Source organism: Rissa tridactyla, chromosome 3 (genome assembly GCF_028500815.1).
Source record: "Rissa tridactyla isolate bRisTri1 chromosome 3, bRisTri1.patW.cur.20221130, whole genome shotgun sequence".
Lineage (NCBI taxonomy): Eukaryota > Metazoa > Chordata > Aves > Charadriiformes > Laridae > Rissa > Rissa tridactyla.
Genome location: NC_071468.1, coordinates 71746966 through 72007127, shown reverse-complemented (window position 1 = coordinate 72007127; position 260162 = coordinate 71746966). Strand labels below are relative to the sequence as shown.

The 260162-nt window shown below is 40.0% G+C and overlaps 1 protein-coding gene across 1 annotated transcript; it reads right to left on the bottom strand.

Moving 5' to 3' along the window:
- Positions 1 to 64946: 64946 nt before the first annotated feature.
- MAN1A1 (mannosidase alpha class 1A member 1) lies at positions 64947 to 219285 on the bottom strand. The gene is made up of 12 exons (XM_054194409.1): positions 218588 to 219285; positions 178626 to 178722; positions 167984 to 168099; positions 157034 to 157114; positions 131096 to 131190; positions 96183 to 96306; positions 93799 to 93892; positions 89414 to 89529; positions 76243 to 76462; positions 75316 to 75488; positions 69951 to 70066; positions 64947 to 68602 (listed from the first exon to the last, which is right to left on the bottom strand). The coding sequence occupies exons 1-12, from the start codon at positions 219173 to 219175 to the stop codon at positions 68476 to 68478; spliced, it is 1947 nt and encodes a 648-aa protein (XP_054050384.1). The 5' UTR covers positions 219176 to 219285; the 3' UTR covers positions 64947 to 68475.
- Between the last annotated feature and the right edge of the window lie 40877 nt (positions 219286 to 260162).

Below are 260162 nucleotides of genomic sequence, written 5' to 3'. Positions count from 1 at the left end.
GGGGCCGCTGCGAGAAGGGGCGCCTGCCTCCCTCCGTCCTTTGCGGCTAGCAAAGGCCAGGCCAGGCCAGGCCAGGCCAGTCCGGCCCGACCCAACCCTCCGGCCCCCAGTGGGGCGATGGTGCCCGGTTGCTGGGCTGCCGCCGGGCTGTTTACACCGCGCAGCCCGGCGTCACTCGCCGGCCCCGCCCTCTCGCTCGCTCGCCCCCGGAGCAGCTGGGGCCGCGCCTCCCGCTCCCCGCGGCAGGTGCGCGCGCTGCCTTCCCGCCTCCTCCACCGCCCCCCCTCGGCCGTTGGCGGCGGCGTCGGGAGCCGTTAACGGCTGCTCCTGCGCCTCCTGCCCCTTCCGCCACGGGGCAGCCGCTACCGCCGGCTGGGACAGGGCAGGAGCGGGTAGAGGTTTTAGGCAGGGTCGCCCCTCAGCGGCTTGGGGCGGGTAGGCCAACTGCCTACAGCTCCTCATGGAGAGACAGGCCTGGAAAGGCAGCGGGGTCGGGGGGAGCCAGGGACCAGCTAAACATAGAATCGACTAGGCTGGAAGCGACCTCTGAGATCGTCAAGACCAACCATCAACGTAACACTGACAAAAGCACCAATAAACCATGTCCCTGAACACCACGTCTGCCTGTCTTTTAAATACCTCCAGGAATGGCGATTCCACCATGTCCGTGGGCAGCCTGTTCCAACCCTGGATAACCCTTTCTATGAAGAAATTCTTCCTAATATCCAGTCTAAATCTCCCCTGGCACAACTTGAGGCTGTTTCCTCTTGTCCTATCGCCTGTTACTTGGGAGAAGAGACTGACCCCTAACTCCCTACAACGTCCTTTCAGGTAGTTGTGGAGAGCGCTGAGGTCTCCCCTCAGCCTCCTTTTCTCCAGGCTAAACAACCCCAGCTCCCTCAGCCGCTCCTCACAGGACTTGTGCTCCAGACCCCTCACCAGCTTCGTTGCCCTTCTCTGGACCCGCTCCAGCACCTCAATGTCTTTCCTGTAGAGAGGGCCCCAAAACTGGACACAGTACTCGAGGTGGGGCCTCACCAGTGCAGAGTACAAGGGGACGATCACTTCCCTAGTCCTTCTGGCTGTGCTATTTGTAATACATTCTCACAAGACTACAGCCTAGCAAAGAAACATTAAATTGTTAAAGAGGGTGGTTATTCTCAGATAAACTACTCAACTGAGAAAACCAAGGGCTATGTAAAAGATGAGTGCAGAGGCTGCTAATCAGGAAGCCAAATGTGTCCAACTACATTAATATATATATATTCTCACAAGGCCAGGGCCTAGCAAAGAGACGTTAAATTGTTGAAGAGGGTGGCTATTCTCAGGAGTATGGAGAAAAGTATTGCTTAGAATTTGCAAATGATAGAAATAAGTGGAACTGTAAATTATAAGAAGAGATCCATATTACAGAGCAATGAGCCTCACTTGCTAATTGAGATTCATGCTTACATAGCATGATAAATAACCAGCTAAACATGAACTGCCGTTTTGTCACAACAGTATGTGGTAGGGGCAAGTAGCGTCTTAAAATTGAAGTAGTAAATTAGATAAGCACTTGACTGCACAATTACTTCAGGTTTTGGGGGAAGAAGCAACAGGGTGCTCGCAGACTGTGGGGTGACCTGGCCAGGTGAAGGGGGAGGCATTCGCTTGAGCTGGCCATTGCTACAGACACTGCAGCACCTGCAGGCCGCACTTACGGACCCATGAGCTGATGAGTGCAGAACAAAGGTCGTCCCCCCAGCCAGGAGGAATTCATAGCTGAATTTAGCACATCTTTTAGCTTGGATCTGACTGCTCGCTTCTTCTGTTTCCATGCTGTGCAACTGCTGAGAATAGCCACCCTCTTTAACAATTTAATGTCACTTTGCTAGGCTCTGGCCTTGTGAGAATATATATGAGAATATTAATGTGGTTGGACACATTTGATTTCCTGATTAACAGCCTCTGCACTCATCTTTTAAAGAGTCCTTGGTACTCTCTGTTGAGTAGTTTATCTTTTTACTACTTTTTTTTTTCTGCTCTAAAAATCTCCTCATTGCCTGCATTCTTTGTAGGCAGACAGAAATATCAAAGAGGTAAACTACAAAAATACATGGCTAAATCTGTTGTTCTCAACAAGGGTGTCGAGAAAAGTATTACTTAGAATTTGCAAATTATAGAAATAGGTGGAATAGTAAATTATAAGAAGAGATACCTATTACAGAGCCTCACTTGCTAATAAAAGATTCATGCTTATATGAACTGCCAGTGCAAACCTGGCAAATGAGATTCTTTCCTGCATAGACGGGCCACTATCCAGAAGGTACAATTAAATGTTGCTACTTTTGTACAGATTGTGAGAGTACAAGAGAAATACTTGCATTGATGTCTGGGGTCTGTTATTTCTGTATGTCAACACACTGGAAAGGTGTTCAAAAAAGGGCCAGAAGAACTAGAGAAAGTCTAATTTGTTGAAAGGCATAATAAACCCAAACTATTTTGAATAGCGAGGAGTCTAAGAAGTTATTTAATCCCAGTCTTTAAGTAGCTCTGTTGCCTTAAGCTCAAAATTTGCATTGTTCAGGAAATTCTGACATTGATTATTTTTTTTTCCTTTTGAAGTGGCCCATTCTGGCAACAGAGAACAAAGGACAGATGGTGCCTACCCAGGCAGTGATTCATGCAGATGAAATACAAGTGGAAGAAAGAATATTAGGAGCATCTGTATCAAATCTGTGTCCATAGAGGATATCCATGAATAGCACATACTGTTAATTCAGTTTTATCAAATTAAAAAATAATTCAGTGGCAGAGGAGACTGTGATTTTTCATGTCTAGGAAGGTCAAACCACTAACTAAAGCAGGAGACTGATTGTGAAGACTTGGTTATAGTTAGCGGTTGTATCTGGCTAATTGTGTGACCTTAAGCAGACTTCTTAATTCTCATGCAAAAGGGCACTTTCTTTAGTGTACCTAATAATGCCTCTGATATTAAGGAATGTCTGTCACAATTTATTTTTACTCCTACAAACATCAAAAGTTACAGAAAGTATTATTTTAATTTTAATCTATGCGTTTTAAACATTTTGGATAGACTTAATTACAGTGGTTTGGATTTATCAACATTTCTTCTGAGACAGCTCGCTGTTTTATTATTGCAGTTTCTTCTGAGGAGTATGCATATTTGCTGTGGTTCATATTGACCCCAAATCATTATTTTGAAGCATTTTAAAGTGACTTGTATCTGCTAGGGCAAAACAGTCAAATATGTTTGTCTCCTTCTTGTAGTGAGTTGCTAAATACTAAGTTTTGTTTAGGTGCTTTTAAATAAAAAAAAAATGATTAAATATTCTTTGTCAATATTTCAGTCAAGATCCTAGTGCTTTTTTTTACCCTGTGGTGTGATTTCATGCCTCATCAATGTAGTAAGATCTGGAGGTTCAAAGGTCTCCCGGGGCTTGGGCTGAGGCCGTCCGGAGGCAAACGAGGAGACAGTGTTCAGGGTTTGCTGAAGGGTGCAAAAAGCAATGGGGTCTTGATTCAAAAAGCAAAGTGAGGGGTCTCATTGTGTATCATTGCTGTGAAAGCTCTACAGTGAAACCTTTAGTGTCTCTATTACCATGAGCTTACGTAAGTGACGAGCAATTTGTATCTACCCAGTGTCTCCATGTGAGTATAGGCACCAGGTAGGAGTGCTTTTGGGATATGTATATGGAATATTTTTTATAAATTTGGAAACAGTGAATATATGTTTTAACATTGTGTTTTTATGTATCTGCCATGCATATATATCAGCGGATGTGCAAGACATACAATGGTGCTATAGTTTTGCTTTTTCTGATGTGAAATCAACAACAACCCCTATGTGGAAATCTGCCTGTGCTTTTTTTGTATTCTACTGCCTGTCTATTGTATGTGCAAGACATACAATGGTACTATAGTTTTGCTTTTTCTGATGTGAAATCAACAACAACCTCTATGTGGAAATCTGCCTGTGCTTTTTTTGTATTCTACTGCCTGTCTATTTGTCTATCAATATTATAAAATATTGCATATTTTATATTCATGTGCCCTGGTATGCGCGTATGTCTTCTAAAATTATGAAATACCATTACTGAGGTTTGCAAAGCCAGGAAAGAATTTCATTTACATTCAATCTGCTGAGAATATTACGGATTACAGATTTCCATGTGTACAAAACCCCCTTTATTTATCTCATCACAGCTTTGACAAAGATAAATGTGTGCAATCACTGTATGCCTTATTTTCAAGCCATAGGCACAAAACTCCCTCTCTCATTCTTTATAGACAGAAAGTGTTATAAGGTCTAAGCCCGCTGTGTGATAATGCCTTTTGACAACTCCAAAGATGTCAAAAAGTCAGCAGCTTTTACTGAAAGGACAGTTAGCAAGAAATTTGACCTACTGGTCTTTGCAGGTTTCTGCTGTTTGATTTGTAAGCTTGCAGCTACAACTCCAAACAGTTGAGTTTTCAATTTTTTTGTGCATGTGTGTGAACAAAGGTGTTTATAACACAATTGTCATTTTCATTCTCATTGAATGGTTAAATTATGCAAGTATTTAGTAACTAAATACTTAAAATATGGATATTCTTAAGAAAAAGTCTATTTATGTCTACCAGAATGCTAAACTAACCACTTATTATATACATACCTTAAGTTTATATACAGGTTTAATTATTTTCATAAAGTAGTAATTCACCACTTAAAAGAATTTAAAATACTCAAAATAAGAATACAGCTTAAACATATCTGTCATTCTTGCTTTAATTTTCTGGTCCAAACAAACCTGATGGAATATAACTCAATAAGCCCATGATGTCCTACTTTAACATAAAGACCTCATTGCTAAGGCTGAGGTTAATCTATGATGCTGAGATTTCTGTGTAAGAAGTCATACAAAACAATTTTGTTTTGAAAGTGTACAAGTAACGAGGGCTTTTTCTGTTAACTGTTGATAATGATATAGAGGGGCATATTTTCAGATCTATAAAGGACAAAAGAGTAGCCAAAATTGCCTTGCTATGGTTGCATATATAATCATGAAGGATATGCAGGGGGGAGGTGGAGAACCATACAAAAAAAATCCTAAATGTCCTAATAACTTTGAAATAATCTCATGACCTTTTAATTTGTGGGCTAGCAAGACTGTGATATATGTAAGGTATACAATTGGGTCAACATCTCAGGGTACTCATCTGAGTAATTCAATCAATTACACTCTTGCGTCTATGTATGCAAGTAAGCTTTCAATCAATAATGAGTTAGTGGTACAGGGTGACAAATACAGGTTTAGAACTCCGCCTGGTAGATCTTTTATCCTTATATCTCTTGGGTTTTATAATCTTATGGCTGTACACTGCCTTGGCCTTCAAAGCTTGAAGGAATTCAACCCCTGCAAGTCTTGAACTAACATATATGTGAAACCCGGCATAAATTGGATATTTCAAGTAAGCAGAGAATGGTGAACACACATCTGATATAGATGAAGCTGTTGTGTTCTTCATTAAGCCCATCTAGGAAACTTCTGCGTTTAGTGTGTGGAAAACAATTTAGGTCACCAATACCTAAAAGTAATGACACCTCATGCATGTGTCAAACAAAAGAGAGTGTTTTGGCTGCAACTTGTGAACAAGCATATTTGAATGGTTGGGGATTTTTCATGATTCTCTGGAAATTTATATTCCAGATTCTGAAGAGATGTGCACTGGTACACAGAAAAATTCACATGAACAATTATCTCCATATAATTCTTTCTTTAAATACACTTGTATATTCTCTTGCATGACATTTTTATCCTCCCATGGAAATATGCGGTTGGAGGCATGTGGATTTTTATTAGAAAAATTAACAATAGCCCACTCTTTCATGTCAATTGTTTTCATTCAGTAGATTTTTATATTATTTTAATTTCAAGCACAAAAGAGTACTTAAGGACAAAAACATCCAGTACAAAGGAAAAAGACCAATATGAAAAGTGTAAGGTTCTATCTTTCTTCTGACATAGCTCTATTTTTTAATACTTCTGTTGTCTTATAATTTAACTTTGTTTTTTAATCTTGATTGACCTTTTTTTTGTAGCAGAAAAGTTATACTTTAAAGAAAATAAATAAAAAATGCAGAAAAAAAAAGCAGCAGGAGTAGTGGGAACAAAGGAAAAATAGTTCCTTGGCAAAACGTCCCACTGCTTACACGTGACTGTCCCAGTGGGAGTCACATGAAGTAAGTGTTGGTGGTATCACTTACTACTTTTCTGGAAGTTGCTGAGATACAGCTGGGTAAAAGATGCTTTAAGAGTCTAAACTTTATACTTTAAGAGTATGAAATATTTTTTCCTCTTGTTTTAGAAAAGATTATGCGGTACATTTCTCTTTTCTTTAGCTGCACAGATAGGGAAAACTGGATGAATCCGCAGTTAAGTATGAAACTTAGTGTTTCTATTGATTTATAACTTTTTCTTTGTAAAATGCTAGTTCAGCCTAGTCCCTTGCTAATTTACCAGGACAGGAAGGCATTTACCAACATTGAGAAAGTACCCAGACACATAAAAAACCAACTCATCCTTTTCCTGTCAAAACAGAGAACTAAACCTATCAGTGCTCACTACTGGACAAAAAATTAATAAGACAACTGCTCATTATGAAGCCAGAGCTCATGCTGAAAATTCATGTAAGTGTTAATAGTAGCCTTACAGTATATTTTGTGCCAGCCATCAGCATGAAGATGTAGCATGTAACCCTATGGAACCTCTCAGATACAGGCATTTAGTAATCAGTCACTTCATTTCCAGAGTCATTTTGTCTGACAAAATATGCTTTCTGAAGTAAGCCTTCTTACCTAAAAAATGTTTCATTTTGCTTTTTCTCAAGGATTTTTTTATTTGCTTGATAAATGATATGCATGTGCTCTAAGTTGCCAGTAAAATCCTGAAACAGGGTATAGTAGTCGTTGTAGCCTTTCACATCACCTGCAAAGACTTAATGTATTAGCTACTGCTTCAAGATTCTTCTTAACATCTTTTCTCATTTTCTGTTGTTCTCCTTTTTTAAAATTACACATGGTTTTTTCAGGTAGAAGAAATTAGATCTAAACGAGGGAAGTTGGCAGCTCCGCTGGGAGCGAGGACTTGAGAGGAATGGTGAATGGACAGGAAGAAGGGAAGAGAGAGGTCTCGCTGCGTAAGCTTTGGCCCTCTGGGGCAGGGTTGGCCTTTATGGTGAGGAATGGGAGGCCAAGGAACCTGCTTTTCGAACCAGGTCTGCGAAGCAGGACCCCCATGGGGAATTTTGGAGATGTTGAAAGAACTGCCATCCCTTCCTGCACAACCTTGTTTTCCACTCCCTGGAAAACGGCACACAAAATCCTGATCGTTGTGTTTCAAATCAATGTTTCTAGATTTATGCTACAAATAAATTTAGGGATGCAAAGAAAGCTTCACTTCATTTCTCTGTTCAAACTCAAGTTGCAGGCACATTTCTGCACATGAAAACACAATTTTATCAATATATGCTAAATTTAGCATAATTCTTATTATGCTGACTTCTCTACTGCAGAGGAGGGATCCAGTCTTGCTTTTTACACTGGAATATAAATTTAATCAGCTGCCTAGGAGACTTTTATCCAAGGATGTCAGAAAGTGTTTTTGGTTTTGCTCATGGACAAAATGACAGATAGGATGAAAATTTATGTATTAAGTTAACATTTGAATTTTAAAGTCTTTATCATAGACTGTTGATCTTTTACATTCTTATGCTCCTCTGACAATAACTCATTAAGGAGACTGTTCAGAGTAAAAAATGAATAGATTTCAGTTAATTCAATTAATACATTCGTATTTATCTTCGTTAGGATGAAAGCTTTCCTATTGAAAAGAGCAGTGACCTTTGGTATATTATCAGAGCTTTTTCCAGGGATGCATTAAGTAACCTTGCTAACTTCTGTAACGTTCCTCAAAGGACAGAATTAAACACAAGGGAGTACTGTGCATGGGGCTGGGTTGTTTTAATGCAAATGTTAAAATGAACTCCAAAAGGAGACAAATACAAGGACATCCTCCATGTCCTTCTAGTAGCAACTGATAAAGATTATTTTGGTATGTTAGTATGACTTGCTTAGCTCAGTCCTGACGTTATTTAAATATGCTGGACTTGTTGTACAGAAATGTAATGCACTTTTTTTCTTTTTGGAGGAAAAGCAGCTTTATAGGATAAAATGTAAAAATAATTCCGACTGATAAAAATATTATTCATCTACAGGGAAAAAATCATCAGTAGGAAGGAAAAAGCAGCTATAGGGACAGCCCCCAGTTTAAGTGTCACTGCTCTCAGCAGCTTGATCTAACATCACGTACCTATTCTTTATAGGAGCACTGGTGCAGAGTTAAGCTGGTGAGGATTTAGTTCACTGCTTTCTATGCTGGCATTCATATTGTCCCATGGATGTACTCATTCAGACTTCAGGTTGCCTATAAAATTCATGCAGTCTTGCAACAGGCATAATCAATGAAATGCAGATGTGTTTTTCTTTTTGAGGTCATCAGTGGAAAGTTGGATGGGACAGCTGAAAGCTGCACTGAGTAGTACATCTTATCTACAGTAAAGGCACCAAAAGCACCAAAACTGCTCAGGCTTTCCTTTTCTCGCAGTACCAACGGGATCACTTGGAAGCAGCCACAGAAATGCCCCAGTAGGAAAGTTCAAACAGATGGCTGGTGTAGCTCTGATCCTGCCCTCAGGGACATTCTGCAGAGCAACACAGACAACATTTGTCATCTGTATTTCTCACTGTGACGGTATTGGAAATGGAGAGATTGGTTGCTTGAAGGGTTTTATTTTGGATGTGGCTAATTAATCTCCAACATTGGTTCAGGATTTTCTGGTCCACATAGTTATCACTGGTTTACTCCCTGACACGTATGAATTCAAATCGATGCATCTTGCCAATGTATTTTGGGGGATTTGAGCATACAGATTTGGAGACTGGAAAGGATTTGGGTTACGCCTCAAGAAGGAAGGAAGAAAGATAGACTGGCATCTTCCCAGACAATTAACAGTGGTGGATTTGTGGTTTTGCCAAAATTGTGTTGAAGCCCCAAAAGCTTTGCAATAGTGTCAATATTGAAATCAAAATGGCTTTTGTAAAGTTTTTATTACCTTCAAATAGTTTAAGGTTTCTTTTGAAATTAAATGTACTGAAAACGACAGTATTTTAAGATGAATATGCATATGCAGGTTGCTGACTGAAAGTCCCATTTTATAGAAATGTTCCATAAAAATTGTGGTTAAGGGGGAATAAAGAAGAGCACCTCAAGTTTATTACTGATCTTCAATTAACCTGTCAAAATCAAGAGGCATAACTCTTCATTGTGGTGTAATCTTTTGAAATTGATACAGTAACTAAAACCATCAGGGGTAGGGGAAAAAGAGCAAAGTTTATCTGCCCAGAATAACATAACCTGCTATAACTGTGTTATAACTGTAAGTTCTGATGACCATACTTATTATCTGGTGACTCTACTGTTATTATTCACAGAGGTGACGTTTTGAGACCTGCTTGCCTGACATCCATATTCGACTTGAATAGGGAAGAGTACAGCATCATCAGCTATCTGGATTAAAGTGCTTTGGACCTGAAAATGTCCCATTGTGCCCAAACTCAAATCAACACAGCTTGCATTCGGCAGAATGCCGGGCTCCCAGTTCTTGACAGGAACCCAACTCCTTCAACAATATTGAAAAATTTGGATTAGTGTTGCACAGGCCTGGTTCTGGACCAAAGTAAGAGATTTGCCTTAAGAATGGGCTACATTTGAAAGCTAAAACACTTTCTTCCCAAAATCAGCAAAAGCTTTTGTTTCAGTATATCATGCATATAAATTTCATAAAGGGCGTAGTATCCCGTTTGGTGCATAATCAAGCTAGTTTATAAGCACAGAAATGTGTCTATTTTTAATTATTATGGAAAAAGGTTGTAAATAATTCATTGAAAAATGTTCTTGAGAGGAAGAGAAAAGATACAGATGATTTCTATGACCAGAATAGTCCTTAAATTTACAAATTATTGCTTATGAAGTTTAAGAACTGGCATTTTAGACAAAGTGATTAAGAGCTATGTTTTTCCACACATAGCATATAAAACACTCTTGAGCATCTTTTGAAATTTATGAACACTAGGGCAAAATTGTAAAGATTACATATCACTGATAGTAATTTTTTACATCATTTTTACTTTACATCTTAGTTACAAGTGCCCCTAATTACTACAATATAAAATCTAGCTTACTTGCTTGTAAGCATATCCTGTTTGATGTTAAGAGAATAATTTTGAAATAGTTATTACTGCTCTTTGTATGCTGAGCTTGTTACTCACGACATAGAATCATAGAATTGTTAGGGTTGGAAGGGACCTTAAAGATCATCTAGTTACAACCCCCTGCCATGGGCAGGGACACCTCCCACTAGATCAGGCTGCTCAAAGCCCCATCCAGCCTGGCCTTGAACACTTCCAGGGACGGGGCTTCCACCACCTCGCTGGGCAACCTGTTCCAGTGTCTCACCACCCTCATGGGGAAGAACTTCTTCCTAACATCCAGTCTGAATCGTCCCATCTCTAGTTTTAATCCATTCTCTCTAGTCCTACCATTACCCGACATCCTAAAAAGTCTCTCACTGGCTTTCTTGTAGGCCCCCTTAAGATACTGGTAGGCCACTGTAAGGTCTCCTCGGAGCCTTCTTTTCTCCAGACTGAACAACCCCAACTCTCTCAGTCTGTCCTCATAGGAGAGGTGCTCCAGCCCTCTGATCATTCTCGTGGCCCTTCTCTGGACACGTTCCAGCACATCCATATCTTTCTTGTAGTAGGGGTTCCAGAACTGGACGCAGTACTCCAGGTGGGGTCTCACAAGAGTGGAGTAGAGGGGAAGAATCACCTCCCTCGACCTGCTGGCCATGCTTCTCCTGATGTGCACACTGACAGCTCATGTTGAGCCTCTCATTCACCAGCACCCCCAAGTCCTTTTCTTCAGGGCTGCTCTCAAGCCAGTCGCTGCCCAGCCTATATCAGTGCTTGGGATTGCCCTGACCCAGATGGAGGACCTTGCACTTGGTCTTGTTGAACTTCATGAGGTTGGCATGGGCCCACCTCTCCAGCCTGTCAAGGTCCCTCTGGATGGCATATCTTCCCTCCATCATGTCAGCCACCCCACTGGAGGGAAGACCAGTTTAACAACTTTCACATAAATCCATGTTTTTAACATTAAAAGTTTCCTGATCTGTAAAATTAGAACTAGATAAAACCAAATAAAATATTTACAACACTTAGCTAGGAAAGTAATAAAACCCAGCATTTGAATACCAAGAGTTACTCCAGAAAGAATTTCTTAAAGTGAAAGATTGTGATGAAGTGATATGGTGTCTCTGAAGTAGGAAACCTGAAGGGCAAGAAAAAGAATTCACTCCAAGTCTTCATCCAGTTAGAGTAAGCTCGGTGATTAGAGTCCCAGTCCAGCAGGTACATACTTAGCTTTGAGTATTCAAGTAATCTCTTTGAGATCAGCTTTCCCCTGATAAAAATCTTGGCACACGCTCTACCAGCCAAATGCAGAAGTACCTTCTACTAGGTATTTTTGCTGTCTAGTTTTTCAAGCCTACTATAACTTTCAGAGACTTTTAGAATGGAAATCAGTCAGAAAAGTAAATAATTCAGTCTTTTAGTAACAAGGAACTCTCTTCCCAGCTCTTCTAGTTAAACAGAAGAGATACCATTTATCAACATTTTACAGAAAGATTAAAAGGTTTTGATTTTGTTTTAATTAGGGGTATTATTTCTCCACAGTTAAGTTATCCATGGCTTTCTCTAACATCATCCAGGTATGACATTCATAGGGGTTAATCCTAGTTTAAAGGTCGGGGATTTTTTCTTGGCAAGCTTATCAGAACCAGATGAATTTTTTGAGACTGAAAATCCAGAAGGCACAATAAAGCTACTAGGAATAATTACACCTTAATCTTTTTGGAATCTAAAATCTGTGGGCTTTTGAAACTTAATATTCAAACCCAACTTTGAAGAAAATCCAGTGATTCTAATGTTTATGACAGTACAGTTTGACTGTAAAACTCCCTCACTTCTTTTAAAATACTTTTGGAAGCATAACCGTGTAATTTCAAGTGCCAGGTTTCCGCTTATAAGATGTTAAAACTGCAACTATAGTTCATATGCAATAGTAACCAAGGATAATGCTTCATTCACTAAAACCAGATCGCTGTTTTGAAGATGTCCTATAATGAATAAACTGCATGTCTATGGAAAGCTCTATCTTCCCATGCGCTGTACAGCTGGCTTCTGCACTATTTGCCACAGAAGCTTTTTGAAGCCAGACTACACTTCCTTATTTAATGACTACCTAGAGAGGATCTTGTGAAATTACCCAAGGAAACATGGTAGCTTCACGTGTTTATATTATAAATCGTATCAACCCTCATAGAGACATCCTAAATCTCTAACACTTGGCTTAATTCAGGGCAAAATCATTTGCCTTTCAGAAGCTTTTTTCCGAGCCAGAGCTTCTGCTGCAGGACAAATGGGTCCATCATGGAAGCAAGTAGCTCTCAATTTGGCATCCACCCAAAACAGAGAGCAAGGCCAAGCAGATATTGAGAAGTAAGGGACTGATTCTACTCCATGTAGCTGTCATACAGTGTGTACTCTGGAGAGATGTCAAATTTGCCAGAGCAGGAACTGTAATAAAAATAGGCTCTGATCATCTCCTGGAGAAATAGCAGAAAAAGCCTTATTCTAAAAGATAAATCTCTATACTATCCTAGTGTTACAGAAGACCTTCAGTGTCATGTGTAACCCATATGTGTGCTTGCCTAGGTGGAAGGCCACTTTAATAAAACATTAATTTATATTATTGCTCATAACTAAACTCTGTAAATACACAGATAAATGCGGATTTACAGTTTACATTATAACCTGCTTGACATGCACAGAAATACGATACTCTCACTCTAAGGTAAAATTCTTGTAGTAAAAAGACTGTGGCACAATCCTTATTCTATTTTTGAGAAATTAGGAACATCTAAGTCCAGTAAAAGATTTACTTCATATTTGGGGAAAGAATACTGTTTGTTGTCATCTGGTAGATAAGTAAGGTATGAAAACTACTGGAAGATCTATATACAGCTGTTTTTTAATAAAAGGAGTATTTTAATTCTTCATGCAAGAAATTAATATTTATTTGATAATAATACATAATTCAGCTGCTCAACTCTCATCTACCATCGCTCAGGGATAAAGGTGTCTGATTCAGAAATAGCGCCCACCACTCAAACTGAATTTTCATCACAAGACAGCTCTTTCAGAATTATCAGTCAGCCTTACAAGATCACCATGCACTTCTCATTGTGTTTGCTTTATAAATTACCTTCCATTTATTCTCCTTTTCAACGACAAAGAACGAGGCAAACTATACTACTGCCTATTTTTGATCCTACTCCTCAATTACTTTAGTTAGTCCATAAATACTTAGTTAAATTTCTTGTCGGTTGGTTGTAAATATTTCGGTGTCATTCAAAGAGCTCACAATAGCTAAGAGAGTCCATATTAGGGTGCTGGTGCATCCCCTCAGTGGTGGAAAAAGAAAACTCCGTTTCAATGGGAATACGTCATGGTATTTAGTTCCGTGCTAAGCTTCGCCTTGGAGAAAGAAAATTCTAATTCCAAATTGCAGCTGAGAGAACTTGCTTATCCTTGTAAGATCAAGTATTTAGGAAACAAAATAATCAATGAACTTATACTAAAAAGGATATTAAGATGCTTATTTTCAACTATTTCTCTCATGAAAGTATGATATCTGGAAAAGAATTTTTTTTAAAAATAATATTATGCTATCAATGGGCTACCAATACCTTCAGTTATGAGCTGAATGAAATGTATTTCTTTTTTAATAATAAGCTGTACATCTGATTATACATTTGTACCTGTATATAAATACAATTTCACTTCTATATGTACATCTCAGAAATTCTACAGTGTGTTAAGTAGCACATTTCTGTCTTTCTGAGTATCAGGTAGGAGATCCATGCTAAAGAAATGAACGTTATGCCAAACACCAAGTAATTTTAAAATCCATTTATAAAAAATTACTTTAAATATTTTATGTAATGCGTTGTTGAAAACATGTTCTTCTGTCACAACATTTTTATAAAAATAAAAGGGAGACGAGAAAGCCATATGCAAAAAAGATGCATGTTTACTCAGGAGAGATGATTATTTCTGCAGCTCCAATTATTTCCATATTTGAGAAACTAAGTATGAAAAATGGAATGGGTTTGACATGGCTGAAGAGAAGAATATTAACCTCTGTTTGAATTCCTGTAGCTTCTGCATTTTATTCCCCCTCAGTGAGCACGGTGGTGAAGCTGGCTTCACCAGATACTAGTCCTGAACCAGAGGATCCAAACTCAGCCAAACATCGTTTCTTCCTAGAGAAGGAACAAATGAATTATCAGCATTGTTTTCGATGCAGAGCTGATACAGAATACCACTGACAAACCACTTTAACTGAAACCTAGCACTTCAAAAAAGCGCTAGAAGTGTAGAGCTAATTTAGAGTATGGGCGATGTGGTTATTTTTTATTTGGCAGGATACCTAAGGAGCTAGTGAGACTGAGCATCCTTCTCTTTCAAAAGCAGTTTCAGATCTTCCATTCAATCTGTATCACCTAGAGAAAACTATTTTTACAATGCTGTTAGAAGCTCTTTCTGATATCAGTTTCATGTTATGATCGCAAGACAAGTGTATAGAAGAAGAACAGATCTAGGAGTGTAATTACATAATACTAATTTAATCAAGATTTGACATCTTTACAAGTGAGAAATCCATATAATAATTTTACATTACTTGTTCACCAAGTATTACTACCTCACTCTTATATAACGAAGCAAAGATTTCTCTCTTTTCTTGGATCCTTTCATTCTCTCTGAGATGTTTTCTGTACTTCCCAAACACTTCAGGTATGAATGGTGTCTCGTTACTGCAGCATGTCACTCATCCCTTTCCAGTCTTGCACACGTGTATTAAAAAAAACCAATACAGTGGTAACAAATAAGTCTTCCATCATTTTCTTCTAAAATATTTATTTCACTATTTTTTCTTTATAAGCTATTTTTCTCCTCTGCGACATTTGTATGGTAGTGCCACCATCTCCACTTGAAAATTAACATATTTCACACAAATACTACAAATTTAAACATAAAATTCATGGACCAGCTTTAAAGAAATGCATCCAAAGTTATATTCCTAATCACTTGGGAAATAATACTTGTATTGTTTTCTGGTAAAATGACGGCTATAAAGCAGGATTACGTATCACTCAGAAATAATTGATATATGTCTATGTTAATCTATTTTAGCATAACTTACTCTTCCGTATTTCCTTTTTAAGGCAATAAACACGTAAGAATGAAAGAAATTTCATACATTATTATATGCAAAACTCATTTCATAGATTTTACTTCCCCATGCCACTTGGAAGAAAAAGGCAGGGTTTCGCATGGAAGGCCAGGTGTCAGAGCAAACCCCTTTCTGGCTGATGACAATTCCACTCTCCAGTAGCTCTTACAATGTAGAATAGTCTTGTGGAATCTTAGAGTTAGACATGAAGTCAATAGACCACATCAGCTAATAATCCCTGTATTAAACCGAAAGACAATTTACTTCAAGTATGTTTCCGCTAAGTAGTTATGACACAAAGTAATCATACTCAGACAGGTTTGTAATTCTAAGCATTCCTAGAATAATTTAGGTTAGGAGGAACCTCAGAGGGCCTCTAGTTCAACCTCCTGCCCCAAACAGGCTCAGCTGTGAGGCCAGGATTTGGCTGGTCAGGGCTGGAAAACCTCCAGCTCCATCTGGAAAACTTCTTCAGGCAGCCTGCTGCTATGCTGCCAGACTGTCCTCATGGAAAAAATTTCTTTATATCTAGTTTGAAACTCTCTTGTTTCAGTTTAGGCCACCATCATAAATCCTTCTGCCATGCACCAGTACAAGGCTCCAACTTCATGATAACACCCTTATAGGTATTAGCACATTGCTGTTAGATCCCCCCTAAGCCTTCTCTTCTCCAGGCTGAACATGCTCCAACAATGCATTTGCAAATCCATTCTGACTAGCTGCAAACGAAAGCATTAGCAACAGGCACTGGCTTGCATTATTTATGGCTTTTGTTTTGGTTTTATTAAAGGGTTGTCTGATGTGTCCTCCCTGTGGTTCCTTGCTTTTATTAGGACCAGCTGAACCTCGCTTTTGGCAAGTAGCTACTAGGTGAACCAGCAGTGTAGATGGTATTTATCCTGCAGCCTTTAGCACGTCTCATACTACTTGACTCATCCTCCTAAGAGATAAACATTCCCTTTTCCTAGCAAAGGACAATATCTGAAAAAACAGATGATATTCTGAAAATAATAATTTAACAGAATACAGCTATTTAAGGATATTGACACTTTTTTGTGCCTTTGCTTCTCTTAATTTAAAAACTGAGGTAATTCAATTGCTAGGGCTTGAGGAACAAGAGAAGGAGGAGACCAATGAGGAAAACATTATCCTTTTTTTTTCCCCAATGAAATCAGGTTTCATGGAAAGCTTTTTTCCTTTAAGTCCATCTGTGTGGGAGGTAGAAAGATGATGCAGAGAGCTCTTTCTCAGACAGATTTCTTTCTTTATGTATAACACAAAATAATTTTATATAACAAAATGAAATGCTTCTCTTCCAGCTGTGCAGGATGATAGCAAAGTGAAGCCTGACCAGACAGCAGAAATGCTGTCATATAAAGTCATAGAATGTTTCAGGTTGGAAGGGACCTTAAAGATCATCTAGTTCCAACCCCCCTGCCATGGGCAGGGACACCTCCCACTAGACCAGGCTGCTCAAAGCCCCATCCAGCCTGGCCTTGAACACTGCCAGGGATGGGGCAGCCACAACTTCTCTGGGCAACCTGTTCCAGTGCCTCACCACCCTCACAGTAAAGAATTTCTTCCCAATATCCAATCTAAATCTACCCTCTCTCAGTTTGAAACCATTACCCCGTGTCCTATCATTACACTCCCTGATAAAGAGTCCCTCCCCATCCTTCCTGTAGGCCCCCTTTAGGTACTGGAAGGCTGCTATGAGGTCTCCCCGGAGCCTTCACTTCTCCAGGCTGAACAGCCCCAACTCTCTCAGCCTGTCCTCATAGCATAGGCGCTCCAGCCCTCTGATCATCTTCGTGGCCCTCGGCTGGACCTGTTCCAACACGTCCATGTCCTTCTTGTGCTGAGGACTCCAGAGCTGGACACAGCACTCCAGACGGTGTCTCACCAGAACAGAGTAGAGGGGCAGAATCACCTTCCTCGACCTGCTGGCCACGCTTCTTTTGATGCAGCCCAGGATACGGTTGGCTCTCTGGGCTGCAAGGGCGCATTGCCTGCTCATGTTGAGCTTCTCGTACACCAGCATCCCCAAGTCCTTTTCCTCAGGGTTGCTCTCAAGCCATTCTCGGACAATCACCGACATCTTTGTTGGTGACATCATCATATAAGATGAAAGATACCTCTTTCTGTAGAGATCTTGCTTCAGAGTCCTTTATAATATTTTCTAAACAGCCCAGAATCTACAAGATTAAAACAGGCCTTTTTAAAGGTTTCCAACATACAACCTTTCTCATCGTGAAAATGAACAATCCTTCAGCACAGAGGTACTGGGAAATTCACCTGCTCTGGTCTATCTTGCCAACAGAAAAGTGCAGGACAAAACTAAAAGAAGGCTTCTCTCTACAGCCTCACCTGTGTACAGCCATGAAGCAAGTCAGCTACGCTCAGGGTTATACCAAGAGCATGTCTCAGCTGCTCACAAGACTGGGAGGATACTAGTGTTACTATTATGGACAGAATCCAAAGCAAAAAATATGTTTCATGTTGCCCCTACTGATATAAAAAATTATGTTTATCTAGCATATTAAATACTGTATTGATTCACTACAAAAATGGTTACAGCTTGACATAAACTTTCTCCATTCTTCTTGTAAGGTTTTGGCAGAAAAAAATCACAATAGAAAGATTGACACAAGTAGCTGGGGTCTCTCTGATAACATTGGCTGAGGCACCGTGTCAGCCTCGCGTTCCTGATTCCCATACATGCAAGAATCCATTCATTTAGCGATGTGAAGGAATTGTTGTTTACCAATGAACTGTCCACTGCAAACACTTGCAGTGATAAAAACTACTCAAGTTTTTTCAAGGTAATATTACAATTTTTTTTTAAAAAGTAACCATGTTATTTGTCTGCCTCTTCCTACTGCAAAACTGCCTGTTTACCTCTTTCAAATTTCAGCCTTACTTGACTTGTCAGAGAATTTTTAATGCTGCTCTGTGGTGAATATATAGGATGAAACTAGGTCACTTCAGTAACCTGGGGCTGTCTTTGCTCTGTCTCAGTGAACATTGTTGGGCCATGGTGAATGAATTATTTCTTTCCTTGACTGACAATAGAAGGAATTATTTTAGGAAATGTTATGCCCATTTTAGACTGGTTATATATTAATATGTAGTCTGCTAAGACTATGGAGACAGGAGCAGAATACAGTTGGCATTTCACAGTAAAAACTACCTGGGAGAGTCCCAGAAAGATCAATCTTTGCTTTAGTTCTGTTCAGTGTCTACTTTTATATCATTTTTATGTGAACAAGTAGACAGATATGGAGGTAACCCTTAGGTCCATCTACCTTAACAACAAACAGCTATACGACTGCCATGAAGAGGACAAAGGGAAGCAAATGGAGTAAGTTTTTAGCCAGAATAAGATCTTTGTGCATGATACCCATGAATAACATTTTATATTCTCTGTAGAAGATGGCATCCTGGGTTACAGAACTGACTTAATCTAGAAAACAATTTAATATGTCCTTGCAGGACCGCAGTGTTGCATCGCAGCTGAAGCCAGCAATTTAGGGAATAGGCTAATCTGAAACATGTATCCATGGCAATGACTACTATGAGCAAAAGTAACCTTTCTCTCTTCCTGACACTGGCTTCCTTTATGAAGCCGCACATTAGGCTTTCAATCCTTATTTTCAAGGTGCTTATATTCATAAAAATGTTTGTGAACATGAAAGTTCTCAGCCAGACTTAAAATAAAACTTTAAGAGACATTTCCTAGCACCACAGCGCTCTCTCCTGCATATATTCCTTACAGGCCAACCCCAGATGATGGAAAAGCTTCTACACAGGACTTCCATTCCTAACAAACATTGACAGCCCACACGGTAGGGACCGGGCACTTCACTTCACCTGCAGTAAAATGAAAAATTACCCTCCAAAGGACCTCTCTGGAGACGCCGCACTGAACTGTGCCAGGTTTGAATACACAAGGGGAACCACCGTATCACAAAATGCCCCTCACGTTAACGGTTTCATTGCACAAAATGCACCTCCAGTACCACTTTAAATAAGCCCTTTCTTGTCAGCGTTCCAGTTCTCAGTGGCCTTTGCTCCCTCCGTGTCCTTTTCCAACGCAGGCCTCTCCGAGAAAGACTTCCAGCAGCAGCATCCGCCTGACCGAAGCCCCGGAACCCTCCCCCCTGCCGCCCCCGGCGGCCGCCGCGCTCCCTGCTCGGCCCGCTGCCAAGCTCCGGGCTCTGCCACCACAACAGCGAGCCACAAACGCAGCCACCCGTCGCCCGCCACGGCGCAGGCGAGCCCGGCCGCGTGGCCAGCCATACCAGGAGGCCGCAGCGTCTCCGGGGCCTCCACCTTCCCGCTCGGCCCTGCCTGCCGGCCCGGACCCGTTGCTATGGTCGCCCCCCCGGTTGCTAGGCTCCCGCGGGGCCCCTCCCACGCCGCCCCGAGTGCGCGCATGCGCCTTGGCGCCCACAGCAGGTGCCGCCGGCGGCCGCTTCCCGGCGTCGCTGGGGCCTACGTGAGCCGGTGGGCGGGTGGGACCTGCCTTACCTTACACGGCCCGACCTGACCTCGGTGTCACTCCCCCTCCTGCTTCGCGTGTTTCTCCGAGGAGCGTGGGAGCTGCCCGTTAATCCTCCCCAAGTGACTCGGGATGGTGGTTGCTGCCGTTGGCCTGTGTGGAGAAACATGCAGCTCTGTTCGCTGCTGGTCCCTGTCCACCCACGGCCCGTGGGGGCCCTCGGACGCGTTCAGAGAGTCTCTGAATACTTCGGTATATCCATACTTACCGGTAATTGATTTTCTGGGGGATTTTTTTTTCCCTGATTTTTCATAATTGGAGTTCAGATGCTTTACGACAAGGATACGTGAAGATCCTGCAAATGCCTGTTGTGGTGTAGAATCATAAAATGGTTCGGGTTAGAAGGGACCTTAAAGATGATCTTGTTCCATCCCCCGCTGCCATGGGCAGGGACACCTCCCACTAGACCAGGCTGCTCAAAGCCCCATCCAGCCTGGCCTTGAACACTGCCAGGGATGGGGCACCTGCAGCTTCCCTGGGCAAGCTGTTCCAGTGCCTCACCACCCTCACAGTAAAGAATTTCTTCCTGATAACCAATCTAAATCTACCCTCTCTCAGTTTGAAACCGTTACCCCTCATAGGCGGTAATGCTCATAGGAGAGGTGCTCCAGCCCTCTGATCATCTTTGTGCTCCTCTGCTGGGCTCTGTATGGATAACACTTTTCAAACGTGGTGGCTGGAAGGACTGAAGATAATGCCTTCTTTGCCTCCGTCTTCAATAGCCAGACCAGCTATCCCCAGAGTGTTCAGCCTCCTGAGCTGGAAGATAAGGATGGAGAGCAGAACAACCCACCCATAATCCAGGAGGAAGTAGTCAATGATATGCTTCTGCACCTAGACGCACATAAGTCTATGGGACCGGATGGGATTCACCCAAGAGTGCTCAGGGAGCTGGCGGGAGAGCTCACCAAGCCTCTCTCCATCATTTATCAACAATCCTGGTCAACAGGGGACGTACCAGATGACTGGAGGGTGGCTAATGTGATGCCCATCTACAAGAAGGGTTGTAAGGAGGATCCGGGGAACTACAGGCCTGTCAGCCTGACCTTGGTACCAGGAAAGATCATGGAGAGCATCATCTTGAGTGAGCTCTCATGGCAAGTGCAGGGCAGCCAAGGGATCAGGGCCAGCCAGCATGGGTTTAGGAAAGGGAGGTCCTGCTTAACCAACCTGATCTCTTTCTATGACCATGTGACCCACCTTCTGGATGCAGGGAAGGCTGTGGACGTTGTCTATCTGGACTTTGGTAAGGCCTTTGATACCGTCCCCCACAGCATTCTCCTGGAGAAGCTGGCGAATCATGGCATAGACAAGTGTACTCTTCGCTGGGTTAATAACTGGCTGGATGGCCGTGCCCAGAGAGTTGTGATTAGTGGGGTGAAATCCTCTTGGCGGCCGGTCACCAGTGGTGTCCCTCAGGGCTCAGGTTTGGGGCCATTTTTGTTTAATATCTTTATCAATGATCTGGATGAGGGGATTGAGCGTACCCTCAGTAAGTTTGCAGATGACACCAAGGTAGGTGGGAGTGTTGATCTGCTTGAGGGTAGGAAGGCTTGAGGGTAGGAGCGTGTCCAGAGGAGAGCTACCAGGCTGGTGAGGGGTCTGGAGACCAGGCCATATGAGGAGAGGCTGAGGGAGCTGGGCATGTTTAGCTTGGAGAAGAGGAGGCTGAGGGGAGACCTCATTGCCCTCTACAACTACCTGAAAGGAGCTTGTAGAGAGGTGGGTGTTGGCCTCTTCTCCCAGATGAATAATGCCAGGACCAGAGGAAATGGTCTGAAGTTGCGGCAGGGGAGGTTTAGGTTAGATATTAGGAAGAATTGCTTTACTGAAAGAGTGGTCAGGTACTGGAACAGCCTGCCCAGGAAGATGGTCGAGTCACCATCCCTAGAGGTATTTAAGAAACATCTAGATTTGGCACTTCAGGGCATGCTCTAGTGGCAGAGATTGTAGGTTTTTTGGTTGGACTCAATGATCTTAAGGGTCCTTTCCAACCATGAAGATTCTGTGATTCTGTGAAATTCCCTTGGCTTATTCCCACTGTGGTTATCACCAGTCCTTTACTGCACATGTTATTTCTAAAATGGGTTTATGTCAGGCCTGGTAAGCATCTGAAATCTGAAAGTGGCTAAATAGTGAAAAGAAGAGATAGCAAATTTTTATGAATTCAAGACTGTATCTCTCCCCAGTCTGAGGCAGCCCACACAGTTTTCGCACAAACAATTGGAAGCTTCCCAAATTTCTTCTTTGATTGCTCATTGCTGTACAATACTATAAATTAGTTTGTTCAGTCATGGCTAAAGCCATCCACCCACTTACAGCTATTCTTATAGAAAATAATGTACTTTCCCACTGACGCATGTAATTTGTGTCTTCTGGTCATAGTACATCTGATATATATAGAGAAGACAATAATGGATAAGGGATTCAATTTGATTTCTGACATATCCCTGGAAAAAAGAGCCAATGGCTTAAGAGAATGTGTGTATACATTTTGCCTGAATGATAAATAAACAAATGGAACGTTTCAATTGCACTATTCAATAACATCAGTAATTTTCTGAGTTTATGAATGGCTGAAATGCCAACAAGTGGACATAACAATCATAGGTATAATTATTTTGACTGTAACTAACTTGCAACTTTTGAAAACCGGAAGTTAAAAAGCATGTCAGACTGTATAGATGCAGTTAAGATGCCCAAATTGAAAAGTAGAACATAGCATTAAATAGTCTTGGTGAATGTATTTTATTCTTAAAGGGAACATTCCTTTCTATTTGGTAATACTATAAGACTTCAAAAATTATGTGTTACTTATGCAGTTTAACTGTTTATTCAAACTGATAAAGCACATGGTTTAAAAAAAATAATCATTGGTCATGCATTTGGAGTTCAGGTGCTTAGAGGAAGAATAGGCAAACATAGAGCTATAAATCACAGGAGATAGGAGGCTTGGAAGAATTTTCTGAGAACTTTGGGAAGTACCTCATGACTTCTACAAAGTGTATTGAAAATCTGAGGAGCTGAGACACAGAATTTCAAGGTGAAGTTCCATAATTATGGAATTATATATTTATATATGTCTACTTATATCAACGTGAAGTTCTTCTGTGTTCTATATTCTGCAGAAAGAGTGGCCTCTGACACGGCTGAAGATAAAGCGTGGCGTGCCTTCCATCTCGCTGCACAACTGCCTGACCACCAGCTTGTGGCTTGCTTGGGGCCTGCTCCTGGGCAGATTCATCAGGTTTGCCTGACACTGTGCTCACTTGTCAGATGTGTTAAGGTGAGCTCAATTCCTGCAGGCAGCAGGTAGCTCTAGCCATGCTGAGTTTGTGCGCAGAAGTTCGGAGTTTACAGAGCTCCTCCTCAGAGCTGCTTTTGGCAACAGGGAAAAAAAAGTTCACTGGAAAATCCTTTGCATCAGTATATGGAAGGATATGTATTTACATACGAAGATATCAAGAAAAGCACATCCTGTTGTGAGTACATATAATCATGCACCCTTTGATTTATGCACATTCCATTAAGTAATATCATACACATCTTTTCTTGTATCTGAGACAGAAGGTATAATATCTTGTGATGCTACATGGGACTGTTTCCTACACAGTGCTCATGGATGTCACATAGGTGGAAAGTACAGAACATGTTAAAATTATCCGCAGAGAAAGAAGAGCAATGAAAATTTTCTGGCAAATATAGGTCACCTATTTGTGCAAGTTAGTTTCATGGTTCACTGCCTGCTTTTTTACCTAAGGAGGGTTGTATAGCTAACATAAAATAAATATGTGGTACATAGACTGTGTTGATATTATTTAAATACAGTCTTGAGGGATGAAACTGGGAGTAATGCAGCTAAGCAATAAGAAAAGTACTGGACCATTAACACAATGAAATTAGTGTAAGTATACAGGACTAAGTAATCAGTATAAAATGCCTCAAGTATGCTTACAGTTATCGCAAATATATAGTTGCATTATTTGATAAATGTCATGTGGTCATATCTTTTAATACTGCATTCTAATGTAGAAGCCCAAATGGATTTTTTGTTGCTGTTATATTTTAGGAAATGGATATTTAAAAATCTTAAAAAGATACTCCTTGCACATGACAGTAAGGTACTACTTCTATATGTAGTTATGTTATTAACTCTAGTCACAGAGTTCTTGCTGTGGAGGCCATTTAAATGAACTCATTTCATAGACACAGTGCAAAATTAGAGCGGTACCAAAATTCCACAGCTCAGTGCTGAGTTTGCAAGTTATTATTAAAAATATAGCACATCATATTCATAATTAGTGCTTTTAATCTTGATTACAAAATTATTTTTCTCAGAATTTGCATACTGGATTGGAAAACAGATCCAACTGAAAACTCATCCTGGAAAAGATGGCTTTTTAACCTGTATCACTTGTCTGATACAACTTGCCAGAGGGCAGTGCAAATGTCTGTGCCAGGGCAGGAGCTGGGTGGTGGATAGAGCTGCTGCTTTTAGTAGCAGTGCCAATTTCTGCTGGTTTAAGGTGTTCATTTAAGCTCCGCTTTTGGGTATGCAACTCCATAGTGACTGAAGGCTAGGTTGGTGCTGTTATGGTCCCATGACATTTCCTTCTTTCCCTCAGCTGCATACTCTCACCTTCCTTTTCTTTGGCACAGGATTTTTATTTACCCATTGTGAGCTAGTTTAGGTAGTGAAAGGGGCAGAGATTTAATTTTCTATTAAGTGTGTCATCCAAACAGGCTCATCAGAAGGTCAATATGAACCTTACAGGCAACAGTATGAGAGAGCAATGCAAAGCTATGGGCAGGTTTGCAGCATCTGATTTGTATTGGCTTAAATTATCTTGGAAGTAAAACTGTTTTGTGGCAGTCAAAATTTACTTAGGCTAAGCTACTGCAGTCCTCTCTTCTCTTGCCTGGCTGCGTGTTCCCGCACCTTCACAACCGTGGAAATTGCATTGGTACAGGGATCAGCCAAAAACTAACTGCTGTTTTTTGTTAAGCATGATTAATTTTCAAATGGTCCAGCTCCTGAACCAGCTCCCTTTCTGGTCACATAAGCACCCAATTTAAGTTGGTTTAAGCTGCCAAGGAATTGCATTTCAGAGTGATGTGGTTTATTCACCCGAAGGTCTTCTCCATTCGATGAAAGAGTATGGAAGCAAAAACAGCCAGAGGTGAGAGCTCTGCAATGTGTGAATTGCTCTATTCCTCCTGCTGGGTGCCTTCTCCTCCCAGAGACAGTGCTTGTGGGGCTCTGATCCATGTCCACTGACCTTGAAAGATAATCCAGGAGAAGCATGTTCCTCAGTTCTATGCACTAAAGTGCATAGAAGGAGAGGACCGGTCTGTCCACAAGTTAATGTTCACACCAAAACCTCCCAGCATGTTCCTGCCTTTCCGAGCTCTATCCCCTGAGTCTGTGAGATGTTAATGCTGTCAGCCACTGAGCAACACGGCAGGAAAAGGAGAGCTTTTGTTGTCCTGGGAGGGAAAGTGTTCTGTGACCTGTGTACCTTCTTACAGACTGCAGGCCTGGCTGTATTTCTGACTCACTGTCTATAGGCAAAAACTAGCAGCTTTGAACATACAAATTCTGACAGCTTTAAATAAGTCAGATTTTTCTGAAAATCTATCTTGTGAGCAGTGTGGCTTCCTGGTACTGTAAAGCCTCCTTTTAAAAAGTGCCAGCAGATATGCATAAGCAGGCTTATGCTAAACATACATGAAGAAATTGCATATACAGTAAGTTAGCTATAAATAAGCACAAAACAAAGAAAACGAAAGGGAAAATTCTGCCTTGCTATGTGTATTTCTGGTATAAAATAATACTGAAGAGTGAATCTGGTATGTGTCTCTCAGAGAGTTGTGCATTTTGCTTGAAAAGCATTTAAAATATACTGAATTTTAAGAGAAAATATTTTCTTTGTATTTACTATCTCACACATACAGCATTCCCTAAGGCTGTTTTATTTATCAATTCATACTTATAAGTAATTTCCATAGAGTTACTCTGAAAAAATTGCAAGATGTGGTAAGAATAATAAAAAACACCCTGACATTTTCACAGGAAATACTGTAAAAGAAAACCTGCAATTGTCTTTTAAGCTACCCAGTCTCACAGACCATATTTAGAATGTAAAATAATACTGAAATTACAAACATGTGAGTATCAGAATTGATTTTCTCTCAAAACATGTTGCCTGGGGAGGGCATGTGCTGCCCTTCTATTGCTCTTCACAGCCAGAAATACTTATGCTTAAACCCATTAATTTGTGTTGAAACGAGGCTCTCATGAAGACCCTGGAGTCTTCAGAAGGAACCAGCTGTTTTGGTTTCAAGGAGCTTTAAGGAACTTTCTCAGAAGTCTGTGGCAACTCAGACAAAAAATCAGTGCATTTTAAATCTGCAAATCTGCAAGTGGGAACCTGTTTTGTATATCCAGAGTCTGCTATATGTGACAAATGTGACATAAATCTGACATCTGTATGCGTCCTATGTGTGTCACAAAACCTTTTCTTTCATCAGTTCTGAAGTTGGCACTTGCTCAACTGTCATGTCAGAGATGTATGCAGTAGACGAGGTGGTTGAAGGCCAAAGATTAAAGGGACAAGGACTGACACGATAAGAGCAAGACTGTAGTTTCTAACACTGTTTCAGGTATATTGTTATTTTTGAGGCATAATTTTTTCCTTTGTTATTAATTCCAGTTAGGTAGGGTGCCCGCTGCTTGGGCTCGCACTAGTGGCTTAGGCTATTGGTTGGGGCAGTAGAAACGTAGACACACATTCCCTTCTTCCACTGCTGCTGAAGCAGCATCCCTTGGCACAGGGACAGTGCAGATATCTGAGGATTGAGATTTCCCTACAAGATTTGCCAGAGGACATCTGTCAGAGCCCAAAGAGGTAACAGCTGCACAGAGCAGGGTGGAAAATTTTGAAAGAGAGCGAATACTGATAAGGAAAGAGGACAGCAATTTTTATCTGCCTAGGGCAGCAAAAAACCTTGCATCAGCTCTGCTCAGTTTTAATACAGATTTTATTCTGGCTTTGTTTAGTTTTCCCAGGGAATATTGTGATGTGCGTGTATGTGGGTTGCATTATTCTTTGTGTTATTATTGTCTCACTTAATTCAGTTTAGGGAAAGGCATTCTAAGTAGAATACATTTTAGAGTTATTTTTCAAAAATGCAAAGTGCATCAACCTAATGAATACCCTCTGGAAGAGTCCTGCACCCATAAAGCCACATTGTTTCATGCACTGGCCCCTAGCAGCTTCAAGGCAGCATTTAGAGACATGGAAAAGGTCATTGCTGCTAAAACACATACTGGAGGAGAGAAGGAAAGAGACAAAAAACCACATTGCTATGACAGACTAAGGGAAAGCTACATATTTGAAGACTGCCAGGATTCAGCGTGAAGGTTTGATGAAAGTTATAATATGTGCTTTTCCTTCCTAAAAGAGCCTGAATAAGCTCAAGTCTGTAACCTGCAGAATGGTAAAGGCCGTAAAACAAGATAGTGTGAGTTCAACGTAGAGACAATAGCATTAATGATCCTCAAGAAGCTGTAGTCTCACAGTACCATCCAGCAAGTATAAACAGTTGTTTGTCACTTCCTTAGAGTTCAACCAATTTGTTCAACTCTGCACATGCAGATGGAAATAATTATATTTTTTTTTCACAGATGAGCCTTAAAGATGTTATTCAAGATGCAGATTAGGTTGTGCCTGGAACGTGCCGTGTCAAACAGTGATGACTGAAGACTAGATGACCTGCAAAGATGCCAGTGAGACTTCAGAGACTTTGCTAATAATTACCTATAACTAGTACTTACCTAACAGTTTAGAAGAGTGTGTATATACCTCTTTAATCTATACAGGCTTGTCTGAATACGAAAGAAAAAAAAAAAAGAGTTAGTCAACAGCACAGATGTTGTTGTGTGATAAGTTGTTGTTGCACAGATAAGTGCACAGATAAGTTGTTGGCCTGCCTTTGAGTGATGCATGGGCCCAGGGCTCCCTCTGGGTGAGAGGATATTAAAAATAAGCCCTAAAATCCCCTTATGTGGGTTAAAATATGAGACCTGATCTGATCGCTGCCTACAACTACATTGTCTCTCTGGTCCTTGTTTCACTGGTGGTTTGAATGTCGTATCTCTACTACTGTAAGTTGTCTCAGGAAAGTATAGAAACAAAGAATCAGATGTTTAACAGATGAGACAAGTTTGTCCCCATAGCCCAAGGCCATTAAACAATTTCAGACTTTGTGGAAATACAGTCTAGAAAAGCATCATTTAGGCAGTATCCTGGGGGGAATCTTTTCCTTGTTCTTCAAGATCACCTTTTCACTGATGTACCCATGAAGCTGCTGGATTTGGATGCATTCAGATCATCCTCCTCCTCTGTTTTCAGGGTCCTGCCAGTGCTACTTGTATGCACCCCCAACTCAGTGATTTCATTACAAGTCCATCTCTTGCTAGGGTGCATGCACCCTGCCTACACCATCTCTTTCCTCTCTGAAGGCACATGTAGATTACCTTTCATAGTTTTCGCTCTTTCAATTTCCTCACCTCCCCTTGGTCTGCTCCCGGTGCATAGGTGTTGAGGCCAGTCTTCTGTCCAGAAATTTTGCTGGCTCCATTTTGACTGTTTTCTGTTTCAATAATGGTGTCCTCAGTAGATGTCCCCTGATTATTTTCAATTAAATTATGAGGCAAGGACATGTCTGTGTCCTGTTTTACCAGACTTCCTTCCTCCTGCTGCTAACTGCAGACCTGCAGGGACTGCTAGAGGGACTGACAGAAGGCAGGGAGAATCTACAGCCCATGCTCACTGTCATTTTTTCTGGGACTCTCTATGCAAGTGATTGGCACCTTCACTGGGGGAGCTGTCACCTCTCATCATCCACTGGCATTTGGATATTTCTAAAAAATCGTGCATGTTTCTGTGAGCTATGTCACCCTCTAATTCAGTAAATATGTTCTCATTTTTAAATATAGCTTTGTTTATTTCTAATATGCTAAAGCATGTTTTTTCTTCTTTGTATATGGATCAAAGATTACCTGAGTGAGACTGCAGATATATTTAGGAGTTTGCTGCCATCTGCAGTTGAAATCTAATAATCCCAGTTTACATGAGTGATTCCTCCTTCCCAGTGTCTTCAAAGACCTTCAAATCTCAGACTAGCAACAAGACATGCATTAATGACTATCATTCTGTCCTGACTACCAAGTTCCTACTCTAGCAGAATGGAGAAGTGTTTACATAAAATTATTTAACTTTTTCTGGCTGTAAAGTTCATTGACAATCCAGATAGACAGCAAACCCTTGCAGTCATCTCTTCAGCTGTCTTTTTGGTCAATTTGTTAATTTTCCAGTCTATGAACACTTGCAACACAATCTCCCTGTTTAAACTTTGACCAGGAAATTTTCAGAAACTTTCCAGCCTTAATACAGAATTTGAGTGGTTTGGGAGTGGGAGTTGAACACCTGCATTTTCTGAACTGGACTGTCTCCTTGTTTCATCTCTAAAAAAGGAGGACAGCTGGTGATGTAAGATAGCTATAGTGAGATATATGGTGAATGCTAGTACTGAAGAGAAAGGCATTAAAGCCTGCATGTATCAGGCTGATATAGAATGGAATAAGAAAAGTAATTTTAGTAAGATTTACCTCTACAGTTCTGCAATCATTCTAGGCACCAAAATATCCAGAAAAATCTAGATGCACCAAAGGATGTTTGGGATAATTTAAAAAAAAATACAGTTAAAATTTCTATATATTTTACGATTTTGTAGGTAATGCATATAAAATAGTAGGAGAAAAATTAATGTAGTTCTTCACACATCCTGCAAATAAACACAGAAATAAGTAAATAACTACATAAAAGAATGAGAATGGCACAAGGGAAGTTAATAGAGATGATTAAATTGTTGTGGCATGAACTTTTTCTAAGTATGGCTGGATAGTTTTCTATTTATTTTTTTTTTCAAATTAATCTAGTCAGGCAACTTTGCTGAGGTCGTACAGTAAGAAATTATTTTTGACTGTCTGCATAAGAAAGCAAATTATTAGTTGCTATAATATTTAAGTCCTTCCTGCGCTCTAGTAAAGGAACTGCTGCCCATTTCACAGGTATTGGTCCTTAACTCCTCTACTAAGCACATTTACAAGCTAAAAATTTCTGTATTTGTAAGGATCTAATATGACAATCTCTTTTGATTTTCCTATCTCTGCAAACCAGAGTAAAATAAACAAGTATTTTAAGTCTGATCATCAAGGACCATAAATCACTGTTTCTTCACTGAAGGCAATGGAGCTGCACTGATTTGTAGAAACTGAAGATCTATCCCTGGATTTTAAGTGTTTCATAAACACTTCAGTCAAACTGAGAAACATACATGATGATTCAAATAATAGTTTGCTTTCTGCATATTATAGTTTATGCTCTTTTGTCCAATTTGGAGTACTTAAAGTATCAACAAATATAATAAAAGTACAATATAGCAGTGATCAGCATGAAGTGCATCAAATTACTACAGTTTAATCACTGAGTGAACTGCCAGCTTATTTTTGCAGTCATACAAAAGCAATGTCTTAATTTGTTCTGACAAATGGAGATTGTTACTTATGCAGATGGTGCATAGATGAAACATGAGTGGTTAAACTTCGCCAGCTTGTCTTTTTCCAAATAATGCTGCCACGGTTTCACCCCAGCCAGCAACCAAACACCACACAGCCACTGACTCAGTACCCCCCTGGTTGGATGGGGGAGAGAATCAGAAGAGTACAAGTGAGAGAACCCATTGATTGAGATAAAGACGGTTTAATAAGTAAAGCAAAAGCTACGCACACAAGTAAAGCAAAACAAGGAATTCATTCACTACTTCCCATCAGCAGGCAGATGTTCAGTCACCTCCAGGAAAGCAGGGCCCTATCACACAGAACAATTACTTGAGAAGACAAGAGAACTCCAAACACCCCCCCAATTCCTTCTTCTTCACTCAGCTTTATATACTGAGCATGACGTCATATGGTATGGATGGGCACAAACTTGAGCATAGGAAGTTCCACCTAAACATGAGGAGGAACTTCTTTGCTTTGAGGGTGGCAGAGCACTGGCACAGGCTGCCCAGAAAGGTGGTGGAGTTTCTGTCTCTGGAGACATTCAAAACCCGCCTGGACGCGTTCCTGTGCAACCTGCTCTAGGGGACCCTGCTCTGGCAGGGAGGTTGGACTAGATGATCTCCAGAGGTCCCTTCCAACCCTATGATTCTATGATTCTATGAATAGCCCTTTGGTCAGATGAGGTCAGCTGTCCCAGCGGTGTCTCCTCCCAACTTTTTGTGCCCTCCCAGCCTACTTGCTGGTGGGGTAGTGTGAAGAGCAGAAAAGGCTTTGACTGCTTAGCAACAACCAAAACCACCAGTATGCTGTCAACACCATTCTCATTCCCAGCTGCTAGTAAGAAAGTCAACTCTATCCCAGCTGAAACCATGGTGAGTGCTCAACACAGCGATCCTAAAGCTCACAGAATAAAAACTGCTTCCATGCTAAGATCAAGGAAAGAAATTGTAGCCACTGTCAATCCAGTTTTAACTAATTGTCTGTATGGTTGAGGATTTGTCTTAAGGCATTTTAGGGAGTCTGTGTTTCTGTTCACTAAGGAAATGGACGTCATCTTGTATGCATTTATTCTCTCCCCTTTCTGTTTATGGGAAGACTTCACAATCCTCATATATGCAGAAGTGCACAGACTTTTTGTTCAGCATCTGGAAATCAAGCAGCTCAGGTTTTGGCTGTTACCTATTCCAGGACCTTGAGTGACTCACTTAACTTCTTTTTAGTGTTTAAATTTAGGTGTTAATTTTCACCCTAGAAAGTCAGTAATATCTGGGCGATCAGTGAATTACAAGGTTTAGTTGAGGAAAATGTTCTGAGACCTTTGATTTAGGCTCCTTTAAGAGCTCTTAATATGTATTATGTGATTTGGCTAACAACGAGCACATTCAGAATTCATAAAAACAGTAGCTATAAAAATTCTCTTCTGTAAAACTGCGCTAGTTAATTGAAGTTTTTATTGTAATGCATTCAAATTGTAGCTTGTAAAAAGGATAGTGCAAACTATTTTTCCCATATTGCATTAGTAAAGAGCATAACCAAAACAAATACTGAAATAAACTTTAGTTTTCTTGTTTCTTAAATTACTAGTGTTGCCCTACAACAACCTATGAATAAAAGAAATATATGAGGAAATACCTTATGTTCCATATTACACTTCTTAGTGACTAAAGCTGACGTTGTTTTGGCTGGTCTGGTACTACAAAATTTGAGTTACAACGTTTCTGAGAGATCACAAAGATATAATTTGTAACCTGATTCAAGGTCTTGTATCTGCCATAAGCTTAGCATATGTATTTTAGAAATTCAGCATCACTTAGATCCAAGGTTCAGGTTTTGGCCATGTTCTCTGATTTTTGATTGATTGGCGGAAAATTCTTCCTTTAGGGACAGCTCAGTGACTTGTCTTTCAAACAGGAAAAAGTACTCAGAGGAAAAGAGTCTTTCTGTCCAACACAGTAATATAAATTAAAAAGTCATCAGCTAAAATAACATTAGAGTGTGTTGTAGACCTGAGTGTTACCAGGCAGAAAGTTTAACAGCAGCTTAAAACTAAAGTCTATCAGAATTTGTCTGGCACTATTTGCAACTTAAGATAGACTGTGTCTAGAAAATTTAAGGCTTTGCAGACTTTTGCAATACCAGTTGAAGTGGTGTTGGGGTTTTTTTGCAAGCAATATGTGACAGGTCTTTCTCAAAGCAGACACTGGTCATATGCTGGTGCTGGAAGCTCTTCTTCTTGAGAATCCCAGGCTGGCCTAGAGGGAAGCTCTCTCTGAGCTTGTGCTTGACCCCACTTGCCTTTCTTCTGGAAAGCTGTCAATAGAGACTTCCACAGAAATCATGCAAAACTCTCCTTTATGATCATGTGCAGTTGATAACGTTTGTACACATGAGAAGAGAGAGAAATAGGGAATAAAAAGATCATCAGCTTACTTGAGAAAAAGGTGAGTTTGTTCCCACTCCTTTAACACTAAAGTACTTGACCAGGAAAAAAGAGGGAGGAGAGGAAGAAACTAAAAAAATCTTGAAGTGCCATCTAACTTGCAAGATTAGGAGGGAAAAGTAGTGGGAGCTGTTAAAACTGTCCCCATGGTCTGGATAGAAAACATGTAATTCTGAGTAATCAGAAGTAAGAGCTGGGAAGAGCACTGGAGAGGTGATAAGTGTGCTTCCACAGAGATGTGCCAGCCACAATTACAGTAATAATGTGAAGCAGTAGGTGCTGCTGATGCCAACAGGCCTGGATTGGGCACTGATGTGGTGACACCAGGATGTTCAGTCCATCCATCCGGTTGCTCCCTGGGCAGGCAGGGGAAACACCCACCCGTCACCTGCCCCACCACGCCTGACCATGGGAGTAGACCTGACCCTTATGGTATGATCAGCACAAGGTATTTAGTTTATTATTCTGCTGCAGCTGCAGTGATCAAGCGTAGGGCTGCCTTTCAGGTGCCCCCTGACAGCACTGGGCACAGGATCAGCATGCTGCATTATCCCTTTCCCTTTCCCTGGTCCCCCGCCTTGCTGCCCTCGTATTCTCCCTTCTCTGCCCCTGTTGATTTCCCAGAAAAGCAACCTCCCCCTAAATACTTTTCCCACGTTGGTCCTTGTTTTGCTATATCTGTACCCAAATTTGCTATTTCTGATACCATTACCTAGGTGATCTTGGCCTTTTATGGAGATGTTGATAACAATAACAACCTATGTGGTGTTGGCTTTGCAAGATTGTACTCCCCAAAATGCCCCTATTACTCCTCTCCAGTTCCCCAGCTCTCTGTGAAGTCCACCTGCAGCTCACAAGTCCCCCCCCATAGCCCCCTGCAGTATTCTGACATCCATGGCAGCACTGTCCATCAAGTCTGGCTGTGTCTTACACTGCTATAGCCACCTGCAGCCCTGTCTCACCAGCAGTTCCCAACATCTCCTTGGTTGGCTGAGGCCTCGGCAGTTGTCCAGCCACCTACTGGCAGCCCTGTCGTCTTCATGGGCCTCCGACTAGATCAGGTTTGCCTGGCTGGTCATTGCCTCCTTCTGCTGTCCAGGGTGGGTGGGTGCAGTGAGCCCATGTGAACTCAGTGAAGTTCAAGGTGAGCCAAGGAGACTGCCCAAGGCTTGTCCTGGGTGAGGAAGGAGACAACCTGATTTCTCTGCGAGAAGAGAATTTACTCTCTTGTTGTATGATGGTGGGTTTGATTGCAATTTAATTCCCTTTAGGGAGCTATGCGTTATGAATAAACTAATAACCTTGAAGCTGACATGATGAGGCTCCCGACTTTTGATCATAGCTCAGAGATGGCTGCTGAGGGTAGATGGGGCAGAGCCAGCTGAGGGAAAAGCATTAGAAAGCTGAACAGCTGGCAGTTACTGAGGTGACTGAGGAATAGAAAGCAGTAAATAAGGATGTTTGGATGAAACTTGTTCTTGCTGAAGAGGTAATTATGTTTTCCAAAGGGTACACTAATTTATCTATGTGGGTTTTTGCTTGGTTTGGTGGTAATTCGCACGCTATTTGAGAGCTGTGTGTTGATGTGAAGATGGAGGCTTGGCAGCTGAGGGTAACACAATTTTGTGTGTTGCTGTGTAAAAAATCCTTGGGACAATAAACATTTTGAAGAGAATAAAATAATCAAGTGAGGATGTAACCGTTGATTGCAACATGACTTGGCCACCAGTGCCATGGGAAACACAGAGACAGTTGTAAGATGACTGATAGGCACTTCCTGTAGCCATTATCAGGAAAGATGAGTTCAAACTTGAATAAGTTCCTCAAGAACTCATGAATTGCTCATTTTCTTGAAAGAACTTGACTGACTTAGTTTAGGAAGATTACACTGAAAACCAAAATGTTTAACAATTTTAAGTACATCAAGGTGGTAAACAGCATGACAGAAGAAAGTCTGTTTAAGATACAGGCTATGATGTGTGCACCAGAACAGATGGATATAAGGCTAGTAAACACCAAAGAAAGTTACAAATCATCACAGCATTAAAGTTCTGAAATAGCTTTGCAGCAGGAGTAATAGAGCTTGAAAATTATCTAGGCCTTGGCTGCTGCTTGATTTGCTGTTAAAATAAATTATTTGATGTGGTTGTGGGGACAGCAGAGGACAACACTTGATAACTTTTGAACATAAGACTGGAAAGGACATTGTCTTCCTAGAAATATAAGCAGAGCAGTTTGATGAAATGCTACAGTAAATCACTCTGATTCTTAAATGCCATTATATTAAAGGGTTGTTATTTCTCCAAAGGATCTAGGACATCTTAAGCCACTGAAAAAAGTAAGAGGTATTTATTATCAAGGAGGTTTAGACCCAAGAACTGTCTGCACCAGCATCCATACAGCTGTCGTGGCCTTCTGCTGTGAGGAGTTGCATGGTAAATGGTTATGTTCTGCCTTGGCCTAAGGGAAAGGTACCTTCAGCTGAAAAATTGCTCTGGTTGCTGGTTTTGACAGAAGGCAGACTGTGTACAGGAATCCCTTTATCTAACGGACAGACTGCATCTGAACTAAACCTGTTTTAATAGTTGACTCAGCCTTGCCCATTTAAAGCCATTACAAGGGTCCCATCCTGCTAAGGAGGTAGTGATCCCTGTTGTGTGTTTCTGCATCTAAGGAAAGCAAAGATGCTTTTGAACACAACAAAAAAATTGTCTGCATTTGGCTTGTTTTCATTTAGTCTAAGCTCTGGGCATCTAGCAGAAATTATTCTAAATATTTACTGCATTGAAAGTTTCCCTAAACTTAACCTCTCTATAGTACTCAGGTTCTTTTATATAGATATGTATATATTGTTTGCAAGGATGACCTTCACACTTCCTGAAGGAGAATCTCAGTTCTCTTTCTGAACACAAAAAAAATTCTTATTTTGATATAAAATAAGCTAAACCTTTATCATGGATGACTAAAATAAGTAACTATACTGTTTTTGAAGCAGCAGCCTTATGGGTAGAAATCAAAACCCTGTTTTATGGCAAATACTTCAGTAGTAGTCCTGAAATATTTGCTTAGGAATTTGTAGCCACTGCTGTTTAGTACTGTACATTTTTTTTTAAATATAAATACATATGTTATTTGTATGTGTAGCACTGGAGCCATCTTAGAAAGAGGCAAATGCAGAATGCAAATATGGACAAAGTGTTAATCTGACACATTTGAAGCGTTGTCTGAATGAAAAAACAGTGTAATGCAAAATTTTGGTAAGGGATATGGTGTTGTCTTCAACAAGATTAAATTATATTTATTTTCCTTTCAGAATAAATTATAAATGTCACAGTTCTACACAGCTGAAAAGACTGAATTAATTAGCCTGTCACCTGAGAGCTTTCGCCCTTTCTGGAAGAGAATGAAGTGCTTTGAAAGAGCACTGGAAAGGGCCCTCATCCTACTTGACCTTTCCAGAGATGCAGCAGACAGATCGATGGGGAAGTGACTGCAACAAGCTGGCACCTCGCAGAGAGGGTATACTTCAGGAGGCCCAAAACAAGGCAGAAATACATGAAGGTCGACTACTTTGTTTTATGAAGGGTCTCTCCTCTTTTTGGTTAAGGCTGAGGTAATTTCCAACTACTTTGTCTGTCCCTTGACTTTATTTTGTTTTAATTGTCTGTGTCTTTATCTAAATCAAACCCTTCTTTGTTCTAAAACACCGGTGGTTTGAATTTATAGTAGCTAATCTTGGGGGTGAACAACCTGGGGCAATTGAAGATGGCTCTCTGAGGTAGAAGTTTTAAAGAGAAACTGGACTTTCTGTAGTTGTTTTCCTGGTCTTTCTTGGCTCAAAATCAAAACTAAACAGCATCACCTTAGAAACCCCAAATGTGCCCTCACTGGTGTCGGTAAGAATTGGTGATGACTCCAAGCACATACAATCGGAGTAGTTAATATGCTGCTGCAAGGTTCATGCTCTCTATGGGATATTGATTCAGTGGTTTGTTCCTGTGATCCTCGGCCAGCTGCTTCCTTGTGGGTAGAGGAGAGTGGAAGAGTACAGAGAGGGGAAATCATTGTGGTTGGAAGTGTGTATGCTAGATTCTTGGTTTGAGGGTGAATTCCGCCAAATGTATCTTTTCACTGAGACCTATTATGCAACATTTGTCTTTGAATGTCAAAGCCCAGTTGTGGGGAGTGATGCAAAACAGCAAATAATATGTGGGTAGAGAGAGTGCCACCTGAGACAATGCTCCTGAATCCCCTCTGACAAAGCTTTCATGTAGTGAAGGGTTTTAAGTATTTAGTTATAGGGGAGAGGGAATCCTATTTTCAGAGCCTGCCCTGCCTTCTTCACCCATTTCCCAACAAGTACATTTATATATTTAACATTTTGCCTATATTAGTAGCCTCTGAACAGCTAACTAACCAAGAAAAAAAAGCATCAAGAGGTGCATGGCAAAGCTAAGTAATTATGTTGATGATAGCAGCTAGACCAGATGTATCTCTCCTAATCACTCCAAAAAAAAAAAAATTGAATGCCAAAAACGAGTCAATAAGGAACCTTTGCAATTTTTATTGGATTGTTGCTCAACAGCAGAAATATCTAACTTGTAGTTACCAACTTTCTAAAATCAAGTCTTTCAGCAGCTTGGAGGCATGTGTCCGCTGAACCATTCTGTGTTGCTATGTATCTGAATGGCAGAGAAATCAGTGAACAGGATTCATAAATTGTACCTATACCAGCAAATTGAATGGTGTCTGGATGTGAATTTATTAGTATGGGGTGGGTCAAAAAGTCCTCTCCCAGCACAGGCCAAGGACTGTTCCCAGTGTGTAGTCTGAATGGGTCACAACTATTCTGGAGGGAAAGAGGTTTAATGCGATGGAGGTGGCTGGTCTGTAACAGCCACTCTCAGGGCCAGAGAATACGCTCTGGCACTATTTAGCTTTCTGTGTAGAAGTAGGCATCACCTCTGGTCAGAGCGCTCTTCTAGAAAACAGGAGACAAGATGAAGCTGATTGCAATAACAAACTCTTTCAGCTGTTTCCTGATGTGTATAGTGATGAGGTCACTCACTTGCAAGGTGGTGTTCTAGGCTCTGGTCCTTGCTTTGAGGAATTTTCTGTATTGAAAAAATTAGTGGAGAAAATGAAGAGAATGAATCCTTCCACCCAACAGACTGTAACTGTAGTTTACAGTCAATGTAGAGTCACAGTCATTTGTGCTCTTTTTATGGCTCAATTAATCTTGATTTTCCTTTATTATACATTGAATGGCTTGACCAAGAACAATAGACTGTGTCTTTACACCCATCCCCCTACACTGGTGATTAGGGCACTCATGTGGAAGGTGAGAAACAAGGATTTATAATTTATTCATATTTGTACATCTAACTCTGACGAATTGCCTTGAAGGATAAAATGAAGGATGACGCTGACGTTACGGGTTGAGGCCAAGATTATATTGATCGGTTTAAAAGTTCAGTATTCTGTGATTTGATTTAGGACAGAAAGCGGACACAGGAGGCCTACAGACAGACACATGAGTTATTAGTGTAAGCAAGTACACTGTGATTTCCATTTGCTATAGCAAATCCCAATTGTGGTGTGATGCTGCCAGAAGTTTTCACTCTTGTCTATTGAGAAATGATGGTTACTGCCTTTCCAAACATGAAATACTCCAAGGTAAACAGTGCTCATACTCAGAATAATACGGATACTGAGGGAAAGGGTTTCCCTGCTTTGCTCCTTCTGTGTATACTCCTTGAGCATTTAATGTACAAACCTGCGGTGGTGTGTGGCTGTGATTTTTCATCTATTCTATCTTCTGCTTTACCTTCTAAATAATCACTGTAACTGTGAAACCAGAAGAAGGAGGTTTTGTGGGTGCTGCTGTCTCAGAACTTGTCCAACTAATTCATTGTTGTACTTTGTGCTGTGCTTTTGCCCTCTTTGTAGGATTGTTCTGGTGGTAAGGAGGACAGCACCGAATGACTTTAATCTTCAATTCCTACCTTTCTTAAAAAAAATTATGAAGAATTTGCGCCTTTCTTATCAACCAGTCTTTCTATTTAGAGATCTCTTTGGTTAGGACTATCTTTTTCTGAGACACTGTTTTTTATTATCTCTTTTGCATTACAACTGAATCCTTACAAAGGAGTTAAACTTCCTCCTGCTGTTCTGGCAGTGAAGAAGACAGTCTTCAGTGATCTGTGGAAATTCTTCTGCAGAAACCAGAGAAGCTATTAGCATCCCTAAAGTCCAAGTTATTGCCTGAAAGGTTTCTTGGCAAAGAAGAGTACTTGGTCTTCAGTGTGAAGACCATTAACTTACTGCACGGAAGTTGCTTAAGTACCTGAACATTCTTGTTACAGAGGTTCTTGCCTTGATCAGGCAAAACGGGAAATAACCTGAACTGCTGTTTTAACTGTGGAACAGCTTGCAGTTCTGTTTAAAATACAGAGTGAAGAAGCAGTGATACTTCCTGACCTTGTTAGAGAGGAAACCATTTTATTTTGATTTTTCTGTTAGAACTTGACACAGTGAAACACATGGTCCAATAAAATGTTAATAACTCCTCAAGGGTAAAATGTAGCCAACCTAAAAGTACTGCATGGGTACTGCACAGGTCAGTCACCTGTTCTTCACATGGATGCATTTTTAACAGCATTGTCTGTATATGGTGTTCCAGCTTAAATTTTGAACGAGCCTGGCTTTAATTAGCCTCCAGGAGGGAAAACAAGCTCTTGGTAAACTGTCAGAATGTTGTTGTATGCTAATAAGACTGGTGGGATTTGGCTCAAATAATCCAACGTATTCAGGAGCTGCTGTTACATTAGTAACTTTTTGACCCGAAAAGAAAAAGGGAATATTCAGCCTGGAACTAGGTTCCTGGTCTTTCCAGGTAATCTGCAGTGGTTAGATGCTTAAGAAAGGGATTGTTGGGCACCAGTGGAGTCAGAGAAGCAAGGCATCAAAAAATGCTGTAGATAAATGTGTGCCTAATGGAACTCACAGCTGCGCACTCTCTCTTGCAAAGAAAACTGGTGGCTCATCTCTCTAAGAGCGTGGCAAGAGCAAACTGGGACTCATTGCAGCAAATTTGACAATGGTCAAAGCTTTACCCAGTGGTATAGGAAACCTGCCAGAGGAATTTCCTAGATACCGTGAACTCTCACACCAGATGATGGTTCTGTCTTCTGGATTTATGGATTTGTATAAATCTTTTTTTTTTTTTTGGGGGGTGGGGTGGTGGTGGCTTTTTTTTTGGTTGTCATGTCAGAACTGCTGGACAATAGAAGCAAACTATATGGCTTAGCCCATATAAAGGGAGAAAATGAGACAGTTGTACTGGAGAAACAGGGAGACATCCCCTATGATGTGAGAGACTAAGGTTTGTATCCCTGCTGCAGAGACAAGCTCTGACCTCAGGTGTTTAGTATTATATGTGAGTAAGCACAGGTTAAGCTGGATTGGAGAGAAAATACCGGAATACTAGAAAATCAAAATTGACTCATGACGTTTCGTGCACCAGCCTAAATTGTTGTCCCACATAGTTTTGCTGGTTTTGTGTTTTTTTTTTTTTCTCGTTGTGGCTATTTTAGGTGCCACTTATTATTCCTAGCCTGAGTCTGCCACACCTGTTTCCTCACACAGGCCTCTGCAGTGGCACTTCTTATGGAGCAGATGATGACTCTGAGATAATGGAGGTATTGGGAGATGCATGGAACAACCTTTGTGGCCTTAGAAATGCCTTTCTTAATTTGCAAAAACCTTTTGCCATAAATAGTTTGCCACAGACACATATTTAGGCATGGGGCTTATGCAAATGATGGATACCTGGTCCACATGCTGGTTTACAGATGGTTAACAAAGCTAACACAAAGTTTATATTGGAATTACAGCTTTTTTTTTATTTTTTCAACATTATATACCTGAAGCAAATATCTAGTACTAAGATAGCTCCAGCAATCCAATAGGTGGTTTTAGATCAAGTATTCTTAATTTGTCTCCTAGATTAGACATCTGATTTTTAAAAGTTGTTCTACAAATCAATGTACTAATAAAACCAGAAGAGTCTCCAGACTATCTTTCTCGATCTTGTGTGTTCATGAACTGGACTTTAACAGCTTGCAGTGTCAATTCTATTAAGCATTCGATAACAAAGTAGGCAGTGCTCGCTATGCAAAAGCTGTTTTCCCAGACAGATAAATTACCAGGCTAAAGTGCAAATACTCTTATTCTGTCAATGAATTAAAATTATTGCCTCTAAAAATGGCGCATATGTCCAAAGCGGTGAAACATCTGGTTTCTTTTTTTCTAAATGTTCCTGGGCAAAATAAGTCATGTATAACTGTAGGATTACCTACATCTATCCTTGTTTGCAAATTTTTACACCATTCCACAAGAAATTGCAGATAGTTCTTCAGTTTCATTTCAGCAGCATGAAAGAAAAATATTTAGGCCCCCTTTAGATATTTAACTTTCTTTAGTGGCTAAAAGAAAGGATAGGCTTGTGGGTAAAGCACCGGGCAGAGAATTGTTCACTTGGCTGTAGCCTTCCTGTGTTACTATGGACAAATTAAACAGGTACTTTTTTTTTTTTTCCACCGTTAGGATTTCAGTAATATTGCTTCCTTTCTATCTTCCCCAAGGGTGCTGTAACTTGTTTGAGATGGAGACCATCTCTTACAGCGTTCATACAAGATACACTGATGCCAAATTCTAGGCAGGCAACAAAACTAGCCTTTTTCTGCTGCTGGTCCTTTTCTTGTATTTTTATAATTCCTTTAGGTAAAACCTTTTGAATATATGGACATGGTGTAGCCTGTTGGAATTCTGTTCCCTTTTCAGTAAGGAGTTGCTTTGTCCAAGCCTGGAGGACATATAACTGTGTAAACAGTGAAAAATTAAGTCTTTTTTTTTTTTTTTTTTTTTTTTTTTTCTGTGGTGGCATGTTCTTTGCCTCTGGGAGAAGTTATTCTCACTAGGGGAACTTTTTTCAGTTACCTGTACTCTGAGATTAGTATGGAAATTTGTTATCTATTCCTTTTTTATCTTTTTTCATCTCTGTTCTTTAGAAAAACATGTAATTTCCTATCCTCCCTTTGTAATTCAGACTGAAGAAAACAGAAGATTGCTATGACATCCTCAACCTTTTTGATTGTAAACCTTTTGAATGTAAACTTAAAAACATAAATGATTAATGAATTAAAAATTAGTGCATACAGGAGGACCTTTCCATCTCTAGAAGTGCAGAGTATAGAACCTTCCTTCTAATTTTATGTGAAATTGAAGCCGCCTTCTAATCAGGCAAACTTTGGGGCCTTGCAAATATTCTTTTAGAAATTTGACAATATTAGAGGAAACCCTATTTCCAGGATAGGGCAGGAAGGACTTTGCTTCTAACTGAAATCACTTTCTACCTGGTAGAACTTTGCACACACAAAAAAAGTATCTTTGTTGCATTTTAAGGTCATAGGATGAAGTACATAGCCTTTATTTCTTGTCCAGTTACGATTACCCTATTTTTCCTCCCTCCTCAAGCAAACATATATTAAAGATTGGAACAAAAATCCAGTCAGAACCTTGATCCACTCGTGTGAGACTTACTGATGTGACGGTGACATAGCTGCTTTTAGGATGCTATGTTTCATTTAAAGATCTTTTTAAGTGAAGAGCGGCAGTGGTGTCTGTGAATTGGAGGTATTGCACAATTTACAACAGTTCTAATTTTTTCCTTCGGTCCCTCTATAAGAAGAGTATGATCTCAAACTCAAATAGACCTTCCCACAGCACCCTGCTTTTACTGAAGCCTGTCTACACTGATTTCCCTGCAAGGTAACAAAAGGTAACAAGAACCTTTAAGAGCATCAGCAGTTGTAATTTGCTTTTACCCATTTAAATTCAGAGGTCCTTCTGGGGTTTCCATAGGCTTAAGGGAAAATACTATTACTCTGCTCTGATACAGATTTGCAGCGTGAAACCATCACTCCACTTACACACTCCATGCATTGCATTTTACAGTCATTGTCTTGATTACTGAGCTGCAATTGATTCACCGGACAGCAAATTGAAAAATTATCTCTAGGCTTCTATGTAATATTACCTCTGATAGCAGGTGCATTAGATGGTGCTTTAGTACTAACAGAAGGCTGTCAGGCTGTTGCCTTCTCTGCCAGCTAGCTCTAACTGCTAGAAGAAAATTAAAGTCTGGGTTTAGAAGCTACAGCCACTGACAGGTTCCTTTCAAACAACGGCAAAGTATGGGATGGCAGATTGGGAGGGAGGGAAACACTCACCTTACTATATTCAAGCAATTTGGGTGCTTAATTTGCCTTATAAATAATGGTGATTAAAGAGCTCTCATGCCAAAGTTGGTTAGAAAGAGCAATGTTCTTTTTATTTCAGCATCTGTGGGTTGCATGTGCATCTCCTGTAGTGAACTGTTACTCACTTGTGTGCCTCTGTCGTCTTCATCAGGGGTAAGAGGCACGCCATAAAACTCAGGCAGCAGCTTTAGAGCAGAGGACGTAGTAGTCTTTCAGACAGTGTGCAGCGAAGGTGGAGACCTCATTGCTACAGATGTAGCTACAGATGTAGAAGCTAGAAGTACAAATGATTTTGCATGAATGTGTGAATTTTTTGTGTTTCTTTTAATATATCCATGGAAGATAAGAGGTTGTGAACAAATTTTTGGACCACGAGGAGCTATATAATCAAGAGTCACGACCAGTTCTGTACAGTTTTGTGAATAAGGATGTAACGGAATCAAAAAATTGAGACAAGGCAAAATAAGCTGAAGTATAACAATACAAACTTTGCTGAGGAAGATGCCATCTGGAATTTCAGGAAGGTTTTTGGTGCTGAAAGGGATGAAAGCAGAACTGGAGAAAATTAGTACTAAATGTGATAGAAAAATGGCGTTGAGGTAGTAGTTGCGTGTGGGCGGTAAGCAGGGTAGAATTTCTTTCAGTTCAGTCTCTACTAAGACCTTTTTGAGAACAGTGGAGCCTCAGGCATGCTTGTGTTGAGAGGCAGAGGGGAAGGGGTATAAAGCCAAGAGGCTGTCTTCATGCTGGTGGTGTACTTTGTGGTTTAATTTGGAAAAGCAATATATATGCAAGGAGAAAAAGTGAAGGAGCAGTTCTGGGTCAGAGGGCTAGGAATGTTCTTGTCTTCTAAGTTATTTTGAAGCAGCCGTTGAGCAACAGGAGGAGAAAAGCAATGTTTGCTTCTTTCTTAGGGTCAATGAATAGAGGCTATGTTTGTAAAAAGGTGGGGTTTTTTCCTCTAGGAAAAAGGCTGTCATTGATGTAAGTGAAATTGTTGATTCCATTCTGCAGTAAATTTTATGTACCAGTGGGGATGTATGTGAGTACATGCATTACTCGCATCTCGTGGGGGTTTCTAAGGACTGCGATTTCAAGGTCTCCAAGTGGAGTCACACCTATTACAGTTTCTGCAGTGTCCCTTTAGCCTCAAAAGTCTATGCATAGCTAGAATGTCTTTATTTAGATCTTACCTTTCCCTGTGTATGTGGGTGCATGCACATGTGCACACAACTGTCCGTTGCTCACTGTGGCCCTTACAGCTTGTGATAAAGCCACAAGCACCAGCAAAAGTGACCTTACTAAATGTAAGATGACAGTGGTTTTATCCCTCTGCTTGGCATGACTGGGAGCTGTAACTGTAAAAGAGAGGAATGTCTGCCTTTCTGTGCATCCCTTCTGCTCCCTGCCCAAACAGAGCTTAGCAGCCTGCTAACGGGAGGTTGGCATTAGCAATTGTGTAGTGACCCCTGGCCAATTTATGAACTCTCCCCTGCCCTGGGAAGGAGGGGCTGACACATGCCCTTATGTTTTCCTTGCACTCCTTCCACGCTTTCTGCTTTCTTTTCTTGCCAGACACTTTGACACCCTGTCTTATTTTACACTTACAGCAACTTTCTGCTGAGAGCTTAATGAGTGCAAAAGGGCATTCATGACTTCCCAACATTGTAAGGCGTAATAGTGCTGTGGGGGAGACAATCTAAAAATGAACAGAAACAGCAGAACACTGAAGGGCGAGCAGGATGCTGCAAAGCCATCTAGAAATATCTACATACCCTGGAATGACTTTGCCTCACCTTGAATATCTAGCTTTTTTTCCCCCCACTGTAGTTTGTAAAGCTCTACCTGGATACTTCAAGTGTGCCTGAAGCTAGGCTTCACAAAGCGTTAGTGCATTGCTAGCACCATGTGAAATCCTTTCCACATAAGTTTGCTGCTGTATGGTGGAATATTATTAATGCTTGACAACCTCTTGAGAAATAGTTGGCTTTCTCTGGACTCCATCTCATTTTAGCAGATTAGGGTCTGTATTTTCCCCTTCCTGTAGAAAAAGCACACAGAAGAGAAAGTCTTATTGGCACCTAACTGTGTTTTCAGCTTTACGTTCTGCTTTATGCGTTCCTTTCAGAACAGACAGAAGCCCTCAAAAGCAACATTGGCAGTTCTTATGGAAAGCTGAGATTAACAGACTGAGGACGCTTTTGGGCTGGTTTTATTCTGTTTAGGTCTCCCATGTCACCAGCCACAGGGCTCTCTTCTTTGCTGTTTTGTAGCTTGGCTAGAAAGGTGTGTATTTGACCTAATTACTGCTCAGAGTTTATTAGTCTAGTCTCCCTCGTCATAATTCTTGATTTCTTGATGGAACCTGCCTAAACATGGGACTGGAAGAGTTACTTGGCATTGAGTTGAAGGCCTGGAGCCAGGCACACTCTAGCCAGGAAGGTGGAAGTTGTTTTGCTATTCTGCTTGGTTGTTAAGATATTGCTCCTCTGCCTTTATGGTTGAGGGTCTGTGTTGGTTTTCAGTTCTCTGGCTACATTAAGTGCTCCTCCCTCCCTCACAAAGTGACAAATGTTCAATCGAAATGCCTCGAGAAGTCCAGTCTCGCAGAGGATTCTGTCGACAAAATAGTCTTAGTTCTCGACTTCATAGAAAACACCCTGGGCCAGTCGGTGCTTGTCAATGTTGTGGGGAAATTCCTGAGCCTCTCTTTACACTGACAAGCCTTGCAAAACAGCGGTCCTTTGGGACATTTCGGGACGTGCAAGGGAAAGCACGTTTCTCCAGTTGTTTCAAGCGTGAGTAATACTGAATAAAAATACCCTGAAATACAGGAAGCATATGTATGTAACAATGCTTAACTTCATTTGTTTCTAAAGGAATCACAGAGAAAATGTGGTCTAGTAAAACAGATCTGGTGACCTTAAGAACCTAAACAAAATCACCAGAGCAGAAGTGGTGGGGTCCTTATGAATGTGGGGTCAGCTTCGGGTTCCTTTTTTGATATGCTGAGTGCAGCTGGAGGTACACACAAGCCTGCTGCACCAAGACTCTTCCGCCAAGCAAAGACCTTTTACTATGGGCTTCCGAAATGGTTCCGTAACCACGGTGTTACAGCTAGCACAGGATGCTCAGCAAGGCTTAATATGCTTGGGAAACAAAACAAGCTCGCTCTCATGACCAGATAACTTATCAGCTGCTTGTATGATGTAGATTTTAACCTTTATAGATTCCCAGATTGAAGAGAAGTTAATATTGCCCCAGTGTTAATTGCAGCTGCTTAGGAGGACTGAGGACAGAGGGTGGCAGTACAGCGCTGCCGGCGCTCACCTGCACAAATTGTAAGAGGCTGTGTCAGCACTGAGTGGGTGTAAAACATTTCACACACAATTGCTTCTAATTAAATGTACATATTTTTTTGTTTTGCTTCACAACAGGGCAAAAATAACTTCTGTTTGCCTGGTGTGTTTCGGTATGTTTTAAACTCTATCTTAATGTTTGATTTAAGCTTAGGCAGTGAAGTTTAAAACCATGAGTCATGTGTACAGTGTATGTATGCAAAGGCAAAACTTGCCTCTAAGAGGCTGGTCACACATCTTTTACTTATTAAATGCTATAAAATTACTGCTTGTTCTGACAACAACAAACAGGCCATTTCTTAGCATAAGGAAGAGTTAACAAGAGGCTGTGGTACTGAGGCTCAGGCTTGGGGGGAGATTGAAGAATCTTTGCTGAGAATCATAGTAGAGCAGAATGGATGAGGACTGTAGAAGGATGAATGCTTCCAGGAGCCCTAAAATACTTCATTTTGCATTTCCCCTCCTTGGAGAAACTGAGGTAACAAATTCCTTAATGTGCTGCTGGAACAGGTTGAAATTTTATGGGGCTGTGTGCAGGACTAAAACTCGCAAAACCCACCAGCCCCAAAGTCCCTTAAACTAAAATCAGATCTATTCCCCCACCCCTCCAGCCCCCGGCCATTGAAAAACTGGTACAATCTTTGTCCCTCTCTCACATTCCCAATTAAGTGAAATGAAGGTGTTTGTTAGGCTGCTGATAACATGCTGTAAGGATGTGCGTATGTCCAAAACATTAGTCATGAACCCTCTTTGTTCTTTGAGGAAAACAGCAAGTAGAATTATGGAAGGATCATCCAGAGTTCTTAGAACTAATGAAAGGTTTCCTGAATGAGTTTCAAAAATTAGCTTTTTTAAAAGAAGCTAGCTGAGCATTGAAAGGAAACCTTGCCCATTTCCTCCATTAACAGGAATAGTCTTTTTTGAATGAGAGGTCAGCTTTCAGGTGGCAGACCAAAGTTTCTGGGTCACATTGATTGAAGCTCAAACAGAAAAGTTTTGTATTGTTGAAAATTGGTGACATAATTATACTATTTATATTGTTTATATTGTGATTATTTATATTGTTGTAAATTGCTGATGTGATTTGGATCCGTGTTATGTATGCAGCTTGAAAATGACTGTAAATCTGAGATAACAAACGTAACTCCCAAATGTTGTTTACTTGAACTATATAGAAGTAAAACGTCATTTATTTTTGACCTGTGTTATAATAAGAGCTTCTCTGAAAAAGAAAAAATACACACACAAACACTGGGCTACTTTTACAAATGCCTTTTTCCTCATTCATTTTGTTTAGCACTTCAACAGTTCACTTAGATGAAATGTTGTATTTTGCTTTTACATCAGCTGTTTTACTTAATCTGGTCTTGCTGTGCTCTTTTGGCTAATCAGGAAATGCATCACAATCTGTTTATTTGTGCAGGTGAAATTATTTTATGTCTGATAATTCCAGGAGAGATTGTTTCAGGTCTAAATCATCCCCAGAATACTAATACTAAGTAGCTTACGGGGAAACAGGCCCAATGTTTATACCTATTTCATACCAGTCTTGATTTTAGATCAGAACAATGCAAAAGAACATTCCTGAGCTGAAGATGTAATGTTCTGGAAACTTTTAAAGCTTTTTTTAGTCGTGGAATAATTATTCTCATGCTTAAACAGTAGAAAAGCTTGGCAGACTAACTCCAGCAAAGTCCAATATGACTCAGAAGAATGGAGAGAAAAGATTACCTCTTCCAGTTGACTCTCACTCTTTCTGATTTCAGTCACTCTTTAGAAGTTGTTTCTTGCTTCATCACTACTCCTTTTTGGGTTTTTTTAGTGCCTGTTTTCAGCAGACAGTGCATCTGAGTATAAAAATACCAGAGATCATCTTCCACCTCAACTCCTTTTGGATGGCAGCTCTCTAGATCTTTTCATAAAGGCATTAAAAATCTTTGAAAGGACAAAGGTGAGCTTTAAACAGTCTAATTTACAATAGTAAAAAAGAAAGTGGTGTTGTACAAGTCAAGACCTGACTGATAGAAGTCACAGCACACATTTTCATTGGAACTGTACTTTATATTTGTGAAAAGAATCTGAAATATTACTGAGAGTCTTTCTAGTTACTCCTTTTTAACAGCAATTTGATAATCATCTCCTGCAGCTGTGCTAACATTATTGCCAGAACTTTATGTAGTTTATTTCACTGACATCACATTTCTCATTAAGTACACTGTGGTCTTCACCTATCAGACAAGGTGTTGAAAGAAATATTTGCAATGACCCATTTTCTGCAAATGAAGTATTGTGCCCCCTATGAAACATTGTTTTAGAAAGGCTTTGTCTGCCAGAGGTTGGATGCAAGGTGTGTCAGGTGTTTCTCCAAAATGTGCAGAAACTTGCAAATTGCATGTAATGACACACACTTCCATTTCTGCAGGAAAGGGTTACACAAACTAGGAACGTGCCTGATTTTTGCAGCTCTGCTTTGTGACAATTTGGTAGCAGTAATGTCACCCTGATTTGAAAGGCAGGATTCCCCCAGCTGAGGAAATGAATTTTTGTGGTGGAAAGCAATGTAAGAGGCATGGCCACAGGTTGCGATGTGATGATGTTGGCTGGGGTCGCGCAGATACATGAATGCAGCAGCAGCCACCTGTGTTTCTTTCTGCAAATAAGATTAGTTCCTAGGTGAGTTCAGTTTGTGCTGGGAGTCAGAGCAGCTTCCCAGAATTTAGAGAAGTGATTTGAGCCAAGCTCAGGAAGACTCAAAAATTGTGCCCTTCGGTTCCGAAGAGCAAGAGACGATTTGAAATAGTTATTCCCGGTGGACGCTGTAATGAGGTTAGGTTAGACACCTAATAATTCTAAGTCCTTATTGTCTAATGACACAATTTAAAATAGTATTTCAGACTTGGGCCTCACAGGTAACTGGGTTAGATCAGTATTCTCCTGCTCTGATAGAAACTCTTCTATTCATTCCTCAAAGCCATGTCTTTTTGTGACTGCCTAAATGTACGCTTTCAGGTTTCAGTATAGAAATCCGACTATAAGACTTTCCTTTGTAGCTGTATGTATAGACAAGATATTTATTTGAGGGCAAGGTAGAATACAATTGTCAATATAAATATTTTGGTTGGGAGAGAAAAAAAAACCACCTTGGAAATGATTCAGGGGAGGAAGATTTTTTTAAGCAGCTGTATCAAAAGCTAGACAGAATAATTGTAGCATCCTAACATATTGTCAGTAATGGCTCGGTGGCTGAATCTTTTTTTTTTTTTTCTTACCAACCCTTTGAAATCTTCCTTCAATTAGTCTCTGAAGGAAGATCAATAAAGTAGTTTTCTCTTCCAACAGTAAAGATGTGTCTAGACTTTGCAATGGAGAAAGTAACAGTTTGTCCACAGCAGTGAAGTCTCCACTCTTAACTACTATAATATATATGTAGGGCTCCCAACATGACTGAGTCTTCCTCATAAAAGGTGCTTTTATCTACACAAAAAAGCAAGCTTTTCTGTTAAGTCACTTGCAAAAAAACTAAAGAAGATTAGTAAAAGCAGCAACACTAGGGAGAAATACGTTACTATCCCTCATCCCAAGATAAGGGTAAATTTTTACATTTGGAAGAGTGAAGTGTTTAAAACAAGAAAATTTTTTTTTCTCCGCAGGTGTTTTCCTGTACTTTCACTCATCCCTGATGTTCTGTTGAGTTAGTCAGTGAGGTTATTAAAAACTTAAGCTGTCTCAAGCATTGTTCTGCTGATGTTTGTCATGGACAGTGAGCCCATACCCACGAGAGACATTATGTTCCAGCTTCCTCCCTCAGCTGTACTTGCTTGGGCATCAGTTAGCTCTTGTTCCTCACTGCTCTGCAGGGAATGGCTGGTACACAGGATTAGGAAGACTAGAACTATGAAGGAAAGCTCAGGTTCTCGTAGTTCATCCCTCTCCGAAGGAAAACAAATAAGAAATAGTAAAGGCACCCAGAGGACAGATGCAGCTGTCTCATTAGTAAATTACACAGGTGTGATGGCCTCACCTGTACTTGTTAAGTACTAATGATGTGAGTGGTGTCCCTCAAAACTGAATCCAGCTTTCAGGTGCGCAGGGTTCATGGTAATCCCTGCTGGAAGAAATTGTGGCTCCACCTCCTTTAAACTTGAATGTTGTGTGAGGCTTGTAAAGTAAGAGGACTCTTTGCACGGACAGAGAAGGTGACTTCTGTATTGCCTGTTGGCCTAAATATTCAGGTAAGCATCTGTTGATGAACTTCTTCCTGCTCTTAATTAATTTCTATTTGTCAAGTTTGTTTGTACAGGCAAAATTCAGCCAGGTCCTGCACACCATACCTCTGTAATAACAGACAGGCCTGGCTTGCAGAAGCTAGCAGAGGAGGTTAGCAGTGTGACCTCTGTTCTGCTGCCTTGGAGGCAAACGCAGCATCCTTGAGATCTGCAGTTTGCTGCCCGAGGTTGCAGACCAGTTATATGGCAGAGCAAAGAGTGGCACGTCTTCCAGTTGGAAAGGCAGCGTATTCCTTGGCAGGCTCCCTAGAGGGCTCATCCAGACCTGTGTCTGTTTGTTGTTGCTGTACTAATCACCTCGTGGTTTAAGCAGATGACTGACTTAGCCTACTTAGTGGGGTCAGGGATGGGAAAAATTTCAGATCTCCTTATTCCTCTCTGTTTGCCTTGGTTTTCTCAGCTTCACAGGGGAGATTACAGCAACACTGAGATAGCCAAATATTTGCTCGTATGAGTACATATCTTAATTAGCAAAGTTCTTTGAAAAACCGTCTGTGGCAAGTGCTCCAACAGCAAGAGGAATCCTTCATGCTATAAAAAGCCAGGAATTGTTTCCTGCAGTGTTTAGTCACCTCTCAGGATAGAGCCACTAATTTCTCCTCCTCCCCTTTAATACACACATTATGTAAATAAACCTAACAATAACCTGTCTGGAGTATTTTATTTCTTAATTAATGTAGTTCAATATTATGAATAAATAAGATCGCATTCAGATTGTGAGTATAGTAAAGTTAAGGGGATATGATCCAAGAAGGAGTTTCAAATCCCTTCGCATCTGTTCCACTATTTTGTCGGATTAATTTTATGTTCTATATTAAATTATTCTTATGAATCTGTTTCCTCTGATGTTCTGCCCTCCTCCCCCCTGTCTTTTCATCATCTGTCTGCTCAACACCTTTGCTGCTCTCTCGCATGGGGAAATAAAAACCACTTGACAGCCCAGCTGGCTGAGCAGGTCTGTGCTGTTCCCCTCCATCCCTTGTGGGGCTGCTGAATGTGATGGGTTTGGAAAGCTCTGGACTGGTTGGTCTCTGTTTTCAGATGTATTCAGGCTTTCCAACTGGCATTCGTTGTTACTTTGATCCACATTTTAATTAAAAACTTGGGAATTCAAAGTCCAGTGAACTGCAGTACACTTACTTTTTACTAAAAGACCCTTCTCTTTCTCTCTTCCCTACCCTAAGATAAAGATGAGGCCCAAACACCTCCCAGGGCCTTGCTTATTTCTGTTTACTGAAGGAGAAACAGTTGATAAATATTCATCTCCCTTACATAGTTTTTACAAGGATTGTTTTTAACTTTTGGCTACAGAAATGCTGATGCAACTATAGTTTCCAAGTCACCACAAAAGAAAAAAAAAATCAGGAAAAGTTCCCAAGACAGGAAAACAAAATTCTTTTAGGCATATAAGATGCTTATTTAGTAATTGAGACTTCCTTTTAATTTTGCTAAGTTATAAACTCTCAGTGGAAGGAATCGCCCCTCCCTTGTCCTAAAAGGACCTGGTACATTGTGGGCACTCCCACAAGGTGAAAATAACTGGGTTGAAGGTACAGATGCTGAGGTGCTCCCTGTCCTCTCTGGTGTGAAGAAGAGAGTCTTTGCTCAAAGATGCTTCCTTCCCCCCTGTTGTGTTAAAAGGACTGTAGTTTCGATATTTGTCTGTCAGAGTCCCAGGACTTTCACTGATTTACTATCAGAGTCCCACCAAAGGAGTTTCACTGAATCAGATTCACAAATAATCGAAATTAGTTACTTTATTGAGAGCAACAGTTGCGGATTCGAGATTGCCGTTGATAAATTCACTGACTACAATAGCGCTAATTACTTAAGGTTAATATTGCTAGCAAAAATAACCATAGTACAACAACCCAGGGTAACGTTCACCAGAGGGTGAAAGGCGCAGCGCTTACCCAGAAAGGCGTCCCTGCCTGGGGTGGAGGAAGAGAACGCAGCCCATCGACTGGTCCGTCAGGTATCAGGTTTCTTCACTCCCAATTTAACAGTGATTTTCTCCATCCTTTTATCCCCAAAATTACAAGGTTTCCCTCCCCTAGGTGACGTGTAGTATGATTTGGGTGGAGAGACGAGTGCTATAGTCATATATGTTTAGCATGATCTCTAAAATCTTCATTAGCATATACAGGGGTGTCAACTTTAATATGCATTTCACAGGTAATGAGGCAAAGGTCAATTACCAGGCATGGGAGACTCTCAAGGAAACGAAGAGCTACACAAGGTCTCTGTTATCTTGATTTTACTGTCTCTGCTGACAAAAAGCAGGGCTGTCCTGGCTCCCCAAGACTACCCCGTCATTTATGTATCCTGTGATAGCCAGACAAGCCTTCACTCCCCTGGGTTGCACAAGAGATAGCAAAGCCAGTCTTAATTGCTCTTTGAGCACAGAGACTTCACCTCATTGTCCAAATTCCACACCCCCCCTTGCCCGACCTCACATGGCACAAGCAGGGCCTGGACCCCTGTCAAGTAACCTCCTCACTGCCTCCAAAACCCTGCAGGTCCTTCTGGGGTGCCACTGCCTCCCTTCTCCTCCCTGGCGTCCCCCTTGCTGAGAGTAGCCAGCGGTGCTGGGCCCTGAGTTGCTGATGTCTGACTGCGGGGCCCCTGTTTTTCCTAAAATGAGTAGCTCCATATTCCTGACTGATTCCCACCCCCTCCACCTTTGATAGGATCAAAAGTTTGTAGCTATTGTAAATATTCTTTCCTTTTCTTAAATATGTATTTTTAAGAATTTACAGGCATGCAGTTGTTGGTGGGACTTGAATGCTTCATCTCTGGAGAAAAATTTGGTAGAAATCAGCCTGATGGGTTAGAAATCACTTGGAGAGGGACAAACTAACATAGGCAGACTAAATGACCATATAGAAATGGATTATAGCTAGAAATGTACTGTTTTTTCTAGGAACATTGTCAGGCCATGATCATTTACATGCTGCCATGTCTCATAGCACATAGGGAAAGATGAATACAAGTATCTCCTGGTATCCCTGTGGGTATTTGCTTCCACCTTTTAATTTATTTAGTGTTATTCTTACATTCTTATGTTGCAGATTCCAGATTGCACACAAGAGCAATCTCTACGGTGTATGGCTTTTCCTCCTTCCCTCATAGGAAATCAAAGAGAGGATGCAGGAGGCATCCTGAGTCAGCTCCCGCATGTTGAGAGACGTGTGCTGTGGCTGTTTCTTCTGGTGACATCTCTTTGAGTCTGTCTCCTGAAACTAGAAATCCCTTTTTCCCATTTAAGGAATATTAGCCATAATCTCTACGCTTCTAATCTTTTTTAAACTTTTATTTTTTTCTTTTACTACTTACACTTATCTCTTCCCCTGCAGTAAAAGAAACAGCAACTTAACGCGAAGGAAATCATACCTGATTTATTCATGCTTGTATAAACAGCATGTATTTCTTCACATACAGGTAAATGGAATTATAAAGACAAGACTTTGTGAATAAAATTTTGAGAAATGAGAGAGTTTGCTGGTAACTCATTTACCGTGACAGGAGATGAATAGAGGTAATTTAGTCTCATAAAAGTAAAATTGGCTCATGTCTTACATGGGAGTGGGAGGAAGAATATTGTTTAGCAGCTGGAAAGCAGAGTGGAGTTGAGAATTGGCAGCTGTGCTGAGGGGGTTTGACTGCCTGGCTCTGCAACCTTGGGTGAGTCATTTTGTGTGCCTGATGTACATGCTCCCTTCTGTAAATACAGATCTCATTCTTGGCTGGTTTGTAGAGGGTTTTGTTCTCCCCATGTGAAGCACCAAAAAATAGGACTCCAGTGTGGTGCTGCTCTATTGCCAGGTTTGAATCAGGTTTTTTTTCCCCTCCCTCTTCTGCTCCTGTGGCTGATATATTTGCTCATAAGTATACTTCAGCCTTCACATCTTTCCTGGGGTCAGAGAGGGTGGAATGTAATCCTGAAAGAAAAGCAAATATCCTTTGGTTTTGAAGATATATAATAGTAAGATAAAAAGATTAGGGCCTGTGGGACTAGGCATTATGAGACTCAAATGAAGTATAAGATCTTCTAAGGTACCTACCTCCTTGGACAAATAAGCTGGACTGAAGGCACATATGAATTGTGCTCTGGGAAGTTCTTTCCCAGGACTTCCCTATTAAAAACAAAAAGCAAAAAAGAGACTGAGGAAAAACCACACAGGAAAAAATTCCCCTTGTTACTAGTGAAAATGCTGTGAAAGTCCCTTAGCTAAAGGATCGTCAGGGCTGCTCTGTGATGTAGGCTGAACAGTGGCTCCCTCTCGAGGTCTAGACATGGCCTGAAATGAGAGAGAGCGAGCTGGCAAGGAGGATGTGGATGCCAAAAAGAAGAAGAGAGAGGGGGGGGAAAAAAAAAAGGCATGAAATGAGCTAAAGATTTTGCAGAAACTGGCTTTGGAGTCATTTGTTTCCCCACAGTGAAGGCAGCCAACAGGTTTTGTTTGTGGCACAGATTTTGTTTTTGAAGCTGGGACAGAGAGGAGAGGAGGTTTGAGGGCAAACTGGATTGGGTCCGACATGGCCTCTAGTTTTTGGAGGTTCCCAAGAGTGCGCTTTATAAAAATCTGTAGGACTATCAAAAATTCGTTGGTTCCACAGTGCAAAACAGTGTTTGCTTAGTGGTGTGAATGGATTAAAAACCAAAAATGTTTATTTTTCTCCCTAACCAGGTAGCTTTCAGCAGTTTTAGACTCTTAAGAGAGGTAAACAATGAGACTGGGTTATTTCTGCTGGCATTTTGGTTCATAAGAAGTCTTTGCTATCAGTCCTTTTGAAGCTGGGATATTATAGTCTAAAACGGAGTTGCTAAACCTTACATTATCAGTAATTAATAAAATTATCATGTTTCTGTTTTTCATTTTTGTGGGCTTTCTGGTTCTTCTGAGTGTTCGTGATGTGCAGGCTGCCCTTTCTTAATTAATTATTTGCACATTATTACTGGTAACTGGAGACAGTAAGATTACTTGCGCCTCTTTAAAACATTCCCCTAAATTACTCTGAAGATGCCGTTGTGGCCGTACTACCATACACGCTGCTTCTGTGCTTTTAATCGGCTCATCATGCTGCAAATCTGTGAATAATGTTGTTTACAACAGTTTTGGGGCTCTTCACTAAACACTACAAACGTCTTTGGCCTGGGGCTTGCTGAAGTCCGCAGAGATTGCTCTAGCCTGAGTACTAATCCTTGTGCTTTTCAGCCTGCGATTTAAAAAGCCTATTCAAATTTAGGAAGCTGTACAAATGCTCGGGGTGTAGGAAGGCAGGAAAGAGCCGTATGAGCTCAGGGAAATCTCCACCTTTCCTAACCTTTAAAAGGTCTGTGTGCATCTCGCTAGGAGATTTACTTGAAGAAAGCCTATAGATACCTACCTCCTAGCAAAAGGGCAAATCCAGTGAGGGGTTCCAGTGGGCTGTGAAGTGGATAAGGCTAAGCAGAGAGCTGGGGTGATCAGTAAAAACTGCTAGGTGATGTTTGTGTTTGTGAGCAACCGGCAACCTGTGACTGCCATCTTTACAACAAGGGAAAAAATTATCAGCTCCTGGATTTTGTTTGTTTCTTTTGATATTTTAAAACAAAGTAAGACAAAAAGTGGATGTAACACAAACTGCACTTTAATAAGCCAAGGAAGGAAAGCTATGCATGAATATTTTCAACTTTTCCTGGCAGCTGGGTCTTTTAGGGCTGCGAGCACCCACTTGTGCCATGGAGGAGCACAGAGCCTGTGGACACACTAGGGCGAGGGAAGAGAATTTTTGGAGTCGTGAGAGGACAGGAGGCCAGTCTGCAATGCAGGGTCATGATTTTAATTTTTATTTTTTTTTTCTGCTTGTAGTTTGCAGGTCGTGTTTTTCGTGATTGACTCTTATATTAAGTTTCCAAAGTTGGTGCCCCTACAGCTGCAGAGCGGGTGTGCTCTAGCTGCCCTCCTTAGTGTGCCTGTTCTGCATTCTTCAGCCCTGAGAAGAAGCAGGCATGTCTGAGACAGCAGTGCCATTTTCACCAAAATTCATTTCTTGGCTTATCTGAAGATGACTTTTCTTTTTAAGTGCCCAGTTTGGATGTGTGTGGGTGACACACCCGTTATCTCTGACTCCTTTTCCACCTCCATTATGAAGTATCTCACCATTATCACAGTTCACCTCGCCTGGTTTAGTGGCTTCTGCTTGTAAAAGTTACATCGTCTTCTATTCACTACCTTCCTTTCAACCCAATGCTTTCTGCAACTCATTTTGCCTTATTCTTTTTACTGCTGATCTCCCTATGCCCTTTTCTCGTTTGAATAATTGCCCAGTGACTTACATTTATCTTATCTTCTATTGTAAAAATTTTCAGGAAGAGAACGTGTCTGTATAACTTGCTCTACCTTTATGGCATTATAGACTATAAATGGTTGTTATTAATAATGCATCTCAAAATGGTCTCTTATTTGACAAGTGTACTTTTATTTTAATATATAATATTTATGGCATGCTTGTAAGTGTTCTGAAGCATATTTTATAAAATTAATGGAGTCCCACAAAATGAGAACTCACTGCTGTGTCTGGCTGTTAAATTTTTGCTGAAAAATGGGAAGAGGCTGGAGGATTTTGTATGCAAATTATGAAAGGTGGAGATTCGGCTTTATGTATGTTGGCAGCCTATTTTGGAGAGGGAGAGAGAAAGATCCTGAGATGTGATATATTAAAACACTTGAGAATGATAGAGAAAAGAAAGCTTCAAATTTTGTTGAAACTATTCATGTTAAGACATGCACACTTTAATTACAGAAGCCAAACATCAGCTGAATGGAAGCCACTGATTTGTTTTCACTAGGTACAACATAGCTCTGAATGATAAGAAAACGGATAGTTTGCTTGGAGAGAATAAATCCAGACATAGTGTTTATAATCTGAAATAACCACATTTGAAAAATTAGATCATCCATAGGATATTTTAAAAAAAAAAAAAAAAAAAGGAAAGAGAAGAACAGACAAAACACCTATGTTTTATTTTCCTTGAGTGTTCCTTAGGCTGTATCTGCTTCATAAATCTCCATGTAAAATTCTATAAAATTGTTTTGTCCAGGTGAAAAATTGACTTCACTAAAATAAATGGGAGTTTTGCCATTGACTTTAATGGAGCTGGTTTTCTTGCTAAGTTATTTTTAGAAAGGAAAATGCTCATTGTTGCAAGAAATTTTCCCCAGTTAGCCCACCTTGGTGATAGCATGGGTAAAAAAGACAGAAGATTTAGTGCCCCAAACAAGTTGTAAATGTGAGTAGCCAATTAATTCTGTAGTTGAAAATGTTCATATACTTCAGTGTGAGGCTGTTTCCTCCTCCTTATTGCCTTGGAACAGAAAGAAATGAGAATTAGATACTGGGATCTATGTTGCAGTCTATCAAATGCTACTGCAGAAGTGGGTAGTTGGAAGGATTGCTTATATCTGTAAATATGTCTTAGTATAAAACAGTAATAGACTCTACATGTACTCTCACTTTTTCTTTTTTATTGAGAAATATTCAGGTTTTGGATTAAAGTGAGATGCAGACAATAGTATTTTACTGGAACAAATGTATTCAATTTTGGATCTGAGAAAAAAAAAATCAAAGAACACCTCATTGGTTATTCAGTCAGAGATAAGCATGAGACAAAAATGGCAAATTGAAAAACAGGATTATTTTTCTCTATAGCCTCAATTTCCTATAATTTAATGTAGTTTTTCAAGTCTTTAGATGTGGGTCCAACACTAACTGGCTTCGCTCATAAACTTATTTTCTCTAGAGCTCTCAGAGTGGAAATGGTTATAGTAGCAGCTGAGAGCCCTTGCAGAAATTGTGAGAGGGCCTCTAGCATTGCTCTGCGCTGGTCTTGCTGGGAGACCCCAGGGAGGCTTCCCAGGTAATTGCTCATTATGTAGGTCCTGGCTTATCTTCTCCCCCTTGTTTGCATCCCTGGGTATCAGGAGAGAGGTGATCAATAAGATGATAAACTCCCTTTTTCTGTCTCCATCCCATCGGACCGTGAAGGTGTGTTTTAATTAGTTTTCTATCTATCTGTATTCTTGCAATGACACTTACAGTAGAAAGGTGCTTCATGAGAAAAGGAGGAAATAACAAGTTTCTTTTTCTGTAGAGATTCTTAGGTTTTTCTAGCATCTTTCTTTTAAGCTCCTCTCTCATCCTGCTGGGTCTCTTCCTCCTTTGCTTTTTGTTCTTTTGCTGGCATGGGTTGCACTGGAGCTAAGTCACCAAAATTAGTTTCCTGGGCTGTCTGAGCAGCAGTATGCTGTGCCATGAGAAAGTGCTGTTCCTGCTTTTAGGAATTTTGCTCTTGTGCTTTTCCACACTCTGAGACATGAGAAAGGGAGTTTGTCACTGTGGAGAGGGGAGCACTCTGTTCCCAGCTTTCATGGGTGGTGGTTGATCAACGGTTGGTGGGTATTTTGTCATGAGTTCTTGGTGCAGCTGACTCTTAGTGAGGCAGGTTTTGTTAGTTTTTAGGCAAGTTTTGATTTGTTTGTGCTTGCTTCTAGTCTGTGTGGTTGCTCTCGAACACGGATCACCATGGTGAGAGCTGGCTTTACACTAAGTAGCAGTGGAAAAGCACATTTCAAGCTACTTCTTGGCAATTTGCTGCTTAATGTTAAAATGTTGAAACAAAATGAAGTAGCAATCTTCCTTGGGCTGCAGAGTTTCTGGAGAGACAACTTGACTCCAGGAGGAGTCCAGTTGTTATGGTAATCTTGCTTCCCACCGTCAGTTCAGTGGCATTTCTTGGCAGAGATGCTGTGTGCGCTACCTGACTCTGTTGCAGCTGAGCGCTTCCAAAGGCCTAGCTCCTGTTGCCAGGTCTTGTTCTGATACATCAGTGGGAACCTCAGTGGGACCAAGGAGGTGTCTGTGTGGGGAGGGAGAGCTCAGTGACCTCATAGGATGGGGTTTGGTTCTTTGCACTTTGGACCAGACATTGACCTGCATCTTTTGCTGCTCAAGTGTGTACCTGAGCTCCTGGCCATCTGGACAGCATTTCTGGTCAACAGATGACAGTGGTGATTAGAAAAAACTTCTATAACCAAAAGGTTCATTGAAATCACTGCATTTGCAAAGAACTATGTTTTTTTCACAAGTAGCAAATCTAGTAGCAAATCTACTCCCCTAACTAGCTCTGCCCTCAGTTTTTCATGTAGCAGCAGGGAACGGAGGATTTTTCCCTTATGACTTATGTTATCTATCCCAGTTCACTCTGGACAGAGTAGAAGCCACTCGTGGGCTAGCAGGTGCCACAGCCTTTAATTTGTCAGGGAAGGCTCAGAAGTGGTTAAAACCTCTCTTTGTTGTGTGATTCTGGGTTAAAAATCTCAGTCATTAGAGTCAGTGTTCAGCTGGATTACAAGCAAGGGACCAGGAGCAGAGGCTTTCAGTTCACCACCAGCGGCTCTGTTATAGCATGCCCAAAGGTGTTGGTCTGTAGGAGCAAGCCACCGTTGTGCCACGCTCTAGCGGCGTGAGGGTGGGCAGCAGGACTGTGGGATACCCGCCCTGAGGAACACCTACACTGAGGGATGCTGGTTACGCATGGACAGGCAGCGGAGGAGACTGTTGGCAAACTCCTTCTTAGACAGGGAAAACATCAGGCATGAATTCTTTGGCTCTTGAACCACAAAGGAGGAGCGCTGTGATGCTTGAGCTGGTGGTTTGAGTGTCTTCTCCCTCTGCCCTTCCATGGAACAGTGTAGTAAACTTGTCGGGACGTTAGACTTTTTTGGTGGTATTTTGAGCCATTATGTTTTGCTTTCCCATGGTTTCTCCTGCGATCTGGCCAGTTTCTGCCCAGAATGGCTATGGAGTGTTGTACTGTTAATGCGCTGCCGCTGCCCTTGTTAGCTCTGGGTGGCATCTTCGAGGACAGCTGAGACAAATCCTGAAACTCCTGTGCAGCTGTAGATTAGCGGGTGTTGTATAAACTGTAATGATTGAAACTGCACAGGAAAAGTATGTTTTTTAGAATAAGTTATTTCTCTGCTTACTTGTGTACCATGGAATTGTTGCTCAATATTTAAAGTAATGTAAAGTTTTGCAGTGGTTTTTTGTTGTTGTTTTTTTGGGTTTGGGTTTTTTTTTTTTTTAAAAACATAGAGCACTTATGGCTGGTTGTTACCACTGGAAAGCTAAATGCAAATGTCTGAGGAAAAGCATTCAAAATGCATACAAGAGGAGCTGGGAATTACATCAAACCCAGAAGCAAATGGAATAGAAAGCAACTGTGGCTGAACATTTAGCTGTAGCTGAAAGATAATCAAATTATCATAAAAACTCTTGTAAATACAGCATTTGGTATAGTTTTGCTCATCCCTTACTTTGTCCCCCCTGCTATACAATTATTTGCACAGTACTTTTGAAATAGAGCATTGTAATATTTTTAAATTGCAAATTGAGGGAACAGAACAAAGCTTACGGATATAGCTTTTCGCAGAACGTAGCAACAATTTTTCACATGGGTTTGAACATACAATTGGCCATAGCAAATGTGAAAGCAGCAAGGTTGTGAGCTTCCTTTTATTTTGAGTGGGTTTTTTTGAAGTTAAGGGATTTAACATGCCAGGAGCAAGCAGCAGCAAAAGAGCTCTGAGAATGCACCTCCATGAGAACGGTCTCCGCCTTTGAGAGGGGCAGGGGGGACGTGAGGTACTCAGAGCTGAGGGAAGCAGACGTGTGCCCAGCAGCAAGTGTAAAGTGCTGGATTGAGAAAAGTAGGACTGAAACACAGAAATGTTTCACACAACTGAGGTCCTTCAAGGGACAGGCATCAAAATAGAAAGTTGTTTGGGAGGGAATGTGCTGGGTATTAAATAGCAAGTATGTAGCAGGTAGAGGGTAGTAGTAGTCTCCAACTAGAGATGAAAGATGGATTATAACATCTGAACTGTTGGCTAAGAGCAGCAGGATCACAACTGTGAGATCTTACAGCAGTGCAAGAGAGCTGAAAAGCTTTGACTATGTATTTTAATAAACAAAGTTCAAACCAGCTGAGGTCAACCAGCGACACAGTTGCCTACCATGCAAGCTCTCCCAAAGCCTTGTCCTGACCTGTAGCTGCTGGGCTGTGTCGTGTTGGGCAGCTAAATCCAGCAGCTTGGCAGTGGTGAGGCTGCCACAGATCCGTGCCCTCGGTCCAGCCTGTGGCAGGGCTTATCATGTATTCCCAGTAGGCACATGCACACACAGACAGACCTATACAGAACATATATATGTATATATGGGAAATTGCCCATATCCCTTGCTTTTCCCACCTTTGATGCCTCCTCTAAACATCCCATAAGCCTTGCACCATGACAAAATCCTCTTCCCCTGCATACTCCTTGGCAATACCCACCCTCCAAAAGCTGCTCCGGAGATTTGCTCCTGTTGACTTATCCTGGTGGGCGGACACCTGGGCACCAGGTCTCCTGGGACAGCCCTGGGAGGGGGCCTGGACAGGGTATCCCTTTCCCTGGAGTCCCACATGCCTGTATGCCTCTATGCTCCTCTGGGAGTGTGGGGGTGGGCCTTTGATGGCCATAGGCTGACTTACATGGGTCTGGGAGTGGCTCGGATAGGGTATTATTACATGATGCCTCAGGATACCATTGCCTGTGTGCTCTTTGGATACGTGCTAATGAACTTTTTAAAATCACAGAATCTACCATTACCATAGGATCGCTGTTTGCAGCATCAGAATTCTTTAACTAGCCCCCATAGCTGAAACAAATAAATCTGGGCTCTTCTGTCATGTGCAGTGCCAACCTTAACATCTCTCTGAGCTTCTAGAGTACCAGCAAATCCCCTTGTCATGTGGTGATGCTCCTTAGCAGGTGAATCCATGGCCAGAATGTGACAGTATAATGAAGTCACACTGACTGTGACAACAACGCACAATTGAAGTGAAGGGATAAAATATTAATAAGAGGGGTTCTTTAATATCCCGTAACATATCAGTGCAGGAAAGTTGAAAGGCAAACAACCTTCCACAAATCAGCCACAAAGCGTGCACAGAAAGTTTGGAGAGCATGTGAAAGTTTTAGAGAGGGGCTTCCAAAGAGAGGGTTGATTATGGTGATTTTAATTACAGGGTGAGTGAGAGCAGGTGCAGATAGAGGAGCAGATACCTGAGAAATGAGGGGAGACCTTATCACTCTCTACAACTACCCGAAAGGAGGTTGTAGAGAGGTGGGAGTTGATCTCCCAAGTAACAAGCGACAGGACAAGAGGAAGTGGCCTCAAGTTGTGCCAGGGGAGGTTTAGATTCAATATTAGGAAAAATGTCTTCACTGAAAGGATTGTCAAGCATTGGAACAGGCTGCCCAGGGAAGTGATTGAGTCACCATCCCTGGAGGTATTTAAATGTGTGTAGACGTGGTGCTTAGGGACATGATTTAGTGGTGGTTTTGTCAGTGTTAGGTTGACGGTTGGGCTCGATGATCTGAAAGGTCCCTTCCAGCCTAGATGATTCTATTCTATACTGTTGAATGCTGACAGCCTGCTGGGCTTTAACTGGATTCTGCAGCTGCGTGACTTGCTCCGTCTTCCACTTTGTGCCTGTACAAATGCATAAAATCAGGAGACCAAACCCCTGTGATTTATCTCTTCGCGCAGTATTCAGACAGGAACTCTGGGTCTCGGTGACCATTTCCTGGGTTTGGCAGACTGCGTTTTGACGCATAATCTTTCCTCCTGCATTTGAGATCAACCAGGACAGACTAATCCCAAGATTAAGGGGGATCGGATGAAGGGCTGTTTCCATAGCAAATGCTGTCATATGAGTGCTGAGTTACTCTTGTGACAGAGCAAGGCCATAGGGCTGTGCAGGCGGCGGGGCAAATCTTGTTTGTCTTGCCTCATTGTCAACTCAGTCCTAGTTCCCTTTTCCCCTGCAGAAAACAAACCACACCAAGCACCCAATTAAGAGACTGAATTGCTAGAAATTCTAACCCAGGCTTGTATTTACATCTCTCGTGAGTAACGATCTGCGCTAAGATTTGCATTAGTTCATGTTTAACTTGTTGAGTAGCAGTTTGTGTGGTTCTGGAGCCAAGCTACAGGAGAGGGCTGCCTGCTGACTACCCCAAGGATTGCCCTGTAGAGCTGCACGCCCGCAACCGTGCTGGAAAAGTAAGACACCCGATCTAAGAGCTGCCCTCCAAAATGACTTAAGCAGGTCTAAGGAGCAAGTCCTTTGACAGAAATTGATACTACTGAGACTGTTGTGTAAAATGACAGCAGTTTATTTCACTATCATCTTTGTATGAGGCTTTCTACTAACAGAAAATAAGGTTATCTATGAGGTGTAGCTGATATTGCAATATTTAGATTGGAGATTTTACCGATGCATCCTTTCGACACAAAAATCTAGTCACAGTTCCTATGACAACTGTTCCTTCTTCCTCTGGAGCAGGGGCTAACAATAGCATTTCATTATATGATCATGTAACACTGGGCACTGTGACAGCCTTGTCATCTCTGCTCCGGTGTTTGCTCCTAAATGCCATTTAGCTGAATCCTGATTGTATTGAGCAGAACATGAACTGGAGTGACTGACCTTCACTGTGCTTACTGCCTGCCACCTCCGCCTTCCCAGCTTCATGCTTTTCGTTAGTCAGCTCACTTTCTACCAAAATATATTTGGTATGCTGAATTTTATTGACAAAAACTTCTAGACATTTATTTCTGTGGTAGCAATTCTGTACACTGACTAAAATTAATTAACAATAGTATCTTAACAAGTACACAGAGTACTAATCTGTATCAAACCAACCTGCTCACAAAACTTCATGAGTATAGCAGCCAAACCAGACTAAGCAGCAGAGTTACTTCTGCAACACATTTGGGAAAAATTATAACAAGTTGAACAGATATATTAAAAGACTTTATTCACAATAGAGAAATTTTTACAAATATAAGTTCTTAAAAATTAAGCATCTTGATCTATTATGTATTCCATAATTTCAGTTTATATAAAGATGAAAAGACTAAATGGACTATGTACAAATCAAAAACAATTTAAATGCATGATAGAAATGGATAATGTGTATGATGAAGTCACCATAGAAACAGTGAACCATTGGGCATTGCAAAAATCTGTGTACAATCAACACATATGCAATACTTATCTCACAAACAATTAGAACACTTTTTTTTTTCCCTATGAAACAATGTGGGTGCCATTAAAAGTGATTTACCTCTTAGGACTCAAAATATGCAGATTTAGATGCATTATTATGCTACAAAGAAATGGAAAACGTATAGGCAGTGTGTTTATGCAAAGGTAATGTCCCGCCCCCCCGTCCCCCCAATAAAGCATTTTCTTCTGCTCTTGTGAATGACTGGGAACACAAAGTGACCATCACTAGCCGCTTCCATGCAGCTAGCTAAGTGAATGGGAAATAAAACACACATTATCCATGTTATCTCAGCAATCTAACAACCAGTGGTTAAGTACTGACTGTTCCAAAATGATTGTTCTAACTTTGGTGTTTTGGGGTTACTTTTTTAAAAAAAAAAAAAAAAGGAAGAAACATCAATATATTCTCAGTTTATGAAAAGGTTTTTTCTTACAGTTGTCAGATCTACATGTTGTACAATCTTCTCGTCTACTTACATTAGTTTACAAAAAGTACAGTATAGTGCAGTTTGTACATACAACCTGAATACCAATACCAGACACATCAAATTTGTGCTCTTTCAAATAATTGTAACTCCCAAACTAAAAAAAAAAAAAAATATTCATACTAAATGCTTGTATTACAAGGAAACAGTCATGAGGCTTATATTTAAGTACGTAGGACCCAACGCGTACAAGAGTTGTGTGTTTGTAGCCTGTGTTTTGAAACACGGAGAAGAGCTATTTGTTCTCCACTATTGCTCTTCAGCTTGTTAAACAAAGGCAAGGTCAGCAGACACACTTGGGGGAAGCATACTGTGGTTAAGAAATCCATGTAAAAAAAGGCTTACAAAATGCATTTCTCAAGGACTGCTTTTGTTTGAGCTATTGTAGTTAATTAACTAACTGATGTGAGGCCTATAGCAGCACATGCACAACCACGTGGTAGGCAGCAGCAGATGACCGAATAAAAACAACTAAGACAAAAGTAATTATTATTACTTTTTGATTAAAGAGGGAAGAAACTTTTTGTTTTTATTCCACAGCTATAAATTCTCTGTGGTACTTGGCCGGGGGGGGGGGAAGCTCCCTTATAATTACTGTTTCTGAAGAAGTACAATGAAATATTATAATCCTCCAACAATATACATGCTGGAGTACCGAAGTAAGCAGCAGCTCTGCTTTTCACTAGAGGAGAGCCAAGACTTCATCCTTGCTCGTTCAGTTGCAGAAAACTGTTACCATGACATGAGGGAATCCATACTTTAAAAAAGAAAATAATGTTGTTAATTAAAAAAAAACCAAACCACAACGCAGTAAAGCAAAAAGTTTTGACTCAATGTGCTGTTTCCATGTAAGCAGGCTTTATCTGAGGCAGATGCACTTACATTTGTACCTGTTCTCCCAGCTCTGGGTTGCCCAGGCGCAGTAGGGTACCCCTATTAACTTCCGTGTATGAATGCTCGGCTCTGCCAGGCCTGCGATGGAAGGATCAGCATCCCTGAAGATCCTCTTGTCTTGCCCCCTACAAAAATGTCTTTGGCAGCTCATGTGGCACATGCCATCTTCTGTCTGCAGGGGAAGCAGAGAGGCAGTGCCGCCTGTTACAGACTCCAGAGGGTCGGGTTTATGGGTCACCCTCCAGCTGCTATGTATAAAAATGCAATCCGTTATCTTTGCTCTTGGCTCCTACCTAAGAAAAACTACATTGCAGACCTCTATCAGTAGATAAAAAAATGTAATCTGTGATGCCTAAACAAATGTGCTTCCTCAGCTGTGATTAGCTCTGCTGGACATGTGAGCTATCCTACTAAATACCTTTAAAGAAGATTACTGTTCGGAACCATATTTGTTTTGCTGCAGTCAAATCAGTGAATAATGTGCTTTCTCTGAACGGGAAGCCAGGTGTTACACCCTACTCAAAATATACGAAAATCATCCTGTCATTAAATGAAAACATAGGTAGACTTAGTAATCATGTAAACCACTCCAAACTACACTTAAGTAGAAACAGGAATTAATTGTGCCTAATTTTTTTCCCTTTGGTGATGCTACAAAGTAAAACATTTTTGGCAAAGCTGTTACCTTTCTTAGTAAACCAGGCCTCTAATCTAGGGAATAATTTTAAGCACGCTGCATTTCTGTGACTTAGAGAAGACAGACTTGGTGCTTTCAGAGTTTTAGTTCTACACTGGATAATTTCCTTTCTGAATGATTATCCTCTTTTTAAGGAGACAAGTTTTCTTCAAGGCATCTGAACATCTAATTTTATTCATGTAGATACATCAAATTGCTTTGTGACAAGAAACTATCAAGTCTGGTGTCAAGTCTGAACCTATCTGAATGTTTGAGAAAGTCCCAGGAAACCAAACAAATTGGCTCTGATATAATTCTCAGCTTCCAGGAAAATGTCATCGAGTATTTTTTTTGTCTTCTTACCATCCAACCAAATGAAAGCTACTGGACTAAATACATAAAGAAGGTAAGACTGCCTTTCTTAATATGAAATGACTATCTTCTTTTACTCTGTATTAGCCTGACTAAAGAAATGAGAATAACACCACTTAGAAAAGGGAGGAAACAGTTTATTCTATTCTATTACAATAGTCTAATCAAAACCTGAAAAACTAAGGTCTGCTAACTAATGTGCTAAATTCATAAAAACTAAGTTTAGACTAACTTCAACGTATACTGCAGTTTCAGAGTTGTGTTTGCATGAGATGAAAATATTCCTATGTAGACTTCATTGACAATGAAAGACATCAGATACTTTACCAAGTAATGATAGACCCGCATAAGAAGAGGCTGTCACAGTCACAAGATTTGTCTTGGATGACACACAAAACAAATTAACATAGAACAAAAAGAAGAAAAAAAGCTCTTTATACTTAATTCAATATGGCTTTTTGCAACATGGCAAAATATTACAGCTTAAAGCAGACATCTCCTCACAGAGGAGAAAAGAATTTTGCAGTCAAATTAAAAGTATAACAGGAAACAAGTAACATGCAGACCCGTTGCTCTTTTTGGCCAAGATGACACTGCAGCCTAACAAAATCTGGGGACATGTCCTATTTCTTTTCAAAGAAGTGGTTCAGCTGGATATGAGGAAGGAAGTTTTATCATAATCAGTTGGGCTCCATTCATAAATATTTACTGTTAAAGAAAACAGACTGCAAAACACTTGATTTAAAAATTTAACTCAGGAATTTAAAACCAAATCATGTGCCCAAGTTCTGGAAAGAAACAGAAGGAATGAAACAAGTATAACTTAATCTTCATCTATTTCTGGTTTTCTTCTTTATTCCCATCATCTTTGTGAAGAACAGGGAGAGGATGAGCCTCTGTGTTGAAGACCCAGTGTTCGAATGGAAGAAGGTCATCTTCAGAAAACAGCAAATACAAGTACCTGGCAAGAAAAAAAAGCAGGAAACGTGACCACATCAGGGAGGAGAAACCACAATAGTTTTCAGGAAAACATAAATACTTGATTTCCCTAGATGAATGCATCAATGGAAACAGCTGACCAAATACAAAAAACCAGTAAGTCCCAGCATCACAATGGTTAGCGCAAAGATTTGGGGCTACTCAACTCAGATTGACTCAAGGGCAATAGCAACTGGAGACCAACAAAAGAACATCTCTGTCCTGGCAGAGGACAAAGAAGTTTACACTGTCAAGGTTAAATATCAATTCGCTTCACTTCCATTTAATCCTCAGTAATTTTATTACATATTGTTTAGATAACATACAACCACAGTAGGTTTTTTTTCCTCCGGAATGCCCACATATATCAAGATGTAGGACTGAAAACATTGTAGTCCAATACTGCCTTAATTCTGAGAACAACCCGTGGCTTAGGATTTTTAAAGAAGAAAACTAGCACTACAGCAGGAGCTTGGGCAGCCATTTACTAAGATAGCGTCCATTAAAACCAGCAGTGAACAGTAAACAAATCCAAGATTTTATTTATTGTCCTGATACTGTAGCATGATTATTGAAGTCTGCTTAGAAATGAAAGTCTGCTTAGCAAATGAAATTTTATTTTTTCCTCAATCACCATCCTTCCCTGAAGGCTTTTCTTGGTCTAATTCTGATAGGCCAATGTAAAAGGTATAGTCGAGGCAGTGCACTATCTCAAAAAAAAAAAAAATTGCCAGGATGTACATAAATATATTTATGATATTTAATTTACTGGAGTACTACATTTTCTGTTGAAATGGCATGATTTCTTCTTTCTGGTCTTTGCAACTTTCTCTTGCACAGCAAAAAAAAAGAAGTGAGGAGACCAAGAGATGTTAATTTTGTTAAAAGCTTAGGATATGGTGATAGATAAATGAAATCTTTTGGTTTTCCTCTTAACAGGCCACGCAAGTTGACTTCTTTTTCCTTTGTCTGTAGTTTTAAAATGAAAAGTATGCAATACAAGCCTGATAAGTCCTCTGTCTACTCAATTTGTTTCTCTAGTGTTGGCATGTATAATTAGATCCTATCAAAGCTAGGAGACTTAATTCCTCAGCAAAGACCATCAAGTACCTTTATCAGAAGTAAAGATAATTTCCAGAAGTCATAGAATTCAGTTTATTGATGTAGAAGGGAATAAAAGGCAATTTGGCTTCCCATCACCTAAGAAAAGCTCTACTATTTCAGTCAGATTTTGTTAAGTATTTATCATTAGTACCCTTGACATTCACTTATCTGTAAAGTTGATACATAGAACTACTTCGCATTAATGAAAGTCAACTTTCTTAACTTACTTGAGTGTCTCTGAAAGGAAGAAACTTTGCTGCACATCATCATGGCTTTCATGATTGTTATAAACATCTCTAATGCCAGAATAGCCACCATCTACTCGGCAATGTTTTTCCAGTGCCTGAAGAGGGGACAAAAAAAGCCAGTGGGATTAACAAAATGAATCATCTGTCAATTTTTCTTTGTTTAACAATAAAACTATCCCCCCAAAAAAATTGCCACAAATTTTTTGATAAGGAGATGAAAACTAGATAAAGCTCGAGATAGAAAACTCTTCCTGAAAAGAGACAGGCACACATCTAATTTTACATTTAGGAAGAAAAGCAAAATGGTAAATTAATAAAAGAAGTGAACACAAACCAGTTTTCAGAAGGAAAGATATACGGATATACGGATGTAAAGATATATGGATTTTCACTTATTTTCTTTTTCCTCTTTTTAATAGGAATAACAATAGCCTCTCTCTCACAGGCTTGTCTGTCAGCCTTCAAAGATCATGTCACATATACCTTTCTTGGTCACGTTTTAGTTCTTAAAAATTATTGTGATAGAATTGAATACCAGTCTTTTCCTTACCTCTTGTAACTCTATTTTCTATGTAAGTTGTTTGGTTTCTCTGCAATTATTTCATTTTTCAGTGGGAAACCTCTGATACTGGGCTGTGACTGAATTTCTTTTCTGCAGGAGGTACTATTTTTCTTTGACACCTTCCTGAAAAAGCTTTGTCTGTTCCACAGGAGTAGACAGAAAGCTAGTAAGTGGCTGCCCTTAATGCAACATATTTTAGATGTAAAAATAAGAATGTGTTTTTCACTAACTAATTTCCAAACTGTATATTTAGTTAAAAGGTGTAAAACAGGTGATTGACTCCTATTTTACAATAAAAAGGAGCACATGGACCACCTAAAAATATAATTTCTTTTCCGCCCACAGGAATGTTCTATATGATCAGCTAATTTTGAAAGAGAAAAAAGATCAGATGAAGGGTGTTTACAGAAGGGCTAAAAACATATACCTGGTACTGGAAGTGTAGACGGTATATAGTTATACTATTTAATACAATTTGCTGGTTTTCCTTATTTTAGATGTGTTTATATTAGAAAGGTGGTACCTATATGCCTATGTATGAGCCACAACTTCTTTAAATAGACTGCTATCCAATACGTTATTCGAATATTAGTTCTCTTCTCACTGCTTTGTTTAAAAATATTCATTCATCTTTTTTCTTTATAATTGACCTATTTAACAAGGTCGAAAGTATTCTTAGCATCTTCATTTTTCTTATTCTGTTTTATAATAACTCTCTGGTATCATGCAGTATAATAAAGGAGTGAAAAGAATCTAAGATGATTATATTTAAACCAATTCATTATCCAAAAACAAATCCAGAAAATGCTCTTTAGCCCTAAATAACTTCTCACAATGAAAATGACAGTAAGCATGATGGATTACTACATTTACTCAGGACCACACTACTCTGAAACATGGTGCCTGCTGTGGAGACACAGGTATTGGAGCAACAACTTTCAGGCAGAAATACCTGGAGTTTTCCATCAAACCCCCAATGAAGAGATGGCAGACAACTAGTTCCTCCATTTCCGAAGTTATCCCAAATATCACTGAAGTGACTACAGGATATGTAGATTTTATTTAAGGAAAGATGTTGCTTTTCAAACCACATATAGTGAAAAGCTATGAAAAGGCAGAAGATATGTCTAGAACAAGCAAACAGGCACAATAAGCGTTTTCTGATGAGGGATGGGACTAACAGTCACTAATAATTACTGAGGTATCCATCACCTCCACCTGCTCTAAAGGCTCTTCTGTGTTTTGCTGTGAGTAGATATCCTAAATGTCCTTGTTTTTGCTGGAGTCCCCGTAGCTATCTGCATATATTTAGCTTGCATGTCAGGCTCTCCATAGTTTTCACTGGGGAGTAAGCTGCCTATTGTATATTTAAAAGGGATTTTTCTCCAGGAGCGATCCTTTAAAATGTAACAGGCCTATTTGTCTTTTCTTCTGTGTCTTTAGGTTCTTTAATTTTCCTGGACACTTTTACTAAGTGACAAATATACTTAAGTTTAAACAAGTAATTTCCCCTGGCTGATACTCCTTCCCTCTCGTCTACTTCAACCTGCAGTGAATTCAAAATGCTGAATCTGTGTCTGGATTTTCAATGTCAAACACAAGATTATGTTTTCCAAGGCACAGCAGAAGGAGAACTTGAAGGATAAGGCTATTATTCAAGGAAACAACTGCATTCTGAAGAGGGTGAGGTAAAATAAAAGCAAATTGCATTTGGGGTTTATGTGCTCTAACATGTAGTTAGAACCTTCTTTATGAGTTTGTTGTGGGGAGATACCGTTATAGGTACCTGAACACACCGTTATGATGTAGACTAAGAGGTTGACTTGCACCATGTTAGCCATCTGGTGGTACCTACTTGATGCAAACATGAACCATCGTACCCCTCAAAGCTACTTTCCACTTAACTAAAGGAACGGGACATTTGTGTGCAGCATTAGTATGATAAAAAGGCTCTTGGTTGTCACCCTTCTTTAACTGGCAGTAATGGCCTTTTGTGCCCGTACCTGCAGTTCCAGAGTTCAGTGGTGTTCACATTGATGGTGGGGTAGTGGTGGGTAGGAAGAAACAATCCAACACATTTTAAATTAGTATTTCTTAGAAAATTAGGGTGGCTAAGATCAGTTATGCTGAGTGAAAACTGGCTGACAGTCTCAAAGTATCATAAAGGGAAAAAACAAAGGAAGCGCAATGAATTCAAAATATGTGCTGCATTTATAATGCAGAAAGGGAGACTTTCATGAGCTAACCTGATAAAACCTTTCTGACTCAGTGAATATTGCTGTTGGTCATAACTGCATTTTCTCCAACCGCTGAAGTACATACAGAGTGATCTTGGCCTCAAATTAAAGCAGCAAAGCAAATTTCCAAAGAAAAAATGGAGAGGCTAGAGCATGTTTTTGAGTCTATAAGAGAAAGAAATAATAGACTTTTTGGAGAGTTTAGAAGTCATGACCTATAGAGCAGTCTCCTAGCTGCAAGGGCACTGGGAAACAAACATAATGAGGTCTTATCGCCAGTGTCATGAGTACAAAATGGACATGAAACACCTGAAGAACAACTTTTTTGGGCAACAACAAGCAGGATGATTGTTGCCCTTTTTTTGTTTCGATCGCAGCTTCCTCTTTGTGCAACAGGTGTTGGTAATTAAACCAACCATATTCCATGGTCAGGGACTTCCCCAAGAACAAAAGGGTGGAGTGGTGTGCTCTCTGGAGCACGAGCAGAATTTATGAAATAGTTGTGGTAAACCATCATGACACATGCTGAAACAAAAAAAAATACAGTATCATGTGGAGCTGTGTGGGCTATAAACATCAAGGAAGGAGAGAAAAAAAATTTTGAAACCTACAACTGCCTGTATAACTTCTGCAAAGTGGTAAGATTTGTTTTTGTGAAACACTCAGATGCACATCAGGACAGTGGAAGATGGGTCTGTACAGATTGGGACCAGCTGCATCTCCCACACATGGGCCGTAATCCACCACGTTAGGGCCAGACCAGACTGGTTACAAGAACATTGAACAAGGAACACATGGGGAGTGCTAAGAAGGTAAACGAGTGTACGAATGAAATAAAACAAACAAACTGAACCAACAGGGTAAAGAATAATAATAATAAGGAAAACATTTCAATTGTTTATAAGAATGTTATCAATGTGGGCAGCAACAATGAGTCAGGAAAAACATCTCCTGGAGAAGGAACACTTGGCATTGCTGATGCCTGGTGGGATGACTTCCATAAACAGCCATTGAAAATATTCCAATTATAATCTGCCTGGGAAGATTCCAGCAGTAAAATGTGTGGTGTTAGCAAAGAAGTAAGGAAGGGAACAGCACTCTAAATTAGAGGATTTTTTTTTTTTTTTTAAAAATTGCTTTGGAATCATTAACTCAGAAGCATATTGTTTCAGGGCCGATAGAGCCAACACCTGAGGGAGGCAAATAAAATGTCCTGAATAACTACAGTCTACCTAGCCAAATATAGTGTTGACTGCAGGTATGGAATTGCTGTAAATACTCAAACAAGGAAGAGCTAGAGAGTGAAAGTATAGTTAATGCTAGCAGCTATTCTTTTATGGAAAGTAGATTCTACCATAAATTTCATTCTTCAAGAATATCTAACTGCCAAACTTTAAATGGTCTTTTTGTACAATATTCAACAACATTTGAGATGTGTTTCGTATCTCAGACAGTGAATACTGAATACAGTTACAGATCTTGGGTGCTATTGAGGGAGCCAGGTAACTGGTGGACGTCACTCCTAGAAACAAGAGGTATTGGGCAAACTGCCAAGCAAGATGTTTTTTAAATCCTGGAAAGAAACAACTCTGCAAAGGAATGAGAGGTCACTGTCAACAAAACACTGCAGGGAGTTTTGTTTTCTTTTTTGTGTGCTTTTCCTTAAGTATACAAAGCGTCAAAAATAACGTTCTTCAGCTTCCCGTATCTCCTATAAGATCTCAGTCTGCTTAGAAATTCCAAAGGAAGAGTGAAAGGCAAGTAATTTAACAAAGGCAACATCAATGTGAGGAGAAAATAAGTGAACTCCAAAAGTGTAGTAAGAATCTATGCCTCGAGGATGAAACAAATCCAAAGGCTTTAATCTCTAACAGCAAGAGTGATTAACCACTGAAAAAGGGAAATGATGGATTTGGCAAGCAAATTTTTGCAGTATAGGCTAACTGCCATCTTGGAAGGCTTCTGCTAGACAAACAAATAGGTTCGGCATAATTGGTTGAAGCTCAAAGGCCAGTTGGATGCAGGAATTTAAATCTAGAAGAGATTGTTATAATTAATGGAGTTCAGTCCACCATAGCCACTTTTTGAAAGTGATCCATTTTTTAAATGTTCAGTACTATCTAGTACATCATCTTGGCCTTCATCACCTTAATTAAAATAACCTTCATACAATTACGGTTGAATATACACTTTATAAAACTTATTTCCATGTCTAAGGCTGAAATTTGACATAAGTTTGCACTTTCCATTCACAAGCAGCAACACTCAACATCTTGAGCAGTACATCCAGATATGACCCTGACCTGCGAAGTATTTAAGAAGGAGAAATCACAACGTATTTTTCTAATACACAATACCAGCGGTTTTTGGTTTTGTCAAAGTGATCTTACTTCATCTTTTTAGTAAACGAATCTCTGGAAATTTGAGTTGATAGTAGTAATTTAAAATAAATATTTACTCTCCAGCTGCTAAACCAGATACCGTTCAGTAGCTCACTTAACAAGATATTAGGATCTAATAAGAAAAAAGTCCAATAGAACGTTACCTCTACAGCTTCCCATCCCCACTGCCTGTACTTTGGGTCGTGAGTGAGCCGCCACATGTACATGTAGGTCTCTATGACTTCCGGTCGTAGGATGTAGTATTTTTCATTTTGTCTTGTTGCGATGGCCTCAACACCACCATCAAATCTGAAGGCTTCTGGTCCCAGTTTCATGCCTAGCCAATATAAAAACACGTGCTAAAATAAAAGCATTAAAAAACGTTTCAAATTATGTAACTGACATTTCATGTGACACGTGACAAGCCAGGTTACCCCAAACCATATAATTTCTGAAACCTCCTGTTTTTAGTATTTTGTAATACTAAAAAAATACTACAAATTGTTCCAGTTTGAACAGTGATGCCAACATTTGCATTCTGAAAGACTTCGTATAACTAGCACCGTGTGAAATTTTTCTTAAAAGACGAGGATATTTACTTTTCTATATCAAACTGGAAAATACACTCTGGGACCTGAAATGCTGCCAGGATTATTTTTATAAGAAGATGAAAGAATCCGAAGAAATTTCCTGCACAGAAATCCACTTTCTTTGTGCAATTCTATTCTTGCCAGGGTTTTACCAACAAAACTGAGAATAAAATCATTTTTTTGTGCATAAAACATGATTAATAGCTATATTGATGCATAAATGAACAGGTTCCCTCTCTTACTTGTATTCGCCTATTCAGACATTGGCAAAGTGAAAAAAAAGCTGTCATGTTAATTACTAGAGTGAGTAGATACGATTCAGGTGCACAGAAATTATTTATAGAACAGAGCAGCCATTCTTAAAGTTACTCTGGGAGCAAAGCAGCATTTGCTCAGAAAGGTTGAAGAGTTCCCACCATCATACAACCTTTATTCGGCATTACGCAAAAATACCTTCACGAAGTCAAACTGTGAAACTAAACTCCGCGATACAGTACTTACTCGTACGATCGTAGGATTCGTGGCACGTCCTAGCGATTTCAGCACCAAGCTCGATGTGATGGCCCGTCTTGTCGTTCGGTGCTCCGTCTGCTCCAAGACCAAACATGCCTCCAGCAAAACAAGTGAGATGCCCCATCTTGTGTTCGAGCAGCCCGCCCTTCCACTCAGCGATGTATGTCAGCCCCCCGCTTGATTTGCGAATGAGGTGGGTCTCTATGGCCTGCAAAAACCACATGATTTCAAACCCTTTGGTACCATTTAGTAAAGTATGAAGGACAAAGTTGTCTTGTATGTTGGTTGGTTTCTCTCCATATTGCCTTTGCTTATAAATTAAAATGGATAATATGAGCTAGCATAACCTCAAAGTGCAGCCAAACCAACAAAGATTAGCATGCGTCAGTAACTATGATTTTTTTTGCTACAACTTTGAGCAATCTACACAGCACATTTTATAAAAATATTGGAAAGACCTAAAAAATACAATTCCATTTTAAAATTCTTTATTTCTTTCCGACTTTGAGCAATTTTAGGTAATTTCACTTTTAATGGTAATTAGCCGTCGTTCATCTTCCATACTTCCCATTGTAATTCTGACTTAAAGGATGTAGTTATTGGTATAATTTCATGTCAATTATATGCAGACATAACTCATACTCAAAATGCCTGACCCAGTGAGTGCACTGAATGATGCCAGGCCTCTAAGCCTATATGGCATTCCCAAAGTCCAATGCGTTTTCCCTCCCAGACTGAATTCCTCTGTAGCTGTCAATCAAGAGCAGGGTCTGGAAAAATCCCTAAGCAGAATAAAACCATACAAATCTCCTAGAGAGAATTAGAATTAGTTGGTCCTGTTAGCAATATATGGTCACTGAACATGAAATCCAGGAAAACAACCTGCCCTTACGAGAGGAACAGGATTAAAACAATAGAGGAGATGCAGAAGAGCACATTAATTAGAAGCCCACACAGAAAGCAAGCTATTACTCTTTAAAGGGTAATGGAGAGGAGACGAACAACGCTATCATACATTCAGTTATCCAGCAGTAGTCTGGTTTATTCTGTTGCAATCATAAGACCCAGCGTGAAAAATCTTCTCTAAACTAGAATCATCAGCAGAATAATTGTACAAGTTTTACTTACTAAGTAGCTTTTTTGTGCCATGAACGTCACATTGAGAACTACACTTTTTTTCACTAACATCAGTGCAAAGCACTTAGTGAGGATGTTTTCTGCCCACCTCCAGACCCATTATTGGCTCAGAAAACTCCTCCATCCCTTTCTTTCCTCCTTGATTATACGTTTTTAGCACTAGTATATACTGAAAAGCGTACCTAAATTTTAAAGCAGCAGTAAAGAATGAAGATTCCTGTACTTCAAACAAATCCTGCATAATTTAACCTATAAAAAGAGGACTTAAATATCAAAGGGGAAAGGTGAAAAACAATTTCCTTAAGCATCCAAACCACAGACCCCACTGTGGTAAATGAAAGAATTACAGTGGCTGAGTTGGTGTCGAGCTAATTAGCGGTTGTGTATTCAAAGTGCATATAAAAAAGCTTTTCTGACAGGTTGGGAAACAAGTAGTGGAGTACCTAGATACTTTTAAAAAAAATAATGTTCTTTAAAACATGTCTTTTGTGCCCAGGGTATAAAATATTTGAATTTATAATTGAAGAATTGACAGAACGGAGTTCAAAGAACCTGCTACAAAATGTATTAATGCATAAACAGGCAAAATTTATGAGAAGACAGAAATAATTGGAAAACTTCCAGAATCTTTCAGAGTGCTGCTCGCATTTTTATTAAACAGTATATATCTTGTAATAGGATGCCTTATTGTTACATAAACACAACAGTTTTGTGGGAAACAGCTTTCAGAATACTTAGACATTCTAAAAAACAAGCTACCTAAAACCAAGTTCAGATATTACATTTCATTAAAACCTTTCAGCATGGTATCGCCATCTCAAATGAACAATTCTGGCAGTAGTTGATAACTCTACTGGTCACTTAGCTGTTGAGTCAGAATTTATTTAAAAAATAAACAAATTTTAAAAGAGATTGATGACCACAGTTACCTATATTGCATTTTTTTTTCAGTAAAGAATTAATGAGAGACAGAATGAAGTATTGCTGTACCTGACAGAAATAACAGTGATCGTGCACCTTCAGAACTATAGTAACTAGACCAGAGATGGTCCTTGTAGTGTTAAAAGGGATTCTGCAATACTAATTAGTCTTTCAGAGTTTTCTTCCCCTCTATTGGCTCAAGATTAAAGTTCAGGCTGAAAAAAGACGACCTCCACTTGGGAAAGCTTAAAATTATTCTAACAAACTGGTGTTAAGAAACTAACAAACTGATGTTAATTGATGCTAGGAATGTCACAAAATAAAAATATATTTTATAATTATAATTTTGTAATTATTCATGTTTAGTAAAGCAAATCATCTTGGTTTTATAAATGGGTCCTATTAAGAACTAGTATAGATGCATATTAAAAGTTATTTTTATTACGTGTCTTATTTAAAGCTATTTTTATTAGGTAATTATTTGATCTATTACAGACTCTCAAATTGCCTTGTCATGCTCTGTACAATTATGGGTCCCTGAGTGCTAGATAATACCTATACTGATGTATAGAACGTTATTAACGGCACGCTAGGTAACTAAGCATTTCTGCCTAGACGTGAAATCCAAATAACCTTCGATATGTACAAATAACCTTCAGAAGCCATAAGCCCAAGTGTGCCAAACTTGCAAGTCCATCAGCACTCAACAAACTCTTATTCTCAAAGACGGGAAAACAAATACTGTAACTTGCTAAAGCCTAAACTTCATTTGACCTTTGATGCTTATGAAGTAATAGTTTGTAGAAGTTACATGATTTAAGCAAACTGACCTCAACCGAACGGCTTTCATAAAGTGTGAAAGGCAGAGGAGCGTCGCTTCCCAGAGGGCCGGTAACTCTCTGTGTGGTACTGGGTGGTGCACCAGCACAGCTCACAAAACCACTGCCAGGGAGCTTACAGTGGGACGGTCAAAAGCTTCAACTAAATCTCAGAAGTTTCTTCATGGGCCATTTTCGGTCCAAGCTAGACAAACTGTTTTTGTCAGAAATAGGTTTCCCTTCTTTCACCGCTATTCATCTACTGAGAACAGAGAGACTAGCTGCTTGCCCTGAAACAACATTCTCCAAAGGCTTGCTAACAACTTTGCGGTATCAAAGTTTCATGAAGTTTGGAATAATTCCAGAATGGCATCGAAGTGTCAGATTATAATGAATTCGTTAGGTGGGTTCCAGTTGTTTCAGGAACTCAGCATTTAAAAAAAGTTATAAAAGATCAGCATATTTAGAAAGCCTCACAAATGTAAATGCTTTTGATCTTAAAAAAAAAAAAAGTACAACCTACTAAGTAGAACATATATAAAAGACATTCCCCAACATTAACTATTGATGAATGTATTCATTGAAATTTTGAACTCCTGTATCGATAACAGTATTTGCAGCTTCAGATGTGGCAAAACCTCCCTTTTCCTCACAAGTCCAACCTAACTATAGTTTAATTTCAGAATTTACTTCCAAATATTGTTAAAGCACTACTTCTGGAACGTAGAAGGTTTGTATAATGCATTTGTACAATGCATTAGTATAAGAAAATATTTTCAAAGTAAGCAATAAACAAAAATCAGTACTCTTTCAAAATTATCACTTCTGAATCTATACCCAAACTATCTATCCTACATCTATTGGAAATTCACAAAACTGCTATTCACATTTTTAATATTTTTTTTTTGTTATAATACAATGGTATGTACTTCTCTGAGCAGCACATCAAAATATTTTTCAGCGAGTTTCACGAAGGTTGTAAGTGCCATCAGGCTGGACTGCACTTTCTGAAAGACATTCACTTTTTAAAGAAGCTCGAGGTCCAGAGCAGCACTAAATCACTAGCTGGAAAACACGGGCAATTGTTTTAAGTATAAAAAAACCTTGAAGGCAAAGTTCAAGGATGATGAAGGAATACTATCAGTTTAAATGAAGATATAATAAGGGTCTCTGAACTTGAGCAGCAGGATGGAAAGGCAGGGTTGCTATCCCGCAGGGAAATGCTATTGCTTTCTGCAATGCTGTGGGTGCGCTTCTGGCAGGGAAATCAAGTTACTTAAATAAGTTATTATAAAAGGTGAATAGGTAGTATGGTGGCAAAGATACACCCAAGTGAAAAGCACTGTTTGGTAGAATTAATTCTGAATTTCATCCTTAGAATCAATTTACTTTTATTTTTACTTTTATATCCACACACTTAAAAAAGGGACATGCTTATTTGAATGGCAGCTCTATTACAATTTGGTCCCCGCCTACGAATAATTCCTTCTTGCACTGCTTGCAGATCAGGTGGTGTCGTATTTATCACTATAGAGGTTATTATTTCATTTTACTGTAATTAATATTGTCAATATAAACTAATATACAGTATCCACAAAGAATAAAAAAGGCTAGAAGAATGTGGTCTTTGATTAGCTGTAAATACATTATTGATGGATAATTGTTTGGAACTTGTACACTTTTCCTTTTAAGTAAATGGAAATTTCATGTTACTGTTTTCCAGAATGTATTTCTGCAATTCAAATAGTAATGTCTTTCTTTCCATCATGGTAAAGCAGACAGAATGTGCAACATAAAAGGTTGCAAAGAAAAAGTGGCTGCAAATGTATGTTCCCAAAGGGAGAAATAGCAGGTGCTCCCTTGGGGGGGGACAAAAAAAAAAAAAAGAAAAAAAAAAAGAAAAAAAGAAAAATTAAGACAACCTGACTTTAGACTGTAGTGGACAAAAAATGAGAGGAAGAAAGGGAAACTAAAGGAAAATAAACAACATTTGCCAGATATTTAAAGAAATTAATTTACTACATATAAGGCCAATATGGCGTACAGTTTGTAGTGTACCTGCAAGCTCTTACAGCCAGACTGACTTTTATGGCTTTTTTTTTTCATGCTTTTATGTAAGGCTCTGCTTACGGTCCTCACTGCAATAAAGCCTTTAGCTAAATTACTTTTTTTTCCATCTTGTGGGAAATTATTCCCTCCATACAACAACTGTAAAAATGCTTGAGCACTCAATTAGAAACGCTAACAGTGCCTTTTAGAGTTTGAATTGTGACTCAGGTGCACCTTGTATTACTCCCGGCATCTTTCTCATGAGTTTGCATGTTAAAATTCTGCCCCTGCCTGTCTGTCATGCTGGAAGAACTGCAGTGAATGAGACGTTATGCATTGTTTAGGTTACGGGATTGCACACTGCACGTGTGTGTAATCTCTGTTACTGACAGCACAAAAAAGAAAATCTTCAGTTTTTCCCAACCTGATTTCCTCCTCCTCCTCCTGCTGCCTTTCTTCAGGCGATACGTTTTGCGTTCTCTGCTTATCAGCCTGGTCCTTAGCTTTTACGTTATACTACCAGCCCTCACACTTGCAAAATTAAGCAGAACTGGTCCCTCCTAATAAATTGCCATCGTCCTCCATTCTTCTTTGGTGCCTGCCCTGGGCACCAAAGAAGAATGGAGGACGAATCTCTGTTCCAGGGAGTCAGGACCCTCGGACACACGACTGTGCCAGCTCCTCCCAGCCTTTGTGGAATGCTAGGGACAAAAAGCAGCTTAAACACTGTCTTCAAACACTTTCCCCCTCAATCTCCAACTTGATTTTGTGATTGTGAAGTCCTTCCTTTAGCCTTTGATTTGTTTGGGATGTTGAACTGGGTTGCTTATAGAGAAACACGGAGGATGCAGAACTGAAGTCATCTCTGTTCAAATAAGTAAAAAAACCCAATCAACAAGCTTATTTTTAATAGAGGGTATTCCCTTGGTGGGTTATGCTGACAGGTAATAAAAATATTAACGAGATCCCTACAGAGCACAGATGTAGGCTTCTCAGGAAAAAAGTTCTGCACCTCAAAGTTGCTCAATTCAAAATAAACACATCCCACGAAAAAGTTAATTCTACTAAAGAAGCAGGGACAACAAACTACAAACCTCAAAATGCAATGTAAAACTGCAGTTCTACTTCCTCTAGCACTTACTTTTACCTCTCCTTTTAGAATAACGGTTTAATTATGATTAATGAATTTCAATGACTACTGTTGTTTTAACAACAAAACCCAGGTGTTTCATTTCCCACCTCAAGATGTCACTGTAGCTGGAGATAAAACTGTCTTGCAAGTCATAGTTATGTATTTCCATGCCTTAATAAATTCGAAACTTCAAAAATATGATCCTAGTTCTAAATTTCCGGGGTTTATAATGTTTGCTTTGGGGATAATTACAACTCTGCAGGCTTCTTTACAACAAAGCACTATGAATTATCTCAGTCCAAACTTTTAATATATTTTTCTTTCCCTGGGAATCTTCTTCATAAACAGTATTTTGACAATTTGAAGCAACAGGGAGTATGAGAAAGAGAATTCTACCACATATTTCCAGAAATTTGAAGATGTATAACGTCAGTTGCTTATTTGTTTTAATATTTATGACATTACATTTTACTGCTTTGAAACAGCACAGAGCAGCAGACGGGTCAGGATTGTTGTGGTTTTGCACGCTGTGAGTTTGTAAGTCAATTGCCTGTTTTCTTGACTTTGAGTTTCCCTCATGTTTTCTCTGTTGAGTTATCTAATGCAACAGGTACTTTTCTTCAGTAATCTTTATAACCCATCAAATTTATCCTTTATACAAAATTCCAATGAGTTTATTACGAAAACTTTAAGATTTGCGTTGTTCCGTTATTACGTCTGTTTCGGAGATGGCAGAAAAACATTGCACATTTTTTTTTTAAGCTTCATATGTAGTAGTTGATTCTGTTTTCTTAAATATCCTTCATACAGGTTTTAAATATGTATTACAAGATGCATGAATGACGTGGAAGTATACTGCCGGAAAAAATAGGATGAAATAGGAAGTTCAAGGTCTTCTTACAATTTATTTAAATACTTCTGACAAAGAAAAGTGCCATCTTCTTAATCCTGAGGTCCTCACTGCTTACTAAACTGCACTTTAAAAATCAAAACTGAAATCTGAACACAGAAGAACTTTCATTTGTTTAACACGATTTATAAGAAACGTTTTGAAAGCAATAAGGCACTGACTGCTTTTGGACTTAAGACGCGTTATATGGACAATCTTACATGTGAAATGAAACGTGAATGCTTATAACAGAGATGCCCAAGTTTTTAAAATAGAAATGTTGGCAAGCATTTAACTACTATGATACCTATCAATTCGATCACTAAAAGACGATTAAGTTCTAGGGTAAAGCTGATAATTTACTTTTGTCTGAAAATCTACTTATACTTTTTTTTCCCCTGTATAGATTTATTAGTGTCTGTAAGAGCACCAGTGCTCCTGCAGTAAACATACTTAATGCTGTCTGCTACCAGAAGACAGGCTAGACGTATTCATATTCGAAAAACAGTATTAATGGAACGGCATGAATCAAAGCAAGTCACTCTCAAAATGTTACATTATGTATTTCTTGAATATTCTAGCATATTTATGGCTCCCGACAAGCTTTTTTTGTGGTCAAAAATAGCAGAAGTAGTTGGGACATTTCTCTGACAACAAGACCGAAGCCACGAGCAAAAAGGGGACAATTTCTCTCACAGGACTTTTTTAGTTAAAATCCTCCTTAAAGAGTTCTAACAACATTATAGCTTGCTGCTTCTCCTGACAGTCCACAAACAAGCATTTTAATAAGTACTTTCGATAGCCCAAAATATAGACATAAGTAAATCATTAAGAATTTAAAAATGTGCAGAAGCCTGTCTTCCCTCTCGATACTTTCTGTAAGCAGTTGTAGAGAGCCTTAAAACTCCTGTCAAGAGGGGAAATACAGCGAAGAGAATAAAAAGGAGCAGCGAGTCCTCTGCGCATTCTCGTCTGTTAAGTGTAATAAATCTTGTGTTCCTACATAATGCAGCTATACTATCGCTACGTGCAGAACACCAGTGCAGCTGGGGGATAAATATTTTTAAAATGACAGCTGACAAAATATGGAAATGAACTGCATATTTCTTCATTTTTACACATAGACCCCCCCCCCCAAAAAAAAAAAAAAAAAAATGCAATGGGAATGCTGCGTCCCCTGTGCTGTTTCATTCTGAAGATGGCTCCTATTGCACCACCCTGCCTGCCCGATTTATGCACGTCCTTCAATGCCAAGAAGTGTTCAATATGGGCTGTTCAATTCATTAATATACTTTTTGGCTTTACCCGGTATGACAAACTGTTCTGAGTTGTTGCAGTTCTGTCATTGTCCACATCGGTTATGCAGTTTTTAAGATCACTACGATCACAAAGCAAGCCACTTCAAGCAACTTAATGGAAACTGCAATCAGCACAGACCAGCCACCAGACTGTCACTACAGTTAAATAGACCCTCATGAAACTCTGGAGATGAAAAGGGCCTATCTGCCAATATCTTGTTTTCGTTTCGCTAACAACACTTTGTTCCTTCCCTCATTTCAATGAGAAAGGAGTCTACGTGGATTTGTTTTATTTATCTGGAAGGCTGAAATCTCGACAGCTCTGAAAAATGTTCACTACTTAATGCTGACAATTAAATATACCAAAAAAAACCCAAACCCAAACCGAAATCAAAACCACATTGCTTCCTTTGGCAAAGTACAAATGGAGTATATCAAGGCTAGTCTCAAAAGTTAGAAACAACAAAAAAAAAATTATAAAAAATTATAAAGTGGTCCTATATATTTTCTGTCTGAATACTCAAAAGCCTGAGGCCAAAAGTGACTTTTTTGCCTTTTTGATACCCACAAAAGGTTACTGCATTCCTTACTGGCACAACCCAGCGTAGCAGCAGGCTGTCATGCAGGAGTGCTGCTGAAATCTGGCAGAGAACGGCCGTGGCACTGCTTCGCAAACCCTATTCTTCCGCTTGCTACTTCCATTGTTTCTACTTCCCCGTGCTAGGTTCTCTGGAGATCACTAGTTTTCTTGTTACAATATTCTGAGCAGTTTCTCCCCAGTAAGAAAAATTAACAAATCTAAATGTCTAAAAGTAAACTACCTCTTTCTAAAGGTAAAACTGCGGATCTCAGGAGCTTTACTTTTTTGATACCATGGGGCCACCCTGGGCTGCACTGAAGCTGCTTGGGAAGAGCTGGCGAGGGATTCTCCCTCTTCCTGTGAAGTTCTTCAGGGTCAAGTTACTGCTCTATTTACAGCCTTTAGATATGCCATTTCTCTAGAGATACACTGAGGAGGGGATGAAGGCAGTGTCAGAGAGAGAGAGAGAAGAAATATTTAAGCTGCAGAAAGCTTGCAGCAATGGCCATAAATAAATGTTAACAGGAAAATTTGGAAAAGACACCTGGTCATCAGACATCAAGTGTGAGACAAACTATGAAGTTATGTGAGTAGTAGGAAAATTGCCCTTCAACTTAGAAAATAAGGGTTGACACATTCAAGAGGGGAGGATTTGATGCAATTCCTTGTGACACTGCTGGTGCTGGACTAGATACAAGTGGACCCACAAGGTCCATTTTTGCTCTAAATTACCGTGTTCTCTTACTACACCTACTCAATTGTGTCTCAGAGATCAACTGTGTTGACTGAAAAGAGCGGGATGGTTCCTGTCCTGGATATTTTCAAAGACCGATAAGATTATTCTATAGGCAGTTACATCCTCAAAATATGACTAAAAGCTGAATACACGTTTGTTCTGTAACTAAACGTTGCATGCTATCCATTGAAACCAGTTTAAGAAGATCTCTTACTTCCTGTATTATGTGAAACAGGACATTATATTCATTGCTTTTTGAAAGAGAAAAATAACTTACATTAAAAATACATTCACTTGTCTTTTTATGCAAATTCTAGAGTTTATGAATCCCTCTGATGGCCTTATAAATACATTCATATTATGCTCTGGTATTCAAAATAAGACTATATCTCTGTCCCTTTTCCCATTAGAAATAAACTCTTCTTTAAATGGCATCAGCCAAATACGCATCTTATTCATGGCAAGCAGAAAAAGTTTTTAAATCTAGTTTGACATCTTAGTTATTGCTTTTAACTTAAGCCATAAAACAATCTATAGGTGCTGCAAAAATTCCAATAGAAAGAACTCTTTGTTTTTAATATGAGTTACGGAACAATGTAAGAAATAACCCCAAAGCTTTATCTAAATAAATCTCAGCTTTTCACAGCGAATTATAACTCACCATATATTTTCATTTGTAGTTTCTCAATAGCAGAAGATATTGAATTAGGCATCAAACCTTCACATTGCTCTTTCAGAATTTGGTGAGCATGTGCTGGGCCCAACGGCCAGGAATAATCACGCCGTTCCCTTTGGCATAGTCTTAAAAAGATTCTGAAAGTGTCGGGGGAAATTTATCTAAGAAAATATGAAGCAGACTCAGAAAGCCCAAACCGTGTAGGCTTAGTCATAAAGAACGACTGCAGCTTGTGCAGACACTTAAATTAGCTGTAATTTAGATAAGTAAGGGATCGATAGCAATAAAGCCAATATCATGATGGATTTCAAAACGAGCCAGTTATTCCGGTGTAGAACCTGACATCTCAACGGGGCCCAAACCGTCTGCAGTTTCTGTGAGGCTGCAACTTCCCTGCCGTTTTCTGAACAAGCTACATTAGAACATCACAGGCTGCATGTACACTTTCACCTTTGGTGCAGATGTACCTCGGTACAGAGAACACAAATGCCGTCTCTCAGAAAATACTGGAAATAGCATTCTACCAGCATCATGGTGAAATCTAGCACATATTTAGTGACCATTTGGCCCTCTCAAACACTGATACTCTGGACAGACATAATGCTTGGACTGCTTAAGAGCTAGCACTACTAAAAAATATTAAGGTAATAGGTACTTTAAATCTAGTCACATACAGCAGAGCTCAGGCCCTGACATTGGTATTGCCACATTCAGTGATGCTGCTGACCAGGCAATTCTGCTCCCCCAGCTCAATCCCCAGCAGGGAGAACCAGTCACGCAGTGTGGTGGCCGTCACCGCTTCTGCTCCCCAGTGGGACCTTGGGATGCCTGTGACAACTGTCCTACCTGAAGTTGTTGTTATTCCGGTATAGCTAAGGCATGAGTTTAAACAAAGCCATGCTGCTGCACCCTGCATGGACACACCTCGGCGTGCTCCTGGCCCTGTTCCCTCATGACCAGCCAGCAGCAGGTAGCTCTCCACCCTCTGGGCAGTTCGGTTCGGGCTGGCTCAGGAGGGACGCAGGCACACAGCCACCGTGCAACTGACATGGGACGCACACCCGCTTGTGTGGTGTAAGGCAAGAGAGACGTCCTGATGTACCTCACTCCAGCTGCGCTCAAGTGAGGGGCAGGTGAACCTTCAGCCTTAGTAGGAGCAGGCCAGGGCTGGCCATGGAGGCACTCTCCTGGACTCTCTGCTATCAGCTGGGATCAACGTGCCCCTGCTGCTCCCCTGCAGGACAGGAGACAATGTGCTCACACCAACAAGGATGATGGTCACACTACGTTTGGGATATTCTGCCTGCAGCAGTTTCCAGAGTAGCTGTACTAGTAAAAGCACATTTTTTACCACATGTGTCTATGCACTAGCACTTACCCTGTATAAGAATGTATTTAAAAGAAAAACCTCAGGTTATTAAACCAATGGAAGTAGAAGACTGAAGCAGGTTTGAGTGGCTTCAAAATGCCTTCCACGGTAAGATGAACTGATATGGTATTATCAGGCACTTTGTTCTCTCTTTTTGGCTACCAACCTAATGGCTGAGCTATTGCAGTATCACTGTTTTTATGTTATAGCCTCAAATGCACTCAACCCTAATTTAAAATCCACCTTTCGCTCTGAAGTTGAAATCACGTTAGGGGTGGAAATGAGGCTGACTGCATCCAAATCTGCACTTACAAAATTAAAGGCAGGATTTTCTTAGCAGAGGATACTTGGTCGTTGAATTTACTACCACCAGCGATCACACCCTCCCTCAAATCATCATATATGACTTTTCTCTCTAATGAAAAAAAAGGGAGCTGCAATGAGCCAGAGTTTTATTTTTTTAATGTCACCACTTTTTGTGGTATGGGAAGTAAAAGGAGACTTATGTCTCTTCCCTAGGGACAGCACATTTCCAGATGTATGAAAGAATAAGCAGATATTGCCTAGCATCTCGAAGCCTTGTCTACAGAGGCACTGAACATACATCCAGTTAAATAAGAGATAAAAGTCCTGGCCCTAGAGAGCTTCCAGTCAAAAAAGATGAAAGGATAGGGAAAAAAGAAGTAATATTATCCTCTTTTTTTATATATATCTATGAAAGCAAGACCTGAGAAAATAGGTCATTTGCCCAAGACTGGAAGGAAAGTCTGTAAATAGCAACTTAAACTTAATACTTCTCAAGTCTCAATCTGGTGTCACAAAACCATTATTTCTCCCAAAACAGCATATTAAGGAAATACTAAAAATAACAAAGCAAATTGCAGACCAGAAGGATCATAAATAAAATACTAGATAGAAATGTAAGTATGAACAATTCTGATTTTTGAAAACTTTCTCTTGTGCCCAATTTGAATAATTGGCTGTTTCACAGAAGCTGGCAAATATGTGGCTCTTGTAACAACAAGTTATTGTGCAGCAAAACCTTCTATTTTCATTTATAATTATCTACCATAATATATCGCTCCCTGTGTTGACCACAATCAAAATACTCTAATGGCTGAAATATGAGGTCGAAACACAAGAGAGGAACTCCCTCCTGGATATACGGAAAAAGGACAAAAGGAATATATTTTGGGAAGACTTGAAAAGTCTTGAAAAGAAAAAAGCCTTGAACTTCTATCTGAGAGCTACTTGTAGATACATTTTTTTGTTGCATATTTTATACTTTTCTCCTCCGGTGTTAGAGAGAACTGACTGTATTTCAGTTGGAAAAAAAATAGCTATACTTCAAGACTCTCCCCTTTCTCACAGTATCTGTATTCCTCTGGCAGTTATATTTGAGGAAGTCTTCTAAAAAGAGAAACTAATTCTTTAAAAAAACCCACACTGTGGTGGCAAAGACATAAATCCCTCATCTTGTCCCCAGAGCCTGTTTCTTTAGGATTATTATAGATTAGATTATTATGGAAAGGAAGATTTAAATATCTTATTTACCTGAACAGCTTCATAATACATTTTCTTGCCTTCTTCATCTGTCTTGTCCGACATCAGCCATGCCTTGAGCAAATATTCATAAAAGCTATCCCCAAGCCCTCCAATGGAGACGTGATCTAGAAAGGGAAGGAAGAGATTCAACGCAATTTCACCTTCGGCCTGGGCAATAAAATACAATTACAGTTTGAAACAGTGCATTTAATGATCTCTTACTACAACAATCTTTAATAAATGTAACCCTGGAACCTCAAGAAAAATATGTCTGGTACATACAGTGAATTATATCTTTAATTGCTAACTTTTCCATCAAGCTAAAGCAGCATAGTTATTTAATATCCCCAACATGCCACAGGAGTTCATGGCAAAGAAATAAGAATTTATATGTGTAACATCCAATTCATGTAGTCTATCCCATACAAAAATGTGTTAGTCTAAGTTCTTTTTTATACTAAAACCAGGAAAGTTTGATAAAGGCTTTCCGTTCTTAACATGCAGGCATTGTTTTCATTTGCCCTTTTATTCATTAATGCTCCATTTAAGTCACTTCACAAAAAAGGCTAAGATGTTTTAGCTCCTTCCTGCAGAGTTGAATTTCAGGTTATCTTACGGTATTTCAAAATGCCAACCCATATGTTTAAAAATAATACTACATTTTTGAACATCTGGCTGCTCTCGGAACTCAGCAGTGGTTCCAGAAGGGGGAAAAAAAAAAAAAAAAAAGACTTTGCCCCATCTACAGATGATTATTGCCATCACACCGCTTTATTCTGCCCTACGCTTACTGTGTGAAAACATCTGGTATTACAGATGCCGGGATTATTCAACTGCACACGTTTAGGATGTGACTCTGCAAATACTAACACCAACCGAGTCAGACCGTTTGACGTCAGTTGCACCAGTGATGTCAAAGTTGCTGATGCTCTCAGTTTGCCAAATTCTTGGCAAAATTTTAATGGCCTATCATGATTTCAGCATAGGTCCCCTAAACACATAAAATACTCGAACGATACATATATTAAAAAAGTGTTTCTCTAAACTCCATTAAACTAAGAACACCAGCTGGGAGTTTTCTTTTTTAAGTTGGTGCTGCCTGGTAACATTAAGGGATTTGGCATTTATTGAGTCTTCAGTGAAGTGCTTTACTAGGACTACTCATTTATAAAGGTCAATTTTACAGTGAGGAAGGCGTTTGCTAATTGCACCTGGGACATCCAGGATGGAGATGTGGTTACGTGTATCACGCGGCAAGTCTGTGAGTCATATCACAAAATTCTGGGCATGAGAAAAGCAGAACACGCATGGGGTAATCCAGGCTCGTGAAGTGAGATGCAGAAGGGTTAGTACAGAGCTCACGCTTCCCAACACCTAACTCTCATCTTTGCTTCAAAGTTATGCTTCCATTGGTGGAACTCAAAAGAACACATCGAATTTATTTTTAAATTCCTTTGTATCTTCTCTTCATGGAATGCCTTTTGCCTACTGAACAGGTTGCAAAGCCATGCAAATGTAGAAGATAGACACTTTTTTTCTATTCTAACTTTATTAATAGTGTCTTTTTCATCCACTAGCCTGTGACATACAAAAAATAATTTAGTTTTCCAAATGTATCCTGTCCCTTTGCCTAACAAATACATCGTACCATGAAACCAGGATTATAAACGGCTTCCCCCCACCGCTCCTCTTTTGAACGAGATAGATTAAATTTCTGGGAAGAATACACCATTTATTTAATTAAATGTTCATGATCCAAAAGGAAAAGAGGCTTCTTAAAAAAAAAGAGAACATTTTCTATGATCGAAGGCTGATCTTTGAACAGCAGCATTTAAATGACCTTTACGGTTTCCTAAATAAATTACCATAGAAACCTCTGACATTTGCAAACTAAATAGCACAAGCACAGTTTCATCAATAATAAGCCCTGTTATTATATACATTATTGCAGTAGACAAATCCAATTGACGCATGCTGCAGCAAATCACTGTCAGTTTACTGTCAAAATAACAAGGGCTAAATGAATTTACAGGAACAATGGCAGTGATCCAGCAGTGTCCTTCACAGTTACAGCATTGCTAGAGAAGAAACGTTCAGAAACGATTCCCCCCTCCCCGCTTGATGTTTGAGAGATAATACTTCTGTCTGGTACCAATTAAGGGTCTAGGAATTTGTTTTTTTCTGTTGTAATCAACTGAAAACAGCCTAGAAAAGCAATCTCAAATAAAACATCTCTCAAGTCTTACATTCTGATCTTCTACTACGTAAAGAAAAAATAAATAAATCAGTGCCTGGGAATGGAAGCAACTGAATTGGAAGAGATGCAACAAGCTCCAAGTTGCTTTTGCTGCTTCAGCACGCTAGGGGCTGACCGGCGTCAACATCTGTGTCCACCATTTGCATGTGCAAGAAGCTATTTCTTTGCCAATACTACATGTGATTGGAAAGCAAAGCTGCTATAAGCTAAGTTTTCCTGTGCTCACCAACAAAAGCTGTCATTTAACGTGAACAAGGAGTACATAAGACACAACTATATTAAGAATAGGGAAATGGCAAAGGCCACAAGGCAGAGTAAGTATTTGACTGCTTTAAAATAAGTAAGGCAGAGCCAACAATGGCATCAGCCACTAGAAAGATCTGCTCTCATGCAGCTCACCAAAAAGCTGAGGTTCCGTGGCTGACTGAAGGAGGTAACTGGACCTGGGTCACTGATGCTGAGCTGGCCTTCTAACCAAACCCAGTGCCTATTGCTGTAGGATCAACGCTTCCAGTGGGAGTGTTTAATGTTTTACAAAGCGGTGTGAAACTGAGGTGAGTGACAAGTGGGCACACATCTCTCGGATCTGTAAACAGATCATAAAATCATAGAATCATAGAACCATAAGGTTGGAAGGGATCTCTGGAGATCATCCAGTCCAACCCCCCTGCCAGAGCAGGGTCACCTAGAGCAGGTTGCACAGGAACGTGTCCAGGTGGGTTTTGAATGTCTCCAGAGACAGAGACTCCACCACCTCTCTAGGCAGCCTGTTCCAGTGCTCTGACATCCTCAAAGTAAAGAAGTTCCTCCTCATGTCAGAGTTCATGCCAACATGCCAATAGGAGTTGATGGTTACACACGCTGAGCTGCCACGGGCCTTGTGGCACGGTCACCTGAAGGAAGCCCCACAGCCCAGCAGACTAGAAGCCTTTTGAAAATGACGGGCATACTTCTAATTCATAAAGGGAAATGGCCTTTTCTTTGATGGAACAATACAATTGAGCAGCACAACATTTTTGGATGTCTTTTTAATTCAGAGCGTGACACAAAGCATTCAAAAATATATTTTATTCAATAAAACACTTGTTATTTCCCTTTGCGAAAATTATCATCTATCCAGACTGTGGCCAGTCCTCTTACCTACCCAGACCGTGGCCAGTCCCATAAAGACTCCAGAACGTCACTTCCACCTTAGCTGCATCCTAAACAAACTATCATATTCAAAAATATCTCCAGTCATTTCCCTCTCTTGTATTGTCTACCCAGCTCTTGCACTGATAATCTACAGGGTCATCTCCTCTGTCTGTGTCTTTTCAGACCAAGACAGCCTATCTTGCTTGTTTTCTTTCAATAATAGAGGGAGGAAAAAACACAAGAACATTGAGTCAGATGAATGGGATGGTGATAGACTGAACCTAAGTAGGAAAAGTGGAAGAGGAAGTAGGGTCTCTAGAATCGTGATCCTGCACACTATGTGGTCTTTGAACGTTATGAAGATCAGAGAAGGCAATGTACAACAAGAAAAGGTTCAGTCGTCAGGAAGGGGCTAAGAAGTTCAAATACTTCAAGCCTTTTATTATACTCTTTCCCTAGTAATTTTGGTGCCTCGAGTAACGGTTCCAAAGGGATTCATGCCACGACACAATTCTGTTTAGTTTACTTCCTCAGTTGTTGGCATTAAACTTCAACACAAGTCACAGCTGGTATTAACTGGAAAGACTTGTTTTATGTTCAGTGGAGCCACACCACTCTAAAAATATGGAATTTCATTCAGATGAGCTGATAATGCTTCCTTAAACAGCTACTTTAGAAAGCACTTTAGATTTCTGAATAAAAGACTTCTATAGTCTACAAATTCCTTTCCAAAATGATACATATTCAGACATTTCCCCGCTTGCAGAAACCATACTGAAAGATCAAAGAAAATTACATTAAAATACAGCAAGTAGGGTTATTATTTTTGTATTTGTAACATTTTTTACTTTGTATAGAACCTCAGATACCATCTGAGTTTTAATACTTTATAAAAGGTCTTTATATATACACAAAAAACACATAACAGCGATTGAAAGAAGTTAGCGACTGCAAACAGCACACTGATAGACAGGTCATACTACCAAAGAAATGATCTACTTACGCTGGCCCCATTGGCCGCTGCTAGGATTCAGATAGTTGGGGTAAAGGCCCTCTGGTTTATCCAGTCGATTTAGAACTTTTCGAATATTCATTACCTATTGGAAGGGTACAAAACACTGAGCACTGCTCCATTTTCCCCCCCAAAAAATAAAACAGCATTGGTACAAAAGTCTTTAAGTGCAAATATCCCTAAAAATGAAAAAGATAGTCTTATTCGACATATATACCTGAATACCTCTGTGCAATCATATTACTATTAAAGAAGATCCTCTAAGCTGATATCATCGCATAAAGGAGCTCCTCAAAACCTCGGGAGTTTCTGTGTCAAGTGGCGGTAATAACACAACAGAAGCAAGCTCCGAAGCTCAGGATTTGCCATACAGAATATCTCGCCCCTCCACAGGATACCGAAAGTCACGGCGGCTAGTTGCCCTAACTAAACTCAGCTACTTCAGCATTATGTTCCTCATATACCCAAATCAGAAATGGTATTAAATATTAAGCCTATCGCCTAGTTCAGGTGCAGAAGCGAACTGTAAAGCGGTTTTGCCTGGAAAAGGAGAGCACTGCTGGAACACAAGCTGCTCCGCACAAGCAGCTTGCCCAGCAGGAACCCAGGCAGCCCTGAGCGCTCCGCCGGCACTGCTAAGGAGCTCGCTACAAATGAGAGGCCTGGGGAAACAATTACAGTCCAGATGCTCTGCAGCTGGAGTCACCCAGCAGTACAATCCGTTGCAGAGCACACGAAATAAGTTATACTCAATTTTAACATTCACAGGAAAAGCAAATGTAGCAACTTGGGAGTTCTTGGGAATGAAGACCCTGAGCACCACAGACCAGAAATCGGAACAAAAAGGTACTGACAGCTTCATTATAACACTCTGAATGCCTGGAGATCAAGTGAACTAGCTGCTGAGAAAGAAGATAAATTAGCTTATACCAAGCCGCAGAAGGATTTTTGTTGTGGTACACAAACCGCCTTCTGCTTCTTGACACTACATTGCTAACTGCCCAAACGCAGACCGCAACGAGTCCTAGACCTCATTTAATGAATTCTTCTATGAGTACTTCCGTGCAAAGCTTATTCCAGTGTTTCTTCTTCTTTACCAAGTGTGCCAGCCCTGGAACGGCTTGCCTCAGAGGACTGTGGAATCGCAATCTCTAAAGGGTTTTAGGAGCAGCATACATAAACAGATTTCCAGCATCTTGCAGTTACAGCTCCATGCCACTTGGGAAGAGAACCATAGGCTAGGATTTTTAACATACCCACTTTCATCACACTTTAATTGCCTCTTGATAGAACAGACGTTATACATTAAATTACCATAAGTATCAAAAGATAATTAAGTTACCCAACAAGTTTGTTTCTGGGTGCTGCCACCCCCCACCATCCTTCCCCCAGGTCGGATTTAAGAGAAACTCTGTCTTTAAATTCTTCCCTAAATACATTCAAATTGCTAGGAGTTTGTTTCACAAAATTTATTCCAGTGCTGAAAATGGTGTCGCATCAAAGTCATTCAGTCCTTTAAGTTTGGTAGATTATTTTAAGATTATTAGATAGATAATAGTTTTAGCTAACACAGGGCAGTTGGAGTAAGAATACAAACCCAAAACAAGTGGAAGCTTTACTTAGAAAAAAAGAAAAAGATAAACCATACAGCGTATTATAAAGAACAGGACTCGCTGACTATTTACGCACAAAAAGCAAAGCCAAATTGCTTAGGTGAGAATTGCTGGAGGGAGAAGAAGAGTTGCTTTCCTTGCCTTATGTAAATAAAAGTATCCAGAAGGCAATGATATAAAATTTTGGAAGAATTAGTAAGCACAACAACTGTTTTGTCAAAGGACGGTTTTGGGTTTTTTTTTTTTCTTCTCACAAAGAAAGCTCAAAGCACATTTCTCAAAGGTCAATGCAACGGAAGGGCTTTCTGACCTTGCTGATAGTATGACACCATGCAGGGTTTTGAAGACTAAACTTGCTGAATTCACACAAGGCAGCCACGGTGCTTTGCTTTCTATAGGCATCACATATTATCCCTAATATAATGTCAGTTTTTGTTTTCACCACGTTCAGGTGAAATACTGAAGGCGGCTCTATGGTCTGATTGTTTAACGTGACACTAATTTAGAACATAAACAGAAATTTTATGTTTTATGGCGTCAGGTAAGTGCTATATATGTGAAGATGCATCATAATGGTTTTGGAACAGATTTTTGACTTTATAATACAAAAAACATGCCAAGGTGATTAGGGAAACGTCTAGAAAATATATACCTCCTGTGACGAATACTTACAACTGAGGAAAACACAAATCTCTCCCCAGAGATATTTTTCTCCCAACGTGATTTATCTTTTACAATGTGATTTTGACTGAACAGTCTAACCTTTTCAGCAAAGACAGGGTTTCCAGACAGGTGGCTCAAGTGTACGAACTCCAGATGCAAAGTCCCAAATTCTGCCAAAATGCTGCTGCCGCCAGAGGCCCATGGCCAATTTCGACCGATTCCACTGAGGTGAGGGGGAAGAGAAATACAGAAAATAACCATGAGCATCTATAAGGCAACGCTAATAAAATGTAGCAAGTGGTAGATATGCTGTTATCAAGAGAAGATAATTAATTTAAAACGTACTTAATATCTGCATAAGAAACCATGCTTCGTCAGCCTTCCGTGACTTCACCACAGGACCTTGAATTACTTTGGTCCAGTTCTGCTTAGGCTTGTAAAATTGCCTCTTGCAACAAGCCCGTCTTTTAGCTCATGGATAGCTCCGTTACACGTATCACTGTCCCAGTGTTTCACTGTACGGTATCATGTCTAAAGACAGTACAAAAAACATCCTCATGCTTCACCTGTTTTCCCTGTATTTAACGCAACACTCTCCAATTCCAACTCTTCCTTCTACAGTGCCATTGTTTATTAACTTAAAACACTGCATATATACAGCACTGGCTTTAAGTTAAAAGCACTACATGCAGTATATCCTTCCTTATACCTGAGAATTTAATAGAGTAGGATATATAGGCACTGTCTGTCTGGACACTCTTTCCAGGATTAGTAACTTCAGTTTTAATTAAGACCTAAAGATACTTCACAGTAAAATTAATCTCAGGTTTTGTGCTGAGAGTAGAGAAAAGCACATTTATTGCTAAATCCCCACTAGAAACTAAAGCTGGTTGAGATTCAGGATGAAAAGTTTGCTAAAGTTTCATTACAAAAAGATGGGGTATTTTCCCTTGAAATTTCCAGCAGCAATATTCAGAAAACCCCCTGAAATTAAAGAAAAGCTAGCCAACTTTCCAGAGCACCTAGGTGAATAATGACATATTAGACCAGCATATTATTAGCATGAATGTTAGATATAAATAAGCTCATTAGGTACTGGAATGTCTTCCTTATTTTCAAGCTGTAAACAGCATTAAAGACACACACATATATATAAATAAAAAATTTAATTTTACTTTTACACATAAGCAGGACTGCAGTCATCAGTTAACACCATGAAAATCGGGTATTCTTCCTGAATTAAAATGTGACTCATTATGAAAAAACAAAACAAAGCAAAAAAACCCCAAGAAACCCCATTTTTAGTTCATCGTGATGGAAGTCCTCTGTTGTACTAAAATTTCTTCTTCAAAAGGTCAAGTATCTATAACTGAAGTTTAACCAACATCATGAAATTAAGACTGCATTAAATTAATTTCCCCACAAGCTATATTAACACATTATTTTGAGATTTCTGCCACGCACACAAAATAAAACCCAGTCATTAAACTTTAAAAGCAGAGGAAACGCTACAAATAAAGAGCACGTTTGTGTTCTACTTAAATGTCACGGCTTTAAACTGTGCAACACCTTTGGCTGCCTGGCCTTGAGCTGAAGGCACCGCTGGAACTCACTCAAGTGCCACCAAAAATAAACCCAGAATATTACCTGCTGATGGGTGGACTTGTATTGTCCCATTTCTGATGTACCATAGCATCCCTCAAACACTCCCCATAGGTATGCTATGGACTTTCTTTTACCCAGACCATAAAGCAATGAAGTGGCTAAGCTGATCTGCGTGCTGAGGGGAGGGAGGACTTGGTGGAGCAAAAGGAAAGAGATCAGATGAGGTTCCCCTGGCTGACCATAAAGGTGAGAGGCTGGGACGCATGAAGGCCCCTGATGCAAATGATTGCCCGAAACTCCAAAGGAGAAAAATGTTTCTAATCTTCATAGCTGCAGACAAAATCAATGACATAATGAAATCAGGGTACTGCAAAGACGCACACAATCCAACTTCGATATGGTATTTGTACGACAGAAACAGAACATAAGTTTTATGGGATCTGAATATCTCATTTTAAGAGCAATCTTACAAAGATCAGAGTGCTTTTTACATTTGATGAAAGCAAAAGTGAAAAGAAAAACCCACCTGGCTTCCAAGCTGTCTGCACTTCAATCTAGTGTGGGTCAGAATTTTTCCAAATGGTGAACATGAAAGTGTCAGATATTACAGAAAATAAGATGAGGGCGAGTACTGTAGACAACATGTCTGGAAAACTCTTATCTACAGACTGAAGAGCTTACACCTACAGACTGCTTATTCACCCAAGAACAGGCACCATCCCCGGGACACACAGGCCCAAGTCCTGCCTAACTGCTGACTTCTAGATGACAATATTTTAGCTTGTTTCCAAATCATCTAGATTAAAAGAGATATCATAAGACACTAGTGGTAAATAAAGCTCATCAGGAAAAAAAAAAAAGTGAAATATTTCAAGATTTTGAAAAGTTACCGTGATATGGTGCAACTGGCAAAAGCCCACTTTTTTTTTTTTCTATTATTTCTCAATAAATCTCAAAATGGAAACACTGAGCTGTTCCTGCAGCAAAACGTTAACTAAACTTGTCAGAAAATGTAATAAAGTCCCTACTTGCACTCCACCGCAATGTCTGCTGGTATCAACACAACCTGTCAGAACATTTTGACATACTGCATTTTGTTAACTGGAAAAATTTCCAAGCATGGCTATCGAGAGGTTTACTGCATGCAGTAATGTCTTTCACCAAGACAGGAAGACTCTTCTTGCTGAAGATGAGAGATTTCACACTCTCTGATCCTTTTTGACCAGGGAAAGTAGACTTTGGCTTTTGTTTAACAGTCTCTTGGCTTAAAAAAAAGGAAACTGAACAGTGTGCTCTTTTTCCAGCCCACCCAAAAAAATTTTTTCCTAGATATTGTATATTTTTAAACAGAACAAACCTTAAGCAAGACAGCATCTGAATAGATGAAAGGATATGCTGAAATGGAAAAAAGACTTGAGTGCATCTATAATGAGAATGAGTGCATCTATAAATGACATGAGGTGCCCTAGAAAATAACATGCAATAAATAAGTGCAATAGCTCAGTAAATGTTAATATCCAGGCATAGTAGAACACTGATTTCTGCCCATGTATAAAACAACAGATCCAGTGCTCCCAACTCGGATATTTTTCAAACTCTTCACCACTATTGGGGTGACCAAAAAATTTAAAAAAGACAATGCTGGGTACCTATTTACTCTTCAGCCATAAAGTCAATGCTGGGAATCTATTTACTCTTCAGTTATGAAGTCATGGGCTGTCTTCCTGAAGTCTTGAGATGCAGAAGGTTTTATTTCTACTCCAAGTTTTAGCAAAACTATTTATAGTGTTGCAAGTCCCTACAGTTTTTCATCCAAGGGCACCCATCACTTGGGTCAAGAAGCTTTTGGGGGATTTTCAAAAGGTGGCTTAAGGCTCTGTTTTTGATCCGCACAAACTTATGTGCAGATCACTCCTCTCAACCAAAGCAAAATCTGTAAAGTACTGAAAACGTTTCAGCTTATTTTTACTCAGTTATTCATCCAAAATGGTTTAATGTCCCAAACGCCTTGTAAGCTGACTAAAACCCTCTCCAGAAAGAGATAGATACGTACCACCACTGGTAAAGGACAGCAAAGGGGGCCCAAGGATGACACTCACTCTTTCTGTTAGCTGCATTCCTTTATCTCACTTTCTTTTTGTAATTTACTTTGCCACTGTATTTTTCAATTTTCCTATGTTGATACTCACTACAACCTGCACTAAGTGTCAGTCATGTACTGACAGCAGAGTCAGAAACAAAAATCCTTCTGTACCCTTCAGGAAGGAAGGAAGAAGACACATACCTTGTTTGAAGATCCAGACCAGTACTAAAATAATTTCAGTTTACAGGGCACTATTTTAATGTACCTCATATCATTGTGTCTAAAATCATACTGTTTATACTACTTAAAACCCATCTAAATTTTCTGTAAAATAGGACTTTAGAACTTACTTCTATATTATTATAACTGGTGTTATAACAAGTATCATGTAATTAAGTGAAATTTGAAGTGAGGATCTGGATCAGAAAAGCATATTAAAGCAGGGCCATCACTGTTTTATGATATTTCCCATTTATTTTATGAACTTTGTTACCGAACACTGAGTGCCACAGAATCCGATATACAGTGTTTGTAATTTTACTGTCATTCATTCTCAGGAAATATGAGCCTGACTGACCTGCTGGTAACTCAACTCAGTATTTTTCCAGTAGAGCACGGTTGGTCCTTCTGTATATAGGAACAAAAAGTATGAGATCACTATCTCTTCTAAAACGTACAGAACGTACCAGGAGAGGGAACCACAGAAGAAACAATATTTACAAGATTTTAAAAAAATTACATTATGTCACCAATATATATAAAGCAACAGCTAATTTTCAACTGAAAGGAACAGCAAATCCTCAGGGAAACTGCACAAATACTTCAAAGAGTCAAAACACATATCAAATCAAAATTCTTGCCATCAGTGAGCAGAACTGTTTCAGTCTCTGCAGACAGTTTGTTTATTATCCCCCAGCCTTTCCTGAGGGGTGCCAGGACAACTCCACAAGCTGGAGGCAGAGCAAGACTTCAGAATTTCAATATTTAACGCAAAATGCAAAAGCACAACCTAATAGTCGGTATCGTCCTGCAGACTGAGCCAGTAAAAAAGGTGAAAGACCAGAATAAAACAGATCCAGCAATAACAACATGAAACGTCCAAGAGCTGCTCTTGCGAAAGGTTTTAGGTTTAAATATGAAAATAAGTCCCTGTATCCCCTTTGGGCTTTACCAATGCTGATGCTTTTTGCAAAAAAGCTATTCCAATTACGATGGTGTGTGAAAATGCAAAATGCCACAACAGAGAAATGAGTTGGAGCATACAGGTTGTGCCTGGTACTTCCAGGAGCGCTGAGGGGACAAAGGGATATGCCCGGAGAATACAATTTATGACTGGAATTCTTTGGGCTTAAACCTGTTTTAACAGGAACCCACAAGAGCAGAGCATTGCCCAGCCCACCCTGCAGCCCCTGGCTCACTCGCCTCCCTCCGTACCACCAGCCACCCCTCTGACAACCACAAGGGAGAGAAGCCTTCTCAAACAGAGGTCAAGAAAAAGGGGGAGGGTGATGCAAAGGCCTCACAAACTTTCCTGCAGCTTTTTTATAGAATCACAGAATGGTTAGAGTTAGAAGGGACCTTAAAGATCACCCAGTTCTAACCCCCCTGCCATGGGCAGGGACACCTCCCACTAGACCAGGCTGCTCAAAGCCCCATCCAGCCTGGCCTTGAACACTGCCAGGGATGGGGCATCCACAACCTCCCTGGGCAACTTGTTCCAGTGTCTCACCACCCTCACAGTAAAGAATTTCTTTCTAATATCTCATCTAAATCTGCCCTCTTTTTGTTTAAAACCATTATCCATCATCCTATCACTACAATTCCTGATAAAGAGTCCCTCCCCATCCTTCCTGTAGGCCCCCTTTAGGTACTGGAAGGCCGCTATAAGGTCTCCCCGGAGCCTTCTCTTCTCCAGGCTGAGCAACCCCAACTCTCTCAGCCTGTCCTCATAGGAGAGGTGCTCCAGCCCTCTGATCATCTTCATGGCCCTCCTCTGGACTTGTTCCAACAGGTCCCTTTCTCCTTTTTCCCCTTCCCAGTTCCCCAGGACACACTTCATACTTCTCCTTGACTCTCAACCCCCAAGTGTACACGCCTTATAAATAGAAATAAAGATGACTCTTAGCTTTTTTTTGTGAAAGAAAACATCATCCCCCGCTTTTCCCCCCAAGAGGAAGCCTGTGGTCCTCAGACAATTTTGAAAGCATAATATGATTGCTTTTTCCGTCTTTTAGCCTTAAATTATGACCACACGTGATTTGGCTGCACCCCAGCCTGTGCAATTCAGCACAGGGACACTGTGAACCAGCTATGGGATGGACTGCGAGTGAAGATGGGGAAATGCGAGAGCAGAGCAACTCCAGCAAGGGTATTCATGGAAATGAATCTCTTCGGGGCTCCCCTGAGAATCAGGTACAGGGAGATAACAGAATTAAATCACTTCACAGAGGAGATTAAGCTAAAGATGGAGTCTCTCCTTTTACAGAGTAAACCCAGGGAGACCAGTCTCACCTACACTTACCCCTTGCCAGGTGCCCAAATCTCCCCCAAGATTTCAATTAATTTCACAGCATCAGATGAATTTTCAAAGTCTCTACATGCTAATAGATATATATAACAAAAGAGAAGACTGAAGATAAATGCTTTGTAATGTTATAGTTTTAATTCCTTCATCATAAAATACGTTTTTTCCCTAGCTCACAATTTATTTTTAATGGTCCTTTTTTGTATGGGACACATCTGCATAACATTTTAATAAAATATTGCAAGATAACTTTTGGGAGATTAAACTACAAAAATAAATACAGAAAACCTTTATGTAGTACTGAAACATGAAAAGAATACCTCAAAGTTCATGAATCTTCTATACCTAGCCAGGCAAAGCCATACAGTGGTCCCACATATTGTGAATTAGTAAAATAAACAAGTTAACACAATGCATTATGTTCAAAATTTCTCTCATAGATATAATACAAGTCAATTTATTATTATTTTCTCCTCCATATTTTAATGGAGTGAGAAAAATCTCCAAGGGCACATTCCATTTTGGCAGAATTGGTCACTATTTCTATGGATGATTTTTTTTTAAGCAAATGTCTTCCATTTATAAAAAGACAGTATAACTGCATTTCTAATAAAATTTTTATACATTGTAAAAACTGTCAGCCTATATCTTTTCTGACACTACCAGTCTTTAATAATAATAATAATAACAATAATAATGATATTTTAATTTAATTAAATCAACTAAGACTCCTTAGAACAAATGAAGAGAGGTCAGTAAAGGGGCAAGTTTTCATTTCCAAACTCAGTATCTATTTCACATTTTAAACAAAAATTAAGTTGCTATAAAGCCACAGGTGGCACAAAATATGTCAAAATGCTAAATAAAACTTAATTGCTTTCAGCATTTCCTAGGCAGATGAATGAATCAAAACCCAAACCATTAATACATTCTAAATTTACTTTGCAACACACACCCCAACATAAAAATAAGCAAATAATGGGAAAAAATATTTCATGGATACTACGGTTGCATACTGTGATCCCCTAGCCAAGGGAGTCACTACGGCAGCCAAAGGGATGATCTTCAGAGGTCATTTTCATAGAATATCTAATGCTGCATGCATTATTTAAGTTTGCCACATCTGAAAATGCTTTCATAAGAATGATTTTTTATTTCGTCCTGAATGGAACCATTTGTCAATGTGTCACAAAAAAAAAAAAAAAAAAAAAAAAAAGAGTGGCTTATTCTCTTCCCATAAACCAATGCTGGTCATTAGCCACACATCCCCTGCTAACAACTTGCTAAAGGAGAAGCTAAATCCAATACCACAGACCAAACTGGGGACGTTAAAGGGCGATCTGCTGTTGATGCTTTTCAGAAGAGGTTCCCTTCAAACCGCTGTGCTGCATCTTTCTCCTTTTAATATTGCAGCTAACTAACAATGCTAATCAGCTAGGGTTTATGATTTAATTTTTAAAGAAGCTGTGATGAAGAATGAAATTATTTTATTATGGGTTCATACTTTTTAAAACAAACAAAAACAACCCCAAGCATGGAACACACAGGCAATGCTGGTTAGAGTTTCAACTACTGTATTTGATAAATTACATGCTCAAAAGATATTTTTTTTTAAATTTCCTTTACGCACCCAAGGATACAGCATATGGGATTTTGGTGTAAAAGCTGAAAAAAAAACCCCACTGAAATCGATGATTGATTTGTTAACACATCAAAGATATTTAATGTGTTTTTGTTTTCCCCATACCTGGCAAAATTATCCATACCCTATTCGTCAGAAGGAAGATAGGAACACAGAAATTCCAGGTTTGCCTGCACCACTGGTACTCAACTCTTCCACCCAAGTCTAGTGGCAGGAGGTGCCAGGACAGCACTTTGTGGGATAAGTCAGACGAGGAACCCGTGACAGGGCTAGCACAGTAGCTGTGTATTTCTAGCCCCAGTAGCAAGTGTGAAACACCTTCCAAATTACAATAAATGACAATTAACTTTTTGCAGGCCTATGTGGTCCTTATCTCCCCCCAGGCAGCATCAACCAAGGCAGACAGACTCCTGCCGGAGCTGTGACTTTTCCACAGCATCCCTGTTCTGAGAAAGGAAGACAATTATAATCTGGTTAAGCATCTCTCACACAGTATTGTGACAGCTGGAGATGGCAGAAAAACAAACCTAAATCAGCCAGCTAGCCTATGCAGTAGTTTTGATGTCTGCTTTATTCCTCTTTGTTAGGAGAATCTTTTAGGCAAATGCTAGCAGCTGGTTAGTTTTTGGGCTGTGACAATGAATGTGTAACTACTGCCCTTGCCTAATCGCTGCCCAGCTGGCAGCTCCCTGCTCAGCTGAGCTGCCCTCTCTGAAGGCTGACTGATACCAGCAATTACCTGGTGAGGTGATTTCTAAGGATGCTGACTTAGCAGGAGGAGGCAGACAGGGAATTAGTACCATCAGCAACCGCAGCATGAAGACTAACAACAAAAGTGGTTACTCGATTTTACAGTATGTCAGGGAATAAAAAAAAATTCTATGCTGTAATGTCAGGCAGAACAAGAATGGGTTTTTTTACTGTAACAAGTGAGATGATGAAGAGGTATAGCCTGAAGAGTTATTAGTTTGAGAACATTAATTTTGTCTATTTGCCTAGTCACATGCAGTGTCAGCATTAATATATGCTGATCTCCTGGCCACTTCAGTTCTGCCAGTACAGGAGATGCATCCATTTGTATTGGGAGGCACATGCACATCATTGTCTGGCTGGAAATGAGAGCAGGAAAAGTCAGATTACTGTGGCTGACCGTTCATCGTGTGAGAAACTACCTGCACAGCTCCAATTCAAACATTACAGAGATGTCTGTCTGTAAAAGGGCACGAGAAGAGGAAACAGTCTCCTTGCTCCCCTTGTCAATTTTAGGAAGATGGGAGCAGTTGGAATAGTTTTATGGTTCTTGAAGAATAACAGTTGTTTTAGAGACCCTACAGTACCTGGGCACATCAGTTGCACCGTCTGTGGTTAAATTTTTCAAGAACAAAAGTTATCTTCTTCCCAACATTTTTCCCTTTCACCTTTGTAAGGAAACCTACCCATCGACCTTTAAAGTTGTCCTAGAATGGTCACTATTTCCTTACTGTACTTGCAGGCAAAAGGTTAAAATGCTCAGTGACCATGGAACACTATCAAGTGGGCTGATCTTCCTCCAGGTGACCCTCAGACAGGCAATTTCTCTTGAAACTGGACAGAACAGCAACAGAGCCTGAAGAGCACTGTTAACGTAAAAGTAGGAAGTGAGCAGAAGGTGCACGAAGTATGAAATTTCCAGTATCAACCTATGCTGTGGCCTCCGCCAGGACAGGTCCCCACATCCCAGAAGGATCTGGTCGGTAGTGGAGGAGGAGTTGGTGAAGTATGCATATGAACACACAGGGGAGGCTAGAGAGTTATGTCTGCCCCATGACTAAGTCATCGTCCATGAAACCTCACTAAGTACTCTTTGCTCAGTAAAAAAAGACACTGTTCAATACCACCATCAAACTTACTGTCATGGCAGCAGGACCAGCTGCCCCGTGGTGAAATATATTTGCTCATGACTAGGTCAGAGTAATGAGGGCTCCCGGGGAAATACTGAAGTGTGGACAGTGAAGTGAATGGAAACAGGGACAGAGGGAGCAGGAGGAGCCAAGACAGAGGTGGAGACCAAAATGCCACAAAGAACCAAGACAAAGAGGAGACAATCTCATCTGCCTCTGGAGAGCAGCAGAGAATAAGCAAAGGCTAGTGAAATTGCCCATGCGAACATCATGCTTTACTGTATGCGTGGAAGTCTGACAGCTGCTGAAAATAAAAATAAAACACCTCCTCTGTGAGCTCCAAAAACCACCAGACATCATCAGATAGTTCTTTTGTGATCTGATACAGTTTTTAAACATCTGGATTTAGCGATACTGTGTCTATTGATGCTTAAAATAATCAGAGTATCTTATTCTTACCAGTCCATTCCGACTGGTTGGTTTATTTATGTCAAATTCCCGTAGCACTTCTCTGTGGAAAAAGACTAAATTTCTTTAGGACTCTACTGGCAGGGTTCGTACAATCCTTTCCTTATGGCTGCCTGCCCCGTGACACCTCTCACCTTGCTGGTGCTCTAAAGGGGCATCAAAGCTTGTGGAACTGGCACCCTGCGGCAAACCAGCAGAGCAGTAAACTCACACGTATGCGCCCACACAGAGGTGTGTGAGAAAGGGGGAGACAATTAGTAGCCAAGCAGTACGTGATTTGAAATGTCAGTATGAGACATGTCAAGTATTTAAAGGTAATCTTCAGTGTCACCATCTAAAACTGTACTAAAACAGTACTTGTTACCATAATCATTTCTGATAAAGGTTATCTGAGCACAGCACAGACCTACATGTCTCCCACAACACACTAAAGAATAAACTAAACAATTCATGTTGCCTATTACTTTATGCACTAAAGGTTTAATTAATCAATTCCAAGGGCTATAAAAGCAAGAGGGAATACAACACAACAGAGCACGACTAGAGATAATAAGTACCAGCATAGACTACTTTTAATCAGATCCCCAAAGAAAAGCGAAAATAACAGGAAATGAAAAGTCTTGAATGGAAGGCTTACAGTTCTGCCATCCATGCGATAATAAGTTCGTGTAAAAAGAAGAAGGTATTAGAATAAAATTCCCTACTGTAGCAACTGGTATAACTCAGTGACAGTCTAAAAAACCTCCCCAAAACCAAACCCTACCAAAAAAATGAACAAAAAGTCCCTCCACCTCAAAATAAAAAACAACCCCAAGCAACAAAGCAAGAAAAACTTCAAAACCCCCTGGTTCTGAGAAGCCAATGGAAACGACCTTCTTAACAGAGTCACTGGGAAAAAAGTATATTAAGAATTTTGGAAGAGTCCATGAGAAACACCATTTATAGATGTTCTATCCTCTCTGCCATGCCTTTTAATACTAGAAGACAAACTAACTTTGTTTGTTTAAGTCTAAAGCTTATTTTAGAACTTTACCTTTTAGATTAAATAAGAGTGCTTGCTGCTTTAAACCACCACAGCCACAGCAATCAGCACTAGATCCACTTGGCTCAGTACCTCTCTATAAAACTGTTCTCCCAGTTTTATATCACTTTTCCAACGTTCAACTTTTAGGTTGTCTTTTTTTTTTCTGCTGAGGATTTGCTATAAAACCCCACTCCACCCTGATCAGTTAATTAACTTCTGATTTCAGTGAGTTTCTATCCCATATCAGAATTCCTTTACTACTAACTGATATTCAAGCTTTGCTAAATTATTCTTGTGTCATATCAATTGCACTGTCCAAGTGCAAATAAACATTACTAATTTCCTTTGTCTGTAAAATAATTTGTTACTAGGATGAGTGTTGAGCAGTTTGCACTTGGAGGTGGCTGGGTAACATAGAAACAGTGTGGAGAACTGGTGCTAGAACCCAGAACTTTCCCATTCCTTTTTTGTTCTTGATATGTTTGGGTTGTGGGGTTTTTTTATTACTGCTCTTTCTTTCTGGCCCCACAGCCTTCCTCTTGCTCTCCTAATTGACTTCCATGTTACCAGACATTCCTCCCGCTACCGCCAGTCACTTCAGATCTTTTAAGTTGTCTCCACGCAGCCTCAAGTGGGAAGCAGCAAGATGCATTTCTGTCACGGAGATCCTGCAATAGCGGTCACCTCCAGTTCAGGTTAAGGACACTCACAACCCAATCAAGAAAATTAGCGTACCAAAATATTGTGAAAACAGAGGCTTCTCTATCAGAAGAGCAGAAGTCACTTTTTCAAGGAAAGACACTACAGATCTTCTGGACAGGACAAAATCCAAGTATTCGGTCTTTTCAGTCTGATGAGGACTTTTCAGATAAGGTAAAGATTCAAAGCATCAAAGCAACAGATGGCAAGTGACAGGAAACTTGCCAGCCACTAATTCCCACTTTCCCACTTTCCAACACTAATTTTATAGTACTCCAGATCATCCTAATCTCAACTGTGGTCATTTTAAATACATCTGTACCACTCTTGTTTATCCAGATCATATTCATTCCTTACCACCAGATGGTAACTTTAAAAAGTATCTTTGATCTTTGACTTTTCTGAACTCATTTAGCTTTTATTAGCTTCTCATGTCAAGAAAATATTTTAAGTGGATTCACAGTCATTTAAGTTAAAAAGTCTTTCAAAGCATTTAGTCCCGTTTATTGTGCTTGATATGGCATGTGGTACCATTAAATGTTTGAAGTGAGAATCAAATTCATTACACTAACTGCATGGCTCCGTTATTAAAAATAATTGGCTGACAAGTTGCAAAGGTCTATTTTAAGCAGTTTTGTAGCCACCATTGATTGCAAGGAGCTTATACCAAAGGCTTTCTGACTGACAGTCAATTATTTCTCCTTTTAATACAGCTGTTGGATCAACAGTGGTTTCAGATACGGGACAGCTTGTCACAAGGCTTGCAGCTGTGATGCTCATCTGATATAACATTAACTTAAAAATGCCACAAATTACACTTGCATATGCATTCACAGATACGTGTATCAATCTAAACACGTACAATAGAGAGACACCACTGTTGTCTAGGGAAACCTCTCTCTTATGTGTCTGCATTCACAGATGCTGTGACAGCTGTAGGAAACACCACCGAAATGGCATCCTGGTTCACTGAAAGGGACAGCTTTTCCAGATAAAAACCCCTGAAGTGGTCTTTTTCAGACTAGTGTTGCTAAAGACATAATCTGTTTTGACAAATGCTTTAAGAAAAGTATAAATGTCCCTTTTTTCCAGTCTGTTTCAATCTTCTCCTTCTTTACACACACGTTGCCGTGTCATATAAATCCATTTGTTCTGGGATCAGATAGCATTTGTTTTTCTCAGTGCCAGTCGCTACAGGCTTGATCCTTACTCACAGCCAACAGAAAAAATCCTGGTGGCTTCAACAGATACTGATCAAGCATAAAAATCCTGTAACTGTCATCAAAATTATTGCAGAGACAATAGGTAATACAAATACAGGGAATCCCTGCAGCCTGACTGAAACACCAGTATCACTGTATAACTCCTTTCCATTAACACCGTTTGGATTTGGGAACTGGTTCTCTTCCTGGAAATCGGTAATACGATGTAAAACCAGACTGTTCTGGTTTCTTTGCCCAGCACATGACACATTTGCTTAAGCAGAGCTTTACCCTTCAATGGCCATAACTATTTGAAAATCAAGGTTAAAGGCAATTACTTTAAAAGTACTCACTTACATGTAACTTACAGACTCCTTTTTGCTCGCTTTATACCCTTACAGAAGATACATATTATTCAGTATAATCCACTCAATTTAGTGATAAAGAGGTATTCCTATTTTTCTCAAATGACATTAGTTTCAGGTGTATCACTGGCCACGTGGAAGATATCCATATTATTTAGCAGTTTCTGGTTCTGAATGTTATATTTGTGCTCAAAACGGAATGCTTTAATAAACACTAAATGTGATTTCATTAGACCACATACTTATAAATGACTGAAGTCCCTCATTGTTCACGTGATCAAGGAAAATTAACAGTGGCTAAAATATGATCAAATTTATGAAGTAAGGTATGATTACATAGGAATATTTCCTACTGTCTAGCAGGCAGATGGAAAAAATAACCCCACATAATCTAACACGCACCCGATTTTCACCTGAGGAAAATATCCCCACTACGCTTTTCCTGTGGCAGGGTCTCTATTATCAGTTATTCAATTGAATTCCACCAAATCCAAACTTCACCTTTAACCTGCTTATAACTACTTTAAGCAACCAATACTATTATACAGTTGCTGCTCATAGATGAGCTACTTACAAGAAACCAATGACGCTGACTGTCTCAGATAGCAAGGCACAGCACAACACAGCTTAATTCTCAGATATGCACTAAAAATTATGATCCAGGACAATCTGATTATACCATAAAGAGAAGAAGGAAGAAAAAAAAATAAAAAAAAATGGAGAAACATTACCTTGAAAACTCAGGAACGTCAGATAAGGCAAGACTTGTATTTTTAAAGAAAAAGTAATTTTGTTCCATAATCTTTTTGCAGTAATCCATGTTTTAAATTATGATACAATGATACTTTAAAGTACTGAATATCCTGAACAAGGAAAGGAGTTTTCTGTTCAATTACCAAATAATTCGATAGAGTTGAAAAAGGCTGAAAGACCTATGCTACCTCGACAGTACAGAAAAATGAGAAGCACCAAACATTTCTTCTAAAAATATGTCTTAAAAAAAAATACTCACAATCCATGCACTAAGACTTATGACCACCCTTAAGATATCCTTTGGAGGATTTTGTAAACCAGATTATCGGTTCATAAAGGTGCTAGCATCAAGTAGTCAAATAAGCTTTTCTTAACAGGATTTTAATCAATACAATGAAAATAAGATAATAAAGGATGAAGTGAAATCAGCATGAAAGGATTACCATTTAAAATGATAGAACAATCAAAGACTCGGGGAAAAAAAAACAAAACACTCTTCTGGATTCCTGCTGGAGACAGTATGTGTAGTTTTCTGTTCCTGCACCAGCACACACTTTTCATTAACCACATTGAAAAAGCTTCTGCAAATTAAACAATGTGCACAAGGGAAAGTACCTTGCCTTTTTTTTTTTTTATCAATGAAAACAAAGAAGCTATAGTTTTACGAAGCATTTAAGAAAATCAGGTTTCTGTTTCAATTCTAGCAAAACATTTGGTCAGAGGTTTTAAATGTTGTTTATAATCTCTCACTGCTTTTAATGGCTTCAGTGCAAAAATCTGTATTTTAAGTTGTGTTTTTTTTTTTCTTTTTCGTATTTCCAGCTGTAGACTGGAATAGTATAGCATGGAGTATCTTGCAAGGATCATCATGTAAGAAGTGCCATAGTGGTTCTTCAACTAAAATGAAGACCACGTCAGTATACTCTGAACAGATACGGCATATTGGTTAGTCTTTTTGACACTTTTGAAAGACAATGTCAGTCAAAATAAGTATTTTTGGTAAGGAGCACAATTGTCTTTTGGGTCCCAGAGAGACTTTGAACTGAAAAGCAATCAAAAGAAATTATTTTTAGGTCTTTTATGAGTAACTTAAAATAGAGTCTCTGTCAAAATGATTTATTTCTTGACTCTTGTTATATTACAAATTTGGGAGTACAACACCCAGGCCCAAGTCAAAATGATCAAAGGAAATTCAAAAGTGGAGATGGCCCCCCTTTCTCACTCCCACCTCTTTCAGGTAGGCAGATTTCCAAAGGGTGATTTCAAGGGCCAGGAACCAGAGTTCAAATTGTCTTTGATGTGTGGGTGAATGCAGGGATGGATAACGAAAGGCCAGGCTCCCTTCTCCTCCCTAACCAGCCAGCACAAGAACAACCTCTGCTACAGCTGCTGTCTCCGTGGTCAGCAACAGGTCGTTCTCTAATCCTCTGAAGTAGCTAAAACATGTTTAGTCAATGCATGACTGATTAACGACAAACCAATCTGGCTCACACACACAAAGCTATACAATTACAAAGGATCATAAAAGGAAAAGAGGAAAAAATCAACCAGTTGTTTACTTCAAAGAGGCTCAAGAGATACTGAAACATAGTCTCCCATATCACATGATCAAGTACTGATAGGGTACAGAATAACACAAAAACTACATAAAAGTGATGGTATCGTTTTGTCCGAATTTGTTTTCTCTTTCAGTTACGCTTGAGTGAAGGGAAATAAACATAAGTGATGCTGTGTGTATACCAGAGCTGCTCTGATTTTGAGTATTTTTCTGGCTCAAAAAAACGTGTATGGAAAAGAGGCCTAGAGAATTCATGAAGGTATACCTGGGATTAGAATTTGCTACCGAAGCATCCCAAAAAGCTCGTAGAAGCAGGTGTGGGGAAGGAGGTTTCAAAAATGAGCAGGCTGTTAAGTGGAAATGCAAATAAGACATGTCACGGGGTAGGTGACGTGACTTAAATGCGAACTGAGGAATGAAAGTGCTGAAGGGTGTACGTTATTCACTCATGGAAAGGCCTTCCTTGACCTGCATCCAATACAGGACACCAACCACATTTCAAGGAAGACAAGGATGAATTTTAGAAAGCTTAGAGAAGGGTAACAAGAATTATCAGGAACACAGAAAGCATTGCCCCAGGGCTGAGGAGAGAAAGAGCGATCCTGTTAACAGACAACCGATTAGATATGTCAATAGTCTTCTTCCAACACGTAAAAGGGGATAAATCTTCCACTAAAATAGTGAAGTATTTAAGTTTTTGGTCAGACAGCAGAGCAAATAACACCCGCCCCAAAAAACTCCCAGAAGTGAAGATAAAGAAGCACTGGAAGCTTCCTTGGAAAAGCATGGAATCTCCCCATTGCAAGTCTTGAAGAAATGGCTAGACAAACATCTCTCTGGGATAACTTAGGCGCAGCTTAGGTGTTTAGTATTGGAACACACGGATTGATGACGTGACTTCTGTCTTATTATCTGTGATTATTTCATTTCTGAAACCTCCCAAAAACATCTGATAAAGCAATAGAAAGCTAAATCATACATCCTTGATGAATTAAGCTCCTTTAAAAATAGTAATAAAAAATTTACAGCACCCCATCCCTGGGCGTTATAGGAGGAGGAGGGAAGCAAGTAAAGCCCATAAAGAGTCCTTTTTGAATTTTTAAGGTATGCCTTATCAAATCGTCTGTGGTGTGTCATTCAGGAGAACCAGTCTATCATGCAAAAATTGGACAGTTTAGACTTCATTAAGTGGAGAAAAGGAAGTAAGTTTGAATCACTGCCCAAAGTTTAATTACCGAAAAGCAGGCTTGTGAACTTGTGCTGCTCATTAAAATTTTGGGTGCTAGTAAACCTTAACCGTACAATGGGCTGAATACTAAATGACAGGTTTAAGTCTTCAAAGACAGCTCCAAAAGCTGCTAGCTGTTAAAACAATGCTGACTAAAGCATAGTTAAGCAAAACTCAATTAGTTTACAAAATGAATTCTGGGTAGAAGATCGAGAAAATACTTTATTTATGGCCTCAGTAGAATAACATGACATGATGTGAAACAACATTGCTGGAAGACTGCACATTCTAATGCCCTTTAGAAAATACTAATTTCAAAAGAATTAAAATCAAAATGAAACACACTTAAAGTCTTCTTTGCTCCAATAGATTTCATTATCTAGAAAGCATGCTGTATGACATGAAATGGACAACGTGAAAGGTCAACCAGAAAGACTGTCAGTTTTGCTGCACCAACCATGATTTGCTGGGATATATTTAAAACACGTGAGCCTCACCAAGGCTAAGTATTGAATCAAGACATTTACATTAATGGTTCTTTGACAGACTCATACTCAAATTTTTTTATACTACACAGAAACCACACAACATGAGCACCATTACAAGATATATAGCATATGGATACCATTAAAGCTCGATTATAATGAATACTTGCTCATTTATTTCTCTAAGCACTACTGCAAGGAATGTAGCAGCAGTTTTACAGATGTCAGCTGGAAATAGTAGCCTTTCGTTTAATTTGCTGAAAGATTGTTCCCTCCTATTAACTCCCTCGTAAAGATGTGTCAGTGTTGTAACAATAAAAATGTAATTTTAACGTGAAGTTTAAACTGATGAAGGCAAATTTCTGGAACAAACTGCTTCACTGGCTCACTAGTCTCTTTTTATTTCCTTCTCAATAGCTCTCAAACTACCCCACCATTGTACAAGTCTCATTGTGTCTCTGCCCTCTGCTATCTGGATTCCTACAGCGATATCCATGTGTCTGTGACATTTACTGCTGGGATTTTATTTCTGCCTGTTCGTAGGCAGTAAATTGTTTAATATAGAGCAAAGCGACTATTCTGATAAGTGTTTTAAAAATTACATTCAGTTATACTATATCCTCTAAGGCAGGTCCAGCCAGTTAGGTTATGGTATACTACAGCGAGCAAGGTCTGCTCACCAAAAAGCAGTAAACATGAGGTTGCTCATTTTTAAATGTGAGATTACAGTGAGAACATGGGAGAACACCACGTATTTCGGATGTTGGCTAGGTGCACCCACCTAACCCAACGCAAAGAAGACAGTACATCAGCCCGCTGGACTAAGGAGTAAAAAGTCAGATTGCTTGTTTTCCGCAACACACAGATACACTTATGAATTCCTACTCTTCTCTACCCTTACACGAATCAGCCAGAGTTAAAGCTCAGCCAGAACAGAACGTGACCATGGAAGTATTGCTCGTTGGGTCACTCATTCTTAAGGTTGACTAGCCAGGCATTAGCTCTCTACTATAGTAATTTCAAATTATATGGCAGTATTAGGGAAAAAAAAAAAAATAGCAGAGATTCCGCCTACACAGAACCCAATATTCACCCTAACGCCGTCAAGTGCTGGTAGCAAGAGGCACACTTATTTGAAATGCTCACCCAGACATAATGTTGGTACGATAATGCCGTACAGTTAGTTAGTATGAATGTGTACATGATTTTTAGCAACAACTCATTGCAAAACAGCATAGAGAAAATCCAGAACAATCTCAGCAGATACAGGTTCTTTGGCAATCCTTGTTTCTCCTGATGGAAGAATTTAGCATCTTGTTTTACAGTTTCTTCCTCAATATGAATATCGTGCTGGCCATCACAGCAGAAGCCAAATGATATGAGGATCAGCTTTCAAAGTTATATGTACATGCAACCGATCAGCAATCAGGAGATTAAAAAGAAAAAAGTTAAAAGTTTTTCTTTAAAAAAAAGAAGAAAAAAAAAAGACATTAAAAGCCAACCTAGCTATCAAAACTGGACACAAAGATTGAAGCGTTGTGGTTAACGTTCCATACCTTTTAATACTATGAGGAAAAACCACAGATAGCTACAGAAAGCCTTGAGCCGTTCATATATGACTGACTTTGATTTTGGAGGATCTTTTGGACTTCACTACCCATGTCATTTCTACAACCATCCATTTTGTCAGCACAGCTGAATGAATTACACCACTGGATATCATTTAGGGTTGTATTTTGTCCTATGCAGCTACAAGTTAATTCTGTAACATGTGCTCTTTGTCAGTTGTAATACTTGGTATTACATGAAAGCACATAACGACAGCATAGAGGATCTAACTGAAAGTTACAGTTTCATGATCAAACTGATTTACAGTACTGGCGTGTCTAATCCACCACAGAGTGACTTCAAAGAATACATAAGACACTTCATAATAGCTCTTTCTCCAAACAGCTGCATTGCATGTAACTATTCTTATTTTGCCATGTGCAAACTGAGCTTTATCACTGTGAGTGCTCATGAAAATTGTGTTACACTGGTGAGTGCAAAGGAAACACTTAGAGAATTTGAAAATAAAACAATACAAAAACTTAAGATACTGACAAAATGGTTTGAAGTAGACAAAAATAACAAAAATATGAATTGCTCACAACCATGTGTCTAAACAGAAAGAAAAAAAAAAAGACAAATTTGCTATAGTCTTCATTCAATTGATTTGTTCCAAAATGAATTGTTCAATATGACTAATGCAATAAACTGCATTGCTGCCCATTTTTTATTTTCAAATAGAAGTTAATTTATTCAATGAAAATTTCTTGATATGGTGCACAATATAGGATATTTCAGGATCCTAAAATCACTGATGTAACAGTGTCTGTGAAACACAAATTAGAAGAAACCATAAGATGGTGAACACCACCATGCAACATTCACAGTCATTAACATCAACCAACAAACCTCAGACAATTTTCAAGTTACATTCTTCGTGTTTGAGTTCATTTGAGTGGGATTGTGGGGTTTTTTTTTGGTTTTGGGTTTTTTTTTTTTTTAGCGTCTCCAGGAGTTATGCATAAAGCAAACCCAATATGAGATCTGCCTGAATCTTACTCTCTACCACTCAAACAACAGAATTTCCTAGTAGGTCCTTCAAGAAATCCCAAGGCTGTTATTTGATAAGAGCCTCAGTAACTCCTTCCCCCCCAATCCCTTATATATTTTATTCTCATTATGGAGTAATCAAATCTTTTCACTTCTGATTAAAATCTTTTATTTGATTGGCTCTCTGCTCAGCTTGAGCTGGATCAAACAAAAGACATAGAAGGCTTTGCTTTCTTTACTTTAGGTATCTAAGACCAGGTTTGTCATCCCCACATGTCCTGAGAACAAGCACATCAAAGGTGTCGAGCAAATATCTACCTTTAGGCACTTTCCTGTTTAACCATAAACCACAGCACAGCAAGGGGGGAAGACTGGGAGAAACACTTCAGAAGCTCACTCCTGAGCTGAACTAACCCACTAATGAAGACATCCACATTGATTCCTTGATCTTAATTATTCACAAGCCCTTAAGCCATAACATACCCACCATCCACTTATCAGTAAGATCAGATGGATTTAAACTCTATAGCTAATGCTTTCTTTTAAAGGAAGCAATAACCTAGGGAGCTAAAGCACATGCCCAAGAAGTGAAGGACCTCAGTTCAATTGTCCTCCAGCTGAGGAGGGTCAGACCTATACCTGTTAAATTCCTGGAGAACATCTTAAATACTAGGCAAGAAGCTGTCCTGGCAAAGGCTGTCCATCTTTTCTCCTGTTGAAATTGTGTCACAAAACAACCAAAGGGACAGATTCACTCGGCTGAAAACTCCTGGCTTTTGGTCTCCCAGAACACCTTCTCTAATGCATTCCTAATGAACAAACACCAACAACAAAAGCCCTAAACCAAGACAAGCATCCTCCCCCCGCCACAAGGTTTTACACAAATAAAGCAGTTTTTTTAAACTGTCCGTTCACTGATAGTGTAAGGATACCGAATAGTTTTTGGACATTTTTCAGAGTCTGATTTACATAGATGCTTCGTACTTTTTCCCCTTCAATTGTTAAAAGTAACACTGAAGATAAACCTTATTGACAACATTACAATACTTTGTTCATCGGTGTATTTTAGATCAAACTTGGTAGTAGCAAAACCAGTCAGGCTGCTTAAGAGTATTTTCTCTTATCAATTCCACTACCAGGATCCTAGTTCTAGTTTTTGTTCAGTAGCATTTGATTTCCTAATAGACAAGAGGCACTGAGCATGGGGTGATCCACAGTAACCTTCACGCCTCATAAAGAAGGCAAAAGCACGAACACTCCCCCTCTCTCAAGTCACCTTGTCATGCTAATTCAATACACCCAGGTAATTTCTATTTTCCCTTTGTGTTTCTGAAAAACATTTATGGGCAGATTATGGAAAATGCAAACTAATATGACCATTGCAGTAATTGCATTGGTTAGGTTTATTAATTTGTCACAATTAAGGCAATAAGAGTTTTAGTAACAACATTATATTACTTGATTAGTTTTGAAAGTGATTATCCTAAGAACTCTATTTAATTGGAAGCATCTCAATTTACAGGGTACATTAAATTCTCAGTAGCATTTTAAGATTATTCAACATATGCAGGTCAATTACCAGTAATCACTGTTTCATGCAACTGCTTCATAAAAAACTTCAGTACAACACTGGAAAAGAATAAAAGAGGGTTCTAAAAAATGCAACTGAACTTCAGTTCACATTATTATAGTAAAAGGCCATATCTAACATCTAAATTGGTAAAACCATCCTGAAATGGAAAAGATTCTAAAAATGTGAGCAAAGATTAAAGAACAGTTGTCTACCTTAAACCAGATGATGACAATTTGTCAGGACTGCCAAATTACTGAGTTGCACTAACTGCACTCATGCCCAGCTGCACATTAATTACCAGATTAGAAAGTTATAATTAATTTTCTTAATATCACTACACTGCTTTTCTTCCTTGAGTTAATAAAAACAGATTGCAATCAATCTTTGTTAATTCACACTGCAGAACAGAACTGCTGTAGCTATTTCCATATGCGAAAAGCACCGCATGCATAGTTCTTGGTGTAATACCCTGCCTAGAAGCTGTTTCTTCTGACATTTTAATGAAGTGTTGTAATAAGGCAAATAAATTATAAATTATAATTTGACTTAGCAGAAAAACTACATAAGCTTAAAAATGAATTTTTAAAGAATCTTCTTAATGACAAAGTTCAGAATTGGATAGTATTTCAACATATTTTCAACTAGAAAAGAGGTTATACTCATAATTGCATTGTTGAAAGACTTCAATGCTGAAACTTTTTAAATTTCTTCGTCAGCTGACTTTGTCATCAGAAAACATCAAAAGTGCTCGATACCTGTCTGTCCTTCGCAGACCACGCTTTGCAAGAAACTGCAAGAACTAGTAAAGGAAAACAACTTTATAGAGAAACAAACTAAAGTTCATCAGAGTTCTGGTCAAGAATATGCAGTTATAAATACTGCAAAAATAACTAATGCAGCATTCAAGCAGCATACATTTTCCTGTGTCTGTAACTGTATTAGTATCAAAAGGCATCTTTATAAGATGGAATGGATTATTCAAGGGTTCTTATGTGAGGAAGGAGAAACGAGTAAAATCAATGCACCTTTTTTCATTTTCCATTCGTGCCTGAAAGATGTTTTATTTCTCCAGCCACATTGCTGCTTAAAAATTATTTCTTTGTGCTCCTTGCTTCCCCTCCTTTGTAAAAGATAAGAATGAGTTGCAGAAACATGAGAATTATGACATCATGGCTTCCAAAGAGCAGCAACCTATTTTATTCTGATTTAACAAAAGTCTTCACGTGTCAGCTTATGTGTCAGAAGGGGAAGACTGAATATTCAATAGCAAATGAAGGCTGAAAATGTTTTGAGTTTGGGTTGGTTTTTTGGTTGGTTTTTTTTGTTGCTTTTTTTTTTTTAATGTTTTTAAACATTCTCCAATTTTCTTATTTCACAAATACTGTGTTCAGTGTTGGGCCCCTCACTACAGAAAAGACACTGAGGTGGCTGGAGCGCGTCCAGAGGAGGGCAACAAGGCTGGTGAAGGGTCTAGAGCAGAATTCTTATGAGGAGCAGCTGAGGGAGCTGGGGTTGTTTAGCTTGGAGAAAAGGAGGCTGAGGGGAGACCTTGTCTCTCCCTGCAACTACTTGAAAGGAGGTTGTAACAAGGTGGGGGCTGGTCTCCTCTCCCACGTAACAGGCAATAAGACAAGAAGAAATGGCCTCAAGTTGCAGCAGGGGAGGTTTCAATTGGATATTAGGAAAAGTTTCTTGACTGAAAGGGTTCTCAAGCATTGGAACAGGCTGCCCAGGGATGTGGTTGAATCCCTGGAGGTATTTAAAAGACATGTAAATGTGGTGCTGAGGGACGTGGTTTAGTGGTGGACTTGGCTGTGCTAGGTTGGTGGGCTTGATGATCTTAAAGGTCTTTTTCAACCTAAATGGTTCTATGATTCTATTATAAAGTCTTCCAGGGGATGGTAAAAACCAAGTAATTCTGTATTTGAAAGAAACTGGAGATAAGAAAAGGGATTTTTAAAGAAAATATAGCCTTCAGCAGAAAAGCCAAGCACAGCCTTTTTTTTATTTGTCCTTTCTCCCAAACTTCCCTAAAGCAGTCCAATTTGCCTTACACTGCTAAATGTTATAAATGTTATATATATCTACTTATATATAAAACATCTATATGTGTGTATAGATATATATAAATACACACACCTCTGAATGTATACCAAAATATGCCCAAGAACAGTTGTTTATCACACCTTCCAGAATATTCAAGTACAAAATATATTCAAGACCTTAAAGAACAGTGTGTTATATGGTAATACACCGGGAGAAGTAGAATTTATGAATCGACTCTTCCATAAAGCATCTGACCTTAAGGCAGCAACTCTAGCATGTGTCCCATTTTGGGTACTGCAGAGAGGCAGAGAAGCAGATCAGCTAGACAACCTCAAACACAGGAGGGAACGAGGAAGGGGCTGAAAAACAATCAGTCCAGAAGTCTCAGGAGACATACGTGGGACAATACCCAGTACAGTACTGAAACATTACTTTTTGCAAGCCATGAAACTGAAACATCTGAAAAAAGGCTCAGAGAAGCAACCCATAGATCTGGAAAACATAATGCATCCAGGATTCAGATTCCTCTTACGAAAGATGTGGGGTCAAAGGCAGAATCACAATTTAGTAGAAAAAACATCCATCAGAGCTGAAAATCACCAGTGGTGTGCTTCTCGTCCAAAATAGAAATGGATTAGAAAAGGGCAGCAAGCATGGAAGAGTACCAGGGTTAGAAAATACATAAATTAGAACAGGATCAAAGACGGATTGCAATAGTTCTTGATTTACAGAAAACATACAACTAAAATGCACTGGATGATCTCAGAAGCTTATAATAAAAACTTGCAACTGCAATTAAGGATTCAAATAAGGCCTGGATGCTGAAGAGACACTACAAGAAACAACACAGCTGCTTTCCAAAGAAAAACTGTGCTGTTACATTGACTAACACTGAGACAGCTGACAGCAACAAGTACATCACCTCAGGTATCTGTATTTAACCCCGAGATTACTATTCAAAATCAAGGAAGTGTTCTGTATTCAGCTGGATGTAAGGTCACAAACCTGAGAAAATCCAACTAATGATCTGCAATTATATAAGCAAGGAAGCCAATAATCCTTCCATCATTTTAAGATTACCAAGAAGAAAGGGAACTCTGCAAATGTCTCCAAATGCTAAACCTAACTGAACAATTAACAAGTGATAAACTTTAGTTTCTGTTAAAAAACAAAAATAAACCAAAACAAAATCCTAAAGCTAAAAAAATCAGTCTGCATGATTGTTCTTAGTATTCTGATATAATAGACAGATTCATAGAGTAAAAGATAACTTATTTTATGCTGATTTGTTATCTTAAGGTCACTCTAAAAGATAAAATGGAAAACTGCAGTGAAAGTTTCTATCTGATGTATCCATGAAAACGGATATGCCACGAATTTCAGAAGAACAAATGATGTCACAGGCATTTATAACTAGTCAGCTTAAAATTAAACATGCTTACAAAAATAGCATAAAAAACACCCATCAGCATTGGCATAAAGAAACTAAAACCCACAAAATTCAAGTTTCACAGTATTAATAGGATTATGAAGTACTATAAAGAAAATTTAACATTCGGGTGAAATAGTTATTTGTGATATACATTATGCATTGTAACTGCATCAGTTACAGGTAGGGTTTCAGCTGCCCACCTGGGAGGTTGCAGTTTGGAAGAGGTTAAGGAGAGGATCCTCTTGAATCAGCAGCAATAAGAAGCCATGCAGTGATAAATAAAGATTTACATATATATATATATACACACACACACACACACTCTGCATATATGTGTGTGTGCATATCTATAATGAAAGATATCTCAAAAAGGTTAACGTACTTAAAGAAATATTGAAAGGAAAAATGTCTTTTTAGTGAGAAAAAAAAAAAATAGTCCTCTGTGAAGAGGCAGTAGAATCTCTTCTCAATAATGATTTCTGAAAGAATGTAGTTATCAACTCTTCTTCACATGCATTATGTTAGGACAAGAATACAGATTAACTGTAGTCACCTATTTAAACTAGTGCTTATTTTAGAATCTAAAATAGTCCTTACTTTTGACGCTAGGTAAAAATCTTGTTCCTCCAGTCTTGTAATGTCGAACAGGTCCCATACCCTTATACATATTATCACCAACAATTTAGTCAGACAGTCAAAGTATAGGGCTTGGTAGATCTCAATCCTTACTATCCACCACATCATAAAGATGCTTAAACTAGAGCAGGAAAAGCAAATAATCACCACCTTTCTGTTTTGAAATTACTATTTTTAGGAATGATGTGCTCAATTTTAGAATTTATCCAGGCAGAAGTATTAAAGCAATTCAAGCTAAAATATGCAAGCAAAACACTTAGTAAATGCCCCCTCTCCCCTTCTCATGGCCATTTAAAGAGTTCCCTAATGAAATACGGAGTGATGGATTTTGCAGGCAAAATCCCTCAAATGTCCATACACTGTATCAAATACACAAAGTGAATAATTCAGAAGTCTCTTCACAATTTCTTATTTAGAAAATTCTTAGGAGAAACTATCCTAACGCAACTATTATTTTTAAATGAAGTGTTTCCCTGACATGACTTGAATTGTGGCAGAAGTGACCAAGAAGTGCTTGTGCTCATTTTATTTATTTAATGAAACCTGAAGTCTGATTCCATCCCCCTCTGAAGGAAGCCTCTTCCAACAGTCACATTTCATCTATTACAAGATTATAATTTACTGGACGCAGGTTAAAATTAGGACATACAAGCAATTGAAAGGGAAATGATCTTTAACCAGTGCAAAGATTAATGTGCCTACAGTCAGGTGTCGGAACTCCCAGCACAGTCAATACGGTCAAGGAAGGGCAGCTGAGTGGGTCAGGCACTGGGCAATTATTTCAGGGCAGGACAATGACTCCTCGAGCTGCTTCCTAGTGCCTGGCTCCCTAATGACCATAACGGGAGCTAGTACCTGCTGCGCCAGTACAACATAAAAACGTGTCTCCTCTTGAACTGAGTCTCATCCTGCGCATCTTGATGTATAACTCCAACTCTCCAATACATTTGGCAGCTCAATACTAAGGGTTCCCATGCATTTCCTAGTCAGCGGGAAAGTACATCATACAGATAACTCCTAATTATCTGCCAATATTGAAGCAACAGCAGCAGTTACCCAGCTAAAGCAAGAGCACAAGCAACTCAACGTCTATATACTAATTTATGAAATCCTATTTTCAATAAATGCAATTCCAAATCTTGCAGGCAGATTTCTTCGGGGAACAAGAGCAGTTTTAACTATCAGGAAGCAAACTGAGGATCTGATGCAACTTTCTCACACTAGTCACTATCCACCCAATGTCACTGTGTTCCAATGAGGGTCTAGTACTCTAGGGACTAGTAGAAAATTTTAAGTACCTGGTTGGTACATGCCACCTATTGGTACATACCATAGGCGACCATGACTCAAGTCCCACCCTTTTCCAGCAGAGAAAAATTTCATGTCTTCCTTATAATTGACACACAAAGAAAAGCCATTTTCCATCCTTTTTAAGCCATCAAAACAAAAATTTGTGATAGCTGGGGAAGGTTTTGATAACCCTGAAGTCAGTGTCTGCTGTGGAGGGGGAAAAAAACGATGAAGACCAAGACCCTCCTGTAACCAGCTGGCTTCTGTGGGACTGTCTGGCACAAAGCTTCTTATGTTTTATTAAAGAACACTATCTATTGTTATCACCACAGAGATCTATAAAGTGTTTGCAATCATACATTTTATGCTGAGGAATCACATTACTAATACTCACATAGGGTTTTACACAGACAAGAAGTATGATAATTATGAACTTGTAAATATTCATACTCTATTATAGCGCACTAGTAAACTTGGGGCAAAGAGTTAGTGTTTAAACCTAGAATTTGGGACCAGAATCTCTTTCCTTTGGGGATAAAGAAAGCACTTGAACTGAGAAAGATATTTTGCAGTAGCAATAATAGGTCCCAAATCCTTTCAGCGTTATTGCCAGAGGGCAGCCTCCCACACAAATTCAGCGTTACAATATTGAATTGAAGCTGCTGTTTGAATAATACAGCTTAACATTATGGGCTATCACCAAAATAATATTTTTCTTGGGTTCCCTCCCTTCCCCACCCCCCCCAAACAGATATGTTCCTTGAACTATCTCATGGAATTTTTCAGATATTTTTATAACAAGATTTTTTGCATCGCTCAATAGCAAATCAGACACCATGATGAGTTAAAAATATCTATCCTGAAAATTGCACTGATGTGTACTGATACCTACAATCAGAAAATCTTAATTTTAGTAACACTCTCAGACCAATTTTTTAATTTTATGTGACCATGAAAGAATTATTTATAGAAACTCAAAAGAAAAAAGGAAAGCAGTTAGTTCTTTTTAAATGAACTATAATTTTACAATAGTTCATTTGATTCTTGTTGAATATAAAGCACTTGTCATGCAATGCAGAACAGGCTACTCATTTCAAATAAGACACAGACATGGCAAGCAATTTGCTTACTGTGACGTTCTGAAATAATGAAATTGCTAATTGGATGGCATATAACATCGTGATATCAACATGTCCCCAACACAAAACCAATTTTCCAAGTTTGTTTTGCATCCAGTACTGACTCAAGAAATGTAAAGTTGTTTGTGAATCATGCAATGAATCAGTGGGTTAACCAGCACCCAAAATGGCAGCGCAGAAAAGATGTTCAGATTTGCTGAAATCATCCTTGTCACTGGTTACTTATAAATTAGGATGGAATTCATTTCCCCAATTCAAAAAGTTAGTTCTTACAATTACTTGCCTAAGGTCTTCTTCAGCAAATGGAAAGAGATCAGTATCCCTAGAAGGCAAATCATTCTATCCCAAAATGTATGTTTAACACCAGACAAATAATTTTCAGATAGGTTAATTTCAGCTAGGATTTATCTCTGCATCCAGGGGTAATACAAACCCATACTGTGATCCAAATGTCTGAAGGATAAAGTCTGGTTTCAGTTGGCCTGTTTTGCTACAGGGGAAATTCTGTCTTTAACTCAATATCCAAATCCTTTTTGCTACTATTTCCACTTTAATTTATGACATCGGTGGGTGGAGCATTTGCCAAAACCACACATACAAAGTCTTTATTAAGCATGCAAACTACACTACTTTTTCCTTTTTTTTCTAAGATAGTTTTGATTCCTTCCTCTAAAATTATGCCCAAATTAGACAGAAAGGATAAAATTAAAGACCCCATGTAAACACAACTTCTGCATGGTCCTACAATGACAAACTGCAGACTATGTAAGCCTTTCCTCTTTATGACCCCTTTAAAAAACAGGTTTATCTTTGCCAAAGATAGACAGATTTGAAAAATAAGCTTTATTTAACTCTGTAGTTTCTTGGGGTTTTTTTTGGTTTTGTTTTTGTTTTGTTTTTTTTTTTTTAAATTTAGACACTAAAGTTAATAGTGCAAACCATAAAACTTAAATTAGCCATTCTGACTGAATCTCCGCAAGACAGTGCTTTTTGAGTCATTAGAACAAGTAAAAGCACGAATCACTAATTCTGTTACAGAAAATAATACCATAGAGACAAGTTGATGCTCAGGAAAATTTTGCAAAATAATGCAACATTCACATTTCAGGCATTTCTGATAGTGTAAGCAGGGGAATTAAGATGTCCAAAAGGTTTACTGAATTTACGTGTTTGGATCCATTCTTTTTATTTTCAAACTTTCCCAAAGCATTAAGATTCCTTTACAAGTGATAAAGAAATATACCCTTAAGTGCATTGATTATAACGTTTTAGAAGAAGTCCCAGAACTCAGAGAACTGTTCTGTCATACACTAAAATCTACATCTTTTCTTAAGAATACTAGAGTTCTTTTCATGAGGTAGGACACTAAAGACATTTTGAAGGCCATCTATTCCTCAAGTGATTTAGGCACATGTGACCTTGAACACGTTCTGAAATGAGGAATTACTTTGAAACTTTAAAATATTTTCAAGCAACTCCTGTTGTCTGAAGATCAACATTTCATACCTCAGTGGTTGATTTATCAGTCACATTTCCTCCTAGGCAGAAGGTGCTGACAGATAAGCTCCTTCAAACGCCTGCAACCTAAAGTACTGCCAGTACTCTGAAATACCAGACCATGTGCCCCAGGAGACAACACCACTTGTGCCTGTGTCACCCTGGCAGACACTGTGGCATTTTAGCATAAAATCCCTTGCGGAAGCTGCCAGGCTCTGTTGGACAAGCCAGACTGGTGTGTGTGTGTGGGGAGCCATCATGCTCAGCGCGACTGTCATGGAACAGGAATCTCAGCTGGTGGTAAAACCTAAAGCATTCAAAATATAAAATTATGGGCATATTTTTCCTTGTTATTTTCTTTTTTTCGACTAACGTGAGAGAAAAAAAGATTTTTGAAGCTGTGTGTGGGTGTATTTTCTTGTTTTGAATCCACACAGTGGCTCTGAGGGCTCAGTAGCTCTGAAAAACTTTTGTTCAAACCTTGAACTCTTTGAGGCCTGGAAAGGCCTGTGACATAACTTAAGTAGTCTGTACAAAACGTGATCATTTTAAAAAACAACAATTAAGAAAAAAACATCGAAAGAGGACCGTGCTTTAAAATCATGCTGACAACATCCCAATAGCATAAATATTGTAGTTTCGTCACTTCCATCCTGTTGCCTACAAGTGAGTAACTACTTTGTTCAAACAATTTAGCAATTCCTCTGCTATCTCATTCGTAAAATATGTAATATTGAATTCAACTCAAGTCCACCATTTATGTATAATCAGTGCTAACATATAAAGGCAAAAAACCCTAGGCTGACATCCGACACAGTAAACATTTTATGTTTATATCGAGTAAATGTTATCACTCCCTGTGGTTTGATTTTAATACAAATTAACCAAATTCATTTCAAACTCCTCCTTTTTGACTTGTTATGCTTCCCTGCTCTGATCCACTCCACCCATACCTCATAGCTTTTCCTTCTATACAGAACTTCCCATGGTCCCTATATCCATAAATGCTTACATTATTTACTTCTGTCACGGAGCCAGTGGAACAAGCACAGCATCCCCCTTAGCCACAACAGCATTTGCAAACAGGCTGGACACCCAAAAAAACCCCACTTCTGTTTTTTTCTGGTTCCAGAAATAAAAACGTTATTTTAGCCATCAAAAATTTTTTCATTAAGGTAAGGCATAACTATTTTCTAAAGTTTCCGATGCACTTAGAGGTTATATGATACATTGATTTTTCATAAAAAGCCAGGCACCTTAATGTCTAACAGTATTACTACATAGTAGCACACAAGCGATAATAAATAACCTTAAAACAACAATTCAACTGGTCAATGTATAGAGAACAAACATTTTATGGAAAATATATTCCTTCATATAAGAATGCTTCTGGGTTGCTTCTTAGAAAGTAGTAACATGGTCATATTGGAACTAATAGTGACTAAAAAATTATACAGGTCTGCTTTCAAAGGGGGAAAAAGTGACATAAAGACAATTTCCACCCAAAAGAGAAAAAATAATGTGCAGAATCTTATACTCAGAAGAAGTTTATTCCTGACTGATCCAATAGACTAACGACAATCTGGGTTCTTCCCTGTATTTCACAGCTGGGCGTCATCCCATAAACACAAGCTCCATACAGCTTCCTTTTTAATAGTTACATGGGTAAAAATATTTAAATAGATACATTAAAAAGGTTACTTGATCTTGTGAACATGATGCAAGCTAGGTATTTGTTAAGATTATTTAGCTCACTAAGAGAGTTATGATTTTAGAGTTATAATTTCAGATTATTTTTTTATTTCTATAAATCCGAGAGGCATATTGCAGAAATACACAAGCAATCTGATTGCTCAGTCATAAATTGCTTGAAGATTTTGGAGAGAAAGGGAAATGAAAATTTTATCAAGAAGAATTCAGATTGTCACGGCTCACTGAGAAGAAAAAAAAAGGATCATGAACTAGTGGTATTTTAAGTAGCTGTTATAGTTGGTTTTTTACAAGTACTGAAGACGAAATATCTAAACAAAGGATTTGGGTGAGGGAGGAAAATAAATAAGTAAATAAATAAAAGTGGCATTGCCAGCTTGTGTTCCTTGTCCCCAAAAAGAAGACTCAAGCCTATCTGCCAAGCCACCACTGCTTTATACACATTTCCCTTCTCTAGCCTCTCTTTTTATACCAGTGTTTTCAGCCAGAATACTCAACAACGGCTATACAGCAGTGCTGAGCCATAACAGGAACTTCAGATTTGGCAGCATAAGGAGAAGTGAAAAACAGATGCTGAAGATGAACTGAAGATACAGAGCAATATAAAGAACATCAGAAATATGGAAATGCAACTGAAACTTTTAGAAAGAGAGAAAAGGAAATCCCAGTACAAACGACCAATCTATACTTAAAATGTACTTCGGAGACAAAAGGAAATTTTACAAACAAATACACTTGAGAACTGGCGATTAGTTTTAGCTGAAGAATAGTACAGCGTACTTTTTAATATATTCCATAATTAGGGTTCCACAAATAAGGCAGTAAATGTCCCATGGACATTAAGTTGTGAGGAAAGACGCAGGATGAAGAAAAACAATGGAGAAGAAAAACAATGGAGAAGAAAAACAATGGAGAAGAAAAACAATGGAGAAGAAAAACAATGGAGAAGAAAAACAATGGAGAAGAAAAACAATGGAGAAGAAAAACAATGGAGAAGAAAAACAATGGAGAAGAAAAACAATGGAGAAGAAAAACAATGGAGAAGAAAAACAATGGAGAAGAAAAAGAGTACAAGACTTCAGGTGGATGCCTTTGGTATGTAAGGACACACTCCGACAAAAGTACATATAGAAGTTTACACACAGAGGCACTCGAGGACAGAGCAAGTCTGGCTTTGATTATACAGGACGAGCAGAGAAAACAAACTATTTTATGAAGAACATTTGCATAGTGAAACAGACATCCAGCTCACAAAAATAGTAATTTAAAAATAACCACTGACACCCACAATCTATTGTGAGTGTTTGCCAATTTGAAGCATAAATCAAAATAAAATCAAATAAAATACTGATCAGAAATGAGGCGTATTAGATCTGTAACATATGCAGGCTTCAGTGGCTTAGCATTTCCTAAGCCTGGATGACAGCGTTATTTGTTTATGCACAGTATTATGGAAGAGTCATCTACTGAAGGTCAAATCTAGGCAGATGTGCAAGGATTCAGAATAAATAACCAAGAACCCAGCTTTTAATGTAACTTTTTCTGCCATACTACAGAAAGTTATCTCAGCAAAGATCCTCTTTCACTTCAGTGCCAGATATGCAATGAATCCTTTTCGCCTCACCGCCTTGTAGTGGCTGTGGCTGACGTTTGTAGTGCACCACAGCAGTTGTTACTGTGTTCAGTTTTGGGCCCCTCACTACAGGAAAGACACTGAGGTGCAGGAGTGTGTCCAGAGAAGGGCAATGAAGCTGGTGAAGGCTCTAGAGCACAAGTCTTATGAGGAGCAGGTGAGAGAGCTGGGGTTGTTTGGCCTGGAGAAAAGGAGGCTGAGGGAAGACCTTATCGCTTTTTACAACTACCGGAAAGGAGGTTGTAGAGAGGTCGGAGTTGACCTCTTCTCCCAAGTAACAAGTGATAGGTCAAGAGGAAATGGCCTCAAGTTGCACCAGGGGAGGTTTAGACTTGGTATTAGGAAAAATTTCTTCACCAAAAGGGTTATCAAACATTGCAACAGGCTGCCCAGGGACGCGGTGGAATGGTCATCCCTGGAGGTATTTAAGAGATGGGTAGATGTGGTGTTTAGGGACATGGTCTAGTGGTGGTTTTGGCAGTGTTAGGTTGATGGTTGGACTCAATGATCTTGAAGGTCCCTTCCAACCTAGATGATTCTATGACAAAACCATAAAGACCAAACACAGAATTTGCACTAGTTGCATAAACCATTGATATATTTAGTAGAGAAGCACAGATTTAGATAAGGGCTACATATAAGACAAATTTTTAGCCTAAATACCTCAAATACATTTAACACATACTATATAGGGTTTAGAATATGTAGCTTCTACTACGTAGGTTTAGAATAGGGTTCCATATAACAAATTTTTGTAACAGCTTAAAAACCAAATAACCAACAAACTTCCAGCTGTTGTGCTACTGAACTTGTGCAGAAGTTGTTACAGTCTGTTGAGAAGAGATCATTAGCGTGCATGTAACCAACCAGTCAAAGTCCAAGGATCATCACCGGGCAGAAGTTAATCAGGCCCTTCAACGACGAGAAAGTTCAGGAGGCGTGAATTCCCTCCCGCTCCTGCACACAGAGGTGCTTTTTGCCTCCCACCTCACTTGTGTTTGAAAGGGAGGCAGAAGATAAACCTGTCTGAACTGACGTACTAGGGGGCTCTGTAGGTCTGGCTCTGAGCAGTTTACTGGGAAGCCTGAAGCAAACACAGCCAACCAAGGAAGCTACCTGTGTACGTCCCGCTCTGGGGAAAAGATGTACCCATAAATACAGATCAAGCAGACAACAGTGGGAGATGCTGACTGTCAAGGAGGGAATCAGGCAAAGAACCACAACACGACACCAACACACACACACGTGAAATTCTCCTTGTTTCCCTTTTGCGTGCTAGGTGGTGCTGGGGTTTATCCGCAGGATGAAGAAAGCTGATGTGTCCTTGCCAATACACAGCTATACCGCCCAGGTGTACCTTTCAATATTCTTCCCCAGGCAGTGCAAAGAATTGCGGAGATCTGCCTGGAGTCAGATACTGGAGGCCAGAGTGACTCCAGAAGAGCATCTCCTACAGCAACCATGCACCTGTCTTCAAAGCACAACCACTCCTCGGGAGAGGGTGCAAAACAGCGAGTCACTTGTAGCAGGTATTACTCTTGTTTCTCGGTATGCTGACATCACGTTTGAGAACAGGTAAGAATGAGTACAAAGCGGCAGGAAAATTTACCCTTTCAGAGTAGCAGATGTCCTTTGGCCCTTACCCTATGTATGACAGCCCTAAAAGAAATGAAGGACTTCAGGAAAAGTGATTAGCGACATACTAACTGACCAAAAACCAGCCAGTTCTGAGGTGCATGAATGTATTTCTATATGTATTCTAGTGCGTAAAACATATATCTACTTAAATTTCCTAATTTAAACTGCAGAACCAAGTATCTCATGTCAACTTTTACCTAGCTGGAAAGACAAAAATTGTGCAGCAGTTGTAATAGTCCTATGACAAAGATGGTTTCAACATAACTTTTTATATGCTGTAGTCACCAAAAAGCAGTTTTTTTACCTCTTAATATTAAACAATGCCCAAGGTATCCCAGTGGGAGTGTTGAAAGCAGGTAGTAATTTCTCTCCAAGCTCCACTGCCTTTTTTCGGAAAACCTGGAAGTTAAGAAGAAACAAAGTGTTGGAAAATGCAGTGTTATCCCACTAAATTAATTTAGATAATATCGTTATTGTGCGTATAGTGTGTCATCTCAGCACAATGAAGTGTCCTTCAGAGTGACGTCGAAGGAACGAAGTAGCACAACCCATTTTCCATCACCCACAGTGACGTGAGAGAACTCACACAGCAGGATCATGCGATGACGATGCCCAGATGACCTGCATCTGGCACGACTGGCGTCAAGCCAGAGACATCAGCGCAGCCAGACGCACTCCTGTGTGCGCAGAGCTGCCTGTGCACTCCCCGCCGTGCCTGCCAGGTGCTCTGGGGTCAGGGATGGAGACCATCATCCGGGTGCTGCTGGATCCAGGCTGGCTGGCAGGCAGCTCCCTGCCCCAAGGGACACCTCCTCCCCAAGTGGTGGGGATGTGGCCACAGAAACACCGCCTTTGCTCTGCGTGAGGTTTATTATTGGTGGCCCAGCGTGCCTTGGGAAACCGGGCTGGATCACCGTGTGCCTGCCCTTCTGCCAATGTGCTGCATGGCCAATATGCACAATCTGCGGCAAAATCAATCCCCTCCCCTCCCCTTCTCCAAAACAAAACAAAACAACAAATAAAAAGAAAAATTGTACTTTTGCAGCACCACAGTCTTATAGACTCAGCTGGCTTATACCCAAATGGGTATCAATGCCATGATTAATCAAAAAATTGGAATATAAAACTACAGATAACAGACTTAAATGGTCTTTAGCGTCTAAAGAGTTTCAGATTTTATCTTAAAAACAAGAAGGGGAAAGACCTCAATTGCTTAACATGTGTCCACAAGAATGGACAGACAATTTAACAGCAGGAAGATTTACGTGCAGAGTAATAGTTACAAAGCTCGAAGGATTTTGCTGTCCTTCAAGTGCCAGCTCAACCCAGGTTACATTAACCTGACTTTTCGAGCACTGACTGCTCTAATAAGAGAGTTTTTAATTAGAAGCAATATTGTTCCAACTTAAATATAGAAACCTATTTAGAGATTTCAATATGTGGATGTTCAAGGCCTATTTACTTGGAATTACACTGGGATTCTGCACAACACTGAAAGGGATTATCCCAGGTGTAGTAGCCAAAATAGCAAAGTCACCTTCATCGTTCTCTCTTTCTAATAATGGCTCCCTTCAATTCATTTTTTTTTCCCCTCAGGCATATTTATGATGAATTTTTATTTATTTATGTATTAGAAATCAACTCATACGTCTGATCCATCCTGCGGTGTAACCAAGTACAGTACAGCAAATTTTCAGAGAAGGAAAAAAAATGCATATGTGTTTACGTGAATACATAAATAAAGACATTTGCTGGTCAAAACAAGGTAGCGAAGAAATTTCTTCCCACACAAGCAAAATACAATTTATAAAATCCCCACTTTCTAAAAGCCACTTTGAGGAAAGGTTTTTATTATTGAAAGATATGTGATCAGGAGAGAATATGAAACTCTGGGATAATCACGTTACCACAAAGAAGCTCCAGATTACCCCACAGTCTCTTTGTATGACACAGATCTCAAGATTTCTCCGACAACAGTCCAAGATTTAGAATTACAGTACAAGATATTTTGAGGGAGGTTAAGTAATTTGAAGTCAAGTTATAGCTGGAGTGAGAAAATGTTTTTGAGTGGATTGCAAGTGAGTGCTGGGAGAATCTTGAAGCAAGGCAACAGGGAAAATAATTTGCTTGGAAATCCCTTCATAATCAACGTTATTTCTGACTTTCTGGTTTACTGGTTGTGTATCAATTTTGTGTACCAATTGCTGAGAACTGGTTATGGATTTTTGGTCTTCATCCAGTACATAATTCAGTCTCCCCAAGGGTTAAAACCTTGAGGGACACTGAGAAACAGTTGGTGCAGAACATAATTATCTCTTAATAGACTTCCTTGAGAGGAGCAAATGGCAGTAACCCCACCAGGAGCTCTCGTCACACTACGCAGCCACATTTTTCCACTTTGGTCTGCTGAACCCAAACCTATGCTTTGCTCTTTCAGCCTGTCACAACATATACTGCGATCAACTCACCCGCTTACCTTAGCACCTCTGCCCTGAAACACTGACGTACAAACAGGAGAGAGGTTACAATGACCCTCACAAGCAATGGGCGCACAGGGACCCCAAATTTCTGTAGAAGCTTCTGCTGTGCAGTGTAAAACCCTATCTTTTGCCACATGTAAAAGGGGGTAGATATTTTATGTTATGAAATGTGGCTAAAGGTGCCATATGTACTCAAGGACATCTCCCTTTCAAAAAGCACATACATATTTAAGCATAGCAGTGGCAGCAAGGCTCAATAACTGCTGTACCTTACAGGCTGTGTTAATCCTTCATCATTAAAAAGATTACGTGCAAGCTCAGAAAGAGGTCTTTTACAATATTTGTTTCTGGACAAAAAAGTAACATTTTAGTGTCTTAATTAAGATTTTGATGTACAGCAATAATGTTTTGCTTTCAAATATTTCTACCAACTCACATATTTTTTTAAATTCTATTGTATTTCTTTTATAAATTAACAACCTGCTTTCTTTCAAAATAAAATTGCCTACTTTATGGAAATGAAGTAAAAAATAATGGTTATGAAAAAACAAACACATCCGATACAAAGCAGTACGGAAATACTGTTCCATATACAGATACGCAAGGAAAATGTAATTCACTTCTGGCAAGGATAGCGCTCTCAACACCAACATCAGAACACACAGCAAAGCCAGGCGTTCTAACTTCTTTCTTGTCCAAAATACACCTCTGCCAATGTAGTAAACAATTTTCCTAGTAGGCAACTAGGAACAGAGAATTTAAAAGAAAAAATATTTTCAAACCATCGTACAATTTTGGAACAAGTCTTGAGGTGAAGATGCACTTCTTGTTTACAAGAGAATTTCAACAGATTATTATTAATGCATGCTAGTGATTTTCCTTCCCCTTCCAAAGTTTTTAAAAAAAAAAATCAACTATGGACATTATCCAATTTTATCTCTAGGGCTAATTTAACATGGCTGAACAACTGACTGCTAAATCACTATCTATTAAGTAGAACAGCATCGGCAAGAACGACAAGAATAAAACACTGAATGACTGAACACAATAAATAGCAACTTCACTCAGCAAAATTATGCTCTGAAAGCAAGGGTGAAAGGGTGAAGATTAACAAAGGAACCACTTTATTTTTCAATTTGCAGCTTTAACAGTTAAAAAATAACATTAGGAAAAGCAGGGGTTGTGATTATTGCGCACACTGTCCGCAATGCTCAGCGTATTTTTCTTTTGCAGAAACTTCTAATGTTGGACAAGAAATAAATATTGTAGAGGGTAAGATATTTGTTCAGATAATAGAAGCAAAGAAACAATAGAAACTTTTACTTAATATCTCTATTGCTGACATGAATTTCAACTTTTTGCCAAGCCCTAATCTCTCCCCACTATCACTCAGCAAAGTCATTTTTTGGTAAGCACAAAGTATGACAGCCATTACTGAGATGCACAGAGTAAAGGCAGAAATGACAGAGCACAAAACTGAGACACATTATATATAATAAAGGAAAAGATCCACAGCAGAATTTCCCATCCCAGTGGTTATCTTGAGAGGCTCGGGGACTTTTCCTGGCCTCTCTTTATGGATGCTCAGCCAGCAGTAATGAAGCCTTACTCGCACGAAGTACTCCGACTGGATCACACCAGGCAGAAGCTGTCACAGTCCCATGCCTGCACCCACCCTTCACTCCACACTTAGTTCTCATGTTAGTTCTAAAAGTCTACAAACTACTCCCAAGACCTCCATGACTTGCTCCGCTGCTGTATCATATCTAGACTACAAACTTTTTAAGGAAGAGGGGCTGTGGAGTTATTTACCTGACATATCACCTGTCCCTTCATCAGATGATGCAATGACTAAGCCACACTGTCATCCATCCCTTCTTTTAAATTGAGGATTCAGAGGAAAGTACTATAGCTACCTCTAAAAAGCAACCAAACCACTAAAAATGGTACTAATATTTAACTCAGATAGAATAATTTTCTTCGTTGTAGTGTAGTATCTAATTGAAGCACTGTGATTCAGGAAAGAAAATGGTAATTGAAACCAGTCAGAAATACATGATCGGTGTGTAACTCTACCAAGTTAGGTAAGATATTAAATGCTTTCTCAAACATTTCTCTCAAACCTAATTTTTACCAGAAGACAGATACTGGATGTGAGATAATCCTTCTTTTTAAACTCAAAGTATTATTAATGTTTTTTAAAAGGCTTAGGTAGGATCTCTAACAAACTAGTATGATACTGATTCTCACTGTTGGAAGGTAAATAGGACTCCTCTGTGAAATAAGTACACGGACTCCTTCACACTCTGCAGTCCTACTGATAATTAAAATTAGCACTACAGCAAATTAGACACTTACTATAGTCGTATAATAGATTATACAGAAGACAGAGTTACTACATTTTCTATGGAGATCTCTGTTTATATTAGTAGGCTATGAATTGTTAGTTAAAATTAGCTCAATACTCAGTAAAGCAGCACCTTCACTGTCCTTTGAGTTACCAGTCTCAAGTGCCTTACAAACACAAAAGTCACTCCAACCACCACCATTACACCAAGCCAGCAATTCTTCGAAGAACATCTTGAGTAACCTGTAATACGTAACCAAGAAATCCACCTCACTGCTGCGCACGCTCGGCTTTCCTGTTACTCTGTCGATTCCACAGGCAACACACATACCAAGCCAAGGAGCAAAACACTATTTTTCTCACTCCATTCGGTATTCTTAATTATTTTTTTTCAATCCGTGTAAGTATTTGTGGTCTTCGTAAGAGAGAACAAACTAAGGGAATGTCCCCTACCACACAACCACTGCACAAGCTGCTAGGAGGCGTGCTCTTGCACAGCACCGTACCTATGCACACTGTGATTCCCAATACCAAAAGTCATTCAATCTGTACCTTTCACTCCAGTAGGACTGCTAGCACTGTCACTGAAAAGGGTAAGGAAAGTAACCACATTTACCTATACAGTACTTCCATTGACAGATTTCCCACAGTAATTTTTTTTCTAATAAAAATTTCCTTAATTCAGCGAAGCACTATTAGAAAAACAGTTTGGGTATGGGCTTTTTTTTTAGGTTCTGCTTACTTTGTGCCCCTGATGCAAATGTAGAGGTTTTGGATGTGAATTAGGATACAGAGACGGATGAAAAAGAAGTTGTGAATTTAATGAACCAAGTTTCCAAATACCCACTTAATTTAAAGCAGCTACTCGCATTTCTCTACACAACCTTGTGGCATGCAGACATCAAAAGTGTGTTTCATCATTATTTTTTTTTAAATGGCTTTAGAGAAGAAGTCTTTTTCTTCTAAAAGACATTGTTAAAAGAGGTCATACACCCAGAACTGTGTTGCTCGTGTTAGAAGACCAAGTCCTACAATCAATCAGATTTTGCAGACTCTTGTGCCCATGATCAAATCTCATTAGGGAAAACAGTGTTCCCACAGAGAAATGAGGATCTGCCTGCAAAGAAGCAACTGCAGGGCTAAGACCAGAGCTATCATCTGGTAAGCACTGTCTTTCATTATAGTGCAAGAATGTTATCTCCTCTGGATAAACAAAAATGTTTCCTCTGGCTTGAATGACAAACCCCTTTGAAAATGTTAGACTACCTCATAATAGATTTAATTGCTGTTGCTAATCAGGAAGAAAAGAAAACACAGGAAACAAAGAAATATCTTAGAATTGCGTATGACGCATGTCTAATCAGAAAAGACCATAACGTGGTACAATATAATAAATTAAAGAACAGCCAGAATTCTGCCTTAAGAAGTCCTCCAGACGAGGGAATTCAGAAGTTAAATTTTAACACTGGAAGAAACAATCCTATTTTTTACTTTTTTTTTTTTTTTTTTCAATTGACAAAGACATTTTCTCCACATTTCTAATACTGTCAAATTAAGCATTTTTCATTTTTGGTTTTTATTTACAGATAGAAACTGACAAGCCACTAAGTAAGATTTATTGCTTGCTTTCCTGTACCTGACTGCCTTTCCCAGTAGGGTAAGGAATTAATATTTCAGTGCAAAAGCAGAAAACGAGAGCAGAAAAATGAACAGGGACAGGCCGCTTTGCTGCTCTTCAGAACACGGAGTAGAAATCCTTTCAGTGTAACAAATGTTGATTTAGGTTTAAAGTGATCTGCTAACAAAAGAGAACTTCCTTAGAAGAACTTGTTCCAATACCTTCTTCCCTGAAAGACAATACAATATTTCTGCTATGCTTCCGTTTGTTTTATTTTTACAATGAAAGATTAGAAACGCTACAAAAATTGTGGTGTTCCATCCAAAATACCAGAATACTTGAAATACCACAAGCTGAATTCTTCTACTATCTCCAATACCAAATGACACAACACTTCAGTATCATATTATTTGAAACCATTTCCTATAACATGTTTTCAGCGCTCATGACACCTGGATAAGTTACCCAGCTGCTGGCACTAATTTAGCAGCAATTATTGGTTTCACAGTTACTGTCATCTTGACACTAGCAGGTGGTTTTGAGTTTAATTTCAGTTAGTCCTCACTTACTCCTGACTGAGATAAGTCAGTTACGAATCATCTGTTCTATCAGGTGAGGAGACAGTTAATAAGATTTCTGGAAACAAGCACTGCAATGAGTCTTGTCAGTGTGGTAACCAGCCCTGACAGAAGGAGCCCAATGGACTTCATTTAGGATCTTCACAGCTCTAGTCGTATTTATTGTACATCTAGATCCAGAAGTGCCAAGAGCATGTTTTGAGCATTTTTCCCAGAAAACAGCCTGGGTCCAAGGGCAACTTGCTAGCTCTGGGCAAGCCTTGCTCCCGCTAGACCTGAGCAGAGCACTTGTGAAATGCCACATCAACACATGAACCCACCTCCAGCCCAGGGCTGCACCCAACCTCATGGCTTCCTACTGGGATACAGAAGAGGACAGTGCATGAAAAACAAGCGGCTCCGCTTGAGGCTACACCTACAGGGGTCAAAGACAAGCCAGAGCTAATCAGCCTGATTACATACGCCGACACCTGAGTCAGCATCATGATCTTCAGCACTGTGAGTTCTGGGAAGGCTTTCTGGTTTGCAGGCATAGCGTTGGACCCAAAGCACCTGTGCCCATCTGTATCACTTTGTTCGGAACTAATAGGCCTCCCTCCAGTCCCCAGGACCAGAGGGTCACTGATGGCCGAGCGGAGCAGGCTTGGCTCTTCTGGGGTTGCACCAACCTGGAGCTCAGAAGCTTGGCTGGATGTGGGAAATTTCCCTACAGAGGCAAGGGGATGCTTCTGCACTAAACACCCTGAAGTATCCAACGTTGCCTGAGCCAAACCCACCAATGGGGCATCCCAGGCATAGTCAGCCTGGACAGTGAAGAGCTGATGATGTGCTGGAAATTTAAATCCACACTGTTTCCATAAAAGCACATAAAAGTGAAGGCAAAAACCTGTGCTTTAGCTCCTTTACAAAGCATGGTTTGTTACACCTTCACACGAGAATATTGACTGGACAGAGCAGCATTTTATTTTATGGAGAATTTAAACAAGTCACCTCCTCCCTGGAGATTAGCAAAACGCAACTGGTCGGGTTTCTATCCCATCGGGATACCGGCAGAGGGAGCACAAGTTAAGCTGTTAACAAAGGACAGCCCAGGGGCATCTTGGAGTTAGGAGTTGTCAGAAATCCCAGGAAAAGGACTAAATTTAAACAAAACTTAGTTTGGTAAATAATCGCAGATGCTCCCCTCTCATTATAATTCTCAAAGCAGCACTAGTTTTCGTAGAAATCTCTCCCTCACACATATAAACAATATCACAGCTGTATAAAGCCGGAGGAACGTTTAATTTAAAAATAATGACAATCTGCAGCCATTCCCACAATCCTGCTCAGCATCTACCGTCATCCGGCGCTGGGCTGGAATGTGTTAAAAGACAAACGGTTTTCAGTGAAGAGAGAGAGCGCCTGGAAAATATAGATCCTGTAGTAAAAAGAGGAGTTTCTCTCCCAACCTAAGGCTGAAAGAGCCACGAGGTAGCATTTATAGTGAGCTCTTCAGCACGGACATCCAAAGCTTATATTGCACACATCGGTGAGAGCAGCGCACCAGCACGCTCAGACCTTGTGAAAGCTCTTGGCACCCAAGATGATGGTGGCGATTCAGGAAGGTGCACATAAATTTCCTCTTTTTTTTTTTTTTTAAATCGTGACTGTAGAAGTACACAAATAACCTTACTGTAGAGATTCAGGCAGCTTTTGATATCTGCGTGCCACAACTCTATCTCACCTGCAAACTGCTAGAGCAGTACGTGTCTTTTTCACAACTTGAGGAAATAACAAACACGGGTAGGCTTTTAGATTTGTACTGCCATTTACAGAATAATCCAGTACGCTGGTCACCAGCTCATAGAAGCAAATCCACTTTAAAAAGATGCTTATTACAAAAATTAGATTACATTTTTGAAAAAAACGAAACAAAAACAACAAAACCAACACAATCGTAAATTAAAAAATCCTTTCTTTTATTCAATTAGTCTTTTTTGTTATGGTTTCACTGATGGCAAGAAAATTAATTTTATTTTCTAGCTGATTATTGTACCAAAGAAATCACATAGTACCATGAAGAGTCCCTCCCTGTAGAAAAGACTGTAGGGAACTTAATCAAATGGAAGTAACTGGATTAGTGAGAGATTTCCAGATTTAATCCAAATGTACGTAGCAACAAGCACAAAACCCCTCAAGTTATCAGCAGTAGCTAACACATGTAATTACTTCAGTTGTTTTTGAACTAAAGAATTTCTAAATTGATATATTGTGTTTGAAAATCTTATTTTTGGAAGGTCAGTAATAAATGGTACAAACTGGCAGAAAGAAAGCGAGGCATAAACCAAAGAAATATTAATGTACAGTAACTTATACACATCTGACTTGCACTTTAAAATTGGAATGAAGGAAGGGATTGCTGAATAACTGCATAATTAAAAAAATCATAAAGGAAGGCTTTGTTCCAGTTATATTTAGTTATTTCCTTTTGCCCTATTCATGTGTATTTAAGACTGCTTGCACAGACATAAACTACAAGAACTATTTAACAGGAAGAACTTTTAAACTGCAAGAAAAAAAGTAGCTGCTAATTTATCTACTAGTGTCAAGAAAGCATTAGTTTTTTTAAAGCTTATGTATACTTGCACAATTAAAAGCTTAGCTACAACCCATTAGTAGCCGGAAAGCTCACGAACCAACCATTTAATAATCTCTCTGTTGCGATAATTCAAGAAAAGGTGGTGATGTAGTAAAGAAACTTCAGCGATTGCCTGTTATAAAAGGAATTTGCTAGGTATAAAAGCCTTTGAGAATTCCTCACCCCAAACTCAGGGCAGCCTTAATTTTTCCAGAGGTGTGATGCAGAGCATGCCCAGCGAGTGATGGGTTGGATTTGCTGCAGAGGTGCAGATCGACTGTGCGCTGGCAGCTGGCTCCCGAGGCCCAAACCACAGCTAACAAGGCTCGCGCCTACAAAAGCTGCGCTCAAATTGTAAGACTGTGAAATGACACACCACCCCAAATAAATAAGTAAGTAAATTAGGAAACAGCTCAGTGTCAGTAAATCGGTGTCAAAGATTTGAGATGCCAGTCTTGCGTCCTGTCAGCAATAGAAAGCCTGGAATCCCAGGTCTCCAGTCAAATAAAGCATGTGTTTCTAGCAAGGGCAGATGGCAAGCTACCAGGCATTAAAACTGTCAGCAGCCCGGGACGGAGGATTGAGCCCACACCTAAGAGCAAGTGGAAGTTTTAAATCTCTGTTTTTACCCGATATCCACATAACCGGAACAGGATGTTATCCCATTATATATGTATCAACACTATGGTATGTCCTGCCCTGAACAACAGGCAGCCCTGTAAAAGGCACCATAAAATGGCACATCTAAAATATGAACAGACACTATCACTAAAAAACTCCTTCCCAAGAAAACCCCTCCCATCCCCAACAAACCAAATGCCCCTAAAACCTGCACAAGTGTGATATTCAAACGCTTGGATGCTGGTCAGAGACACTGTAGTCCCAAAAGCAACTCGTAGACTAACACCAGGCAAGGATGTCACGAGCACAAAGCATGTCACATATTTAGCACTCTGGTCTTCTACAGTTAAGGAGGTTGATACATTTATTTGAAAATATATTGGTCATAAGTAAATACGAATGGAATTAAAAATATGGCATATACAATGGAAACTCATTATTTTGTGAAGCGATACAGAAAACATCTGGATGTCATCTTAGAGGTTTGTGTTTTTCCTGATTAAGGAAACAGCTGCCTTAGTAAAATTACTCATATCCACCAGTAATGAAGAGTATCTTTTAGCACAATTCCTCTGTTAAGCCACAAGCATCTGCTTCCTAATTTTCTTTTTATTTAATCTTGTGTACCCAGCCCAAGTGCTGTAACAACAAATTTAAATAGCTGCCTCATTTTACGTCTTGCAAGCTATCGTATCTAAACAAAGAATAGCACTTTGCATATGAAACTCTCCTTTCAAGCAGGTGACCGTTGAGAGGTGATTTGCAGCACCATCTGTGTGAAAGCAGGGGGTGGGGTGGAGGACCCTAATAAACTTTGCATGGTGAATCAATAATTACATAGTTAATGTAGCATAAAGTGCTAACAGAAGATTCATTCCTGGCCTTGTAAATTCAACTGTATCTTTTAATTCCGATACCATTAAGTGATTTAGAGTGATGCCTTCACTCTAAAGTTCACTCCTAGTCCACGACGGCAGGCACAGAAAAGGCTAAAATCACTCTGCATAGGTAAAGGGTATTCTATTTGCTTTTTAATGTTAACTCAACAGAAAATGGAGAGCTGTTTGTTTCAGCCAGTGTTATGTGATACTTGTAAGTTTGTTCCAGCTGTCAATGGAAAGAGTTTTAAATCATGCTTATCAAATACACAAGTATAACAGTGTGAACAGGATATCCAGGTATGCCTACTTTAATCATTCTTCTGATCATTATTTTTTGTCTAACTTCATTTGCTGACTTTAATATTTTACTCCAACATCAGAATACTAGCTTAATGAAACAAGTCTCAGCAGAGAGAATCAAAAGGGTCCTAGGCTCAGGATCTCCCATATTCTGCCATCTTCCTTGAACAAACCACAAGCTTATGGGAACCTGCAGAGCAAACCTGGTCACCTTGCCGAGCCAATGGAAAAAAAAAAAAAAAACCAAACTACTCTGTCCTCTTGCTCTGGTCCCCCTCAAAAGGGTGGTCTTCCTGAATCACCACATATGCTCAATCTGACACCATCACAGGTATTTTAAGTCAGGTATTTATATCTCTCACAGACAAGTCCTCAAACGGTTAAAATTTATACTGACAATGTCCTCAGTCCAGGTAGCACAGAGTAGCTCTCCTCCAGCCAGCAGAGGATTTGCTCCTTCTGGAGAGAGTTATTGCTATGGCTGTAGAGCAATTGCCGTGGGTCTGCAGTGGTAGTGCCATGCCCTGAGAAAGGAAAGTTTTCCTTTTCCCTGCTGTTTTCACACAAAGTGCTCCAGACAGCCAAGGGGCTGTGTTTTCATGAAGCTGTGAGTGAAAACTCACAGAGTTACAGAATGGTTGAGGTTGGAAAGGACCTCTGGAGCTCATCTGGTCCAACCACCCTGGCTCAAGCAGGGCCGCCTAGAGCCAGTTGCCCAGGATGTGTTTAGATGGCTTTTGAATATCTCCAAGGATGGAGACTCCACAACTGCTCTGGACAACCTGTGTCGTGCTCAGTCACCCTCACAGTAAAAACGTGTTTCCTCATGTTCAGAGGGAACCTCCTACATTTCAGTTTCTGCTGAAAGTTTTATACAAATGTTACACATATATTGTGGCACAGCATTAGGGCATGTACAGGGCAGTGTCATAGTATAGTCCTAAGTGAATTTTGTCCAAGCTATAGCTTCAGTAGACACTGGAAACTACTTATCAACATGAATCTCCTCTTGTAATGTAGCAGTGTCTTCCTTTAGAAAGAAGCAAGAAGTAAACTCATAATAACAACAACAAAAACAACTAATAACTAGCGAACTACATGCAATGCGGGTGACAAAAGGATTAGGGCAAGGTACAAAGCAGGATGAGAATCCAAACTGTCAAGTTTGAACACCAAAGTTTTAAAACCAAGTCCTGACGTTGGGCATAAAATCACAGAGTTCCAGGCTTTACACAGTCTTCCTTAAACACAAAAAGCTTAAGGAGTCTCATTTGCATTAAAGTTTACTCTAGTGTCCTTTACCAGAGATCCTCTGTTCCTCTTCCTGCATGGGCAATTCCACTGACAATTAATTTCATGTGTTCATGGATACAAGAATAATAAATTAAAAACTACTCATTTAGAGTGTTTCTTCTACTCTTTAAATATGTATCAGATATAATGAGTATTCACTGAAAATTAACGTTGTATGTTAAGGCTGTCCCATATTTAAACAGTAAAGCGTTTCTTTTAATCCTTATACTAGGATTGAAGCCGACACAGGAATTTCCAGATTTTGTGATCTCAGATACTGGAAGCATCATAAATATCTTAAAAAGTAAAATGATCACAAGTACAAAGACAGTGCCAACCGTCCCTCTGTTAGATTTACAGCACGGATCACTTAGGAACAAGCCATTTGATCATAAAACTCTCTCATTGATCTTTCTCTGGGCACCAGCAGCTACAGACTCCTTCTGCTTCACTTTTATATATAAGGAAAAGGAACCAAGGGTTTTATCTGTTCCAGCCCTAACGTTTCAGTGGTCTTTCAGATTACAAGTAAATATTGATGACTGTCACTACCACTAACATCATAGAAACTACTTCTTTCATTTGTTTTGGTAAATTCCATTAAAAACAATGGGATACAGAAGGTGCCATTTGGGTAAATTCAGCCCGGGGTTTGCAACTGTGCAAACAGCTTAGCTGGACTCCATGACAGGTGAGTTTTGTAACACTACCAGTGGTGCTGATGCATTCCTAAAAAGTTATTTTTCAGGGGAGAGCAACATGTTAAAATTTAGCATACTCTGCAGGTTTCTCCCTCCACAAGACCTCAAATGGCTTTTTCTGTAACTAATGTAACAAGAAAAAACTTCTTTTGTATAGCAGAAAAAGAAGATGATGGCTTCTTAACTCAGCGCTTTCTTTCTTATGGTTGAGATTTCTCTGAAAGACAACAGTCACTGACTTGTCTGATGAATAACGGACATATCCAAAATGAGTCTAAATAAAGTGCTTGTGTATTTTCCTTAAATTAAATATAAGAAATGTGAACTCTCTTCTAGTTCTTTTTATGTAAGCCAAACGGCAGGCTTCAAGAGAGAAGAACTCTGATTTAAGAAGCTGCTTTTATGTTGCAAGTTAAATCATCAGGCAGACTAATTCAATTCCTTTCTGTTTACTGTAAGACTATTTCTCTTACTGGACAAGCCATAAAACTAAAGTGACTGAAATACAAGGAGGCAAGCAGACATTTCCAATTCTTAAGAGTCAGAAACAAGTGCTCTGACTGAAGAGCAGTGCTGCCAGCAAGTAATAAATTTATGGGAGATTCAACTGCTTCTCTGAATTCCCTGCAGTTAAAACTTTTTTTAGAGTTAAACCTCAAAATCATTCCTATAATTAAACAGCCATAAGATGTTCTCCCCAAAGATTAACATTATTTTTGAATGCAGCGTATATTTGGAGGAAATAATGGTTAGAAGTAGTCATAAATATTTCAAGTATGCATATTAGCATATACAGGTATCATTACGTTGCTTTTCATTCCCCCGTTGGGAGCAGGGGAAAAGAAAAAAAAGACATGACAGTCACGTAAACTCTCTCTGTTTTTACCAAAATTCATGACAGGGCTTTAGTGCTTTTACCGTTTGACCGAACACTTCACATAGCCGTTCCTAGAGAGAATACTTCAGAGGTTTCGCTACATTATTTTTATATTTAATGGTATGTTAATTAAAACATGATAGTACCTTAACTGTAATTTCAAATTGGAATTAGATATAAAAAAGGTCTTAAAAATATGATTTAGAAAAGGGGCATTTTAGCACCAGCTGCACTCATCACTTCTACCACCAACTGTCATAGTCCGTCAAGAGAAAACAGGTTGAGCAAGGAGGAGTTCTCGCTATCCCCGTAAGTCTTTACTTTTGGCCTTGGGTCAGTTAATAACCATATTAACTTAACACACAACCTTTGAGCAAATCAGAAAGACTGATGGCATTTAAGATCGGAGTAAGTCTGCCCAGACGTGCCGAGCACCATCCCCACAGTCTCCTGCAGCTGTGTGGCAACGTTTGCCCAGAGCATCTCAGCAGTTATTGATCTTGCCTGGAATCAGGAAGATTATTTGTTCTTCCCTCTAGAATATAAATGCAAATAAAAGCAACCCTGGAGAAAAAAGACTGAGCACAGACTGAAGGATGTTTGTAAGAGGCACCCTACAAGCAGCAAATGCTGATGAGAAGGTTTGAGTTATTCACTGGTTTTGCATGATAAAGAGAAAAAGATGGAAACTGTCTGTACACTATGAATAGTGTTTTTAAGAACAAGTTGGGGAAAATAGCATCTTTTAAGAAACAGCATTGTGAGCTGCTGACTTTGTTCTGCAGCTGTTGGTTTGAAGAAAACAAAAAAGAGTTTTCAAAGAAAAATGGAAGAGAATGAAGTTCACAGCATATCCTTTTCACATGATGATCCTGAGGATCTACTGGACTGCAAAATTATCTAGTCGAGCTTGCAAAAATTAAGGACAACTTGCCCCTTAAGGGACAACATGACTTTAAAGCACTAACTGGACTGAACCAGCTTCCAAAAATGACTGGTGTTGTTATTTTGCTTAGCCTGCAAAAGCAGATGACTGCCTAAAGGCTGAAAAAAGAAACAAACCAGACACATCTAGTTCTTCAGATTAACTAGTTACAGAGCCTTTTCGGTAGTTCAATGCATCTGAATCACAAGGAACAACGGAACTGGCCCTTGATGCCAGAAGGAAGATTGCTTTCTGTTAATTGAAGGTTGACTCTACTCCAGTGACACTGCTGCTGGAATGATTTTCCTTGTTTGCTTTAGAGTTTCGTCAGTTTACATAAGGTTGGTTTTTTTGGATGTTAAAATAAGCTTTTGAGCCTTCATGTATCTGAATGACAAGAGTCCCCTCATACTATACTGTCTTAACTATCTACTATTTGAAGGAGTTATCAAGGTCAGGTGGGTTAACATAAGGAAGCAAAGGTGTTAAGTAAAAAATATCAGAGCTGAACACATCAAACAGAATCCAAGTTCTTCAGAATATTTTACCACCTCCTGACCTCTCTTATATCTTACACTTTACAGAAAATTAAACAGTAAGATAGCTGACCATCTAACATCTGTGGGAATACAAAAGTATATTACTTGTTGACAAAAGACTTGCAATGTAAGCAGTGAGCTAAGAAACTGGATCCGCTGTTTAAATATATCCTAAACTATTTTTCCTTGAGGAAAGAAAGCAAGATTTGTATGAAACACTGTCACTATATACTACTCCTCTTTTTCACTTTTCAAATATTCATGGAAGTGATTTTGTTCATCCTCTTCCCAGTCCTTGGCTTAAGAAAAGTTTGCAGTTTACCCATTTCTCTGCACTTAGCCCTATGCAAACTGAACCCTTATATTCACTGATTTGAGGAAAACAAAGATTTGTCTTTCAAATGCTTCGTGACAGCTCTGATTAGGGGCAAACACCTGCCAAAAACCCAAATTCCCCTTGGCATCCGTTGTGCTGGAAGTGGCACAGGATTTTTCATGTGAACATCTTTTCCAAATTCCTTCTCAATCATTTGCACATAGGGTGCAAATACAGTCTGCATATGGCAGAGGCAAGCGTTTGGCACAGGAGAGACAGGAACTGCACTCATTTATCAACCACAACATTTATCAACATTATTCAACTCTTGCATTTCTACAAATAAACGGCACACAAATCGCATGTGGATTCCTGCAATTTCCAATGGATCTGGTAAAAAGCCCCCTCCTTATCTTTCCTTTCAAATCTTTCAGATTTATGTTGTTCGAAAAGCGCAAGCAATAGATCCTGCCAAAAAAAAAAAATATTCTGGCCAATTAGCACTCTCCATAAATTGATCCCAAGAGTTCATGCAAACTTAAAGCCATTGAACCTTGTTTGTATCTGTTTCAGATTTGATCTGCTGAGCAAGATGTACTGCTAATTCCAAAGGAGACTAAAAGGGTATCTATTTCTTCTGCAGCAAAGATGCCATTATCTGTTCCTATTGCTGAAGTCATGAAGGGCATGCAAGAACAGCAATGATGTCTGCGTCTGATTTTAGGCGTTCAATTTGCTCAATGATTTTCAGTTAGCTTGAAGCAGCAGGACTTGTCCTGAGCACAAAGTGGTGGTTTGTAACAAATCTCTAATCTGATCCTTCAAATGGCAAATTGGATGAGGAAATTTGCCAATTTCATCATAAATTTCTATTCACTTGGTTCGTATTTAAAGTACTTAGAATTAATTAATGCTTACATGTTCTTTAATAGAAGCAATTTAAGTTTTTGCAAAAATATACAAAAGTAGAAGCATTCTTTGCTAAAGTCATATTTGGGAACCTTAGTAGTTGACAACAGAATGAAAAACACGGGAATCTACTGGATGGTTTATGCTTTTATCTTCTCTAAGCTAATAAGGAGAGGACATTATCATCTACTTAACTCTTGACTTAATGAAAAATGACGTCTGGATCAGACTGTCTATGGAGACAAAGCACAAAATGGAATCTTACATAAACTAGCTAAATGTTGTGAAAGATTTAGATGAAGAAATGAAGAGTTACTCCATGCCCAGAGTAAAATGCAAGTATACATTATTTTTACCTGTACTTTTTCTGGGAAAAAATTCAGTTTGATGATTCAGTAACATTTACTACTTATCACCTAATTGAATTTTTATAATACATCTACAGAGAGAATATACTTTCTCAAATATTTTACATAGCCTGGAATTAAAGGGGGGCAAATTAATGCTGATCTATTCCTACTGTCAGCACTGACTTGAGATATTTTTAGGTTGCTTTCATTTGCAGAAAAAAGTCAAATTCTGGGCTGTAAAATTATACATAAGGATTATTCTTTAGATATGGATAGTATATTTGCAAGAATCTCACCACTGCTTGCAAATGGCTCCACAGAACCCTATATTTAACCATACGTTGTACATTTTCAATTAAATTTGCAGAACAGAACAATCCCACTAACTCTTCAGGCAATATGTTTTTACTCTCCTTTTATTCTTCCTTATTGTTTCAATTGCATTTAGTGCTGCAAAATGACAGAACTGAACACTGAGATAAATGAAAGAGACAAATGTCTTGGAGACTGAGTTCCTTTGCAGGTGCATGGTGACTCTGGACAGACTGTTAATAGCATAACATTTCTTCTGTATAGCATATTAACCCACATGCAAAGAATCCTTCTTTTGGGTCTATCTAGAGCTGCTGCGCAAAAGGAAAGCCCCCACACTAGTATTTCTGGTAGACATGCCCTCTCCAACTGTTCTGTAGAACCACACTCAAGCAAAACTGCAGGAGCTGGTTGAGAGCCAAATCCTCAGAACAAACAAACCAGCTCCCTCTCAGCTGCTTGAATTCTACTTAATAATATAGCTCACAAGCTCATGTCAAACACACCAGCTGTTACAATCACAATCAGATATTACTTAGCTCTCATTATCATCCATTCTCCTTTCCAAAAGTTTACCAGCTTTAGCCCCAGACTACAGTAGTCTGGAGGCGAGCAGGGATTTCAGTTAAAATTAATGTAATGAGCAATAGAACTTTTTGGTTTAGTTATTTCTAAAGTCAACAGAGGAATGCAAACACATGTCAAATAAGTTTGCCATGGGAGAAGCCAAATTATTTTTTTGTTTTGAAAAAACTCCAGAAAGAAATGCCTTTCAGTTATATAAAAAGGAAACAAACCACTAAAAGCGAAGAATGTGGTTATGTACAGGTCAGAGTTCTAAACTCATGTTTCTCAGACCAAAATCAGGGCCCTGGCTCCTGGTTTCACACTAGGCTTAGTTGTGGCAGCTGCAGCAGGCTATCACCATAGCTGCTCTGTCCCCCTGCTGCGGATATTCGTGCCAATGACAGACATCTCAAAGAGAAACCTACCCACTGGTGAACTCCGGCAGACAGCAATTCACTGAATCAATGTAAATTGCCACTATTTTCACTTTACATTAGTAGAGTAGCCCGAGGGTCTTTATTATGAGGCACAAAAATTGCTGGTGATGGCAGCTGACTGCGTGCCTGGTGTACAGATGGCAGAGGCTCCACAAGGCTTCAGGTACTTGAGCTGAGTAAGAGTGCCCAGTCACGGTATCAGCAACTCCAAAGCAGAGAGGGAAGAGAAGGAAAACCAAGAAGCAAAATTTGAATTAAGTGCAAGGCTGAAAAATCAGCATTTCTGTTACCCTTCTTTGATGTTTCCTCAGCATTATGTGTGGGGCCATCTTGAGAGGCAGAGCTGTGCAGAGCATCTCAGCAAGTAGCATTGGGAAAAAGGGGACAGAAGTATTAGGAACGAGGAAGCTTCTGGAGTACAGGGAACCTGTTTAATGGAGATGGGTTTCATCAACAGCGACAGTATAATTGCACCGCAGGAACTTAAGAGACAGAAATAGAAGACTGAAGAGCAGTCTGCTTGGAACAGCAGAAGAACAGTCTACATCAAAGAAAATCTTAGGAGTCAAGGTTATCTCCAGAATGTGAATCCACAGGGATGCTGTAGTACATTTTGATGCGACTAGCGCAGAAGAGAACAGTGTTAGATCTATTAAAGGTGGTGAAGAGACTGAAATACTAATGGGGATTACAGACTGTGATTGCGGGAAACAGAGGAGATTTTAAATCCTTCTCTGCCCCCGAGTAGGCTGTTAAGTGCTACATCAGAGCAGATATAAACCATGCTTTTATACACTGTAATGACAGCTGCTTGCAGAAACTCAGAGTCTATAAGAGAAAAAGTAGCTCTTGACTTATAGTTTGACATATTACTGTCTAAGAGGGGCCGCATGCTCCAATTCAACATGCTGTTATAAATGAAAGGTTGACCTTGGTAATGTTTAAGTTTGGAAAGAGAATCAAGAAGACCAGCTGAAATGAACTTAGAAAGGAACAGACAAATGGGTAAAATGCTTGGAGATGACCTGGGGAATAACAGATGAGGTTCAGAGTCACGAGATTCTCAAATCAAAAGATTCAGATAACTTCTATCTTCTTTTGATATGACAATAAAGAAGGTAATTAAAAGCAAAAGTACATTAAAGTCCGATTAAGGAATACAGAAACTGATAACGTCTGACAAGTTCAATGAAAAACTATTAAGTCAGGCTAAAAGTAATTTTTGAAGAACAAGTTTTTGAAGTTAAAACGAAAAACAACAAAAAGAGAAACATGAAGCTTGCTAGAGAGCCAGGAGGAACAATTAAGACACGTCTGTGTAAAAGAGCACAGTGCACGAAACAAAGCCATTGCAGAAAACCTAAATTTGCCCCAGTGTTCCGTCTTGAAGAGCCCAGACAGGTTCCCATGTAAGGAGATTCTTAAAAGGACAAGCCTAATGCACTGTCCCAATATTGAAGCTGGACTAGATGACCTCTTGAGGTCCCTTCCAAGCTGGATAACTCCAGGATTCTATGAAATATGGAAGGTTAAAAAAATTATAAATTGATAAAAATGAAACAAATCATCAAGATCATTTCAGAGCTCTAAAGGAACTAAAACATGACACCACTGAAGTACTGATGTATCACTTAAAGTGGCAGCAGATGGATGGTAGGTGGCAAACAGGACCCAAATCTGAAAACGGGGCTGCAGAAAACTACAGGCGATTGCAGTCTTCTAGTTTCTACCAAACAGGGAATTCTGCTGCCAGTCTGTGAAGATGCTTAAGGAGGAGTTAAGTGGTATTCACGCAGAAGTGCTCAGGCTGATACAGTATGCCTGGAGTTTCAAACAGCATTAGAAATCAAGCTTCCAAGACATAAAAGGAAAAGTCCTCTTGTTAATTAGTGTCAAGTTAAGTGAAAGGAAGCAGGAGATAAAACATGTAGTCAATTCTCACACTGGAGAGATAAGATCCCTAAGGCATCTATACTGGAACCTAAATTCCTCATTTGCAGAAACAGGCCAGTACCTTTGTATGGGTGACAAACTTCACCCTCCTACTATTGAAGATTTCTAAATGATGAATTATATTTTTTTGTGTTTACAGAATTCAAATATTCTCTATGAAGGGAGACCTCTATAAGAGGGGGAGAGTCAGATGGAAATAGCTACAGCTAAATTCTGGGGAATGTTTTAGTGGTATATGAAGTCAGCAATGTTTTGTGGTCAGCCTGGCAAAGGCAGCTCTAGATCAATAGCATCTGCATCATTATTTCATGTCTGCTCCTCATTAATAAGACAGCGCTGCCATCACTGATGGATGGTTGCTTTAAATGGGCAATGATTAGGTCTGAAGTCAGACAGCAGGCCAAGATCAAGTGAGGTTGAATAGTGGCACTGCAACTCCTATTCTAAATGCAGATATAAACTAATTAGGTGATATGTCATCACTCTTTTTCTCCCTTCTTTTTTTCTTTTTTACTTCTAATTAACAGTTGGTAAAGAGTAACAGATGAAACTCAGAAAGTCCAACATTTATTATTGTGAAGAAATGTTTCTTGTGGGTTTTTTATTCCTTCATCCTGATCAGGATACATTCATGTTCCTTCAAACAGGATATACTGCCAGAGTAAAAAAATGGAAAAAAAAAAAAAAATATAGAAAGCTCTCCATTTCTGCTTCATGCTGTAGAGAGAAATGGCAGTATGAACACCATTATCAACTTTTTTTGACTTCTTCCAGTGAAGATAACTATCTTTAGTCCTAGAAAAGAGAAGGTTATATTATGCAGAAAGAACAGCTGCTGAATTCAAATATTTTAACTCTGGGGAAAAAAAAAAATTACTCATCCCATTCAAAAAATGGAAGAGCTTCAAAGGAATCTGGGAACTTACCAGCTGGATCTGAAACTCACATGCTCCTCATTCACTTCAGAGCATTTTGGATTTACTTTTTTGATACTCATACAAACAGCAGTTATTAAAAACTCCTTTTATTTCTGCCTATGCAATGTATTTCCTGACTGTGGAACCAATCTTCAAGTAAAACAGTCCCTTTTTTACACAGCTTTAGTACCTATAGGTACTTTAACAGTACCTATAAGAACCAGCTATCAGTAAACCAGAAGAGCTAGTCAAATCAGTATTTAGGGTTGTATATTCTCTACAAGCAGTGCCATACACTTACTGTGACTTTCAGCACCAGTATCACCGTTATTCCCAACAGTGAAGATTACAGTGCTCAGAAATAATCACAGAATCTTCATGGTTGGAAAGGACCCTTAAGATCATCGAGTCCAACCAAAAAACCTACAATCTCTGCCCTTCAGATCATGCCCTGAAGTGCCAAATCTAGACGCTTCTTAAATACCTCTAGGGATGGTGACTCGACCACCTCCCTGGGCAGGCTGTTCCAGTGCCTGACTACTCCTTCAGTAAAGTAATTCTTCCTAATATCTAACCTAAACCTCCCCTGCCGCAACTTCAGACCATTTCCTCTGGTCCTGGCATTATTCACCCGGGAGAAGAGGCCAACACCCACCTCTCTTATCCTTAACACGGGCCCCAGGGAGGCAACAGACCTCCCTGTGGGAAGGGTCCAGCCTGCATATAGGACCCTCCGTTCCCCTCAGAATGTTTGTCATCCCCACGAATTCCAAGAAAGGTCTTAGCTGCTGTTAGAGGACACAGTGTTGTCCTTCTCCAAAAGTTAACAAATTATCTCCTTATATGACTACATTTGGAAATGTGCTTTAAGCAAGGGGAAAAAAAATATCTGGGTCTGCAGAACAGGGAATCTTGTTGCATTTAATACTCCTGACCCTTGGTATACCGGAATTTTACATCAGACTAGTAAGTACCACAAAGCACTTGTAAAACAAATCTCTCCTTTACTAGACATCTTATTTTCCAGTACAAAACCAAAAACCATCACATACCATGTTGCTTAGAAGAGGAATCATGTCTACTAATGAATCCAGGTTTAATTTAAACAAAACAATCAGGAAAGTTTGCAAATATATCTGTCCTGTTCCTATGGTTTAAACTTACCATATTACAGGCTTCTCCAGATGCTTTCATACAAACAAACAAAAAAATCAATACTAGCACTGCTTTAAAGGAGCCAGGTTTGTTTTTAGTAATCCCTTATAGCCACTGACTCATGGAAAGAAAACAGGGAAGCACTCATATGAACAAGTGTTCATATATAGTATTACTATGAGGGACTTAAAGAAAAAAAAAAGAGCAGTCCTTAAAAAGTTACTTAATTTGAAATCAAATTTTCTGGTGTTTGTAGCTGTTTTACAAATGAAGTTTGATATTTGACTGGAATTCTTTCTAGCTTGGGTTTAAATAGCAATCATAGAATAAATTTTAAAAAGTTACTTAAAGTGTATTACTGTTCTAGCACTTTTAGGCATTTTGTATTAATTCTAGTAAGACAGAAATTCTAGGAAGTTTAATATAATGCATCTCATAGCTCTGTTCACAAGTAAGCAGCACACACTGTTATCAAGAGGCAGAGTATTCAATTTGTTCATTTTTAAAATTATTCACTTTGGTGCCTTTATCTAAATGAACTATTATGTGAGCAGGATGTTTTAGGAACTAGTCCGTGTGATAGGATATTCTTTAATCATGATTAGTTAGACCTACAAATGATTATGGAACATACAATATGTTGCAGCTTTGGATCATTACCCATGGAAATGTAATTCAGAAGTACAAACAATAATTATTTCCATCACTCCTTTTACTGAAACATGGCTTTCTTTAATTAGGACACTGATAAGTGTGTACAGCAAATACAAGATTTTTAAACAGTTAATCTGATAAAGAATAAAATGAGCTTTTAAGTGAGAAAGCTTAATCCTCCAAACAGCCTGCACACAGGTTGTTCCACCTCCTTAGGAACGCCCACTAATATAATGGACTAAAGGCTGATTAAAGATGTTTTTTCTGTGGTGGCAGCCAGCCTGTGGGGCCTTGGGTCCTTTCCACAGCTGTCACAGCACCAGAGAAGGACAGACCCAGGCAGCATGGGCACCCTCACACCGCTGCATGGCTGCTCTGTCCTCTGACCGGCCACATCCCACCCCTACTACAGGCACCAGCCGGCTACTGTTTCAGTGTCCAGTACCTAAAGGGGGGCTTACAGGAAGGATGGAGAAGGACTCTTTACCAGGGAGAGTAATGATAGGACAAGGGGGAACGGTTTCAAACTGAAAGAGGGGAGATTTAGATTGGATATTAGGAAGAAATTCTTTACTGTGAGGATGGTGAGGCACTGGAACAGGCTGCCCAGGGAAGTTGTGGATGCCCCATCCCTGGCAGTGTTCAAGGCCAGGCTGGATGGGGCTTTGAGCAACCTGGTCTAGTGGGAGGGGGTTGGAACTAGATGATCTTTAAGGTCCCTTCCAACCTAAACCATTCTATGACTTAGGAGACAAATTGGGAAGTTTCCCCAAATCTGATAAAGGCAGAGCACAGGGAGTTGCAGTCTCCAAGCCACTAGGACAACTGTTAGCTTAGGAACATCATTCTGTCTTGGATAGCAGATGTCTACCACAGAGCACAAAACCCAGTGGCAAGCATGGACAGTGTCCTTCCCAGCCTGCAAGAGCTCAGGACCCTCCTTAATCGTACACGTCATCTTTGTGTTTAGGGGCCCATTTTACTTTCGTTAACAATTTTAATTTCATTAACAATATCATTACACTCATTTTTAGAACAGACATTAGCATCCAGTGTCACTAATGCTCCACTGCAAAGAGTTCCACTTAATTATGCATTGAGTCAAATACCTCCTTTTGTTTTAAATATTTCCTCATTTCATTTGTACAACAGGGTTTTATTGGAACACAAGTATTGCTATGCATCTAGTCCAAGAGGTGGTGGTAAAACTGCCTCTCTAAAGGTGAAGGAATGCCTGAGAAGCAATGGCTAGGTGTTATTTAGGAGAAACTATCTGCACTGATTGAAAATGAGCCTGCACATTAACAGACACAAGATATAAACCATCAACATATACATGAAATCAACAGCACTGATGACAAATGGTTCGGGCATTTCTTGGCAGACAACTGCCACTTGATGTAAAGGCTCACGTGCAGTCCTCTACCAGCTTGTTGTCTGCCAAGAAGCATCCTCTGCTTCCGTCAGAACTGCTTAATTAAAATGTAGCAATAGGTTATACTGGAAAAGTTCATGCCTGTTTGCAAGGAGCAGATATGCAGTGAAAGATAGAACTATTTAATCGCAGAAGGAAGAGCTTTCCATTCTAGACACCCTTAGATATGCTTATTTCTGGTTGCTGAGTTACTGTAGGAGGACAAGTGATTTCCTTCAAGAGTTGAAGATGAAACATTAAGTAAACCAATATTTAGTAAAGATAAAGAAGCCAGCTACCAAGAACCTCTTGATTTTTTTCCTTACTGGTAAGGGCGAATTTTAAATGGGTCTAAGTGTAAAATTTTCTTCCAGAAAAATCTAAGACAGTTAAAACATGAAAAACTGTATATTTTAAAACATTAATGTATTTTCAATACCACCTACACTCACGGTAGGACCATGGGAAATAGATAGGTACAATAAAAATGTCAGAGGAACGTTGCCTCCTTATAACTGCTTTGTCAGGCCCATGACCCAATAGTACCTGCTAAGACAGCTTTAGCATAATGCTAAATTTTAACAAAAAACAACATGCACACCATGGAATTTAAGTTAATTTAAAGTGACAGGTTCAAAACAGGGCTTTACCTACTATTTGGGAAATTTACATATGAAAGAAAATTACACACCTTTAGGGTTTTGTGGAGTTTACACCAGTAATTACTTTGGATTTAAAGAAATTCAATGATAAATTCAACTTATGGATAAAGAGTATTAACTTCTGGTAATCCTATAATAAAATACTATGATAATCCAGAGATAGGAACAAGAACTTAGACTAGGAAGATTAAAGACTTTCCAAGTGCCAAGCTAAAAATTTAAAATATCACAGTACCACTATAGCCTTCTCCAAATATATCACAGAAATAACTGCATTAGTCAAAGCCCTTAGTTGAAATTGCTTCTTCATCCTTTCTAGAAACCATGACAGGCAATAGAGATTAATGGGATACTAACGCTTTAGACATTCACATATATAGGTTTAGCAGTTACCTTTTTGGTCTTAACATGTCTTTTCCATGTGAGGCCAACAGAAGTAAAGTTTATAGGAATTAAAGAATATACTGCAAACTAATCAGTGAAGCAGGAACCTGATGCACCAAATCTACCACTACCATGGCATAGGAACTCCATAATTACACACTCTGGCATGAAGCCTGGTAAAAATGCACTGGGTATGGTTTCAACTCAGGGAAAAAAAAAAATAAAACCATTTAACACTTACATCAAGTAATAACTTCAAGACTTATACAAAGCAACAGTGATAAAAGCAAGAAAACACATTGGACAGGTCTCTGCTGCACAAGCCATTTTTAAAGTTCTAAACAAGTTTAATTTAGATAAATAAGATTATTAAAATAAAGTTACCTACTTATCTAGATGATGATATTTTAGATAAACCATGTGGAAATGTCTTACCTCTTCTCCTGAAAGATAGTAAGCTGAAAGGAGTCCACCGACAAAACGGATGTTCACTTCAAATACTGAAATTTCAGCGTTCTGTTGAAATAAACAAACATAGTTTTATCCCGATATTTTTCTGTACAGTTTTGTTTGTTTATTTTTGTCTTTTTTATATATATACATGCAGGTATTAAGTGACAACAGCTGTAAATGGCAAAACACAGAAGACACAGGGAAAGCCGACATAACTGAACTTAAGAGCATTTTAAAGTATTTCCTTCTCTTCCTCAACTAAGCAAAATATCCTATTATCCTCATCCTTTTTAACTTTTTATCTCTTCCACTTGGACATAAGGCATTCTCTAAATCCACATAACTAAGTACTTCCTTGCAAATGATTCAGTGCTCACACACAAAAAGTGCTCTCGGACCACGTCTCACACTACCTCACCTCACACCATCTCTTCCTAGACACCGTATGACAAGTTCTTGATCAGAATGCCCAAGAGTTTTCCTACTTCAGTCTAAATGGACATTATTGTAAAAGGGGACGTCAATTATATGTTAATGATAAAAATGTAATCATGACGCGTATTTACTAGGAAGCAGATGATCTTTCACCGTCACTGCCAGCCCTTCCCAAGCTGGACTGGCCAAATGATAGAGACTAGGTTTGTTGTACTGAGCAGTACAGATACATCCATTACCTGTTTCAAAATTCAAAGTACATTCTTCTTTGCCTTTTTAAATCCAAACCTAAATGAAGAATCTGAGTCTCATGATCACTACCTTCTCTTGTTCTTTCCCAAGTCAATTCCAATCTTACCCCACTACACAACATCCGATCCACTCAAGAGGCATTCAGTCGAAAAGCTGATCTATTGAAGGTTTTTAATTTTTGCTTTTTTAAATGCAATTTTGATGTAATACTACTTTTTACATTTTTCTATTTCTGTAGAAAAATTGTACCCAGCAGTCAATCTCTTGCTTTTATTGAGTTGTTTTTTTCCATCTTGTATTTGTTGACAGATACTATAGCTATATTCAATATAAATCAATGCATGGTGGAGCTGTGGGATTTTCTTCCAAACGACTTTTCTCACTTACCTAGTTTTTGTACTTTTCCAGTTTAAATGTTCAGATGTCAGTTTACAGAGGAGGGAAGAAGTTGCTCCCTGTTTTCTATGGATTTTAAATTCTAGTAAACGGCCTTTGTAGAAGGAAACAGCACCAGGTTACTTTTTAGAAATATTACTTCATGCTTTCCAGTTTGCAAGGCACTCTGATTAAGGAAAAGTATTTAGACGCATTTCAGAGAGTTGTTTAATGCTTCATCAGTTGTAAAGGTACAGACTTCAAAAAAACACCGATTTGCTACAATGCTTGTCCACTTACCGTCAGGCACTTAACTTTTCTCCTCTAAAATCTGTTGTGTACTTCCCCCTCTAAAAATGGAGGATATAATTTCATCCACTGAATTATATATTAATCAGAGCAATTCTTATATACTACATGTGTGTGCCTGTGTAGTTTCTTTTATACACACAAGCACAGTTCAAAGGGTCAAAGCAAAGCCATCACACACATCTGCCTATTGAAAACTCACACCTGGCATCATATGTTAAGACTGCAAACTGAAAAAGTTATCTTCCTGTCTTGCACTGGTCAGAACTTAACATTTTTCAAGTTTATTTTAAGTGTACTAAGACTCAGCAGTTTCTCCTCACTCACTGCTCTCCCAATACCGGTCTACTCATTCTTTCTGAAAGAAGCTACAAAGAAAAAGAAAAAAAAAAAAAGAAAAAAAAAGGAGGCTTAAATCCTATTTCCAAAATTAATCTGATATTTCTCCTTCCAAGTGTCCAGTCATTGTCTCACTGAATGCAGCAAGAAGGAGAATGAAGTAACTGGAAATAGGTATTCACTTCAACTTTAACTAGTGCCCTTTCTGTGCATTTCTTCTTATTATGTTGTGATATCTGGTAAACCTGGGGAGATGGATATAAAAGCTGAACCAGCTAGACAATACAGCTGTTCACCTGCTCAGCAGGCTACCTATGTAAGAACTCTACGTTAAATAAAGAAGTCTACCTTAACTAAATCCAATGCATAAAACAGCTTGTAGAGAACTGAGGTGACTTAAGAAAGGCTGATCTGATCTGACTGAAGAAAGGATGATTAAAGGAATGATGGGGGCAGCTTCTCTTCCCAGGAACCTGAGCTAGCTGAAACTCCTATAAATAGTATTTTACTTGAGAACCAGCTTCAGAAGTTCAAGGTCTTTCCATTTCAGTCCTGAGCCTCAACACATGTTAAGAATTTTTCTTTGATGCGGGAAAGTTGAAGATGTAAAGAGGTAGGTATTAAACAAGGAAATGAGTTAATCAGACATCCCAGACACTTGTGCTTCCTGTAAGGATGAAATTAAATTACTTTTTTATTCTGAATTGCTCGAAGTAAACTGAGTGATATATGAGCTGAGTATTTTGTCTCCAGAACCTTACATTTTACCTTTCTGGATTTAATATGGCCACTCACAAACCAGTGTTATTTTTCAAGGAATGTGAAGGCCCTTTAAGAAAAGCTCAGTATGTGTGCACTGACATCTGCTTCTGGAATTCAGTTATAGACAAAAAGATGACTCTGAAGTAATGTGAATAAAGATTTTACTGTCGAACCACAAAGATTAATTGCACTGTAATCCTGTTTGCTGAAGTGGCGATCTTTCAGGACATTTCTTGAAGCCAACCATTGTTTTAGCTTTATCAGATTTCCAATACTTCACTTGCACATGTCTCTGAACCTTTGTTTGAAATCCTCATCTCTTACTACAATCTTTATACAAACCACTGAAGCAGACGCAATTAATGAAATGGACAGACATTTCATTAATGGTAGATTTGAAAGCTGTATGCTTAATACATAGTTATTCAAAACTCATTATACCAGGCCAGTAGTATTCTCAGAAAGCACAGGAATTATCGCATTTTCCAGAACAGTTAGTTTTACAATTTCATGTCAAAGAAGCATTCATCTCTACATGGAAAATTTGTGCGAAGAAGTAGTCTGTTAAGACAAGTGAACTTTTTCTAAAAGTAGCAGATGTCGGCTACACCAACTTTACCTTTCTTTTTGGTTTGATTTTTTAAGATTTTTGCATTATGCATTTAAGATGCCACACCCTGATCATTACCCTCTCTTCATATTTTTAATCACCGTCCACATACAGTTTGCACAAATAAGTCTGTATATTTCTACTCAGCAGTCAAATCCCAAGTAAGCAATGTTATTCTTTTATTTAGGTCTCAGATCTGGCTGTACACAAATACCTCATGATGCACATAACAGTGACAAAATATATGGGAAAAATCTTTATCTGCACTTCCCAAAGCTTCTACTTCACCAGCTGAAGAGGCCAGAATTATTTTACTTTTTTTTTTATTTCAGGTTTAACCTTCTCTTTCAAACAATCATTGTATATGATGGTTTGAATATATATGTCTCAGACATAGCAGGTCTGAGAAGTGACTGAATTAATTCCATTATATCTAATGGAACTTCTGTAAGGAGAAGTGACTCAACATACTTGTTTTAAAATGACTACAATTTTCCTTTTGCAAGATCACAGGTATATAAGATGATTCTGACCAACTGGATAGATAATATCTCTAATTTTACAGTCTTTTCATTAGTACTCCAATTAGCCTGCATGGCCATGTGCTGTGTACGATGATACCTGAAACACCGTTGTTAGTACATGTCTCTGCTAAGCTTTTATTGTTCCTATGCAATATCATCTTGCCCTGGCTGCTAGTTTTGGAGGTCTCCCTTTTATAAAGGATTCTGAAAGTATGTAGATGGCTTGGGAAAGTGATATGCATATTGGGAACAACGTGTTTTTTGTTTTACTTCCAGGGCTTTTATGTTAATTGAAGGACACGAGTAATTAAGTCTTTCATCTTACACATGATCAATAATTTATCATTCACTATTTGATCTTCTGATAAGTGAATCATAAATGGGACAGTCCAAGTATACAAAATCTGGAGAAAATGTGACTGCTGCTCACTCTGCTTAGAGAAACAGAAAACCAAAGGCAATATATGTATACATTATGTGGTGCAAGAGCAAAACTGTGATGACCTTGTGGAATTTCATCTGGTTTCCTTGATTAGCTTCTAAAGACAAAATTATTTTGACAAAAAGATGTAACATCGTTTACATTGCTGGCTAGACACATAACACCAAAGTGAACCTATTCACATATGGTAGAGACTGCTCTTTCTCAAACTCAGGCTCTGCAAATAACCAAGTCTCTACAATCAAAGGATGAAACAGCTGAGTGTTACCACATTTTGTCTTGACAAGGAGAAATGCTAAAATAAGGGGTTTTTTTAAAAGCAAGAGAACAACCATAGATCAGAAACACTCAAGAAGCTGCAGAACGTGACAGATTTAACTAGTAAACTTATTTAAGTAACTTTTTTTAAAAAAAGGGAGGCTGACTATACCTTAGAAAGCCCCGTCTTCAAAAAGCAACAAATATTACCAAACAGGGGAAAAAATACGAAGTGCCAAGAGTTACATTAGCTAGTTTGTGTTACTCTGCATTTGTGTTTTATTTGCAAACCTATGACTGGGTCAATCTGATCTCAGCTGCACCTCACCACTTCCTTCACCCTTCCATAAACCGGAGGATTAAGTCTATAACCATTAAACTGCTGAAGCTTCAACCAGCTGTCATTGAATTTAATATTGAAAGCACTGTTCAGACAACAAAACTACTGTCAGCTGGGCTCTCCTGAAGCCCTTCTTCTATTGGACTCCTCCAGCTTTTAAAAAATCAGTATTCACATCCTTCTGGATCATTTCCTTAATGCATCTCTTTCCTGCAAGTCTGCCTCTCCACAAATTCATAAACCAAGGCCAAAACAATTTCCATCTATATTTTCTCATGGGAAGTCGCTTTCACTTATAAACACAACATTTGAAATGCAACCCAATTTTATTTATCTACTATCAGCTTCCACCTGGCACTCATCAATGCTGGTACTTGCTCTGCCATTCATAATTCAATTGGAGAAAATACTGTGTGTTCTTTATGTGGATGAATGTATTCACAATAACCAAGTCACCTAAATTTACATTTGATAAAGAGCTTACTGTCTTAGTTTTTATAAAGATACAAATAAGGCCACAAATCCTACCAAATAATTTGTTTCAGTCATCTTTGTTGCACAGATTCTTTCCAAAACTTACTTACTTTCTCCTGTTCTCATGAAGAGTGCAATACAAGTTCAGTCACCTCGTCTGCGTTTCCATCTATTGCTCCTGTGTACAAGGAATAAAGTGACACCCCCACCCCCACGCCATACTGTACCATTGCAAACAGCCCCTACCCTGCAGGTTAAGAAGCTGTGCAACAGGACGCCAGGGACCCTACACTGAACAATGCTGAATGATGTACATAATTCTAGACTAAACAATGGACACAAAGGGCCCACATTTCAAGTGAAATGAGGGGGATTTGTAATTATTATTGCTATTAAGTAATAATGTTCCCCTGTTGAAGCACAAAGGTTGGGAACAAAACCAAATCTTAGCATTTTTCAAGCAGTCCAGGGAGTATGATAGAGGCACAAAAAGTACTACAATAGCTCACTTTACTGTATTAAACAACCTTTTAATTACTTGCAGTTATGGGGGAAAAAAAAAAGTTTCATTCATATTCCACAAATGAAATTTAGTGGCAGCTTGCTAAAATACTCAGTTCTCATAGACAAGGGAAACAATTTTAGCAACCTTTTTATTGCAAGTATCAAAGCCTGTTTATTGCGTAACATGCTATTTAATCTTGCTGAAGTCCCCCCATGGCAAACTGTAACATCTTAAACAGGCACAAAAATAAAGTGTTACTGAAGGCATCAACCAACGCTAGCAGCAAAAGAACTGCATTTAATAATGAATTTGCAAGATCTTCTTTTAGCCCATCAAAATAATTTCTTATTCATAATCAAAACAAAATCAAGTCATTTTGAAGTCTGGCATTTAAAGTGTACTAACAAGTCATATGGCAAACTAGTAAACAAATAGTCCCACAAATTAAAGAACCATTTTCAACTGCTGGCTTTCTTAAGCTTCCTCACAGACCCATTATAAATTTACTTGAAGTCCATTTACTCTCACTTCCCACACGCCCTTTTTTTTTTTTTTGTTTTCTTTTTTTTAAATAGGAAAGCTACCCTATTGCAAATTGTTATATTAGGAAACTTTCTGATTTTCTCACTTAAAGAGAAAAAAACCACCAAGAATAAAGCGCCAAAAACCATCTGCCTCCAAGCCAGAACATTAGGTTATGGACTGTTAAATATAATTACAAGTCAATCATAATACCTACGGTTTGAGAGTAATAGCATTTAAACTTGTAAATGTTGAAGTTTGAAGTAAACAATATGGATTCTAAAAGTTTGTCCTGTTACTGACTGCGACACCACTGATAGATTTGAGCTAAAGATAAATGCTGGAAGCATTAATACTTAGATCCAAATAATATTTGCTGTTCTGGGATCTTGGAAAAGGGGCACGTTAATCTACACATGGCAGTAGAGATAAACATATTTTCAAGATTCTGTACTTTTTCCACTCTCTTCTAGTTTCAAAATAGACATATTACATGCAAAACTTCTACATTGCATGAAGCTGCACACAAAGCTACTTTAAAAAGACACTCAAATCTGCAAAGCTAAGTACAAAGACAAAAATCAGAACCAGTAAGTAAACCTTCAGGCTGGCTTATTAAATCAGATACAGTGACTGACTGACCTCTGGTAAACAGCTTTGCTTAAGAGTGCTGGCAGGATACAATCCTCAACTTACCCTTGCCATCTTACTCATTCCCTTCTCTTTAGGCAGTTCCTCAACTCATTCAGTACCTATCTTCAAGAACAAATAACGAAACACTCTTCATACTTTCCCCACAGCACAACATCCACTCTTTCCTAGGTTGATCCATCCCGTGCAGTTAACAAGGGAAGGTATCTGTGATGAGATGGATTATGCACGATGAGTCAGTGCCTGCACAAAATGTCAGCGGAAGTCAACTAAATTATATCCACACAAAGCTCTTGCACAGACTGGTGCCACTGGAGCAAACATAACTTCCCACCATCCTTCATTTTGACCAAAACCAGAAAGGGATGAGGCAAAGAAAGCAAAATTCCCTAATAACCAAAAGGAAGGTGATTTTAAGTTTGAATCCAAATTCACCTTTGAGATATCTTCTGGTGGAAGAAACCATTTTCCTCTTCTCCCAACAAGCATATGGCTTCCTGCTCCATATCCTGTTCCCATCCTGGTCTTGCCTGCTAACACCCACATCAGATGGCTGATCAGTGGGTCGAGGTGTGAAATTCAAGCACTGTCCCACATACCATTTGTGAGCACCTTCTGGTCTGGTTTGGGTCCCTGTTGTTCCATCCAGTGCCCAGGCAAGCTTTAGGACACCATGTAGGCCAAGAACTGTTCTCAGTATGCAGTACGGGCAAGACTGTCCTTTTGTGTGCAAGGAGTTTAGCAGGGATGAAGAGGGGGATGGATCAGTTAGTGTCGCATCCTAAAGAGGCTGGGGGGCATCTGGGCATAGAAGTGAAGCACCATCGGTTCCAGTACTTGACAACTCCCAACCCTTCACTGCTGTGGCCAAGTGGCTCAGCTCCTCCATTGCTACTCACTGAACCCTGACCTCTTCATCCATCTCATTAAGATCCCTCTTCCAGTATCTCTTCCCAAGTATGGATTCATTGTGGTTTTACCCCCCTGCACTGCAGAGGCAGATAGCTTTTTCCTCCCCAACGTGAAGCAGGGGTTGGGGTGGTGGTACAGAAACTCTTTCAGAAAGCTACAAACGCTCTGTGTGTGTGCAGGTCCTAAAGCAAATAATGAAAAAAATAAAAACAGAGCAGCACACAGCAACGCATAGTTGTAGCTAGGAAACAACCAAGCTCCCCAGTGATCCCCTGAAAGACTGGCTCCTTTTTCCTCCCTTGCAACGTGTTGATATAGAAGGCGGCGCAGGGCAGCCCTGCGCAGGGTCATGCACGAGCACGGCCAAAAAGGTGTGCGGGCAGCAGCACACGTGGGGAGGTCAGACCAAGCCCTCAGCTATATTAACTGAAGAGCAAAAATACAGCTCTTCAGAGGTGAAGTGATTTAACGGAAAACAGAGCACACATTCATGGTGCAAAGACCACGGATGTACCCACTGCTAAGTGTCAGCTCTTTCCAAAGGTGCATGTATGTCTAAATCTCTTAAAATATTGACAGAATCAGAAAATGCAACTTAATTCCTGAAGGACTACTCAGTTTGGCTGAAACTTCAGCAAGGTATCAAATATGAGGAATTTCAGCAGTTATGAGAGAAAAAAACTCCGAGCATTGCAATGTGGATATCCCAGTTATAAAACCACAGGGCTACCAGCTCCAGCTATAACAAGAATAGTCTAAGAGTGTTATACTCCAAAAGGGGAAGCTTCCAAACACATCCACTCACAAGTTTACCAAAATTCACAAGTTTGCCAAGAAAGGTGGCATTTACTTATCTTGAATTTTCCTTCAAAATCAAAACATTGCTTTCTTCAGCAAGGTAAACAAGAGTAACCCTGACAACTAATTCATTGACTTGAGGGACTGAAATCTAACATGGGAAGAGATGATGCCATTTCCCATTAAGTCATCTTTAGTCCATAAATCCTTCTGTGTGGATAAACTAGTGCCTACTTTACAAAGTGACATTTGGAAACTTTTACAATTAGGTGATGAAAATGATCAAGTGCTGGCCAAATGCCAGATGTACAATGAGTATCTCACATATTAGAAACTCCTGGAGAGGAAAACTTGCTTTATCCAGCTGCATTGACATAGAATATAAAGAGAAAAGATTCTGCCACAGAATACAGTCACAGCTATTTTTGTAAAGAACATCTTAAAGAAAATTTAAGATTGAAAAAGCACAGTTCTAAGATTAAATGGAAAGACAAACTAATCCTATTTATTACACAAATAAAGACCAAACATGCTTCCCCAAAAGCTGATTAAGCAGTCACTGCCCAGGAAATGACCAGAAACATCAAACAGAAACACATTTTATACCACTCACAAGAAATAATGCTTAAGGATATGTCAGTGTGTCAGTTGTTAAAAACGAAATCACTTTTATGGGAGAAAGGTTGCAAAAACAGCAGCAAGCATGAGTGTACAAAACATTAATGCCGAAAATGTCAAGTAATGCCCGATACATAATAAATGCTTAAACACAAAAGAGAGGGCCCTTTGTGTTAAGTAATTTCCAACTTCAAACTGTAAGATACAAACGCAAAGCAGAATTTGAAACTAGAACTTATATTTAAAGTGGAAAACTAAACAAGAGTACAAGTTTACTAGCTTCAAACAATTCAGCCATTAAACAAACTGACATCAATTATTAAAGTTGGTGTTGCAGTTACTTATTCTCATTTCCTCCTTCCACTTTCATCCACTCATCACTGATGCCAATGTAAAATTCAATTCTGTATGACTACGAAGTATTACGAAAATAATTTTGTGAGGTGTTGAAGCCAAAGCAGCTACTTACAGGAACATCAGGAATAAGATACTGTTCCTGATGCACATCAGTATTATCTGTAAAGTAGTTTCGGTAAATCTGCTAAATTGGATTGCTGCATTGATTAACTAACAGAATACAAAATTGCAGACATTTTGAAAGAATTCATAGGCTTTTAAGCATTACTGAGGAAAAAATAGGGGCTGCATAATTTTTAAAAGTACGTGAACAACAGGACCTGAAATTGTAGGCAACACCATCTAGAAGTAGAAGTTTCCAGCACAAGGTATATCATCAGACATCTGACACTACTCAGAAGCACAGTTTAATATCCTGTATTTACATTATTAATGTAAACATAAATGCACACTAAATTGCTGCTTATATAAACTATATATTATCCACTCTTATTAACTCCTCCTTCTTAAAATGATAATTAATTCTCAAGCATTCTAGAGAAGCTAATTAATCCTGACTTTTGCATAACATATTAGAAAGAGTACTTTGTTTTCAGAAAGTGTTTCTACCATTACGCATGTCAACTACAAGAGCTTTTAAGTGCTCAGTGTACCGTGCCTACAATGCTTTCCTACTTTACTACACTGATTAGCAGAGGTACTCCATTAGCTCTCTGTACCAAGCAGTTACAATAAACACCCCGGCCCACAAAAGAAAAAAAAAAAAAAAAAAAAAGAAAAACCAAAAGAGACCAAAACCAGGACTTCCCAATTTAATTGAAGTTTTACAGAGGTTCTTGCATGTTCAGAACCTTCCTAGAATAAAAACTTTAATAACAAACTTTGCTCTCAGCTGCATAGTTACCAGTTAATAGGATGATTTCAACGTGCACTTGTGATGACCTGGTGCCTCGTAAGACTAAAGCAGATCAGTTTGTGCCAACAGTTCAGCCTAACTCATGGGATTCAACTCTTCTAGAATACACAAAGGAACTTAAATGGCAAGCATGGCACGGAGCTTTCTCTAAACGCAAGTCTAATTTGTGGAAGATTTCACAAAGCAAAAGTGTAAAGTGTTTGCGTAACTAAAAAATTAATGCTTGAAGTGTCCCGATTCTTCTATCCTAGAGGACTGAAAAGTTTGTTGTTTATTTTGCGATGGTAAATACTCTATTCTTTTTTCCTTCCTTCAGTCCAGCTCGTTGCCTCCTACCTATCTAAATCTCTCCGATTGAAAAACTGTGTAAGTGGAGCAGTAAGTTTATTATGTTTCTGCCTCCTGCCTTGTTTTATCTACCAATGAGCTAAATACTGTAGCCCTGCATCGCCCTTTCAATCTTAGAACCCAGTCGTCAATTGGCCCCCAAAGACTAAACAGAGCATTAAATGTTAATCAGCAACACTACTTACCACATTGAAATCTAAGTTTTTTTCAACCCACTCCTTGGCTTCCTTGAATTCCTCTTTCATTTCCATGATGTATAGTGTATCAAGGGCATCCACTATTGTTGCTCCTTGAATGTTACCTGAAATACATGAAGAGCCGGTGATTTAATTTCCAACAGAAGGCTTTTCAGTTAGATCTAATTAATTTAAATTAATTCTAATTTCAAATTCAATTTCAATTAATCCAATTAAAAGTTGGGCATATAAGCATTCAAGTGGGCAACTAGTAATTCACAGCCTTAACTTTGATTCTCATGCCACAACACAGCATCATAATATTTAAGTATTTCTTCCACTAATGAAGTTTTGAAGAACGGTTCTGATGCACTGCATTTTCAGCCATGAGTTTTCATTTTTAAACACTGATGGAACAGTTCACTGTAAAATGTAATTCACAGAAGACAATGAATCTCCATAAATGGGGAAATGACTGTTTCTTCCAGTTTGGAGTAAAAAAATCAGTTGCTTTTTTTGCTTTTATACTCAATAATATACATAAGGCTTTAAGAAGCTGATAAGCAGTGATCACACTTCAGTTAAGCAAGCCCTTTAAGAAGTTCCCTCTCTAAAAAACAATTTTTCTGATACTGTGCATCACCATGTAACCGGCACAAGACAGCACTAGGGAAGGAAAGGCAAATTTGCCACATCTGAATTTGTCAGCTCGGGACAGACAGTCAGACATCAGTTTTCAGAGCAAGTTATGGATGTTTACAAAAGTGGCATCCTTCTACCTCTGTTATGAAGATGGATAAGAGTCAGTTTATCAGCTTTCACCTAACGTTGCAAGACGAAATATCATCAGTATGTTCACCTTGGCATGGATTAAACGTTCGTGAAACATACCAAAAGGGTAGTGTGGAGAGCTGGGGAGAAAATAAAGCCGCTCAGATGACTTTCCTGTGCTTTCTTCAAATTTACAATGACCTTTTCAAAACATCTTTTTCATCTAAGAAGAGTTTGATTTCCTATTTACTGAATAGTGTCAAAAATTCAATTTTGGCCACTTTATTTTGTGTTATGAATTTAGCTATAGCAATGTTCATTAGGAATGCAAACTACTGTTAAGGTATTCTTTAAAGACAACCCTAGATACAGAAGTAAACATTTAGAATTACAGAATAATTTAAGTTGCAAGGAACAGAGAAAGTCATTAGGTCCAATCTCTCTCCCCCAGCAGGGCTAATGACCAGAGTGGATGGTTGACTACTCATTCAGGAATTCATTGCACTGTGTGACTAACAAGACGGTAGCTGCAACTAAGTTTACAGAACTTGATTAGCATCTTGCCTCTGAAATACCTGATGAAAAAAATAAACTTAGTTTTGTAGAGTTATCAAGTATCACAACTGACTAATTCATATTTAAGTAGGAAATCCACTATTTCAGTAAACTCTGTGTTTACTGCCATCAAGGTAGTAATTTGCTTCCTGACAAAATGGAGGAGGCCTCCCTATAGCAGGATTGACATCATTTTCTTAACTTAAGCGTCTTGTTAGAAAGTAGCTTTCCATTTGTATCATCTTAAACAAATTAATACTTGAGATCATTATAATAGTACTTGGTAAATTTAACAGAACCAGATGCTCTGTTTTAGCAACTGCTAATTGCTTATGCCATCCCTTTTTGGAATGTCCCTTTTCTACTCTGAAGGAAGGAATCTATAAGTTTTCCCCTAGATATTCCACTAATAAAACTGTAGCATACTTTGGGAAGGAGGACATCGTATCTTCCCAGAGCTTAGTTGGAGCTTGGCTCCCCTTCTCTCATATTAAAGGAAGGGCATCCCTTTAAACTTAGTTAAGTAACTTCTATTTTTCCCAAGCTCATGAGAAACAGAGAGAGACTGTGGAAAACTGCTGGAGGACACACGCTCAAGAACACTACTGCAAAGGCTCTAGAGATGTTTAGTAACTCTGTACAACAAAAGCAGCTCCTGGTGAACTTTTACAACTGAGCTCTACTTACAGAAAAATCATCTATAACCTGCTTTGCTCGAGTGGCTTGCGATAGGCTCACTGTGCAGTGACATTCTTTGTGATAATCCTCTTGTAATACAGCTAACACCACCTCTAAACAGTTGAGCTTTCAATTTTAAGGATTAGTACTTGAGCTGCAACTCACTACTGAGTCACAAGAAAAAGAGGAGAATTCAACCTTATTGAGAAATCGCCCTTGGAGTCACCCGCTTCCTATGATTTTTATTATATTTTTTCTCCCCCCCCGGCCCCCGCATCTGGCCTATACAGAACCAGAATATGGCCTACTTAGAGCACAGGCTGCTCCCTGCAGGCAGACAGAAAAAAACTAGGAGAATCCCAAGTAGATCTTACTTTATTTAGAACAACTTTTGCCATTATTCTGAAGGCTCCAGAAAATAGAATAAAGCAATTAACAATAAATAGTCAAGTTTGTCCCGAACAGTTATACTCCAAAATTCTTGAATAAAAGATAAAAGAACACAGAGTGCCCTCTTAAAGTGTCAGTTTAGAGGCTAGAGTTATGACTTGTGAACAATCACAGTTTACACTAAGTTAGCCAACAGGATAATCCAAATTTAAGAGTGTTAAGGAAATTGCGTAGCTAAACAGCTCATTTATAACCAGTCAGACAAACAAGGTCGGGGGTGGGGAGGGGGGAAGGAAATAAAAGGAATGCAATGAAGTTAAATGAACATTTCTTATTATGGAATAAGACCAAATATTTCACAAGCTTATATATGCTATGCTTCACAAAGCACACCACATAAACTATTAAATACAGTTATCGTTCATCTTGGTTCCTACACAACATTCCCAAGGAATGACACAGCAGGCATGGTCTACAACAGGCAAAGATTGTTGCTAGGCAGTTACAATGCACGCTCATATGACAGAGTATTTGGACAGGAGGACTGTTTTGTTATACACCTGAGGAACTGCTATTTGATTAACAATGAGCACTGGGTTACAAAAAGTGCCAGCAAAGTTGCAGTCACCATGGCAGAATTTCACAGTTGCCCTAGGCAGAAGGAAGATATCATAAGTAACACTGGGAGCAAATTCATACACCTACGGTAATTACAGAATTATTTTGCAGATAACACAAAAAAATTGTATACTCAAGGTAGAGAAAATGGGCTGAAATGCATAAAACATAAGTTTGAAGTGGATGATTTTGATGATAAAAGGGATAATCAGATGCACACAGCTACCAAAGTGATATTATTAGTCTCTACCAAAACCTCCAGACCAAGTACTCCTATACGCTCCATGTTACTTTCTTTGTTAAACCTGCTTCTCTTTTTCTCTCTCCTCTTTACTAACAGGAGCATTTGTTCCATATAAGTGATACATAGAGAACACGTAAAATAGCTTACAAGCTAGTTAACTGAAGAGAAAACAAAAGAAATCAGTCAACATGAAACTTCAAGTGGACTATCTAGCAGCATCTACAGAGCATCCTTTCCAGTTTAACACCTGAAACCTTTAGCAATGATCTGGATGAAAATAAAAAGAACCTACTCCTAACAAGATTTGTGGGTGGTTAACTAAGATGACTGATCATCCAGCATTTCAGAATAGCATGATATAAAGCACAGAGCAGTCTAGATCACCTCTGGACGATGCACAATGGGTCCATTTAAACGGCATGCTTTTTAATACCTAACAATGCAAAGGTACGTGCACACAAACAAGAAAAAGAGATTACATTCGAGAAAGGAGTAGCGCCTCAGGGGTGGGTGGGAAGAGCAGAATAAAAAGAGTGATGAGAGGATGAATAACTTCGTATGAGTTTCCAGGGTGTCACTGCAGGGAGAACTGCTATGGATGACAAGCTTGTTAGCACAGCTCTGTGACTGAGCTTATGTGGCCATATGGTTTAAGAACCATAGCTGGCTTATGGCCAAACTGTTTGGAGGGTGGGCCAAAAGCAGCTTGTATTTGTCTAGCCCAGGCTTTTAGACACAGCTTATATTTTGGCCGAAAGAGTCTGAAATAGAATACTGCCAGGATGCCAGAGTCAGTGCATCTTGGGTGCACTTAACAGTTTGTTTACAACCTTCCTCCCATCCCTTGTATACCAAGTATGGGGCTTAGTTCTCCAGAACATCCATATTCGTCACCATCAAATATATTTGGAGAGAGATATATATACACATACGCTTACATATATGTGAAGCAGATGAAGATTTGTGATCTGCAAGCATATCATACAAAACTTTACATGGAAGAAAGTTTCAGACATGTGTCCTAATGTACTGTCTATAACAGGATGGAAGCCAGGCCCCTTACTCTTCTCCAATTCATCTGCTTTTCTTTTTCTGACTCTGTGTCATGTTCTGAATGGAAGGAAACTGTGGCAAAGCACAGCACAAAAACGGAAGATAGGGAAACATGAAGTGGCCTAAGGTCCTGCTATACATCAGCTCCCTCACCTATTATAGCTCATCACCCAACAAGAGTCATAAACTAGGATTCCTTTTCCTTGCATGACTGTAGAAGATGAGTAGAACGTTGTTTTTTCTTGCAGAAAAAGTGCATTTTTGTGTTTCTGATATGAAGTATGCAAATTCGTATAGGAAAGCTATATTTTTATTTTTTTTAATGTGATAGAAATTCAGCACATACAAATAATAATGGATATCCCTGCAACTAAAGTGAAAGTGTTCAAAAAAGTTTCCTCTGTTATTGTCAGAAGAACTGCTCTTTAGGACTACTTTGTACTACTGTGGAAAAAAAAAGTTATACATATCTGTATTTGAATTGCACTCAGACCCACCCTCATCTTCTTAGACTCTTCATTGTTTTCAGCCAGCGAGGCAAGCTTGTTTTGTTACCTGCCAGTTATTGTAAGTTGAAGTAGCTCAGTCAAAGCAGTTGTATTCTATGAAATCTTCCTCCAGTTCGTCATTTCAGACTCAAAATTCCAGCCAAAAATACAGAAATATAAGCTGTCACATTTTTTTCTTAATCTGGCCATTAAGAACAGTTCAGCTTTTCCTAACGTGGGGAGTAAGACCAGACTCTTTGTAACATTAAATGTACAAACTGAAAAAAAAAATCAAGCATCCCTGTTTTTCAGCTCTATACGCATATATATTTTACAGAAACAACCCTGAACTATATTATTCTCAGAATATTCAAGAATACATATAGGTTTGACAAAATTAACGTTTTGATAAGAGCTGTAGGTTTCTTAGAGCACTGTTTCAAAAGCTGACTCAGATTTTAAAACATCGTTTTCCTTTATTTAAAGTTCACTGAAAAGGTTCCTATCCAATATCATTAGCAATTTAAAGTGTCAAGAGTGATTAATTATTAAAGTGCGCTATGCCAAAACATGAAACTCTTACTGAAGCACTGGCAAACCCCCAGCAACACTAACATTTTTAACTTCAGTCACTATTACCAGCTGGTAAGAGTGGGAAAAAGAAACAATGCTTTCAATTTTTTTACAGATCTAGCTTTTCATATGTGTAACATGAAACAATGCTGTGATATTTCTTACAATACTCTTCTGATCTCTAGCCTTTTGTACATTTGTGCATTTTAGAGCCAGCTCTGGTGTCTTTGTATTTAATAGAGCTCAATGAATTTTTCCTCCATTGCTCGTCTCTTTGCTTTTTGTGGAAGCCTTTGGCATCCACCACACTTCTGGCACCCATGCAGCTCGGCTACGTATTTCCTTATGAACCACCTTCTTTCGTTTGTTTGAACATGCCACCTACTGATTTGATATTTCCACCCCTTACAAAGGGTAATGTTCCCCACAAGGAACAATAAATCCTTGTTCACCCCATCTATGCCACATTTTATTGGCCTCCATATATTATACTGAAAAGTTTTCAATCTTAAGTACTTATTTTGAGTTCAAGGCCACCAGTTCTGTGTATTAACTTAGAATAGTGTCTCCCATGCCGCTATGGGCCACTTTAAATTTAGGTACGTTAGACCCCATTTGCTATTTTGAAGTGCAATTATCGTCTCTTGGGGAATCCTGGTTTCGTGGAACTGCTTGCAGTTTGCCATTGCTGCAGGTATCTCGAGTAACTTGTTAGCGCTGCCAAACTGTCACGCTGGTCACTTGATTTTTCAGTGCTGTGATAAGTAATTTGAGAGCATGGCGTCAGCAGTAATGCATCCCTGCAAGAGGTCAGTAATAACCCTCAAAAATGCTCCTTTGGAAATCTAAAAAGACAATAAACTTCCTCGTTTTCATACCAACCAACTTCTTTGAAAAAACAGCAGTGGAGCAGCATGACCTCCTCTCACAAATGCTGTGTTGAGTCATTCGTCCACATATCTGCTAATGTTATTCTTTAGACGAGTTTCTATTAGTTTAGTTGGAAAGACATCAGGCTTACTTCCAAAATTAAGACTACATACTGAAATGCAAAATTCCAAGGAAGCCAGGAGCAACAGTGAAGAGAAACAAGAAGGGGGGCAGGGGGGGACATGTTGAAGATTTCCCATTTAAATTAACATATTTAAACATGTTTAAGTGCATGTACAGTTAATTTTCTAGAGCTATATTAATAAACTTACAGTTTAAAAACACACACGTGGGTACACTGCAAGACAGTTTTGAAAATTATTTTTGGCAGGCTTTAAAAATCTTCATACACCTCAGCAATCTGTACAAGAAACTACAAAAGTTAGTTCAAAGCGGGAGGAATAGGATCTTGTTAAATTATAGTACTTTGGCTTTGCAGATTGTGAGTATTTATTAAATGCCTCCCTTTTCCCCTGCAGAAAAAGTCCTTTTTCACTTGCAGAGACTAATTATACTATGCCCACAAGTTATAATATTATTAAACTTGCAATACTGCACTTGAAATACAGATAATTAAAAAAGCCCTTTAGTAACACTCACTTAAGTGCAGAAAACGCTTCTAGAAAGAGCTCTCTGCCGGTGTAGCAATGATCATTAGTTTTAAAATTAGCACAGAAGGCTTGGAGAGAAACAGCTCCTGGGTTGGGGAGGGGGGTGGGGAGAGGTGGGTTGGTACAGGTGGGGGGGTACTGTGAAAATAATTGACAAAATCTCAGGGCCTACTTTCTACCAGGTACAGGCAGAGAATGATTAGTGCTCCCAGCAGAAGTCACACCAGAGTAGGAGACGTGCCTTGTTTCACTGATGCACTGGTATGCTGCAAACAGATGTTTAGCTATTCCAATTTACTTGATTAGTCTAGAAATAGTCGCACACTTCATGGAATTATACTAATAAGAATGCTACAAAGATGACAACTGACAACTTTTCGCTTCTGCCTTTTCAAATAGTTGTTATTGTAACTGAATACTTTGTAGTTGGAGTAAACTATTAAAAAAACCACAATAATGTTAGCTACTTGCCAAGACATCATGGTGAAAGCTAAAGTGACGAATAAAAAGGAAATCAAAACATTACGTGGATGTGCTTGAAAGGCTTTGCAATGGTCAGAGGCAAGTATGTGGCTTTGGCTTGAAACAGAAATATTTCAGTTTACATATGTTTCAGACATTGTCTAAAATTTAGTTATTTTTAGTGTGCACACGTGAGAGGAAGCAACTTATCATAATGTGAATATGCCTACGGTCTACCAGGCTACAGACTCCCTCAGCTTACCAAATACACCCTCCACACACACTGCTCACAGAATACCAGCAAGATAAAGGCAGGTCCTTGTCTTTAAAAGTTGGTTTCATGGCCTGGGTTTAGGACAAATAAAATGTCATTTCAAAGTTTGGCAAGAAGTTCTCAGCTACCGCTCTGCTAACTCATAATTTGTATGAGGTGTTAAAGCAGGATGCTTTTTCTTCCCCTAAGGTTAGAACCACCAGTCATCCCTATCCTTTCTGTCATGGTCATCCCACTGGCCGTATTCCTCTTCCCCGTGCCTAACAACAGTGCCAGTATAGTTGCCAAATTCATGCTGGTATTGCCTAACAGTCACATCTATGTGTAATTACACTTCTTAAAAGCCCATCTGATTTTTACGTTTCAGAGAAACACATCATGATGGTTGTGTTTTGCTTTCCAAGACACAACTGTCATTATAATCTAGCTACAAAATGCTGTATCATGCTAGCAAGGACTGAAGCATTTATACTTGCAATACCATTTGAAAACAATTCTCTGTTTCTGTGTCTGGAAAGTTATACTGTCTGTTACCTGTACAGCATCGAGCACCAGTGAGCTCCAGCATTGGAACCTGTTGTTCCCCACAGTCAGGTACTTAAAGTCTCTGTCCCATAACAGCCACTCCCAATATATGCACCAATTAATTCATAACTGCACCAATTAATTCATAGGAGGGGAAGTATTCAAAATTAAACAGCTGGCTAATGAAATGTGCTATATCTTACTGCTGTTAAGACAATCAGAAACTTGTAATTTTGAAAAATTGAAGCAAGAAGAAAAGACAATCATGGCAAATTGGAGATAATTATGAGGGATGACAGAGAACTGAAGGTCTCACTTGATTTCTGAAGGCTGTGAGGAGATTCATGGGACACAGAGCTAGAGATAACCTCTTCTCAACTAATTCAATTCAGAATTACCTTAAAAGTAGCCAGCCATTTGCAATTCACTTTTTTTTTTAAAAAGGAGCCAGAAAAAGAGAAGATAAGGAAACTTTTGTGTCCTTTCACAAGGAAAAAGAGGTTCAATTATTTGACAAAAAAAAAAAAAAGGGAAAACCAGAAAAATTAGATCATCCTTTTATTGCTTTACAAAAAAGGCAGCATTTGTTGAATTCAAACATGAAGGTACAGATCAGATCTAATGACCTGAGGACACTATTACAGAAGCAAGGATTTGCTTCTAAAAAACAAAAGGACATTATGGATTCAGGAAAGGGTAGCTTATGAGACAGAACTGCTTGCAGATATGCTGCTCTTTAGTATTTTGTAAAGCAATTCAGCAGAAAGAGACCTAATGCTTATTTTGATTTGCCACCAAGATCAATAAGAGTGAAGATGTTTCTAAGGAAATCTCCTCAGCAATAAGATCTTATACTAGATGACCACGATGAGAAAGCGATCTGCATTTAGACTGGCTCTTACTCCTTTAAATGCAGTCTTATTTTCAAATTCCACACTTGTCCTTTTTCACACTGAATAGTGCCTGCAGTGACTTATTCTTATGCAACATCCACAGAACTCCTGCTTCAAAATTTCACAAGGAAATACATCTACAGCTTTTTCTGCTAATCCATGCAACATCATTAAGAACTCAAACTTTGTCAATTTTTACACCACTTCTGATTCCAAATGAAACTACCTTAAGCATTTTAATTTTCAAGACATCACACGACATTTTGTTGTCCTCCAAGAAAAGAAAGAAAATAGGATTGCATTAAGTAGTTCTTCAAATATGATATTAAATTGCACAACTATCAGTCACCTGAATGAAGATAATAAACTTTAGTTTTCAAGAAAACAGAAGAGAACAGAAGCCCGACCTAACCCTGAAGTTCACCCAAACTACTTTGGTTTCAAGCACCCAACTCATGTTTAAAGTCCAATAACTAACTATATGATAATCACCTAGTTACATTTTTGATGTTACCTTGGGTAGACAAGCAGTGCAGCAAGATCAACGTAGATGTTGTATTTTCAAAATTATTTTTGTAATCACAACTGCTGTCTCTTAGCAACTTCCAAATATAGTTGAGGATTTGATAAGTGCTCTATTTAGGCTGTTTTAGGAAATGTTTCCACTTCAAACTATCTTTTCCAAACATTTAAAGTAAGTTCTTGTTAAAATCAAAATAATATATTGATTTTGTCTCAGCTGTAGAAATTAGTTCATTTTTCAGCTTTCTGTTTGGAAAACAGAAGCTGTTTGAATACAAAGTTTGCCATCAAACAGTTTAATTCTTCATTTTTCTGCAAAAATGAAGATGATGACAGTTCATAGGACTGCTTTCTAATGCTTCTTCAGAATGCTGTTGCTCTTCAGCTGCCGTTCATCCAACCCTACGTCCCACTTGCACATTGAAAAAGTCTTGCCTCATTACACCGCATTTCTGCGGCATGCCTCTCCTACTAGAACTTTTCGGCTCTGTATTTGTTCTACAATAACAACAACTTGTGCATTATTTAAGCATCTCCTGGGCAACATTTAGAGGTGCAAATAATGGGTATGTCCATGAAAGGACCATGTCCTGGTAAAGGGAGCCTGACTGATACAGATTAACAAGTTTGGTTTAAGTAATGGAAATAAATTCCTGAAAACTGTAGACAGCTTCAGCTACCTTCATGAATGTAGAGAGTATCTTTTGTTCTTTGTACAGGATTTCCCCCCCACCCCCCCCCTACAGTTTTTGTTTCCTGCTTATTGAATGTGGTATCAATGCGTTCCACTTCATAGGAAAAGTTTAAGGCACGGCAGTATTTAATGCAACAAAACTACATCTTTATCACGCAGCAATGACATGCTCCATTTATTCTCATTCAGAAGGTAATCTATAAGAGTCATAGAAAGCATAACCTTCATTTACTGTTACTTTTTATACATAAGCAAGAAACACGCTGCATGACAGAGGGTAGAAGGAACACATGTTTATCACCTATAAGCTTTTCAGCTGATTTACTGTTTTACGCTAACGTCACTAAGCACAAAAATCCACTCTACTCACCAAATAAATTGCTTGAATGTCCTTGCTTAGATATGGGTTTCAGTTCATTTAATCCCCATGCGTAACGCTTATAATTATCCCAGGCATGTTTCATCATCTGTAGGGAAACGAAAGCAGGATTATAATGTTGATTTAGCAAGAAGCCACAGCAAATACTGACTTGAGAGTATTCTCAATATTAAACATTTAATTCAATGCTTAATTAAACTCACGTTGTATGCATTACTCAATACAGAATAACAGTGGCATTGTGTTTCTGGGGGGCAGTGGGTTGGATGGTTACCAGAAGAATTCCATGTCTGTCCCATCTACCTCTACCGTTATCTGCATGTTTATGGGGAAGACACACTCAAATTTATTGTGTTATAAACCAATTCAAATAAGATTTTATTTCCCTTAAGCATACACCTCAAACTGAGGGAAGTAAGTATTTTTAAAGAAGTTTTTTCTCCTAGAGCAGGAATTTTCAAGGTCAAAATTATGCTCACAGTAGTTTTCAGATTCTGGCAGAGACGTTCTTGCATAAAATTTCTTCAAAATCAGTATGGCTAATAACAGAAGAAGGAAGGTAAAGTGGGCAGGCAGAACACCTAGGGAAGATTTTGAGGTTATTATGATATGATCTTCTATGACTATAAATACTACTGTATGTATCTGCAGCTACTTTCACATGTCATTATGCACAAATAGCTGAGAACTTTTATAACTAAACTATCACTAAAAAATGTGTTTTGCATAATGAGGTGCACCACAAATAAATACCGCTTTGGGAAACTGCCTCAGGGAACCCAGCACAGCAGTTTTGCGTTAAGAGCAGAGGACATCCACGTCAGAAGCTGGGGCAGCGGGTTAACTCAAGGACACTTCACACACTCTACCACCACGATCAGCCAGACCTAGCCAAAACGGTCCTTTCTGGGGGTGGTCCAGGTGCACAGCCAGAAGCCTGCCTGTCCCTCCTCAAACATGCAGTGAGGACAACGCACAGAGCTCTGCAGGCCTGGTGAAGAACCACGGCCACTCCAGCAGGTCCAACACCTCCCTTTACCAACCACCACCTTTAGTGCCTGCTCAGGAAGAGCACTTCTTTAAGGGCCACCACAAGCAGCCTGGCTTCACGTAACAGAAGGAAAGATTTTTGCCTCCTTGTTGTCCCTCCTCCCCTCTTCCACAAGGCAGAACAGCGCTGGGAATGCCAGAGGTCATCTTCTAGCAAGAAGTGACAATTACAGACCTTTTCAAAGATACTGCTTCAGGTTGTCAGCTGACAACACTGCTCTGCCCTTGCTTTCAGACCTCTTCTTGAGGCCATGCGTGTCAAGGGTAATTCTGTTAAATAACAGTTATAATCCCAAATTTAAAAGCAACAGCCTTGGGACACGCTGATAATAGTAATCCTGCACTTTCTTTCCTTTTCTCAAATCACATAGGAAAGTTATGTCAATTAAAAATTTACATTAGGCCAGACAATAATAAATGACAACAGATTTTCAAGAGTACTGCTACACTTGTGAGAATAAACGTTTCTTTGCTATTTATGGAAGCACAAATGCACATCTATCCTGCAGTAAAATTCAGGGATGTTAATTTCCTCTAGAGCCCTTACAGGCCCAGCTTTACAAATGCAAAAATTGGCATCTGCATTTAATACGTGAGCTATTTCAGCCAGAAGGTTAGCCTGGTGTCAAATCTCAGCTGAAAGGCAGGGAGTAAGAGGCTCTGTGGAAATGGTCTCAGGCCATGGATGGCACCAATACGCCAGATGACAGGAGTGGTGTCCCTTGCTTGACTTCACTGCAAAATGGCTTTGGAGCTCTCCAAGGACGGGGCGTTTTGTCCCAACACAGAAGTGTAATAGGCAGACAAGTGGTAGATTTTATGTCTATGGGGCATTCCCAATCCCTGGCTACAGTGATCAAGATAATATGAAATCAGTCGTTTGGCCACAGCATATTTTATAATTCACCAATTGAAGTTTTCCAGTAATTTTGCATATTATATAAAAAAAGATTTATTCTGCCCTGCCGTCATGCGCCAGAGCTGCAAGTTCAGCTTTAGATATTAACCTACAAACTCTCAAAGATTTCAGCAGGCTAAATCCTGCCTTGCACTGAGCCTGACATTGTCAAAGCTTATTTTCTCATAAAATCACATCAGAATCTTTTAATTTGTTTAATCTTAATCTGGGAACGCCACACAGTAGGGCTATTTTTATTATTTTTTTTAAAAACTAAACTTGTAATTAAGTGGTCTGAATCAAAGTGCCTGAAGATGCAGTATTATAACAAAATTAAAATTGCTCTAGCCAGTACTGCCTTAGTCTTTCCCTTTCCCTCTCCTTTTTCTCCTAGCACATCTCTGCTCCTTCTCCTGCATAAGTGGTGCAGTGTTCATCTATCCTCACACCAAGTCAGTTGAGGAAACAAACTTTTGCAAGTGAAATTTTTGTTTTGAGAAAACAATCATTTTTGTCCTATCTCATTCCCCAAGTCCGACTCCCATGAGTATCAGAGTTACCAAGCGGGAAAGGCAGGAACACCTCCAGACCCAGTTCAGTTCAACCAAGACAGTCACAAAGTGACACTACAAGATGTCCCATATATACTCAGTTGCCTTTAGTTTTTCCAACTGATTGATGTTTTGATCATATTGCACTGTAAATGCACGTGTGAGTTCTTAACCACTCTGATTACCCTATTATTAGTCAACCCCTCGATAGTATGACAGGAAGCTGACTCACGCAGTGGACACTACCTTCTAATAATATTTATTATTGCATGTTAACCAAGAACAACTTTTTTTTTCTTTTTTCCAAAATGTCCTCCCATTTTGCTGAGTCTAACCACTCAGGTACATTTGTCTAATTGCTTCTTAGGAAAAAATTGCTTCTGGAGAAACTGGCTGCTCATGGCCTGGACAGGTGTACTCTTCGCTGGGTAAAAAACTGGCTGGATGGCCATGCCCAGAGAGTGGTGGTAAATGGAGTTAAGTCCAGTTGGTGTCCGGTCACAAGTGGTGTCCCCCAGGGCTCGGTGCTGGGGCTGGTTCTCTTTAATATCTTTATCAATGATCTGGATGAAGGGATCGAATGCACCCTCAGTAAGTTTGCAGATGACACTAAACTGGGCGGGCGTGTTGATCTGCTTGAGGGTAGGTTGGCTCTGCAGAGGGATCTGGACAGGCTGGACCGATGGGCTGAGACCAATGGTATGAGGTTCAACAAGGCCAAGTGCCGGGTCCTGCACTTGGGTCACAACAACCCCATGCAGCGCTACAGGATTGGGGCAGAGTGGCTCGAAAGCAGCCCGGCAGAAAAGGACCTGGGGGTGTTGGTTGGCAGCCAGCTGAATATGAGCCAGCAGTGTGCCCAGGTGGCCAAGAAGGCCAACAGCATCCTAGCCTGTATCAGGAATAGTGTGGTGAGCCGGACTAGGGAAGTGATCATCCCCCTGTACTCGGCACTGGTGAGGCCCCACCTCGAGTACTGTGTTCAGTTTTGGGCCCCTCGCTACAAGAGGGACATTGAGGTGTTGGAGCGTGTCCAGAGAAGAGCTACAAAGCTGGTGAGGGGTCTGGAGGACAAACCTTATGAAGAACGACTGAGGGAGCTGGGGTTGTTTAGCCTGGAGAAGAGGAGGCTGAGGGGAGACCTTATCACCCTCTACAGCTACCTGAAAGGAGGTTGTAGAGAGATGGGGGCTGACCTCTTCTCCCTGCTGACAAGTGATAGGACGAGGGGAAACGGGTTCAAGTTACGTCAGGGAAGGTTTAGATTGGATATTAGGAAACATTTTTTCACTGAAAGGGTTATTAAACATTGGAATAGGCTGCTCAGGGAGGTGGTGGATTCACCATCCCTGAAGGTGTTTAAAAAGAGGGTAGATGGGGCACTTAGGGACATGGTTTAGAAGTGGCTTTTGTCAGGGTAGGTTAACGGTTGGACTCGATGATCTTAAAGGTCCCTTCCAACCTCAGCAATTCTATGATTCTGTGAAATTATAATGCATGAATCCGAAAAGCCAAGCAGACAGACAAAACCAGTAACTTGGAAAAGACCCCAAACTTAAAGAAGTATTTCCACAGAGAAAAACACCAAAATCTAATCAAAGTATTAATTTAGAACTCTTCCAGAAAGTCTAGATCTAGATAAAAACCTCTAAGCTTAGTAAGTTTCCTACTAAGAAAATGCGCCTTTAGAACATCCTTGCTTTAGATAATTGGAGGTTTATGGACATAACATTGAAAGCAAAATGCAACTCCAAAAGCAGTCAGTGAGCCCTCTAGTGTTTCAAGAGGACAGGAGTTATGCCAACTAGATACAAATATGATAGGCTATTTAGCAAAAAGTTACTAGGACTCAGTGTTACTGTACTTACTGGGCAAATAGTCCACCCATGTAGTAGCCTAAAACAACTATCTTAATCAACACTGCCTGCTGGACATGTGAGTTTGGGCTTCTTCCTTAGCAAGAAGTCTCAATTTCTAGAATTCAATACTCTACATGTTTTTTCCCCCGGTGAAAATCAAAAAATTGTATTAAGTTTCCCACTAAATGAATTTCCTATTTGTTAATAGCTTTGTTTGCTACAGAAGAAAGAAAAAGTTCTAAAATATTGAGTAGCCATTTAAATAAACCCATCCTGCTGATAATTATTCTTTACTTAGGCCAAATTCCTAGCACTGGTAGTTCAGGAATGAATTTTAACAGCCTTTTGTAGAAAACCATTTATCTTTGCAGTCTTCACCTTTCTGTTTGCAGGAGACATGCTCAAATCAGTATCCAGATTTTTTTTAATTCATAGAATAGTTTAGGTTGGAAGGGACCTTTAAGATCATCAAATGCAACTGTTAACCTAATATTGCCAAGTCCTCCACTAAACCATGTCCCTCAGCACCACATCTACATGTCTTTTAAATCCTCCAGGGATGGTGACTCAACCATTTCCCTGGGCAGCCTGTTCCAATGCTTGACAACTCTTTCGGTGAAGACGTTTTTCCTAATATCCCATCTAAACCTCCCCTGGCGCAACTTGAGGCCATTTCCTCTTGTCCTATTGCTTATTACTTGAAAGAAGAGACTGATCGCCACCTCTCCACAACTTCCTTTCAGGTTAATTATAAGAGTGATAAAGTCTCCCCTCAGCCACCTTTTATTCAGCTTAAACCACAGCTCCCTCAGCATCTCCTCATCAGACTTGTGCTCCAGACCCCTCACCAGCTCGTTGCCCTTCTCTGGACACCGTCCAGAATCTCAGTGTCCTCCTTGTAGTGAGGGGCCCAAAACTGAACACAGTACTCAAGTTGGGACCTCACCAGTGCCAAGTACAGAGGTACTATCACTTCCCTACTCCTGCTGGATGCACTATTTCTAATACAAGCCAGGATGCTATTTGTGTTCTTGACCATCTGGACACACTGCTGGCTCATATCCAGCCAGCTATTGACCAACACCCCCAGGTCCTTTTCCACCAGGCAGCTTTCCAGCCACTCTTCCCCAGGCCCCACTGTACGGGGTTGTTGTGACCCAAGTGCAGTACCTGGCACTTTGCCTTGTTGAACCTCATAGCATTGCTCTCAGCCCATCAATCCAGCCTGTCCAGATCCCCCTGCAGAGCCTTCCTACCCTCAAGCGGGTCGACACTCCCACCTAACTTGGTGTCATCTGCAAACTTACTGAAGGTGCACTCAACCCCCTTGTCCAGATCATTGATAAAGATTTTAAAGAGAATCGGCCCCAATACCGAGCCCTCGGGAACACCACTTGTGACCAGCCACCAACTGGATTTAATTCCATTCACCACAACTCTTTGGGGCCAGCCTTCCAGACAGTTTTTTACCTAGCAAAGAGTACACCCATCCAAGCCATGAGCAGACAGCTTCTCCAGGAGAATGCTGTGGGAAACAGTGTCAAAGGCTTTACTAAAGTCTAGGTAGACAACATCCACAGCCTTTCCCTTGTCCACTAAGTGGGTCACCTTGTCATAGAAGGAGATAAGGTTATAACTGAATAAAGTTCACAGTTACTGAGAACATCTGTATTTCAACATAACATTAAGGATCCTGTTAAAAAAAGAAGTTCCTAATGATGAAGAGTCTAACAGCTTTTGACCAGATGACTCCAGATACTCTCTAACTTCTCTACAGTGTAACTAATGAAATTATTTCACCCGAGTGCTTTCAAATAATTCCTTATTAGTCCTCCAGGATGTCAATAGGCAGAGTTACATTTGCATAGACGTATTGCTCAGTCCTTCTGGTTTTACCAAGATATGTTCATTGAAGCTCAAACTCTAGAAGAGCCTGACAGCTTACTGAGAAGCCTCGTGTCTACATTAGCAAAGTCCATTTCCAATGGAGCTCTACCTCAGGTCACTCACAATCAGAAGCAGCAGCTGAAGGCTTGGCTAGCTAGCACTGTTTCACTAGTAAGCTGGCTGCTTTTACATCTTCAGAAAAAAAATGGGCCACTGTTTTTTACTTAGGAAGTCAGAAAATGCCAAAATACTACCCCACTTCTGTTGAAGAATAACGAAGTGTGCTATTGTAATTGATATCAGCAAAGTCACTTAGAAAAAAAAAAAAGGTGAAGGTCTGACATTATGCGCAAAAGGACCTGTGCATTTCTTTTTTGAACTCTAAAAGAAGCATTTTGAAATATAATTTTAAAATGCTTCACAACCCACTGTACATTACAAAAAAAAATAAATATCAAATTTGTTCTCCAGAAGCAGAAGCAAAAACCTTTTCTACAGCTATAATGCTGGCCAACCTAAAGATGATGATAATGCACTTCCATTTGTTGGTATTTTAGTTACTGCCATCTTCCAGAGCACTCTAATATAATGTCTACAGAGGACACATAAACCACTTGAAATGTGGGATACACAGTTCTATTCGAACAGGAGTACCCAAGAGTTCAGGCACAAAACAAGAGCAATGCTGAATCAGCACAGTAATAGTGGTATTTAGATGCAAACTACTGCAGTACCAGGTGGAGTGAAAATAATAAGAAACTTAATAAGGTTTATTTTTAGCAGTTACATACAAACTGGGGAGATTTTAACGAGGATGTCAGGAAAAGAATTTCAGCACTTTCTAGAACTGGGATATTAAAGGAAAAGAATTTCATTGCATGAAATCCTAACCTTCAACAGAGCCATTTAAACCATGCCAAGACAAGGGACGAAGGCAGAAGACTGGATGCCCAAGAAACGAAGAGACAATTTAAAAACAAACAAACAAACAACAAAACCCCAAAAAAACCCAAAAAACCAAAACAAAACTTTGAAGAAAATGTAACAGTTTGCTTGTCTAATCTCTACTAAACTCTGATTGTTCAATTAAATATTCTCTCAGATTACACTGAACTTTTTACACATTTAAGCGATTCTCACCTTTTAAGCTTCTTCTTACCAGAACTACATGTTCACTCAGTCTGGTCTCCCTGAACCTCCTCTCCTTCCTGTTACTAAAACTTCATTCTTTCACAGTATCAGCAAGGGAAATGAAGGAAGTCCCTAGAATTAGTAAGAAAACTCTATACGCGTTCCACTTAAACTTTCCTCCTGTACAAATCAACTTGCTTGGTTGATGACTCTGCTGGGTCTGGCTGGGATGGAATTACCATCCTTCAGAGCAGCCCATATGGTGTTTGGAATTTGTGGCTGAAAAAGTTGATAACACAGCAACGTTTTGGCTATTGCTGAGCAGTGCTTGTACGACATCAAGGCTTTCTCCTTTTCTAACTCTTGCCCCTTCCCTGATTCCCCCAACAAGCAGGATGGGGGGGACACAGCTGGGACAGCTAACCCCAGTTGGCCAAAGGGATATTCCCTACCTTATAACATCATGTCCAGCAACAAAAATTGGGGCAGAGGAAGAAGGAGGTGTTTTCCAAGGTGGCAGACTGGGCATCAGTCTGCTTGTGGGAGGTGGTGAGTGATTGATTGCCTTTGCATCGCTTCTCCCTGCCCCCTCCTGCCTTCACCTAATAAACTGTCTTTATCTTGACCCACCAGTTTTCTCCCTTTCCTTCTTCCTGTTCTATCCTGCAGCCCACCTGGTGGGCCAACAGCTGTGTGGGTGCCTGGCTGCTGGTCCAGGTGAACCCACCACAATGTCTCATAGTATCTCCAGCGTGGGAAGTCTGTGACCAAAACACAACCACCAGCTGATTTCTTCACTCTGAGGACAATTTGCATTAAGCATTAGCAAAAAGTCAAGCTTTAGAAAGCCCTACTTTCTCACTTTCCATTCCCATTATTGTTAACTAACGGAACATAAATGAGACTCGGTGAATCAGAATCAGAGAAGGTTTGAGGTTGGAAGGGACCCTGGAGGTCATCTTGCCCAACACCCATCAAAAGATCTATTGTCAACTGCTTTCGCAGTCCCCAAATACCAGCCAAACCTAGTACAGCTGAAAATTTTCACAGTCATTCTAGAAATCTGTTATTAATAAATGTAATGTTACCTTCGAAGGTACTGTCACCAATCAGGATTTCTCTATGAAAAACTGTATGATCTCCTTCAGCCGATTCACTATAAATTTTCATAAAATCATGCTGCATAAATAACAGCTCTGTTTCATATGCTCTTACAAAATCTACTGATTATCAGTAATTATTTTTGACAATACACTGTCCTTTTTATTTATTAGAAGTGTGACATTTTTCTTTCATCATCTTCATAACGGTATTTAGTGTAACATTGCACGTCTAAAGAAATATAAGTAATTAACTGAGTTTATTGATCCGGTCTTGAATGATTTGCATCTTAGAAACATGAAGTAATAGGTGCATCTTTCTCTATATCTCAATAAATAACACTTTTTCTAGGATTAGGAAACACAAATACATTGTGAAATCATCTGACAATTTTCCTTGTTTCAGAGCGTGATCCTTGTTACTTTTTCATAATTCACTATTATTGCTTTGGTAGTACTTCAAACTCTTTATTTCAATCCTTTCTTGCAGTTCGGCATGTAATCTTAACACACCCCAATTTCTTTTGCATCTGGAAGTGTTTCAATCACTAATAACTGCCTTGGATTGCCTTAAAAACATTAAATTGGATTTTTAAAATAATTTATATTGGTATTTGTAGCTTTTTACCCCATTCAGACTTGCTCTATAGCAGAAATTCTAGGTAAAGAGGCAGGGTGTTCTACTGCAGTTAGTTCTTCTCATGACCTTATCTAAGCAGACATGCACATACGACTAAGAGTGATACATGTCTAGTTTTGGTTTTTTCAGTTACACCAACGCTGTCCACTGTTATGCTAGACTGCTGGCAACATCCGTTTTAAGCAACTTTTCATAAAACAAAAACTCAAAGTTAACTTCTTGACTGAAGACCACGATTCACTAGAAAACTAGATAAAACTGGTTTGTATTCAGATGAGGTTTTCTGTAGGTAGAATGGTGTCTAGAGTTTGATTTCAAATTAAACATTAGCACTTATAGTCAACAGAATTTTATTCTAAGCTCTTCATTTTTAGTTACTATTTCTTATTCTGGAAACAAAGCAATAAAAAAAAAAAATAAGTCTCAAATATCCAAAGAAGGTTCATCTCATTGGATACTGTTTACGTTTTTTCCTTGAATCTGACAAAAGAAGATACAAATGACAACATATTCCCTTTCCCTACTAGCAACGGAAATTTGTTTTTCTCCTTCAAGACACATAAAATAAATCCTGTCACTATGAACCTTCACGTATATGTATAACCACTTCTTATCTGTCAGCAGGAAGATTATTGCAAATCAAGAGCTTGACAGATTTCTGGTGTTTATAACCTCGTTTCCTAATGGCATCATCCCGAGTTAAAAGCAAGCCACACACTGTCAATGTTTGTTTAACAGTCACTGCCAATGTGTCACCGTTTCTAATTTAGCAGGTGGGTGACAAGCATGGTCCGAAGCCCACGCAGGCAGGAGGAGTTCCTGCAAGTGCTTCCTGACGGGATTTCCACTTAGCCAAGTAAAACCCCAAAGGAGACTTTTGCATTAGTTAACAGGCCAGTAACAAGGATTCCCAGTTGTTATTTTCCACTAAAGAGCAGCTAGAGATTTTGGGAACGTTTAGGCACTTGCCATATAGCTCACGCTTTTATTTTGCATTGCGATAGGAACAAAGAACTCTTGGCAACTCGGAAGTTTGTCCGAGAGTGCTACCCACAGCATGGGGTATTGCCACGCACCGAGTGGGGGAAATACCTACAACTCTTAAAATGACAATAGAGCTAAGGTAGCCAAACCGATCTACAAGCTTCTCCATTAACATCAACCATGCACATCGTATCAAGAAATATTTTATATGGTTCTGTATTTAATGCTCTGTATGAAAGGGATGTGCGAGCAAACTCCTGCTGCTCCTCAGCATTTCAGGATCCTAAAACAAATTAAATCCAAAACCAAATTAAAAATAATAAAAAAATCTAATATCTGCATATAAAAAAGGAAATAAGAGGGAAAATAAAAACATTAAGGACTATTCTAAGGATTAATTCATCATTTGTATTGCAAAGCAGTTCAAAATCCTCAAACGGAAAGCTTGACAGAAATGCAAAGTATGATTCCCACATGTGTTACGTTAAGTTACAGATAAGCTTCTATTCTTATATTTTCTACTCCTCACAGTAGCTTGTAAGCCTCTTTACTAGTGTATTAAACTATCCAACTAATATTCATCATATGCTGTTCTGGGCATCATTTGTTAACCAGAGACAGATGTTGCACAGTGTTTCACTCTGTTACACATTTTAAAAGGAATAAATTATTCTATTAATTCTGTAACAAGAATTCTAATTAAAAGGTGACTAAAGAGAACAGGAACTTTGCAGGTAAGGTATTTTATGCACTTATTCAATTACTGCAAGTTTTATTTAATGCACAAGCACACAGGAAAAACACGACTATTTCATGTAAGAAATAAGAACGGCAGCCCTGACGCTTTGATATGTCTGCAACAAAAAAAAAAAAAAGGGGTTCATTTGAAAATGATTATACGACATACCAAACTACTCAATGATAACAAGCTATGCTTTACTCATTTGTCAGGCATCCCTCTCTTTTCTGAACAGTAAAGTACTTCTAAAATTATGAGTATACTGAAAAAAATGGAGATACCAGAATGCTTTACAGTTAGTTTCTGAGAGCTGGGCCATAGTGCTTTAAGTATTGCATGGTTGGTTTTAGTAGAAGTCACAGGGTGGTGAGGCTTGAACGAAGACCTGAGTTCACCTCCATACTCTAAACACTAATATCATTCAGTACAAACTGGTATCTACAGCCTGCTTCTTACCTGGCCAGCCCAACATCATGGGTATAAGAAAAACAAACTATTTGGTGCAGCACAGAAGCACCCTAGCTGAGACCCTTTCCCTGAATAAACAAAAACTCGGAAGGCAAGAACAACATACAACACTTCCCACAGAGAGCACTGTCCTTGCACCTTCTGAAGCTGAAGGTCTGGCCAGTTTCAGCCAAACAAAATTATCGATTTCAGGAAAAGAAAAAAAGAAAGTGTGGTTCAAAAATCTTGCCCATACAGTTACCCAAATCTAATGTAAGAGCATTCATCCTACCTTGAATCATCCAAAGTAGATCAGTTTTAGATTCATTTGCTCAACTTCAGCTGTCTTTCGCCCAATGTATAGAAAGCAAAATAGATATGCAAGAAATCACTAATCCCTTTGAAAATGGAGGGGTTCGGAAAATATATTTGTTTGTTTCTCCCCTCAGGTAAGCTAGGATTTGAGTACGTTCTGTAGGCATTTTAAGAGTTTTTCCTTAAAACATGTGCCTTGAAAACATCAATTAAGAATCTGTTGAACTGTTTTGGCCTCCAGCTCTCAGTTACTAGTGGGGGAACCAATGACACCTTCTCAGTAATTACAAGAGTGGAAAAAGAAATGAAAATATGGTATCGAAGTGCAACATTACAAAATTGAGCATAGCCAACATTAATGTTGAAGATGCTCTATTTTCAGCCTGTTTCAGTTGCCATTTATGTGTGTATACATACACAAGATGGAAATCTGAAATGAACCGTCCAAGTCATCCAGTTACGAACAAAAGAGCAGTCTAAAGAATAAGCCATACAGCCCCTATCTTACAACTTAGCAACTGTTACCAAGATCTGCATTTCAGAAAAAAAATTGAAGCCTACAGCTTGTCACTCAAGACCACTGTATTTCTCCAAACACTGAACAAAAGAGTCAGATGCACTCGTTAACAGATAGACTGAAAAATTATTTCCTTATTACTAGCGTAAGATGTAGATGATGTTTCTTCAGACAACCTATGATTTCAGCAGTTTGGATTTTATTTTTTTTTTTTTTTTTAATATCTACGATGGACAAATCAGTGACGCTCCAATGTTTTTTTTGTAAGGAGAGTCACTGATGACTAATTTTTAAAGAATCAAATCACACAGGTGTTTTGCACTAGTGAAATATCCATTAAAAGAAAAACATATCCATCATAAGGTAATGTGCAAGAACTCAAGTCGCTGTTCTTTACTGACGATAACCAGAAAGAAAGCTGAAGTATTTTCACTTAAAACAGAAAAGCATTGCAGAGTTGTACAAAAAGCTAAAGTATTTCTTTGATCTTGTGCAGAATTAGTAGCAGCCTCTGAAGTTCATGCATAATTTGACTAATGTCATAAAAGGGAAAGAAAAAAGAAAGCAATTTGTGGAAATACTACTCTTATGAATAATAGTGGTATACATAGACTCATCCCACTCAGTGTCATTTTTTTTTTCCTGGTCTACTTATGACTTGCTATAATTTCCAAGAACTCCCAAGCTGAACGGTGTGAACAGTGAGGCTCCCGCAACTGCATGATACAATCATGCTTTTGTTCTCTGTTTTTCTCTTACTGTTCTTTAAACAGTTATTTGATAAGGTTTGCTTCTAATTAGATTATAAATTATTCATGGCATAGACTGCATCTCCGACTTGTTCGTTAGGTACCTGGCACTACATAGCCATGCTGCCACTGAAGTTCCCAATCTCAGCAGAGGTAATGCAAATAAAAAATAAGCACAGTGCTGTGCAGCACAACACATCCAGATGAAGCGATGAACATCAAGGTGATTCAAGTTGCTGTTTCAGAGCATGATTAAAATCCACAAAAAGCAAGTAAGGGGGATTCAAAGAACCTGTTTATTTTTCTTTTGCACATGTTGAACTCACAATCTCCCCTCCCATGCATGTAAGTTTTATTCTGCCGCTAAAGTCAGTAGCAAACTTCTGTCCACACCTGACCTATCCAGGGTATCTTTCAAAACAAAAACTAAACAGGAACAGCCAAAAAAACCAACAACCACTGACCAGAAGTTTTTCCCCCTTGCAGAATGAGTCTACATTCATCCCACAATCCTGCTTCCTTACCAGGGCACATGCCAGAAACTGGGTGGGACAAGAGACTATCCTTACTGGTAAGAAGTTTTAGTTGTGATAGGAATGCCAGACTGGCACTGAAAAGCAACACTTCAGATGTATTTTCTAAATGCAATTTTTCTTTAGTTTTATTTTTTTTTTATCTAATTGCTTTCATTTGAAGCAAATATTTTTAAACATTTTTTCATAGTATTTTTTTTTTCTTTAGGGAAAAAATTAAACAGCGAGCCATGCATTATTGGTAGATTTGGGACTATCGCCAGCCTAGTTCACTAGCTAATAACAAAGTAAAAACAAACCAGTTATAAAAACCATTAGATATCAGTTAAGCAGAACCTTACTAAGCTTGATGTTGTCATTCAATTCACAAAGTGCAGGGCACTTCAAGCTTTCCAAAGTACTGGGTACTGGCAATAAATACTTTCCCCATCCTCAGGCCATCAGCTTTTGAAAAGAGGCCAGACAAGACGAAACCATAACAAATTGTTATCTATGCACCACTAATTGTCAGCTCTAAATATTTTTCTCCTCTTCCCGTGCCCCACATGAGTTCTTCCTTTCCACTCCCCTCTCCTCTCTCCTGCATCCAGTTAAAGAGGCTGAAGTACTCCACTGCCAAAGCTCATTATTGTGGCCATGGTGAAACGGCACTTTCAGAAGTCAGAGAGCCTGTTCACTGAAAAGTATTTACATAGATTAATCTGATACGCAGTCACTGCACAGATCAAGGGCTAAGTCTGCATCATTACCGCTACCCTCAGAGAAGTATCTTCAGACTAATAGCCTGAAATTAGAGCAAAAGGATTGGACTGTTTCCCAACAGCTGAAAACCAGTTACACAGAGGTCAAAAGCAGATGATACTAGTTTCTGACTTTTTTTTTTTTCCCCTTTCCCTCCTTTTAATATCTTTATTAGTGACCTGCAGGCTGTGATGCAAGTTTGCAGGTGACACCAAGTTGGGGTGAGGGAGGGAAATCCCATCTGGGAATCAGGGCTGCCATTCACAGAGGCCAAGACAGGCTGGAGGAACTGGCCATCAGGAACTTCATGAAATCCAGCAGGGACAAATGCAAAGTCCATAACCCCTGTCAACGATACAGGCTGGGAAGAAGCTCTGCAGGGAAGGTGTGGGACTCTTGGTGCACAGAGAGTTGCACATGTGCCAGCAGGACCACAGCCCATCCATCAACTGACAGGATTATCCATCCCCCTGTTCTCAGCGCTTAGGAGACCACATCTAGATACTGCGTCTAGGTCTGGCACTCCCAGTACAGGGAAAGATACCAATAAACTGGACAGCTTGCGGGGGGTGGGGGGGGACCTGGCAGCAACGCCCATACCTGTGGAGAGGTGGTCGAGATGAGGGAGCCAGAGAGGCAAGGGGCATCAGCTGGACCAAGCAGGAGAGGTTGAGATGGGACCCGAGGAAAAGGCTTTTCCCTGGGGCCAGCAGGGCCGAGGCACAGGCTGCCCAGAGATGCTGGGGGGGTGGGTTCCAGCCCGCAGGGGACACAGCCCTGAGCAGCCCCAGCTGACCCCAGCGCGGAGCCTGCTGCGGCAGGGACCGACCAGGGACCTCCAGATCCCATTAAACTTAGTATGGATTGCACATATTTACCTAAATTTCACAGAGCAAGTAAATCGACCTGCTTCTCCCCATCGACAACAAGGACACAACTCAAATTCCAGCCCAAGGTTGTGGCTGGTTAAAATATTTCAGATGAGAATTATGAGTCACTAAAGGTTTTTCCCAGCCTTCAGAAATATTTCAAGGTATTTTCTGTATTGAATAAACTACTTCAGCTATGCAAAACACTGCCAGCTCATTTCTGACAGGAAGTTAAGAGCTATCTACTTAGCTATTGCCTTAGTATTGAAAGATTCAAGAAGAACAATTAAGATAATCAGACCTGGCGAAACATGATGAAGATCCAGTGTCATGCACAAATTCACGATTTCTGCTCATTTCACATTTACATCTACTTATCTTGGTCAGGGCTAATCAAACAGCTTACCCAGGGCTGCATTTGATTTCAGAAGAAAATTATTTTAAGAAAGATTTATTCCTGCAGCCCTCAAACTATCTCCAGGGAACATGGGCTGCATTGTAGCAAATTTTCTGAGGTGAAAAATCTGTTGTAAATTAGTCATCACGTCTCTCTGTACGAACAGTGAGAGAACCACCACTACAGAAAACGCTATCAGTTATTTTCCTTTAGCAGTTTTATCACAGCATTTGAAATTGATATTGTAAACTTCAGCATTACCATTGTTTGTGGGGCATTTGTTTTTCCTCTTAAAACAGTTACGTGATTACCTGGCCTGTGGATCATGACAGAACCCGTTCTGGTGAAGTGCCCAAAATACATGACGCTCAGACTTTACGCCTTTTGCTTAATTCCACTACAGAAGAGTGACCAGATTAAGTTAGCTTTCCAGTTCACATAAACACATTTGCAAAAAAGTAGTAAGACACTTGCCCTCATATCCAACAAATGAAACGTACCTACTGGTATCTATAATTTCCTTCCTTCAAGCTGGAGTTAAGGGAGACAGCTTGGAAATGACACCTTTATACTGAAAAGTATATATATTCAGTGAATCCTTTTGTGGAAGGATACAACTTAAAAGCAGCTTTAAAAATCTATACAAATCTGCTTTATGTAGAAGTAATTTAACCTTTACGTAGTATTTCTTCTAGTGCTATACATAGCATATTAACGCATTACACAACATTTTTCTTATATATGTTCCTCAGCAAGAAGCCTTTATAAATGAGACAGCAAATTATAGTACTGTTAATATTTTATTAGCTCTACATGGGTTTGAGAAGAGCTGTCACAGGCTTACGGAGAATGTCTGTGCTCGTGCTTCCATGACAGGCAGAAGAAATCAGATGCTCACTTGTACAAGGAAATTAATGGAAAACCATAAAACTGATAGGAAATGAAAACAGCCAAGATGAGTACTAGCGGTCTGTTCCAATCACCTCCTGGCAGTAGAGGATACAGAAGAAAAAGAAAGAATTCAATTAAGAAGCATGGAGATATTTTCCTCAATGGAAAGGCTGAAAAATTAGCTCTACTTATTTGTAAACAGACAAAAAAGAGAACAAGATAAAAGTAAAGGCATACAGAGAGTAAGGGCTCCTCCTGAACATCTTTGTAAATGAGAAAAGGAGACAATGAAACACACAAGTGTTAGGTTTGTTACTGAAAAAGGCAAACACTCAAGAATCATTGCCAGAAGATACAGTGACAACTTACTGAGATATGGAAGGATTTGAGAGAGCAGATGGTCACAGTGGCTCAAATTTCATACTGCACTTCCTAAGCTGTTAACAAAAAGTGCTTCAAATGCCTTATAGCTTTCACAGCACAAATGGAGCATAATTCCAGTTTGTGCTATCTGTAACACAGCTAATGGTGTGATGACTTTCATGCAGTGTAGTATTATTAGGAGGAAACACCCTCCACCCCACCCACCCAGTACAGACTTAGTCCCCCAGTAAGCAAAAATTTTAGCTTTGCATTGCCATTTAAACTTAACAGTTTCTCGGCATATATGGTGCCTCAGACAAATACATAAGGTATCATTAAAAAAATATAGAAGATGGGCTGTTGGTCCATAATGCAATGCAGTCAAACGAAGCACCTCTGCTATGAAGACAGGCTGGGGTCGTTCAGCCTGGAGAAGAGAAGGCTCCGGGGAGACTTTATAGCGGCCTTCCAGTACCTAAAGGGGGCCTACAGGAAGGATGGGGAGGGACTCTTTATCAGGGAGTGTAGCGACAGGACGAGGGGTAATGGTTTTAGACTGAAAGAGGGGAAATTTAGATTAGATATCAGGAAGAAATTCTTTACTGTGAAGGTGGTGAGACACTGGAACAGGTTGCCCAGAGAAGTTGTGGCTGCCCCATCCCTGGCAGTGTTCAAGGCCAGGCTGGATGGGGCTTTGAGCAGCCTGGTCTAGTGGGAGGTGTCCCTGCCCATGGCAGGGGGGTTAGAACTGGATGACCTTCAAGGTTCCTTCTAACCCAACCCATTCTATGGTTTCTGTCCCTTCCTAAGCAGAAACGGGGAAGCCAGCTATAGGGTTAACAGACTTGCAAGCTTGGAGAAAGGAAAGGCCATGGTTGGACTTGTCTTCCAGCACACACTACTCCTTTCTTTTGATTCTCTGCCTTTTTCAGGCAGGTATGTAAAACCATTCAAGTTTACCACATCAGCTCTATTGATTCCACACTTTATTTTGAGTTCCCCAAAGGAGATCAAAGTATTTATTGTACCTAAAAGTACAACACAGAAGGGAAAGCCTTTGCTATCCCTCAAACTGTTTTGGATAGTTCAGCCTAAAATATCCAAAATAATCTATGGCGTTTACTGCAGTTGTTTCTAAGAAATTCTTCAAAGATAAGCCCAATTATGTGGCAAAAGTGACAACAATACATCCAAGTCATCCTAATAATTTCCAAGAAATACTACCTATGTCGGGTCACTGAGTTACAAAGTGTCTGGTAGAATAGAACTGGTGCAGAAGTTCCCTGTGGAAGAACCAACTGTTCATGTTTAAAAACCAGCTCCCCCTCCTCTCACAAAAATCAACCAGCCAAACAACAACAAAAAAAAACCCAAACAAAAAACACACCAACTCCACTTACCCTGACTATAAATTTGAATTTGACAAGTCCCTTCCAGGCAGGCTGATGGGTGAGGAGCAGAGCAGACAGGGGCTGAGCTTCCCCAGCAGCCCGCTTGACAGGTCCTGTCAATTTTGATTTCTGGTTTACTGACTGCCCATGAGCAAATTTTGTAAATTCTGAAGATTCTATTTTTGGTGAAACATTTTTGTAAAATAAGTAAGTTGTTCTTTTGTCTCACGTTTCTTCCCTAAATCTCAAATTATTCCTCAAGAAACGTCCTCTACCCAGCTCAGGGTTTGATCCGTTTTCCAAGTCTACCTTTTTCCAGCTACCAAGTTCCCTAATCTCCAATACAAACAGCTGTGGTTATCCCAATAACAAAGACTTCAGGAAATCCCCAGCCACATCCATAGTTATGTGAACATCAAGGTCTATGTAAACTATATTATTCTGCAATCTTTTCTGGGGCACAGACACAAAGAATTACAGCCTACAAGACATCAGGGTAGCGTGCAAATGGCACGCCCAGGCTTGTGGCGCCTCTAACAAGATAACACCACCACCAAGCATGAGATGCTACAGATAACAGAGGAGCAGCAGCGTATATGCAGGTGGCTCACCCTGTGGTTATGGCACCACTAACAAGACAGCAACACGAGAAAGGGCAGGCAGGCACTAGAGATAATAGAAGGGGAGTGCTAGCTTAATAGAATTTGCCAGTCAACAGAACTGAAGCCAGTGGGGAAGGGGAAGCAGGACTGAGACATTTAATTAAGGAGCAACGAGGATGGCAAATGGAAAGAACTTGTAAAGGGAAAAAAGTGAGAAGGGAGTGTAACGGGAAACAAATCAGGTGTTTGAGGGCACACTATCAATGCATCTTGGAACAGGACAATAAATCTGTTCATGCTCTGGTCATATCTGCATCCAACTTATGCCGTGAGGAGCAACCTGCGTGCTCCCCCTCCTGCTGGTGAGGGAACAGCTTGAGGGGGGAACAATCCCTGATGTCCTAACAACGTACAGGATGGAACAGACATCTCCCCATGTTTATAGCTCATTAACTGAGCATTTGGGTAGTACTAATGTAATTCTATTTATGACAGGTAGGAATTCTGTTTGTGCCATTCTGAAAGAATTGTAGCATCTATCTTCAGGGCCTTTTTTTGGTTGTTGTTCCTCTCAATAATAGATTTCTCTCAGTACAAGCCAGGCAACAACCATTCCAGTTCTCAGAAGATCCACAACAAAAAATGACTGCTAGATGAGAGCCTAAAAGGCTTATTGACTACAGCTTCCCATCCCTAACAAAAGTTTAGGAAGAGTACAAACAGACAGAAGTACTTCCTATGAGTAAAAGGAGTGTTCAGAGCTTGAGAGTTACAGGGTTTCAGGGCCAGATATGATACTTGTATGATTAATAATCCCCAGTAGAGTTTTCTTTCATGAAATTACTCAACTGTCTTCTGAACTTGTGTAAATTTTGGATATTTACAATATCCTGCAGAAAGGGCTCTACAGCTCTACAACATAATATGTAAAGAACTGGTTTGTTCTGATTTTGTCACCTAGTAGTTCCATTTGATGTGCTCTACATTCGTCAAACAGGAATATTTCTCAGAATAGGCTTAAATAACACCACTAAATGCACCATAGAAATCGATGTCTTATTATTACCTTTCTCCCAATTACATTATTTTTCTGGAAAACACTGAATCTATTTAACCTTAAAATTTTGAAACAAAGTATGCTTTTATTGTGTTTTTTGGTAAAGATTGTTGTAGTGGAGAATAGACTGACTGTCAGGGAATGTGTAATTTAACTTCCTTCTAATTATCTACTATTTGGGTATTAGAAGGAGCTAAAGTGCTTTAAACCTGCCCTAGCTCCTGCATTCTAAAATAGGTAAGCAGTTCTGATCTTTTCTGAAATGCTTCATAAGATCCACCCATAAAAAACGGACATAAAATAGCCAAGTGCTATCATAGCATTCAGTTTCTACACCATGCTCACGTGCAGCACCCTTTTGCTCATACTGACGTGCAGGTTACCTGCCTATGATCTCACAGTCTCCACACACTTATTGATTTCAGAATCAAATTACAGAAATCCAGAGCTTTTAATTTTTAAGGATTCAAACATAACATTTAGCACGTTAAACTAACATGTCTTACAGATGACAGTTTAGGACAGCAGAGGCTTCAGTCCTTCTAAGGGTATTACATTTCTCCAGAACTATACAAAGCTCCCTTTTTGAGCACAGAAGTTGAACATACACGCTATTTAGACAGCTTCTTACAGTCTTCTCAAAACTGCAATATGTTTCATTCCTAGAACTTATTCTTTCATAACTTCTTCCTTCAAAAATGAAAGGGGAAGAAATAGTTGTTATTCTAATACTACTTTTTCACCAAAATTTGAAATGTTTCACTCTGACATCAAAGAATTTGAGAAAGACATTTCGTTTCTTCTAAATGCTCCCCTGCTGCTCTGCTTGAGACTAACACAGAAAAGCTCCGTCGGTTTCTCATTCCAAGGTTTCCATCCTGTAATGGCCACTTGAAAAGAACACCGTCACAAAAGAAACCTCCTGACCCATCTGTAAGTCTGTCTTGTCAGCCCACTCTCACAAAATGACAAATTATATTTTCCATATGCGCAGGAGATGATTAACCACACAGAGAGCTCATCTGCAAATCATGACTTGGATCTGTAATAGTATTTTTTTTGTTTTGGTATGTTTGTTTGTTTTAAAACCAGGACACTTTGGAAGTTCCTAGCATCACTCGTTTACAGTAGAACAAAATACCTCCTTGTTGTTTCCTGTTAATCATAAAAAGCAAGCCCCACCACCCTCCGCATCCAGTGACTTAGGTCTGCCAAGCACATGGAATATTTCAAGACTTTCTTTGTCTGACTGTTGAGGCTTACAAAGGCAACCTGGAGACCTCTGCTCTGGCATATCCAAGTTCATTTTAACTATTCTTTCTTGATTTGGAGCATGTTGTTTGGTATTTTAAGGTATTCTGAAGTAGCTCCTCTCTGCTCTTAATTTTTAGCAATGCAGTATTGCCAGAACATATTTATATATATGCCATTTTGGAGAAGTAAAAGGAAGTATTTTTCTTTAAAAGGTATGATATAAATTTAGAACCCAAGCAACCTACAGTCCACTACGGACGGACAGTAGGAGACTTAATTCTAGAGTCCACTGACTTTCACTTCTACCTTTTCCATAGAATTATCTGATAAGTGCTTCATGCAGTTGCAAACCTGTACATATTTGAAATACGAGCTGAGGGCTAGTGCAAAGGAAAACGTGTGAAAATCAAAATTTGACTAAGTTTGACAAAATTAAGGTGCTACTCTGTAACAGGGTAGTGGAACTTGTTCTAACAAGTAAGTTACCTTCTAAAAAAGCAGTTAAAATATAGAATGCTGCACGACTAAGAGATTCAGACTTGACAGAATTAGCTTGTCACTTAAATAAAAAGCTATGGTCTAAAGCGTCATTAAAATTATTTTTTAGAACAACTAATCAGTTCTGTGAGATCTGCTAAGTAAAAGTTAAGCCTATCACTAAAGGTGGAAACTTTTCATTAAGTTATGAGTGAGCAGCGAATCGCAGAATCGCAGAATCGCAGAATCGCAGAATCGCAGAATCGTAGGGGTTGGAAGGGACCTCTGGAGATCATCTAGTCCAACCCCCCTGCCAGAGCAGGGTCACCCAGAGCAGGTTGCACAGGAACGCGTCCAGGCGGGTTTTGAATGTCTCCAGAGTTGGAGACTCCACCACCTCTCTGGGCAGCCTGTGCCAGTGCTCTGCCACCCTCAAAGCAAAGAAGTTCCTCCTCATGTTTAGGTGGAACTTCCTATGCTCAAGTTTGTGCCCATTACTGGGCACAAGCTTCTTCTGGGATGGGAAGATACACTTTGTACCTACAACAACAGAACTCCATACCAGGAAACTCAACACTGCCCTGCTAATTTTGCTGCCATAGTAATAGTTCTTAATAGTAATGGCTAGTCCTCAAAAAGATTTACGTGTAGTTACAACCAGGCCAGGTTAAGCCTATTTTTTAGCTGGCATGGTTAACCAGGTTAAAAATTTAGCTGCACGAGTTAAGGAAGACAATGAAGTGCTGGTGCTGATATTGAAGGGGAAATCTTATTGTCCCATCTGTCAGTCATAAAAATAAACAAGCCAACACTACCACTGCCCTACCCTGCTGAAGAGAAGACACTCATTTCCTTGTATTCTACTTGTATCCATTAATAGTCTATATTCTTTTAAGGCTGTCATTTCTTTGAGGAGAAATCATCTTTGAGTCTAGTCCTTTTACATGTACTTTGACAAAAGCTACTAGGCAGTGCATTCATCTGCCATGGACTCTGAAATAGGTCAGTAAACATTTGCTCCAGCTAAATCAAAGCTGACGCCTCCAGAAGTGTCACACCAGTCGGAGCCCACAGCTGAAGTGCTGAAGCCTGAAGCTTTTCACCTTCCCACCCAAGAGCATTCAGAAGTGGCAGGAAAGCATTTGGGCTGTGCAATACGGGAGGACAGGCTTTGCTCTGGTGCGTGGTGCCACTGGAGCTGGTCTTGTATCAGGACCTGTGGCCAACAACTGAAAGCTAGAGTAGGCCTGCTGTTGGTCCCAGAAACACATCAGTGTAATTAAAAAATGCAGGGGCTCAGACTTTCAATTTCTCTAGCTGACTCCATGCCTACCTTATATATGACGCTACTGCTCCTTACTAATAGGTAATAACCAGAAGCTGCAGCAAGAAACTAACAAGTTTAAACACCGAGCAAGCATTTCACATTTTGTGAGGAAGTTTTAAAGTCAGCATCAAATGTACATACCTCCTTCTAAAAGTCAATAACGCCTGCTGGTACAAGCTAGTGCTGTAATCAGACTGCAAGCTAAACCCAAGGGGGTGTCAAGCAGAATGGAAAAAGAAGGGTCTGCAAGAGAGGCAACATATCAGAAAAACATCTGCATTTGAAGTTTCCTGACAGTATTAAATAAACTCAAATTCAAAAATTACAGTCCCTCAAAGCCTATGCCCTGAAAAACTTGTTTAATATTTGCAGTCTGGTGGGTTTTTTCATTGATTTTAAGAGAAATTGCTTACTGCTTTCTTCCTCGAGAATGGCAGTCCCTGTGGAATAACTGTTGCCTTGCTTGAAACTGACAGGTAGGGCCATGAAGAAAGGAAGTGCTCATCCACAGTAATGCCCCAATTCTCATCTGTTTCCATTCTCAGTACTGAAGAAGGGATATTAGAATGCTTTAAGAAAGCATTGGGAAAAAACAGTTTCATGCCATCAGGTCACGGGTATCCTTAAAAGGTAGGCACTGGGAGAGTTTGATCCCTTGCCCCAGACAGAGGGATCTGCTGGTGATCCCATATGTCTACACTAATATTCTTCTCGGGAGCAAACTACTCTCATCAATTTGTTCATGCCAGGTATGGTTTTTACAGATCAAAGTGAACTATAGTTTTAGTTAGCTTGGCTTACAAATATTCCACAATCCACATTAATTTCCAGAAACCTTTGGCCCCTGCAGTCAAAAAGGTTGGCCCCAAGTGCACATACATCTCTTCTATGATTAACACCAGCACATGCACTCTGCCTTCAGGGAAGATGATTTTTCAGTGGCAAGGTGCGTGCCAAAAAAACCACTGGGTTTTGGGTGAATTTGACTCCAGCTCTGATCTGGCAGAGCCATGCTTGGTTAGATTTTTAAGCGTACTGCCAAAGCCCAAGGGAGAACGAAAGAAATGTGGGTTTCTGTTGATTTGGGAAAAGCGGTTGACTATAGATCTTAAAAGGTTATGAAGACATAAAAATTATTTGTTTTTCCTCATAATACATATTTTCAGTATTTTTCTGTAGAAACAGAATCAATTAGGTTTAGGGATAGATGCTAAAAGAAATGAAAGTTCTGCTAGAAAAAAATAAAATATTTCTAAATTCATACGGAGGTATTAGTGAGGCCATAGCTACTTCCGTAACACTAACCATATCACAAAAGCCGGAGAGCGTGAATGAAACTGAGTGAGAGGGATTAACTACATGGATTAACTATACAAATCCATTGTTATCAAATTCCTTGTATAAAAAAAACTGATTGAGAACTCCTGATTAGGATTTTCAGTACTATAAAATAGTGAATAAAATTTATTTTTAAACATGTTGTGACTTGCAAGCAAATACTGTTCTTATCCAAAGAGGTCTATATTTAATTAGTAGTAGCACTTCTGAAGATCAAAAAATGTTATTTCTCCCCAACAGTCCACAGGGCAAAAGGTAAAACGTACGAATAATAAAACACTGAATCAGATTTCATACAATAAAGTCATTAGTACACCTTCATATAGCTATACAGTAAGTTTCAAGACCTACTTTTCATCATCCGAGCTGTGAAACACTTCCTCCCTACTCACCAGCCAAAACGAGGGCCTTTCCCAGGTTTCAGTCTCATATACAAACCGTAACGGCTGTGAAACAGTCATTCTAATTACAGTAAAAGCAAATACAGATAGAGAAGTGTGCTACAACCCTATCTTTACCATGTTTAGAAAGATGGTAAAAATTATGGTACAGCTCTACTTCTTTGGCAATAATTCCACATATTAAGGTATGAGCTTTTTCTTTGGTCTTTTTTCATTAACACACATACGTATTTATATATACATACACACAAAGCTTCTACCACTTCACTCCAGACACTGTTTTGTATGCTGGTTTCTTTGGTATGATGTGGCACATCCATGATGTTCCCAGTTATTAGTTTTCAAATTAAAAACAATCAAGTTTTCCTTCACATACTTTCACTGTTCCTTCTCCCATCAGAAAACCAACAAAGTTTCTCTCCTCCTTCTATATAACATCCTTGGGGAATTAAGTCAAATCCTTAATGATTTTAAGGAAAAGACAGAAGTGGACACTTGGGTGGGTTTTTTTGTGGGGGGCACAGCGGTAGTAGAAAAGATAACACATAACAAATTCCCAGTTGTTTTGATTACGGCACATACAATGCCACCCAGGATATTTCTTATAACCAGCGTGTTTGAAACTGCATATTAAAGCACAGCAGGAATATCCAAGAGAAATTATGAATAGGTTATTTTCTTTCTGATTATATCACATTCACAGCTTGTTTTACAGCATGCAGAAGTTCCCCACATAACACAGGACTAACAGCGACACGATGTTACCAAGTACAAGAGAATCATTATTGGTGAAGCTGCAGTAAAACCAGCCACAAAGTTCTTAGGGAAATGTTTCTTCATGCGGACATAAAGTAGGGCTGGTAAAACAGACACTAGGTGTGCTTGACATTGAGGTAGTAGATCACGTCCCCGTTTATTTGCATTGCAGCATGCACATGAACACAGGCTTTTAAAGCTGTTTTTGAGCCTTTGGCATCAGCCGCTGGCCTTGTTCTTTCCTCAGAAAATAAAACATATGTATTTTTCAAACAGTGGCATGAATCTGAAATGGATAAGAACCCTCATGGCAAATAAAGAATAAAATAGGCACCGCAAAAATATTGCACTCAAACAGAAGGGAAGAAAAAACTCCACAAAATCCTCCCATCACAGAACACAGTAATGGGTAATTAGCACACCAGGAAGCTACTATAAAGTCACTCTGAAATGAGCACATGTAACATCTTACAGTATACTATTATCCATTTCAAATAACTTTGTAGTAGTCGTGTTCATGAGAACCTAGAATGACAAGACTATAACTAACCAGAAAAAAATGTTTTGTTGATGCCCAGCACATATGGATCAGAAGACCATTCATCTAAAGTTTCTTTTCACATGCAAGAGACCCAAGTGGTGTGACCTTCAATAGCTCAGACTACAGGACCCGCTTTACCTCGGAAAATGAAATGCTGAATTTTTACTTCAAGTCACAGATCAAAAGTGTAAAAGTGGAGATGCACCAGTCACGCTTTGGATTGCTAAACAAGATTCAAAATAACTTACTTTCTTGATGAAATTAAACCTGTATACACAGACAAGGAAAACACATCTAATGAAAGTTAAAACAAGCTTGACTCCTTTCCAAAACTCAGAAGCCCTTTCCTCAAACTTCTTCCCACAAAAAGTATTCATGTAGGTTTTACAGTTACCTTTTCACACTTTCACTTGAAATGTCAAATAAAAACTATGGGCGATCACTGTTCCCTTAACAAAGGATCATAAAGTTGGGGCAAAAGGAAGGTTATATAGTCCCTGCTACAGCTGGAAAGATCTTTGCTTCTCACATCGCAAAATCAGAACAGGCATGTCAAATCGAAGGGGTGCTCATGTATCGCTATAGTGCTGGTAACCTACCCTTTTAGAAATGACTAGCGAGATTGGACACTGAGCATGAGGCAGTATAAAGAAAGACTTCATTTCAAAACCAAGCTTCTGTAAAGCCAGACCTCTTTGTGATGTCAAAAGTGACAGAAAATCAAATGCTGAAACAGTGGACTCTCATGAATTGGTAGCACAGTGCAATAGTACAACCCTACTGTAAAAATATTTACAGTGCCCACTGTAAACCATGCAATAAGTCACACAAAACACAGAAATTTAATCAAAACCCACAAGTTCGTAAGATAGTGATTAGATACTTAAGAAAGAAATCAAAGAGAACTGTGCTTTAAATCTAATTCAATGGTAGCCATTTCAGTTACAATATATAAACCCTGAAATTATCAACTTTGAACTGACACTATATTAGCTTTCAAGTCCCTAGCTTCATGTTTGCAATGCATAAACATCAGGTGATTGATATTTTGATCGGAGGCATGCAGAGGAAAGACTCTTCAAAACAGCACAAGATTCCTTGATGGTAGGTCTCGCAGCCCGTGTCAGTATGTTAGTAACCCATTTACACCCACTAAAGTGGCAAAAGTTGCAACCGAGAGTTTGGTTTTCCATCGATAGCTTGTATTTCAAAACTTCAAATGGGAATTCCCTATATTAACCATACCCGTTTCTCCAGTAAACATCTCCTTATTTTTAAAAATTTCAAATAGCCGCTGAGCTAACACACGGTTGCCTGCTGGGCTTTCCTAATGAAACCAAGAGGTAGCACAGACGCAAGTCAGCCAGAAAAGGCTACATGCCATTTTCCTCCACCACCTTACCTCCCATACTAAAAGCTCACTTCAAAACAATTAATGCATGAATGAGAAATACCTAAGCCCCAAGGCCATTTAAATGCTAGACAGGAGAGTAAGATCTTGAAGGAACTGAGGAAGACCAGTAATAAAGACCCTGGACTCAGCTCAGCTGGAAACTGCCATGAGACAGGAGGGGCCTCTACAGGTACATCGGCAGCAAGAGAAGGACCAAACAGAACAGGGACTTGCTGCTCAACAGGTTCAGAAAACCAGTGGCAAAGGACATGAAAAAGATCGAGCACTCTGTCTTTTTGCTTTGCTCTTTACTTGGCGAGGGACGCTCACCGGGCTTTGTGGCAAGGGCATGGGCAAAGGTGGAAGTAAATGAAGACAAAGTTATGGTCGGATTACTAAAGCAAAATGGACATACACAAGTTCATGGGACCAGATGAGATGCTTCTGACGGTGCCAAGGGAGCTGGCTGATGCCATTGCAAGGCCTCTCTAGATCACCTTTGTAAGGGTAGTGATCAAGGGTAACTGAGTAACTGAGGAAAAAAGCAAGAAGAAAGACCCAGGGTACTACAGGCCAGTCAGATTTCTTCCAAACCCTAGGAAGAAAATGGAGCAAATCCTCCTTGAATCTATTTCCAGGAACAATAAGAACAGAAGCACCTTTGTGAACAGCAAGCATGATTTCCCAGAGGCAAAATGTGCTCAACCAACCCAGTTACTTATTATGATGAAGCCACTGGCTGTGTGGATGAGAACAGAGCAGCAGACATCATTTACCTTGACTTCAGTATGCTTTTTGACGCCTTAGCACCATGGCAGCCAAAAAGATATGGACTAGATGGCTGGTCAACAAGGTTGATGAAAAAGGTGGCTGAAATGACAAGCTCAAGACAGCAGTAAACAGGTCAAAGTCTAACTAGTAGCCAGCTACAAGTGACATTTCTCTGGGGTTGATCTGAATAACAGAGCAGAACACACCCTCACCATCTTCATGGGTAACACCAAACTCCAGCAATCAAGAAGCTGGAGAGTAGGGTTCCTACCTGAACAACCTCAACAAGCTGGAGGAGTGAGCTGACAAGCCTCATGAAGCCCAAAAAAAGCAAATGCAAAAATATTATACCTAATGTAAAATAATCAGTCACATGCCACAATATGCAATAGGAACTTACAGGCTAGAAAACAGCTTTGAGAAGACATGACATATGAGAAGAGAGAGACTGAGCTGAGTTTGCTCAGACTAGAGAAGAGAAGGCTTCTTAATTACTTAATTGGTGCCCACAGAGAAAAGGTAGCCAAGCTTTTCTCAGTGATGCACAATGAAAGGAGAAAAGACAGTAGTCACAAGTTGCAGCAAGAGAGAAATTCTAGATAGATACAATAATAATAATTAAAAAAAAACTACAATAAGGGTCTTCAGCCATTGGAATATGTTTGTTCAGAGGAGCTGCAAAACCTCCCTCTGCAGAGATATTCCACACATGAATACGCAGGACTCTGAGCAACCTCTTTTAATTTTGAAGTTATTCCTGCTTTCTAAGCAAGGGATCAGGCCTCCAGAGGGCCAGTGGTGAGTGTGGATCTCCCTCCTCCTTAGCAACAAAATCGTACGGTAAGCAGAAGGTTGGGAGAAAGAACAAACAGGACTGCAGTGTGCATAAATGCAGACCAACCATGTCTCCATAATGCTTTCAGATGATCAGGCTACATATGAAAACTCTTTCCATGAAGCCTGAAAACTTTCTCACAGAGTATCTACTTTTTGCAAGGCTTAGATTTATATAATAAAAAAATAAACTTGAGCAAAACTGATTACTGAAATACAACGATTTCTTTGCTACAACCTAATATACTAGATTTTGCTTGCAGCATATGCATAATTATCTTTTCAACTTAGATGTAAAAAACCCTAAACAACTATGCCTTTTACTTTTTTCAAGGTGTTTATTCAGACCAGAGCTGCCCCCAAAAAACTACATCTTCAGCTATAGACAACAGAATTTATCATTTACCAACTGTACAATATATTAGACTCTTATGTAAAACATATATATGGAGAGAGCTATGAATACATCTCTGTCTCAATATATGAATACAGTGATTTTTTTAAAAAGAAATTGCACGAAAACACTTCTGGGCTTTTCTTCAGAAAGGTTGTTTTTTTGAAATGCCCTTCTTGATCTCTGATGTCACTTCAGCCCTTGACAAGACCACACGTGTTTCTATGAAGATTCAGTTCGGGTTCAGTGCCATGCTTACTCTAGAGCTTTACAGAATAAGACATAAAAATATCAGTCAACTTGCAGTTTGTCTTTACATAGCATAGTTTTTCCCGTGGTGATTCTTCAGCCGATCTCACCAGAACAAAAAAAAGCAGCATGCAGCTTTGAAGTATTATGACTTTTTAAATACGTAATGCGTATAACTCTTCTACTCTCTAAATGGTAATTAGGTTTTCTGTTGCACGATGGGGGAGGAGGGGGGCATGGAAATCCACCTAACATCTATTTCTCTTCTTTAAGCTTTAGTTTAAAGAACCTGGTAACGCTATCTAAGTCCAACACAAAATTTGAAGTGCAATTCTCAAAATCACAGATGGGTGGAGAACTACAACCACAGTAACAAGCAGCAGATTTCCCTGCAGACAGCAGCACGGGCAAAGCGTTATCATCAGTATCACCATTCAGTGCACCAACAGATGTCAGTGCTCAAAGGCAGTGAGAAAACTGACAGTGAAGTTAAAGACTGGCTCTGCATCTGCGGGCGTGTATCCGTGAATAGCAAAATTACTATCTCCTTAAGCACTACGCTTTGAAAGCAAAATTTATTTCTTTTTTTTTTAGCTTGGTATTCTTTAACACGAGCTATTTCCTATTTCCTTGGAAGAAAGCAGTCCCTGAACAAAAGAAATTTCAAAAGGCACAGAGATGTTTATTATGCAGTGGACCAAGTGAAAGAAAAATATGCAGATACTTTAAAGAAATAGCCTCACAGTGGTCTGAATACTAATTAAAGAAACAAGGCACACGGATCTAGTGCAATTTTATTGCAATGTTTTAAAAGCACATACTGACTTGAATAAATAATTGAAAAAGAGGGTTTGTGTTGCCAAGCAATAAGATCACCCCTACACAAGTCAGATGATGTAAAATTCTGTAAGAAAGTATCATTCTTTCCTTTCTACTTTATTCATATAAACAATACACAGTACTGCCTCTAACCTAAATGCCAGCAATATATATCTTCACATGAGAGGTGCAAACCTGCATGTTTTTACATAATAATTGCAACTTCTGTTTCTGCTCAGCATCAGAGAAAAAAGTCGATTCTTCTGAAATAATTTTTGAGATGCGCTCAGGAAGTCTTGTAACAGCCAGATGTTCCATAGCCATCAGCTCATCCACTGCATAGCATCATTTTGATTCTCTGCTCAGTATTGCCTACCATCTCCTCTAATTTTCATGTCACTTCTTATGTTATTAGAGATTTGCACTTTAAAAAAAGAAAAGCCCAAGTTTCCTAGAAGCCAGACTTCCATTCACTTGCTTTATCCCGAAGACAATTCAAAAGCCAAGGTACATGTAGTTTCCAAGAGGGAGTGGGAGGACAAATGAAAGTAGATTTTACACTTGTAGTTACCTTTGCATGAGAGACTGCATTCTCAGTGTTCCCACAAGGGCTGTGAATGTTTAACTTTAACAGTTATAAGAATGTAACAGCAGGTTATGTGCTCATCCAATCTGTTTGAAAAGCTTTTAAAATTAGAGGCATCAGAATGAGCAATACCTGTATCTTCATAAACACCAGCTATAAAATCCAATCAGCTTACTGCAGAGAGTTATAGCAAGTTGTCATGTTATTTCATACAAGCGTTTCTCCGTTACAACAGAGTTCAAACCGAAGATTTCAAGAAAGGCAAACTGGGATTTTTACTACCCTACTTTGCCTTCCTTCAAAACAGAGCATTTGATTTCAAGTATTGCTTAAAAAGCTCACAGCTAGCGACCCAAACACAGACCCAGGGAGTCTCAGGTTTAGTGTCCCCCCATAACAAACAGTGTGATTAGCAGCAGTTCAGTGGCAAACCACAGCTGCCCATGCGCAGCCACGAACCAGACACCAAACCCCAGGTTTAAACTGACCCCACTGAGCTGACGTGCCCAGGCTAGAGACCTGCAGCGTGGGTAGGACCGAAGACAGCCTTCGCCCAGCACACAGCAACAGCCCCTGCTTTAGTGGGTGGAAAAAAAAAAACACAAATCAGAGCCAGGCAGTCAAGCTCTGCTCTTTACCATCACACCGTGTGATCTTGCGCAGGTTGCTAGACCCCTCTCACCCCTGGAAAACCAAACTGCTTTCCCATGACGATGGTACAGCCTTCTGGACTCTGCAGGCAAGGCTGCCGAGCACTGCGATACGACAGCCCGCTTAACCGCAATTCTGTAAAAAGGTTTCATTTGATCTGGTTCGGGCAAGCACGCGCTTTATTACTCACCAATTATGTTTTCATGACAGACTTGCAGACCCAATTATAAGAAGTCATGGAAAACAGAGAAACAGGGATGCTTCTTAGAAGCGTGCACACATTGTTTATATCACATGCTTAAAAAGAGAAGTAAAAAAAAAAACCCTAAACAAATTTTGTGGGTAAAGGAGATTTTCACAAAAAAAAAGGAACCAGTACATTGAGTATCTGGTACATTGTCCATATTGCTTAATTCATAGGCCCACCTAAACAATTATTTTCTTTATTTGTAAAATGACAGTTCTAGAAATAACTTAAGACCACAAAGTCCCTCAAAACTGAATGTCTGAAACATACTTTACACAGAGACACATCTGAATAGCTGAGCTTGTTACCAAAAAAGCACACGTCAGTGTTGAACACAGTCTTTCGTCATCTCTGTACCATTTCAGGCAGCAGTTTATTTCCAGAAGTGCTGCACCGTTAGACAGCAGCGAACACTGAATCAAAACCACTTTCCTGAAGTATTAGACTCTTATTCTGCCAAATAAGTTAGGAAGACAAATTTATTACTTGTAAATAAATAGAATATCTTAACAAGTAGTTCCTTTAAGATTAAAAGAGCAGAAGCTTACACTTATGCTCGTTCCCCAAGCTAGAAAAAAACCAAACAAACCCAACCCAACCAAAAATTAACACACTGAACAATTCTTAAAGCAGCATGTTTCAGACAGCTTTAAGAAAAGGTCTGTCCATCCGACAGTCCTACAGGTGCTTCTGTGACCACATTAATTACCTTCCACAAGAAGTGCTGTCTCCTGTCTGAGCATGATTTCCTTTTCATAGTCCTGTGCTTTCATTAACATTCAAAGAAGCTATCAAAGCCTGGCTGTCTACCACTTATTTTCCCCCTGAATGAGATAAGACACCTTTTGGCCTCAATGGTAGATTTTAGTAAACAGGTGTAACTTCTCTGCTTCAGAACTACAGCCTTAAGCAACAGTACTCACCAATGTTGTGATTTACTCTATTTCTTTATATTAAATGGCTGCCGTAGGCTGCTATACTAACAATAAATATGAAATTATCACCATGAGAATATAACTTTTGCCAAAATGCAGGAGACATTCCATTTTAAGCTTTACCTCACATCTTTACATCGCCTTGTTTAGCTTTCACAAAAAGAGTCCTGTGTGTCTGGAATTTAGGTTTTGCCTTTACAAAAACGTGCACATCGGTTTTCAGTTAAAGAATTAACCTTGTGCTTGATTTTTTTGTGAAAGCCAGATGTTTTCCACTGAACAATTAAAGTATTTTCATTTTCCTTACAATTCTGAGGATCCAGTTACATAGGACATGCAATTAGTTTCAGTAAATTTACCTGTTGAGAACACAGACCAAGTCTGAATGTAAGAAAATTAAATACTCTTCTTAGCCCACAGAAAACAGGTGTAAAGCTGAAAAAACATGAACTAGCAATGGGAACACACCCTGTTCTGGTCAAATATGCACACAGCCACACACTGAGACATCCCTCCACCTCATGACCAATGTTCAAATCAGAAAGGCATTTGCTTGCATGGCAGAAGCTTCAAATCATTTGACTGGGAAGAGGCTGCCAGAAAAAAAAAAGGCAGCTGAAGCAACTCACCTGAAACAATGTCCTCCCCTAAAAAGACCTTAAGGGTTCCCAGCAGAAAGAACATTAATTTGGCAAAGGCATACCCTATTTCATGTCTTGCAGACGAAAAGATGCCTCAGTCCCATTCTCCTCCACTTTGCTGTCCTTTCAAATGCATTGGCTTAGTGGGGGTCCACTGCTTCCACCGTGCTCAGACCTCCACTAAGCCATTTTGGCTCCCTACCCCAACAGGCCACAAACCTAACAAAAGTGGGGATAGTTTTCTGCCTGGTTGGCAGGTTGAACTGGTTCTGCATAGGATCTGGCAAGTGACAGAAAATAAGAGGTTGCTTAACAGAGTCACTGAATCATACTCTTAGTAACTCAGATGAAGCTTCTCTGGGGTTTGGACTAGATGACCTTTAAAGGTCCCTTCCAACCCAAACTATTCCATGATTCTCTGCATCTTGTAGTGCCATTATCCCTAAGCAAGCGATTTAACTTACTGTTTTGTGACAATTTAGATGCCCTAAGATAACCCCTGCCACCTCCAGCTGCCACTTTACAAGAGCACAAATCTCCCAAACAACCCGGGGAGAACGTCCACGAGCTCTGTAAGGATGCCCTTAAGTTTCGGGTACAAGGTACCTACCTACGGCCCCTTATTTGATTCCCTGTATTTAATTCACATCCTTACCATCTTTTATAAAACCATTACCAAAAAAAAAAAAAAACAACAAACCCAAAACACCAACAATATATATCAGGAAGGAAAGCACTGCTAAACACTCAAAAAGAATTAGAGATAAAAAAATACTGAAGATTATAGGTAGGTAAATAAAGCTGGGGTGGGGCGGGGGGGAAGCCAAAACACATTTTAAACTCCTTTGACAAACTGAATGACTGCTACGGGATGTCAGCATTAAGGTCACAAAAGAACCCTCTTTTGAAATGCATTGCGTCATCAGCACGTTACCAGGAATCATCACATTGCTTACTCCTTACATCTCAATTCCTTTCCTTTCACTGTGTCTTGTTCTTAAAGAAATGTACCATCAGGGAAGGTGGCTTTTTCTGTTTGAAACCCAAACCACTCCATACTTCCACAGCTGCATTTTAACTCTCCCCCCCACCCCCCACGGAGGCCTGCACAACCTTCCTCCCAGTAAAAGCACCCTGAATGTTGGTCTACAGGAGCTGGGGCTTCAGGAATTCCTGCCATTATGTTTCTTTTCCCCTTTTCTGTTCTGAGAAAAGGTGTTGGGAGGTAACGGTCTCCTGAACCACAGCACTTCAGCCTGCTAGAGAAGGTTATTACAGTAGATTGAACCTTTGCTCTGCAAATGTCACATTGTAGAGATTCAATTTTAACAGAGAAGCCAGGCCGGAAGATCAGGTACCGGCTCCTAAAACAAGGCTACCGAAAGAGGTCTTGTACCTCTTTCGTCCACATAGTACTGTTCCCTCACTGCAGCCAAAACTAGGACCAAGTCAACTCTTCCATTAAGGCCTCAACTCAACAACTTGGCAAAAGGCTTGGCAGAAAACTATCCAACTTTTTTTGCTCTGGCAGTTTTCTGCTGGTTTAGTGAGCTGAAGCAGCGTACGGAGGGCTAGAACGAAACGAACACAAAGAAGAGAGTGGAAGAAGGCAGTCACAAGTAGTAAGAAGAGATTGCTCTTTTGACAGCAACAAGTACAAGTGAGCTCACCTTGTCTCAGAAAAATCACCAAAAGGAAACAAATCTCCCCCCAGCCTGGCACTGGACACCTCTGAGCAGGTGCACCAGGATAGCAAGCAGTAGGAAAGCAAGTGGTGGTAGCATGCAGGAAGGCAGAAGGGGCCAGCGGCTCTTCTTCAGCAGCAAGCCACCTCCTATAATGTTGCCATCACTCCTCCTTGATATCGGAGAGTTCTGGTTATGCTCAAGTGCTGCTATGTCAAGTGTGTATTAGAGCTCTGATTAAAGCTTTATTTCCATGCTTACAAGCTTTCTTTCCTCCAGATACTTTTGAACTTCCCACAACATTACTGAGACTGCTTGCTTAACCTAATGACTTCCAACTAAACTGCATAAAAGCCACCATGGAAAACAATTAAGCAAACAAAATGAATGCTGAGGACTTAGGAGGGTCTGGGAAAGCCTTAGGCAGCTCTCACGGCCAAGGCAACTTCAATTCAGTTCTTCATAGAAAGACAGTGTGAAGTAATCTTCAGCTGTGGAGTCTGTTTTGCTAACTTGCAACCATTGTTCTGTTGAGCTTAAAGGACTAGTGCTCAGGAATGACCACAGAATCAGTGAATAAAATTCTCCTCTCCAGGATTTACACTAGATGACTGCAACGGTTGAGAGCTGTGCGGGTTTTAGAAGCACCACGAGGTACTTTGGACATTGATTCCAGCTTTCCAAAGAGGCTTTTATCCTTAAGATATGTCCAAACAGCACTGAACAATAATGTGTAGTGTTTCCAAGCTAGCTACCTTGTGCAAGAGCAGCACAGCTGCATTAGTATGGTGCTCCACCAACACCAATAGCTTGCTGTTCAACAGGATTAATTAGCCTGGGCAGAGCACCGCACTAATGTGATTATATTGCTGCTAGTACCTGAGCTAGCTCATTCATCGTTTTCTATTCCTTTCCTCTGTAATAAAAAGACTTCAGTTTTTCCCATTTTCCTAACACCTAAATAATTCAATAACTTTTGGGTTTTTTTATTATTATTGGAAGAGAGAGGAATGAGATTTGGAAAAGATTCGAAGTCAGATTTCCCTACAGTGCATCTCCTGCTTCTATAGCCTGTCCTCACTATTACCATCCTCTTCTAAGCACTTTTTTTGTTCCTATCAAGCTGCCACCTTTTCCAAACTGCCTGTGAACCTGCAAGTGTTCCCTGGACATCAGAAATAATGACGCCCAGCCACAACCAACAGTGATAAGAGCAGAGACTTTCAGCTTATTTGAGCAGAACAGAGTCATCGTTGCCTTCCACTCCCCCTTTTTTACAGGTGGGGAACAAATACCACAAGAAGTACTTGCTCTACAGAGGAGACACCTCTCAAATCAATGAGTGGAAGTGCAGGAATACAAACCACAGCCTCCTTATTCACAGTATGGGGCTCCTATTAGGACATCAAACCAAACAGGAGTGTGAGGTGTACGTGTACCAGACACCTAGACTCAGCCCCAAGTCACGGAGACACCCGAACATCAGTGGAACTGCCCAAAGAACTCAAGTTCTGACAAAATGCAAGTGGGGTGGTGTGCTCAAAAGCAGCTATGCCTTTTTGCTCAAGCCATCCTGAAACACCTGCCACGAGGAAGATGCTCAGAGCAGGCAACATTAAATCGACTAGTAAAAAATTCAGCAGCCACAAGCAACTGACAGCGGTTTTACAACAGGATGTGCTGGGCAAACCCCACTGCTGGCAGTACTGCCAGACCCTCTTTCTTTTGAGCTTGCCTGTAATTCATCATCAGAAGAGAACGAGAGGAATATCGCAGCACCTGTTAGCATCTCCCGTCTTTGGCCTACACCCCTTACCCACAGGGGCACACCTGGGCACAGGCAGGCCCTGCAGGTGTAACACGTCCGGACGATCACCACACACAGACCCTGAGAACAACCATATCATTCTGGTAGAGCGGAAGGCAGTGACAGCAACATGATCTCCACTTCCCCCTGCTTCCACAAGTCTTTTACCTGCTTGACAAACTTCTAGCAACTTATTTTTCTAGTTATTTGTTGTACTATGTTGGTTTTGACACTAAAAGGGGTTCAAGAATCTTTATAGTCCCACCTTTTTTAAGTTTAACTTTTTTTTTTTTAAATACGAAAGAGTATGCCACAGAAGAAAATGGTTAAAATTTCTGTAACAAAACTTTGTTAAGAAATGCTATGAAGTCCCAGCATTTTGTTGTTTTGTGACCACAAGCCATATCACAGCAGTCTGGCTAGACTTCCAAACCCTTATTTCAACTTAACATTCAAAATAGTAAATGAACAAAACATCTCTAAGCTCTCTCCCCTCTCAGCTTTATGTCAGCAGGTTGACAAGACAGAGCTCTTCCAGGACAGAAATGCCCGGATTTGGCAGAATTTTTGCCTGGAAATGACAGAACTTTTTGTCATTCTTTTCCTTTAAAGTAGCCTGCTTCCTTCTGTCAAAAACATCCACAGGAATAGTTTCATATTTTGAGTTCTAGGTATGTGACATACACCATACAATGCAGGCACAAATTCCAGGCTCCAAAGAGTACGAAAGCAGAAAGATTCTTCATTTTTGCACCTCCAGCATGCAACCACCAGCCACAAGGAGAGGAGCTTTAAGGGATAATTCCAGCTTCTCTGCATGTACAGCCTAGTACAGAAGTTCATGCTTTAAAATGTTACAATTTAAAACTCTTTCTAAAAAGACTGCGGATTAGAATTCCAGTTTGACAGTAAAGTATCAATATAAAAAAAGTAGCCAAGAGCTTGCAAAGACAGAGAAAAGCAACATGAAGGCCAACACATCAAAAAACATGAAGCAAATTAACACAGAACAGGAAACACTGTTTCAGTCAGTGAAAAAAAAAAAAAAAATAGAAGTATTCTGTGAAAGAAAAACCAAACCAGGCAAGGTACTCCAAAAATGCAAGAGCAATTAAGTAAAAAACTTGTTAAGGTCACATACTGAAACAGGAGGAAAGGAAACTCCCAGAAACAACACATAGTATTGAGGAATTATACTGAGACATGAAGGAAAAATAAAGATCTGGAAACTAAGTGCAGTCCCTCTGTCATCTCCCATGCTTCCACAGACAAAAAAAAAAAAAAATCTGTTTTGGGGGGTTACTGTGTTATTGGTGACTGGCTCCTGTGCAGAAGTGGAGGAGAAAGAAGAGCGATAGAACGGAAAGGGAGGTAGAAAAATTGAAGAGATACTGGGTTATGTATGTATGTACACACACATATCTACACAAGCATACAAATATATATGCACGCAAATGTATCCATATATAATAAAAGATAACTTGGCACAGAGCAGGACCAGCAAAAGCAGCAGTATATTTAAGTTTTATCTTCTTCCTCACGCTTATTTACTTGTTGCGGTCTTCTATACTACAGAATCGTGTACATCAGGTCTGGGGCCTCATTACTTCTAAATACTTCTACATGGCAATTCAAGATAACTGGAAAAAGAGTTTGCTGATATTTCTAATTGTTCCATATGCCTCAGGGAGGCTCTATGACTACAACAGACGACAACATAGTCTCTGCACAGTTCAAGATGTGGTCTGTACCATACACTCCCGAGGGTTTCTCCCTTCAAAATACCTTTGCATTGATATTTATTACTTATGACTGCTGCACAATGTGCTAAAATAGTTAAACCGATGCAAGGACTCCAGAGCACACAACACAACTTGAGGTTTTTGAGAGCTTGATATCTGGTGCTCAGTTGTGATGTCAGGGCTCACTTTTCAGACAGCTCTGTACAGACAATAAAAATAAGTCAGTCCAAATAAGGCTAACGATGCTTCACAAACACAGAAGTAAATACTCAGTAGTTACAGTCTCACTCCTATCTCATTTCCATCACCACAGAACAGGAAACATACTACTGATTAATTCATAAACCCTAATCTCCGCAGGCAACTGAAACTGGCAGCTCGATAAATAAACCGGCCAGTAATGATGGGAGGTTGAACTATATTATCAAGGAAATTCTTCTTGTGTCAGAGGACCCTGTCAAGCTCTGCTCACGACAGTCTTACCCATATCCAGTTTGGAGCATTTCTGTAAGAAAGGACTTTAAAAGGGTACCTGAACCAACCGAGCAGCACTAAAGAACAAGACAGTTCAGAGCATTCGTCAAAACACATAGAGCTCAGACGCTTCACCGCTATAACCTAAATAGACTGTATTTTGCCAAATACCCTCAACTCTTCAGACAGCCGATATCACACAACAGCGAACCGCACGGATCCGAGACAGATCGCGACATCTCCGAAGCGCTCGCACAACACCCGCACCTCGCACTCGGAAACGCGCCGAGCTCGGCCAGCGCCGGACCGCAGGGAGGGGACAGGGGTCACCTCCTCTGCCACCGGTGCGGCACGGGGAGGGCACCGTCCCCCGCCGCCCGCCCCGGGGAGGCACTCGCCGCTCACCGACCAGCGGCCGAGCCCGGGATGCCCCACGGGGCAGGCAGGCGGCCCCACGTCGCGATGGGGCTTCCCGGGCGTCGCCTTTCCTCCCCGGCGCCGCTGCCCCCAACCCCCGCTCGGCGCCCCCCGCCCCCTCTGCCGCCCCTCACTGGGCTTTGCTTCCTCCCCGGGTTTCGGTGCAACAGCTGGGGGAGGACGATAACGTGCCGGGGAGGCGGGGAGCAGCCGGCACGGAGCGCGCCCGGCGCCGGCACTGCCGGGTCCGCAGGCAGCGCTGGTTCCGCGGCCGCGCAGGGGCGCGGGACGCACCGCGGGCTGCGAGAGTGCAACTGCGGGCGACGAAGCCGACCTGCCTAGCAGCTGCCGAGCAAAGCCCGGCCAGAAGGACCCCCTCCCGCAGGGAGGAGGCGGCGGCAGAAAGGCTCCCCCCGACTCCGCCGACAGCGACCTGTTGCCCCACACGGGCGCGCCGAGGCGCGACCCCGGGCGCGGGACCGGGACCGACCGCCGCCACCCACCTCTTTGATTTTGTCCCTCCTCTGCCGGACAGCGGGGTCGGCGGGCTCCTGCCCCACAGCACCGACGGGCTGGCGGAAGAGGCGCTGGGGCAACCCAGGGGCGCCCGCCTCCTTCCTGCCGCGGGCGTCCTGCAGAAGTTTCTCCTTGTCCTGGCGGATGTCCCTGCGGATCTCCTCGGGCAGCTTCTGCAGCGTCTCCTTAGCCTCCCGCAGAGCCCGCTCGTGGTCGGCGCGGATCCGCTCCAGGCTGCCCGCCCCGCCCGCGGCCGCCGCCGCCGGGCCGCCCCCGGGCTGCGGTGGGGCGCGGGGCTGCCCGCCGGGCGGCGGCGGCGGCGGCTGCAGGGCGGCCGAGTGGAAGAAGACGCCGCTAAGGAGCTTGGAGGAGTCGGGCAGGAAGAAGATGGCCCCGAAGCAGAGGGTGATGAAGGCGCTGAACACCAGCAGCAGCACGAACTTCTCCGTCAGCCGGAACGCGCCGGGGCCCGCCGCCTTCCTGCCACCGCCGCCCGCCCCGCCGCCCGCGGGGCCGCCCAGCGCCCCCGGCCCCGCCGCGCTACCAAAGAGCGGCAGCAGGCTAGCGGCGGGCATGGCCCCCGCGCCGCCTCACCAGCGGCGCAGCGCGCCCCGCCGCCGCGCAGGGACCGCACCGCACCGGACGGCTCTCGCCGCCGCCGCCGCCTCCTCGCCTCCGCCTCCTCCTCCCCGCGTCGGCGGCAGAAAGTTTTCCCCGGGCGGACGCGGCAACTTTTCCCTTCGCCGCCGGCAGCGCTCGGCGTCTGCGGGGCGGGCGCTGTCAGCTCCAGCCCATGCTGCCGGGCCGCCGCCGCGGGTGCCGCTCCCCGCTCCGCCCGCGCGGAACTGCCGGGCGGCCGGGGGCGGGGCGGGGCGGGGCGGGGCCGCCGACGGCCCAATGGCGGCGTGGGCGGGGCCGGGGGCGGGGCGCGGGGCACGGCCGCCGCTCCACCGCCCTCCCGCGCTGACGGACCCCGGGGGTCCCCGGGGATCGGACCCGTGGGGGGCTTCCCAGGCCGCCCCCCCACCCCCGCGGGATGTGGGTGCACTCACGGGCAGGCGCGGCGACACGCGGGCAGACACGCTTGTGCCCCCGCCGCGGGGTGCTTGCACGCCCGCGGACACGCGTGGACACACGCTCGCTGGCGGGCGCGCACAGCGAGGGGCGGCGGCAACACCGCACCCAGCCAGGTGAGCGGGGCTGGGTGTCAATCCCTCCCCGCTCTTCCAGCAGGAGCCGTGTTCTGCGTAAGAAAACCAGGATTTTAATTTTATTTTCTTTTTCTGCAGGTACAGGGTACCTTCTGCTGGGAGAAAGGGGAGTATATCGATGTGAGTGGGGAAAATTCGACTGTGCGTCTATGCTAGCGCAGATGAAAAAACCAGCATGTGTCGGTGCAAAGAAATGTCGTATTTGATAGCCGATCAAATTGCTGCATCGAGCTCCTTGAGCCTTGCGTGAGAGGAAAAGTTTCCAAAAAAAAAAAAAAAGACACCGATTTATTATTTCGCTCATGTTACAGAGCAATACAATAAACAGTGGGGGTGTGAGAAGCAGGGAAACACAATAAAGTGCTGTGTCACTTTAACTGTAAAAGGGAAACCAGCCAGCACCCAGAGGTTTACCTCCAACTTTTTTGGAACACACTTGGAGCCTACCTCGACTTTCACAGCGGTCCAGCACCATGAACTTAAAAATGTTTCCTCCAAAATGTGAATCATGGAGTCAGAAAGAAAACAGTGAGATATGTTGTTCCCAGAAGTTGTGATGCTGAGGTTGGTTTGTTTGTGTATTAGTTGCATGACTCTATTTTGCAAGGGTGGAAAAAAAAAAAAAAACGGTAGAGGGAAGTCTGTGCTTTAAACAAGGGCAGGGAGAAAGCATTGCATAAGCTGTAAAGACGCGATTTTGAAAATGGGTTTGGCATGGGGCTAATTCTGCTCCCAGTGGAATTAAGGGGAGTTTTACCATTGACTTAATAGGAATAAAGTAAGGCTGCTGCCCAGTGCTTTTCTAAATCCCATTCTTTAGAAGTTCGAATATGTAACAGATTAATTAGAAACAGGTTTAGAGAAGATGGTTACATAGAAATGTTGGATTGAGTCCTGCAAAACTCCCAGAAGTACACGAGCAAATACTCCTGTAAAATTTCAGGATTATACGTGAAACTGAAGGATCGGGGGCCCGATTTTGCATCCAGCAAAATCAATAATTTCCTTTAGTTTTTACTCTAGTTTTCTTTTAAATCCTATTTTTTCCTTAGTTGCATTTCCCCACATTTAGATGTGAAACTATTGCTTAAACTAAACAATAAGCACTCTGATTTTGACACACATTTCCCAGAAATGTGTAATGTAGCCTGGTAGCTGTGCCAAGATAAAACTGTTTAGGATTGAAGAATTCAGCCTGCTTGGAAAAGGAGATAAGAATCTATGATGCTTTTTTTTTATTCCTTAAAATAAATTAAAAAAACAACATTTAAGGTAGCAAATATGGAGTTTAGCTATTGAAAGACAGTTGACTAATGCAAAGGCTTCCTAAATGGTGAAATACCACTCTCAGCTTCAGCGAGCGTATTCTTTTTCAATTGCTGTGTATGTGGGTGTGTAATATTTTCACAGATTGCCCTCAAAACTCATCAGTACTTACATGATAATATTTGGGGGCAGAATTTATTGCTGCCTTTCTTCAGCATTCTGAGGTAATTCCTTAGGTTACCATATTTCTATATCACTTTGTGAAGGGATGCAAGAGTTGAAAATACTATCGTGTGGGGTTCTGCTTCTGTGTCTCGCCTTCCTAAACTGGAGCCCTCTGAACTCACCAGCCCCTTGCCTTCTTTTGGTGTCCTTCCTAAGTGGTAGGGGTTGAATGTGAATCCACGCCAGGGGTTTCACTGCCACCCTCATCGCTACCTTTGGGACATCCTGCTCATTCTCTGAGCACGTGGGAAGTAACAACCAGTGTTTTCTATAAGAAGACAGAAGTTGTTAAATTCTCTAGCCTCTGTGATGAGATAATCATTCCAAGGACAACGGTCATCTGGGCCCTAACATGGGACTGCTCCTCTGAACGGGACCCTAAATTTTGTATGCATGCAGAGCTTGCCTGTTGTTAACACCTAATGTTACAAACAGTTACCAGCCAAGTCATGTGGGAACTATTCAGAGGGACTATTGGTGCATGTAAAGTTACTGGTGTACAAAGCTGTCCACAAGACGAGGGCAATGGTGACTGAAAGAAAAAAAACCTGCCTCAACCCAACATTACAAGTCCCTTGTTTTTTTCATCAATAATTTACTTTAGGCACAATACAGAACTGTACAAGATATTCCAAAGAACATAAAAATCCAGGGAGTATCTCAGAATAAAATACTTCAAACATAAGTAGTAGAACCAAGTGTTGTCAAACCAGGGACAACATGCTCAGTTTCAGCTGGCTGTGTCCAACAGACAAAGCAGCTGTAAAGTTAAACCACGTTGGTAGGTGCTTAAGTAATGCCAAAAAAATCCAAATGCTTTATTCATCCAAAAGCTTCAATTCATGCTTTATGAACAAATGGAGCTTGGTGTTTGCAATAATCTAGTGACAGCAGTGGAAAGCCCACATGTCTGCACCAGGGCTTGCACTGGAAGAGCCTCTTTTGATACAGCTTTGTCAGCATATCCACCTAGCGGAAACGTTGAGCTGGCTGACACTTTGGGTTTTTTGGTTTGTTTTTGTTTTGTTTTGTTTTGTTTTCTTAACTAATTGAGCTACATTACTTCCTGGATGACATCAGCTAAATGGGAAAACAAAACCAAAAACAAAAACAGAAACAAGTCTTCAGGCGGTTGTTTTGCTATGCTGGGTACGGCTGGGTCCAATCCAGTTTGGTCGTGCCAACAGAACACCGGACTGCATCTCTCCCGTGGAGAAAGATGCCTCTTCTGTGGGATCAGCTGCAGGATCAGGAATCATTTTCCAGCAATCATGCGCAGGTCAGGCATTTATAGAAAGGTAGAACTGATACATGAGAGGTGGTGAGAGGGAGATCTGCATAATCAAGGGACAAGGCACTTTTCTATAATAAATGTCCTGAATGGGCAAATTTGCTGCATATTGACTGAAAGGCCTGGAAAAAAATAGCTCTACTGTTTCTTTTCCCTTTTTTTTTTTTTTTTTTTTAATCAGCTGCACCTAATTTGTCATGGTTCTAGCCCTAGATCTTGCCTAGTGATAGGGAATGTATGGTCTAAAAGATACATGTAACAGATAAGGAGGATATTAACAGCCCATTTTTAGGCACATTCAGCTGAAGCAGAGATACTGACTGATGCATCTTTTTTGTTAGCGAGTTTGTAATAGTACCACTCCCTTACAAGGGGTTCCCAGTGTTACGTTCTGGTTAAGACTCCTGTAAAAAATTACTTGACAGATTCCTTTTGAAATGCAGTACTTCTGCCCAGCTCTTCAGACATTTAATTTAATTTTTAAATTAATCTTTCAGAGATTTCATTTTTTTATATATATATATATATTTAATTTTAATTTTATTTAACAGGCTTGCCTTTGGGAATGTGATTCACAACCCCAAATTAGACATCCAGCTCTTCATAGAGTAAGTAGCGTGACATAGACTTAGGGTTCCTGGGGCTCACAGGCTGGATTCATAACACCCAGTGTGTGTTTGGAAGGAGGCTTCGGCCATTTGAGGGCCAGATGTGTATGAAACACTCCCTGTCTCTCCGATTTTGGTGCTTGGCTGCAATTCAGTATGTGAGGAAAGCATGATTCACAGTGGCAAAAACTTTGCTTGATCTTCAGTGCTTTGAGAATAAGGGACTGCTTTTCTTTAAGAGCTCAGAAGAGAGAAGTATTGACCACTTATTTAAGAGTCCTGTGGTTAGACCACTTGCTCAGGAAGTTGGAGATCTGCGTTCGACACGTTTTGTAGTCTTAGGGGATTCAAATTATCCTCTTTTGCCTTGCAGTAATATCCTGGAGAACGTGTACATTCCCCACCACCTTTCCTTTTGAAGTAGTGCTGTGACTCAGAGAGCAGTGCAGGATTCTGTGGGCAAACAAGAGAAAAGTTTTCTGTGAGGAGTGTTGCTCAACAGTCCTGAAGCGAGAACACTCTGCTCCCAGAGAAGCCTACAGCCTAAGAGACAGGGCACTAATCTGGGAGATGGTGGACGCCATCGCAATGAAACGAGCATTGAAGATTGGTCTCCTATTTGAGGATGGAAAACAGAAGACAGAAAATTAAATTCTATGACAGCCTTTCTCAAACATTTCCTCCAGTTAAACACATGAGATGAATGTGTCTAATATCCAAACTTCGTAAACACTGCAGAAACGTACCAGGAATATGAAGCTGTAAGCTTGCAGAACTTCTTAGTCTACTCCTTCAACTCTTTTCTGGCATGGCCCATCAATGCTATGAAAGGCCTCTTTTCTACCAGTATCTTTGGAATTATCCTTCTTAACTCCTTCCATCCCCACCTGAGGGAGGGGATCATTCATTTCTCAAAATGAAGGCTCTGCAGCGCACGCAGATTTCAGTGCTTATTGGGAGGGTTTGCTGAAAGCATCCAGCTAAGCACCTGGCTCAGGGCAGAAAAGCTCTGCCCTTTCTCTCTTCCCCAAGATTTCAGAAGGCATGGAAGATGAACTGCAAAACATGCTGCCTGAAGAAAATATTTGACTTTTGTGCTATAAAAACATGAAAGATTAAAAGCATTTTCTTCAGCATCGCAAGAAGCCGGAGTCTAGAATTTGAACTCTCACCACTTGCAGGATTGTGTTCAGTAGTAGCATGAAGCTATCATACTCAACCCCAGATGGCATCTTTGAGAATATCTCACTTAAGTTGCTCCTTGCTTTTCATCTTTTTTTTATTGCTTCTGTTACAGACTTTTTGCAGTCCCTCAGAGCAAGCAAACAAGGCCATGGTGTTATGTGTGCAAGTGAGAGGCAGAAAAAATAAAGAAAAGAAAAAGAGCTACAAACTTTTGTTCCTCTTTCCAGAACAGTTTATCAATGCTTACATCCTTGAAGAGAATTTTAGCTACTGAGCTAAGAAATGGAAGTTAGTGTTTGTGGTATTTCACCATTTAAGATTCAGATAGACATCTCTCATAATTATTCTTATAGCAATTAAGGATGAAGTTGTTTTGAGAGTTTCCATGAAATCCCATCTGGACCTTAGGTCTTGAAGAGATTATTAAAAGTCATGTCAGGCCCCTGTGTTCTCTTCCCTTGTCCCTCAGCACTTAAGAAACTGCTGTTATCTAGAGGTTGATATGTTCTTTTACTTCCAGTCTCCCATTTCTGTACCCAGATTCACCAGCAAAGGTAGAAGGCCACCAGGTACGGCATATATTTAAGAGACAAAGCTCAGTGGATTGTGAGTGACTGAAAACAATTTACTACTGTGCTTTCATTTAGTCGTAATTATCTCCAACAGCACTAAAATTTCTTACGCCAGCACTATGCCTGTAGCAACTGTTTTCTCCCAGCAGCAATTCCCTGGTTGTCATAGTTTGTGTATTGCTTTTACAGGTATGAATTTAGAGATTATTCTGACAAGATTAAATCAAGATGAGGAGGCAAAAAATTTGTGAGAGGATTCTTGGAAAACAGACTTACTGTCTTTTCCAAGGTGGCATCATTTTCCTGAACCAGAGGGGATAAATGTTGGCAGAGGACAAGAAGTAGCCATTGGAGCTGGGTTTTGCTGCTGTTCAACAGCTGCCAGGTAATGGGAATAACTGGACTTCTTGGTTGCAAACCAAAGCTGGCTCTTTTAGTACATAGCCCCAAGGAAAAGTGGTTAGAGCAGAGATTACTAACCCAATAACTGTCCTAAGGAATAGAAGTATACTATAATAGATGACTGGAAGTATCAGAAGATATATTAAAACCAAAGGACAAGGTGAACTATTCATTTATTTCTTTATATTAGGACTGCTTGATTTGTACAAGATTTTAATTCCATATTTAATGGCTCCTTGGCTACTTCATAAAAAACAAAGCTGAAAATGTTCCCAAGTTTTTATCACCCCGACCACAGGTGATGCCATGTGGATTATGTAAATTGCCCTCGTAATGGTTGAAGTGATGTCCTTGTGCTTTTCTTCCCAATGGTTATTTCCTTAACTAGATGAGTTAATTCTGCTCAACAGCACATTTTAATAGAACGAGTACAGACGTGGCTTGCTGACCGTACCCTGATTGACGGAGGCATTACTCCAACTTTATTTTTGAGTCTGTTTTAAAGCTGCTTTGTTTTTCTGTAGGTCTTACGTGGCTTTGGGGTTATAAGCAGCAGAGGTTATGTATTTATTTATTTTCTTAGTTAATCTTTCCTATTGAAAACGTTCCACTGTTTACTGGCTTTGTCACCTGGAAAAAGGTGGTGCACCTTTTTACAGTGGTTCTAAATAGGACCACTACACATTTCCCTTTCACAGACTTTTGTTCAAAATTGTTGTGGCCGGTTCCATGAGTCCTTGATGGATCTTTTACTCTAAGCCACAGAATCCTTTTGGTGACAAAGAGTTAATCTTTTTTTATTTTGCTTTCTGTGCCATGTGTGTTCTGACGCACCTTGACACGTAGTGATAATGCGTCAGATGTGTCCAGCTACCACCTGACACCCTGTATGAATTCATGTTTGGTAAAATCACTCCCAGAGTAGTGGCTTTCAGGGGCATAATGCCAGCTGGCGTGTGTGTGCACAACGCACACGTGTCTGCTTAGTTCTTACACAGTTGTGAATTATTTGTCTTCTTTAAATGAAATCCAGGAGTTTCAGCCTCAGTTCAAATCTGATCTTTTATCCTGCTGATACTCCCTTGTTTGATTTACTGCTTGGGCTAAATGGTGCAGAAAAAATCAGAGCTAATCTGACCTTTGCTCTTGCGGTTTGGCTAAACCAGGATTTTATTGAAAACCTAGATAAGAAAAATGGCTGTGCCATTTTTTTTTTTGTCTGTATGATGAGCCTTGGTTTCCTCAGCTGTGAAATAAGAGCTAACTCGTTTCACAGTAATATCTAATATATGGAGTTTGCTTTGATATCCTTAGATGAAATGTTGTTTTGGGGCGCAAAGTTTTGCTTTGTTTTCCTTAGAAATTAATTTTTTCCTAGTTTTCAGTGCTCAATTACTAATCCAAGGACTTGTGATACATACTGACAATCTATCCTAGGCCAGTTCTGGTTCGTTTCACTTTTTTGGCTGTCTTCCTGAAACACGGGTCTCCTTTCTCCTCCACATATGTCCAATCGTCCCTGAGCCTTCTGCTTTATTGACAGCTGTATTGCTTCAATGTCATCTGATGCTCTGGTCCATTGCTCCAACCCTGAGCTTGCAGTGTGTAATGCTTTCCAGAATTCAAGGCACCTTTGAGTGCTTTATGTCCCCCAAAAGCACCAGGCTATATGGGAACCCAGGCTCAAGAATGACAAGAGTGAATTAGCAGCAGGCAGCTTTCTGACAGGCAGATTTATCCAAGGCTGAAAAGGGATGATAATTATTGAGTCAGAAGCAAATGTTTCTTAGGGAAACCTTCCTGACTCAAAGAATATGCTGAAGACTGAATGTGTTTTTCACTTCTGGGCTGGTGTCTGTGGCACGAAGGTTTTCATGCATGAAGAGTATTGTCTTGAGAAAAGGGTTAATATTTATATGTAAATCAAACCTACAAAGTGGGGTACAAGTGCGAGAAGGTCGTCTAAGCTTTTCATAGTTTCATGCCTCTCTGTATGTCTCTCTAGTTCTCTTTCATATTGTCCGTTCCTTTAATGTCCCTGCCAGCAGGATGGGAACCTGCCTTTGTCTTGAATAAACCTACAGGGCATTTGGAAACGTGGAAAGTGAAGAGTTAGTTTTTGTAACAGCAATTGAACATCAATACATTTAGATAACATATCTACTGTAAGAGGTAATATCTGGTGTTTTCTCAAGTTAACCAGTAACTGTCTATATTTGAAAAATATTCATGGTCTGTTCTTTATTTCTGGCTCATCATTGGCATCAGCTATTTTGCTTCAATTAAAAAAATGTGGTGTGTCTTTCCTCTTATGTATTTGAATTAACAGATGAGAGACGGCAAAATAAGTTAATTGTTAACGTATGTACATGAACAGAGGACAAATTCCAAACAGAGCAGAAGGAGGCATCTGGGTAAGGTTGTCATGCTCCTAGAATCACCCATTAAATACAGGTTTACCTTGTTGTTCCACCTTTTCCCCCAAAGGTTAGTGCAGAGGCAGTTTCTTTTTATGGGCATACAGCTTATTGTCTGATCTATATTAGGAAGACATTGATTTGCAAACTGCTCTGGAAGAGATCTTTAAAGTTAGGATTCTTTTTTTCTTTTTTTCAGGAAGGAGTGTTTCCTGATAGACAACAAAGTTCACCATGTAGCATTTAAGCAGCTGCAAGTAATTTATTCTTCTCTCTAGTTGGAGTGGAAGAAAGAATAAATCCATCCTACCTAGCAGGCAGGGAGAAGTCATGCTTCTCTAATGGTTTGGGCTGGCATGACCTATCCCGTGCCTTCTGCCAGAGCTGGAATATACTGCTTTTGAAAAAACAGTTGGGGTTGTCTTTAAAGATTTTTATCAGAAATGGTTTGGTGTCGTGCTGTCTTTTACTACAACCCCACCATCTCTCTTCAAACAAAGATTTTCTATCTTGTGTTGCCTCACGTTTACTCCTCTGTTTTAGTTCATGGTGACATTTTGATAGTGCAGAACTCAGGTAGCCAGAAACATTAATAATCAAGTGTTTGCCTGAGAATGTTAGTGAAAAACTGTTTATACAATGCCGTGACCATTTATAAAGCACCCTATTTGCCAAAGTTGTACCAGAATGTTTGAAAAAATTGCAAAGAGCTCTGAATATAGTGGAAAGAAACTTGAGAAATAACTTTCTGGCCAATGATGTGCTGCTTTGTTCGGTCTCTCAAAAGGGTTGTTGCGCTGTGGAAGGCTCGAGCTGACTTGTCCTCTCACCAGTCCTGTCCTATTAACAGTCCTGCTGGGGCTGTAGAGAGGCCTCCACAAGGCATCTGAGGGACCACACCTTTACCACCAAGGTCTTTTTGCACCTCTGGCTGTTCACTCCACCACTGATGGGTTTGTGCCACATGCAGCCATCCTGTGGTCTTGTCAAAAGGCTTCATTTAAGCCATTGCCCATCAGCATCTCATAGCAAAAGTTGGAGATTAGGAACATGTGCTGGTGCCAGATTTCAGGCTACAGACTTGCCTACAGTGTGCCCCTATATCCACTTCTCCTGAAGGACCAACCAACTGGCACTCTCCCATCCTTTTGTAACCTGCATAGAAGACGTCCCCCCACCAGCCTGAAGCTGGCCCCAATGACATGTCCTGCAAGGGTCATTGGTCTAGTAGTTCTCTTCCATGAGGGAAAACCAGAGGCCTGACTCGGAATAATTCAAGACTGACAACACAAATACTGATGATTTGCCCATGGAATATGGACCATATTGTACACAGACTGCTGGAAGGATGATGGTAAAGAGCAGTTCTTAGGTTTGTATGTTGGTGGATGGAAAAGTAGGGAACAGAAAGCAGGCATTTGGGAACAAAAGTCTGTCTCTGAAGCACTGTGTCAGGAAAACAGATATTGTCACGAAACATGATTTGTTGCTAGCTGGAGTCATAATGCATGGGTATTGTCCAGGACAAGATATCTTTATAGTTGTCTCTTGTATTAGCCAGAGGCAAGAAGGAGACCTTAAAACAGCTCTCTCTCACATCCTCAACACACTAGCGTTTCTTAGTCTTACTGAGCTGCGATCACCCAGATGTTAACCAGGATGGTGCACAACGACCAGGGAAAACACAGGCATGGTACAAGTCTTTTAAAATTATGTGTGAGTTCTTTCTTAGAGCCAGTTTTGTTACCATTACTGATGTTAGATACTGCCTAATTCCGTCCTGTTTTAGTCAATTGGATTACTTACTGTGATGTGGAAAAAATCTGTGTAATGGAGTGTCAGTCGTGTGTTCTGAAACCACGACCAGCAAATTCTGCATAGGAGCAGTGCTGTTCCCCACAACTCAATCTGTTCATAAGCATGGCTTGGAGGTTAAGCCACCAGGCCAGCAGGGTTGCTGCCATGCTTGTCTGTGAAGTGGCTTGTGAATGGTTAATGCAGTGAACTAAATACTAAGATGAATGCCTAAATATGTAAGTAAAGCAGACATAATATTAAGAACTAGGAAATCTGAATGGGTTGCTTTAGTTTAACGCATTAACCTAAAATGAGTTACTCTACTGTCCTTCCCAAAACAGGATGGGCGGATATGGAAAGCGGATCCATAAATAGAAGTCGCTGAGTTGCGTCCTGTGTCAGGCCTGTCTAGTGCTCCTTATCCTCTGCTTTCCTACAATTTTTAGCTGTGGAGATTTAATCTGAGCTGCCTGTCATTGAGATGGAGAACTAGACGGGGTACCAAAGAGAGACTAAGCATTTGGGAATAAGGAAGTAACTAGCTTTAAAATTAAAAAATACCAGCCAGATATTTTTATAATAGTAACAAAATAATTTATGAATAATCTTTTAAAAACTACAAAGGTAAATTTCACTTGAAGAGCAATTACTAACCCAGTTGTATGGTATTTCCAATGTTTACCACTCCATTGCCAGTGTTTTTTTCCTTTACTGTAGGTTAGATGGAAACTAGTGAAAGACTCGTGAGGTGGCAACTGGCCAGTACTAAAATTTCTGTCTCATACTATCTGTACAAACTTGACAGAGACAATATGTCCTGCCTAAATGTTTCCCACAGGAACAAAACAAAAGTAGTAGGAAAGAACATAGTTCTCTGACTGAACTGTTTGCTCAGCAAGGTATTGCTAAAGAGACTTGAATGAGTGTTGGTTCAGCTTAGGCTTTTTCTTAAAACAGCCTTGTAGGATTAAATAAGCAAGCTTTGCATAACCAGAAGTACATCGGATTGCCTTGTCTCCAAGTAGGGTACTGGCCCCTCAACAAATGTTCTTTTCACTCGCTTTTTTCCTTTCTTCTCCCACATGTCCAAAAAGCAATAAACTGCAAAAATGGATTTTCGTTTGGTTTTGTTTGCTTTTAATGAAAAAAATGAATAAAGGATTTAAGTAAGTTATCTCATACTATATAGAAATCTATTAGTTATAACTCGTCACTAAAAACTCTGCTGTGGACATTATTCAAAGGCATAAAACTGCAACGAATGGACAAGCGAATCTGCTTGAGTATTTTTTTTTAAGTGTGGAACTCAGATGTTTACAAACATAAATATAATCCTGCAATCGGTTATACTCTGGTTGATTGTAATCATCAAAAGGGATCATAAGGTCAGACTGTAGTGCTCTGTAGACTGATAAAATGTGTCTTGGTTTCACTCAGCCTTAAGTACTGAGTCAGAGGGGTCTGGCTCTATTTAGGTCTCGGTGAAGACGAATTTTCGGGATGTGGTGCAATACAGGACTGAAATAATGTTGATAAGTGAAGAAACACACCAAGAAGAGGAAAATTTATGCTTGATCCTTTTTTGAGTGGTTGTTAACCAAGCCCTGATCTGTGATCCCACTAAATCTCCAGGTATGTGCCCAGGTTTGGGTAGTCAGGAACACCACTCCCTCCTTTCCTTTACCTCACCCTAATTATTGTCCTAGTTAGACTAAAATACACTCAAAGTCTACTGAGAAACTTCAGCCAATGTGGGATGCAGTCAAATCTAGGTATCAGCAAGTATTCTACCACACTCCATGCTCTAAAATAGCTTCCAGCTATTTTTAGATGAAATTTAAACTATTGGTATAGAACCCTTGATTCCGTAAACGGTCTGGGTCTTTGTATCTTAGAAAAATCTCTTTCCAAGGGGGATATTACTAGTTTTTAATATAGAGATTAAAATCAGTGGATGCTTCTTTTCATCTGTTGTTGTTTGTTGTTCTTCTTGCCTATAATTTAGGAGGCCAAGACACTAAATAGTCCAGTAAATATATGTTAAAAATATTTTGTCAAAATAATTTGTTATTAATAAACATTGCCAAAAAAAAAAAAAGGCCTAGATAGCAAGATAAATTGTAGGTAGTCAAGCTTTCTCTTTCCTTTTCTGGCTGCTCGTAAACAAAGACAATTAAAGTAATGGGAAAGGATACACTCTGTAGGAAGGCTACCCTTAGTCTAGTAAGGGCCGTTTCCATGGACTCTGTAGTCAGTGGAGAAAGATAAACCCTTTAAGTACAGCTGCTTTGGGGTTTTGTTCTGAATCTCTTCTGGAAGAGTTGATCTCTCTCCATCAGCAACAGAGAAAACTCCTGGAGCTTATAGAGTAATGCCTGTGATCATCTCCCAGGAGTGGCAGACAAGCACCAGTGGTTTCTTCCAGAGGTGTAGGAAAGCTCTGGAGATTTTGTTTTCTGAATCAGATGGGGAAGCAGGCAAGTGAATAAGCTGGTATATAATATCAAGAGAAAGACCACTCTTGCCTGACAGCAGTATGTGCTGGTAGCTCTGTATCCTTGTTCATAAAGCATGAACTATTAGTGAAAATAGGCTTTTCTCCCTTACAATCCTCTCACAAGCCCTGAGTAAAACATTAGGACTTGCATGCAGTTTTCAGCCACTGCATTAATGAAAAACAACTGAATTGTACCCTGACAGGTTCCTGCCACAGATCTGTGGTGAGATGCACTGAACTGCAGTTCATTATCACTGTTTCTGTCTGTAATGCTGATAGGTGATTTTTTTCTTCCCACAAGGATAGACAGGTATCCCTCATTGGGGATGCATCCTATAGTCCTGACCATCCTTTGCCTTTCACCTTTGCAAGGATGTTTTACCCTGTGAAGAGGTAATAGAGTATCTGTGGGCTGGTCTGGCAGTGCCCATGCGCTCTGAAATGTTCACACTTCGTACTGAAAGCCTGCGCAGTTATGCTTTTTTAAAACTGATCTAAGAAAGAACAGAGTCAGCCCCCCGATACCTTGCATGTTTTCCTTTCCCCTTGAGCTGCTGCTTTTTATATTACCCTCACAAAATGATTTCTCTCTTATAAAGGCCATCTCCATGTAAACCCTCTCCAGTGCAGTGACTCAGGCAAACAGAGGCATTGTACGTGGGGAAGCTCCTTCCTTACGGATAACTGTGAAGAACACAATAAAAGAGAAGAACTTCCCAGCTTACTCGACTATAATATTGTAGTTTTCCCTTTAGTGTGGGGAAAAATAGTGATGTGTTGAGGCTAGTGTTAATGCGAGTGTCTTTTCTTTCAAATCAGTGCATTCGCAATCAAAGGACTCCCTCTGGCCTTGGGCTTCCTTTCAGGCTACTTTTAAACACACACTTTTTGCTTGTTCAGGAAGCTGTCATTAAACAGCATTAACCTTTTATTACTGAATTTAGCTGGGTTTGAATGGGTGACCTAGAGATTAAAATTTCAGACTCTGTTACTAATTAACAGAGTCATTTGAATCCCTGATGGATTTATTATTTAGTACCTGGATTTAGATATTTTCTTCTTTCATTTCACAAAGGTGATTTTCACATGTCTTTTGTGAAAGCTACTGTTTATTGCAGAGCAAGTTTAGTATACTTATTCATCACTTTGCCGTGATAAGCACTAGTCATCTTGGCCCTGATTCCTGCAAACCTTCAGTCAGGTTCTTCTTTTTAAACATAGGGTTAAGTACATTCCTAAAGGCCGTACTGAGGCAGGAATTTATCAGGCTAAGCTCTGCCTCCTGAGTTTTTCCCTGGGGAAGGGCTATATGCTGGTTTTGCACTGGGTGTGAAAAGGTAGAATAGATAATAGTAAAATATGCCTTTGCTTATTTGTAATTATGACAGCTTTGTATGAAACACAAACTATTTTCAGTTGAAGAAATTAGGTTTCTAGCACATGAGATACTCAAACTGCAGGGAACTGCTAGTTGTGAGAATATCTGACAGTGTTTCATTGGAAACCAGTGAAAAACTGAAGAGGTTTAGGCTGAAAATTGTATTTATAAGTAAATAACCCCACCTATAGTATAATAAGTGAGCTCAGGCATCTGAATGTCAGTGGCCTAAGTAATGAGAAAATCCTATTTGTTGGCTAAAAGTAGACTACTAAAATTATGCAATTTCTTCTGTATATCAAGAGTGACTGAAAGTACTGGACATCTAAACCTCTGAGGACCGAATTTTAATCCCATGTAAACATTTCGTTGACAAAGTTCAGCACAATTGCACTCTAACAAAATCTTTATCTTATAGTGTAATACTTTTTTATGTTATAATGCGTGCAGTGTTTGTGAAACAATATATTTAAAAACACAATTCAAAAATAAGGCTTTTAAAAATCATAAATTCTTTAGGAATATATGTTGGGCCTTGTGTGAAGTTTCTAGGTAGTATATTAATGAAAAGTAACTTAATTTCACCCTGGCAGGTTCTAACCAGAAGACAGCTTTGCAGAGCTGATTCTACAGCTGCGGTGACGCACCGGGAACAAAACCTAAGGGCAGTTTCAGTGACAGTTTTTAAATTTGTTACTCATCGGTCAGTCTGGTTTTCCTCTTGCCTTATAGGTTTGTGGGAAGAAAACAGACGTTTTTAGGAAGGCTTTTGATGGGTGTTTTACTTTAAGACTCCAACTGCTCAGTCTTCCGATTGTTTTAATTTACTGTTTGTTACATTACTGTTCTGAATGAATTATAAGGATCTTGTTATCAAAGTATTCTGTAAGCCCTAGGTCACGGCTTCCAGCTAAGAAAAGTAGATCTTTTACAGTTTACATATCTGCAATTGCAGGGAACGGATTTTTCACTGTCAGGCTTAATGTAGCCTGAACAATATCACAGTCTCACAGAGGTTAAAGAAACCTTTACCTAATAAATTATTGTTTATTTTGCCTTGCTATCCTAAAGAACTGTGAAACATGTGGAAGGAGGGAGCCCGTGTACCGCCCGGCAGCTCTTCCCAGCCGATTGATTCAGGTGTGAGCTGCAGCGACACGATACTCGTGCACACACTTCACCCCCCCCCCCCGCCTTTTCTGGTTTAGTTTCCAAGGAAATCACAGGTGTAACACGTCTGCATTATCAGGGAAAGAGGACCATGGAGCACAGAGCAAAGATCGCCGCTGTGCTGTACAGGTAGAGCCAGGATGTATCGTTTTATCATTAAAGTACATCATTTATATATACAAATAAAGATCTGGGAGAAAATAAACTGACACAAACAGAAGCAGAAAATTTAGGCACCTTTTACTGCAGAGGGGCTTATATGTCCCAAGTAAATAGGATTCATGGACGGTAAGGAGCAAGGTCTAAGTTTGGGGGATTTTGTGTTCAACTGTATCACGTTCTTGTGTTTCTGCTTTCCAGGAAGGAGCGCACAGAGGCAACTGCATGTGTTTGATGCAACACCAGCCAAGAAGTGGCAGCACTACCAGACCTATTATCTGTATCTTTCACTACATATATAACTGTATATGGAGATACAGAGTTTAAATACAACCTTGTAGTAAACAGAAGTCCTGTCTAAACCAAGTAATTTTTTTTTAGAATTTCGGAGTGGACTCCTGAGAGTTGTTTAGCTGTTCTGTGACAATGTAATTAAAAGCAGAGCATTGTTTAGGGTAAATAAGACCGTCTTCATGAATAACTTATATTCGACAAGAGCTGACTTTGTGTCAGCATATAGAGAATAACAGAAAATAAAGTGATGTACGCCTCATTTGCACAATTTAAAATCAGTGGGCATTCATTTTTTTCACATGGGTTCCTTAACCAGAAAAAAGATGTTTGCCCAGGTGGCTGAAAAAGAGATACTTCACAGAAGCAGAGCACCAGGGAAACAAGATGGCACCAGAAGTGAAATGAGAAGACACTTGCTGATCTAGGAGCTGTAGAGAGGAATTTTCTGCCTTTCACACAGGGGACATAGAAGTCTGTGTTGATATATTTCTAGAAAAGGAATAAGCAAAAGTGTTTCTCTGAATGTCTCATGAGAGTTCATCTTTTTATTAGTTAATGTCTTTTATCTGAGATCACAATTCCAGTCCCAACTACAGATTTTTTTGCCTGTTTCACGGATTTTATTTACTGCATTGACACTATACAAAACCCCTCAGTAGTAGCACAACTCCCCTCAAGTCAGAAAGTATTGATTTATGAAAAAAAACCACATTCCTTTTTTTCCTAACTTGTTTTGAATAGAATTTTTTATTTTTATGATAGTAAAATCTGTTGCCAGATTAATTTTTCAACCTTTCCAATCTGCCATAAATTTAAAGGCTAAAATTCTAGAGAGCAATGGGACATGCAGAATGACTTTATAGCTTTTTTGGAAGGAAACAGAAATTGTGATATATACCACTTATTAACAAACTTGAGGGAGATTATAGAATGCCCTCTGGATTTTCAATCTACATTTTAACCCAAACTTTAGAGCAACTTTAGAGAGGTTTTCATTCAGAGCAGCTTTCTTTCGTGTTAGGTTGTCTCCAGTTCATGAAGGGACACAATCTGAAGGGCCTTGTAGGTGCTACACGCATAACCAGTATGGGCACGTTCCATAAAGTCACGTTCCTTTCTCCTGGGTCTCAAGGTTTTGATATAAGAAGGTCTCAATATTTGAGACTACTGAGCAATTATGTTATATTTTCGCAGGTCGAAGGGACACATGCTATGGCTTTTTTGCTATGGTAAAAAACCTCATAGGCTTTTAGCTTTATGACATAACTGTCCTTTCCAATAAATGCTTTATTTCCAGCAGTGCCATTGGGAAGAACAGAATGCCCTTTCCTAAATCAAGTTAGAATGATATTTTTCTTATAGCCACAGATCAGAAAATAAGGCAGAAAGCCATGCCTTTATTCCTGTCTGCCCACGGGTCAGCAACAGTGTGTGAGTGAACACAGTTGTCAGTGCACTACGGCATAGCTACCCCATCGTATTGGCCACTTATCCCTCATGTGACTCCAGGATAGACAGTACGGAGCATCCCATGTTTCGCCCTATGGCATCTCAGTGCCTGCAGGCAGTGCCGTGGGTTGGTCTGTGTGCTTGCAGGCAGCTGGAGGAAATGAGAAGGTGCGACAGGGGCAGGTTCCCTTTGCCCAAGTGACCAGAGGCAGGCAAAGCAATACGTCTTTGGCTCCTGCAGCCTCCTTCTCCAGTCAAAAGGCTGGTGGAGAAGTTGGCTACAGACCACCTGATTTCCATTGCCAGGATGGCATTCCCCTTCTTCTCTTACCCCAGCAGTGAAGCAGGACCAGGGCTGTGAAAAGAAGCTCTTTTCTGTCTGTGTAAAGGGAATTTTTCTGCATCTTTAGAAGATAGCTGAGTTAGTGACAGGGTAAAAATACCAAATTACAAGGATATCACAGGGAGACTAGTCTTATGAAGAAATTGCAGAGATCACCTATGATTTTTACTGAGCAAAACACATGCTATTTTATCACTTTCCTGTAATGGATCAAACTAATCTCAGTTTCTTTTTGGGAGAGGGAGACTTAGATGAAATGGTATTTGGATGGAGGTGCATTTAATAACATTTTATGACATATTATTTTTTGCAACTTGTTATTTTTGCTTCTCTACCAAAAGAAAAATGACGCTCTGTTTGAACACTGTAAGACTACAGTTGTGGCATGGCGTTTTTACCTCTGTCTGCATTTTCAAAGCAGGGGTGAGGCGAGGGGAGCAGACGACTAGAAGTGAGCTGACAGTGTACCATTTGACCATGCGGGAAGTCACAGCTGAAATTAGAGGGTGAAGCCTCACCCAAATCTTTCATAATAATACCTTGTCCTGCAGATATGCTTAACTCTCCCTTTGTTCTCCCGTGCAGATCGCCTTCACCCTGCTGTACCCTGAGTCAGTCCAAGGAGAAGAGATGGTGATTCAGGGCTACAGATCCCTCTGAGATGAGTGTGATCCCTTTCTGGACTGAAAAGGAGATGAAGCATGTCTGCTTACCCCGGGGCCTCCACACGTGCTCCTGACCCCACTGATGAATTTGGGCATTGCTCAGAAGCTGGGTCAGTTTACGGATGTCAGGGCAGCTTTGGGTCCTCAGTTTTTGCCGTTTGCCTCCCATGCCCTCAGTGTGCATGCTTGGTGTTTTCTGGTCTGTCCAGTCCTGTGATCAGGCAGTAGTTAGTGAGGTGCGCTGCTGTACTCTGAGGACGTGATCGGTGCTTTTTGCCTACCTCTTCCCAAGGCTGTAGCGAGAACCGTGTCTGAGCCCCGTGCGAGGTGGCCGCAGGATGTGCTGCTGGGAATTGCGTCACGGCACTCAGCACAAGCTCGGGTGAAGCCAAGAACCCACCAAGCAAAGCGCGATGGAGAATGCGGAGCAGGGATGTGTGCAGGCAGATTATTTGCAGCCGGAGGTGAGAGCAGCAGTGGAAGTGTGACGACACGGAGGCAGGAGGGCGGCGGTGACCAGGGTGAGGGCCGGGAGTGCTTGCAAGCATTTGCTTGTTGTGGCAGGCCTTCCACCACAGTCACCTTGTCTGTGCAGGGCTCAGTGTAAGCTAGCTCAGGTCTGCCCTACACTGCTCCAAGTTATGGCTGGATTGGTGTTTGATGAGGACGTAGATGTATGAAAGCAGGGTGTGATGTGGGGAAAACCTGCAGCTGAAAGGAGGCGAGTGTGCAGAGAGGAGAAAGCCAAAATATCTCTGTGTTCCCATTGATCTCTGAAGTCGTCCCCAGATATTTTTAGGTTAAAGAACTGACAATTGCTTGGCAGATAACCCGTGGAGGCACCAAACTTGACAGAATTAGGAATTGCGTGTTCCAAGGATGATGTGTCCTTGAAGAGGTTTTGGGAAGCATTACATACACAAGTGCCATCCCTACGCATCATTCATGCATGCCTGCTTGTTCGACTGTCAGAGCACTAAGACAAATATGTTGTGGTCAATGCGAGAGAACACCGATGCTCAATTTCCAGCTGAGTTCTTCCATACCGCTTTTAAAGCAGAGCGTACTGTTGATTGAGTGTAGTGGTGTGTTGCATCGATGTGTAATCTTTTTTTTCCCAGATTTCTCCCTTGAGAGTCCAGTAATACAAGCAACAAGTAGTTTACTGAACCCCTCACCAATCTCTCCAGCTTTTAAACACTGAAAACTTCTTACAGACAGCATTAACTTTGTTTAAATAAAGCTGGTATTCTATGATTTAATTAAACCAGTTCCCATACCTCTGTCAGACTTAGTTTATTCTTGTGAGGAAAAAGTTTATGCTAACACTAGAGGCTTATAAGCCATTTGTCAAAAGTGTAATGTTTAAGTTATTTAGGGAGACAATTATTTAGGGAGGCTGTATAAACTTTCTTGAATTAGAGGCTTGCCCACACAAGGAAAAACATATAGAACAGTTCAGGCTGCACCTTTAAAATTATAATAGCTATTACATTTTTAGCTACATGCCATGTGTGGATATTCAACGCTTTTTGTAGGAAGGGGAAATATGAAGCTGGAGCAGGCCATCAGGTTTCTGCTGCAGGATATCTTAATTCATTAGATTCTTAGCAACATGTGGCAAGGATGTAGGCAGACACTTTTGTGGATCTTGGTAGGATGCAAGCGAGAACAAAAAAGGCAGCGGCCCTTCACCTGTGCTGGAAATCTCAGAGGAAATCGCTATACCAGGTCTGGACCTCTGGGATCACCAATAAGGCGTTCGCTTGTCTTTTAATATGTATTTCGTTTCCTTCCTAGGCCATTTCATGCTAGTTCATGAATGTGCTGGGTCTTTCTTAAGGAGATATTAACAGGAGTATCACAGAATGTCACCTTTTTGTATATATATCAGTTGTTGCATTATTCTGGCCAGTCTGGAAAATTCTGGGGGCTTGATTCACAAAGTGGCTACGCTGGTGTCCATCACCAGAAGAGCACCTGGTAGCAGCTCCTTCACCTTCTGATGCGTTGCAGCACAGCACAAGTACTCTGCACACTGTGATGGAGACACAGGATGGGCCAGCAGAGCCTTACAACTGGGAGGTGTTGAGTCAAGGCTTCCAGACATGATGATTTAGTATATCTATCATCAGCAAGCACAAGTTTCAACCCACCCGCTGTAAAAAAAAAATCACTGACAAGGGCATTAATGCCAACTTGTTTATGCTTCTTGCTCTCCCTTGAGAGCATCAGCCTTTAGTAGGCATTAAGATTTTTCAGTTTCCATCTCACATACCAGTGGGTATCAATTACAGCACTGTAATTTAAAATAACAAACACATAGTATACGGTCTATAATAATGAGAAATCTAGAACAACTGTACGGGCAGATGGTTTTATAGCCCAGCATTCAAAAGAAGATATAATCCTATTCAGTCTTGAATTGAAAAAGGCTGGGATCCTTTGAACTCAGACAGCAATTGGTCAGTCCTCATTACAAACAATGAGCTCTATATCTTCGCCAAAGTATTAATATCTTTCTTCAGAATGGGTGAAATTAAATGAACGCAGAGATCTTACGAGTTTTGAAGAGAACTATTTCCACAAAACCATACAGCAAAAATTGATGCCAAGAGGGTGACTAGATCTCTTATTTGTGACAACTGAAAATAAATGTGACTGCATCATTTAGAGGTGTTAGACTAATTTTGCTTTATACAGACCTTTGTTCAATAGAATAATTCTAGAACAGTGTGTAGCATCTGATTTGTTCCAAGAGAATTAACTTTTTCATTATCTTTTCAAAAAACTGACCAGCCAGCAGTGTTTCTCCTGTGCTTAACAGGATATCAGGAACTAGGAAGCAACAAGCAGTTAGAAACCATAAATCATCCCCTGAATTTCCAATGAGCCTTAGCCTTTCGGTTATGCAGAGGACAATTGTTGCATGTTTTTACCCTCAATGAAGTACAGGCAAGTCATAACACTAAACAACTTGTATCTTTTTCTGCATTATTCTGCCAGATCTGGGCTCTTGATTTGCAATACCATAGACATCAGGCCTTTGGCTGAAGACTGAGAGAAACTGGCGATTAAAACTTACCTTTCCCAGGACAGATTGCTTTGTTTTCATAATTGATTATTTGTCAGAATTTAATTCCTGTTCTGTTTTTGTGACAACGCTGAGGTAGTGACAAAGGGGTGCTCTAGGTGTGATGGTGCTGAATCCTGCCTGGGGAGGCGTGGGTTTCTTTCTTAGCTCAGCTCCAGATTTCCCATATTGCCTTGTGCATGTCATGTAATCAGTCTGTGCTTTACTTCTTTGTCTAAGGAATCTGGATGGTAAGCAGCCCCCTGCTCATAGTTCTTGTCCAGAAAAATACCTGGCAATTTTGAATCCTCTAAAAGCTGTGGTTGACCAGAAAATGATGGTGCTGAAGGGACCCACTAAGCTCCTTTAATTCTACTGAAATGGAAAACAGGAAAAGGCAAATGATAAAAAAGGAGGTAATCAGATTTGTTTCTTTAAATGACAGGCAGAAATATTTTTACACTCCTAGTACATTTCATTTCCTTTTCTGTTGCACATATAACCCAACTTTTCTCAAATGACTCCACATTACTTTTTAATCAGGCTTTACAAGTTGTTCAGCTTTTTTAGGCATTGTTCTAATGAAACCTCTGAGAAGAAATCAGCAAGTAGAAGAAAAGGTCTGACCTCTTCCTATTTACAGTACAATCTGTTCATTCCTCATAGTGTATTTCTCCTGCTGAGCGTGTTTTCTTTTCCTTTTACCTTGAAAACTAAATTTAAAAGCCTTCATTGACAGAAAATATGGGTTTATTTCCAATATGCACAACAATCAAGGAATATATCTTCTCTCCCCAGTAACAATTTTCTCTCTGGCACAAATGTCACGCATCGCTACCAGCCTTGGCAGTGCCTGGGCCCTTGGTGAGGTCGGTCATTGCATCATCGCGAGGGGCACTGTAGTGCCAAATGGTTGAATTCCTTCCGTAGCTCTTAATCTCATTAAGAAATGTAGAATAATTTTTTCCTAGGTGCATTTTCCTCTCAGGATTTCTGTTCCACTGGATGTATTCCTACTGCCTTACGGCCTGATCTGTAGTCCACCGGGAGCTAGACTTGGTGAGAGTTTTTCCATTATTTTCATTATTTACTTTGTTTCACTTTGTATTATTGACTCATATCCACTTCAGCTTATACCCTTAGGCTAAAAGCTTCTAAAATGTGAAACTCCTTCTGTCAGGGGCACCTCATTTTCAATGAGAGAGAAGATTTCTAAGACCAGAAATATTAATGTGGACCTGAATCGAGGGAAAACAACAATCTATACATTCCTGCTTATTCTGCACATTTTATACCTCCCAGAAAAGATAGACGAACCCAGATTTACATTTTTATTTACCTATATTTTAATTTAATCTCTCCATCCATCAGGAAGCTAAGCACAGAAGCTTTCCTCGTGTTTTTCTCCTACTTGAGCCTTTCCTCCCCTGTTTCTCCTCAATCTCTGTAGCAAGCTAAACATTGGCATCTGCTGCTCCAGGAAATATTTTGTGGTTTTCTTAGTATCTGCAGGTGGCTGCACTTGGCTGCATCTCCCAGCCCTACTGCTTCCATGTTTCTCTGGTAGAAAGATATAGAAGTAATAGCATACAGAAGCAGCATGGTTTGGAGAAAGAAATAGCTGTCTGGGAGTTCACTCTTCCCAGATACAGCTCCCTGGACATTTTACCTCCCGTGGAAATTTTTGAGATTTCTTCGTTTTTCCTGGTTTATACTGAGAGGAAAATGAGACCTTTTTGTGCTCATTTTGTTTATTTATTTATTTGGAGTGAAGGCAGCAGCAGTGAGTAGTAGCTGAGTACTTGGGGCATTCACACTGGATCCTGAAAAACCTAACAATCTAGCTCAGGGACAAGACCCTTTCCTACCCGTGTCTGATACGAGTACAGAACTGCTCAGCCATACTGGAGCAGAGCTCTCTTCTAGCTCTGAATTTGACAATGAAAAACCCAGCTCCCACCCTGCCCCATGGGAGACACTGGGAGATCTTTCCCAATATGTTTCTACAACAATTACACAGTTTTGATTAATCAAGACTTTATGCTTTATTTTCCCCCCAGTTAGGTCTCCAAATTTCCTTTCTGCCTCTAACGCTGCTTTATCCTGTGCCTATGGACTATTGCTTGATACATTTCTGTTTCTGCTGCCCAACTGCCTATAAAACAGGGGTAAGACATCCTTAGTTTCCCTGGGATGCTTTACAATGATTGTAATAGCTGCATTTTGATGTAAACATGTAAATAGATGGAAGAATGCTAAATATTACTCAAATTAAGAGTACAGCTATAGGTATGCCAACAGGTTCCGGGCTGAATGTAATTTCATTTTAAATAAGCATGTATTTATTGCTTTTGATGACTGCATCATATATCATATGAATAGATAGTGATAGATTAGATTAGATTAGATAGATAGATAGATAGATAGATAGATAGATAGATAGATAGATAGATTCATGTGTGTGTTTGTGTCCATGTCCAACCTCTGGTTCCTTGCAGGGTTTGTTTGAGCAGCTGTTTTTTCACCCCCAAAATGCAATGGTTTGTTTTAGACTGGGAAAAATAAATGCTTACAATCATTTAGCATACTACGAAGCTGTTACCAGATAAGGTCTTAATATTCCTGCAGTTTATAACTCTAGGTATCAAGTTTTGGTTGGTTTTTCTCATTCTGTTTGCAATGCAGCTTACAGATATTCATGTCATTTACTCATAGTTACAAATCTACATGCGACTTTAAGGTGTGATTTTAAGGATGGGTTGTACAAAAAGTAAACCATAACAAAGTCTGTGTAAATTACAACGTGTCTGTGTAAAAGTATATGGACATGCAGTATTTCTCTGTTCACGGGGTTTTGTTGCATTTGGAGACTTTATGTTGTACTGTGCACTAAAAGCAGAGAGAAATTTAAGGCAGTTTCTTACTGTTGTGTGATCAAATGTGCCATTAAGATTTTACCAGATGAACCATTAATGGTGTGTTTTTACAGTTCCATTTCCTGAAAGAGATAATCTTTTTGTTTCAGGGGTCTGTGCATCATCTATGCTATTACACCTGACACAGGTGGCCAGAGTCCCAGATGATATTGAGGAGAACCTTCCTTCTGAGACTGCACCATTGGAGTTGGCAGGAGTTTTGCCTTTGAAGAAATGTAGGCATGGAGGTGGCAGTAAGCAAGGACTGTGCTCCACTGGTCCTCTGACTGTACCTTGTGGGCAAAGAGCCTCCTAAACTCATGGGGTGTAGCTTTACAACAGGTGAAGAGAACTGAAATGCTGGGATATTATCATGTTTTCCCTTGCTTTACTTACCACATCGAGGATGTCAGCTGAGCTGCTGCAGAGGTCTCAGAACAACTTACACAGTGTATCCCATGTGTGTGTGTATGTTCACGTGGGTGATTTAAGCTGGCAGGCAGATGAAAGTACCCAAAGATCTGGTGCACGGTAGCATAACACAGACTGTATTGCCTTTACACTGTGATTTTTTTTCAACATGAGGAAAAACTTCTTTACTTTGAGGGTGGCAGAGCACTGGAACAGGCTGCCCAGAGAGGTCGCGGAGTTTCCTTCTCTGGAGACATTCAAAACCCGCCTGGATGCGTTCCTGTGCAACCTGCTCTAGGTGACCCTGCTCTGGTAGGGGGGTTTGACTCTGAAGGTGATCTCTGAAGATCCCTTCCAGCCCCTACTATTCTGTGATTCTGTGATTTTCCCCGAGGAAGACAGGGAGCTCAGAATGAGATGCAAAAACCACCGTAGCTGTAGCTACTCATCGTTCAGTTTGGTGGTTCATCTCCTCGACGCAGTGCTTCTGAGCTCCCCAGGAGCTGCCTATTGATGAAAAAAAGGTTAATCCATGTTCCCACCCAGAAGCATTGCTCAAAGACAGTTCTGGTAATGCAATTAATTGCTTCCTCTGGTAGACCCAGGTGGGTATCAGCAAACAGGTTTGACCATGCAGTTGGCCAGTTTGGACACACTGTTATGTGCTATGTTTTTAACAAGTTGTTGCAGTGTGATTGGTCTCAGAGGTATCATGAATTACACCTTTTGGTTCTACTTGGCAAAATAAAGGTGGCCAATGGTCTGGATTATGAATTCCATAAAAATTCCATAATTAAATATGTTAAACTTTTTGTGTTGTTTTGATAATCTGACAATCCTCACACCTTTTTCATACTGTTATTTTTTGCTGACCCACCTCCTTTCAGCATCCCATTTTGGCCCCCCAATGCTTAGGCCAGGAGAAAGCAAGTAATAAATATGACAAGGCTCTTTAGTATTGTAAAGATGTGAAACTCTTTCCATGTTCTCATGGGGGCATCATACCCCATGATTCATAAAAATTTCCTGTGGTTACTTCAGGTACTTAGGAGTTTACCTCATTCCCATTAAAAGTCAAAGGCGTGTCTTTTACACCTCCAGTGATTTTAGTGGAGGCAGCTTCTAAACTTAATAAAATACTGTATCATTTCAAAATTTGAGAGTATCTGGTACTGATTATGAAAGGTTAATAACATTTTAAATTGGAACTACAAAATATTAATTGTGCTTCCTCCTTAAGTCAAATGCACTTCATGTCTGTTTCTATGACGATGATAATTAATACAGAGGGAACGGTAACAGGCTCAAATGGACTGGATCCTGCGGTGAGCTGAGCAACTCTTGAAAGGACTGAGGGTCCTCAGCTCGCCTGGCAGCAACAGAGAGGAACATCTCAAAGGAAACAAGCTGCATTTTGCAGGGTCACGTCTTGCAACTTTTGCCAATTAGGAGTAGAGTCTGTTGTACAGTGCTGCATAATCCTATTAAAAGCAACCAGATGTGACTCCACAGCAAGTAGCGGCACCAAATGTAAAACATCAATCCTGTGCGGTACAACAGAGTCTCGGCTCCTACTGGAGTTTGCACGGTTGGTGCTTGTCAGCTTAGATGCTTACCACTACGACACTAAAATTGCCACTCCAAGCACTGCTAAATGATCCCCACAAAAGCATTCCCGTGCTGGTGGCGGAGAAGTGAAAATGAGGAGGACAGGAAATACAGCTGAAGTGCTGCTCAGGAAGCCAGGGAGGAGAAGTGGGTTTCACTTCTGTTTTCAAACAACTGGGAAGTAAAGTGAAGATTCTTCATGAATTCGTACTCCACCCCATTCCCTCCCTTTTCTTTCTCTTTCTAGCCATGCCTGGAATTTGTTTTCAATCAAGTATAAATTCATCTTTCAATAAGAATTAAAAAATCAAATAGGAAATAATATTTCCTATTATATATATTTGACTTTTATTATATATATATATTAATTTTTTAATTATTAAAAGATGAATTTATACTCAAATAGGAAATATTTCCTATTTGAGTGTATCCAGGAAGTTCCCAGGAATTTTGGGAAGACATACATACAAACTCAACCCAAATATTTATATATGCATCTTATATACATACCTGCTAGGAGCTCATTTCTTCTTCCTCAGAAAACAGAAAAAGGAGGTTGGATAGCACGTGTTCAAAGGACCTCACCTCAGGAGTATTTTTAGTCTGTTAAATGAAACTGTGAGGTTTTTAATATATCAATGATAACGGTGTATATGCTATTGAAATTTAATTTATATATGTCATGTTTTTGACAAACCACATTGTTATATACGTCTTTCAGATATAAAGGGACCAAGGGTTCAATTTAATCAAAGCTGAAATTGGATTTATTTAACAAAATACTGCACAGGAAATCATTCATCTGAGATTTTAATCCTTCTGGAAGGTTCCTCCCATTCCCCGTGAGAGAAGCCTTGCACCCCAGGCCTACCCTCCAAACTAGTGTGAATGTGACTTAGCTTTTTTAGGTCCAATATGAGGCTTCTTACATGGGGCTGTTGATGGGAAGGAGTAGAATGTGTAGCCGGAGGTGCAATTTTATAAAATTATATTTCTCTCCTATGCTTCTACTATAGAGTAGAGGTAGTAGGAAGTGGCTCTGTTGTTCACAAGGGTGGGCTAAACTTCATTCACTGAAAGAACTTAATAGAGTCACTGGAGATATTAAGAAAGCTTATTACCTGTTAACATGAAAAAGACTCATATTTTATCTGTTATTTTAAATTTTGGTATAAAAATAGAGGTGTAAAGAAGTGTGAAGGTTGAGAAGGTGTTTTTTTTTCTTAAACAGACATTTGCTATCTTAGTGAAAAGCAGGATGGGCATTTAAAATCATTTAAGCAGAGTGTTTATCACAGGCACTGAAACAAAAGCCTGCTGAATTCTAAATTACAAACCTGGTCAGGAATTGACTGTCGGACTCTGCCTTTTTAACTCTCCTTCAAGAGATACAATCTGTCTTTGTGACTATCAGTGCCTCAGAGAAAAACACGACATAGGCAGCTCTGTAAGGTTCTTGCGCAGGGAAAACAAGTGCACAGTTAAAACCATTTAAATGTGATAACATTTTTGTTTGCTGGGAACCTGCAGCACCCCTACTACCCAGCCGTATAGAAGTACTCAGCAGTGTTTTTGCAATTGCCTTGGACCTGTGCTTTCCCGATGGAAAGATCCAGAACAGAAGCCCGTGTCTCCATGTGTCGTGGGAAGCCAGGGCTCAGGCGTGGGTGGCACTGGCAGAAATCGAGCGATGGAATTATTCTGCCCAGGGACAGGTAGAGGAGACGGCGGCATACCAATTTGCTTGGTTTTTACAAGCCTCTCAACTCCATGTGTAATTAAAGAGACTTTTCATATTTAATAGTATTTATCTTGTGTGTCAGATAACACTTGTTAAAAGTCATCAGCTTTTCATTACCAAGATCATTAATACTATTGGTGATACCGTGACTTGAATAGCTCTTTGCTTGTTTGTCACAGCTGCAAATTGACTTTCTAATGACTGTTTCAGTTGTAAATTTGCCTTTTCAAGAACAAACTCAGAAGTATCAGACTTGTTGCTTACCTTAGATTCTTTTACTGCATTTACTTTTGACATAAAGCAATGTTAAGCGAGTGATTTCAGTGGGAAGCTCTCTTCTGGAAGGTCGTATTTTCAAATAGGTAGCATGTTGCCCAACGGAACAGGTTTTTTGTGCATCCAAATTTTGCTGATTTTTCCATCTGTTCCCCCTGCTGTGATAGGACACCTGGCAAAAGGACCAGATCCTGTTTTTTCCTGCATGTGCACACTTTGGCCTGCTAACCTTTGCATTGCTACCGCTGTGTGTGATGGAAGGAACAAAATTGTGCTGGGCTGGCAGGCAGGAAACCCGTCTGCTCTGTGCTTTCGCTTTTACTTGCAGACTGAGACAACGAGTTACTGGGAGGCATCAGGCTGGACTCTGCTGCTCTTTCACAGCACAAGGGCAGGTTAAGGACTTTGCTCATTTTTTTACATCTTCATATACCAAAAGCTCTCAATATGAATTTGATCTTATACGAGGCTTTAGGACAGGCGGTCTTAGATCTTCAAGCCAAAAGTAAAACAGTAGGTCGTTTAGTTTTGCCTCTTATGAAAGTCAAGGTGTGAGTTTCTTCCAGTTCTTTAGCTAGGCTCAGATCTTTGATTAATGCATAATTTCCAGAAGACATCAAGGAATGGAGGGCACAATGCTTTTCTTTTAGTTTGTTGCCATTACTCATCACCTTAATGCTATTTATTTTTGCTAGTGTAAGTATCAGTCCATAGCTGCTGGACTTGAGAGACCACCTCTGACTTATTCAGTCACTATTCTTACCTGTGCAAAGTGCAAGTTCCCACAACCTTCCAGAGTAGACAGATATGTCTCAAAGAAATACTTTGACTTGCAGGTCTACTCCATCCGAGTTCTTACATTGCTTATACTTTCCTAGATTGCGAATTACTTGTGATAGGCCTTTGTAGGCTTTCTTTAACAAAAAATTAGAAATTAACAGGAAATTCAGAACCCCTGTTATGATACAAGATCTTACTCACTGTGTTTGCAAACAGTGCCCAGGTTGGAAGGTGGGCGCAGAGGGATTGCTACCTGAGGCTTGACATGGAGAATAAAGTGTTATGAGGAGCCTCTGTGTGGTAAAGATAAGCCAATGTATTGTGGACGCAAAGAATACATCTTCAAATTTGGCTATGCTAGATGGCAGTTTAATGACAGTACCTCACCAGCTTTAATTGTTGTCCTGTTGTCAGCAAGCACAAGGTTATATACTGGCAGAAAGCTACTTTTGAGATGGAGGGTCAAATCAGAAAAAAAGCAGAACATCACCAAAGCAACTTTTTAGTCAGAAGGTGATTGTTAGAGGCAAAATAATTCAGCTTGGATGTTTAGCCCATTTCGTTGGCAAGAGTGTGAACTGGAGCTGAAATTTCCCGGAGGCGTCCTTGTTCAAGGTGAGAGCCAAGCCAAAGAGATCAGCCAGGCTTGCAGCTGAATCCAGCACAGTACTAAGCACTGTGGTCCTGACACAATAAAACTGTCAGCACCAAACTTAAATTTGTGGACCTTGATAGTCCACTGCCTGGGCATGGAGCAGGGTGGGATCATGCTGTGAGCTTTGACTACCTCAAAGTTTCCTGTGGTTGTGTTGGTGCTCCCATCATTGTCACCTTGCACAGGGGATATAGAAAGGGAGGTAGTTGAAAGGACTGTTCCCCTAGCATATCAAGAGCAAGTCGGTTTGGTGGAAAACCCTGGGGGGTGATGTCTGTTAGTGAGTTTGCTCACCAAGAAGGCTAGGCATTTGGTTTCTGCAGGTGTACTCTTGGTAGTACAGAAGAAATGTCTTTCTCTCTTTGTTGCCAAGACGTAGTCTAACTTATTCACAAAACCCTCTCCATCACAAAGTCCTCTCCACTTTGCATTCAAAGCCAGACAAACATCACTTGGACATTAATTGCATTGGACGATCAGATAAGCTGTGATCTCACAGTGTTAGTGAATTATTTCATTTGGTTTTGGGTTTAAACAAATCTCCATGGAGAACTCTGGTATACTTCATATATCCCTAATTCATATGTTTGATGACGAAGCAAGATATTAAGGGAGTTCCATGAAGATCTGCGTGTAGGCAAGGTTTCGTTGCATATAGGGAGATGGAACTGTAGGAATCCCCTGAGGATATAAAAGCTTGAGAGTAAGCTGTCAGTGCAATCCAGAATGATTTGACAGCCATCTATGGGAGGACCGAGTATTTAGTGTAGGGAAATGGAGGTGCATTTCCAGTCAAGGGGCACCTTGTGTGGAAAGGTTACCTGCTTTGTTGGGTCACATTAAAAGGATCATGGGAGTTACTAGTCACTGAGGTAAATGACCCACAGAAAATGATAAATCAATATAAAAACCATGACCTTTGCAATGGGAGCAGCAAATATTTCCTTTTACAGGCAGCAATTATTCTGTATGGACAAAGAGTGCTTTCCACCTAACAATACAAAATAAGTTGTGAAAAAGTTACATGGCCCTGGTAATTTTCTCTTGCAAAACCACAAATCATAGAATCATAGAGTGGTTTGGGCTGGAAGGGACCTTAAAGATCATAAGGGACCTTAAAGATCATCTAGTTCCAACCCCCCTGCCACGGGCAGGGACATCTCCCACTAGACCTGCTTACTCAAAGCCCCATCCAGCCTGGCCTTGAACACTTCCAGGCATGGGCCATCCACAAATTCTCTAAGCAGCCTGTTCCAGTGTCTCACCACACTCACAGTAAAGAATTTCTTCCTAATGTCTAATCTAAATTTCCCCTCTTTCAGTTTAAAGCCGTTACCTCTCTTCCTACCACTACACTCCCTGATAAAGAGTCCCTCCCCATCTTTCCTGTAGGCCCCCCTTAGGTACTGGAAGGCTGCTATAAGGTCTTCCTGGAGCCTTCTCTTCTCCAGGCTGAACAACCTCAACTCTCTCAGCCTGTCTTCATAGGAGAGGTGCTCCAGCCCTCCTCTGGACCCGCTCCAACAGGTCCATGTCCTTATGTTGGGGGCCCCAGAGCTGGACACAGTACTTGAGGTGGGGTCTCATGAGAGTGGAGTGGAGAGGGAGAATCACCTCCCTTGACCTGCTAGTGATGCTTCTTTTGATGCAGCCCAGGATATGGTTGGCTTTCTGGGCTTCAGGCACATGTTGCTGGGTCATGTTGAGCTTCTCGTCAACCAACATTCATTTCCTTAGTATCAAGTAGTGAACATATATATAGTTTGCAATCAGAGAAGTGCTTTAGTAATAACAGTTATTTTAGATAGAATGAAATAAAAACCTCTGACAGTGATTAATCAACCCCTTACAACCTTGGTTCTGGTGGTGCCAGTGGCTTTTTGCAAGAGAGATGGCAACAGACATTCTCAAGGGTAAAACAGCACAGACAGAATGTGGCAACTGAAGACAAAAAGCTGTAAGGCCATAGCAAAGGTGTATACTGCTATCATTTGCTCTCGTTGGTGGAAATAAGAAAAACACTTGTACAAACTCGATTAGTTTTATCATTACAGGGAAAAGAATGGCTGGTCTCTAGGGTGCATATGTACTTGTGCACAATCTACATGTGTACCCTCACATGCACTTGTGTACAATTGCCTTCTCTTAGAAAAAAATAAGAATTGCTGGAATTTGCCATGCACGCTGTTGAAATATTAACAAAGTCCCATATAATCCCACTAGTGAAGGTTTAGAGTGGGATTCAGCTCCAGAGTAAGATATGTAACTGAAGATGTCAACATATGAACTTAGTGGGTAAAATACCTACATTTGGATGCCTTAACCTGGAGATAAGTCTTGCCTCTTCAGCTCTCAGACAAAGCAACACAAGCTTGATCTTTGGTGTTACTAAGAAGCTCCAAGTAACAGTTGTGATATTTTAGAAGGCATCTGTAGTTGCATAGCTCTTTGTTAATAAACTGATGGAAATTGAGAGGGAGGATGATTGGGCAGCTTACAAACATGGCAGCTAATAAAAAAAAATTAACAATAATGAAATGGAGCTTTTGTTGCTAACTCCTCATTTCTTAAATACCATGAAAAAAAGTTATGTTGATGATGTGGAAATTTTGCTCTGTATTATAGTCTTAACCAGTAAAATGCTACAATAATGCTGGGAAATGGAAGATTTTAGTTCCCATTTTATGAGTCATCTGAGCTTTCAGAGTAATGAGTGTATATTAACATCTACATTGCTTAGGGCTGGATGGAAGTTTAGATAAGTGACCTTCATATCTCATGCTTTAATGCTGATGATTCTCAACTGTACACTCACAGTACCATCTGTAAGAAGGTGTAAAGGCCTTTTTGTCCATATCCCTGCCTTTGGTTGGTGTTGAGGAAAATAATTTTCCCCTTTGACTTGTTATCTTGTGCTCTTCTTGGTCAGGGTAGGTCTCTAGTTTCTTTCTGTGCTTCAGAGTTCTTGTTTGCATCACATTATCCCAGATGCCAAAGTCTCCTCTTATAAATCTGCTATGACTGCCTCATTCCCCTCTGCCTTCCACCTTGCATACTAATTTACCTTTGTGTGACCAGAGTAAGAAAAACAGCAGGAAAAAAAGGGAAGAGATGCAACGACATTTCTGTTGGGATAACTCATACACCCAATGCTTCAGGGAAAGCAAAACACACTGTCTCTTGCTGAAGCATGAAAAATCCTTAGGTTTCTGTAGGATGGCCTCACTTCTCCTTTTGGAAGGATGGAAAACCCCCTTCAACTACCTCCAAGAATTCTCTGGGGATAGTATATCTTCCGTGCTCTTTTCTCTTTGAGGGATGAAGCCTCAGGGCTTGTGGCAGACAGCCCCAGGGGTTCTCTCTGCCTGGCTCAGCCTCTGCGTGCGGAGGGTCCCCAGTTTCAGCCATGGTCAGAGCAAGGGCTGCCCCTTTGCCCATTCTTGAAGCAAGGCATTACCCATGCGAGCAGCAGGGTCTTGCTGCCCCTGTTGAGTTTTTGAGTTAGGGTTTTTCATGTTTACTTGTAACCCAGCTCTTGCTCAACTGATCCCTTTCCTCTTTCCTGCTGGGAAGCATACTGGTATTAGTGACTGTGCAAAGAGCAACGCTCTAGTTCATTTCTTCTACAATTTGCTAGAGGGCATTACAGTATCCCTTTTCCATGAATTTCCTTACTGCAGCATACATGGAATGGCAAATCCCTTTGCACATATGCACAGATGGTCATAATCTCTCCTGCATGATGAGGTGTTTTTGCTCACCATTTTTAATGTCAGATTTACTCTTTTAGCTTCAAAGCCTCTCAGTTTCACAGATCCATGTCTCTTCTTCTTGTTCCTTTTTCCTTTTTCTCTCCACCCATTTATGTTTTTTTTCTTCCTATTCGTAAGAGGCTGTCAACATGTACAAACTGACCAACATGAGTGTGTAGTAAACCAAGCTATGCTGGAATAATTTCCTATGTGAACAGCCTTACACACTGTTACAGAATAATTGTCTTTTTTCCAAAGCTACACACTGTGTCCTCAAAACCTGAAGAAAATTCTTGGCCCAGATTCTCACAATTTGTCTCCAGTTTAATGGTTGGGGGCTGATCTTCTGGAGAGCAGCTCAGTGGAAAGAGACCTGGGAGTCCTGGTGGACAACAGGACGATCACGAGCCAGCAATATACCCTTGTGTCCAAGAAGGCCAATGGCATCCTGGGGTGCATCAAGAAGAGTGTGGCCAGCAGGTGGAGGGAGGTCATCCTCCCCCTCTACTCTGCCTTGGTGAGGCTGCACCTGGAGTACTGTGTCCAGTTCTGGGCTCCCCGGTTCAAGAAGGACAGGGAACTGCTGGAGAGGGTGCAGCAGAGAGCTACCAAGATGATTAGGGGACTGGAACACCTCTCGCATGACAAAAGGCTGAGGGATTTGGGTCTCTTCAGTCTGGACAAAAGACAGCTGAGGGGGGACCTTATCAACACTTATAAATACTTAAAGGGTGGGTGTCAGAAGGATGGGGCCAGGCTCTTTTCAGTGGTGCCCAGTGACAGGACAAGAGCTAATGGGCTCAAACTTGAACATAGGAAGTTCCACCTAAACATGAGGAGGAACTTCTTTACTTTGAGGGTGGCAGAGCACTGGAACAGGCTGCCCAGAGAGGTGGTGAAGTCTCTGTCTCTGGAGACATTCAAAACCCACCTGGATGTGTTCCTGTATAACCTGCTCTAAGACAACCCTGCTCTGGCAGGGGGGTTGGACTAGATGATCTCCAGAGGTCCCTTCCAACCCTATGGTTCTATGATTCTATTATTAATGACAGGAAAACCCAGAAATGTCTCTGTTTGGATGACATGCATTGTTTATCCTGATGTAAAGCTTGTGCAACACTGTAGAAAATGAGTTCTGTGTTTCTCTCTGTCAAAAGGATCATCCCAATTATTTCAGATTTTGTCTGCTCCTGGTCTGAATGTATCGATTTCTGTCTCTTCTCACTACCATTTAATTTTGTCATTAAAAAGGTAATAACCTTCTTAAATTTGGAAGTGTTTAATCTCTCATAAAAATAGCTGTGTTGTAAATGCTAGAACTCAGTGAAAACAATAACATTTTGTTATACTATCACAACTGCATCCTTAAATGATCATAAATTGACTTGGAATTAGCATAATAATTCTATAAAAGGAATAAGAATTTATAAAATGAATGTGAAAAATGTTTAAGTTTATCATAAAGTAGGAAATAGATCCTAGGGCAGAACTGGAAAATGCTTGGTGGCGTGTAGCAGATAAAGTAATGACTAGAAAATCCAGGATGTGTTAATACAATGGATGACTGTTGGCTGAAATCTTAATACTGTGTGAAGGATTAATGGAAACCATCCTAGCATACCAAGAACATATTAAATGCACTACTTTACCGTTAGGAGGATTTGGATCCGTTCAATAGAAGCATTTGATTAAGGAGCACTTTCTTGTAGGCAGCAAAAGGCAGGCAAGCTGAGGCACACCGTGCCCCTTTAGAAACCATCACAATTTTTCTCCTTGGTGCACATTCTTTCATGGTCCGTGCTGCCCTGCTGGGCTCTCTCTCTGAAGTTCCTTTGGTACCATCCCTGAGGGGATGCCTGTGGAGAGACACGGCAAAGGAGAATGCATATCTCTAGCAACTGGGAATGTGCATTGGTTTCAGGGCCCATCACGACGTCTCCATCAGCTTTCATGGCAGTGACACAAACCAGTGCTTTGCTCTAACATCTGCAAATCTGAGAAGCTGGGGCTCCTTGAGGGCTGCTACCCACCCTTCCAGTGGGCTGTGAGCACAGCCCCCAGGCAGCCCATCGTGCCCCAACAAGCCAGTCATCTGCTGCCAGCACCTGCAAAGAAGTCTCTGGGGGAGCTCTTCTGCCAGAGCAGGACACTCCTGTGCTGGGAGTCGGTCCCTCTGGAGCTGTGGAGGCAGGTTTGGGGGAGCAACAGGGCAGCTCAGGAAGGGAAATTACATCCATTCTCAGCAGGGAGAAGAAGACAGACTTTTCCACTGCGAGGAACATTAGGTTCCCAAGACATGGAAAGCGGGAAGAAAAAAAAGGAACCAAGAAGACAGGAGAGTGAGAACGAAGTCCAAAGTACCAGGGCAGAGTGTAAGGGGAAGGAAGGGGGGAGGGCTGGTAAGACAAAAATGGGAAAGGGAGGGGGATAAGCATAAGGCAAAGGAACATGGGAATGGAGGGTCTTCACTGGTCTCCATTCTCCTGCCGAAGAGATGGGGACAGTCCCTCCTGTGAAGAGATCTCTCATCTTCTATCGACTCCCTGCCATGTGGTTTTTCTTCCCTCCTGCCCCGTTCCTAAATGCAGTCTACTTTTTCACTTATAAAATCTATTGTCATCACTGTTAGCATTATCAGCAATACTCTTTTGACTAAGATGGCACCTAGCAGCCATACACAGGTTGAGGTCTCCTGTAGTAAAAGTTGCCCTCTGACATCTGCCTGAGGCAGAAAGGCAGCTGAGGAGGAGGGGAGAAGAGGGAGCGATCAGAAGAGGGTGGAGAAAGTAGAAATGGGACTAAAGTACTATGAGGAGAGGAAAACACCAGGTGCCTTATTATTTTGCAAAGATAACTCAACTCTCTGAGTGCGACCCTTTTGAAGCATTATTCTGTGAGTGAGCCAGGTGCTTGACCTGCCCCTCAGAAACCATCGCCATGTGGATGGAGGCTACATGAGGCCAGCGACAAGGCTGGTCCTGCAGGTGCCCCCGCCAGCCCCACTCTGGGCATCCGCCCTGCGAGGCAAAGCGTAGCCCTCCTGGGGTGCTGTTCCAGGTCTGTTTTCTCACTGATTTGCCTACTGGGCTTGCTAGCAAAGACATCCATTTTGAAGACAAGATTTGGGTTTTCTTTTTATTAAAAATGATAAAAAATAAATGAAGACCCTCTGTTTTCAGACCAGTTGCTGGTGTTCATCTGCATTGCACGGCTCTGAAACAACGAGCAGGTCCACTGCTTACTGTAAGTGCATCTGGAAACAGGAGCTATGTGCTTTGCCCGGGCAATCCCCTAAAGGAATCTCAAAGATTAAAGTTTTCTTAATATTTATGTTCCTTTTGCATTACTTTGCTGAAGTTTTAAGTCAAATAATTTTGCAGCTTAGATTTGGGTGCACACTGTGTTCAAGTTTGTTGCCACTGACACTAGATTTAATTTAAGCGTCAGCTGGAATTTTCTAAACCAGCTAACTTTATGATACAGTTAAATATGTTTTGTTTTTTTGGAGTTGTGAATGTCGTCAAATAAGGGAATGTTTTACAAATGAGTTTGGGTAGAATAGGAGATATTGCAATGTTCTTTTTGTAATAAAATGCAAATAGAAATTATAGCTAGAGTACTTTTGAAAACATTTTGAAATGGTTTTAGGACTTCACTCTTATCTTGACAAGCAAAGACTTTAATACATCTTTTTTCTTCATGGTGGTGAAACTTGTATACATCAATCACAGACCATTGAGAGCAAGACAAAGGCTTTATTTGGCATCAGAAAGCTAAATTTGTTAGTTGGCTGTACTTTGTTCTATACTGGAGAATATTATTGGAAAATGGGAAAATCTTCATTTTTCAAAATTGTGTCTGAGTTTTAGCAAATCCCATCTTACATTTTGTGGAAAAAAACCCCCAGATCCAGCAGAGGTGGTTTAGTGTTCCTGACGCTTGACTTGCTACATTCAGAAATGATGCAGATTTATAACAGGGGAAAGCCACAGTCTCTCTTGGTTCTGTCTGCTCAGCCCACTCCTTCTCAGAGCTTCTCACCACTCCTGTCAGATGGCTCAGCTGTTTGCTTGGCTCCCATAGCTTGTATCCTGTTGTACTGAGGCAATGTGAAATGAGTACCGGCTTACCTTGGTACGTGGTACATACAGCCTCCACATGAACGTCTCTGTCACCCCTACGGTGGAGAAAGAGAGGGGGAGCAGAGAACTGGAAGTGGGAACCATGATCGATATCCCAAGGTAGACAACATTTGTCGATCCAAGCCCTGAATCCCAGGTAGTTGGCACAGCTATGGATCTGCCTCAGGCAGCTCTAATCCAGATGAAAAACGGTATCTGTAGGTTTTTGACCTTGAAATTTAGTCAGTATTAGATGATAGGACTATATTGATTGCTATTGTAATGAGGACAGAACAGCTAGATGAAATGCAAGAAATGAAAACGTGACAGTGCGTGGGGAGGAGGAATCTCCATGGCAGAAAGCAGGGCATGCTTGCCCTGATAAGTGCCTCTTACTAGCATCCAGTAAGTCATTTCAGTAGAGAGCAGGCTGGAAGGGGACGCCTGCTGCAGCTGAAGGGGCTGCGTGCTCTTCATACCTGCCCCTGGGCTGCTCCTCTGAGAGCCTCCCTGCGGTGGGAGCTCTGTTCCCTGCTCCCCGTGCGGGTGTGCACTTAATAGGCATGATTTAGTGTGGGTACAGAACTGAGTCAGATTTAATTTGCGAGTTTACTGCCAAACCTGAACCAATTTTTAAGCCAGCTGTACAGCACTGATTTAACAAGAAATGGAAACCATTCAAAGCTCTGTGAATTTGGCAGAAATTAACAATTTTGGCTGAGTGTTACTGTGGGGTTTGGACTAACTCAAACCTAAAGCTCACAGTGAAATTCAGGAGGCTTGAATCCACGCCAAGGGAAAGGTTTGCATAGATCTCTGCAAATTGGAAGTGTCAAGGTTTCAACCGCTCTGCTTGATAAGTGAGTAAGGAGAGATTTCCCTCTGAAGTCTGCATCTCTCCTGGAATCCAGAATGAATGTGTCATGGCAACGTAGCACACCTGATAATGTATCTTTGTGAAGCAGCTTTATTTGAATGGGTTGTTAATGACATAAACAATAGCAATTATAAGTATTGATATTATATTGACAGGCTGTGAAATGGTTTGGTGATTCATTCTCCTAAATTAGCTATTTTCTGCTCTGCATTGTGAATACTGCTCTTGCTGATAGCAAACCAAAAATAACTTAAGAAAAAAGAAGAACTATCTTGGGGGAACTATATTTGGGGCAAATATTTGTGTAGGGATTAGAGCTGGGTATTGTACTCCTTGTCAATATGGTATGGGTAAAACTGGCCTTCTTTTCTGTGTATGGTTTGTGCACTCATTTCTGTGAAAGTATTTGTTAGTTATAATTAGTTGCCAAATTGGTTGCAGAGTTGTTAGGTGCAACGGTTGTTTGTGATTTCTTGCTATGAATATTTATAATGTGCAAAAATGTCTATCATATGGTATTGGATCCGGCCTTTAATAGAGTAACTGAAACAAAGCAAGTAGAGGGAAAAAACCCCAACAAACCCCAAACAAGATTAGGCGAAGTGCAAAACAAATATTGTTCGTACACTGATAGTCATGCATGCAGAGCACTGTAGGTATTTGTGTGAAAAGCAGCAACTTTCCAAACATTCAACTCTACTGAGAATTTTTTTCAGATTTTTTTTTTGTGAAAATGGGTAGCATGAGTCATCTATAAAAACTGTTTAAATTATGAAAAGATGAACACAAATATAAAATTTGAGTTATCCAGGCGGTGTTTGCATTGAAGAATTAGAGCTTTGGGTTTTCACACCAATATTGAAAGGTCAACATTTAAAAAAAACGAGATTTCAGAATGTAACTGTAGACTCCTATTTTTTTTAAATTAAGATTTCCACTTCATCTGCAAAGAACTCTGTTCTTTAGCTACTACTACTAGTGCATGGAAGAAAGGATATAGGAAGAAGAAGAATTTATCTTCAGTGAGATTAATGGAGTGCAACCCAGTACTGTTTTATTGTTCTGTAACACCAGATTTTAACAACTGATCTGTACAATAGTCACAAATGGCTGGTTGTCTTACCTTAAATCAGAGTAATTTGTGATACTGTGTTAATATTTATCTCAGTCACGTAATGTTTATTATCACAGTCGTATCTCTCCCTTTCTTGTTATTTTTGGTGTGTTTACCTGCGATGTTTCAGCATAGCTGGTAGGCACTTAGTAAGCCGGTGGGGCACTGTGGAAGGACACCAGGTAGTGCCATGTCCCCTGATTCTGACCCTGGCCTCACACCTGTGCATTAGTCTCCGCTACACTTCACAGGCATTAATAATCACGATTTAAATAGCTTAAAACTGAGTAATGAGCTCACCTGAGCACCTTTGTAAGAATGTTTATCAATCATTAGGGAAATAGTCAAAAAAGTGAAAAATTAGCATGCCAGAAGCCGTGTAATAAACCCTGTAAGACTAGATATTAGAAAGATTAATCTGCTCTTTCACTACAGCAATATGTATCTATAATGAGATGCAGTTGCTTCTTACAAATGCGCCACAGATTAATTAGTTTCAGCATACTGCAACTTGGTCACAGTACCTTAAAGGCTCTTGAAAAACATTATCCATGATAGGGGAAACAAAGTGAGAACACAGGAGGGACACTGAGAAAAGCAAATAAACTTCGCTCTTTGCACTGTTGTATTCTGGGGAGACAATTTCTCTTTAATGACTTTTCACCCAAAAATCCTGATAGGATGTTACAGATGTGACCTTCACCTGTAAATTTTCAATTTGAATAAGTAAGTTAAGGAGAATCAAGTAGGCACAATACGTATTTCTCAAAAAAAATGTGCCGTGCTTGAAGACCCTGGAGTAAATATTGTTTTAATTTCTCCCCCTCCTGCTTTATGTATAACATTTTAAGTGATTGCAATGTTTTAAACCAGATGTGCTGGGCCAGAATTATTCAACTGTTGCACAGCTTAAGTTAAAGAGAACACGTGCTGTGCGTGTCTGCATAAGTAAGTGCTACGCTGTGCCAACACTTTCTCTTTTCTGTTTGTGTATTTTCTTCAATCCATCTCCCTCAGGGAAACAAGTGCATGGGACCGTGTATAAAACACACAACAAAAAAGCCCAAACCATGCATGACGCATTATGTAAAGGGAAGACATGGTGGTGTAATATAAAAAATTCATCAGCATGAGTATGAGACGCCTGCATTACTTAAGAGAAGCAAAAGCCAAAGTTAAATTATGTAGGTCACCCCAACAAGTAACAAACAGACCTTATGTGGAGACTGTCCTTTGTTCTATAATACACAAAAATTGTTTATGTTCATTATTGAGACTTTTTGTTTCTACTTGTACCTAAAGGCTGATAT

Bases quoted from the DNA above. Each gene is read 5' to 3' on its own strand.
- MAN1A1 (XM_054194409.1), bottom strand. From the start codon at position 219,175: ATGCCCGCCGCTAGCCTGCTGCCGCTCTTTGGTAGCGCGGCGGGGCCG. The intron at 178,723-218,587 runs GTGGGTGGCGGC...GTTTCCCTACAG, and splicing joins GGAGGGACAAAATCAAAGAG to ATGATGAAACATGCCTGGGA. The intron at 75,489-76,242 runs GTAAGTACTGTA...TATATTGGCTAG, and splicing joins CGAATCCTACGATCGTACGA to GCATGAAACTGGGACCAGAA.